At 43.8% G+C, this 288358-nt stretch overlaps 3 protein-coding genes across 6 annotated transcripts; 1 reads left to right on the top strand and 2 right to left on the bottom strand.

Annotated features, from left to right (window-relative positions):
* Nucleotides 1–65256: 65256 nt before the first annotated feature.
* LEF1 (lymphoid enhancer binding factor 1) lies at nucleotides 65257–181478 on the top strand. Of its 4 annotated transcripts, XM_081088830.1 has the most exons (12): nucleotides 65257–65670; nucleotides 68147–68213; nucleotides 69703–69836; nucleotides 147307–147439; nucleotides 154294–154384; nucleotides 156016–156099; nucleotides 158131–158253; nucleotides 159183–159345; nucleotides 164229–164336; nucleotides 166641–166689; nucleotides 167329–167369; nucleotides 180353–181478. In XM_081088830.1, the coding sequence occupies exons 1-11, from the start codon at nucleotides 65464–65466 to the stop codon at nucleotides 167361–167363; spliced, it is 1194 nt and encodes a 397-aa protein (XP_080944956.1). In that variant the 5' UTR covers nucleotides 65257–65463; the 3' UTR covers nucleotides 167364–167369; nucleotides 180353–181478. The 4 variants fall into 4 exon arrangements, with proteins under 4 accessions (XP_080944956.1, XP_080944957.1, XP_080944958.1 ...); XM_081088831.1 differs by lacking the exon at nucleotides 156016–156099; XM_081088832.1 differs by lacking the exon at nucleotides 167329–167369 and having other exon boundaries at nucleotides 180353–180564.
* Nucleotides 181479–189834: 8356 nt separating this feature from the next.
* On the bottom strand, nucleotides 189835–242891 carry HADH (hydroxyacyl-CoA dehydrogenase). The gene is made up of 8 exons (XM_081088819.1): nucleotides 242652–242891; nucleotides 218437–218565; nucleotides 215259–215416; nucleotides 211331–211457; nucleotides 208261–208350; nucleotides 196581–196653; nucleotides 191100–191216; nucleotides 189835–190156 (listed from the first exon to the last, which is right to left on the bottom strand). Exons 1-8 carry the CDS (start codon nucleotides 242781–242783, stop codon nucleotides 190038–190040), a joined length of 945 nt encoding a protein of 314 aa, XP_080944945.1. The 5' UTR covers nucleotides 242784–242891; the 3' UTR covers nucleotides 189835–190037.
* A 7329-nt stretch (nucleotides 242892–250220) lies between these two features.
* Nucleotides 250221–285025, bottom strand: CYP2U1 (cytochrome P450 family 2 subfamily U member 1). Its single transcript, XM_081088797.1, has 5 exons — nucleotides 283313–285025; nucleotides 264414–265049; nucleotides 262352–262513; nucleotides 259555–259722; nucleotides 250221–258839 (listed from the first exon to the last, which is right to left on the bottom strand). Exons 1-5 carry the CDS (start codon nucleotides 283797–283799, stop codon nucleotides 258661–258663), a joined length of 1632 nt encoding a protein of 543 aa, XP_080944923.1. The 5' UTR covers nucleotides 283800–285025; the 3' UTR covers nucleotides 250221–258660.
* Between the last annotated feature and the right edge of the window lie 3333 nt (nucleotides 285026–288358).

The following is a 288358-nucleotide window of genomic DNA, read 5'->3' as shown; positions in this document are numbered from 1 at the left end:
AAATTTGGATTCATTTTGTTTTCCATGCCTGGCTGAACTCAAGGCCATCTACCTTTCCTTGACCTTTGGTGTAAACTTTCTAGGCTCCTGTCTGCCTGTCCACCTGGCCATTGCTTGGCCCAATGCCCAGTATGTGTTAAAAGCAAAAAGCAGGATATAGGAATCTGCTTGTTTCCTCTGAACTACGGAAAGGCAGCCAGCGGTCAAGAGAGATGAATACGGTACGCATTTATAAGGTTAACTGAACCAAGGATGTGCCTATGATATTAATACAATTCAACAAAACATATCTTAAGCCAGGCACTGTGCAAACATCTGGAATACAATCTGAAAAATACATTGGTCCTGATGATGGGGGCTCACCTTCCAGTTTGGGAGATTGCAATACAGCCTATGAAAGAACCACAGCTTCTCCTTGCCTGTCTAGTTTCAAACTCTCTCCATATACTTATTAGTATATGTATGTTCAGACAACACACTATACATATTACTACTAAATGACTGACAACATGTCCAGACTGATTTCCAAAAACAGTTTATATGCGACCAGGCCAGCAGGGGAGGACATTTGGGGGCAACAGGGCCTGCAGGGGAAGGAGGGCAGTTGGGGGTGACCAGGCCTGCAGGGGAGGGCAGTTAGGGGCAACTAGGCTGGTAGAGGAAGGCAGTTGGGGGCGACTGGGCCAGCAGGGAGGGTAGTTGGGGGCAACCAGGCTGGCAGGGGAGGGGAGTTGGGGGTGATCAGGCCAGCAGGGGAGGGCAGTTGGGGGCAATTGGGCTGGCTGGGGAGCAGTTAGGCATCAATCAGGTTGGCAGGGGAGTGGTTAGGGGCAATCAGGCAGTCAGGCAGGCGAGCCATTGGGAGCCAGAAGTCCTGGATTGTGAGAGGGATGTCCGACTGAAAGTTTAGGCCTGAACACAGAGGGTCCCAGATTGGAGAGGGTGCAGGCTGGGCTGAGGGACACCCTCCCCCCGCCCATCCGCCAGTGTATGAATTTTGTGCACTGGGCCTCTAGTATAATAATAAATTAATTATACAAGCAATATGTAATAAACTAAAGCATACCTTCTGATTAGTAGTAACCATTCTAATTAAGAAAATAGAGAGGTTCCAATTCACAATGGGAAGTTAATCAGTTAACTAAATGGTTCAAAGATTAATATAAGTGTATTATAGTTGTTCATTGTCCGTTCACCTTACCCCAAGCGATATCTTGAACATACGTGTGTCGTAAGGTTATATCCCCATATAAGCCACAATGGCACTGTCAGCACCAAGCATTTGGGTGATTGACAAGATGGCAGCTAGAACTCATACTTTCAAACAAGAAAAGAAATCTAGATCCTGCCATTGTTATCCTTTTTTATTATCTTTTAGCCACTACTTCATCTGCCATACTTCCACTCCATATAAAGTTACTTAGAAGAAAGAAGATAACTCCAGGTATTTAGTGCCTAGGAAGAGGGAGGTAGTAAGGATTTCGCTATAGCAGCCAAGGAGGGGCAAGAAGTGGGGATGGGGCCCCATTGACTCTATTGGTTAGGAATCTTTTAAGTGGCAAAAAGCCAAACTCAAACTGCTTAACAATAAATATATAATAAAGGAAACATGTTTATGCTTCAGGTACAGCTAGGTTCAGGGTTCACACCACATCACCATAACCCACATCTCCATCCCACAGTCTGCTCTCTGTGTCAGCCTCATTCTCAGCCTTCATTCCACTCACTGAACAATTCTGCTTTTGATGGAAGCTGACTGCAGTGACATATTTTCTAGAAACTTAACATTGTACTTGATCATGAATAAAGGATGAACGAAACTGTTTAACCACTCTCTGCTTTGATACATTGCAATGTCAAGCTCACTGACAAAAGTACTGAAATATGATCTAACCAGGAGAGGGGTAGCACCTTCCATTTTGGCAGTTCCTAACCTCGCAGGTATCTTCAGTCCCACACACACACTGTGTTTCACAAAATGAAAGATACACACTTCTGTGGGTCTGTTGAAAGAAACGAAACTTAATAAGCAGTACGTATTCAGTTTATCTCTCAAAGACCATGATGTGATTTATAATCCAGTTTTTAATTGCCTTTTATGTTCTCAGTTACCCATTGTCGTGGTAAAATAATACCATTTTGCTCTAGCCTTTGTCTCTGCATTGGACTGATTTAGCACATATAATTTTGCAAAAGCAGATTGTATTTTATTCAAGTATTTATCCCCAGCAGAATACTTGGTCCAAGGTAGGTATGTAACAAGTATATTCTAAATGAATTGCCTCCATCTTCAACAGTCTGTCTTGTGTTTTGCTGACTCTGTCAGCACCTGTGTGCCGCTTGTTAACTCATCCAACTAGTGCACACCTGTAGCAATCATATGCCGTGTGTGTGTGTGTGTGTGTGTGTGTACTAACACACATATAGTACAATGCGGTGATCTCAAGTGCTCAAGTACACAACTTGATGCATTTCCACCAAATGAACAGACGTGTGAGGCCATCAACCAGCTCAATAAAGAAAGCATTTCTGGAAGGCTCCATATGCCCCTTCCAGTCAGTACCCATCAAAGGTAACTACTATTCTGATCCCCATCTCTATAGATTAGCCTTTTTTTAACTTCATATAAATAAAATCATACACTATATCAGTTACATTCACTATAACATTCTTTTTTTAACATTTTTATTGATTTCAGAGAGAAAGGGAGAGAGATAGAAACATCAGTGATGAGAGAGAATCATTGATTGGCTGCCTCCTGCATGACCCCTGCTGGGGATCGAGCTCACAACCCCAGCATGTGCCCTTGACTGGAATCAAGGTGGAGGTGGAAGAGGGCAAAGAGGGGATAAATGGTGATGGGAAAAAATAATAATAAAATTTAAATAAATAAATAAAAATAAATCAACAACCATTTTATTTGCTCATAATTTGGCCCAAGCTCAGTTCTTCCGTTTGTCTCACCTTGGGTCACACATGCAGCTTCAGTCATCTGGCAACTTGATTTAGTGCTTCATGATCTAAAACTGTCCAAATACTAGTAAATCTCCGGTGGTTTTCGCCATTGGGCTATATTTGTCCAGCAGGGGGTCCGGACTTTATCACATAAAATTTATGTTCCAAGAGAGTGAGAGCTACCAGCCTCTGAGGCTCAGGCTAAGAAGTCACACTATATTTCATCCACATTCTATTGGTCAAAGCAAGTCATCACAGCATCTGATATTCACAGGAGTAATACATAGACTGTCTTGTATCAGGAGTAATTGCAAAAACTGTGTGGCCCTTATTAATTCACCACACACAACAGGTACCATTTTATGTCTGACTTCTTTCACTCATAAGATTCGTGCATGATGTTCCAATAAACAGTTTTCCAAGTAGTAATTGCAAAGCATTGTGATCTAGAAGTTTCACGGTGGCTTGGAAGACTATTTCAACACCACTATCCATGTGTCTTCTTGGGTTCTCAAATAAAACTTTGGATTTTTTTTCTCTGTCATGTACTCTAGTTATTCCTTTAATGATAAAAAAAAATATTTACATGGCCATTTTTGAATTAATTTGGTCTAAAAATATTAATCAAAATTCCAATCAAAATATCAATACTTTTTTCTGATTGGTCTAGAGATATATGGCAAACCAAGCATGTCTAATGAAGGGTATGCCACAGCTGAGTCAAACAAACATGATCAGAATCAAACCCACACCAAGGCGGAAGAGAAGGGAAAGGGGAAGGTATGTAATGTTTATTGGACGCCTACTGTGTGAAAAGCACTGTGCTATGCACTCTGTCTATGGAACCTCAGTGAATCTTCACAATATTGTGAAGTAGGCTTGATTATTCCCATTTTACAGATGAGTGTGTGAGACTCATCTACCTACCCAAGTCATTTGCCTGCTAAGTGGCAGAGTCTAGATATAGGTTTCCTTGTGTGCTACCTAGCATTGTATCAAATAATTGTGAAATAAATATCTTCAAGGTGAGCAAGATTCACAAATTACAGCAGAGCAGATGGAAACTAATTTCTTGGTTGGCACTTGCGTATATTGAGGCTCAGAGAAAGCCACGATGACAGGTGTTGCAAACTTCTCAGCATGTCCGCTAAACACAAACTAAAATGTCTCAGAGTTTTTTATGAATCATTTTTCAAATCAGATCCCCAACCTGCTTCAAGTACCCGAGGGTAAAACAGCACTCTCCCCATGCCCAGGAATGACGGAAGCCCTCTGAGTGGCTGAAATAAGCCAGGTGTAAGAAAAGCATTCCCCAAGCCCACGTTCATGTATTTCTCTTTCTGATAGTATTCTCCTGTTCTAAATCCCTCTGTGCCCCTAGCTAACAGCCTTCCAAGCTCCCTGATAACGTGCTCAGTGCCCTACTGGGGTCTTTGTTCCCTGTGCTCACCTCCCTGTGCACCTCTGACTCACTCTGCCCGGATGACACTGGCCAAATCTACAGTAGGTCTTGTGCACACCAGATACCAACCCCATAGGCCCTTCTGTCTTTGCTCAACCCTCTCACCGGGCACAGAACAATCCATTCAAACCTGGGGCATGATTTACAATTTAACAGAGCAGTGGTCCCTCGGTATCCATGGGGCACTGGTTCCAGGACACTTCTTGGATACAAAATCCACAGATGCTAAAGTAACTTAGTTGGCCCTCCATACCCACAAGGTCTGCAGCCATGGATACAGAGGGCTGACGGTCATAGTCCGTGCTTCCTACAGTTTTGTTTCAGAGGAAAACACTTGGTTCTATATCTCATGCTATCAAAACAACGTACCTCCACACAACTGTTAATTCTCCCATTCTTCAACACACGTGTGCGCATACACACAAGTGCACACACACCCCATAACACAAGCTCTTCATGGAGGTTACTCAATGCCCTTGTTTGTTTTAGTCTGTTACTAAACAAGACATTTTTCTCTTCTATCAAAGCTAAATATTTTCCATAATTATCTAGGCCTTTTTAAGAAGTAAAATAAAATGCAATCAATAATCTATACAGGCTGCAATTGTCAGCCTTTGAGGTGTTTTCCAGAGCTGGGATTCACTGGAGTTTTTAAGATCGCCCACCTGAGGCTAAACAGAATGAATGCCATGCTTCTGATTACAGCATGAACGAACACAGGAACACAGGCCTAAACTCTCCTGCGTTCTCAGAACTTCACCCCAGGTGACACATGGGACATGGCTGTGAAAAAGCAACACTAGTTGTTGGCATGGCTGGGGGTGGGCGGGGGGTGTCTATTTTGGAGGCTGGGTGTGTAATGATTTAGTGAACAGGTTCTGGAGGTAAGTCCCAGGCCTGCTCCTGGTCCACAGTGTGGCTCCTGGCCCACAGTGTGGCCCTAGGGAGATTACTTCACCATCTGAGAATAGAAATGGTATTATCTGTCTCATATTACTGCTGTGGGACTCAGTGACATAACTTATGGAAAGTGCTTAATACCGGACCGAGCACATAATAAGGCCTCGGTGAATTTAGCGATTATTATTGCATCAAACTGTCAGTATCACCATTGCATCTACAGCCTGACTCCCAATCTCCTTCCTCCTTCCTGTTACTGGAACATTTCCCTAGAGGGAAACACCCCCTCACCCCCCTACCCCCCCACCCACCCCACTTCCCCCACCCCCCCCCATCCCCGCCTTCTATCATCACTTGCCACACTCCCATTCCTATCTGACTCAACCCCATCCCTCCCCAACCCCAGGCTCTTCCACACCCCCTGGAGTACCTCTGTCTTAATGTAAACACACACCCTATTTGTCCTTCTCCTCAATGCTATCTTGTCCCTAAAGATGCCAGTGTCCGTATAACCCTTTCTAAGGTGGCCTGCAACCCATCACCTCTGAGATAAGCATACTCCAAGCACAAACTTAGGTCTTCCGTCCTCTCCCAACATCTGCTTCCCCTGCAATCAAAGCCACCATATAGATACACCTTTCTCCCTTTTTGTTGCTGCCATATTTCTTCTGTTGTTGCTTTTTCATAAATTGTACTTGGCTTTGGTTGTTTGGACTCATGTATTTAACAATTATAGTGCACTAATAGATGCCTGAAGCCCTGTATCAAGCACTGGAAATAAAAAGGTAAAAATAAACTGACAAACAAAATAGGTCCAGAGACATGGATTCATGGAACAGACTGACAGATCTCAGAGGGAAGCGGGGTAGGAGGTGAGGGGATCAAGAAGAGATTAATTAAAGAACTTATATGCATGTATGCATAGCCCATGGACACAGGTAATAGTGCAGGGAAGGCCTGGGTTGGGGCAGGAACTGGGTGAAGGGGTGCGAAAGGGGGAAGGGAGGAACATCTGTATTACTGACAACAATAAAAAATAAATTAAAAAACACTTAAATTTCTATGAATTAGCAGTCTGCTGGAAAATCAGACATATACTAACAAGAAAATGGAGCAATGAGTACTACCAAGGAGGTAAGGACCGGTGCAGTGGAAGCTCAAACCCAGTAGCACCTCCACATCCATTATGTCAACCCTTCTAAGTCCTGTCTCCTTCAGGGCCTGATTACCTCCACTTTTCTACTTGTCCTGCCCGGAAACAGGCCCCCACTTTAGATTCAGTTACCCATAATTCAGAATTGTTCACCTCCTGGTTATCCATATATCAGAATTGCTCACCTCCAAGATCTTAATTTCCTTCCAATTCCTACTAAACTTGCTCTCTGCTTCATTTTCCTTCAGTTCTTAAAACTTCCTATCCTCACCTCTCATTGCTCCCTTTTAGACTTCTTTTACAATCTCCATCTAATCCCATTAATTCTATCAGCCCATTTTGCCAGTCTTACCTTACTTTACGAATCCCTAACCTGGGTTATCAAACCATCCACATCACATTTTCTCCTCCCAAGATACTAACTATTCCTGGAAGCATTAAAAATAAAAATAATTTAAAACTGTTGTTCTTTCATTCAGTGAAACCCAATCACATTCCCTACAAAGCCAATTCCACATCATTTCCGTTTTCAAATCCTCCTACCATGTTGCCTCAGCTGAGGCCATGGGCCCATTGGTCCTCAAAATATCTTTACATTTTTGTGCAGTTTTTCATCGTTCCTTTCCAGCAAAGAGCAAAATGTCCTGCTCTCCAAGGCTAACCACTGTACCTGTGACCTTGATCTTACCCATGTCACCCTCCTTGAGCAGCCATATCAATTGGTAATTCCTTTGATTCTCCTCTTTTTCCTTCTCCACTGGTCCTTCCTACTCAGTCCATCAGCAAGCTAAAATCTCTCTTCTGATCCTAAAAGAACATTCCCTTGATATACTACCCCATAGACTCTCATCCATTCTCTTCCCCTTAAGCCAACCTCTTGAAAGAAACCTATACTCACTGATTTCCACTCCCTACCACTCACTCAATCTTATGCCTGTGAAATCTGGCGCCCAACCATTCAGCTCTTTAATAATATTGCTTTAGCACAGATCACCAAGGAAAATGCAGGATACTACAGAAATCACTTGCAACCAAGGTTAAAATAGAACAGAGTTTGGGTTTTTTCAAAAAAAACCTGAAATTCTCACAAGAATTCAACACCACCCAATTCTCACGGTTGTATGTTGTTGATTTAAAAGGAAAAAAACATGTTCCTAATTGTTTTTCTGAAAGAGGAAGAAACTTCAGGATGTAAATTACAAATCATGTGAGCTCTTTTTCCTCTTTCCTAAAATACTCTAATTTTCAGAGCATAATGACAATATATGGTGTTTCAGATAACCATCTTGATTTATAATGTATAACTTGTCCATTTTTGCACTAAATGAATTCTATCAGGTATTGTGGTTTATACAGTACTCTTTATTTATAAAAGTAGTTCCTGGGAATTAAAAATGAACCAATTTAACTAAATCTTCCATTATTCTGAAGACAGGAAAGAAAAGGAATAAAAGTATGAGGAAGCCATATATAGAATGAATATATAATATGTCTATAATCTCTTGTCCATGCAATCAAAGACCATAATACACACACTTCTAAATATGGGAAAATAAAATTCAATATTAACATATTTTCATGAGTTTCAGGAGGTTTCTTCATGTTGCCAGTTCTGTCCACGCCTTTACTGGGACTCGCGCCCACTGGGATTCTGCTGACACTCTGTTCTGATGCATCATTGCCTCGCAAAGTGTATCATTACTTCTGCCTTGAAATATCTGTATTAGCGCCATCACTGAACCCCATGCTTGCCAGTCTCACAATATAAATCCTTCACAGTTAGTATAATAACATTCGATCATACTATAAGAATCAACTGAGCCTTCAGCTCACTGAGGGTGTGGCTTCTCTAACTGGGCTCCCCTGGTTCCAGACCACTAAGGATGCTTCTATTCTGCCCTTGGCTTTGCATCTCATGCTATGGCAGGTGATTTTTGAGGTTATCTACAGTGTAAAGTCATTTTATTGTTTTAATCAAATAAAAAACTGTTGTTGGGGTTTAATACTTTTAGAAGAAAAGTGGGAGGAAGGTGTGATTTGGAGAGTGTTAAACTTGTTGGCTTCTAGATCTTATTTCTTAGTGTGCTCCTTAACGGGTGTATTCTTAAGTAGAAGGGCCTCTCTACAATGACTATTCACCATCACAGAGCTAAGCAGGAAAGAGCTGAATGCTATTTGCAAGTAACTAGAAAATGCCAGAAACAGGTATCAAGTTGCATGGAGGTTATCCTCTCTACTGCAAAATCGCAAAAGCTAGCCAAGGACGGATGGCCAGGGTTGTCTTTCAGTTTTAATGATCTAAAAATACAGAGCTGAGAAATTGCCTTTCACTTACATTTCACCAAGAGTATATTCAGTTAAGAACCTTAACTCGGTTAACTGTAAAACAATCACGCGCCTTCCCGTAACAATTCCCTGACAAGTGAAGTAAGAAGCCTAGAGTAAAACTCCTCTATACCATAACTAAGGCTGGAATACATCTTGTCCTTTGTCCAACACGGCTTACTTATCCAGCATTATTCACACACCAAAGGGAATTCTAGTTACCAGGAAAACAAGCCACAGGGACACTATAGACATTTCCCACAATTATTTGTTCCAAAGCAAATACGTTTCCTTTGATTTTGACAAAACCATAAAACACAGAAGTGTATTGTGAGGCTCTGTTTAGCTGTGTGTTTACCAATACCCTGGAGGCTTCACTCTTTGAAACGCAAGATTACATCATCTGTTTCATCTGTCATTGCCTGGCATGCCTGTATGTTGTACCTCGCAATCAGACGTCAGCAGGGAAAAACAATGCACTAATTCATGAATCAGGATTGAGTTTTATATTCCATTTGTGAAGGATTATCGTGACTTAGCTTAACTAAGACTCTATGCCTGGATTACTAGCTTCAAAGCATGAAAGGCTGACTGAGCCTAGGCCCTGATATAACACATAAAACACAAAGTATTCATACTATCTTTGTGTTAATTCATGTGCCGTATAGGAAAAACAACAGAGTATGCAGAAGATTGTCATTTCTCAGTCTGATTGCTGTTCTTCTCCAGCATAATAATGACTGTTTTCATTGAACTTTCTTCTTGCTCCAATCAAAAAGGCCTTCAAATGTTTGTGCCTCCACAACTCTACTCTGCAAAGATCAGATCGTCATTTCAAGGGGGCACTTTGTTTTCATTTCAGATGGGACACTTCTCTTGCTCTCTTTATTTCATTAACTTATGGGTAAAGCAGAATTGCAAAAGAGTGATAAATGCTCACAAGCCACACAAGTAAAGAAGTCCCATTACTTTATAGCTTCTCTTTGTGGCTATCCTTTCATTCATCCATTAATTCAAGAAATATTGAGCATCTAAAATATACTAGGCATTCACTTTCCAAGAAACACTGCAGACGGTCTTACAGCTCTGTAACCTCCTTCATTCGGGTATGTTCACATCCATTCCCATCGCCACATCTTAGCTTTATCACCACCTGGAATTGGGTCACTCTGGATCATAAACATAAACCACATCTTCCTATCTATTCCCTTCTCCAGCTTTTGTACTCTTTTAAAAATTATTATTTGATATTACTGATACCTTTAGTTTCTCTTCACATGGAGGTCTCCAAACATACCTGAATTCATATATTCGCTTACCTAGAGCCCACAGTTAGTCATTCTAATAACACTCTAGCCAGAACCCTTCCTTCTATCCTCCTTTATACTCCCACTGCCTTCACCATGACCACCTCCAGCTCAGTTCAATCCAACTAAACCACAGAAAGCAATGGCCCCAGACAAAGCCCTGGCCTTTGGAGCCAGTCTGCGGTTTCCATATGCTTCTGCCTATCGCCAGCTTAGCTTTCATAAACCTCAGTGTCTCCATCTGTATGTTGGAAATAATGACACCTACACCATAGGCTTTGTTATGAGGAATAGAGAGTGGGCACCCTAACCACACAGCATTGATCCTGGCACATAGTAGGTATATGAATAAATAACAACTAGCATTATTTTGTCTGTTTTTAGTGCATGTCTGCTAAGCCCTTCTGGGGAGAATTGCATATTCATGTTGTTGGGCTCTATTATAAATTTATGAGCTCCAACCTCATTGAGGGCCTCAAGGATGTCTCATCTGCTCTCCCGAACAGCTGTTCTGAACCTTACCACTTTCCTCAAGGGTCCTACCAGCTCCCTGCCTCCATTGCTCTAAGCAGGTGGCCAAACCTCCTCCCTCACTGAGAAAACAGGGGCCTGTAAGCAAATACAACTTCCGCTTCTGTCCTGACCTCCAGTCAGCTTTCCATCACGCCTCCTCTTCCTCTTCACTGCTATCTCAGGGAAAGAGGAATCCTTGCTCATGTGATCATTACCTCAATGACTCAGGAAGTACTTATTGAATGCCGACCCACTGTGTGTCGGCCCTGTTCTGGCTGTCAACTTGCCCTCATACAGTTCTAGTTTCATGGAGGAGGCAGACCTATTACCGGTTACTAATGCAGATTTTTTTCAATAGATGGAGTTACACATATGTTGGTATATATGTGATTTGATATGTATGCTATTTTGTTGTATTGTCAACAAGCTTCAAAACTTCATATGTCAAATATCTAACATCATAGATATTTTTAAGCTTAAAAATGTCAAATTTCAAGCTAAAAAAAAGAGCATTTGCAGGAAGTTTTAATTCATTACTTCATTTTGAAGAAAAGTGCTGCTGAATACTTCGGGAAGCTTATGGTGAACATGCTCCATGTCATGATACTTGTGAGCGCTGGTTTAAACGCTTTAAAAGGGATGATTTCGATGTGAAAGACAAAGAACGTCCAGGCCAACCGAAAAGTTTGAAGGCCAACAATTACAAGCATTACTGGATGGAGATGCGTGTCAAACTCAAAAACAACTTGCAGAAAGATTAAACGTTGCTCAGCAAACAATTTCCGATCATTTACAAGCAATGGGAAAGATTTTAAAGGAAGGAAAATGGGTGCCACATCAACTGAATGAAAGACAAATGGAAAACCGAAAAGTCATCAGTAAAATGTTGCTTCAATGGCACGAAAGAAAGTCTTTTTTGCATCGAATTGTGACTGGCAATGAAAAGTGGATTTATTTTGAGAATCCCAAATGCACAAAATCATCAGTTGATCCAGGTCAACCATCAGCATCCACTGCAAGGCCAAATCACTTCGGAAAGAAGACAATGCTCTGCATTTGGTGGGATCAGGAAGGTGTGGTGTATTCTGAGCTTCTAAAACCAGGTGAAACCATTAATACTGATCACTACTGACAACAAATTATCAATTTGAACCACGCTTTGATCGTAAAAAGACCAGAATGTGCCAGAAGACACGGCAAAGTAATTTTGTTTCATGATAACACACCATCACACACTTCAAAACCAGTTAAAGACACGTGAAAAGATCTTGCCTGGAAAGTATTAACCCACCCGCATATTCACCAGACCTTGCTCCTTCAGATTACCACTTGTTCTGATCAATGGCACACGCACGTTCTGAGCAGCACTTCAAAATGTACAAAGAAGTGGAAAATTGGGTCTCTGAATGGTTTGCCTCAAAACAAGAAAAGTTCCTTTGGGACGGTATCCCCAAATTACCTGAAAGATGAGGGAATGTGTAGCTAGCGATGGACATTACTTTGAATAAAGCACTTTGATTTTTCTCTTTTAATTATCGTGATTCTTTGGATTACAAAATCCACATTATTAACTGGTACACCTACAAACAAGACCCAAACAATGTGATTTGTGCTACGACAGATGCAAAGACAGGTATTGGCCAACACTTGCAAGCAGCTAGAACAGCTTTCCATCCGAGGTTGCATCTGAGCTGAAAATTGAAGAAGAAATTGAAATAGCCACTTTGGGGGCAGGGAAGAGGGCTTTCAGGCAAAGAAAGCAGGATGTGCAAATCATGGCAAATGGAAGAGCCAGGTGCTGGGCCTAGATTTCATTACAGATGTAAAAAGCCAGGAGCAGCACAGTTGTTGGATCCAGCAGCTGGCCTAGAGACTCGGTTTGTGGCACTAAGTGGGTAGGAATGGAGAGGCCAGGCAGACCTTCCTGCCTTGCTCATGTCGCAGTATCCTGTGTTATAGAGAATGATCAGGAAAACTACAAACTGGGGGGGGTGACACTGTTGGAATGGCTTTCCCTACATATGTCTCAGGTGAGATTGAAAGGCTATGACCACAGTCCTTAAGAAAGATGGACTTGTATGCTGCATATAAGCATAACTAATGGACACAGACAGTAGGGAGGTGAGAACCTGTGCTGGGAGGGGGGAATGGGAGTGGCAAGGAGACGTCAGTGGGGGGAAAAGGAGACATATATAGTACTTTCAACAATTAAAAAAAAAAAAGGTGGACTAAAGTTACTGCTCCATTTTCTGTGTGCAGGGCATTGTAGTTAGAACTGTATTTGTTTACAAACCCTGTTTGCTTCCTTTTTTATTTTTTTCTATATGTACCTTCATAAACAGGTTAGAGAGAAACGTGGCCTTTTGTATTCCCAATAAGGGAAAAGGACGTTTTAGATACCTCTCACAATGTGGGCCCCAGTTTCTTCTCTGGCAAGCATAGTAAAGATTGGAGACCTTCGCAGCTTACTAGAAAGATACCTGGGCAACCTTCAGTGACCTTGCCAGGGCCAGGCCACCCTCTGCCATCCCCCTACGCTCAGGTCTGAGACCTCGCAGATCGCTGCAAATTCTCATCTTCAGGCAGGGGGCTCAAGCCCTCATGGGTCATATCCTAGTGTTGTTTAGATATTACTTTGGAAAGGACATGAAATTATTTGACTGGTTCCCATCCTTGATGCATGAAATTTTGTCTCTGTGCTTAAAAGGAGTGAAGTCACTCATTCCCATGGTGGTTATCTCATGGCTTTAATAGTAACTATATTCCAATAGCTCATATGATACTGTGATTTATAATAAGAAATATGTATTACAGTAGTTTGTAGTTATGGAGCTCCTAAAACGCTTGGAATTTTTTAAGTGATGAGAGAGATAAAGGAATCTTTATTGATGTCTTTCTAATTAACTTGTAAGGATTTTGTAAGTTTTGTTCTGCCATATAGGCTGCAAAGACTTCAATTCAAGGAAGCATTTTTCAGTGCCTAAAGGATATATGTTCTTGATGGATTTTATCTTTTATTAATATCACAATAGACCCCTCTTTTTTTATAAGTACTCTTGTTTTATATATATATATATATATATATATATATATATATATATATATTTGTTTTTTTTTTACAGAGAGGAAGGGAGAGTGATAGAAACATCAATGAGAAAGAAACATCAATCAGCTGCCTCCTGCATGCCCCTTACTGGGTATGTGCCCACAACCAAGGTACATGCTCTTGACCAGAATCAAACCTGGGACTCCTGAGTCCATAGGCCGACACTCTGTCCACTGAGCCAAACCGGTTAGGGCTAGATCCCTCTCTTGTGTCCAATGTATTTTATCTTAAATTCTTCTTTTCGCTTATAAATATTTCTCTTCCTAATTTTTTTTCATTTGCATTTACCTTATGTGTCTTTTTATGTCTCTTTTAAAAAAACAATTCTTTGTCACTTACTTTTAAGTATGTCTCTTATGAATAAAACATAAGCGGTCTTGCTTTTTCACCCAATTGGAAAGCTTTTGCTTGTTGTTGAGTGGTGTACGGAAGAGAACTAACCCATTCACAGCTCTTCTAACCACAGATATATTGCTACTGATTTAGTCTTATTCCTGCCATCTTAATTTGTATTTTGATTTGTTATGCTTGGAATTTGCTCTTTGCTTCCTTTCTTCTTTATTATATTTAGCCCATTTTACTCTAACAAATATAACTGAACTTATATGTCACCATAAAGTCAAGAATGATTTAGAATCTATAATCTATCTTCACACAACCCTCAAGATCAGATCAGCAGAATTTTAATTCCTCTCCCCATTCTTAGGTTTCATTGAAGTAAGCTGAAATTTTTAGCTACAGATTGTTTTGTTATAGTTTATTTATCTTTTTCTGATATAAAAATCCTTAAAACTTGCATTAAAGCTTGCCACTACATCATTGGTTAGTTACTATAAAGTTTGTATTCACCATTGCATCTTGTCTACCTCAGCTTCTCTTCCTGACTTTTTTATTCTGATTTATTTTTTCATTTGGCTGGAGTACTTCCCTGAGTAATTATTTTTATAAAAGGGATAGGTAGCATAGTTTCTGTGTTTTCTCACATCTTCATTATTGAATGATAGCTGAGCTGTGTGTGGAATTCTGAGGCCATGATCTTTCTTTTGTAGAATCCATCCTCTGTTAGCCTATAGTGTTTGCCTATGAAAGTCAGCGTCCTATCTGAGTATCTTTCTTGTGTTTTTCCTCCCCTGTTTTTTTTTTTCTGCCTAGAAGCATAAGATTAAGAAGTTTCAAAGAATATGAAGTAAAAAGTTACTCAAAAAGAAAACATTAATGTCTGTCCCGAAGATTTAATGATTTCATAAAAGTAATTTAGAAATAATTTATATTCTACTAGAAGAATAATGACTAATTTTTACCAAAGGCATAATAATTAGTTTTTAAATGAGTAGCAAAAGAGCAAGTGTGATTTATCTCTCCGAATAAAAAGAAACAGGTTATGCAGAATGAATTATTTTTGGAAAGGTTTATAAAGTTAAGTATAGCAAAATTCCCTCTGGGAGGAAATTCCGGGTTCAATCACATAGCAGTTAGCAATGGGAGAGGATGTGTCAGGCACTTAACCTACACTATTCTCAGAACTAGTTCTCAAAGGACTTAAATACGGACTCAAACCCCCGACACTAGTAAATAAATGGCAGAACTAGAATTTGAACCCAGGATTCTATGCCTTCTCTGACATCCTCTTGGGAGTGCACCACGTTTTCTGGAGTGCCCCTGCGCTCAGGGAAACAGGCTAGGTGCTGTGAGTCAGTGCAAAAGTGAATGCCAAGCCCCCCACCTTCAAGTTGTTACCTGAGTAGACCCTATTCAGTGTACATAGCATTTTTCTTCTTGTTATTAAAAATTAGGCCATGGATCTGTGATTCAGAAGAAAAATGTCCTTCTCCAGGTGCATTTTTATACATTAGCATTTAGGGCAAATTGCCCAGAACTCCAATACTGATTTACCTCCAGGATCTCAGCCCACAGTTACTGTTGGAATTTTTGGCAAGTAGATTTCCCTGAGGGTAATAGTCAAATTAAGAAATCTTCTTAAAGAAAAGGTGTTAGTCTTAGGCAATAATTCAAAGCCTGGAGTTCAGAGGTGGGAGGCACTCGGTGCCCTGGTGGTAAGGGAGGTGAGAGCTTGCCTGTTTCCCTCCGCTAAGCCCTGCTTCCCGGCTCCGTGGTCGAGTTTGATGTGCAGCGGCGACAACCTTTACTTTGCACTCAGAATTACAGTGGATCGTATTTTACCTTCTAACTCAAAGTTACCATAGCCGCTTTGGGAGGTGGCCATTTCCGGGACCACACTTGCACTCTCCGCAGGTGTGAAAAGGCAGTGTGAGTTTGGCGGTCCTGATAGGTCCTTCCCACGCCTCTGCCACTCTCTTACAGCAGAACCCACATTGATGGGTTTGTCCCCATTGAACTGAGAGTTCCATTAGATCAACCAGGACAGTCATAACCACAACAACAGCAGCTAACTTTGCTGACCATTTGCTACGTGATATGTACTACTCTAAGGGCTTCACCATTCATTCAGTCCGCACAACACCTCTGTAAACTGGCCTGCCTGGCCTATTAATGAGAAAACTGGGGCCCAGTGAGATGAAGCGATTTGCTACAGATTATGAAACTAGTAAAGGGCAGATTCAGGTCTTGAACCCACACAGACTGGCCCCTGAGCACACATAACTAACCACTGACATTTTCAAGGTTTTGTGTGGTCACCTCTGACCTTTAGAGAAAATTTTTTTTTATCGCTTAGACCAACCTGGCTAGGGCTGAGTGAAAGTTTGATTGAGAAAATTGATTTGCTATAGGAATAACTCCTACAAAATTAAGCAATACCCTTTGCAGACTCCAAAGGGATCTAGAAGAAAGAATGTCAAAGAAATGTAAACATCAAGATGGGATGGGTGGAAACCAGTGGTAATACAATCTTAGGGGGAAGTTATAACTGAATGGGCAGGTCAGTATTCATCCCCAAACACAGTCTGTGGCAACAAGATTAAGTCACGTCCTACTACCTGGTAAGCCAAAGGTACTGAACCTGCTCACTGTCCTGATCAGAAGTGATTTAAGAATTGGGTGTGATTTATCTGAAGAAATCCAAAATGCTAATTCAAAAAGATATATGCATCCCTATGTTCATTGCAGCATTATTTATAATAGCCAAAATATGGAAGCAACCTAAATGTCCATCAACAGGCGATTGGATAAAGAAGATGTGGTGCATATATACAATGAAATATTACTTAGCCATAAAAAAAGAATGAAATCTTACCATTTATCACAACACGGCTAGACCTAGAAGATATTATGCTAAGTGAAATAAGTCAGACAGAGAAAGACAAACACCATAGAATTTCACTGATATGTGGAATCTAAAGAACAAAAATAAATGAAACAGAAACAGACTCATAGATACAGAGAACAAACTGATTGTTGCCAGATGGAAAGGGGATTAGGGGCTGAATGGGAAAGGTGAAGGAATTAAGAAGTACAAATTGACCCAGCTGGCATGGCTCAGTGGTTGAGCATGACCCTATGAGGCGGTCGTGGTTTGATGCCCAGTTGGGGCACATGCCCAGTTGCAGGCTCTATCCTCAGTGTGGGGTGTATAGCCGATTAATGATTCTCTCTCAACACTGACATTTCCATTTCCCTCCTCCCTTCCTCTCTGATATCAATAAAAATACATATTTTTAAAAAGAAGTAAAAATTGGTAGTTACAAAATAGTCATGGGGTATAAAGCACAGCATAGGACATACAGTCAATAATATTGTAATAACTATGTGTGGTGCCAGGTGGGTACTAGACTTATTGGAGGGATCACTTGGTAGATTATATAAATGTCTAATCACTATGCTGAACACCTGAAACTAATATAAAATAATATTGAATGTAAACTGTAATTTTTTAAAAAAAATTTGGGTATGGCTGAGCCAAATGGAAGGCATTATTGGGGAGGGGCTGAGAAGGCAGAGGGTGGAAACTAGAATAGACGTAAAAGGGATAATTTTCAGGTCCATGTCCAATTCCAACTTGGGAAAACATTGATCTGTAATTTCCCAGGTTGAGTTACATTTATACTGTCTAATATATCTGACCTACCTTAATGTCCATTTTTCATATGCATTGCATAAAAGGAATGTTCAATACAAGTTTGTTGACTGATGTCAAGTGTGAGATAGAAGGAAGGGTTGCCCTTCACATTCTCCCTGTCTCCTCGTGATCCTCTTGGAGAATCACCTCCTCCATTTTGCTGGTATTCTTGAAAACCTGCAGCTGTACCACAGCTGGGAGCTGGCTAGTTAAGTCCCAGCTGGCCCAGATGACTTGACCCATAAGATAGTGGGTGTGGCAAACCAAGGAATCAACAGTCCTGCATAAGACAGCCCATAGAGCTTTTTTGAAAGACCCACAAAAGAGTGTCTCAAATTAACTAAAATTCCTTTTCAGTGAAGTAGGAGCCTAGAGATAAGAACCTTAGATGTGGGCTTTTCTGGCTGGCTTTTTAATTTCATATTGCTGTGAAAGACCTGAGTTTTTTAGTTACTTGCATCTTGTCACATTCAAGGTTTTCAGTCGCGGATGTCTCTGGCTATCAGGGGAAACTACGTATTGGCAGCTGGAAAGAGAGACTGGCTGCCCTAGCCGGTTTAGCTCAGTGGATAGAGCATCAGCCTGCGGACTGAAGGTTCCCAGGTTTGATTCTGGTCAAGGGCGTCTACCTTGGTTGCGGGCACATCCCCAGTAGGGGGTGTGCAGGAGGCAGCTGATCGATGCTTCTCTCTCATCGATGTTTCTAACTCTCTATCTCTCTCCCTTCCTCTCTGTAAAAAATCATTAAAATATATTTTAAAAGAGAGAGAGAGAGAGAGAGAGAGAGAGAGAGAGAGAGAGAAAGAGAGAGAGAGAGATAGAGATAGAGAGAGAGACTGTCTACCTTTTCTTTCCATCAACCTCAGAGGCGTTGCTTTTTGCCAACTGCCCACCCCATGTGAAAGGATTCTCTTCCTTCTGGTTTTGATCTCATTTTCTGGCAAGACCAATGTGCTTTTTCTTAGCACTTCCAGTCCTTTGGCCAAGGCACAGACTGTTAGTACACAAGGTCCCATGTCTATAGTTTTTTAACCTACAGGAAATGTGCACCAGGGTTGACAGTGGGTCTGTTGGTGCTCCATTCAGAATAGATAAGGAAGCAGGGGGTCCTTCCTCATGGGATACATGTCTAGGAAAAGTTATAAGTTCCATGAGAGGGGGGTCTGTGTCAATCTTATCCTGCCCATGTTCCCAACACTGACCATAAAGTCTGGCACATAATGGGCATTCATTCAATATGGTGGGAGTTCAATAACATCTTCTATGGGAATTGCTGAGTAAACTTGCTTTTGCACAGAATCCAGTGGTGCTAAATGGTAGTATATGGGATAATCTGGAATACATTTTAGTCCATCTGTATTCTGTGTGGCCAACACTATAGATTATAACATCCTTTTCCATGTGTTTCATGGGACTCTAGACACAAAAGGTGCTCAGCAAAAAATTGATTTTGTGATCAAGCTAGCCTCTTAGGGTCCCAATTCACATTCATCTACCAAAGAGACTTTTCGGTTTTTCGGCAAAGAAGCATGTTTAATTTTACCCCAGATTCTTTTTTTTAACTATGGAATCTTCACCTTGCACCCACTACTTGCTATCCCATGGAACTAGTGCTCCTTGGAACTCACCTTGAAATTATATTTGGAAGCACTGTTATATCACGATTAGCCCTCTGTTGTTCCCAATTACCTTTCAAATGGATATTCTAAACTTTTCTCTGAACTCATTTATTATGTGAGACTGACGAACTGTAATTTCCAAACCATCCTGTATGAAAATAGGAATAAAAGCTCCCGTTTTTCTCCCTCTGAAGAGAGGTTAACACTCTCCGAGTAGTTAGTTGGCTAAGGGCAGCTCTAAATCAGAAATCTTGTGCGTTGCCTGGTATGGCGCTGAGGGTGCTCAGGCACCTGGTTGTGACTGCCTGTGATGTGTCAGCTTGGCTAAGCTAACGCCCCTAAGTCCTAAGATTACACGCCAAGCTGGGTGCTGTTGTGAGGGTATTTTGAAGATGTGGCTCACAGCGACAGTCAGTTGACTTTGAGTAAAGGAGATGATCCTCAGGAGTCAGTGTGGGCCTTTTCCAATCAGTTGCAAGGTCTTCGAGAGACGAGCAGGTTTTTCTTGAGGAAGAAATCCCACCGGAGCGTCCCCAGTGTCCTGCTGGCTCTGGTTCTCAGGTAGAGCCCTGGTTTGTGCTAACACGCTTTTCAAGCAGCGGAAGGAAGGAGGAACATAGCGTCTTCCCCTCGGGCTGCATGAAGGGTCTGCCTCCAAGCCAGGGGGGAATATTAGAATCCCCTGACAAGAAGGCTGCAAAGAAGAGAAAAGGGGCCTTTGCCCTCCCCCTGGAGGTGCCTGTGCTCCCGCTCAGTGTGCGTCTCTCTCACAGTTGCTGCCCGGCAGTGGGGCCGGAGGAATTGCTCAACACATCTGTGTTTCCGTGCCTGGGCACAACCAGGTGCATTAATTAGTTCGAAAAAATGCCTGCCTTCAATTTAATTAATTTCGCACAGTTTAACAGTTTCTCAGGGCATTTGTTCTTCATCTTTAAGCATAGATTTGTATATATTATGGAAATAGACTTGTAGTTATCATTTTGATAAGGAATGTGAAAGCCCAGTCTATTCGCCAGCATTGACCTGAGGGAGAGATGGGACATGTCTGTGCGCTTACATGGATGTTCTTTTCACGGTGTATAAGGAGGACTTTAATTTTCATAATATATGCTTAAGACATTAACATGTGCATGCTCAGCGATTCCAGGCCTAAGAATTTATCCTGAGGATGTGTGTAAAGTTATAACATAAAATATTTCATCTCAATTATAAAAAGAATTAGGAGCCACTTAAATATCCAATATAAGAGGTTAGTAAACTATGGCATACCAATAAACAATGAAATAATGCCAAGCACTGCTCTATATGGATTTCATATGCATTAACTCAGTCCTCACAACAAAACTACAAGGCAGGTCCTACCATCTTGTTTTACAGATGAGCAAACTAAGGCACCAAGTGGGTGACAGGGTGAACTGCACACGGTCACACAGCTGGTGGAAGGAGCCAGGACCCAGCCTGAGCACCACACTCTGTGTCTATGCTGTGCCTCCCTCTCCAGAGGGCGGGTGTCATTTCAAGCATCCGTATGCCCACACGTGTGTATACAAAACACAGGAACCGCAAAAATGCAAAGTTCTACACTTGAAAATCAGTGAGCATCCTTTTTATTGCTCACCTGTATTTACTAAATATCCTACAATAAACATCTAATAGTTTATAGTTTAAAAATAAAAACAAAAAATTATGTTATTATTTCGGTTGGGAACCAAACTCCTAATTTTCCTGGTCAGAGAGCCAGCTGGATGCAGACTGATGCTCAGGGTAGCTACTCAAGCTAATAGGCTCCAGGAGAACACGGACCAGGCAGCACGGGGAGGGCCCCCTCGTCACACACACCGTGAATGAGCTCTGCGAGGAATGGAGCTAATCAAAGAGCATCTCCTGGGCCTTCCTTTAGCTGGTTCCCAAACCTCAGTCTTCTCAACCCAGACAAGTGCTACGGTTACCAATAGTGACCATGAGTTTCAAGTCCATGATCTTTTGAAAAGTCGGGAAATAAAAGAAGCAATGCATTGATGAGTTGGGCTTCACAGAACCCCACGGGTGTGCTCTGATCTCCCGCAGACTGTATACACGTTGAGTGATATGAGAAAGAATCTGAAATGTAAAGTTTAGCACCAGATGGACTCTTAGAGATATAACCCAAGTATCTTCATTTGACAAAGATCCCACAGCTCCGAAGAAATAACTTGTGCTGTTACCTGGATGCCAGAGGCCAAACCAGAATTAAAAACCAAGTTTTTAGTATCTCATCTAATAATCTTTCATTTGGCCATGCTGAGTCAGGTGAAAGGAGGGAAGGAAATATTGGTATGAAAACAATAAATATTTTATGAAAACCATTTTCTATTCACTCTTATTACATTAGCAATGTATATAAAAGAGAAGGGCATAGAGTGAATCATGGTCCCCCTCCACACACCACAGTTCCCTGCAAGTTCATTACCACCGTCAATAATTTGGGGTGTGGCCTTCCAAATCCCTTTCCACAATGTCATACATGCGTACACCAGGGTGCTGATACAGCTCATTCTGGTTCTTGAGAGCCAACTTAAATTTTCAGGAGAATGTGAGCTGCTTGTTAAACACAGTCATTATTCAAGGTTTTAATAAGTACCCCAAACTCATCGCTTCCTTTTTTACTACATTTTTCTATTGTCTACAATGTAGACTCTACATTCTTGGGGTTATTTACATTTATTGTATCTGTGTGGTGGAAAGACAAGTGGTGTTTTATTGTGCATCTCTTCCCGACTTCACATTCAGTGACATCACATTGGTAGAATCTGCCCTAATGGGAGTATTGACACCAAGGAAATTGACAAACACTACAAATCAGGGCCTCCCCTACCTTCTCCTCCCCCAGGCAGCCAATTTTTAAGCATGTGCTAGCATACCATAAGAGACATTTTTTCAAGTATTTTTTTTTCTTTATATAAAGGAAGCGACTGTTGAAAACTTTTAGAAGTCTGTCAAATGAATTTCTTTTTCTTAGTGGAAACAGAGAAGAAACACTCACTGAAACATGTAAAATATCTTTACCATCAAGCTAACTTTTAAACTATTATTCATCTTTTCTTCCTCAATAAACTGCTCCCTTTATAATCTAACCTTTTATTTTAACTAAATCCCAGTTCCTTTTAACTTCCCTCTTCAAATTTAACTGCCTCCCCCCCACCCCCATCGATTCACCCCCACACCTTGCAAGCCTTCTGAACGAGAGAAGAAGCATTTTTAATGGTAAAGGTGAACTTTTTCAAAGGTAATTACTTAATAAGCAACCAAACAAGACTGGCTGGGTTTGCTTTGCCTGGTGAGCACTAGATCCTGTCAGCTGCTGCTTGGACACTCCGAGGTGGGAAAGCAATATCCTAAATCCCTTTTGTTTACACACCAAAAGATTAGGTTTCCTTAAATTCCGAAGGAATTTCAGAAGATTAACTTTCAGATAGGAAACTTCATAGGCTGAGCAGGCTGAGAAAAGAAAAAAGAAAAAAAATCATGTCACCCTCAAGCAGTTCCATCAAGGGATGAAATTTTAAATCACATCATGTCTCACACCCATTTCTCAGTGCAAAATAAATCACTCGAACAGAGTGCAAGCCAATTTTTACTTTAAAAATGTTGTGTCCTAAGGCTGTCTTCTTGAACTTCAAAAGCACACTTTGTAATTACTCTACCTATCAAAGGAAACTCAACATTTCACCCCCAATCTTCTTTAGCTTGTGTTATCACTTTTAATTGTTAATAAACCACATTCATTTTAAACTGATTATTCTGTTTGGAAATTCTACACTGAATTACATATAAAATGAATTTATTTATGTACAAGGTGAAGTTAAGTGGGTGTTTTTCTCTGCCATTCATGGTTTTGTTTGTAGCAATTTCTGCCATTCTGGAGACACAGCAATTCACGTCTTTCGTTTTGTAAAAGAATAGGGTTGTGGGAATGACAGGATAAAAAGAAGTCTGGGCTTTCATCAGGGTTTGTGCCTAGCATTGACATCATTTGGTGTGGGTTGTGAGCTTGATTACAACTTGTTTAGTTTGTTTGGTTGGTTGGTTGTTTGGTTGGTTGTTTGTTTTAAGGAAAGTGAAGGGCTACAGAATAATTTGCTAAACTCAAATCACACTATTAACCTGTATAAATCGTGCAGATTTGTTTAAACCCTTCATTCTCTTAACAATCTGGAATTAACTAGCCAAGTGCTTCTTATTATCAAACCTCCTTGCCACTGCAGGCACTGAGCATGTCTACTTGAGGAAAGCCTTTGTTCACAAACCAGCCTGGCCAATTTGCTCTCATGAGCACAAACGACATGTGCTTGCAATGGCAATATGCCATATTTGTTTCCACTTTGACACCACGCTCAGGTGTCAGGAGTGAGGAGCAGGTCCTGCCTGAGGAAAAAGCCCTCAGGACTTCCTTCTCCGCACCCTAGCTGTGCCCAGAGAGCTGACCCTCCACCTGGAGGGAGCGCCCTCACCTCTGCCAAGCAAGACCAAGTCTGCAGCGCCCTCCCCAACCTCCTGGGTGAGACACTGGCAGGCCTTTCTCTTGCTCCCACCAGGGAGCACCTAGTACCACCCCACCCCCACCCCCACCAACATCCTCCTCCTCCTCCAACAAGGGTTTTCTGTGGTGCCAATCACTGATCTACATGTTTTACATGTGTTACTTACGCAATCCTCACCGCTACCCTATTGTAAGTGCCGTTATTGTTTCCACTTTATACATACGGACACTGAGGCACTGAGAGGTTGGTGCCTGAAGCCACTCAGCTGGTAGATGACAGGGCAGGACAGCTCCAGGGACTGCTCACTCAGCACTCTACCGTACCTCCCTACTGCATCTAGCTAGTTACTGGCACAGTTGTTTCTCCCTTGGCCCACACAGTCTCAGAGGCCAGGGGCCATCTCTTATCCATTCCTATATCACCCAGAGTGCCTGCTAGAGTGCTTGGTGGGTGGTAGGGGCTCTTTAACTGTTAATGGGATAAATTAATGCATTTTTCCTACTGTTTCCAGGTATGTGAATTGGGGGATATCTCCACAAAAAGCTGGCCTGTGGTGGCACCAAGCTGGTGGCTCTGGACTTACATGGCCTAAAGCCCAAATCTGCCCACTGCTGGCCTCTATAAAGTTAGCAACATAACTGACTTTGCCAATCAGGTAAACACTAAAAAGTTATGGCAGGTACTACACATCGTACTTGACATGGTGTAAGTCAATGATTGAGGTTGGTATAGCAGCAGGGCTGGTCCTGGGTTGATGGTAAAATGTCATTAGCATATTTTTCTGATTCTTTTAGCACCCCACTAGCAAAATTATAATTTAAATTTATTCAATTATTATTTTACTAGAGGCCTGGTGCACGAATTCATGCACAGGTGGGATCCCTTGGGGTGGCCTGCGGGAATCAGGCCCCAGCTTGTGCCCTTAGCCTCGCAGCCCTGCTTGGCACCCGCCTTGGCCTGGCACCGCCCGCTCACCTGCTCCACCATCCTGAGTGGTCCCGCTCTCATCGGGGCCCATTGGGACCGGCAGTACCTCCACTGCTTCCCACTGCCAGCACCCCATTGCCGACATCCACCATGTTCTGCACCGCCCCCTTGTGCTCAGCACATGTCATAGCGAGCGGTTGAACTCCCAGTCGAACTCCCGGTTGAACAGTTTGCATATTGGGCTTTTATTATACAGGATTTTTTAAAATCTTCACCCGAGGATATGTTTTTCTTGATTTTAGACAGAGAGAAAGGGATAGGTTAAGAGAGAGAAACATCGAATCAGTTGCCTCCCATATGCACCCTGACAGGGATCAAACCCATAACCTGGATATGTGCTCTGAGTCGGAATCAAATCTGAGACCTTTCAGTGTATGGGACGACGCTCCAACCAACTGAGCCACACTGGCCAGGGCAAATTTATTCAGTTATTTATACATATCTTATCTTTCCCTCCAAATGGTTTATATATTCAGAAGATTTATAAATTGGAAGTGGAAAGAAATAAGAAAACAAAAACAGGGACAATAAATGGAACTTAGGGACAATAAATGGAATAAGGCTAATAGAAAAATATGATATGATGGAGTTTTTAAATAATTGTATGGCTGGGCAAAAGATTGAAATGTATACAGTATTTTATACTATACATTCACAAAGATTTGCATATTGGGTCTTCAATGCAGCTATTCCCTATAGCTAATGCTATCATATTTAGGTTACGGATGAGGAACTTGAGGCTCAAAGAAATCAAGAAACTTGACCAAGTTCACAGAGATAATAAGTGTAACCAAGGGTGAAACAAACTCTTTGGGGTAAAAAACTATAGTTGACCTTTGAACAACGTGAGTCCGAATTGCGAGGATCTGAACTACACACTGATATTTTTTTTCAATAAATAGTGTAAATGTATTTTCTCTTCCTTATGATTTTCTTAATAGTATTTTATTTTCTCTAGCTTTATTTTGGGAACACAGTATATAATACATATAACATGCAAAACATGTGTTAATCCATTGTTTATGTTCTCAGAAGGCTTCTGGTCAATGATAGGGTATTCATGGTTAAAATTTGGGGGAGTCAAAGTCAGACTGGATTTTCGACTATGCCAGGGGTAAGTGCTCCTAACCCCCATGTTGTTCTGGGGGAGCTACTTCCAAGGAAGGAACCATGTCTTACTGGCCTCGGTGGACTCTCCTCCCTCCTCCTTCTCTGCCACTTCACCCCCTCCCCCACCTCTACCTGCCTTAGGACAGTTCCCCTCCGCCCCCTGTTCCCCGCGCAACCCTAAGGAAGGTGCTTCAGACACTGCGTTCCCAGAAATGTGTTTCTGAGCCTCTGCTGCTGCCATTTACAGAAGGCCCCACTGCAGGGTGCACCCATCAACACAGTGAAGAAACATCATTCTACGCGCTTAGACGTGGGATTAGTGGCAGCCAGGCACACTGAGGAACAAGCATTCCGTAGCCTCCTGCTGACTTGCAGTGTGAGGGACAGGTCCAGCGGGTGTGCTAGCAATCTTCCCCAAACAATAAGACAACCGAACCTCTTCTGTTCGGAGATCCAATCACCACTAATGGGGTCTTACCGGTGACACAAACCCCCTGCTGCCCCACCTTTCCTGACTTTTCAAACATGGCCCCTGTCTGGCTGTGATAATGTACCAGCATGCATACATGTAGATACTTCTCTTCAGAAAACGAATCACAGCTCAGGGTAGGGGGAGCCCAAGGTCATCTTGAGACTGCCTGGACTGCCGTGACTTTGTTTAGCGATAAAGCCATCTGTCACCAACACACTGGATTTAAAAAAAAAAAAAAAAAAAGGCTTGTGGGGGAACATGAAATAAAATCCAAAGATGCCTCAAAAAAAGAAAAGAGATTTTAGGAAGTAGTTTAATCACCTTTCTAGTTAAAATACTCTGACAAGACCAGCACGAAGGAGCGGCGGACTCATTTACTGGAACAGACTTTGAAGCTAATGCAGCACACCTTCACTTTACAGATGGGGAAACTGAGGCGTAAAGAAGTTAAATGCAGCCCCCAAGGTCATAGTGCCTGTTAGTGGTGAGACAGGAAACTAAATGAACAAGATGAGCAACAGGAGAAGTAAAGCAGTAAAAGAAAGCATCTGTGAGCATCTGAGACTGCTGGGATGATGAAGGCTCCTTTACGAATTAGAGGCACACACAGCCTGCTGTCTCCTGCTGGTCTCAGTGGGAATCAAGATTCCTTCCCCATTGCCATTCCCACTGCTCACACCCCTCCACCCACCCTGGAGTGGCTGCCATTTCATGTTTACATCTGAGGACCATGTCACAGACTATAAGACACTGCGTAGATGACAGAGGTCAATTGAGCCCCTACCTACACTCAGTGGGTCCACTTTTCACCGCAGGCTTGGGCAAGGGAGGAGAATAGTCCAGGAGCAGCAGCAGTAGCTTTATTTATCACTATTTTTTTAAATATATTTTATTGATTTTTTACAGAGAGGAAGGGAAAGGGATAGAGAGTTAGAAACATTGATGAGAGAGAGAAACATCGATCAGCTGTCTCCTGCACACCCCCCACTGGGGATGTGCCCGCAACCAAGGTACATGCCCTTGACTGGAATCAAACCTGGGACCTTTCAGTCCGCAGGCCGACACTCTATCCACAGAGCCAAACCCGCTATGGCTATTTATCACTATTTATATGTGACCCCCACCCCAAACAACTTGTTGCAAAAATATTTTCAGATGAATTTTTTTAAAGGCCTAAGCATCAGAAGCGTAGGACCTTTAGTGTTTTTACAAATGCCACAATGAAAGCTGAGTTCAGAATGCCATCATCCTATTGCAAGTGGATAGCTGAAACATCCTCTTCAACTTGGTTACAAAAATAAGTTAAAGAGAAACTGGAAAGTAGACTCCAGAAAATGTTACTGAACTTTAGGGCTTTAAAAAAATCAATGTTATCACTTAAGAACTAGCTGCTCTCCTGCCCCCTCCCCGCCCCCCCTCCCGCCCCCCCCCCCCCCCCCCCGCCACCACCCGCCCACAGTCTAGTGCTGCAGCTTAAAGTACCATTTGGCCCTTGGTGACTGTACTCTATGGAAGCCACGTCCTCTTGAGGCTCAGGACCGAGGCTGGAGGCCTCAGGGGAGTCCTGAAAACTGGATTCTCATTTATTCACTGTTGACTTATTTACACAATGTTCTTTCTAAACTCCTCCTTCGTGATGTTTAATAATACATAAAGTTAAGGTTTACCATGTCAATAAAAACGATCACCACTGGCAGCTGTGGTGGAGATAACTGCTCAGCTGTAGATCTGCAAAGAGGGGGAGTGTCCAGAGCCTGGATAGGCAAACCAGCATCTAACACTGCATGTAACTGAACACATCTGGGAAAAGAAACCCACCGCCGCTTAAAATACCTACTCTATTCTCCAGCACATCTGTGATGCCATTAAAGAACCCGGTGCACAATTAAAATTCAGGTCAGCACACAGCAACAATGGGGCTCTTTGATGTGAGGTCAGCTTTGGTCATTCACACAGACTCATTAAACAGGTTAATCAACTTAGTGCAGGATAGAGGACAGGAGTAACCCAAAATCTAATTACCATTACTCTGAGAGCATCGGCAGAAAGATCTGTTTTATTTGGGTGACATAGCAACTGCTGCTTTGTTGTCAGTGCGTGCTGGAGCCAAAGGCGTCATTTCTGGGACTGTGCGCTTCCTCCCAGCTTATGATATGTAGATATTATGCAAATATTTTTGTATTTGTTACTAATTAATATATTACAAAAAATAGATGGTCTGGTGTGTGCCTTCCTTTTTTCCCTGCACATTTCTTTTTCCTGTGTAAAGTAACAAACCATGGGTCAGATTGGTGGCATCTTTCTCATGCTCTTTACATGTGTTTGTCTTCCCTTGAGTCAAGAAAGTGTGAACGTAACACATTCGGTTCAGGTGAGCAAACCTGGTTCGAATTCTCGTAACGTGCTTTACACAGTGCCCACAGGGAAGAGCAGTTAATACGGGCAAGTCATGCCCATTACCAATGCTTTAGTACAGTGGTTCTCAACCTTGGCTGCACATTAGAATCACCTGAGAATTTTTTTTAAATCCTGATTTCTGGGCCTCACCCTCCAGAAATTCTGTTTCTTTCTTACTAATGTTGTGGCCCCACCCCATAACAAAGAAACAGAATTTCTGGAGGATGAGGCCCAGAAATCAGGATTTATTTTTTTTTAAATATATTTTATTGATTTTTCACAGAGAGGAAGGGAGAGAGACAGAGAGTTAGAAACATCGATGAGAGAGAAACATCGATCAGCTGCCTCCTGCACATCTCCCACTGGGGATGTGCCCGCAACCCAGGCACACGCCCCCGACCAGAATCAAACCGGGGACCCTTCAGTCCGCAGGCCGACGCTCTATCCACTGAGCCAAACCGGCCTCAGCCAGAAATCAGGATTTTAAAAAGATTCCCAGGTGATTCTAATGTGCTGCCAAGGTTAAGAACCACTGCTTTAGTAGAAAGACCTGGACTTAGGTCAAATAGACAGATTTGAATCCAGCTCCCAGATCTGCAGATGCTCATTTGTGAATTGAAAATAATAACCTACTTTGCGGGGTTGTTGTAAGGGTACAATAAAATAAAGTATATAAAGTACTTAGTGTAGTCCTTGGCACATAACCTTGTTTTCTGTGATAGAACATAATGGTGACTATTTTTATCAGTAAGAAAATGCTTTCCTAAGTCAGTGAAGAACTAATAACATCATTAATCAGGGTACAATTTTCTTTTCCTCCCTTAAAGACGGTATTCAGTGCTTCTTAAGACAAACCACTGTTGTGTTTTTTAAGGATGAAACAACATTCAATATAAGGCTAAAGTAAATAATGAAAATCATTCACTAGACTTTTAAATAACAGTGCTAAGTGACCTCAGAATGAAGGCATTTTGAGTGGGTGTCACAGGCATCCAAAAGCTTCCTGTGCCCAAATAAGATTCAGGGAGTCTCATTTATGGGGAGCAGGAGGTGACATGAGACTATTCAAGGTTAAAACTCACAAGTAGCCCCGATAGCCCTGGAATATCCCTTTAGAAAGAACACTTAACTTGGTTCTCATTATTCATGGTAGTTAATGTTCTATAAAGTCACTACAAACACGGAATACTGAACCATTGTTCCTAGGGGAAATAGAGGATTAGGTTCCTGTGAGCCTCTAGTCACAACATTTATGTCAACTGATTGGCACATAACCTTGTTTTCCATTTATTCCTGTTCAAAAACACTGTATTTAAAATACATTGTTGATTCATTAACATTGAACTCGTGGCCAACAGCACTTCAACTCAGGCCTGAGGGAAGCTTATCTAACACATATCTTCTCCAAAAGGCATGTCACAGCCCTCTTGCACACAGAAACACCAGATCACACTGTGCTTGGGGCCATTTTAAACAGTAAAATCACTAATAAAAGGCACAATAATATAAAAACGAAACAAACATGCACTAAATTGACCACACAAAGGACACCTGCTTACAGTATGAGAGCAGAGCAAGAACACAAGGTGCTTCATAGTTTGACTTCAGCTGGGAAACTAGTGCATTAGGCAACTCAGAGTTCTCACCATTCTGTGCATGTCTGTGAATGAGTGTGAAAGCACCAATATTAATTTTGGAGGAACATATAAATGTTAACCGGTAGGAGAATTCACAGATGCAGAATCCATGAATAATGAGGATCAATGAGGTCAACATGAAAAATGACATACCACCTCTCATTAAGTCCAACATAGCAAGTTTTTTTCTGCAGTGTTTGAAGGAAAGCTAGTTCTGTGGGTAAGCACCAGATGAAGTTGTTGACTTGCATGTAGGGATCACATGGCATGAAAAGCACTAGGACAACATTTTAAATGTTACAACAAACTCTAGAGTCTCAGAGTGAGGAGATTCTAACTCATGAGAAACAAGAATAAATTGAGACCAAATAAAGGATCAGTAAATTCGGGTCTCCCATCACCCACTTATTATGGATTAGTAAATAAAAGAATAACAACAACAACAAAACGATAGCTAATAATTATGCAGTGTTTATTATGTACCAGGCACGGGTCTAAGTTTAATGTGTCAGTTAAATATATAACACAAAGTAATTTGTAAATACTTTTACTGTTATTATTTAAGGTTGCTGTTTTCCTCTTTTCTTCTTTAAAAATGTTGGTTTGGGTGCCCTGGGAAGGAAGCCCCTGGTGATTGAAAGCAGCAAGGTATACTGGTAAGAAGACTAGAAGCCATGGCTTTCTAGACATGTTCCCTTGCCCTTACCCCTTACGTAAGAGCATCTATTGATTTGTGCAGAAAGCAACCAGAACTAGTTTCAACAAGCCAGCCAAATGGGATCTTCTTCAGAGAGCTAGATCATTCTTAGGGTGATAAAATGTTAGGCCTGGATGAGAGCCTTACAGTCACCTAATTGAACCCCTTCTTTTTCAGAGGAGAAAAATGAAGCTTGCAGTTGATAAGTGACTGCTAATTAATAATACAGATATAACTTGATGAGTTAGAAAAACTATATGATCATAACAATAGCTGTTGACAGTAAATTGATGAAATCCACAACTTAATTTAAGAGAAATGAAAATAAATAAGTAAATAAATAATTATGAGATAGGTGCTTGCCCTGTTGCCATTAAAATATGTTATAAAAGCACATCATTTAAAAATATGTGGCACTAAAGAAGAATTAAGCAGACCAGAGTATATGTCATGGAATATATACACCACAAACAAATCATAGTGTGTTAATATGGATGTAAAGGTAGAGCATCACTTGGAATTATTCACCAAAATAAGATATAGGTAGATTAAAGAGCTAAATATTTTTATGAACTAGAAAATACAGATAAAATATAGGTTGATATTTATCAGATCTCCATTTAAGAAGGGCATTTTAATTTTACAATAGTGGAAGAAATTACCAAAAAAAACACAAAAAAAAAACCCCACTACTATTTAAACGTGTTAATCTTCCATTTAAGAAAAACAACCGAATGTTACAGTAAACAACATGACAAATATATTTTAGCAGACTGATGGCTGTCTACCCAATATCCATTCTCTCCTTTTTACTTACTAACAGAGCTCCAACTTTGTCATAGTACCGATGTATCCAATTTAAAATCCTGTGTTAGACATCTTTGCAGGGAGGGGTGGCTACGTGATACGTTTAGATGGAAGGAACACATTGGAGCTTGCTGAACGAGGACCCAGAGAAGCCCCATAACAGAGACAAACTGCAGCAAACACGGGGTGCTCCGTCCAGACCCCCTCAGAGACCCTGTATCTGCTCTGTGCGACCTTATTTCTGTGGGTCTGATCCTCAGGGCTGACCTGTTACTTCTTTAGACAGCTTACCATGCCTGTTAGAGCCTCCCCGCCTGCTGTCAGAGGTCTGGGTGCTCACACTCCCATCCCTCCTCCACTGACGGGGCAGGTCTCTGAACATGGAGCTACTTTGAGTCAAAACGACACAGACCTGTGTGAGTTTCCCTTGAGACGACGGTGAAGCATTTCCTTGCTTGGCTTCCTCTTTCCCTCTATGCTGCTTCCTTCTCTCCATTTACTAATAGAAACGCTTCCCTAGTAAATCAGTAACACATGAGCAGGGACTGCTCCTGGGGAATCGGACCTAAGACATATTCTTAGCCGGCCTGCCCTTCCGTCTTTTGCTCCTTTGCCCTTTGCCCTGTTTCTCCCAACTTAACTCGGGTCAGAATTCAAGTCTCATAAACACATCTGATTGGTAGACCCTCGTTCACGTCCACGGTTCTCGATGTAAGGGCATCTATAAGCAATAGGCACCACACTATAGGGCAGTGGTTCTCAACCTTCTGGCCCTTTAAATACAGTTCCTCATGTTGTGACCCAACCATAAAATTATTTTCGTTGCTACTTCATCACTGTAATGTTGCTACTGTTATAAATCGTAATGTAAATATCTGATATGCAGGATGGTCTTAGGCGACCCCTGTGAAAGGGTCATTCGACCGCCAAAGGGGTCGCGACCCACAGGTTGAGAACCGCTGTTCTAATTCATGGGACCACATCCTCCTGCCTCAGTGTGTCTTTCCTGACTGCCTTGCACAGTCCTGGCCTGTACCTGCCATTACCCAGGCTCTGCCGCTCTATTCTCTGGCTCGCAGGGTCCTGGCCCGTATCCCACCTTCCCCCTGGGCCCTTCCCTGGCCCATGTAGGTCTCTGCACAGTTCCTTTTAGCAATCTCCTCCCAAACTCCACAGCTGGCGTTAGATAAAAGGGAATCTCCAGTCTCTCTCACTATGCACCTGCCCCCCTTCCTGCCCACTGCACTCTGGTCTTTATTCAGCTGCCCATCCTATCTTCCCCTTGTCCTGGAAGCTGACCACTTAGCATCATCTTTTTGGCTGACTTGGAATCCCTAAGATCCTTCGTTCAGATCAAAACAATGCCGTCCTCTTCTGATTTTTTTCCCACTATGTCACTTATTTGGAAATAGGACTGGCTTATCCATTGGGCACAACATAATACCCAGGGACCCACAAAAAATGCTTTCATGTTAATTTCTCTTCAAATAAAAATAAAACAATAATAATGAAGCGAGTCTGGGTTATATTCATCTTTGTATCCTCATCACCTCACACAGTACCTGGCTCATACGAGCTCTCAACACCTATTTGTTGGCTGAGAGAATGAATTAGTAAGTTAAAGAATAAGGTCCTCGGCTCCAAACCAAAAATAAATCCCAATGCTGAGAGTGCATCCACTGAAACAACACAGGGTCGGTGCCAGAGAATAAGAGTGGCACACGGGTAACCACTCTGCGCCTCAGTTTCCTCATCTGTAAATTGGAGGTACTTGGAAGCCTGTCTTACAGGGCGGCTGTGCGGTTTGAGCTAATAGAAATATAACACTTAGAACAGATGTGACACATGCTGGTACTGTATGTGATTATTTACAGACAGTGTCTTGTATTCACATGGGTCATTGTTCCTGGGTAGTGCACCTTTTTCCACACAGTGAGCACTGGGCAATTTACGGGGGCAAGCATGTGCAGGAAGAGATGTTTAGGGACCGGCCATGTCCGGTGCCCATCCTAGAGGGACAGAGGGCAGAAATGGCCGAGGCTGCTACTCCTTGGAGAATCCTGTTATCTACAACACGGTACAGATTAGAAAGTGATGAGCCTGCTCTGTGGAAATACACACAACCCGCTGCTGCATTTTCAGCCGATCTGGAGAGCTGGGCCCAATGAGTATTCTATCTTTATCCTCCCAGTCCCCGAGAATAACACATCAAAGAGCATTTTTGCATCCCTACAACAGATAACAGCACTGCCATAAGCTTCAGGGTCCGCACATGCTACAGATAGAATAAATTAATAATTTCACATATTTATAAAATATAAATTAACCCGACAAATATATCACTTCAAGTGAAATCCCTGCTTTTTAAAACTGAGCGGAGAAAGACACTTTGATAAATGGACGGCTGGTCAATTTTTATTATATGACATCACCAAACTGGCATTTATCACATCGAATAAATCAGTCCCCTCGGATACATAGATGCTGCCACAACAGAAGCATCAGGCTATTTGGGTGCCGGGAGAGGAGGTGGGATCCAGACAACTGACTTTTTAAAATTACATTTGATTATTGGGATTTTTTTTAACGATAGAAAAGCAAGTAATATGATCAGTATGAATTTTAGAGGCTCTAGTGCATTTATATAAGCACAGCAAATTACTCGTAAAAACCATGAAGCATTTACCTCTGCCTTTGTGTATAATGTACCATGTCTGTGTGGAACCCAGTTCGCTTTGATGGTAAACAGCTATTCTTCCTGAAATCCTGTCTTCTCTTACTCTGCTCTGTGTTGAGAGGTCACCTTAATAGCTGCACAGGTTTTCCTGGAAGAAGAAAAAGAAAGCAGTGTGAGTAATGTCTCAGACTTTTTTCTTCTCTATCACACTGTAGAGCTAATTTACATCCATATGCAAAGATGTAAAGATCCATATTCCAGCTTTGTTGAGAAGCAGTAAAAATGTAAAGCAGTATCCTGTACGAAATATACCCAGGCAGAGAGAAAAATGTGTCAGTCTATTCGGCAAGGACATAATATACTGAAAATCAACCTTTCCTCTTCTCACATCTCTGACCCCAAAACAGAACAGAATGTGTATGTGCAAGAATGCTATAGGCATGTAGATTATTTATCACTGCGTTTGGGGATTATTTTGTTGCTAAATAGGCTTGAGGGAGGCTATGTATTATTGTCTATGAGATATTTCCAAACATTATTAAGGCCACATCATTAGAAAAGAGAGCAACTTTATAACTTAAAGTTCTATTTTCCTAGTAAAGAAATTTTCCACTCAGAACCTGAATATATGTATATGTGTGTGTGTGTGTGTGTGTGTGTGTGTGTGTGTGTGTGTGTCAGGATTTTATAACCATGATAGAAAAAAAATAAGATTTAAAAAAGAAGATGAAATCATTAGCATCACCTCCAGGTAAAGAAAGTTGTGAGCTGTAATGGAGGCCTTTATATGTAAAGCCAAGAATACTTATTTCCATATTGCAAAATGTGTCAGGTTTTGCAGAGGTAATAGCATTGACTGAAAAATGTTAATTACAGTAAATATCCCAGAAAGACCCTGGGCTAGAATCTCTCCCTGTGGCTCAGGATGTTCTGCAGAGCAGACCAAGGAGCTTGCCCCTGCCCTCCTCCTGTTCTCTGGCCTTTTCTGAATGCCTCAGTGAACAAGAACATTTCTCTTTGGCAGCAGAGCCTGGAAGTGGCATCCAGAGGACCCAAAGTGACCCTTAGCGGAAGCACTCGAAGGGGCCCCAGAGCCACAGCCAGCCCGAGATTCACCCAGCATCAGGCCTGGGAACTCCACCCAGCCTAGGCCACCCGGCTTCTTGGCAATGCCCATCTGGGCAGACACTTCAGCGCTGCAGCCACACACACAGAGCCACCTGAGAGGAGGAAAGAGATTCTCCCTGCTCCACACTCCTCCATGTGTATCTGAGCCACTTCCCTCCTTCCCACCAGCAACCCACGCTGAGCACAGGATAAAGAGCAATGCATAGAAAGAGGAGAGACTGGAATCTGTACTTGGCATCACCCTTAGTACTGAACCTACTTCCCACACATGCTCCCTCAGAGCATAACAATGATGTTGCTAAATTCCAAGCTGCGGTCCCGAGGGATGTGTTGGATATAAAGTTTATTTGAGAACAGGGAAGGTGGGAGATGGCCAGTGTATGAAAACTACCTTTTATTAGAAATTTGTATTGTACTCAGGTCTCTGCATGCATTGTCTCTAGGGGTTCCTATGATCAGATGACTCCATTTTACAGAAGATGAAACCGAAGCTCAGAGACATGAAGTACCCTACCCAAGAAGACACACAGTGTCTTGAGTAAGTGTCTGAGGTTTGAACCAGATGTGTAAGAGCCCATGCTTTTAACCACTGGGCCAAACCATACTGCTTATCTTTGTAGATTAGGCAGATGTGGACAATATGAAAAAGAACCATTTATTGATTTTACTAGCAATGGTTTCATCAAAATATGTATATCAACCTTATCAGTCGCATTTGAAAAACCGACATTGCAGAGGCATACAGAAATGTTGATTTGTCTTTATATGACACATAGGCACGCACACACACATTTAGGTTAAGTTAATGGAATGCTGCCAATACAGAAAGGAACATGTAGGGTAGGAAGGCTGCATCACGCAATTGAATGATCAGATTCTGTGGTCATGAGTGTTTCCCTCCAGCCATAGGACAGGAGTCCATGTGGTTAACCCCAGAAGCCGGGAAGAGCAAGGCTGCTGCCTCCTCTGCGGGTTAATCAAAGAGCAATATTACCAAGTGCCAGGTGGTTTCCTGACTGGATCCTGGAACAGAAAAATGACATGAATGGAAAAACTAATGAGACCTGAATAAAGTCTGGAGTTTACTTAAAAGTAATGTACCAATGTTAATTTCTCGGTTTTGACAAATGCCCTACAGTTATTTAAAATATTAACATTAGGGCAAATGGGGTGAAGGGAGAATAGAAACATTTTCTGCAAATCTAAATGTTTGGAAACTTTCTGTAAATGTAAAATTATTCCAAAAATAAAACATTTGGTTTAAAAAGTTAAGTAAAATTTAAATATAAAAATGAGAGAGAGAGAGAGAGAGAGAGAAAGACCATGATGCTACAGGCCAAAAAGTCATCTTGCTGGACTCTATCATATCCAAAGGGATAAATCATGCAGAATAATTTTGCAAATGTTATTTATATGTTACTAATATGGTCACACAGATGCAAAACCATCAACTGTGTATCTATACTAATAATAAAGGAATATGCAAATTGTCTGGGATGCCATCACAGTAATAGTAATGACCCAACAGCAGGCTGAGTGGGGTGACCAGGCTGTCAGGGGGGGCAGTTGGGGGCAACCAGGTCAGTGCGGGGGGGACAGTTGGGGGCGACCAGGCTGGTGGGGTGGCAGTTAGGAGTGATCAGGAAGACAGGAAGGTAAGCAGTTAGGAGCCAGCAGTCCCAGATTGTGAGAGGGATGTCCGACTGCCGGTTTAGGCCCGATCCTGGCAGTCGGACATCCCCCAAGGGGTCCCGGATTGGAGAGGGTGCAGGCTGGGCTGAGGGGACCCCCCTCCCATGCACAAATTTCATGCACCGGGCCTCTAGTGTTTAAATAAAGAGAAAGGTGATTCTCAAAGATTAGAATCTACATCCGTTAAGCCAGAGTCTTGCTTTGTCTGGCTAGCTCTTGGGGGAGCTTATCGTCCTGCCAGCACCTCATTAGAGGGACTCTCCTTCGTGGGGTGAGCATTAAAAGAATCTGCTGCCAGGCATGAATGCAGACTTGAAAAGAATAGCAAAAAAAAAAAAAAAAAAAAAAAAGGAAAAACACCACGCTCTTGGATAAAGACTTAACATCTTAAAATTCAATTTTTCTTATATCATTCTATCAACTTCCCATGTCTCCAACAAAAAGGCTATTTCTGTGGGGATACTGCACAAGCTGACTTCAATGCTCATAAGCAAGCAAGAATAGCCATGAGAACTTGGTGGGGAGAGTAATAGGAGGGAACAAGTGCTTCCAGATTTCATAATGCAGAAATAAAACTAGTTTTAAAAACAGCATGGTGTTGGTGCATGACTTGACAAACTGGTGTGTGGCATGAAATAATGTCCAGAAATAGACCTAAATTCATGAGATAATTTAATATATAGTAGTAATTTTTCAAAACGTTAATGAAAAGATGTGTTATTCAACAAAAATGGTGTTGAGCCTAACTGATTTGGCTCACTGGATAGAGCATTGGCCCGTGGACAAAAGGGTCATGGGTTTGATTCCCATCAAGGGCACATATCTTGGTTGCAGCCTCATTTTCCAGCCCTGGTGGGAGCACCTGTGGGAGGCAACCAATTGATGTGTCTCTCTGTCTCTCCCACTCCCTTCCACTCTCTCTAAAAATCAATGGAAAAAAATTCTTGGATGAGGATTAACAAACATAAAGAAAATAAAGAATGAAAATGGTGTTGAGGCAAGCAGATGGCAATTTGGAAAATACCAGTAAGCCTAGTTTTTTACCTTATACCTTCCACCAAGATAAATTCCAGATATATCAAATATAAATTCATAAGCAAATAGATAAAAACATGGAAGGATTTAAAAAATACCTATTTGGGGAAGAGCCTCTTTAAGTTTAATACAGAACCCTCAAGTCAGAAAAGATAAAGATCTGGATATTTGATTACATAAAAATATTCTGCATGGTGGTGGAGGGTGACTAAATAAAAAAAAAAAACACAAAGAGCAAACTGGTAAATATATTTGTGATTCAGATTTCAGGAAAAAAGACTAGCATCATTATTAGTATGTAAAGATTTATAACAAATCAATAAGAAAAAATAACAATAGAAAAATGGGCAAAGGATATAAACATACAGTTCACAGAATAAGAAATACAAAGAGTTCACCCTAACTGGTTTGGCTCAGTGGATAGAGCGTCGGCCTGTGGACTGAAAGGTCCCAGGTTCGATTCAGGTCAAGGGCGTGTACCTTGGTTGCGGGCACATCCCCAGTAGGAGGTGTGCAGGAGGCAGCTGATCGATGTTCTCTCCCATCAATGTTTCTAACTCTCTATCCCTCTCCCTTAATCTGTGTAAAAAAAAAAAAAAAAATCAATAAAATATATATATATATATTTTTTTTAAAGAAATACAAAGAGTTCTTTCAAGTTAGGCAAAGATGTTTATCCTTACTTATAAGAGAAGTACACATTTTTAAACTACTAGAGGCCCAGTGCACGAATTCATGCACCAGTGGGGTCCCTCGGCCTGGCAGGATCGAGCCGAAACCAGCTCTCCGACATCCCCCGAGGGGTCCCAGATTGCGAGAGGGCACAGGCCAGGCCAAGGGACCCCACAGGTGCACAATTGGGTCCAGGGAGGGATGCGGGAGGTTGGCCAGCTGAGGAGGGACCACAGGAGGGCTCCAAGGCATGTCCGGCCCATCTCCCTCAAGTCCCAATTGGCTGGACCCCATCAGCAATCTAACCTTTGTTGGAGCATCTGCCCCCTGGTGGTCAGTGCATGTCATAGCGAGCAGTTGAGCGGCCTTAGCATATCATTAGCATATTACGCTTCGATTGGTTGAACGGATGACCAGACACTTAGCATATTAGGCTTTTATTATATAGGATACTGAGGCACTATTTTCACCTTCCAGACGGTCAAGATCCAGAAGTCTGCTGTCACACTGTGTTATCAAGGATATGAGGAAACCGGCACACGCTCATAGGGCTGGTGGGGGAATGAATTGGTATACTCTTTATGGAAAGCAAGGCAATACAGTTTCCATGAAAACCACCAATGCTCATACCTCCCAACCCAGCAATTCCAATTCTAAGTTATTTATCCTCCAGGCACACTCTCACAGTTGCAAAACCCCACACCTACAGGTATATAGTATGGTATGATTGCCACATTGTTGGTAATAGAAAGAGATTAGAAACTACCTAAATATCTATCAACAGAGGACATGTTAAATATACTAGGAAACGTCAATATAATGAAATATTATGCTACAGATAAAAAGAATGAAACCGCTCTGTAGGGACTGAGAGTGAAAGGCCTCCAGAATGTACTAAGTAGAAAACAAACAAACGATGAAGCAATTGTACAACATGCTGTTGTTTGAGGTGTGGAGTTTATGAATGGACGTAAAAATCTGTGTAGGGGCGTAGTTGGCTGGGGGGACAAATTGGGAAGAGACTTGGTGACAGAACTTGGTAGGTTTTCTCTTTTGCCTCTCTAATTATTTCATAATGAACATTAATTCCATTTTAAGGTAGGAAAATCAACAGATACTTTTACAAGAAACTCAATCAAATGGTCTGTAACTACTCCACCGCATTTTTTAGAAGAAAGTGAAATCAAACAAAGCCACCTGGTTCTGCAGGCCCCTCTGGATCCTCAGCGGCCCCCACCTCTCCCTAGGAAAACAATGTCCTGTTAAGCCCTCAAAGCCTCCCAGCTCAGTTGTTAAGGTAATGGTGTTTACTCGCTTCCAAACAAAGTAATTTGAATCAGAAAAGTAAATGTGCCCAGTCTTCAGGTTCTTTGATGTCATCTCCCTCCTTGCCCTGCAGCTTGAGATGCGCCCAGGGCGCTGCTGCCCAGAGCCTGACACACGGATTCTGCAAGCATCGCCATAGCTACAGCATTCTGCTTGTGATCATGACTGTAAAACAAATAAGAAAAATTGAATCTGAAATAAAACAAGAGGTGAAAAAAACAAGCAGCGGTATGCTTTAGGTTTTGTTTTTTTCTGCCTTTTGGACACTTGTGGAAGATTATGACACTTAGGAGTATTTTAAAATTTGGGAACGATTTTTGGTGTGGCAAAGTCCCAGAGACAAGACTCTTTTCTTTCCTGAAAATAACAAGTGATCAAGGCAAATGGCATGTTTGAAAGAGTACTGGTAAGAGCCAGCCTCTGTACCTCCAGAGCCTATCAGACGCTTTCCCTCTACATGACCCTTGTTAAACAGCCCAGCAGCTCTAAATGTGATTTTAGGGTCTCGGCTTCCTAAGACTCCGGAGCTGGTGGCCGTTTAGTCGTGCAAACTGGATCTCCGCGGGCTTTCCTTCTGTGAAATCAAGATACTCTGCTTTGCAGGCTGTTTACTGAAGGAGAATGGGGCATCCAGCCCGGGTTGAGGTTCAGTAATGACGGGTCTTGTGTGGCTGTGTTGGAGGGCTTGCTGAGAGGCACAGGCCATGCTGTCAAGAGACGTGTGGTCACAGGAGGACGGAGCCGTCTGTGCTGTGCGGCGTTAGAGGCACCACGCGGATCACGCCAGTAAGAGCCTCTAACACCTACCATTCCCCCTGCTCTAAACCACCCGCGGGCCCGTGAGTCCTTCCTCCTCACTTTGTGGGTCCTGGGTCTACTTGCACAAAGCCTAGGCTCTTTTGGCTGTTTCCCTTCTCTGACAATTTCCCTCTTTCCTGTGTAACAACAAATTTGAAGTTGGAAGGTTTTTAAGAAGAAAAAAAATAGAAAAAGATTTTTAAAATATGCTAGAATTTCCTTTGCTCTTTTAACACCCTAGGGTTAAGCGTCTTTAATGGCATTGAAATCTTTGGGTTGTTTTTATTTTTTCCATTACTTTATGTATTGCGATAAAAACATTCCTTTAGACTCTAGAAATTCTAAATAAAACAAGAACAAAAGAGTGTCCCTTTTTTTCAACTTTCCACCCAAATGTCACCATTGTAAATCAAGGTAAGAAAGTAAATTAGCTACTGGCATTTAAATGTTTGCTGTCCCAAATATTTATTCCTTCCCTCTCCCCCAAATTTGTTTTATACAAAACAATGCTCATAAAAACAATAAATATTCATTTGTTATCTACTAAAAAGTTTAGATCAAAGTGCTGTGTGGCCCAAATGCTGAACAACACAAAGTGACGCTGTCTGGTCAGCCAGAAGCCCTCCGCCTCCCGGCAGCAACCTGACCACACTTGGTTTCCATTGTCTCCGAGTGCTGGCCGTGCGCCCGTATAGACAAGAATAGAATGATGGCTCCACGTTCGCATACTGCACTTTGCAAATCATTTCACTTACCCCTTCAGCCCAGGGTGTGCCGGAGTAGAGCACATTCTGGCCACCAACCCGGTTTGAATCCAGGTGCTGTCACTTACCTGGCAGCACGCGCCAGCAGCTGGGGTCTGTTTGTGTGGATGAGACCAGGGGATGTGTCCACTTCGCTGGATGCTGTGATTACTGAATGAGGTAGCTGTCCACCACTGCCGGCCCCAGCAGGCCTGCCCATATTGTGCACACCACGTTTGGTGTTTGTCTGTGTTGCATGTTTGCCTCCCGCTACTAAAATATGAACTCCTCTAAGGAGGAATTAGGACTCCTCTACCTTTGAAACTGACTTAAGCATACAATATTGCGTTTTATTTTATTCTTTCCTTGGGCTCACCAAACTGCTATTGTTTCCCCCACCTATACCCCCAACAAGAGGAAGCTAGAGGCTCTATTTTCCCTGCCATGTTCCTACTTCTCCTCCAGCCCGATTCAGGCTGAACGTTTGCAGGAGCAGTGAGAGCCCCCCGAGAAGAGGTTCTGCCACACACCCAGGTTAAGTGGACACCCCATCCTTGCCAGTCTGACTTGCTCAGAGCTTCATGGCCTTCCATCAGCTGTGTGTCACCTTGTGCCCATACCCAGGCATACATGTGCGCACACACAGAGGCACGTGTGCACATGCACACAACTCGCAGGCTCAGCGTGCTGGGCAGCCCATGGCTTCCATCCAGAGCTGTGGGACTGCCAGGGCATTCAAACCTTTCTGTGGGTCTCCTTCCTTCAGCCCAGCAGGAGGGACAGCTCTGTGTTTCCCTGAGGTGGAGTCCCCACCCCCAGAGCCTTTGTCCATGTGTGTGCATTGTCCGGTGACAAAGTTGTTATAATGAATTTAAACAACTTTAAAATGACTACCAATCCTCCACTCCAGGGCAGATTCCCCAAGGGCTGATCCTCACTGCCTGCCCCCTGCAAACTGCTTTGGGCACCTCTTTTAGAGTGTACATGGAGAAAGGATGAGGCTAATTCATAAGCCTGGTAAATACTGTTTGGTGAGATGGACTACTATCCTCCTAAATTATTCAGTGACATTTATTTATTTATTTATTTATTTATTTATTTTAATATATGTTTATTGATTTCAGAGAGGAGGGGAGAGGAGAGAGATAGAAGCATCAATGATGAGAGAGAATCATTGATCGGCTGCCTCCTGCACACCCCTTACTGGGGATTGAGCCCGCAACCCGGGCATGTGCCCTTGACTGGAATCAAACCCAAGACCCTTCGGTCCTCAGGTCGATGCTCTATCCACTGAGCCAAACCAGCTAGGGCAGTGACACATATTTATTGATGGACTATTGAGCCATCGTTGTGCCCATTGTTGTGAGTGAGATACTACAAGTTATGGTCCCTACACTAAGTGCCCTCCAGTAGAGGTGGCTCTGCCATCAATCTTCCGGGTGACCCTTAGCCTGGCTCCGAGCCTTGCTGGGGTCCAACCCCAGCAGGTCCAGGGGTCCCCAAAAGTGTGGACGGAGTCGGCGAAGAAGGAATGACACGGAGACAGCGTTCAGTTGATCAGCAGCCGAGCCAGGATCTCTAGCCAGGATCTCCAGCCAAGTTCTGGTCTGGATCTCCAGCGAAGTTCTGGTGTTTATTGTCTTGTTACATCCGTATTTATACCAGTTGATTTCAATCCTGTCAATTTCTATTGCAAAGGTTAGGGCGTTTCTTATCTCCATTCCAGGGAGTAAAGATTATGTAGCTTAAGCGTGATTGTTTGTAGTTAAAGTGATTAACTACCCACCTGGCACTTAGTTAAGGAGTTTTATCCCCTCCCTGACTCCAGGGAAAAATCCCTACCTGGGGAAACAACCTTTCTCGGAGAGGTGACCTTGGTTAAAACACACAGCACTAAGGGGAGCAAACATATTAAGAACAGTATGCTATATACACCAGGTCCCTTGAAACATATGCTGTGCAGATGTTTCTTTCCTGCAGCGACTGTGTCAAGCAGCAAGGATGGACCGGCTTCCGGCAGAGCCTCAGCTTTCCTTCTGTGAAATCAAGATACTCTGCTTTGCAGACTGTTTACTGAAGGAGACTGCGGCATACAGCCCGGGCTAGAGGTTCAGTAATGACAGGTCTTATTTGATTGCTTTGGAGGGCTTGCTGAGAGGCACAGGCCACGCTGTTAAGAGACGTATGGTTACAGGAGGAGAGGCAAGTATTGTAAGCAAACCCCCTGGGCACCGGAGTGGACTTCTCCATAGGTTCCAGGGTAGTGAACAAAGGATGTGTGACCATCCTGGGGTGGGGAAGTCCTTCATAGAAGAGGTGACGTGACGTATGCCATGGAGAAAGTTTAAGTACAGGCCAAGTGGTGAAGATTGGAATGGCATCGTTGGTGGAGGGAACAGCATGAGCAAAGGCCTGAAAAACTGCACACCGTTCAGAATTCCTGGAGCCTGGACCGCGTGGCATACCACTGTAGTGGAGAAGGAAGCCTGAGGGAGAATCAGCGGTAGAATACAAAAAATTTTTAGCCTCCTGCTTGGAGACACAGGGGGTGTTCATTGAATGTATTTCCTCTTGAAAACCTTTATCTCTATTCATTTTAATTGGAAAATTAATTTATGCTCTTTGTTTTAAAAAAAAGTAATAGAAAAGTGTATAGCATAAAAAGCAAATGGGTATGCCCCATTCCCTAGAGGAAATATTTTAGTGCTTATCCTTCTGGACTTTGAAGAGTGTTTGAAGCAAGAAAGTGTCATGAACAGATTTTGTATTTAAAAAAAAAAACACTTTGGGCATAAGGTTGGGGGGTGGAGGGGAGAGACTGAAGGCAGGTGATGGGCGCAGTTCATTCAGAAAAGTCAAAAGCCTTGATGGAGGCAATACAGGTGGAGGGGCAGTGTATTGGGGGCAGCGGGGTGGGAAGACAGTGCAGTGGAAGGCAGTGCAGTGGGGGGCAGTACAGTGGGAGGCAGTGCAGTGGTGGGGGGCAGGAGAGTAACAGAGAGTATGAATCAAGACTGACTCCTTGATTTTGGCTAAAATTAGTAAGATTGGAATACAGAAGAAACACAGGTTTGTGGGAAAATATTGTCAGTATAATTTTGGACATGATGAATTTGATGTGGCCACGACACATGCAGGAAATGTTCTAGGTCTGGGGCTGAAGAGTGAAATCCAGCTTAAAGAAGTAGACGTGGCCCTGATTGTGGCTCAGTTGGTTGGAGCGTCATCCTGTACATCAAAAGGTTGTGGGTTTGATTCCCAGTCAGGGCACATACCTAGGTTACAGGGTCAATTCCCAGTTTGGGCACAACTCACCTCTCTCTCTCTCTCTCTCTCTCTCTCTCTCTCTCTCTCTCTCATTAAAAACATATCCTCAGGTAAGGATATTTTTAAATGTACACATGGAGTAGATTTCATGTCATGGTGAGATCACTCAGGGAGAACCAGAGGAAGGCCTAGACTTAAGAAAGGAGCAGAGACAGGAGATCTTTATAAGGAGATGGCGAAGGAGCAGGCCCAGGAGGGAGAGTCAAGTGTGGCAACCAGTAGGCAGGACTGAACTTCAAGAAGGATCAGCAGCATTGAATACTGGAGGGAACAAGTAAGTTGACGCAAGTGAAAATGAGCATTGCTCATCAAGGAACTTTACTGGAGTGGGTTTGGCACATCATTTATGTAGATCATTAGAAAAAATAGGAAGGAAGTATAACATAATGTCAACAGTAATTATTTCTGTTGAGATTATGGGTGATTACTATTGCCTTGTCTTCTGAGAAAAGAGATGAGGGGTAATGGAGGAAGAAGACGGTATAATATTCCAAAAGGAAACATTTAAAAATTATACAGATGAAGCAAATTTATTCAACAAACTCAAGCATTTACATTCATAAGGGAAGATACCAACTTTATGGGGAACATGGCATAAAATAATATTGCTGTTACATCTCACTTGCTGTTTTGTAAAGTTGCCACACCGAGCATGGTGGGAAACTCTTTGGTTCCCCCAGAGACCTGGACAAGCCAGCTCAGGAACCATAGCTGGGTATTCCCCAAACTTCAGGCATTTAAGTCCATGATTTTTGTCAAAACCCTTTACCATCAATCCTATCCTATATATTCTATATAATAAAAGGCTAATATGCAAATTGTCCCCACGGATGGGAGTTCAACCAACTGGGAGTTAGACGTGCGCTGACCACTAGGGGGTAGCACAGAACATGGGGAGCCTCGGCAATGCAGCGCTGGCAGAAGGCGGCAGTGGAGGTACTGCCAGCCCCCATGGGCCCCAATGAGAGATGAGAGCGGGACCGTGGCAGGGGGTGGGGCTGGTGAGTGGGTAGTGCCAGGCCAAGGCGAGTGCAAGCAGGGACCCCGATTGCCCCACTGGTCACCCCAGAGATTGGCCCTGATCGCCAACCAGGCCTAGGGACCCTACCCATGCATGAATTTCGTGCACCGGGCCTCTAATTATTTAATAAACATTGTATTTACACCAACTCACTTTTAAGGATAAATGGATCCGTTTATATCACAATAGTAAATAGAAAATCATTATCACAATAAATAGAAGGTCACTGAAAAATAAGTATAATAGAAACAAAACTACTTAGTAAATCCCGCCAGAAGCTCTTAACAACCCAAGGTTTCCAACCTGAGTCCTGAGCGCTCCAGTGAGACAGATGCTCAGCCAGCACTACAAGCGGTAAAAAGCCTTCCTGGTGCTGCTTTAGCTTGATTTCTTCAGAAGCAAACCCTTTGACAAGAATTCAGTTGCAAGTACTTTACGTGAAAGGTGAAGGAAATGTGAAACACAAATAAGGGAGTTGGGACGTGAGACAGAAAAGGGAAGGAAGTCAAGAAATGATGTTATCAGGCCATCTTAGTCCCCCTGGGGAAACCGTGGGAGCCAGTGCAGAACACACCTTGGAATCCGCTCCCACCCAGGGTGAGAGAGCTGGGTATTTACACTCCAACTGTGGTCAGTCCGATGCTGATTCATTCGGGGACATTAATTGCCCAGCATTCTTGGGCTGCCTCGTGGGCAACAAAGCAGGCCCCAGAGGCAAGAGAAGACCTCGGGCAAAAAGGTCTGCAGTTGGAAGTCTGGCCAAGTCCACTGACTTGATAAAGGTGAGATATGGACTGGGGCCAGCAGAGGCTGCCAGATACTAAACTGAGATTGAAAGATAATAAAAAAGGAAATAGCTTTCCCATTCTTTACGTCAAAGGAACTTATGCTGGACCCATTACTCACTCAGAATCCTCTCTCATCCCAACAGGCTGCGGCTTCCCCACGCTGGTAAGGCCTGAGGCAGCGCTGGAGGGACTACGCCCAGCCCAGCCACTGTCCTGAAGGGCCTGGCCGAATCCTATCCAGGCCGGGCCACTGAGAAACGGACCCTTTACAATACCGTTAAATCTCAATTTACTGTCCCCCCCCTCCGCTCCCCCCCCCCCCCCCCCGCCGGTCAATTAGAAACAGCCTCATCAGAGCTACCTGCCCGACAGAGTTGTCAAAGAGATTCTTCTTGATGAAAGCAACTCATTAGAATGAAAATCTATATTGACAACATAGACAAATGAGAATGAGTGATCATTTTTAAAAGGAATTTTATCCTTATAAAAAGACCATAACATTCCTTCAAGTAATAACACTCCTGATCCATTTAGAATGATTCATTTACCAATATCAAGCTCACATCTATAACAAGGGATAAAGCATACAGGCACCAAGCACTACCAAACAGTGCGCATGTGTCTTTTTAATATATTATTTCATTTAGCAAACATTTGTTGAACTCTTTCTACATACCAACAACTGTTCTAGGTGCCTGGAGACATAGCAATGAAGGAAACACAAAAATCTCTTCCCTCCAATGAACTACATCCTAGTGGGGAAGATGGTGAATGAAGAAATAAATCATATATCCAGGATGGCAGCTGCCAACAAGTGCTACAAATAAGGCAGGAAAAGAGGATGGGGAGTCCCAGTGGCTGGGGAGGGGTTATAACTTTAACTCGGGTGATCAGAGAAGATTTTACTTACAAGGTATATTTGGAAAGACGCAAAGGAGCGAGGGAGAACACTAGGTGAGGATTACTACAAAGATCCTGGGGCGAGGACATGCCTGTGATTTGAGGAACGGCAAGAATCCTGGTGAGGCTGGTGCAGAGTAAACAAGGGCAAGGAAAAGCGTTAGGAGACGAGACCAGTTGGAGAAAAGTCAGAGAGAGAGTAGATAACAGAGGGTCTTGTAAACCACTGACATGGTAAACATCTGGATAGGCCTCAGCAGAGGAAAGACCTGGACTGATTTAGGTGGAGGAGGATCGCTCTGGTGGCCGTGCCGACAACAGGCAGGTGTGGCGAGGGCAGAAACAGATCCGTTAGGAGGCTGCTGTCGAAATCCAGGTGAAAGATGAGAGCAGATTGATCCAGGGCTGTGAGGTGTCATTGGGTCTGGTTACATTTTGCAGGGAAAAGACTTGTAGCCAGATCAGCTATGGGGAGTAAGAGAAAGAGAAGAGTAATGGCTCCAAGGCGTTTGCCTGAGCTGCAGAACAGGCCTGTCACTTCCTGAGAAAGAGAAGACGGTGGAAGAGCAGATCTGGGGAAAGATCGGTTAGATTTTGAACATGTCAAACTTCAGATACCTACTAGACATCCAAATGGAGAGGTCTGCAGGCAGTTGGACATGGAATTCTGTAAGTCAGAGGCTGGGTCTAGGCCAGCCGTGGGCAAACTACGGCCCGCGGGCCGGATCCGGTCCCTTTGAAATGAATAAAACTATTGAAAAAAAAGACCGTACCCTTTTATGTAATGATGTTTACTTTGAATTTATATTAGTTCACACAAACACTCCATCCATGCTTTTGTTCCGGCCTTCCTGTCCAGTTTAAGAACCCATTGTGGCCCTCCAGTCAAAAAGTTTGCCCACCCCTGGTCTAGGCCAAAGATGTAACTCTGAGAGTTGCTAGCATCTACATTGCATCTAAAAGCATGAGACTGGATGAGGTCTTCGAGGGGATGAATAGGTAGAAGACTGGCTTAGAAGCTGGGCCACAGGAGCACTCTGCCAGCTACAGGTGAAGGAGAAGGTAGATAACAAGCCAAGGAGACTGAGGGTGGCCCAAGAGACCAGGAAAGAACCAGAAGCTGATGGCATCCTGGAAGCTAGTGAGAAAGTGAAGAATGATCAAGTGTGGTTTAAGCCGGCATGGCTCCGTGGTTGACCGTTGACCTATGTGAACCAGGAGGTCACAGTTCGATTCCTGGTCAGAGCACATAACTGGGTTGCGGGCTCGATTCCCAGTGTGGGGCTTGCAGGAGGCAATCAATTAATGATTCTCTATCATCACTGATGTTTCCATCTCTCTCTCCCTCTCCATTCCTCTCTGAAATCATAAAAATATATTTAAGAAAAAAAAGTGATCAATTGTGTCAAATGCTGATGATGAGGCAAAGAATCGACCATCAGGTTTAGCAGTGGAGAGCTGGGGCCAAAAGCATGTCTGGAGTATGTTCAAGAGAGAATGGGTGAAGAGGCGTGTACTTACACCTGCTGCCCTCTTTGTGCCAGTGGTTTTAACACTCTTTGGAACTTTTTTTAAAAAGTCCAATTTTTTTCCCCTGACAAAATAAAGTAGAATTGAACATTAGATTAAGTAGATTAATTCAGTTTAACAAAACAGCCTTTTCTTCAACAGTAGGGTGTTTTGTCTAAAATAATTGGTTTCATTTTCAGATTTACTTTTTTCATGTACAAAAATATTGGCTACAGACTATAATGCCTGTAGCATATATGATGGATATTCTGCATATGTAGTCACTGTAGTAAGTGACTTGTAGTATCTAAGTCAGTAATCAAGTTTCTCTCCTTCTCTCCTTCTTCCTTCTGGTGAAGCACCAGTGATCTGGAGGATGAGAAAAAGGAGCCAGCAATACTTCTAAATGATCTCCACCCCGAGGATGGAGTTGGGTCCATTTATCCAGTAGCAACACAATGGGTGAACGCAAAGTCACCATCATCAGTGATCACAGTGAGGCTGCTAGCATATGCACAGTGGGAATTGGGGTTCCAAAATAAAGAGAAAAACTGCCCCCGCTTTCCTTTCAAATGAAATCTTGTGTCACGCTGATCCGAATACGATCCTGAGTTTTTAACTGTATAAATTAGTTGCAATGTCTGCAGTCTCATCTTTATTTGAGTGTAAATTCCTCTTTCATCTTCCACAAGAAGAAAGTAGGAGGAAATAGGATATCACTCACCCACTGATTAACAAGAAGTGAGGGCGGTTTCATTCAAAGGATCATAGTCTTAGGCTAGAAATATAATTATTATTTTATTTATTTTTCTTTTTCGTCTCCTTCTTGTTTTTTTCTTTCAACAACAAAGGAGCAGAAAGAGACAGTGCAGCTGAAATAGAGTTACTTCCATGAAATGTTTCTTCCAGGGTGCTGGGAACCCTGAGATAACAGTGCTGTATTCAAACGTGAGAAGCAGAAAATGTAATTTACTTGAAGCATTACATGAAACAGAATAGGTTTCACACACACAAAAAAAAAAATCAACCACAGTAAAATGAAATACTCACAGTAACTAATGGACAATGTCCATTTGATTTTCAATCTTTTTTCACTTTTAGGAATAAAAAAAAAAAGAGATAATGATGATTGTCACTTGCAGATCAGTTTTGCTGTTGTTATTGCTGCTCTAGTGACTATAATTAATCATAGAGCAGTAACTCTTGCATGGGAAGCAAGCAAACAAATAAATACCCATCTTGGGTTACAAGCCAACGAGACAAAAGAAAATATTTAGCTATTACATAAACTCCCTCCCTTGTTTCCTTTTCAGTTGTAACTTAACTTTTATTACTGCTCTTTGTTTAACTGTCTTTCTCACAGAAATGGATCTTTGTTATTATCCTAATTTTCAGCTCGCTTATCATTTCTTACCTATGTAGCTACTGCACAAAGGTGTTCCTTACGTAGGTGATTCTTCCTGGAGACCAATTCACCACCTTGCACACCAAGTCATCCTTCCTATCGGTTCTTAATTCTCTTCATTTTCAGGGGTCAAACTATGAAATTCTCATAACTCACCAGTGGGAACAGGGTATCAGGTGATTTCACACCCCGAATGCTGCAGGGCCCATGAAGAAAGGAGACAGATGAAAGGCTTTGAGGAGCAAGACCAGCTCTGGAGCGTGCTGCAGTCCGTCCTTGGAGTAAATCCTGAATGTTGTTTGCACATTACTGTTTTTATTTCCCTCACAGCATGCAGTGTCTTTTTGGACTACCAGGATGGTCGTCCAAGAGGTTCTGACACTTGGCTAAGAAATCATCTGACCTGAACCACACTGCAATCCATTCCACAGGCAGTTGGACGATTCTGACTGTTTACTGGTCAGATTGTTCTGGTGTGGGCATTTGAACCCACAGTTAAGTTGATTAAATTTTCCCCTTCCTGGAAGCCCAGGTTTATTTTCATGTAGGAGAAGAAAGAGAGAGAGAGAGAGAGAGAGAGAGAGAGAGAGAGAGAGAGAGAGAGAGAGACTGAATGACACTGAGAGAGAGAGAAGACAAGAATGTCAACTATTTCACAATAAGGGGGAAAAGCATCAGACTACATCCTGTCTGTATTTTTTACCACTTCCCATAAGAGAAATCCAGGAAATACACTCCTCCTTTTTTTATTTACAATGAGTACAATTTCGTGCCACAGCCCAGAGACCCTCCTGTGAGCTGTGCTCACCTGCATGTACACAGTGGACTGGGTCAGACAGAGGCCAGAGGAGCACTAAGCCAGGGGGCCTGTGCTGGGGACTTGCACAAACCCTCTGTGCTGCTCTCCTGTGTGGCTACGCCCACCAAAGATCCCCGCACTCCCAGGTCTCTGGGATGCAGCTGCCTCTGGAAATCACCCCATCACTTCCTTCTCAACGGACCTGCCCAGTCTTCTCCCCCAAGCATCCATGTCGGGAGCACCCAAGACCTCCTTTGACTGTTGTATCTGTTGGGACCACAGACATCATTTCATCGATTACACTGAAAAACAATTTGTAATACAACCATTCCACTGAATTTACTTGGTGGGTGTTTCACTTCAGCATTTCAACAGTCAACCCTATACCATGAGTTCCAGTTCTGCCTTTCCTATATAAAATACATTGTTAGTACATTTTCTGGAAAGGCCTATTTTCATCTGACAAGTTTTTAGATGGAGACAATACATCACAGAGAGTGTAAGGGATAGTTCCAAAGCAGTGAGCAAGAAAAAGGCAATCCAACATGACAGCTCACCAAAAACGTTGCTTTAAAACAGCGGTTATCAACCTGTGGGTCGCGACCACCTTGGGGGTCAAACGACCCTTTCACAGGGGTCGCCTAAGACCATCGGAAAACACATATATAATTACATATTGTTTTTGTGATTAATCACTATGCTTTAATTATGTTCAATTTGTAACAATGAAAGTACATCCTGCATATCAGATATTTACATTATGATTCATAACAGTAGCAAAATTACAGTTATGAAGTAGCAATGAAAATAATTTTATGGTTGGGGTCACCACAACATGAGGAACTGTATTAAAGGGTCAAGGCATTAGGAAGGTTGAGAACCACTGCTTTAAAAAGTTGCTTCAAGGTAAGTTCATCCCATGCGGGAGTCTCTGGGTGATTGAAATGTTCTGTGTCTTGATTTAAGGGGTGGTTTCACGGGTGTATATATTTATGAAAACTCACTGACTTGTACACTTAAAACCTGTACATTTCACTGTGTTTACAGTTTATTCCTTGCCACAAACGGTTAGAACCTTTGCGTTAACTTCTACACGCCCCTGAGCTGGCCCTGAAACTGTGTCTGCTACACACAGTGGCCCCAACACTGCCAGTGCTGCCTGGTCCTCTTCTTGTCTTTGGCGACTTAATCATTTCTTTCCCTTTTTTCGTTATTGTTGTCAAAATAACCTAGGATTGGCTCTTTTATTTTTTAAAGCCTTTTTTATCATATTACATTTTAACATTTTAAAATCTTCTTTAATAATGTTGGTTCCTTGCATATACATGTTTTTGAAAGAACAAAGAAGAGAAAAGGACCCACTGTTCAGAGAAAATGACCATCAGTATTTTAGTCGCTCCTCCTAGAAACACTCAGTGGATGCTGACTGAGTGTCCACGCTGTGGCAGGAACTGTTCTAGGCACCAGATACACTGTGACCCACAGGCACTGCCCTTGCTATTGCAGAGCTTACATGCTAAAAATTAACATGTAGAAAGGGATTTTTGGTACTTGTTCCTTTACAATCTTTTAGCACTTGACAATATATCACTATCTTTTCAAGTGAATAAAAATAATGGCATGACATCATTTTCATAGCTGTGTAATGCTTTTAATAAATCCCCTAGTTCAAACAACTAAACCTTTCAAAGCTATAAACTATACTTCCATAAATATCTCGTTGAGAGTCTTTTGCATATATATTTAGTGATCTTTTTGCTGGCAAAATAATTTCAGGAATTATTGTTAACATACTTACATGTTTTCTTTCAAACACCCTTCACTTCAGTGGTTGCATAAACTTACTCCTTAACTCTCTGTACTTTTGATGAAAGGATCTATAGGTCATGTTCAAAGTCATGATAAGCAATGACATGTACATGCACTTCTGTCCACCTAATGTCAACATCAAGGCCTTGAAGGTAGACCCTCAGCAGGAGACTCTTTACCCATTTCTTCCAGAGAATTACCTGGCTTTTGATTGCATCAGGGTTTAAATCTCTGAAATGGGCAGAATGATTTTTGCAACTATATAGCATTTGCCTACATCTAAGGCTAATACTTTATTAAGATACCTTGTTTGAAAACTCCAGGCACAGCACAGAGATTTACTATCTGGCCTATGTATGGCCCAGGGGCAGTTGAGGGAGGATAGCTGAGAATGAATCTGGTGGGAGTGGGAGCGCTCCATGCCACATATTTCTTGAGAAACCTTTGATCCTAGATGAGTTGTAGAGAACTTAGCGATTTTGCAGGGGTTTTGCAGGGGAGGAGCAAGTCATTTTAGAAAATAGGATACAGGAAATCTTCACGTTACATATTTCCTCAAGTTCAATGGTAAATCTATTATTCAAAGAAACAATTCAACAGCATACTCGAACCACAACTATTCAGTGAGCCCCTTGAATGTGCAAAGCACTATCATAATGTATGTAAGATGATTACTGTAACCTCAAGTTAGTACACAAACTTATTTCACCCTGCAATGAAGTTGAAAGTAAATTTATCTTTGCTATGAAAGATAGTATATGACAACAGATTATAGTACTCTTTGACATGTTTTTGATCAGCTACTGTTTTAAGGGCATTGTTCAAAGCACTATTGTCACAAGGGGCCTGCAAAGATGCATCAGACAAAAACTTGTCATCGAAGAGTGGACCCACTACAGCTGTACTGTCAATACAGTAGCCTCCAGCCATATGTGCTGCTGAGGGGTAGAAATTCGGCTAGTATGAACTGAGAGTGCTATCAGTAACAATACAACAAATTCAAAAACTTAGTATGAAAAAAAGAACGTAAAATCTTTCATTAATAAGTTTTTATAATGATTATGTGTTGAAATGGTAATATTTTGGATATCAGGGGTAATAGAATTATATTATTAAAATTAATTTAACCTGTTTCTTTATAGCTTTTTAATTTAAAAGTACATGTGTGACTTATGTCCTATTTCTATTGGCAATGTTATCTACACTATTATAGTTCCTACCTATATCCGGTGTTTATACTACGTGCCAGGTAATTTTATATCAGATATATGTAATCTTCCACAAGGGAGGTATTGCAGATGAGGAAACTGAGGGAACAAAGGCTATATTAATTAATTATTCAACACATATCTCATATATTTTCTGTGCACCAAGGGCTGTTGTAGGCAGTAGAGAGTTCCCTACTCTTGTAGAACTTACGTTCTAGTGGGAGAGAAAAGTAATAAAATCAATAAATAAGTATAAAAAATATGTCAGGCTCAGCCAGTGTGGCTCAGTGGTTGAGCATCGACCTATTAACCAGGAGGTCATGAATTGATTCCTGGTCAGGGCACATGCCCAGGTTGTGGGCTCAAGCCCCAGTGTGCGGCATGCAGGAGGCAGCTGATCAATGATTCTCTCGCATCACTGATATTTTCTTCTCTGAAATCAATAAAAAATATATCAGGCAGTGACAATGAAGAAAGATGAAGCCTATAAATGAATGCAGAGTGCCCAGAATTGGGCAGAGATGGGGGTAGGCTATCTTTTAGATAACAAGGTCTGAGAAGGAACTGTCATCTGAGTAAAAAACATGAAGGAGTGAGTCCTGTGACTATCTCCCTGGCTGGGAACTTCTGGGCAGAGGCAACAACAAGTAAAGGACTAAGGAGTGTGTGTGTGTGTGTGTGTGTGTGTGTGTGTGTGTGTGCTTTACACACTGGAGGAACAGCAAGAGAACCAGTGGTACTGAAGAGCACTGAACAGGAGTAGAAGGAGAGGAAGCCAGAAGCATATTCCCACAGCAACTTGGAAGCCACCCCGACTAGGAAATGTTCAAGGATGACTTTGGCTGCTCTGTGACGCATGGACTGTTGTGGGCATGCATGGAACTCAGTAAGAGCGGAAGCTGGAGACCAGGCAGGAGGCTGTGCAGAAACGCAAGAGAGATTTTACAAGGTCTGTCTGACTCAGCCGCTGGAGATTTGCTGTTCCTGCAATACAAAGGAAAATAATCTAAAAGTTATCCAGGGAATTGGAACAGCAAAGGTCAAATAACTGGATAATTGAAGCTTCAAAATATATTTGGGAGTCTATAAAGTTATTCAAACTGGCAGTTAAAAAAAATCACTGTCTAACTTCATAAGACAGTAATTTGTCTCTGTCCCTTGCTTTCTGCCAATTTAACCTAAGGGGGGTGGACTTGAGATCTGTAATTGGCAGAGCAGAATTTCAGGACCTTTAAGTCAAATTCAGATCAGGCAAATTAGCTTTATTTTTGCCAAAGAAAATTATTTAGTTGAAACAGATAACAATTCCGTAGCCTAAACTATTTGCATTGGTTGTCCACCTTCTGAATTGCTCCCATAACTGCTAGTTCTGAGATTGAGCTTAATTGTACATGCAAGATAGTTAAAGAAAGAACTAGAATCTGTGTCTTGGATAAATGTATAGATTAGTCGATAACTCGACTAATGGACAGAAGTACTTTCAAAAAGAAAGCATCCTCAAGGTCAAATGTTATGTGGGCCAAGTCCCTCCTCCAAGAGATAAATTAAGGTTTAGAGTAGGTACCTGGTTTCAAATGGAAACCAATACAAAGTAATCACAAGGACCCCTAAAAGTCTTGTCATGATAAAAAAAATAAATAAAAATTAAAAAAAAAGGAGGCTCAATCTCCACCCTCCAGGTGGTTTATTTACTTTGATGGAATTCACTGGAATATTGTTCAACTCTATGTCTCACTGTGCCTGGGCATTGGATGTAGTTCCTATCATTCAGGCAGCTTCTCCCAGGGCTAAAATGTACAGATTGCACACATCAAAAGCCTGCTGTAACCATTGCAGCTGAAATTTGCACAAATCTGTGCTGTGAGTAACTGGATAAACAATGAGACTAATGACCTTGTTCTGCATTAATCTCCATATGGCCCTGTTGGTATACCGCTCTGGCCTGCAGGCAAGAAGGTTGTCACTTAGGCTTCTAGCCTCAAACCAGGGATTAGGGGATGGCCCATCGCTCACAGAGCTGAGGGCTCTGCTCTTACAGCCCAGGCAGCCTGGGAGGACTACAGAGGATGCCCATCTCAGGAGGTGTATTTGCCGCCATTCAAGAAACACCTCCATGATCATAGCCGCGGAGGAAACAGACTTATAAAAAGTAAGAAAACCCTTGCTTGGCCAGTGTGGCTCGGTGGTTGAGCATCCACCCATGTACCAAGAGGTCACTGGTTTGACCTTTCCACTCTCTCTCTGAAATCAATAAAAACATATTTTAAAAATTAAGAAAACCCTTTAGCCATGCCTCCCCCTTCTGAGAACTTCTTTTCTTTTCTTTTTTTAAATATATTTTATTGATTTTTTACAGAGAGGAAGGGAGAGGGATAGAGAGTTAGAAACATCGATCAGCTGCCTCCTGCACACCTCCTACTGGGGATGTGCCCGCAACCCAGGTACATGCCCTTGACTGGAATCGAACCTGGGACCTTTCAGTCCGCAGGCCGACGCTCTATCCACTGAGCCAAACCGGTTTCGGCCTGAGAACTTATTTTCTGTAAGAGAGGGCCCAGGCTTTCCTTGAGTATTTTCAGGGCTTCCACACAGTTGCCCTGCCCCACCGCCCCTCCTCAAAAAAAAAAGAACCCTCAGTGCCTTGGTCCACCAAGAATAAATTTCAAAATGGCTGCATCTGTAAAGAAGGAAGAGGAGGACTGAAGTGGACCAGTGCACTTGACTGGCATTCACGTCTCATCTGGGATATTTGGGGAAAGATGTGTTTAAAAAGAGGATGTCACCCTGACCGGTTTGGCTCAGTGGATAGAGCGCCAGCCTGCAGACTGAAGGGTCCCAGGTTCGATTCCAGTCAAGGGCATGTACCTGGGTTGCGGGCACATCCCCAGTTGGGGGTGTGCAGGAGGCAGCTGATCGATGTTTCTCTCTCATCGATGTTTCTAACTCTCTATCCCTCTCCCTTCCTCTCTGTAAAAATATCAATAAAATATATTTAAAAACAATAAAATAAATAAAAAGAGGATGTCTCTTAGGTGTCCTCCCCCCTAATTGCTACAGAGTCCCTTCAACACTAATTGAAAAGTCTGAGTGTTGCTGCCAAAAGAGATGGGGCACCTCTGATGCTTCTGTACTGGAGCCGCCTTGGCCTTGGTAGGAGGAGAACAGAACGCTGGGAACCAGCCCCTATTCCAGCTTCATCATCGGTACGCAGGTCACACAGCCAAGTTTATCCTGGGAGGTGGAGCCAAGGCAATGGCTGTCAGTGGGGTGACCTTAGGTCGGAAAGGATCACACACCAAACACACTGAGCTAAATGCCCTAAGTGCTGCACATGTGATACCCCGGCCACTTCACATCCAGCCCTAGCCATAATCTTTACTGCCTTGTAAACCTGAGTTGCCTCAGTCTGAGATACGGAATCACATTCTATTCTGAAACCTAAGTTCTGGTGGGATTTATAGTCCCAAGAAACACCTCGTATACGCCTTTCTGCTCACTCCCCTCTCCCCACCCTCTCCGGCCCCTGCATCTGTATGGCCTTTGTTGTTTCAAATACTTGATCCATGTAGACAGACATTACCCCTCTCATTGGCCATCACACCACTAAGGCTGCTCTCAGTTATTATGAGCTGGGTCAGATGCCTCACAAAAAATGTATTCTGTGTTCAGTGTCATTTTTCTTCATCCATTGGTCAGTTCATTAAAAGCCCATCATAACATGAGGCAGAGGCAGGCACAGTCCCCCTCTTCCTGGAATAGTCTTTCTCTCATCACTCTCACTCTGGGTAACAAACGCGAGGTGACTTCGGTGCCTTTGTAACATGATTGTCGCAGATGGCCACAGCAGCCGATGTGTGAGCTTGACACCATCCCCACTTGCTCCTGAGGTAAAGGTTCCTAGTGTTTTAGAAGTTTTCTGTTTTACAACTCACAGGTCTCCTCAATAATCATCTTTGCTTCACAGGCTCATAACATCTTACATGTGTACCTACTTTCACAGGCATTATCTCTCTGAATCCTTAAAACAATCTGATCACGTAAAGGCCATTATTATACCCATTCTGCAGAAAGGAAACTGAGTCCAGGAGAAGGTAAAAAGCCTTGCCTAAGGTCACCACAGCATGAGAGGGAGTGGCAGAGCCCATCTCTCCAAACCAGAATTTCTGAGTCTTTTCATTACATTAGTTGGAAGCTGTCCCTTTGTATAGGTTACTTCTAAAACAAGAGCATGCTGCTCAAGAAGCACTTCAAGAGGGGCCTGACAGTTTAACCACCTAACTTTCTGTTTAATCACTTTCCGACTGTAGGAAAAGACTTCTGAAATCTACCAATACAAGGATTTCAAATCAGAGACCATTAAGATAGTCAGAGGGTCGGTAAAAATGATATTAACCTTGGTTCTCCAGAATCTAACTGGGGTGGAAGAAAACTATGCGGTGCAGTGTACTCTGTGTCGAAAAGGCAGCATTATGCACAATGAATACGTGCACCCCGGGTGTGTCAACATTCTCTTCCCAAATGTGGCTGCAGAGGAGAGTGTGAAGCATACCAAAATGAGACAATATTTATGGCTGGAGAAATTCGGCTTCCCATAACGGTAATTATGAACAAGATATTTTCCTTCATAAAATTACTGCAAAACAAAATCTGGAGGAACTAAGTGTTTCCCTATGTCCTCCCTATTTTATTCCATGTGCTCAAGAATGATTGCGGGGAAAGAAAGGGAGAGAGAGTTCAGCGAGCAGAGGGAGAAGGAGAGGCATAGCCAGACGGCCTCTGCTGAGGGTTGGTTTTGCTTTAGAAACTGGAATGTGTCCAGGCTTGATTTTTATTTTCAATTCACATTTCAGATCCAGCTCCCCAAACTCTTTGATCTTTCTCCCTGTCTCCTTACCCGGAAGAGAACCCTTGGCCTTCTCAGCTGGGAGCTGGGAGCACACGTGGAAAGACTGGCTCGGATCCATATTCCTGCCAAATTTAGTCACACAAAGGGGCCTGCAAGGGGGAAAAAAAAAGGATGAAAGCGGCAGCCGCCAGGACTTCAAAGGCCGCGCCGCCGCGCCGGGCCCTGCGCAGGCGCCGCCCTCCGCAGATATAAGGCGCAACTGGCGCGCGGCCGCCCGCGCGCGTCCCCGGCCGGAGGGTGGGTGGAGGGGTCCCGCGGCGCATGGGGGTGGGGGTGGGGGGTGATGCCGCGCTCGCGCCACCCGCCGCCTGCCCGAAGCCGGTCCTCCGCCGAGGGAAGGCGCCTGAGAAAAGTTTTCGGAAAGGAGGAGAAAGAATGTCAAGTCCAGCGCACTGGGCGAGTTGCGCTGCGACCGGCCAATGTATTCCAGCTCCCCAACACCCCCTTTGGGGGATCCCCCTCCCAGACAAAACGCCCGCTCCTCCGTGCGGGAGCGCGGGCCCTGCGGGGGCTTCCCGTCGCGGAGCCGAGCAGGGCGGGCGCGTGGCGGGACTCTCACTGGCCCCCGACCGCTCCCTCGAGCCCGGGCCGCACCCCCTCCTCCTGGTCGGCGACCTCCCAGCTTGACTTCTCTCCCGCGGCCGCCTCGGGACTGGGGCCCTTGCCCCCGGGTTGGCAGAAGGTCTGCTGGCCGAGCCCACACATGGTGGAGGGGGACGTGGCCCTCGGTCACGGCCGTGGGAGGGCCCGGGCCCTGGACTGGCGGTCCTGGGGCCCCACCCCAGCGGGACGCCGACGCCCAGCTCGGCCCGCGCCCGCACCCGCGCGGGGGTAGAAGCCCCCAGGGGGCTGGAGCGGCGGGCGGCGGACGTGGGCTCCGTGGGCGGACCCGCCAGGCAGCGCTGGCCCCGAGGAAGCCGGGTGTCCGCAGGCGGCCGGATTTGGGAAGGACGTTTTTACGGTCCCACGAGTTCTCTGTTACCCCGCGGGGAGCGGGGCGCGGGGGCGGGAGGGGGGGGCGCTGAGTTTGTTTATCTCAGGAGGAGCCGAGGGGAGGCGGAAGAACCCCTGGGACACAAACTGCCATTTCCCTCGCCCTCCCTCCTGCCTCTCCCCTTGGTCCGTTAAACTGCAGATGCACGCTTTCAGCCTCTGGTGAGGCTGCAGTGGGAACTCGGAGGTGCCGGAGTTCCGTCTGTCATCACATGCTTCGTCTTTTCGGTCCTTCACGCTCGCTCCTCTCTTTTCGAGCATCCTCTTCCGTAGGTCCCCGCCACCCCCTTCCTTTTGGGATCCCACCAAAGTCGTAGCTGGGAGCGGGTCCAGGCCACACAAAGGGGAAGACCCGGAGCTTGGAAGGGGGGGTAGGACAGAGGGGGCGGAGAGGGCTCTGAAGGGCACCGCGCTTTTCCTCTCCCCCCTGTAATTAAGGACTGCTCGAGTGTCTGTAGCTGACTCCTCCTGGCAGCAAAATCGCCGTGGCGGGGGGGGGGGGAGGGCAGGGGGGGGAGGTAAGGGGTCATTTTCCCAATCCTTCTGCAGGCACCCAGCGGGGTCCGTGCCCGGTTTGCCCCGTAGGCTCCGGGGCACATCTCCAGTCCCCACTCCTCTGTTCGCGCGCGGGGTGGGCGCCTCGCCCCCCACGTGCAGCCCGGCCGGCGGCGCCCGGCGCAGAGAGAAGTGTTGATATAAAACAAGTCACTGTTCGCTCCCAAACTAAACCCCAACCAACCAAAGCCACCAAGAGGGGGAAAAACCAACAGCAATCCAGCCAGCCCCTAGCAATTGTTTCACGGTCGGAATTCAATCACATCAAAACGCCCCCTGAAACCCACATCCTGAAGGAGTGAACCTGCAGCAGCCAACCTCCAGTCCTTCGCTCGAGTTCACACGAACAACCCGCCTCTACATCCGAGCGAAGGGGGCGGCGGGCGGCGGAGTTTCTCCCGCGTCGCACCCACCACATCCCGGACCGTGCACCCCAGGAGGCGGCTGCATATGTTAATAGCAGCCCCCACACGAATTAGAGACCTCCGGGCGATAGAAATGCCTTTGCCCGGATCCTCACCGAACCTGTAGGGGGGAAGGATGCTCTTCCCAGAGTGACTTCCCGGAGTAATTCCGCCCCTCTTGTGTCGCCCCTTTATCCGGAGAGACGGACTTCACGTGGAAATGTCAACCTCCTTCCCAGACAAAGCGTTAAGAAACCTAGGTGAATGTTTTCTTGTAAAGCTTCTTTAAAGAATATTTGCAACAATGATAAGGACAATTGGCCAACACCCCCGCACGCCACGGGGAGGGAAAACAGTCACGCAAACAGAGCCTGACGTTGGGTGGTTTTCTTGGAAACAATGTTTCCAAAGGAGAGGGGTACGGCCAAGTACTAAAGGCAGACACCTACCCTTGGCCCTTCTAGTAAACATTCCCACTAGTTATTGTTCCCCAAACTCCCATCTTCTGGAGCGCCTAATCTCTAGGACACCTGGAGTTGAGCTCCAAATGACTCAGGGAGTCCAGATAATTAACATGAAGGAAAACATGGAAGCCGACTGAGTTGCCACACTTAAATGGGGATGTAGGAGTCCTCATGTAATCCTTCTTTGGCTTCCAGAAACTACCTTCCGGCCATGCTGTGTGGCCCCCCACCCCCACCCCCTCCTAGAGTTTGATGAAAGGAGCTTCTACTCTGGCTGCTTTGGTGAAACTGCATTTTCCAGTTCTTTTCCTGTCGCAAATTGGCGCATTTGTGGGAGGGCTTTTGACTTTGTTTCCCCGTATTTCTTTTTAGAACAGAGGCTATAAATGTCTGACATAGCTACACGTTCACATTACTAGGACACTCCACTCCACTGGTGTGTAACTTCAAGAGAAGTTGCATATGGCCACCAACCAAAAAAAAATTGTTTTCTTTCCAACCTTTTCAGTATTGCTGTATAGACACATTGCAGAAGAATAGTCTTTTTATTTTTCTTCTCTAAGGCATAGCATCATTAGGTATGTAAAGTGGATTTAATGTTTTACGCTTCCTGGCTCCCTTCACCAGCCCCAGATAGAATTTACCTGCGACTACTGGCCATGCTCTGTGACTTACTGAGCCCTTTAAATGATAGTTTTTACAATTGCTTCCTAGAAAATCCTCACCTCTGGGAAGTAGTTATCGGTAGGCAGGGTTTTAGGTGCTCATTTAGATCATTGTTAAGGTCTTTACTTATCAGAGTCCGGCAGCATGCAGTTCCTCCTGGGGAAAAGAAGCCTCGTTGCCTCACTGTTGCTGTACCATGGAGCTAAAGTCTGATTCTGTAGTGCTTTCCTTATTTTCAATTTAAGGGTGATGGAGACACATTTCTTCCTGCTCCTTGTTTACTGCTCTGAGGTTTTACAGATGGCTACTGTATTGGGGATAGTAATTTTGCCTGGATTTTTAACTGAGGGGGTTTGAGAGCCAAGGAACAACATGTAATGTGTTTTTAAACTTGAGCTTAGCTTATACTGTAAGGTTCACAAAATGTCTCCTTAAGTCCTGTCGTTGTATAAAATGCATCAAAGAGCCGGTGGAGGCTGGGGAATTTTTGAGGTTGGATTCAGATTTGCGTCTTCCAGGGTCCCTTGGAGCCAGCGGTCCGAGGTGCCAGATCCTCTCTCCCTCTACTGGCCTCGCTCTTTGGGTCCCTTTGCCTTCTCTTCCTCCTCCTGGGCTGTTTCTGCGCCCTCCTCATGAGGTTCCCACACATTGTGGCGTGTATCTCCGAAAATCCATGAAAGATCTGGCGTAACTCTCTAGTGCATCGCATGGTGAGGCTGTAATGGAAGAGATCTTATTTAAAAAGCGATAATGCAGATCCTCTTCGTTTTTTTTTATTTTCTCCCTTGTCCTATTATTCTCGGTATGTGCTTCCTAGTCCCTTCGACATTATATGTAGGAAAGCCACAACTCTCTTCCTTGTCCTTCTTGTTTCCATTTTCTCTTATTAGTTGAGCAATGTCTGTTATATTTTCCTTCTCTGTCCCCGATTCCCGCCTCATCCGCTCGGTCAGAGCATCTATCAATGTGGTGTCGATCACAGCTGCGGCGGCTTCTCTTTCATCTTCCTCCCCTTGCAGGGCGGGGGGGAGGGGGGGAGCGGGTAGGCGGAAAGGAGGTGGGGGTGAGACTGGCAGAGGAAGGGGGGGTAGACAAGAGAAGAGATACTTAGATGATGAAGTTAAACCATTCGGGCAGTTTCTTGTCAATTTCACGCCGGCAAAGCGTGCCTCTCAGTGGGTTATAAGAAGCGCCGGGTCGCTCCTTCCTTCGCCAAATTGCCTGATCCTTCCCTCCAGGAGCGCGCGCGCACACACACACACACACGCACACGCACACACACACACCCCAAAACTAGGACTGGTCCTACAGGCTCTGGGAAAAGAAAAAAAAAGTCCTCAATCACCACCTCCAACTCGCGGTCCCCCTCCTCCCGCCCAGCGGGCAGCCAAGGAGAGCTGGAGGCGGGGGAAGAGGGGGAGGAGAAGCGACGCAAATGGGTAGCTTTTCAGCGCCGGCGAGGCGCGGGAGGAGGAGAAGCGGTGGGGAGGCGCAGCCGCTCACCTGCGGGGCAGGGCGCGGAGGAGGAACCCAGGCTGCGCGCACTCGGGGCGGAGAGCCGGGACGCGCAGAAGCCCCGCACGCGGTCAAGCTCGGGGCCCCCCCTCCCCTTGGCCGGGAGAACCCGAGGGGTGCAGCGCCTGGCTTTGACGGAGCGGCCCGGAGGAGGCGTGGAGAGCGGCGAGCGAGACAGCCAGCAAGCCAGGCTGAGAAATTCGAGCCGGGAACAAAGAGGGGTCGGGCTCTGCGGGTGTGTGTCGGCTCCAGCTTCGGGCAGAAGCATTTGGGTTCGAGGACCCTGCTGTGACTTTCCGAGGCCCCGCCGTGCCCTCCACTGCCGACTCCCAGCACTCGCACAAACTTTATTCTTGGCAAACTTCTTTCTCTTCCTCTTATCCTCCCCCTCCACCTCCTTCTCCTCCTCCCCCCTCCTCCTCCTCTTCCTCCTCCTCCTGCAGATTAAACGCGCCAGGAGAAGGAAAATCCAAGCGAAAGAGAAGGAAATAAGCAGCTCTAAAGCGGACACTTCCAACCCGGGTGGCTCTTTATTTTTTTGACCCTCCAGGAAGTGGACATTTCGTTATCTTCTGATTCTCCTGGCACCTTCTCCGCTGGGGCACACGGAGCCTTTTTGCCCAGCTCTCCTCTTTTCTCGGACAACCAACTCCCCATTCGGCATCCGAGGGAGCTAGAGGGCAGAGGTTTGCGTGGAGACGCGCCCGACGGACCCTGCTCGGCACTTTGGAGAGTCGTGCCTCCTCCAGAACCGGCGTCCTCAGCGCGCGTCAGCTGGGGGCGTGGGGTGGCCGCCGGGGCAGCCGAGCCGAGAGCGCGCCGCCGCCCCCAGAGGCGCCAGCGGCGGCGGCCCTCGCTGCCCGGTGCTCGTCGGCTTCCGGCGGGCACCGACGTCGGCCTCGGCGCAGCGGGAAGGCGCGGGCGGCCGCGGGACCCGGGCGCCGCCGCAGCTGCTCCGGCTGCGGGCCTCGGGCCCGGCGTTTGCTGGCCCCGCTTCCGCCCACTCTCTTACCTCGCTCATCCTTCCAGTTCCCCCCTCCCCCCTCTCGTTGACCCCCCTCTCTTCCTGCTGTCGCCTCGGGTGCTCCCCCGGCAGAGCGGAGATTACAGAGTGGTCGGGATGCCCCAACTTTCCGGGGCCGGCGGCGGGGGGGACCCGGAACTCTGCGCCACGGACGAGATGATCCCCTTTAAGGACGAGGGCGATCCCCAGAAGGAGAAGATCTTCGCCGAGATCAGTCACCCCGAGGAGGAAGGCGACTTAGCCGACATCAAGTCCTCCTTGGTCAATGAGTCCGAAATCATCCCGGCCAGCAATGGACACGAGGTCAGTGGGCCGCCGCCTGAGCGCCGCGAGTGTGGCGGGCCCCGGGGTAGAGTGGAGAGCGAGGGAGGCAGGGCAGGCGCCGGGCAGCCCCGGAGACGGTCCCTCGTTGGTCCCTCGTGTTTGCCAGAGGCTGGGCGAGCCCCCGGGCAGCCCTCCTCCTTTGTGTGTGTGTGTGTATGTGTGTGTGTGTATGTGTGTGTGTGTGTGCGTGTGCGCGCGCGCGTGTCAGGTGGGAGGTGGGGGTCTGTGCCGGGAAACTTATTCCAGGTGGATCCTTTTGGGGTTCGGTGGCTAAACCGCTGGTTTGCGGGAGGAGAAGTTGGCCTTGAGCACGTTCGCGTGGCCCCCGGACTTTTCATTGGCACCGAGCGGGTGCGATGCTGTAGAGCGAGGACGTCTGCGCTCGGAATTCTTCCGTAGGACGGAAAACAAAGTGCGCCCGCTATCTCGGTAGCTATCTCTGCACGAGTGCGTTAACCCACTGAAGGCTGAGGTGGAGACGAGCAGAGCCGCAGGCGGAGAGGAAGGGGAGGCGGGCGTGGGCCGGGGCCGGGGCCGGGGGGTGCGGGGGGGGGGCGGCCCAACCGCCGCTGAGCTGGGCTCGCGCGGAGCCCCCGGGCGGGTGGCGGGGGCGGTGCGGGGCTGGGTCCCTGCGGCCGCGGGCGCCCAGCGCAGGCCTGCTGCCCCAGCCCTCGGCGCGCTGAACCGAGCCATCCCTTGCAGTACCTCCCGCAACTCCGGTTTTCTCCAGCTCCCATCACGTAAAAAAACAAAACCCCAAGACGCTTATATTTGGGGTTAGTTTGGGCCCGGATCAGGCCTTCAATCTACACAGAAGACAGGCGAGTCAGAGTGGAGATGCGGCGGAAGCCGGGCACCCACTCGGGATGGAGGAAAGCGCTTTATCAGATCCCCGGGCCAGTGGCGGGCGATAGCGCCGGTAACTCGAGTAGAGTAAATAGAGCCACGTGGGTGCCTGCGGGAGAAAGCCCGGAGCAGGGACCCCGCGGAAGGGCTATTTCAGGCCGCGCGAACGCTTCAGCAGGGGGGTGGGGTGGGCGGATGGACCCTGACACCCGACACTCCACTGGCCACCCTCGTTCAACAGCTGGGAAACGCTTTGGAGGAAATCCGGTAGAAAAGTTCTGACACTCCGATGATTTCATCAACGATTTTTCCCTCCAAAGAAACTTGGAGGTTATACCCACTTTCCTTAAATGGCATCCTTCTGCCCCCAAAAAGAAAGCGTGTGGTTTTGGGGGCGGGGGCATTTCGGGTTTTAAACACGCGTTTAAGAACACCTCAGAGGTACCTTCTTTATCCCAATGGCAGGGGTGAGTACTCATTCTGAAGGCTGGGGGCCTGAGTTCTAAGGAGAATTTATAAGGGTGGTCTTTATCCTCTGAATCTTTCACCCCGTTATGCCAATGTGAAGGGGATGTCGTGGTGGAGGAAGGGAGTTGGGGTGCACCCAACCCCATTTGAATGGTTTGTGACCATGTGTATATTGAGGGGAAGAAGTCATTGGTGGGGGATACATGTCCAAAGAACCAAATAACCCCTAAAACACTCGGGCTAAACTCTCATATTTGTAGAAGCGCCTCTGTTTCTTCCTACCCATTTTGTTGTCCTTGCTTCTTCCATAAATAAACTTGCCACCATTTCACATTTTCTGCGTGTTTCTGCTGCATTTGAAGCCCAGAATCCAGGTTTTCGGGCTCTGTCAGTGTTTGTCGGGTGGTAAATGGGCATGGGGCAGTCCCAAGGAAGATGGTGAAGGGGGTAATACCACTGATTTGCACGTGGTTGAGCCTGGGTGGATGGTGGTTACCAGAACTGATATTAGCTGGGCTACCTTTTAGATGTCTATAACCCGACTCTCAAATCTTCCTTTCTTTAACCACAGAGTAGTTCACTTTTCTCTGGTTAGCTTGCACTCGGCCGGCTATAGTAGGTTATATGGAGTGGAGCTCCTGCTGGCGCTGGCTTGGGACAATGGCCTTAAGCCCCGCCTGTGAGAGGTTGACTTGTTTTTATTTAAAATGTCATTTTCAGTTGTAAAGTGACATTTCAGCAAGCTTTTAATCAGCTCTGATTGAAGTGAACAGTGATTGAAGAAGCTATCAAAACCATCAACCCCATTAACTCACTCTTATCATATTAAGCATCCAAGCAGCCTTGATGCATTTTAGCAAACAGCAGTCAGAACAGTATGTGGATCTTTCCCAAACTTACTATGTTGATATTGTTTTTCCTCTTATTACTTGTGCTCTTTGTAGTCCTCGGTAGATAATAATGATTCAGAAATACATGTTGGAAAGAAAAAGATTTCCCAATACTCAACCCTAGCCTCCACCTCTTAGATGAATAAAACAGGTGATTGAGTTGCACCAGTGGACACACACTTATATCAGTATTGTCACAAACTCTAAGGTGATTTTTTTTTTCTTTTGGGGATGGGGATTCATGCTGTTAGGTGGCCAGACAAGCACAAACCTCGCAGGAATCCTACCATGACAAGGCCAGAGAACACCCTGATGATGGTAAGACTTAAATCTACTTCTTCCAACTTTATCATTTAACAAGTGCAGTTTGTGAATGTAGGTACGTTTTGCTATTTTGAATTAAAAACAACAACAACAAAAAAACAAACAGGATCAGATGTGATGATACTATGCCCACTATTTCAACAAAATGGGGAAGAAAACCCAGGAAACAATGCTTATGTCTAATGTATACTTACGGAATTTTAAAATTATCTTTGAATGAGTTAGGGCACTTTGGATTTCATTTGGCTTCCAAATTCTTTGTGGAAGAGGAAATAATGAGTTTGCCTCTTTTCTTCATTTTACCTAAAGTTTTAATTGGCTTAGACCTATAGCATTCCGCCCCCCGCGCCCCCCCCCCCCCCCCCCGCATTGTTATGGTGACAGTCTAAACCAATTTATTTACCAACATGAATAGTTTCGAATGGATTTTCATTTGTTAAATTGCTGTTTCTATTTACAGTGCGAAGGCAGGCAGAGAATGCATGGACTAAATACGGCTCAGTGAAGCAGAATCTAACTTGTAAAAATATAAAACTTTATTTGTAAAATTAGGGACTATGCATATGAAACATGACAGTCAGGCTTCCTCCCCATTTCTGATTCTTGCTCAAAGCTTAAAAATTGTATATATTTTTTAGATTTAAGGAGAACTCCATGTGACTTTAAAAGAATCAAGGCATCTGTAAGGTTTCCTTGTTGGACAGTCGGCTTGTCTGTTCTCCTTTAATTATTTACAATTGGCCTGACCAGAACGAAGTGTTTGTATGTATAATATGTCAACCCAGAGAAGGAGGGAAGAGAACTATAATACCAGGCTTCTTTCTGAGCTCCAAAGTAGTTACACAGATTAAAGAGAAGAAATGTATATACTGAACACATGCAGATTACTTTGGCAAAATGATGTAAGTGTAGCACACAAAATTAAGTCTCCTGGAGTTAATCCTTCATAAATTTGGGTTGTTGCCCATATATCAGTTACAACTCTCTCCTTCTGTAAAAAACTAGAAATTTTCTAGAAATCTTGAAGCACAGGTAGGATTTACAAGTTTGCCTATAAGGTGGAGCATAACTTTAAGTGTATAAATGTATATGCGTGTCAATGGCTAAGTGGCCTAATATGTTTATATTGTAGCTTTAGGTTTGTGTGTGTTCTTTCATGTGTTTCTGTTTCTTAGTCCAGTTTGTTAGTATTAGAACAAATTAAGTTAGATGGATAACACTTATTTTTGTAAAAACACCAGTCAGTAGTGGAAGTAAATTGAACCACATGTTTTTTAAAACATCTGGTTCACTGCTAATTTCATTTAAGAGAATAAATACTGTCAATCTAAAATAGAGCATAATAATTCAGTTACAATATTTTGTAAACAACTCTTGTGTAAGGTCCCATTTGTCATAGAACTAGTTGATTTTTCAGATAAAAAACAATGATATATAAAAAAGGAAGCCAGTGCATCATCAATTGTTCTTTGGATTCTCTCAGGAAAGCATCCAGACGGAGGCCTCTACAACAAGGGACCCTCCTACTCGAGTTACTCCGGGTACATAATGATGCCAAATATGAATAATGACCCATACATGTCAAATGGATCTCTCTCTCCACCCATTCCGAGAACAGTGAGTAACATGCCGATGTTACAGATTATTTTCAGAAGAGCACATTAATTTGTATTTTGGAAAAAAATGGTTTTTTGTGGTGTTTTTTTTTTAAGCACATTGGAGATGCTTTCACTATATATGACCAGTCAGTGCTAAATAAGACCTGTTATGAGGAATGGCTGCTTTAAAAGAGTGCTAACTTTGATGTCTTGTATTTGGAATTTTAGCTTTTTATTGGTTAAGATTAATAAATAACAGATCACCAATTGTCATGAAATCAAGTGAAGTTAAGTCAACCAACTTATAATTTTATGAGTATTGTGTTTTCTGTGCTGATGAGAAGAAAAATTGATTTACTCTTTCAGTTAGCTACATGCTGTTTCTACATTGCCCTTAAGCTATGCAGAATCAGAACAACTTTGGCTCATTTGAAGCTGAACATTCGAAATATTTCTTTAGCTTCTAAAACAGAGTCCTCCTTTTATTGTATTAGCTGATGTTTCTTTTAAAATCATTTGGGACAAGCTATTTTTACTCTACTGTCCATTGTTGCAAATGTGAGTTGCAAATGTATAGCACCACGAAGAAGTCCAGATCTGTTACTTGACCGTGTTTCTCTGTGGCCGAGAACGGGAAACCTCCCCCGTCTCTGCATTCAGAAGGGTAACTTGTGTCGTGCGTGAACCTGAGATGTCCTGGCGGTTGTGCTCCCTGGGAACCGGCCCTGCAGCGTGGGGATTGTTGTTTAGTGCTCCATCAATATGTTTACCTTAAGTCCATCTCCCTCTCCTATCCCACCTAAAAGTGCATGAAAAGCATGTATGCCTGGGCCTTGGGGATTAGGGTTTCAGTCTACCTGTCCCTTCCCGGAGTCAGATCCTGGTCATAAAAAGGCACCTATGATTTTTGCCTTATTAGCCCAGTTCTTCCACTAAGTGAAAAAAATCAGTCACAGGCATTTGGGGAAAGTACTGTCATTAATCCCTCCGTGAACAGAATCTGGGGTCGAGAAGATACACCAAAATTGCAGAGAGGAATGACTCATAGTCTAAAGTATGAGTGTTTATTTTGATTATCCACGATACTCAATTGTTGACATGATAGGTTTGTGAAACAGAACTATTTTATGTGGGCACTGTGATTTACAAGTCATTGTCATTATTTTTCCACAGATTTCAAAAACATGCTTGATTTTCAAGTAGGGATTAAGATTTTTATAATTTTTATATCACAGCCAAAAATTGTGACCTTGGAGATCTTGTGATGGTTGAAATAGCAATTTCACATTTTATTTTAAAAGGCTTTTTAAATATTTAATGATAGAGATTCCTGTGTGGTAAATAATGAATCTCCTACCTAAAAAGTGAATGAGCACGTAAAAACAAATACAGTTTAATATTTAGAGACCACTGCCAAATAAATGCTTCTCTAAGTTTTAAAATTTGTAGGAGACTATATTTGTTGAACTGAACATACAGACATATCAGATCTTTCTTTTACAGGGGGGATATTTGATTTGGTTTGGTTTTTATGAAGGGGGTGGAGAATATGATTTAGATAAGGAATAATTGAAGATTTCTGTTGAAAGACTTTTTAGAACAGCAAATAATCTTTCTCACAAATCTAGATTACAGTCTCCGACTTGTTAAACAATAGGAAATAGCCACCAAAACAGTCTTATACTTTTCAGCCATGCACAGTTAACGCTTCATAAGTACTTGTAGCATTTGTTCCATAGTTTAGCTACTTCTCTTTTCAAAATAATTTTTAAAGTCAATATAAGAAAAAAAGTCTATTGGTATTTATAGATGATCCCTACTAATACTGAAAAGTAAGCTTCTCTTCCTCTTCCAATCAGCATTTGCTGCCTTCAGCATTTCTCTCCAGCTTTTGCTCGCGCCCCCCCCCCCCGCCCCATATTAATCATTTTGAAATTTTGATAGAAAATGGACGGTATTTATTGTTAGTGTATGTATTCAAATTTTGAGGTCAGTAAATTGAACAGCCATTCATTGTTTAGGAAAGATTTGTGGCCGGAATAAATGTTGGTTGGTGTGGCATGGAAGAGAGGGGTGTGGTCAGGAAGTAGTTACTCTGCCCTGTTATCTGCTGCTTTGCTTTATTCTGTTACATTTTAGGACATTTTATTTTAGGCACATTTTCTTGCAGATATTCTGCAGTTTTGCACAGTCCCAGAAGCTTTTCAGTTTTAACCACAAGGCTATGTCCAATTTTTTGTTTGTTTGTTTGTTTAAGGTTCAACCGAAGTGAGTTGCAATCTTGGGTTTTTAATACCTAACAGCTGTTTTTAACGCGTCTGAGACCCAAAACACTAACCGGAAGGCAGCCTCTCTCCTTCACCCTTAACCACGCTTCTGCCTTCTTGCTAACTCGGTCCTTCGCAGAGCTAGCTAGCCAGCGTCTGTGTAACTGACATCCACCGTGATAGGTTTTTATCTGGGGTGTCCGGGAGCAGGGTGACCATTTGTGTTTGGGCTTAAGGTGGGAGCAGCCCAGGGACATCCCAGTTACTTGAATTTGCATTATAAACAACTGCTTGTTTACAGCACTTTAGGCCTGCAGGTGTTAGGGCTAGAAAAACATCTGGGGGTGGGGGAAGGCCTAGACTGCCCCCTTCCCCACACAGAATCTTCCCTTTGTAGTAACTGCAGGTAATCTGCAGAATAGCAGTTTAGGGCCACTGGCACACACAGAGATGTTTCAGCTCGTAGCTCATTCTAACAATTCTGTATGCTTTTCCCCTTCTTTTCGACAAACGCTGACATGCGTACGATCGAAGAGCTTTTACTGATGACCTGAGTGTAGTATTATCTACTCAGGAGAACCGCCTTCTCAAATCCAGCTTTTTTTTTCTCCTTCAGAAGGAAAATTTGAATGGGCTAATTATATTCTTCCAAAACTGGAATTCTTCGAGGTGTGTCTATACCACAAAACTTACAAATGGGCGTCTCACAAAATTTTAAATAAGAATTGTTACTTCAGACAAAATGGACCTAATGAAAATGTACCTGCACCGATAACGCATTTGGTGTCAGTGTGAGTTCTGGAAGCACAGTAAACCTTGGCTGCCTTCGTAGAGAGCGCGAGGATGCAGAAGCCTGTTAAATATGTCTGAGCAAAGAGCCTGGCGAGTGTATTAAAAGCATCCCCCCCCCCCCCCAAGCCATTCTTTCTCTGAGTCTTACTTATGAAAATCCCTGTCGGCAAATGGTAAAGGTTAACATGAAAAGAAAAAAACAATAGTTTGCTACCTCCTCTGTGGGGTGGGTCCCCGCGCTCTTGGCTCCTGTGCCTGAATACCGTGTGAGCAGCGAGCCTGGCTGGCTTTCACACAGTGAAAGGGCCCACTGGCCTAGAGCGCTGTGGTTATTCATCTTAGGTGTCAGGCTTCCATTTGTCCCTCACACAGCCCAAATGTTTAACACCTTTGAAGAGAAACATCTCATTTCTCTCAGCTGCTCAGGGGAGGGAAAAGCAGCGGGCTTAGTGCAGGAAACGACAAATGTTGCAGCTGGGTTCTACCAACCACAGTGCACCTGGTCAGCCTGGCTGCTGGCTGCATGTGTGTTTCTTTGTGATCTTCCCTAGGATCGACTTTAGGGTGGGAAAGGAGGATGTTTGTTTGCATTTCATCTTTCCTATTTCTATTATTGGACATTGCTATTCAAATGTTTCGGGTTCCTTTTTTCCTTATCTCAAACAGCTCATTAGGCTTTGAGTTCTAGTGTGTGGTTTTTACTTTCAGGGAATCAACATTTGGATTTCTGATGGACAGAATTATACCTATTATACCTTTGCTGTAACCTCCTCCCATGTTTGTATTTGCTTACAAACAGCTACAATTTGATTCTTCTCATCATTGCTGACATCTGAAATTAAGGATCTAAGGCGGATATGTCTGATCAGTAAGCTTACACTTAAATCACTGTACATCACATTCCTGTGTAGCTTTGAAAACAATCACAGAAATAATAATTAATTCAAGGGTAGAGGAGACTATGGCTTATATTTTGAGCAAGATTTTTAAGGCAGTGTGTCTTTTCACTTTAGTGCGAGGAACTACTTAGTGTGATTTACTGACAAGTTACTTTAAATTTTCTAATCTAAGTTGCATACTTTTTGAAGCTAAGGGTAAAAATTTTTCCTCTTTACCTTAAGCACAAGAGAAGTCAACTTTTAGAAAGCACGTTCTAGCTCAGATCTGCATGTGGGTGTGGGAAAGTTCCGTAGAGCCCCCAGACTCTTCTGTTGGATTCTTTCTTAATTGTACTGCTACAAAGTTGGGAAAGGATCACAATAAGAATAAGTGGGCGCCGTTGCCATCCCCCCTTCAGATATCTTAGGTCTCTTATGACTAACAGCTTACTTATTCTAGTGGCCCAGGGAGCCATACCGCATGGCCCTTTAGGAGCTGTTGTTCTTGCATGACTGATACCACAAGTGTATGGCCCTTATGCAGATATGTTTTTTTGAAATGATCCCAGAAATTTCATGTTCATAAAAACATGAGAACAACCCAGTTTCAGTAAGACAAGGCCACTGAGCCAACCTACAGAAAATCTTGCTCTTTGAAGTAACCCTCTCCCATCCCCCATGCTGGCCCTGGACTTGCTCTCATCAACCCCATTATTTTCATCCAGTCTCTCTTGTGGACAAAGACGCCTGTGTGATTTAATAGGACAGAGATAGGGCCTCCCAAATGGGTCTGTCTGGACTTGAACTTGTAGCCTCATAAGAATTCTTCCATAATATCAACTGAGAAAAATTTGCAGCTTTTGAGTCTCTCTCTCTCTCTCTCTCTCTCTCTCTCTCTCTCTCTCTCTCTCTCCAACTAATGCTTAGTTCTTTAGACAGAAATATTTTTGGTTTATGTGACTGGCATTTTTAAAAGCAATTGAATCATTCCGTTCTTCTCTGACTCCTTTATTTCTCACGTGTATATTATAGATACATGACTAAAACTTTATAAAACTGGTTTCCCTTTGATTTTGAGGTAAACTTGGAATTTAAGGGCATAATATGCCAGCAGTGTCTGTGGGCCAGCAGTAAAGCACATCTGTTTTATTTCTGGGCAGAGTAGAGCTCAGCGTTACATAGGTGCTGCTGTCATGGGAATGAGGTTTAGAAAAAAGAGGATATTCATGTAACACTTGCATCTTTAAAGCCATTACCTAAGTGGTTAGGCCAAACTGAGCCAGCCTGTGGAAAGCTAATACTGTGGCATCGAAAGGCTTAGTACTGCTTTGTACTGTTCCGACAGGTCCTTACTCATTTGGAAAAGGCAGCCATTGCATCTTATTTAAATAATTAAAAAAATATGTTTTAGCTTCATGATCAGTTTTTTTTAATATTAATTGTGACTTTATGAAGTCACAGTCTAGGAACTGTAGGCTCTGCTATAAGCTCTTAAGTCATTTTAGGCAAATAAATGATTCAGTCTCTAGGATTTAGAGGCATAAAGTCAGGAAATGGCCTAAAGACCAACAACAGAGACTGGGGGGTACGGTTTGAAATGCACCAAGGGGGGAGATTGGGAGTTGAACACTAACAGTGAACAGGGATTGCTCACTTCAGAGATTTTGATAACGTAGCTAATCTAGCCCGGGCTATTTATAGACTAATATCAGGCTGTTCAGAGGATTATAGTCTCTGTGAAGGAGTATATTTGCACACAATACCCATCCTATCTAAACTTAGAGACCTGCTGACGTTATCTACTTGCTATACTAGTATGTAGACTACTTTCGAAGCTCACTGAGGAATGGTACTCACCTGCCTCCCCTGTGTAGTGGGAAATTTGCAAGGGTATTACAGAGCCAGCAAGAGTTTTGGTTGCCTGTCTCCTGTCTTCCATCTGACTGAGCAATATAACTGGCAGAGATGCAGCATTACAGAAGGTCTAGAAATGTATCTTATTTCTGCAGCTAATGAGGACAAATCAACTCTGAAAAACATTTGATTATTTACCGTTGTTTCTAGCCATACCCACAAGAACTGTATTGTTAATGTTATGTTCACTTTAAAAAAGGGGCCTATTGCTGCTTTACTCAACATAGAGAAAGGTTGAATGAGGGCTGGGTGGAGGGAAGGCTCTAGAACAGCCGTGGGCAAACTACGCCCGTGGGCCAGATCCTGCCCGTTTGAAATGAATAAAACTAAAAAAAAAAAAAAGACCGTACCCTTTTATGTAATGATGTTTACTTTGAATTTATATTAGTTCACACACAAACACTCCATCCATGCTTTTGTTTCGGCCCTCCGGTCCAGTTTAAGAACCCATTGTGGCCCTCCAGTCAAAAAGTTTGCCCACCCCTGCTCTAGAATGTAAAAAGAGGAGTGGCTCTCGTGTAGCTTTAATGTTCTTTAACTATTGTCAGCTTCTCAGTGAGACAATTACCAAAACAAAAAATTTACAGCTGACATACTAAAATATTTTTGCAAGTCCTTATACTTATATTTTGCAATGAAACTATCAACTGTTGATGATAGTGGATTATCTAATCAGTTGATCTGAGACTACTGATGAATTATGAGATAGTTATATTCAGCCTCGTACAGAATAGGCACTTCATTAGATTTGCTGAATAGAGAAATTTTCATGTAGGGTTTTGGGAATATTTCCAAAAGATTTCTCTGTATCGAACCAAATGCTATGTGAAAAGTAAAATCTAAACGTGTCTGCTACATACTCCTCAGCATTGTATTATTTTCCTTTCTCTCTGATTTTGTTGCATCAATGAAAAGAGCATTAAATCCGTGTCTTTCAGCTCCTTACAGAATGTTAAGTTTCCAGGTAAGAGTGGGAAGCTGCCATCCTCTGAGCTTGCTGCTCCTGTAAGAAGAATGGGAGTGGGCCCTCCTATGAGAACTGATCATAAGAAGTGCTCAGCTCTTATTTAGGTCCAGAAACCTCATTGAAGAAGAGGAGGTGATAGAAATGCTTTTTTTTCAGAAGGGTGCTTGAGATGGAAATAGAATAAAGAGAAAACCATCTTCAATTATATTTTAGTATCATATGGTTAATGCTTTTCACTTCATCTTTATTCTTCCCCAGATAGAAAGGACTTGTTTCTTCAGTAACACTTGAGATGTTCTCTGATGTTAAAAATTCTTTGTGCCCCACCGGTCTGGCTCAGGGGTTGAGCGTCGACCTATGAACCAGAAGGTCACGGTTTGATTCCCCCTCAGGGTACATGCCCAGGTTGCAGGCTTGATCCCCAGTAGGGGGTGTGCAGGAGGCAGCCAGTCAGTGATTCTCTCTCATCACTGATGTTTTTCTCTCTTCCTGTTTGAAATCAATAAAATATATATGTAACATTATTTGTGTTCTTTCTAAATGCATGTGGCAGCATCCGTGCTGACTTTCCTAGGCCAGTGTGTGCTGTAAATTGATTATATCCGTCTGCAACAGGGACGCAAAAATTTTGAGTCTTTATTAGGTGAAAGCTGAGCCTGGTCCCAAGTCTATTACTCTTCCCCAAGAACCTGGAGAAGTTATTTAACCTCTGTCAGTATTTGTTTCCTTATTCACAAAATGGCATATTACTCTCTGGCTTGTCCAGCTTGTATGGTTGATGTGAAATTCATACAAAGCCTGCAAAAGCTCTCAGTTTTCCAGGTGAGGGAGCAAAGCTGGAGTCTCAGGTGGTATTACCCAGTGCCCTGGTGCCTGCCTGCTGGGAATTCTGCAGGCAGGAGAGGTCTTGGCTGTACCCAAGAAGCAACTGAGAAAGGGAGGAAACTTTTGGTTCTTACTATGCCATCTTGCTGACCTGGAATTTGAATACTGAGTGAAGGCCCTACATTAACCTTTAAAAAGTATTTGCATAAATAAGTTTTGGGACTTGTCATCATGTCCCTTACTAAGGTGGCTTTCCTCTCTTGGGTTCTTTTCCCCCCTCCTGATTGTTAGGAGAGCACCTGATTTTTCTTTTCAGCATCATAGTCTTCTATTCTACTAAGGGAATGAAGAACATAAGGGATCAGATTCCTAAATTATATATTTGTTAATAATCTCATATCCTTCTAATATTTGAAAATTGCCAGATAACTCCTAACTCCTTGGATGGGAGTAAGAATATATTTTTGTTTAGGTTTTCTTCTCCCCACTGCAAAAATTAGAGAGAGAGGAGCTCTCTATAATTGTGAATGTAGTGGACAACAAGCAAGTTACTTTTTTTCCCTCTGAATTTTCTTTCAACTGGAATCTTTCTAGCTTTCCTGGCACCTAGAAGGGTCAAGTCCAAGGGGATATGTTGACCAGGCAGCAAAGAGAAATCAATGCTCTTCTAGCCTCATGGAAAATTCCAGCTTCCTTTCCTTTCAAAACTTCTTTTTCTCTCAATGAAACCTAACTAATGTTAAATATATTTAAACATGGAGTCAGCTTTCTTGGTACAGAATTCTTTTATCTTAAGCACTATATATTATCTCTCTCTATAAAACCCTAATATGCAAGTAGACCAAACAGCAGAACAACTGAACAACCAGTCACTATGATGTATGCTGACCACCAGGGGGCGTGCGTGGAACATGGTGGGCATTGGCCTCAGCGGGATGGTGGAGCTGGCGAGTGGGGGCGCCAGACCAAGGTGGGGCGCTGGTTGCTGTCATTAGGGCGAGCCTCTGGTGCTTACTGAAAATTCCTTGCTCTCGCGTGCACCACAGTCCCACCCTGCGCTTGCACCTGCTGCTGGTGCTGGCCCCGCTCACATCTGCTGCCGACACTGGGAGCCACTGCTCGCACCCGCTGCTGGCGCCCAGTGCTGGCCCTAATCACTCAGCGCCATCGGGGTGTGAGGAGCAGCTTCCGGCCCTGATTGCCCCTCAGGGCGTCTTCACCTCCCCCTGTTCCTGAGGGGCGCTTGGGGCCAGCGGCTGCCTCTTGCACCTGCTGTCGGTGACCGCCCTGCTTGCACCCGCTGCCAGCGCCAAAGCCACCACTCACACATGCTGCTGGCACTGGCCCCAGTGGCTCTGCGCCTCAGCGGGTGCAAGCAGGGCGGGCGCCGTCAGCACATGGGAGGGGTGGCGGGAGCAGGGCTGCCGACAGACGGGGGACCCGTGAGCCGTGGCAGAAGGGGCTGGGCGGGGGCGCAGAGGATGGGCTGGAATCCGCCCCTGTGCCCACTGCAGCCTTGCAGCCCACAGTTCCTTTCCAGGTGCATGAATTCATGCACTGGGACCCTAGTACCTTATAATAATGGTGATCACACATGTCCTCTTGGTGACTAGTTAAGATGACTTGGGTAAAGAGAAAAGGGACTGTAACCTTATCTCAGGTGTGTTAGACTTTGTCTTGACTCCTAACACATACTTTTTTTAAAGTCAGAAACAAACCCAAAAAGGACTGAAGTAAAAATATGTTTACTGCCCTAACCGGTTTGGCTCAGTGGATAGAGCCTGCAGACTGAAGGGTCCCAGGTTCGATTCCGGTCAAGGGCATGTACCTTGGTTGCGGGCACATCCCCAGTGGGGGGCGTGCAGGAGGCAGCTGGTCAGTTTCTAGCTCTCTGTCCCTCTCCCTTCCTCTCTGTAAAAAATCAGTAAAATATATTTAAAAAAAAATATGTTTACTACAGTTGGGTTAACCAGTTAGCTAGCTAGCAAGGTTAAGGGAAAGAATTAAGTCTCCCAAACGTTGCTTGAATTGTTGTTTTTTTGTTTTGTTCATTTTTTATGTGCACATTAAAATCTTAAATCAAAACTGAAGTTTGTTTTTGAGAGGAAAAACAATTACCTTTTTAATTTTTTTAAACTACTACCGTGTGCCAGATTCTGTGCTAGGCAGTTTACATGGTTATTTTGTGTCATTTCATCTTAGCTGAAAACTGTGGGTGGATATTATCATCATTAAGATAAGACCCGTCTCCAGAGAGAGCAGGAACCTGCCTCAATTTAGTAAGTTGTAGAGTTCATGCCTTTCCTTAAGGTCTAAAAACTTATTTATTTTCATTAAAAATGACCATAGTTGCCTTTCAGAACATAAAACACTTATTAAGGAATCATAATTAAAATGTAAAACAGGAAAGCTATTATTATGTTGATGATTTTGTTGGAAATTTCTTTTCAATAATGCTTAACTATTTTTAATGAAAATAAAAAATAATTCATTAAAAATTGATATATGTTCACTAGAAAAAATAGAAAACTCAGTGAGCAACAGGAATAACAAATATTAAGTTCCCAGGATCCCACTATCAGAGATGAACACTTAAAATGTGCTTGTGGCCTTTAGAGTTATTCCTATGCATATGTAGAATTATACCGAAACATACACAATACATGCTAGACACTCATGCAATGAGAGCATAAAATGCCATTTTGTACTGAAGTGTATTATTGTACTTCAGATGGAGAGCAGAATGTCAGCTTACTTAGCAAAAGGCTGAATTGGAGTCTGTGGCTTGAACCATGGCATGCATTTGGATTTCCATGAATTTGACTTCCCTAAATTGAACACACAGCACACCCCCTTCAGCAGAAGCAGCAGTTTACCTGCCAGAGAATTGGAAATGAGAACAAACCTGTGCTTGGGCAAGCTAGCCCCAAAAGAGAAAACCAGGCGTCAGTCTGTCCTTGCCCAGTTTCTTCTCTCAGTCACCACAGGTGAGCATGGTAGGTCTCCCTTGTGAGAAGTGAATGAGGGAGTGGGAGAGAAGAAAGCGTCCGCCACTGCCCAGAGCGCAGAAATTCCTACCTTATTGGCCAGGCTATGGAGGAAGGCAGAAGGAGCGGGTGGTTAGCTCCTTCGTCCTAATCATTGATCAGATGGATCAGACTGGGCCAAGGGCAGGGGTGGTAACACACCTCCTCACACGTGATGGGATTTGCAGCAAGCGCTGCAGTTGGAGTCCGATCTAGATCCCAGTGCTCAGCTGCTGACCAGCCTTGTGTTCTTCAGCAGGGACTTCCTTTCTCCGAACCTTGGTTTCTTCACCTGTGACATAGATCGCCGCCTTTCCTACTTGTAAAAGTACACGGTACTCTTACTCTGTCAGTAGTAGGGTTTCTGGGGGGGGGGGGGGACCAACTGCAACAAAATCACTCGTGTTCTCCCTTAAAAGGCAGAAACGGGTCCCTGTGCAAATGTCCTGAACCAGACACTACAGGCAGGTCATGTGTACACACTTTCGACAAGTTACTTTATTGATTGTTACCTGAAGTAACGTTGAAGAAACACTGGCCCAGAAGATGGTCAAATGTCACGGAGGTTCAGAAAACCTAAGTGACTCGCACAAGGTCTCACACCAAGGAAGCAGTGGAACTTGAACCCAGAGTCTGGCGCTTTGGCCTCACTTTCTCTCCACCCAGCTCTGTCCAGCCCCGTCCTTCATCGAGACTTCTGTTCCTCTGTTCACTTCTAGTCAGACCTCAGGAGGTTTCCTCCCCAAGGGCTCTCCTCCATGGACCACAGAATAAAACCCACCTTCTTTAGCATCCTTTTCAAAGCTTTCCACAGTCTGGACCATATACCTTTCAAGACCTGCCTCCTCACTGCCCTACCCTGCAGCTTATGATTCAGCTACATTTCCAGATCTGCACCCTGAACCCTTTCCCAAACCCCTGGCTCCCTGAGATGCCTCGCCAGCACCGCACAATAGCACTCATCCTTAAAGGCCCAGGCTAAATGGTACATCCTCCGGAAGCTGCTCCTGATTGCACCACCAGTCCTGTGGGTTCCCATAGGACCTTCCTCATGACTCTGTTCCCATGTCTTAGATAATGGGTGGTTGTCTCCGTGGCTGTATTTCTCACTAGCTGTCAGTTCCTTTAGGATAGGGAGCATGTCTTACTCATCTCTATGGCCCAGAACCCATTATATTACCCTGCATAGAGCAGGTTACTCCCTAGGTGATTGGGGAATAAATATAGAAATGTTAAAACTTTACTAATGCAGGGCAATAACACCAGATATCAGTCCATATAATATACAAGTCTTAAAAATATATCAACTCATGCAAAATCCCAAAGCTGACATTGAGCTGAGAAATTACCTGAGCATTAAATACAGAGTTCATGGACTAGATATTAGCTATTAGTTTTGAGTATTTAGTCCATGCCAGGATCTGTTCTGAGCCCTTTATATGTATTAGCTCTTTTAATCCTCACAGTAACCTGACGATATCCCTATTTTACAGATGAGGAGACGGAGGCATAAAGCAGGTTGAGAAACTGAGCCATAGGGGGTATAGAAAGGGCACAGACCATGTAATGGAAGGTCACATGAAGTAGGCCATTTGCTCAGGTCACACCCCTGGTAAGTAGTGGTACCGTAATGGGGGCCCCGACCTTGGCTCCTACTGCAGGTGCCTTCTGCAACCATGGTTTGTCTTGCCATCACTGCTGCTGGCACACAGAAGGTGCTAAACGATTGTTGAATCAAGGACTTTCTCATCAGTGAGAATTGATTGTTCACTTACAGGGCTTTGTGAGTATAAAATGTGGTTTTATATGAAGTTATACATTTCTTTAATGTCATTTTTGGTAGTCATATCTGTTGTGCTGGTGGAGAACATGGAGTCAACAGCACCCAGTGAGATGTGGCGGGGGGGGGGGGGCAGGTGGGGGATGTATAGAAGATGGTTAAGGTTCCAGCCTGATTATGAGGGGGCAGTATTAATGGAAGTAATCTAGAAAGAGAGGCAAGTTTTAGGACAGCCATTTGTGAGTTTGGCTTAAGGATTATCCGAAGTTTTCTCTTTCATGGTAAGAAAACAAAAAATTAACCAATACCTGGAACCAACATTTTACATAATAGACATCATTTTGGTCCCTGATTCATTTAAGTGCCTCAGAAAATCACCTAACTTTCCTGAGCAACAGCCTCTGTACGATTTTGGGAAGTAGAACTGGGCATTGCCCAGAGGCAAGGAGAGTAGTAGTATTAACAATATAGTAGAATATATCTAATGAATGGACTTTAATGTATTTTTTCTTATTAAATACTCACTATAGCACTGTGAAGTGAATACTGCTTGTCTTTTCATATTTCCAGTAAAGAAACTGAGGCACAGAGAGGCCATTTGATTGCTATAGTCCAGGAGTTCAGTAAGTGGTAGAATTTGGATTCAAAGCCCGATATCCCTGATCCAGGAGCTAGGGTCCAATTCATGAACTAGTTTCTCCTCGACGGGGTTGAGAAGAATCCTTTAGTCAATGTTGATAAACTACTTACATGATTATAGGTAGCAGGGGTGGTAACACACCCCTGTATCATCCCAAAGTATCTGTATGTTTCTGTTTTACTCAATGATATGGATGGTTTAGCTTTATGGTGGCTTAATAACAGGTTCTAAGAATACTTAAAATTTGTCTTTTGGTTCACTCAGCACACAGCCATGTGATTGCACAATGTGTTCGTGAAAATTCCCCAGAAATATTTGATCCTTGGGTGTATCAGACACATGTTGATAGATGTCTGATTTTTATGGGAATTCTATTGTCTACTTCTGCAGTCCAGTGTCCCCAAGTCTAACCAAATAGAGGATAACCAAGTAGCTGTGTGGTCAAAGGTTTTGTGATTCTTGAATTCTCTTTGGTAAATGATGTTGCCTCCTTATTCCATGACTAGAGGCCCGGTGCACGAAATTCATGCACGGGTGCAGTCCCTCGGGGTGGCCTGCAGAGATTGGGTTCAAGCTTGTGCCCCCAGCCTCACAGCCCCAGCTTGCATCCCCAGCCTCACAACCCTGCAACCCCGCCTGGCAACCCCGCCTGCTTGCCGGCCCCACCTCCCCCGCTGCTGCCAGTTGCTGCCTATCGGGCGATCGATCAGGGCAATTGCCCCACCTCTCCCTGCTCACACCTGCCTTGGCCTGGTGCTGCCCACTCATCTATTCCATGGTCCTGCTCTTGTCAGGGCCCATCGAGGCCAGCAGTGCCTCCACTGCCGCCCGCTGCCACCACTGCATTGGCAACGCTAGCCGTGTTCCATGCCGCCCCTCTCCCAGTTGGTCTAACTCCTGCCTGAGGAAACAGTTTGCATATTAGGCTTTTATTATATAGAACTAGATTCCCAGTGCATGAATTCATGTACCTTGAAAGGAACTGTGGGCCAGGAGACTGTGGTAGGCACAGAGGCAGGTTTTGGATCATCCTCCAGGCCCCCTCCCACCACAGTCCCCTGTCTACCAGTGGCCCCGCTCCCACAGCCACCACTCCCACACGCTGACGACACTGGCCCCGCTTGTACCCGTTGACGGTGCTGGCTCTGCTTGCACCCACTGATGGCGCAGAGTGATTGGGGCCGGTGCCAGCAGTGGGTGCGAGTGGCAGCTGCTGCCTCAGTTGCCCCTCAGGAGCAGGCTGTGAGCAAGGCCATCACCAGCAGCGGGTGCAAGAGATGGCTGCTGGCCCCGATCACCCCTCAGGAGCAGGGGAGTTGGAGAAGCCCTGAGAGGCAATGGGGCTGGCAGCCGCCTCTCACACCCGCTGACGACACTGAGCAAATGGGACTGGCACCGGGCACCAGCAGTGGGTGCAAGTGCCGGGCGGGACTGTGGCGCATGGGAGCAAAGAATTTTCAGTAACCACCAGAGTGTCGCCCCGATGACAGTGACTGGCACCCTGCCTTGCCTGGCGCCCCCACTCACCTGCTGCACCATCCTGCTGTGGCTGATGCCCGCCATGTTCCACGCGCACCCCCTGGTGGTCAGTGCAAGTCATAGCGACTGGTTGTTCAGTTGTTCCACCGTTCGGTCTATTTGCATATTAGGGTTTTATATCTATAGATAACTGAGCATTGACAGGCATAAATCTGCTGCAGAGGGTGTCCTTTACACAATAAGCAACTACAATGTGGTATGTGCTTCGTTTTTTAGAGCTATTAGTGGTGATGTTTTGTATCATGATGTTATGTAAGAGAAATTAGTTTAGAATTATCTGGAATTGTGATCATTCCTGAGAAGTTAAAACAGTAAGTTTCCTTCAAAAAGTGAAAAAAAAACTTCTTGTTAAGCAGATCTTATTAGGAATAATCTTTTTTTTCTTTCTCTAAAGGAAATGTCTTTTTTTTGTGGGGGGGTGGGGGTGGGGGGGGTGGGGGGAGAAGGGTTTGGTTCGTTTTTAAAAATTAGTAAGTTTTTTTTTAAAAGCCAGGGGAAAACTCATTAAAGAACAGGAAAAAAGTACCTGTAGGTATTTCTATTATTTAGATATAAATGTTTCATTTATATATACACACACACTTTCAGATGTTCTTTCTGCATCTGTACTTACAATACAAGCATTTTTATAAATGGGTTTATTAGGTTAGTGGTTTATTGTAATTTTTTAACTTTAAACTATATGTGTGTTCATATATTTATTCACATGAAATATATATATATTATGTGAATAAATATAGGTCTATATCATGTAATGGCAGGCTACTATCCAGTCATAAGAATATTTCAATTTATTGATTTTTATCCTCAATTATGGATGTTAAAGTTTTTGTTGCTTGTTTTAAGCAATGCTAAAATGAAACCCTGTTAAAATACATATTTTTCTGTAGTCTTTTTTTATAGGCTATATAGATTTTTATAGAAGTCTTCTAATTTTTAATAGAAATTGATTTAAATAGGTTATAGATATGTATGTTTACATTTTTGTGTTTGTTTTACATATTTATGTTTACCTGAATTGCTTGATATATTTTTTGATTTATGAGAACTCTTTATAAAGCATATTAACCATTTTGATCAACTACTCTTGAAATAATAATGGTTCAAAACTATTCTACACCTATATTGTGATTATTTTTCTCTGTTTCTTTATGACACAGTTGAGATCTGCTGGTTATTGTGTAAACAACGATCTTCTTGTTACAAGAAAATGCTTTTCAGCATTAGCTTTGCTCATTCCTCATCTTTTATTTCAGGAGAGAAGATGCTAGTATAGCTTTTTGGGCCCTTGTTGGATGGTACAGGAACCAGAAAGGACATTTTATTCCATCTCACTAATCAGAAGAAGTTTTCTTTTGAATCCATCTCTGAGCTAACCCTAAAGTTTAAGGGTAAACAGCTTTCCTGGTAGAATGAAGACTAACACCAGAGAATGTTTATTTCAGGAATGATTTAATAATTCGTCCCATAAGTATTTGAAGGTTCTTATTTTCAAAGTCATTGTGCTGAGCCCCATTGTGGATGTAGGTCAATGAAGATAGAGTCAGCACTCTGGGAGCTCAGAGCTCAGTAAGGGAGAGGCACTGCTCAGCACAGAGTGAGCAGGAGCCCCCTCACCAGAACCGACCCGGGTCCAGTGGGCAGCGACCAGCCAGGTCTTCCTGGAGCCGGGCAGCCGTTACCGCAGTCCGCGGGGCTGTCTTTGTTTAATAATGTGACGTTCTTCCTGTACCTGCTTTCAGTTCAGTGTGGCCCACTGGAAGTATGGTCGAGAGTATTAGGCTTACTTACTTAGAAATGGTTGTGTAGATAGCTCTGTTTGGTTGAGCTTAATAAACACTTTTTAAATTAAAAGGTCACGCATGTTAAGCAACCTAAGACTATTGAAGAAAAGAACTCAACTATTTATAGAGCATTTTATTTATTTTAAAAATAGAGTTAGTTAATACATTCATCGTAAGACATTTTTCTGGTTAGTTTTCTTTTTTAAAAAAACCTTTATTGTTGAAAGTATTACATATGTCCCCTTTTTTCTCCCATTGACCCCTTATAGCTCGCCCCTGCCCCCTGCCCCAGGCCTCGACCACCAACCCCACTCTCTGAGTTCGCGAGTTATGCATATATGCATACAAGTTCTTTAGTTGATCTCTCCCCTTCCCAACCCCCCGCTGCCCTCTGAGATTCGACAGTGTGCTCCATGCTTCTGCATCATAAGACATTTCAGATGAACAAATTTATAAACATGGGTGCCAAGTGAACTGGTGGTTGGTAAGAATGAAGACTAGGAGTTACTCTCCCGTGTTTTATGTTGTTGGTGCTGTGTCATTATTTCATGAACACAACCACCAGAAACCCTGACTTGTAATAGACGTTTGCTCTGTGCACCCTGTGACCACGTTCCAAAGAGCTGTCAGACTTGACTTCCATTAGAATTGGGCAAACGGGACCTCATGCAGGTAGGTCGTTTCCACTTACGCGGTGCGGTGGCTGAGAACACTCGCGCTGGATCTTCACTGCCGCAGCCCGGATCCAGGGCCGGCCACCTGCTAGGTGTCTCGTGGAAAAAGCGCTGTTACCTTTCTGTTCCTGTTTCTTTACTCACCAACAGTTTGAACATTTTCGTGACAGTTGGAAACACGGCAGGTAATGACTGCGTTGAAAATCACGTGGCTTAGTCACCATCTCCAGGAAATACTCGGTCATGTCTGTGGCAGGGGATCCCTGCCTGCCAGGAATACGGTCGCCGGGGTAGATCTGTGAGTTGCAGGCCCGAGGATCTCTGCTTTCCTGTCTTACATACCATTTAGCAAAGAGTTCTAAGCTAAAAGCTAAGTTAAACAAAGCAGGATCATATTAACTAGATTTTATGAGGGTTTCTTATATAGCTAATTGGGGACACTGGTCAGAGATGAAATTTTTCAAAAAGAAATGCTTCCTCCCAAGATGGCTGGTTATCAGGAAAGAACAGAAATCTCTGTAGTTGCAAGAGAAACGTGACTTTTAACTTGCTAATGAGAAAAGAGTTCATCATTCAGGGACATCTCAGGTGTCTATTTTTCATTCTGTTAATTTTGTGTGAATTCTGTAATGTGCGTACGCAATGTGAAGTTTGAAGAGACTGGACCACCTTGAAGAAAAACATTTTATGTTTTAAGTTCTTCTGTTGCTAATTTAATGGGCATGGAGTTCGGCAAGTCTTTCATTAGCCCCGTGTCTTTGAACAAGTGCCTGGCTTCTGCAGCCTCCGTTTTCTAACCTAGAACCTGGTAAGGACAGACGGTTGTTTCGTGACCTGCGAGGGGCACTGGCATGGCAGTGTGCTTGTCCGAAGGCCCTGGGCGTCTTGGCGCCCGCCCTCAGAGCTGGGTCAGAGGGGGACACGGCCCCACCTCTCCCCGTGCTGCGAGCATTAGAATTGACCTCAGGGCCCTGGCAAAGGAGGTTTTTCTGCCCTACGAGCAAACAAGGTAGAAAAGTGACACAGCACTGCTCTTGCCTGTTCTGAGAGGGCATCTTGTGCATTAGTAACTTTCTGGGGGCACCGGAAGCGCAGCCTTGCATCAGGGAAGGTCTGGCCATCTGACTGTGGCTTCCCTTACCATAAAAGCCTGCCTTCAGAGGACCGGCCCATCCCTGGCCTCTATTCTCTACTCACACCCCAGTCTGGTCCTAGCATTCCTTGTCCACGATTCTCATCCAGGTGCTGCGCTGACATGAGTAAACATCCTGTTGTTTGAAAGTTATGAGGTAGCTCCCTGGACAAGGAGTAAGCCACACAGTAGGTGTACTCAGGGAAATCACATCCAGGAGGGTCCCCTCTGGCTTTTTCTATTAATTGGGTGGGAGGAGGAATTTATTCACATACTTACTCAGCATTTATTCATTAGTTGCTTATTTCTTAAATAACTTGAGATATAATTCACATACCATACAGTTCACCCATTTAAAGTATACAGATTAATGGGTTTTTGTATTTTCACAGATGTGTGCGACCACCATCACAGTCCATTGTAGGACATTTTCATCACCTCAGAGAGTAACCCCATACCCTTTAGCAGTCACCCTTTGCCTCCCGATACCCTCATCTCCCACCCAAGAAACCACTAATCTATTTGTGCCTCATATAGTTCTCTGTTTGAGACATTTTATAAGAATGGAATTATGATATGTGGTCAATTGTGACTGCTGCAGTTACCTAGCATGATATTTTCAAGTTTGATTCATTTTGTAGCATGTATTAGTACTTCATTCCTTTTTCCCTCTGACTTCATAGCTGTTTCTTATCTCCTAAGCTTATATTATGTTCCTGACACAGATATGAGCATTAATACAGTGAGAAAAGGAGTTGCTTTAGTCTATTTTGGGAGGAAGTAAAATAAAAATCAGTTGATCTCTTCAGATACATAAATGTGTGGTGAGAAATTTTTTGATTTCAGGTTCCTATCAGTTAGAAATTTTGACCATTGTATAATTATTTATGAATTATATGCCTGAATTACACAATTATCTAATAACACAGATCACAGTATACACTTAGGGCGATGTTTACAGTTATGGATGGAAGCCACAAATTCTTATTTCAAATGAAATTGATAATTTCTCATTATTTTGTCAGATTTCATTATAGATTTTAGCTCTAGTGCAAGCTCTTCAAGAGTTGCTATTAGAAGTAGGATAACTATGAGCTTTGTCATTTTCCTGATGTTTGCTTGTGATTGCATTATTAGCATTTTATTTGATCCACTTGACATTCTTGCCCATCTGACATCCAGAGCAAGTGGGGGCCCCGATGAGAATGTATATTAAATATTCTTATAAAGCTTAAAATTCTTAATATAAAGCCAAACCGGTTTGGCTCAGTGGATAGAGCGTCGACCTGTGGACTGAGAGGTCCCGGGTTCGATTCCGGTCAAGGGCATGTACCTTGGTTGCGGGCACATCCCCAGTGGGAGTGTGCAGGAGGCAGCTGATCGATGTTTCTCTCTCATCGATGTTTCTAGCTCTCTATCCCTCTCCCTTCCTCTCTGTAAAAAATCAATAAAATATATTTTTAAAAAAAATCCTATATAATAAAAGCCTAATATGCAAATCAACCAAACGGCAGAACGACTGGTGGAACGACCAGTTGCTATGACACACACTGACCACCAGGAGGCAGATGCTCGATGCAGGAGCTGCCCCAGCCCATGGGCTCCAGGCCAACCAAGGCACATTCCAGTGCCCCCCCATCCCCTGATCGCCCCACCAGTCACCCCGCAGAGGGTGGTGATAGGCGGCGGTGGTGGGGGCAGGGCTGGCAAGCAGGCAGCGCCAGGTTGGCCAAGGCGGGTGCCAGTGGGCCCCCCCATCATCCCTCCAGTAGCCCCACAGATCGGCCCTGATCACCAGCCAGGCATAGGGACCCTACCTATGCATGAATTTCATGCATCAGGCCTATAGTTCTTAATATAAAGATGCATGTTGACACTGTAGAGTTTTCTTGCTGCACCCCAGAGGGTGATGCTGGATACTTTCTGCTTAGTGCATTATAATCCACTACTATGGATTGATGTGGAAAGTAGAGGGGAGCTATATTCCTCTCTGTTCCAGTGACATACTTCTGACAGTCTGGCTGCTGCGTGTTTCATGCGAAGGGTTTTTAGGAGACCAGGTTGTGCGGCACTCCTGGGAATACTTCTCTTTGGGGCTGGTTGTGCCGGCTCTGCTATATAGGTTACCTGCAGATTGCTCAGAATCACCTGGGTTTGCTGACGGCGTATGTGACCGTGGAGTGGCTCCCCTGAATTACATCATGTGAGGCTGTGCTTCGCGCTGACCTTGAGGTCTCTCCTGACCACCCTCCTGTGGCCCTGCCCTCCGCAGCTGTGTGGGAATCCTGCTGCCTCCCTCCCTGGATTAGAATGTCTGTGCCAGGGTGTCGGCTATTTTAAACCAAAAAGGTCGTACTGCGTGTGCAAGTGATGAAATCGCTTGACAAGAAAGCCCTGTGCTGTCTGAGACGGTTCTCGGTCCTTGCTGAGCATGTTGGAAATTGGGCACTGTCCAAATCTTGGCGTAGTCTGTGGCTCCTGATGGGGGAACTCTTCGCTGGTCTTCAGTGGGACCTGCCTGATAGAAGCCGCCATTCGATTTGGAGGCTAGTTTGAAATCATCTCTAAGGATAAGGCTTTCTTTCATGCCGGTTTGTGACCAGCTTTGTTCTTCACTGAACACAAATCCCACGGAAATGGGTTTAAATTGTTGAAAAAATTTAGGTTGGAAGAATTACTTCCAAGGGATGGGTTAGTAAACACGGGAGTGGTTTATCAGAGGAAAGCATGGAACCAGGTTACTTACAGGCTTTGAGAATGAACGTTTATTTGTGTGAAGCGATCTAAATGCCTCACCTGGAGGGACTCCCGACCGTGGGCGGCACAGGGTCGCGAGCCCTGTTCCCCACCCAGCCTGCCTCTCTCACTCTTCACTCTGAGCCAGTTTGATTTCCTTTTCAATAAACAGCATAAAACCCTCCAGGTCCTCCAAGAGATTATATTCCATCCTGAAGGGGAAAATGAATAGGCCAGCATACAGATTATGCTGCAGAACGAGTCTCCCGTGTATTCTCCCAGTGTTGTCACCTCAGTGCTCAATGATGGCAGCTTTTGCTGAGGGGCAGTCTTCGGAGTGTGTGGAGCCCAAGGCAGCGGAAGCTGCTGAGGCTCCCTGAGTATGTCTCTCCGGGTTGGTGGCTGAGCACACCGTATGTGCTATTCAGGTGACTAAAATTCTCAACGCCAGTTTCTCTGAGGAGAGCCTTCAAGGGCGTTGGATGCATGGGAAAGAGTCTAGGAAGGGTCTGTCCACTTTTTTTCATGTGTGAATGAGAAGCTGCGATGTTCCTAGTAGCTATTTTGCTTGTTACTTTAATGGAGAAGGCCAGTGATAGAATCATAAAATAAATGTATTTTTGCCTGATAATATGAATAAATTGGGGCCTTGGGATGTAGAAAATGGCACCTAGAGAAAATAAGTTGATTACTGGAACTTATTTCTGGCATTTTCTGAAAATGGTAAAATTAAGGAAAGAACATTTTTATTACACAAACACACACACACACACACACACACTAGAGGCCTGGTGCACGAAATTCGTGCATGGGGGCGTCCCCTCAGCCCAGCCTGCACCCTCTCCAATCCGGGACCCTTTGGGGCATGTCTGACTGCCAGTTTAGGTCCTCTCACAATCTGGGACCGCTGGCTCCTAACTGCTCACCTGCCTGCCTGCCTGATCACCCCTAACTGCCCCCCCCCACCAGCCTGATCGCCCTTAACTGCCCCTCCTGCCGGCCTGGTTGCCCCCAACTGCCCTCTGACCCCCACTGGCCTGGTTATCCCTAACTGCTGCCCCCGCTCTCCTGATTGCCCCTTATTGCCCCCCCTCTGTCAGCTTGGTAGCCCCTCACTGCCCCCCCTGCCAGCCTGGTTGCCCCCAACTGCCCCCCTGCTGGCCTGATCACCCCCAACTGCCACCCCCTGCCGGCCTGATAGTCCCACGCAGCCTGCTGTTCAGTCATTTGGTCATCCCTCACTAACCCCACTGCTGGCCTGGTTGCCCCATGCAGTCTGTTCAGTGGTTACTGTGATGGCATCCTGGAAAATTTGCATATACTGCTATTATTAGTATAGATATATATTTATTGATTACAGAGAGGAAGGGAGAGGGAGAGAGAAATAGAAACATCAATGATGAGAGAGAATCATTGATTGGTTGCCTCCTGCGTGTTCCCTACTGGGGATCGAGTCCACAACCCAGGCATGCGCTCTGACTGGGAATCGAACCGTGACCTCCTGTTTCATAGGTTGATGCTCAACCAGTGAGCTGTACTGGCTGGGCAGGAACAAGCATTTTGCAAGAGAAAAAGATCTAGACTTTGACATGTTACAATTCATATTTTCCTACAGAAATTTGCTATTGCAATTCTGAATTCATGTAGTTTGCACACCTTCCTCCAGAACAAAGTAAAAACCAAATTCCGAATAACACAAACATCAAAACTGAAAACCAGTAAACTGAGATAGACACACTGCTAAAAGAAAGGGTTTTCCAGATCAGCACCTTTTCAGACAAACTTTTCCAAGAAAATTTATAGTTGGGGCCTTACAACCAGGCCTGTTGATTCAAAATCCTATCAAACAGACAAAGGGAGCTTTTGTTCACCAGTCATTTGGAGTTTCAGAACTGAGAGATTTTGTACAGAATGAAAAGAGGCAAGTTATTTTATAGTCATTTCTTCTATGTCAATAAGTTTCAGAACCTCATAGACTTGGAAAAGTAAGAGGATAGTTCATTGACTAATATCTGCATAAACAATATTAAATCTTTGCCAAGAAAGCGCTTTAATAAACAAGATGCATTCAATTTTGTAAATTCTTTAAAATTCTTCTGCTTTCCCACTCTCTCTTAAATCCTTGTCATTTATTACATTTGGAATTTCTGTATAAAGCTGCATAATAATTGGGGCAGACATTTTCAAAAATAGCAACTTAAGTATTAGAATTGGAATATCAGAGGGTTTTGTGATAGCGAGGGAGTGGAGATTACTGGACACACATAGTACCATGTGTAACCCTAAATATGTAGCAGAATGATTTATGGTTGCCCTGCTTGCTTTCTATGTTGATTTTAAATGCAATAATGGATTATTTGCACAATGTGCTTTTAATAACAGTGACTAAGATGTCTTAATTTTTTCAAAAATCAGAAATACCTTCGCTCTTATTAGCTATTTTAAGAAAGAGTAGAATGTCAGTGTTGATTTGATTATTGTATCCATAAGAATTTTTCTGCCTTGTTCAATGGCTTCAGGTTTTGAGTCAGGTGTTGAGGTGTAACCATAGCACACAGACTTGTGCCTATATATCTGGAGCCAGGATCAAAAAACCTCCTCTGACTTTTCTGTTCTTTTTTCTCCTGTTAATACGGAATTGTGCATTTACAGTTTCCTAAATAACCTGTGATTTATTACAAATGCAAATTTCACCTTCATTTAATTGATTGGAAATGGAGCAGGTGAGGGGGTGGGGCTGTTTGTGAGCAGCTGTGCTGGTTCACCTTGCATCAGGTGTCGGCAGAGCCCTCAGAGCGGATGAAGGCATGTTAGAGTCCCTTTCCCAATTGGAATCACTTACCCCATCGTTTTCATTTTACCCTCTAGGCTTCAAAAAGTGTGTATTTAGCCATCAGTTCATTTTGTGTGGTCTGAGTTATAAAAATGCCCCTGCCGGTTTTTCCATAAGAAAAACATGTTTTTCATTTGTGGAAACTTATATAATTTTTTTTGTTGTCGCTGCCTTTCTTTTGTGCTGCTTTAAATTAAAAGCAAATGTACTCCCCTCCCCTTCATTCTTGCTTTCCCACCCCCATCTTTGCATGTTCCAATTACAGAGTTGTGAAAATAAGTCATCTTTCGGCTTTTGTTACTTTAAAACAGCATCGGTGATGTCAGAGTCAATACTAAAAGCATTAAGAATGCTGGCAGAATGTAATGCAGCTGCAATCCAACATGATGCTGGAAATGGGGTTGAGAGCATAAAGGCTTTCCATATTCCCAGGGCGCACAACTGCTTGCGGCCTTGGCTTTGATCTCTTCAAAGGCTGCTGCCTCCTCCTAGATGGAGAGACTTGGCTGCCACTCGCTTGCATTGAAAAAAGGCAGAGGTCTCTATTCAGGCAGAAATCAATCACTGTGCAGAAACAATTATGTGTAATTCAACCATCATGAAAACAGGACAAGATTACGGGTTTGTTACCTGAGTGACTGTGTGGAGACGGGGAGCAGAGAACACGGGAGTCCTGCTGACATGCCACATCTCGGTGACAATTATAGACATATGAATGATGTGGCGGGCGGGGGAGTCACGATGACAAATGCTGGTCATGCTGTCCAGCAGAGCAGAAAATGAGGTTACAATGGGGAGATAATGTTTGCGTATGTAACCATATTTCAGCAAGCTGAGCAACTTCAGGGAACAGACCCTCAAAACCTCTTGTGGGTACTTGGGTGTATGTACACTAGCATGTGATTGTGATATGAGCTGAATTAAGGCACAAGTAGTCCTAATAATTTGATAATTACCCTGGAAGGAAGACGGTGAAGTTCTGGGTATCACACTTGCTTATTTGGAATGTATACTCCTGACATCAAATTCTGAAAACACGACCAAGTTTCTAACCTATATAAGTGTGTCTGTCTTGGGACAGCTTCTGGTTCAAGAGTAACATTTATTTTTGTTTTGAATTTGTTAGACAGCCTTTAAAAAGCATCATGTTTTTTCATCTTTATGTAAGCCCTTTGGGGAAATGGTTTTGTCAGTCGTACTATCTTCCCTTGTTTTCAAATGTTGTTTTTCTAAAGCAACCTCCTGAAATGTGTTGAAGTTTCCTTTCATTGTGGCTAAAAGCAGGGCCTTTTTCTAGGTAGGAAATAACTTTCTGCTCTAAGTAGAAGTCTATTTAATCTCAGAGCCCTGGCACGCAAAGCTGTCGAGGCATTTATTTTTACTTTAACTTGCTCTTGTCACCTAACAAAGGCGTAGGAGTAACCTCACACTCTGCCAGCTAGCCCTGGTGAGGGCTGGGGGTGGGGGTGGGGGGAGGCAAAATAAGATGAAAACCTAGATGGCTGATTATAAAATGGTATGGCTGCCGCTCAGCTTGCTACCCAGGCCCGGGCTTACCTTTTATGCTGCTCCAGCTTAGACTTCAGAGGCGTGAGAGCTGCTTTGAGTTACAGATCTTCAAACAATAAGTCAAAACAAAAAATCAATCCCCTCCGGTCCCTGGGTGCAGTTATCGAAAGATAAAAGAGAAAAATAAAGTTATGCTAAAGCAGATAGAGGAAGGGAGCCGATATGCCAAGGAAACTCGGAGGACAAGTGCAGAGTCGAAGTGGGCCTCGTGTGAGCCAACATCAATGGATTTTTATCTTATCAAAAAGTTTTAGGGTTGCCAGTTCCTTTCAAACTGGATCCAGTCTGCTCCAGGGCTGCCTGGAGCATTGGCTTAATAAAGTTGTGCCCCCCTCCGCCCCCAATCCCCTAAACATAACCACATAGGAATTAGATCGCATTTCACTCAAGGTATAAAACTTGCCACAGACTTCAACACAAATTAGGGGTTTCAATAATCCCTTGATATTTTGAATATAAATTGAGGGGAGGCTTTTTTTTTTAATGTTTATCGAAAGCTGTAGGTTTACATGAAAAGCAAGGCAAAGCTCTATAGTGTGTGTGCTTTCTTCAAGCCAAATTTCTAAGGAGAGCTGGAAAGCCCCATGGATTCTTTTTGAGGTAAGAAATCTGTGTTTTTCCTCTGTTGCATGTGGGTAATGTCAGATATTTTTGGAGATTAACTCTAAGTATCTATCTGAAGCATTTTGGCCAACATTTTGATATATGAGCCAGTATGTATTTTTGTGAATCCCAAGTTACAGTAAAAAAAAAAAAGGCTTATATTTTTAGATAGTCTTACAGAATAGTGAACCTGTTGCTCACTAATTTTATAGTTGTAAACATTTCTGAGATTATCCAATATAGAGTTCCTTCCCTAGCTTTCCTGATGGTCTCCCATCAGATGGCAGCACACATTTCACTCCCCACCCGCCTTGGTCTCCCTTCAGTTTCCGCACCTGGTAGAGGGGAGTACCTGAGCCTGTACCTGGGGCCCGCTCCGCATCTTGCCCCAGCCCCTGGGAGCTCTGGCTGCCCCTTGCCGGGTCATCAGTTTCCAGATTTTAAGGGAAAAGAGGATATTTGGCTTAGCTAATTTAGAGAACTGGATGCTCTTCTATTTAAAGAAACACGTTCTATATATAAACTATAGTTAGTCATTTGAGTAAAACCATCATAGCTTTCATTTGCATAGTTCAGATGACTCACTGTTTTGAAAATTAAATAAACTCAAATGGAAAACAACCACACACTTTGGGTTGCAGCTTTTATTTCCTAGTCTAGAGTTAATGAGCAGAAAAATGTCTGAGCCCTTTCCAAACACCGAAGGCGTAAATGTTTTTTCTGAGCCATTAATGAATGCACTCTATTATAAACAGTGAAGCTTAGCGTATGTGCTGTGGGCCCTGAGAGGAGAAGTCGAGTTCGGATTCTTCCTCGTTTCTTATCATTAAGCAATGGTGGGGAATCGCAGTCTGTGTTTTCAGGCCTTTGTCCTCTGACTCTCCTTCAGGCTGGGTTCAGCTAACATTCTCACTCCAGTCTCTCTCTACCATTTCCTATCCTTAATCCCATCTTGTCGTCCTTCCAGGCTACTTAGAGGATGTTGTTACAAGTGACTTCAAGTTCACATGCAAGGAAGGAAAGAAGGCAGAGGAGGAAAATGGGGCAGGGTGGTGTATGCCACCCCTGGGTCCCGTGCCCCAGCACGCTCCCTTCTGGCCCAGGTGGAAGACCTGTGAATTCCTGACATCCCAGCCCTAAATTCTGAACTCTTACTCTCATGCAGGCAACGTTGGCCCCAGGCGGTTGGTTGTGAAGGGGTGGGGTGGCGGGGTGCTAGCCTCCATAATCTCTGGCAATATCCTCACCCCCAAATAAACTTCTGTGCTAAGTGAAAACATACCTCAAGGTAGAATCTCTAATCCCTTCTTCCAACCACATTGCTGTTCCCAAGCGCCTGTTATATAGAAATGTCAATGCTAGGTTAACTGTCAGCATAGTCACCTGTGTGTGTGTGTGTGTGTGTGTGTGTGTGTGTCTACACGTGTATGTACATGTAATACAGTGTTTAAAGCTCATGAATCAGATTGCCTGTGCGTGAATCCGAGCTCCACCACTTGGCTGTGTGGGACCTTAAGCAAGTTACTTAAGTATTTAATCCTTATTTCCGTATCTGTATAAAGGGAATAATAGTAGTAGCCACGCAATGCTTTGTGTAAAGGCAGTGCAAATGCGAAGCATACTTGACATTTAGGTGCTAATAAATATTAGCTGTTATTATTGTTGTAAGGAAAGAGCACCTTTTCTGCCTTCAGTTAAAACATGATTTGCATTTTGTTATTTTCTGAGACGTACTATCTTCTCTGCTTACGCATTGTTGATATTTGAGTTTCTTCATGACCTGTTCCCAGAGTAGAGCACAGGCTATGGAGGGAAGTGGAGAGTCCAGCCTGTCTTAGCTAAGCCTGAATTTCGATCGAAGGTGCAAAATCAGGAGGTTTTGTTGTTGTGGTCCTAAAGATGGTATAATCATGGGGAAAAATATATGGTTAGAAATTCCTCAAACTCTTAGGTTGCAGTAATTTGGAATTTAGGGAAAAACCATAGTTCATATTTTTCCTAGCCTTTTTAATATTCTACAGGAAATAGCTTATCTTTTTCACAGGAAAAATAAACTTTAATTACATGAATGTTATATTTAGGCATTTTATATGTAGTTGGATGTATTCCAGAGGACAATCTTAAGTGCTTATTACAGAGTACATACATGTGTAATTCACTAATATTCGGAATGGTAAAAAAGAAAACTGTATTTCAAATGTTTTTAGTCAAATAAAATACGGGTTATAGATCTAAACTTTATATTCAGGGCTATGGTGGATGAGACCAGCAAGGTTTGGGTTACAGGATGATTATGGTCCTTCAGCGTCAAGGCAGGCCCTGGGCAGCACAGTCTCTGGCATCTGTCCTTTCTGCGCTCAGACCGATCCCCTGGCCTGCAGCATGCACGGCCTCTGACCCTTCCCTCCTCCCTCCTCGGTCCCTGAGGGCAGCGTTTGTTCTCTCACACAAACTCCAAATGGAAATCTAAGTTGCAGTGTGAAGGCAACTTTATGATATTCAAAATATTACTTGAACCTTCTGTTTTAAAAGTAAATCACCAACTTTGATGATTCTGTTATTGTAAAAAAATTTTGAAAGTAACTTATTTAACAGTTTTGCTCCCTTTAGCTTCAAAATTCTGTAATTTGAAGGATATTTCTTTGGGGAGGGGCTCTAAAATGTATTTTAATTAGTGTTAATTAACATCAATTTTAAAGTATTTAAAATAAAAACACTGACTTTATAACAAGCCAAAAGAAATTTATCCTGAGTTAAATAGCTTTATCCTTAGCAGAAATGACCAGAGAACCTCTTAAATTCTCCCTTCCCCAGCTTTATTGAGGTATAATTAACAAATAAAAATTGTATATACTTAAGGTGTACAATGTGATGTTTTGGTCAACCTCAGAATTGTAAAGGAACACTCAGAGTTCTAATTTATAGCTGTAATTTTCAGTGTCTACATACCTATATAATAGCTTCATAAAAAATTTTGGACAATATCTCCCATTCTACTCTTGGCTATTTGAAGTTAGAACATTACTTCAAAATATAACAAGTATAGCTGGGTAAATAATCACAAACATTTATGCTTTTGAAAGAAAATACAAATCTTATCGGAGGGCACATGACCCTTAATTTGACCCTTCAGGTACTTTAAGATACTGTCACGCTGTATGAGACATGTAAATCGTAACTAGTTCTGTAAGAATCCTAACTGGCAACTTTTGGGCATTTGATCCTAAGTATTGCTGAGCTTTCCAGATTTGAATGGGATATCCAAACCTAGAATGTTAGTATGTGGCATAACTATCTAAAGTTTTTTTTTTTTTAAAGGAAATTTAAGGAGTTGTGCATTATTTTATTAGAAGTATTTGAACTGGTAATTTAACACACACGTGCTTCTATAAATATTAACCCTTTGCTTTTAGAATATTTGGTTGAATAGCCAGTGTAACTAAAGTATTGAGGGTGTGGGAGAATTTTTATAGTAGAAGGACAAAGCAGAAATGGTAGAGATGTATAATTTATAAAGTGCTAAACCCAACAGCACATGGAAATTTGGAAGGTAAGAGTTCTTTGTAGAACTTGTAGTGTGCTTGTGCATCTTGGAAAAAATGAGCTCGTGTTTTATAATTTTCAAGTCTTAAATATGATAATCTTCTGGAAATCATTTTGCATTTAAGTTCAGAGGGTTTTTTTTTTCCCTTCTCTTGTCTACCATGTTGTTGTTGTTTTTCTACCTGAATTGTAACTCCACATCATCATCTTCCTATAAGAAGTTACACTGCTTCCAGGTAAAATGAGATCAGTTTTTGTTCAGTTGGCCTGTTTGTCCAATAATTTTGTGACTTTTTCTTTATGGATGGCTAAGAAAGAAGTCAGACTACGGAATTTTAAAGGGATGTATTTAATCACACAAACTCTTTGATGTTCATTTGGGCAGGGTGGGGAAGAAGGATATATGTATGATGAAGCCAAAAAGAAGAGATTCCTCCGTCCATGTGTATTTGAGCCTCGGCCAATGGGATGCGTGGGAGGAGGGCAGAAGGAATTGCAGGCTCCAGCGGGTTAGCCTCTGGAGGATTCAGAGTGGATAATTACCTACCCTGTAGGGCTTGAGGAGAGCTACAAGTCTCTGCTTGCCTGAAAATCTCTCCCCTGCTGGCAGTCTATTGACATGTCACTCAGCTGGCCTACTTGCTCCCAATTCCCACTGTTAGAGGTCCTCAAGGGACAAAGCCATTGTTGCCTGCAGGCTGTTCAGTGCCCCAGAACCGAACCTAAAGAAAGGGAGGGGCTTTAAACGTGGCCTGGCTGGACATCCCATCCGGCTGATGGACACAGCGCTACTTCTCCCCCGGTGAGGCCAGACTCTTCAGGAGTAACTCCCTCACCTCTCAGACTTCCCCACCTCCCACCCCCACCCCCGGAGGGACCCTGCATTTCAGGGCCATCACTGGAAAGATATAGAAGCACTGGTCCGTATGTATTTGAGACTGCTGCCATTTGCTTTCCCCCCACCCTTTTTTACTCCTCCAGATGAAACAGACATTCTTAGTTCTTCCAGTCCTCTGGTTTTGGAACTTTTGCTGTTCTGTACACCTCCCTCCTCATATGTGCTTGGTTCAATAAAAGCTTGAAGTTTGTACTTCAGATTGGGTCTGACTACTACAGCATAGGACCGATCTGAGGCCTCCCTCCTTCTGAGCATCAGAGGTCTGTTCATGTAGCCCGAGGATTTAGTTTTAATCACCTCTTGATACCTAGGCTCCTAATTTCATGCAACTAAAATTTCTGTCTTCCTTCAATATGTTGGTGTATGGAACCATAACTTGTAAAGTTTTACATTCATCCATATTAAATTGCCCCTTCTCAATGTCACTTGGTCATTTTTAGCCATTTTGGTTTATTTGAATACATTGATACAGTATTTTTTATTCTTCCCATTTTCTTGTCCTCTTGGATGTTGAAAGGCAGGCATCTCTTTAAATGCATTGATTAAAATGTGTGTAGAGGCTGGCCAAGAACGAATTCCCGGAGCCATTCATCGGTGCCCTTTGAGGATATGGGAAGGGTCTCTCATAGCCTTTGGAATACGATAAGGACCCTGGTTTTGCCTTTGGCTTGCTGTGTGACTTTAAGCAGTTAACGTCTCAAGGTGTTACTTTTCTCCTGTAAGAAATGATGACACCTCCTGCTTCACAGGGCAGTTGTAAGTATTGGAGATCATGTATGTAAATCATCAAACACAGTACCTGGCACATAGTAGTGGTCAACAAGGATTAGTTCTCCTCTTTTTACTCTGTTTTGGTGTCACAGAAAGCTTCATTCTTCACCCATGCCTTGGATTAATTAAACCACTGTCTCGCCCATCAGCTTCACAGGTCTCTTTTCTAAGATTGAGTGCTACTTCCTTTGACGGCCCCTCCTCCCGTGCTCTTAACATTACTGCACATTTGAGCTTTAAATAATGAAATAAGGTTGCTTTGGGTGAGTAGTTGACCTTTTTCCTCGTCCTCTTTCATTACACTGGATTACTTTATCAGTTGGTAAGTTAGAGGAATGGTGACCTGTAGGAAGAGGCAGAGTGGTGAGAGAGAGAGTGGTGAGTGTCTTCAAATAGTTGAAGGACTGCTTAGTGTGGAATCACAGAGGACAAAATCATACAGGTCCACAATCCCTTACTCATAAATTTGGAATTGAAAAATATCTGAAAATTGAGGGGTTTTTGTAAATTTGGTGGCAGAATCTGACCCTAATTAATGTGAAGTTGTTTATGGTCTTTATTTCACTAAGCATGAATATTTATATGCCTCATTGCAAAAGTAAAAATGTGTTTGATTATAGACTTCTTCCTTTGGACCCAACTGAGGGCAATGCATAATATACAGTATGTGTGCCAAAATATTACTTTCCTTTTCCCCCCCAAATATTACTTTTCTAAAATCAGAAAAATTAATTTATAAAACATAGAGTCCCAAAGGTTTCAGTCAAGGGGTTATGGGGCCTATATCAGTGGGTAAGCAGAAGTCTTGGAAAGAAAAATACCAGCCTAGTTAAAGGAAGACTTTCACATACTTCACAGTAAATGGGATTATTGAGATTATTTTCCAACACAATGACATCTCAAACACTGAAATCACTCTTGGAGGGGGTGGGGAGGTGCTCTGAACCACCTCGTAAGGATATTGTCAAAAGAGTTTATTGAGTAGGAAACTGGACCTCTAGAGTCTTCCCACCCCGAATTTATTGACATCAAAGACAGTTGTTCAGCCTTAGATGGATGAGCTCCAGCAGAGGTTTCTCTGAGAGAATGGGCCCCAGCCCATTCCGAGAATTAGGACATAAACTAAACAGGAGATGCCATGCCAGCCAGTGCAGGACCCACTGATAGAGGAGTCTGTCATTGCTTTACATGGATTACTTATGTCTCATGATTACATAGAATGCTAGCATCTATAAAGTTTAAATTGTAGATAAAGGTTGTATGATAATCTTCTGTTCCATGAGGTTGATCTAACCTCCGGTTCTCAGAGTGTGGTCTCTGGATCAGTAACATCAGCATCACCTGGGAACTTCTTAGAAATTCTCATTTCTAGTCCCATCCCAAGTCTACTGAGAACTCTGTGGGTGAGGTCCAGAAACCTGTTTTTTATTAAGCCCTCCAGGTGAATCTGATGCATGCTGATTCATTAACCATTACTGAGTACTTTTCATAAAAAGAAAACACACATAAAAAAACACCCGGCACGGCCCATGATGCCTGCCCCCTAGGCCTCAAAGCAGAGCGGGAGATAGGCCCTGTTTGCTCTGTGCCAAGGTGCTGTTTTGAAAAGGCTGTAAATGAAACTCAAAATGCAGGAGATTTGGGAGGAGTAAGAGGATTCTAACTGGGACCGTGAGAAAGGTTCATGGGGAAGTGTGTGCTTTAAGACACCAGTAAGACTTTGGGGTACAGGATGGGGTAGCATTCCGGGCTGAGGGGAGGACAGTTAACCTCTCCACTGGGGACTCAGTTGTCTCTAGAATAGCGCTAATAACGGAGAACTAAGACAGTACTATTAGCGAGACCACTGCAGTACATATTTCACATACTTTGGATATGAAATCAATTTTTTGGGGCCCCATTGTCTTACCTTATTTCATCTTGCTTGAGTAGCACATCAGTCTAAACCTGTAATGTTTTGGATTCCTGAATCTCTTACCCCATTGCCTAATTAGATCCTCATTCAAGTCATCAAAAATACTCTGAACTTGCATTTGAAATTTCCCTCCTGTTTGACCTAAATCCAAACCTCAGTTTGGTGTACTCGCTGAACGAGAAAGAAATAATCCTGAATATTTTGTGTGTGGTTTGTAAAAACAATCTCATTGTTCTGTCATTATACCCTGTATTACATACCCCTCACTTCTTTTACTGGGAATGTTTTACATTTTAAGCTTTTTATTCAAGATACTGTTTATACTACATGGCAAGCTGCACAAGAGCAGGGTTTTGCCTGATTTTCAGAAGTCTGCCAGAAATTTTAAAAAATGTATTTATGTTCCCAAAGGGGCTTTGCCTCACAGAAGCATAACTGTCACTAGTCGCATATAGTGGCTTGTGCAAGGTCACCACCCAAAACAAAGGCTTATGGGTTGATCCCTGTGACCTCTTTAGACGACTTAGGTAATTTATGGAGATTAACTTGGATGCTGTTGATGGAGAGTTCAGTGTTTCCAAATGTCTTTCTTTGGACTAAAATTGTGTCTAATGATACATGGAAGTGTGTGTTTTTGTTTGTTGGTTGTTAATCCTTACCTGAGGATATATTTTCCATTGATTTTTAGAGAGAGTGGAAGTGGAACAGAGGAAGCAGAGGAAGGGAGGGGGAGGGGGAGGGGGGAGAGAGAGAGAGAGAGAGAGAGAGAGAGAGAGAGAGAGAGAGACATTGATTTGAGAGAGACACATCCATTGGTTGCTTCCTGTACGTGCTCTGACCAAGGCTGGGGATTGAACCTGCAACCAAGGTATGTGCCCTTGACTGTGAGTTGAACCCAGGACCGTTTGGTGGGATGACTGATGCTCTAAGCACTGGACACACATGCCAGGGCGGAAGTGTGTTTTTGTAATGGCTTCTTGCATAATTGTGTTGGCATTGCTTTAAGTACTTTTCAGTGGTTTAAATTAGAGAAAACTAATTTTATGTGGTACCACCATTACCATGTCATAATTTAATATTGTTTAAGACAAAAAAGAAAAGAAAAGAAAAGAAAAGAGTATACCTTATCAATCTTCCTTTGTGGTTAGGGACAAGCCTAAATTCCAGGAGGCAATTTGGGGAGGGTGAGAAAGGAAACATGTTATTTTTGCTTTATAGCAAATTAACTGGAGAGCCTTTTGATAAACTGTAAACAGTTAATAATCATAGACTGATAACACAGCATCGTAGGACTATGTATTCTGGTGCCTTTAAGGATCCCATCTGCCAAGCTCTTAATCACTTCATTTAAAGAGAATCATGTAAGCAGTCTTAGTAATTGGTTCAGGTTACCTGTGTGACAGGCTATTCTTCTTCTTTTTTTTAACCTAAATTCCAGCTGCTGTTCTGAAATCTTTGTATAAAGGGAGAAATTTGAAAGACTATTTTAACTCATCCTTAAACTCAAAGGGAAGTGTATGAAATACCATTTTTCTGTAAGTGATCATTGGGGCTGATGATATTAATGGAAGAAAATAAATGAAAAATGGATCACTACTGAATACCTTGGTGACTATTCACTCTGTAAATAGCATTGCTGCCCATAAGAGGACCATGTTTCTTTCCTAAATAGATGCTGTTTATTATTGGTACTTCAGACAGGCTAAGAAAATTGTTCAGAGAATGAATACACGTGTGATTCTTAGGCATATACCCTATATAAGTACCCTCCCAATATTGATACCACATTTTTGTGCCTACACTTTGTGCCTAACATAAGATAAACTCAGAATATTGCTAACTTTATTAAACAGTTAGAATGCTGAGATGTGACCTGAATTAATTGGGAATACTTTGTTGTTGGATAGACTTATGGAGAATGAAGAGAACAACTGCCAACAGTTTTTTTTTGTTTGTTTGTTTTGTTTTTTTCTTTGTTTTATTTTTTAAGTAGGATGCCCAGAGAAGGCTTTTTGTCCTGTATCTGGAATTTTCTCAGAATCCAGAAAAATGTTCTATTACTTTGTTCTCTTTCCTTCTGCTTCTCCCATTAGTCATGAAGAGCCATGTTTTTTGACAGCAAAGCATTCAAAATTCATGCAATCCATACATGGGTTTGAGTTTCTAACTACCCCTTACAAAAAAAAATTATGACTGAGGCTTTGAGAAACTATGATTCAGAGATATTTTTTTTCTCCTATAATTTTCGTTGGAATTCAAATGCTCTTAGAATGTTAGAGACAAAGAGAGTATTCAAATTGACCATTGGTCTTGGGGGAAAGTTTTGTATTTTTCTAGCTCTTTCTAGTGCAGCGGTTCTCAACCTGTGGGTCGCGACCCCTTGGGTCGAACGACCCTTTCACAGGGGTCACCTAAGACCATCCTGCATGTCAGATATTTACATTACGATTCATAACAGTAGCAACATTACAGTTATGAAGTAGCAATGAAAATAATTTTATGGTTGGGTCACAACATGAGGAACTGTATTTAAAGGGCCAGAAGGTTGAGAACCACTGTTCTAGTGAGTTGGTTGACCAGCGGTCGCCAACCTTTTGGACCTCATGGACCACCGGTTGGCGCCCGCTGGACTAAACAATTTAGAACTGAGAAGATTTCTGTATAATCAAGAAAGATGTTGAAATGAATGGCTAGACTTCTGCAAAGGTGTTTAAGAAAACTTGATTTTCTGAATTCCTTTCTTCTTCCCTTGGGAGCAGCGGGTCTGATAACGTCAGGAATTAGAGAAAGAATGGAAGCCAAAGAAATGCATTGATTTAGCCTAGAGGCGGGTGGAAAGAGGTTTCACCTGGCTTTATTTTTCCAAAGTGAGAGTGTTGCCTATGATTTAATAGTTTGGGAAGTGCTTATTGATTTTATCTGTGATAGTATTTATTTGATTACTACAAATAACCATTTCTGATAGACATTTTTATGGGTTATTTTCCTCTTTTTTATTTGAATATGTATTAAAGCCAACAACAAAGGAAATGAGCTAATTCATACATAGCTTTAGCACACTCATAACTCTTTTCATTATTCATGACCTTTCCTAGTCCTTGACCATGTACATGTATGTTTTATATTTTTATAATCCTATCTGTGTGTGTATGTGTGTGTGTGTGTGTATATATATATATATGTATATATATATCCTTTCAATAAATATGGGTGCTGTATCTTAAGTATATATTTATTTTCTATTAAAATGAACATATTTCACAATTTAGAATAGGAGTCCTTTAGAGCAGGAGTGAGGAATGTCTGGCTGGCGGGCCGTATAAGGCCCGTGATATCATTTGGTCTGACCCTGCCAAGGCCATTGGGGTGAGTTAATTAAATGTTTGACCAAATATAGCAGGCTACTTTTATTTTTTAATCCTCACCCAAGGATATATTTTCCATTGATTTTTAGATAGAATGGAAGGGAGGGAGGAAGGGGAGAAAGGGAGAAACATTGACATGAGAGAAACACATTGATTGGTTGCCTCCTGCATGCGTCCCTACTGGAGCTGGGGAACCTGCGACTGAGGTACGTGCCCTTGACCTGGAATCAAATCCACAACCCTCTGGTCTGAGGGTCGACGCTCTAATGACTGAGGCAAACCGGTCAGGGCTAGCAGGCTAATTTTTAAGAATGATGTTATAAATGGCCCTTGGCAGAAAAAAGGTTCCCCACCCCTGCTTTAGAGTCAGGATGGAGAGCTCCAGAAAAAGGGACACGAGGACAGACACCCAGTCCTGGACCTAGTTCTCTTTGCCTGGCCCCACACACCTGAAACCTTAAATTCCTATTTCCCACAGTCCAGCCTTTACTATTACACAGGTTACACTCTCTACATCCATAAGTTCTCTGTGACTTCCATGTTCCACTGTTAATATTCCTAAAATCTCTGGCTCCTTGCAGTGGCACGAGGGCTACAGCACATTCTCTGCTTCACTAGGTGAGAAGCGGCCATAGGACATACTCGGCCCAAGGAAGCGAGACATGCTGTCAAACCAGAGAGGACCTGTAACTCATCATGGTAGTTTGATAGGTGGTTTTCAAAGACACGGAGAGAAGGAGAAAGAATGTAAAATTTATGACCACATGATAGTAATTTTAATCACCTTTTATCATCACTGAACCCCAGGGCTTGCTTCTGTCTAGCCACCACACTCTCCAGCTCTCCCCACCTCTCTTTGGAGGTCCACGTGAGAGTCAGCCTCATTTATATAGCAGTCTTCAAGCTCAGCACCCCCTCAGGTTCACAACTTTATAAATGAAATCGGTCATTTTCAGATTTCTTTCATTTCTTTAATAGTTCCCCCAACCTAGAGAGCTTTAAAGTAACATCAGGAGCCCTCCTGAAGGATAGCCCAAGAATTTACTAGTCAGACAAGAAGTGCCCAGTGCAGTCTCCAGCCACCCCCTGGTGTCAGGGCGCTGTCCCAGCCTGTGGGCCTTTGCCTCTGCTGGTCTTCCTGCCAAAATACTCCCTCCCCCCTCACCACCCCCCCACCACAGGCAAACTGTACTCAGCCACTGACGCAGCTCACAGGCCCTCTCCCGGAAGCTCTCCTCAGGTCCTGCGTGGCCTTAATTACTCCTGCAGTATGTGATTTATGCCTCACTTGGAGCGTTTTTCACATTGTATTGAAAGTGATTAATTCACATCTTATCCGCCCCCCCCCCCCCATTAGATAGTGTACAGATTCTTCAGGACAGGGACTTCCTTTATATGATTAGCCCCTAAAATAGAGCCACATATATACATTCACAAATAATGAAGTAAATGAGCAGCACTTTCACCTCATTTTTTTAAAAGAATAAACAACCAGGAGGTGAGAATGTTGAGAAACTATTAAATTACAGTCCTGATTAATTATTCCAATTGTGACTTATCCTAACTCTGATCCTTTTACCCACTTTTCCTTTGTCCCCTCATACCTCTGTGTATATACCAAAGACACAGGAAGATCAAAGTCAAACTAATCCGTTTAAGTCCTGGTAAGGGACTTAGATGAAAAATTTTGATTGGGGAAATTGACATAATTGACTAAAATAACTTCTGAACACTTACTAAAAATATCCATGATATCTTTTTCATTACTGTAAAAAATCTAGAATTGGCTTTGTATATGCATGTATATATAAACTTTATTTCTAAATTAAAGAAACTTATAATGGGAGCAGTAAGTCCTCAGTGGAAAATGAGAGTTTCAAAACATAATTAAAACTACTGGGCCCAGCCAGGTGGCTTAGTGGTTGAGTGTCAGCCTAGGAACCAAGAGGTCACAGTTCGATTCCCGGTCAGGGCACATACAGGATTGTAGGCCCTATCCCTAGTAGGGACTATACAGGCAGCCAATCAGTGATATTTCTCTTCTTGTTGATGTTTCTAGCCATCTCTCTCCCTTACCCTCTCTCTAAAAATCAATAAACATATTTAAATCAACAACAACAATCACTAAACTGTAACAGGACTATTTCCTGAAACAAACAAAAAGCTACCCCAATCCAGTAAAAGTGGTCTCATGTCCATCTAAGTACTTAAACATTTAAAACTGGCAGATTTTTGGGAAGTTTTTGTAGTAAATATGATTAGTGTTCACACTGTTACGGCTAGTAACTTTTTAAATGTAGAACTATAAATAATACAACACAATACATTTGGGATTGCCTCATAGGTAAATCATAATGGCTTTAATCACCTTTGGGGATTACATGAAATTGAAGTCCCAGGCGAGCCCTGGCTTCTCTTCTCTGATGGTAGGACTGTACACCCAGACTGCTGCATTAAACCATCTGTTGCGGGCTAGTTGTTTCCAGTGTTGGACTATTAAACTATTTTGCAAACTCATGTGCTTAAAAAAAAAATTCTAAGGTGGTGTGGTAGTACGCAGCAAACAAATGATTTTTCTGGAAGGCCCAGAAGCTGCAAAATTCTGAGCTATCACTAATACGTACATACCTGCTGAACTTCCATAAATTTTCACTAGTTTATCAAATAAATTATAAAACACTAAACATTTCACCTGTAACAGTGGAAAATTTAAAAATGATAATGTGTGACCCTGGCCGGGTGGCTCAGTTGGTTGGAGTATTGTCCTGTACACCAAAAGGTTGCAGGTTGGATTCCTGGAGAGGGCACATACAATGCACACTAGTAAGCTCAGTGCATTAGTCCAGAGAAAAACAACTGCTAGTTTATGATGGGAAAACACATCGGTGTATGAGAATCCTAAATTGAGAAGTGCTACATTCTACATGATTAGAGAATTCATTTCAGATTCAACAAGTCAAAAATAAAGTTTCCCATAGGTTGGTACCATTGGGACTACATTAAAGTATATAGGACAGATCTGGTGATGCCTAGAAAGGAGTGTTGTCGAAAACCAGAGCTTTAGTCCTAGGTCCAAGTTGGACTCTGGACAGATTGCTTGTGGATAAAAGAATGTGGAAATCCAAAAAAAGCTCTGAAATCTGAAACTGTTTTCAGAGCTTATTTGGTGGCCAGTGATTGATGTGAGACTTTAAATCATAGCCTTTATTCACTGTACTGATGTGCCTGCTATTGAGTTTTGCCGAAATAATGCTCATGTACCTGATTAAGGGGTGCTGCCCTAGACTCTGGGGCGGGGGGGGGGGAGTTACATATTACATACTATATATCCTATTTTACTGTCCATACACGAGGAAAGTTCTGTAAACTGGGAGACATTTGGCCCTGCGGGTTTCATTCATATAACGTGTACGTTGTGGACTAGAACCTCAGTTACTTCATGTAAATTAGAGTAATGATACTGTACTATTTTACTAAGAGAAAAAAAAAATTTTTAAACATTTTTTTAAATATATTTTATTGATTTTTTACAGAGAGGAAGGGAGAGGAACAGAGAGTTAGAAACATCGATGAGAGAGAAACATTGATCAGCTGCCTCCTGCACACACCCTACTGGGGATGTGCCCACAACCCAGGTACATGCCCTTGACTGGAATCTAACCTGGGACCTTTCAGTCCGCAGGCCGATGCTCTATCCACTGAGCCAAACCGGTTAGGGCAAGAAAATTTTTTTATGTCAGGCAAATCTGTGTTTGAATCTTCCTTTGCCTGTTACTCTGAAAGGACAAATCTTAGTGTGTAGGGTTCTTTGTTTTCAGAGTTTCTAAAATACAGTGTTTGATGAGTGTTAAGTTAATATACTGCCTAAATTGTAGCTTTGATTATTAATTTTAGATTTAAAACTGATAGTAGGCACCTGACAGTTGATGTGGTCTTCTAATTCTGGCATCATGCTTGATGAAATACTCTAACCAGCCCTTCTGCTGAAATAAGCTAAAATTACAGATATACACTTTATTTACACAAACACTCACATATACTCAAATATGTACATATTCATAAAACAGGGTGGGCCAAAAGTAGGTTTACAGTTGTTTGTATGGAAAATAATACAAAATTAAGAAATAATAATACAAGAATGAACTCTTATTTCATGTACTAAAAACTGTACACCTACTTTTGAACCACCCTATATAGATACATAAACATGCACATACCTATCCAACCTGTAAAAAAAAAATTTTTTTTCCAAGTAAGTATTTTGAATGCATTCATGAGCTGACTAGAAAGTATGGGATAGTCAGAGCCAGTCAGCAACTAAACGTGGGAACTCGGTGATGAAAATAGCCCACGGACGCTGGCTTTTGTTGAATGCAGTGAATCAAGCTTCAGTTTACATCTTGCAGGGTGCACGGGGCAAAGAGTAGAGTCTAACAGGAGAAACACCCCAACCCCAGCTAGAAGCTGGGTCGCCAAGGCTGAAGAATCTTCAGTGTAAAGGTGAGCTAGAAATAAACTCGCTTTCCCAGGGAAATTGGCAGAAGAGGAAAGCACTCTCCTGAGAACTGAAAGGGCAGCTTGCTTTCCCTCAGGTTTGCACCCGCTTCCCCACCATCCAGCGGGCTCAGACTCAGACCGAGGGTTTTCTGGATGAGAGTCCTACGTTGGCAGTGCTTCTCAGCATATGGCGGAGGCGAAGCAGATCCCCTCTGGAAGCACTTACTTTCAATATAGACCTCAAAGAATTTCCATTTATAAGCTTACAAGAGATGAGCAGTCATCATAAAGCAAAAAAGAAAGAAAGAAAGTCACACACACACAGGAAACATGATCCCATGAGCCACTGTCAGCAGAGGCAGTAGAGTCAGACACCAGAGCCTTTACATCACTGTTGCCATTTGTATTATCCAATGTACTACCTGCGTGTGGCTCTTGAGCACTTCCCTGGTGCAAGCGAGAAACTGAATTTTTAATTTTATTTAAGTTTAAGTACCATGTAGCTAGTGACTACTGTATTAGACTGTGCAGTTTTAGAAAATAGAATTATTACACACTTAATTTAATGTCTAAGAAATAGAAAAGGGAATTGAAAAATATGAGTAAACATAAAGAGTCTATTAGAAAATGATGACACATATCAAGGAATTCTGTAGTATTGAATGTTGTGTGGCATTTAAATAAGTGGGTCCTCTGCTGAGATGCAGAAATCTCATTAAAGCTTTTCTCTGGAATAGTAAAAACAAATGACACAGTTTTGAAAAAGAAACAGATTTTCTAGAAAGAATAAAAATGAAGTGAAAAACTAAGATGGGTTTAACAGCAGATTGGAGTTAGCTGAAGGAGGCATTAATGAAAGGGAGGAAAGATCTGAAGAAACTTTCCTGAAAACATATGGAGAGACCAAAATAAAGGAAAATCATGAAAGTTAAAGTATGAAAGAGATACTATATGCAAAGATCAACTCAGAATAAGCTGATGGAACTATGATAATATCAGACAAAGGAAAATACCATTCTAAACTGTTATCGTTATAATAATATAGCTTCAAAGTCTATAAGGGAAAAATTGACAGAACCACAGCAAATATAGACAAATCTCCCCTCTATCTAGTAAGAGAGTTCAACATGTCTTACTAATTGATAAATCACTAGATACTCCCCCTCTCACCCTAAAATAACTATGCTATAGACTATCTGAACAACACAAATGAACAAGGTTGATCAAATGAATTATGTGGGTTGCTGTTTCCAACAACTCTAAGATGGAAAATATTGGGCCAGAAGTCAAGCATTATAAACTTCAGTGCATTTAGTTATTATATGACTACTAGAGGCCTGGTGTACAAAATTCCTGTACTGGTGTGTGTGTGGGGGGGGGGGGGGAGGGATCTCTCAGCCCAGCCTGTGCCCTCTCACAGTCTGGGACCCCTCAAGGGATGTCTGCCTGCTGGCTTAGGCCTGATCCCCAGGACATCCCTCTCGCAGTCGGGACCCCTCGCTCCTTACCGCCCGCCTGCTTGCTGCTCCTGACTGCTGGGCTCACTGCTCTTTAGTGCTGCTGCAGCGGCGTGAGAGGCTCCCGCTGAGCTCGCCAGCTGTGAGCCTGGCTTCTGGCTGAGTGGCGCTCCCCCTATGGGAGCACACTGACCACGAGGGGGCAGCTCCTGCATTGAGCAGCTGTTCCCCAGTGGTCAGTACGCATCATAGCAACCAGTTGTTCTGGTCGTTCTGTGATAATGGTCGCTTAGGCTTTTATTATATAGATTCTGTGATCACAAAGCCATTGATTTAGAAGAAGACAGCTATATCTTATCAAGAAAGAAAACTCTTCTAAATGTCTCAAAGGTCAAAGAAAATACTTGGGACTAAATGGTAATAAAACGTTTACATGTCAAAACCAGTCATTTGAAGCCAAAAGGTTACTTCGAGAGAAATTTATAGCCTTAAATGCTAATAATAGCAAACAAGATTAAAGGTGCAATAAACATGTGGTGGATCAAGGAAAATGAGGGAGGCATGAGAAATGATTATAGCACAGCGCAGGCAAGGGGCTATCCTCCTTTGTCTAACAGTCGTCAGCTCCTATATTTTGGAGGAGCATTTGTAACTATTAGAAGTCAGTCTTTCAGGATGTTGGCCAGAAAATGTTATCAAGGTTATTTGGAACAGCTGGTTCAGAAGGTGAGCAAAGGGCAGTGGTTACCTTGTAATGCCCAAACTACTAGGGCACGCTTGTATTGTGCTTTCATACCTCTGTTCTGCACCCAGAGCAGAGTGGGTTAGTATCAGCAGGATTGGTTTAGTAACTAGGTTCTCAAAGTATACTTTTGGAACCCCTGGATCCTGAGACACTTTAGGGAGGGTCCATGAGATCAAAACTGTCTTCATGATAATATTAAGTATTTTTTTTTTTTTTTGCCATTTTCATTGTGTTGACATTTGTGTTGGTGGCATGAAAGCAATGGTGAATAACAGCACAAAACAAGGTAGTGTCACCAACTGTACTAGTAGTCATTTTTTACTACCTCGTGCTGGGTTGAAAAATGCTAGTTACTTGAAAGAGGTGTTTATAACTTGGTAAAATTATTAATTTTGTTAAAAGTAGGCTTTTGAGTCCACGTGTCTTTTTTCTGGTGGTGAAATGAGAAGTGCTTTGCTGTGTAGTGAATTGCTATGGCTGTCTCAAGGAGAACACTTGTATGATTGAGTTTTTACTTTACAGAATGGGCGATGGGTCAAACGTGGCTATTCAGAGTTGGTTATTTGGTAGACTTTTTATCAAAACTACAAAGTGCCTGTCACTTTCAGGAAAACAATTATATTTGTTACCAATGATAAAATTCAGACTTGCAAGTAAAAATTAGATTTTAGGAAATCTTATATCCTTCACCGTAAGCTTGAGCTTGAATCCTTAAAGACTCTTCTGATGAGAGCTTTGGTGGTACTGACAAATGTGACTTTGATTTTGTATAATGAAATGTGTCAATATCTGGGAGATCTGCATCACTCAGTAAATCAGGGGTCCTCAAACTATGGCCCGTGGGCCACATGCGGCCCTCCGAAAACATCTATCCGGCCCGCCGGGTGTTTTTGCCGCCGCTGCCTGTCCTGCTTAGCAGCCGACTCATCCCGGGCCCGCAGTGCGCATGTGCGGAATGTCTAAGGGACAGTGAACTGGTCCCCTGCTTAAAAAGTTTGAGGACCTCTGCTAAACCAACATTCTCCCAATGATCAGTTACAAAATCATACATAGGTGAAAGGATTATTCAGGATGCAAGGCAGACTAATGGATTTTAATGTAACAGAATAGGAAAAGTTCACTGGTATGATTTCAAATTCCATTTTCAGCTAACCTTTAAGAAACCATCATTTGTCCAGTGTCGCATTAAAGGAGAATATTCACAATGATCTATAAAGGCTACTAAAATAATTCTTTTTCAACTACATATCTGTGTGAGGCTAGATTCTCTACATATACTTGAACCAAGACAACATATCACCACAGATTTTATACAGAAGCAGATACAAGAATGAAGCTGTTTTCTATTAAGCCAGATGTTAAAGGGTTTTTCAAAAATGTAAAACAGTGCCACTTATTTTCCACAAAAATGTGTTATTTATGTTCACATGTAATGTATTTACTATTGTTTTTATAGACAAATTAATATTTTTAAATGTTCTCAGTTTTAATTTCTAATACAGTAAATATCGATATGCAAAATCCACATAAATAAAAGCTCTTTGGGGTCCTCAGTAATTTTTAAGAGTAAAGTATCTTGAAACCAAAAGTCTGAGAACTACTTAGTAAGTCAAACTTTTAGGCTCTTTTATAGGCAAGATTTGAGGCTGCCAAGAGCACAAATACATGCATGGTTTTTTATTTGTAATGAAGGCTACTGTCAAATGAACCAACACCATTCAACATAATCCCAAAAAGGCCATGTTGGAAGGACTTTAAGACCTTTTATTGAGCATTTGAATTTTTATTAATTTTTTTTGCATCACAGGGGGATTTTTTTTCTTGTATGGTTATTTCTCACTGTCATTTTGAACATGACTGTAATATTCTAATATGACATGTAGAGCACTATAAATCTGAGCCCTATCATATATTTAAAGGAGACCCAAATTTCCTGAGTGAAAATAGATAAGAATCAGTCATGTCCTCAGCTCTTAATTAAAACAAAACTTTAGTATATGCATTCAAAGGAGATCAAGAATAGAAATAAAATCTATTCTAAATGAAAGGAAAGAAAAGTTCCCCGAAGGAAACAAAGACAAATGATTTAGAAACCCAGAGTCTTGCTTTTCTCCGCAGTGTGTGATTTTCGGTAACCTGGCGTTTGGGCTTTCATCTGAATGTGGGAGTTTGCCTTCACCTCCACACACAGGGTTGTGATCACAGCATTTCCCCTTGGCCTTTAGACCTCAAAATTCCACAGGCACACTTAGGAGAGAGGGGAGCAGGAAAGAGAAGAATCATCTTACCATGTATCCATACAGTATTCCAGAAGGTGAAAGCAATAAACCAGCAAGACTGGGGAGCCCACCTTTCTGCATCGTTTGCATCTATAATCTACATAGTTGACCAATGAGAAGGCAGAGAAATTGAGTAATGAAATCCTCTTTCTTCAATTTTATTTTTGTTTCCTTTGGTTACTTGAATGCATTTGATTCAAACCACATGACATCAAGTGTGGCTTTTCTCACGTGTTTGAAAAACAACAGTTTTTGCTTCAGTCAAAAAGAAGCTCAAGAACAGATTAGACTGAGACAGCAAGTGTATGTAAAAAAAAAAAAAAAAACCAAACCCAGAAAACAGGTTGGTGGATGTTGTTTTACTGTCTCATTAAAGAAAATGAGTCGAGATTGATCTAATTAACTCACACGATTCAGCACATTTACCCACTAAACCAGGCAGCAGTGGCCATCTCCTGCCACAGCTGTTTAAATTGCTCACATGAGTCATTCTGAGAAGAGACTCTGCCTTGAAGAAAATAAGTAAACAATTTGAAAAAATTGTCTTCCACCTGATAATCATCTAAGAGAAGCACTGTAATTACGTACTTGGGAGAGTCCTTGGCCTGCGGCCTCTCCAAACCTGAAGTGGCCTCCCAGAGAAATTTAGAAGAAATGTCATTTGTCATTCATTGGAGGCACAGTGTCTTATCAAGCTTCACCTTCCTGCAAGTTCAGCTACAGTATAGCATTGTGGGTAACAGTTGCACGTTAAGCCTGAACTTTACACTCAGGCCGGATCAAAACCATTCTCATATAAAATATGTGGAGTTTGACTACCAGTAAATTGATCTGTTGAGTATTTTTATGTCATTGTTTAACAAATGCAGAAACGTAGCTTTGTAAAAATGGGACTGGAGAGATGAAAGTATGAATTCTTTGCCACCTTCTAAATTAGCAGTGAGTGCCCATAAGCTCATCTTTGAAAAATCAATGCAATAAAAATCATCAGTCACTCTTATAATATGCTTTTTCTGGGTCAGACAGATCTGGATTTGATTCCTGCCCCTATCTTTCGAGCTGTGGAATCTTGGGCAGCTCATTTAGTCTTTCTCAGCCACATCTTAAAATGGGGATAATTAAAGCAATCTCTTAAGGTTGTTGCTGGGACCAAACATTTGTTTAGCATGGTACTTGGTGCATAGTCAATGTTCCAACTGGTAGTGATGGTAATTGTGGCTGTTATCATTGCTAATATTAAGTTGTGTTTCACAAGTACTAATTAAGTCCTGTTATCTTCCTGAATCTTAACTCTCCTCTAAAATGGGGAGTTGGTAGGTGAGTCTAAGACTCTCTCAGCTGGGCATTCGGAGTGGTGCAGGCACTTGGCGCACTGCCCAGTTGTGGGTCCTTCACGCTGGCTCCGCTCCCCCTCCCCCTCCTTCCCCCGCAGCCCAGTTAGCGCCAGGCAGGAGGAGGCTGCCAGATCAAAGCCCTAAGGAAGGTCAGGCATTCCTGGAGCTGGGAAGCTCTGCTGGCTTGGCCGCAGTAGCTGCCTTTCCCTAATCTCCTACCCAGCCCCTCCATGGAGAGGCTGTTCTAGAAGCCCCTTTCTGAGCACTGGGCTCAGCTGAACTGGGGAGCAATTTAAGGGAGAAAACCTGTTTGTGTATGTGTGTGTGTGGGGGGGGGCGGGTCGTCATCAAAAGCTTTTAATTGTAATGCTTTTGTTTTGGGGGGATATGCAAAAGGTGAGAATAGGAAGGCAGAGCTCAAGTCTTGTCAATATATGCTAACAAGTGGTACATGAAATATAGCATGACCAAACAGTGCAACCATTAAAAATGGTGTCATGAGGCATAATCAATAAGAGAAAATATTCACAGTATAATGAGTGAAAACTAGGAGATGAAATGTCACAGGTTTGTGAGTTTCTTTAAAAAATAAATGTATATAGTATGTGTATACATTTTCAAAAAAAATGGGAAGAAAATGATCTTTGTTAAAGTTTTCTGGGTGGCAATATCAGGTAATTTTTATGTAAGTTTTATTTTTATATTTATTATTATGTTTTAATATTTTATATTAAGTTAACTTATATTTTCTAAATGTTTGATATGAGTTAAGATTTCTAATAAGGAAAAACAAAGCTTTTTTTTAATTTTTTTAAAGAAAAAACCGAATTGTTTTTCAGATGGAAAGCTTAACCTTTTCAGAGAAAAGAGGATGTGTGAGTGTGAGTTGTGTGCAGTGGTGCCTCCCAGTGATTATACCGGGTGCTCATGTGTAGCCACCTCCCGGCCTGTGGACTTGAAGCTGTGGAGGTAACCAGTGCCTTCGTTTGTGAAACACAGTGTTTACCTCACGCCCAGCTCCACTTTTAGCACTCTAGATGCACTCACTTTGTGAAGAAGACCCTGTTACCCCTCCTTTATGGGAAACTGAGGCACAGGGGAGGTTAGCACAGACCGTGAGAAGGCAAGCTAAGACTCAGACCCAGAGCCCCTACGCCAAACACACACTGTCCTGGGCTGCCCTGAGCGCCAGCCGTTCCCAGGATGGAGTCTATATACCTGCTTCACGGCGAGGTGAATGGGGTGCTGTGGGCACACTCAGTTGTGAGTGGATGCAAAGGGCTCTTTGGACCCTTCTCTCTCCCTTCTTGATTCTCTGCCCTGTCAGCGAAGTCCAGCCCATGTACCCTGCCCTCCTCACTGGGTCTCAGTCCTATTCCCTCAACAACCTTGGTTACTTCTTTGACCTGAGAGTACAGATCTAACCTAGGTGTGAGTGTAGCAGTGAGGCTGTAGTGTCCCCGGAAATGAAACCACCATTTCTCTTCCTTCTGTCAGTCCGTGGCTCCACTTCTCCCCACAAAATCAGCTTTTCCACAGCTGCTTCTCAAAGGAGGGAGAGGAGAAAGGGAAAGAGGCCGGATGCTCCAACTGGAGGTGAACCGATGCCGTGTGTGGGGCGGGGAGACCTCTTCACCCCCCTGGGCCTCAGGTCCCTCACTGGAGCAAAGCAAGGACAGAATTGAATGAATGTCAGGGTCTCTCACTGCTCTGACTCTTTGAAAAGCTTCGTGCCGTCTTTCAACATCTTCTGTCACAGGTTGGTTTTTCTATACATTTCTGTATGTTTCAGAGGCAGAGAGAAGTTGGAGTATTACCATATATTTGTACACCAGCCACTAAACTCGTTTCAAGTTAAGCTTGTCCAGTCCCTCAGCTGTGCCCTGTTGTTTTGATAGCAGTTATCTGCGCTGTGGCATCAGTTACTAGTTCACTTTTGGTAGAGAATTCAGAGTTACCAGTCCTTGGATCAGCAGAATAATGGGTTTCTAGAAAGACCCATTATCTCTTCAAAGCAAATCACCTTAAAGTAACTTTTAAATAGACATCTTCTCAGTGTTATAGAGCAGAGGAATGGTAAGGGCTCGCCATGGCCACTGAGAGAGGAGGCGACTTCCCACTATTAAACCACATGATGGCTGACCTGATCCATCAGGTCTCCGGACTGTTTCCACGACTCCTGTTCTCGCCCTCAGGTGGGCATGCACGTTTCGTGGTGCCTGTTGGTCTGATGGATCAGGGCAGATCATTTTTAGTGGATAAAGTCAGGCGTTCGCATGGCCAGTAGAGACTTTCTGTCTCCAGCAGAGGAGCATACCAGTTACACCACTGTGTGCGTATGTGTCTAAATGTGTCTGTATAAAGGGGACCTTTAGTTGATGCTTGTAATCTAAAAAGGATAACAAAAGAAGTGCTTTAAATTTAGCCTCATGGACTTAGGTTGTCAACCACAAGCCAGTGGAACACAGTTCAAGTGCCATTCTCTCCTCCCCTTTCTTCCAGGCAGGCAGCGCCCACCCTCACCAACCAGGACTGCTGCCTGGGGTGATGCTGTTGTGGGCACCCCAGGGGCAGGGGGCTCCCAAGGTTCTGTTCACAGGGAGGGTGACAGTTCTTCTGTTCAGACTGTAGACAGCGGTTCTCTGTGACATTGCAGATCTGCTTCAACCTGTTGCACCTTGATAGTGACAAGCTGTGGTCACACGTGGACATGTTCCTCGGAGGGTGGTCCTCACTGCCCAGCGTGGAAGCTGTCGTCCTTGTCCTGGGGTCATTGCTCCTTCATAGTCAGTGTTCTTTCCCTAACCATTAAATCCGTTTCTTCAGCTCATGGAGCTTGTCTGCTTATAGGCACCAACATTATCTCTACATTTCCCGGAGAACACTTGTTTTCATGTCACTTTTGGCTGTTTGCCCCACTGCATAACTTTTCAATTTTGTGCCTTTGCTGTCATCTTCAGCTTGCCCTTTTCTCTTAATCACAAAGCCCGTAGGGTGGTGGTGGTGATGAAGGCCTTCTTTCTGCCATGACCACTTTCTGGAAGGGCCCCCTTGGAATGTCTTATTGATTAACAACCATATTGATTGACAGCAGTGGTGTGATGCTGCTGCTGATGATGATAATGATGGTGGTACCACCTGTATGGCTCTTTGCATACAAAATGCTTTTTTTTCTCATTTAGGCAGCTTGGTAGTTCTCCCTGGCTTGTTCTTACCCGTTCCTTTATGTGACTCTGACAATACCAAGTAGGTTAACTATAAAGGAGAGAGAAAAATCTCTGAAGGACAATTTTCTGTTTGTTTCTTGTTTTGCTTCCATGCTAAATACTCTGGACTACACAGAGGCACAAAGTTTTAAATGCTTGCAGCTCCTGAGCTGACTAGGCCTCCAATGGGAAAATGGATTTTTAGTAACTTACTAAAACAAGTAAAAATTATTTGAGTAATTTTCAACTTCCTGAAGTTTCCCTAACATTCTTGCCTTTTAAAACAACAACAAAAAAGAGATTCAGATTGCTTTAAACTTATTTGTTGCTTTTCTTTTTGTTCTTTGTGTTCACTTAGTGGTCTTCAATAACTTTAGTGTCCAGAGCTGACCCTTCTGTAGCTGAAAGCAGAACAAACCAACGTTTACCTTGAATCTGTCTTGTCTTTTATTCAGAGTGCTTATTGTAAGCAGTGGTGACGGTGGGCAGCCACGCGGTAGAATTAGCCACATACTGCTTCGTCCTGCCTGACCTCACCTCTTCTCCCTCAACATAGACTCCTGCTACTTGCTCGTGGCCCGACCTCCTGACACGGCTATTGCTGTTTTGCCGTTGTCCTCCCTGCCGTTCTAAGAGCCAGGGAAATCCTGTTGAATTCTTTGAAGAGCAGATGTATAGGTGTCTATGTTTTGATATTTTGATAGCACTAGGTGCAGACTTGGGTTCAAGGTGCTTGTGATCTTTGGCAAAAACAGGATGTTTTAGGTGAGCCTGACTGTATAGGTGGTAGGCTTGTGGCCGGGTGGGTACTCCCTGCTCCGGTCCCTATTTCCCCTCCACACCCACAACAATTCGATGCCTTTGTGTGCAGGCTAGCGTCAGGACTTATCGAGGGACAGCCAGTGTTCAGTAGGTGCGCCCTTCCCCCTTTCACACAGCTCCCCGATCTCCCACCCAAGCCCAGCAGCTCCCTGTACCCCCCCCCCCTCGCCCCTGCACGCCGTCTCAGCGGCACCCAGCCCTGTGACTGGACTCCACCTGTCTCCTCTCTGCCTTCACCTAAATGTCTTCTGGCCCACGTGCTTTCGCTCTGATTTCCAAATGGAAAAGTCTGGCTTGTGCATTTGCTGGCTGTGTAGTTCTTCTTTTCTGGCGACATCACCTGAAGAGGATGGTTTTCATCGGTATCAGTCCTTCAAGGCATGGTGTGTTTTTCACATGAGTAACAGCTCACCTTTGGAGACGCGTGGCAACCCCAGGCTCTCATTCCGGCTCCTGCCTCTCCTAGTGTTCCCATTCCAGATGGGCGATTTTTGACTTGGCCCAACAGTGTATTTTATGGGTCTCTGTGTGTCTTAAGGGCAGAACATTTTATTTTGTGGCGTTAGACCCTGGCTTGCTCCTGCCTTTTCTGAGAGGGCTGCTTCTATCAAAGGGTTTAGGTTTAGAATGAGGAGCACAAACACACTGTGCTCGTGCTAAGCCACTGGTACTGGGTACAAAGGACATTCGGTCACTCTGCAGCAGATGCTGATTTGTTTTCATATTTTATCTGTTTAACAAACATGATTATGAGCCAGGAGCTGATTCGGACACTTAGTAACAGCAGTAGCTCACTTAATCCTTAACAGCCTTATGGACGCGGTATTGTTATTGTGACCCTTGTTTTCCGGGAGGCACAGAAGGAACAAGTAAGTTGCCCAAGACCATACAGTGAGCGGCAGGCAGTCGGGGTCCAGACGCCATCTGCTTTACCACCGCCCCGTGGCTGTGTGCCTACGTGAGGTGGGGCAGCCAGACACAGTCCTCAGGACCATGTCAAGAGACCATTCCCTTTGCCTGTGAGAAAGCAGCATGAGAATTCTCTGATCAGGGGATTGAGGCACACAGTGAAAACCGGAGCCTCTGGCCTAAGAACTGTGTGTCCTGGCGGTTTATCTTGGCCTCTTCTAATGGAGGCAGCTGCCTCAGGTTCTCCTCTGACCACACCGAAACCATCCTAGGCTCACAGAACGGGTTCCAGCTGCCGCCATACGACATGCACCAGTTCCTGACATGTCAGTGTGGTCTGGGTTGGCTGGCGCAGCCTGTCCAACCTTCCAGCACCATTGAACCCCTAGTAGGTTATTCATGTATCACTGTTTCTTGTTGTCTCCCAACAACCCAGCTCTTTGCCTACTCTGACCACTAGCGGCTGACCCGAGGGAGGGGGCAGGTGGGGCAGGGCGTGATCTCATGGGAGGCGTTAGGCTAGGAGTCCACCTGAATCCGTCTGCCACTGCTTTGTACTCCAACCTCATCTTGTCTTCCTCTACCTCATCCTTGGAGGTGATAGGGATAAATGACAGTCAGGGCTGGGAATGGCCCTGGTGGCTGCAGAAGGGAAAGCATCTCTTCTTGGAGCCGTCCTTCTTCTCTTCTCTCTTCCCCTCCGGCAGGAGTGTGGGCTCTGCAGCATGGCCTGGTCGCTGAAGGGTGACTTGGCTGATAGTGCCGACCACTGGCTGGGTCCCCGAGGGACACGGAGCAGACAGTGCTTTCAAAATAGCTGTAGGCCAATGTGCTGGGAATCAAGATAAAAACACAGCTTCTGTGAAGCCATCAAAGCTTTCGCTATTGTTAGAGAAAAAGGGAATGGAAGGAACGTAGTTAGAGAGTCAGGTCTGCATGGTTGCACCTCAGTAGGTGGGTGTTCTTCATTGACCGTCACAGGGTTCTGTACAAATCGTCGTCATGAGTCATCTCTTCTTGCTTTTCTGTCACATGTGTTCTTTGGTGTGTTTTATGGAAATATCGGGGTAGGGGAGGCAAGGTGTCCATTAGCCCTATATCCTGCTTAGGAAGAAATTAGAGGAAATAATTTTTCCAATTTCTAGGAACTTCAGCATATAGAAATATGACGCGTCTCTCTCCCAATTTTAGTAGATGCTCAGTCTGGACAGATTTCAGAGACCTTAAGTTGTAGGACCATCCAGGGTTTGAAATGATATGAATTGTTACCATGTACTTTTTGAGCAGCTACTACCGCTATGTATTTTTTCTTATTCCTTATCAGAGCATTGTATGGTGGCTGTGAACATTTCCATTTCACAGTGGAAGAAACAGAGAGGCTAAGTAACTAGACAAGGGTTATGGAGGGTGGCAAGTCCAGATTTGAACCCAGATCTGTGGGTCTTGCACCACACCAGAAGGCCGGCATAGAGTGACGGTGGGGCAGAGGCATAGATGAGCTGGCCGGTTTCCTCAGAGAAGTGGAGAGAGGAGCCTTCTTAGAAGGGTGAAGAAATAAAGAACTTTAATATGTCTGTCTCTTTGGTGTAAAATAACCTCCTTTGTGTGTTTTTTTATTATTATTAAGTGTCAGTAGCAGAAGTTCAGTCTCAAAGACAATTATATTCATCCTATTAGCAACCTCCTAGGCAACAGACAAACGGTTGTATCACCAGGGACAGCTTGAGGCTATTAAGTTGTAGAGGTCGGAAATGTCCATACTGTATGATGCGCGTGAGAAATTCTGACTTCAGAGAAATGAGAGTAAAATAATGAAAAGTGTTAATTTTAGAAAGTGAAAACATGCCCCATAAGGAAAGGATGATAATTCTTAGTGACCCCTGTTGCTGTACTCAAAACAGCAGACAGAAAAATGTGACAATTAAGCGTTGTTTGGAGGATGTTAATTTTCTGCCTGGAAACCTATTTAGCCAACATTGCCACCTGCCTTCCCCCCACCTGCCCTCCCCACTGGAGGTGCCTCACCTTGGCTGCACATACAGTGGGAAGGAAAGGCATTTCTAATACAAACCCTCATTACTTCCCTTTCACACCCCTCCCCCAGCAGACTTTAAAAGTGATAATTGCCTGAAATACTGGGAGAAAGTAATTTGTATTGGTAGAGCTCTGATGAACTTCAAACAGATCCTCCTCGTGCGGTAAGGGTGACTTCTTTTAATCGAGGGGCTGAGCAGATGGGTGTTTCTGTGGACCTGCTGCGGCTGACCGCCCCCCAACCCCGACCTCCACTCCAGAGCTTGGGACTTGCTGATGGAAAATCACTTGTCTGAATTTTTTAAAATTTGTGTACAGCAGGAGGTCATTATTTAGAACCTCAGGGAATGCCTTAGTATTCAGGAACCTGAAGGTTTTGGCCTCTATTTTCTAGATTAAACTTTACATTAGACCGTAGTCATATCTAATGGCCACAGGTCCAAGCACTGCGCATCCATTTATTTTTGTTTCACACGTACACAGCACTTACCATAGGCCAGGCAGTTCTGAGTGGGTTACAAATATGAATACACGTACTCCTTGTATCGTGATCTGTGCTGGTCCCCATTTTCCTAACGAGGGGCTCATGGAGATGGAGTGACTCGCCAGAGTCACGCAGCTGGTAAGTGGCAGAAGTGACATTCAAACCCAGGAAACCCTGGCAGTCTGGCTCCGGAGTTAATGCCTAATCGCCTTCCTGCCCTCGAAGACACTGTCTCCTCTTGGTTTTCAGGGGCGGTTCGCAGCCCTCAGCAAGCGAACAGCATTTAGCTTCGTCTGTTAATCATTGCAACAAACCGAGCATGGAGGAAGCGCTCAGGCAGGCGCTCAGGCTAACACGCTCAGGAGGAATCGTTGGTTGACGATCTTACAAAGGAGCAGGGATCTCTCCTTTCCTCCGATTTAATTAGTTCTTCCATGCAGGTGCTAACTCAACTCGGCCTAAAGATTGCATGCCTCCAGCAGATAAGCAGCTTCTAGCAGATTCAACACATGATCCTTTGTCTGCCCAGCCCTTTTGTTATCAGAACGACATCCCTGGGTAGAATGTAAGTTCTTACACATCAGAGTTTGCGGGCTAAGCTGGGGCTCCCACAGGAGGGACCTATTGAATTTGATACTTGGTCTGGGTCCAATCCTGTATTTCTGGTTGTAGATAGAAAACGAAAAACACACATCAGTCAACTCTAATTATTAGTAAGATCTTCACTTCAGATCCTTTTAATGTAATTAGGAGGGTTAATAGGGGCAGGAGTGGGAGGGAGGAGAGCAACTTGCAGCTCAACCTGAAGGGCTTGTTTGCTTGTTTTCTGTTTGTTTGTAAAGCTAATATTTGACTGTTAACCCTCACCCCTTGTTGAATGCACCTTATAAATAAGGAAACTGAGGAGGTTGATTTGTGGTGGTTTCCTGGGTGATCTGTCTGCCTCTGGGGGAAGAGACCGGTCAGATGAAGTGGGACACGCAGGTTCCTCCTGGCCACGTGGCTGTTCTCATGCCGATGGAAGTGTCTTCAGTTTGAAGACCATGAGGCCTCCCCCATGTTTTAACATGATTTAGTACACGCATTGAGAAGGACGAGTCCAATGCTCATGGGCGCCACTGCTTTAATTTGGATGGGAAAAACCGAGCCAGCAAAGCATCAGCGCTGCACCTCTGAGCCAGGGCAGGCTGCAAGGAGAAAGGGTGAGTGAGTCAAACCCAGAGAAGCCGAAAGTAAGAAAGGTGCTGTGACAAACTGATCGCAGATAAGATGACGATAAACTGAGACCTTTTCATTACCAGCACAGCGCGCGGCTGGTTACAAAACTGTCATCTCTTGCACAGCACCTGAAGGTTGATGTGGAAAATCTGAGCCACTTGGAGAGGAAACCTCAAGGCGTGAAACACTCTGTGATGGAGCCACATGTCGGGGCCGCGGTCCCTTGCAGCGACACGCTTGCCAGAAAGAGTGAATCCAGATGGTTGGGTCTTGTTGATGCTCCATCTCTCTCTTGAATTCATGGTTTTCTTGGTCTTATGGGTCCCTGTGCAGGCGACCTGTCCCTTTGCAGCCAGCTCAGCGCGGTGGGTATCTGGCTCTGAATCGTCAGAGTTGTGCTTTCTGAGGGTATCCCGGCTCCCACTGAAGGCCTTCATGTGGTAACTGCCCCACGAGTTGTGTGTCTTAATCACAGGGGGCGTGGCAGTGAGAGGCAGGGGAGTGGGAGAGGGGGAGGAGAGAAAGTGGACTCTTGGGCTCCATGATAGTCAGAGGACATAATAGCACCCAGTTTGTTTGCCTTTGATGGACCTAAAGTGTGTGTGCGTGCATGAGAGAGAGAGAGAGAGAAAGAGAGAGAGAGAGAGAGCGCGGGAGGTAATCAGTTACTTGACTGAAACATAGGGGGACGTTTTGGGAGAAACCAAAATACTTACATGTGAGGCTGACTTCAGTGGCTACCCAAAATAAAATTCATAGTATATGATTTCTTTTACGCAAGAAAGCTCAAGTAGCACAAAAATGTCCTTTTTAGGTAAAATAAAACTGTTTTCTTTTATTATAATGCAAATGCATAATATTCTTGGTAACACAGACAAAAAAAGCACAATAGACAAAAATCACCTCTAGTCTCACAAGTTAACATTGTGATTACTGTTTCATTGCATATATTTCTAGCCTTTTTGCTGTTTGTATATGTTATACAAAATTTCATTTTTCCTAGAACTAAGGCTGCTAAGTCTGTGTGCTCTATCTTTTAAAGAAAAAACTCTTTTCCTCTCTCTGCCCATGAATTTCATCATGTTTGCCCACAGAGGCCACTGACCTTGGCCCTTTTTCCTGGAGTCAGTCTGTATGTTTGTGCAGAATAAAAATGAGGGGGGACAAGAGAGTAAACTCCTTAAAAGCCCAGTCCGCCTTTCCACAATGACCATGTGGGGTGTGGGGTTGGGTTTTTTTGTTTTGTTTTTAATATATTTTTATTTCAGAGAGGAAGGGAGGGGGAGAGATAGAAACATCAACGATGAGAGAGAATCATTGATAAGCTGCCTCCTGTACACCCCCTACTGGGGATGAGCCAGCAACCTGGGCATGTGCCCTTGACTGGAATCAAACTTGGGACCCTTCAGTCTGTAGGCCGACACTCTGTCCACTGAGCCAAACCGGCTAGGGCTGAGGTTGTTTTTTTTTAAAATGTTTTCTAGTCAGGCTGAAGTTACCAGGCCTCTGTTGGACTCCGGCCTAGTATTGCCTTGGACGCTCCATGGTATAGCTCCTTGCATACATGTCACACCTCCTTGAGCAGATACTAAGTTTCTGGTGAGATGGGATGTTTTTTAACTGTCCCCGTGGTCTTGCTTCCTTGTCTGGCCCTGCTCCTTAACGTGGTAGACGCTCAATTTAAAATCGATGGGATCATTTGCTCTCTCTGAGCCAGGTCTGGGCTGACCTCTGAGCATCTGGGCTGACCTGGCAGAGGTGTGGTGTCCCAGGGGGAGTGCTGGACTTGAGGTGGGAGGTCTGGAGCCTGCCCGCAGACAACCCGCCCCTGGCTTCCCTGGATGGCACTCTGCTCATGGCCCACTGAGGGTAGTCATGCTCCTGAGCCCGCAGGCCCCTTTCAGCTCTCGAATTTCATTTTAATAAACTGCTTTGCGCTTGATCACTTTGAAGTGGCGGTTTTCCTCCTCTCAGATAAGACAAAATGAGTATTTCGTGTCAGGCCCAGGAGCCATTTGCACATACCTCTGAGAGGAGGCTAATGACAGCCCTGACACAGACTTGACATTTTTATAGGGGCTGGATGGTTCTATCACTCTGTCCTAAGATTTGACCAGATCCTCTATAGAGAAATGCCATAGAAGCCTTACAAAGTTCATTCGTAACAGTGAAAATCATGACTTGGAACATTATGGAAGTTAATTTTAAAACCATTTAGGAAAATGGAGACACTTGATGTGAAAACAATTTTTTTTAAGTTCTAAGAGAGTGGCCGTTAAGGTTTTTGGGGTGGATATTACATTGAAGTGAATTCTTCACACACTTCTAAGTAAAAAAACATTTGCTGCATTTTTAAATATAGGAAAAATAAAACCCATAGTACTTAGCGCCCAGGATAAAATGTTTAGTTTGTGGGTTATTGACGTCTGTAAGCCTGGCTTGGCGGCTGGGCCCCCGGAGCCCTTCAGCGCCTGCCTGGTTCAGAGCCTGCATGGCGTGCTCCCTCAGCTCCCACCGGGCAGCTGAGAGCAGGCTGAGGAGGCAGTGCCAGTTCCCAGGAGGTCTGCACACACCCTACTCATCCTCCGGCGGGTTGGAGAATACCTGCAAGGGCACACCTCCTGTTCCCAACTGTCAGTTCCTTGGAAGTGCCCCCAGTGAGTCAGGCTGATGCCTTCTATAGATCCGCTCCAGAGAGAGGCCCTGGAAGGGGAGGGGCTAAGGGCTCATGGCTACTTCCCAGACATGTCCTTCATATGATCATGTGGTGTCATCTGTGTCCCTAATCATGTACAGTTCGTCATACCTTTGCTGGCGCTTTGATTATATGTAATTCCAAGGTTAGCCTTCTGAGATTCCCCTGTCATCACTGATGTAAAATTACATGGTTCAGAGATACCATAGACACAGTAAAATTTTACTTCAATTTGCCTCACATATAAAGTAAAATTAGCCTTCATTCAGTCCAAATCCATTTTGTGCCCTTTATTTTTTTTTTAAATTGAGATATAATTTACATAACAAGAAATTCACCATTTAAACTGTATACCTCAGTGATTGTTAGTATTCACTAAGTTGTGGGACTGTCAGCGCTAATTCCAGTTATTGTTCCAAAAAGAAACCATTTACCTATTAACAGTCTGTCCCAATTTTCCCCTCCCCTCAACTCCTGCCAACCACTCATCTACTTTGTCTCTAGAATTTGCCTATTCTGGACGTAGCATGTAAATGGAATCATATAATATGTGATCTTTTGTTTATTTCCAGTTTATTTTGCTTAGCATAGTTTTAAAGCTTCATCCATGTTCTAGCATATATCAGAACTTTATTTTGCTTATGGTTGAATATTATTTCATTGTATGGATGGATATAAAGGATTACCTCAGAGATATTATGGTTTGGTAACTGCATGGCAATAAAGCGAGTGTGGCAATAAAGTGAGTCAATCTTTTTGCTGACGGAGGGTCTTGCCTTCAATTTGTAAAAAAAAAAAAAAAAAAAAAAAATGTAACATCTGTGAAGTGCAATAAAGCTAAGTGCAATAAAACAACCTATGCCTTACCACAACTTATTCATTCATCAGTTGATAGACGTTAATTTGAGTTGTTTCCACTTTTTGGCTGTTATGAACAAACTAGAGGCCCAATGCACAAAATTTGTGCAAGAGGAGGCGTTCCTTCCCTCGGCTGCCCGCACTGGCTTCCCTCTGGCACCCAGGACCTGGGCTTCCCTCACAGCCCTGGCTTTGTCCAGAAGGACCTCTGGGCTAATTAGCATATTATGCTTTTATTATTATAGATGCTGCCATGAACATTTGTGTATAAGTGTTTATGCGAACATATGCTTTCGGTTCTCTTGGGTATACACCTAAAAGTGGAATTTCTAGATCATATGATAATTCTATGTTTAACTTTTTGAGGAACTGAAAAGTTATTTTCCTATTTCTTTTAAATATTTTTAAATCCCTAAATATCACCTAATTTTAAAACTTTTAAAGGGAGGTAGGGGTTCAAACAAGACGACATACTTGGTTAGAGAAAACACAACTAAATTAATAAGTTGAGGAGGGAAATTTCAGGTTATGCTAAACAAAAGAAAATGTGGTATAATGATTTATGTTATCTCCACATTTACACATTAAAACGGGCTTAAGTAGAGTTGGTGAAGAAGATGAATTCCTGCAGGTTTTTTTAATAGACAATTAAACCCTGGTAAAGTAAAGTTTATTTTCAAGAATTATCAGCAACAGCCAAGGTTGAGAAGATATCCAGAGCATTGCTGATTAGCTGGAGGAGCGGAGAGCCTGAAGAAATGACCATTATTCATGAAAACTGGGAAATTAAAGGAAAAGTGAAAAACAGAAAATTATTCTTTGTTCTGTGGACAGTAGTTTTCTAAATAGAATGTAGCTAATGTTCCTTCTAGACCTTGAATTCTTCAGCTTAGCTTGGGAATCACAGACTTGTGAATAATTTATTGGGTGATTATACTGTCCTCTAGCATGTTATTAAGATGATATTTCCTAACCATGTCTAAAACATAAACAAAGGTGATGATAGCAGCGATCCGTGCTAAGAGGAAGGGAAGGTTCTGTGATGGTTTCTTGTTTGGTTACACATTTACAGCTTGACATTACTCACGCCTGCCTCCGAGAGAGGCCTCTGTGGCCGTCCCAGGTCCGTTTTTGAGACCACCCTACAGACAGGAGGGGCTGCTGGCCGCTGGGCAAGCAGAAAATGGGCAACATCATGGTTTGGTGAAAGAAAACAGGATTGAGTCCAGCTTCTTTTACTTACTGTGTGATGTTGGATTTTTCTGAGCATTTTTCCCCCTTATTTCATATGTGGGGATATTAATAATCCGTTCCTTACAGGGTGAGGGTGAGATCCAAATGACGTAAGGAGCATGAAAACACTTTGTAAATGAATGTCAACCTGGTTGTTTTTGTTATAGTTCAATCTGGCTCTTCCCCCCCCCCCCGCCCCCCTCCAAGACTTCAGCCTTTCCTTGGAGTGTCTTATTCATAGCTAGACACTAAGTTGTTCTTTGGAGAGAATTTATGTTGTGTTTCTTGACTGAATGCGCTGCAAAAACAATAGCCTCTCATCTCCTTCTTTTTAATCTCCAGCCCAACGCCAGGTCCTGTGCAGTTGGCTGGGATAATTGCACTCTGATACACTGTCCTCCTATTGGAAGCCACATTCTTTAATGTGCAGATGGCAGTTACTTGCTTTTTTGTGCAAAACTCATTTTCACTCAAGGATAATTTTCAAAAATAATTACATTATTTTATACATTTTTAATCCTCACCCAAGGAAATTTTCTTCCATTGACTTTTAGAGGGAGGGAGAGAAGGGAGGAGGGAGGGAGAGAGAGAACATTGATGTGAGAGAGACACACTGTTTGGTTGCACACGAACCCCCATTGGTGGTAGGGATCAAACCTGCAACCCAGGTACGTGCCCTTGACCGGGAATTGAACCAACCCTTTGGTCTGCAGGCTGATGCTCTAACCATTTAGCAACACTAGCCAGATCAAGCATTTTACACTTTTTTGTTGTTGTTGTTTAAAAAAACTACATTCGCCCTAGCTGGTTTGGTTCAGCGGATAGAGCATTGGCCTGTGGACTGAAGGGTCCCGGGTTTGATTCCAGTCAAGGGCACATGCCGAGGTTGCTGGCTCATCCCCAGTAGGGGGTGTGCAGGAGGCAGCCAATCAATGATTTTCTCTCATCATTGATGTTTCTATCTCTCTCTCCCTCTCCCTTCCTCTCTGGAATCAAATATATATATCTCTCTCTGTGTGTGTGTGTGTGTGTGTGTGTGTGTGTGTGTAAAACAAAACAAAACCCTACATTAACTATTACTTTGAAATGAGGGAAGAATTTGCTCATGGACCCTCTACACATCTCTTCTCATTGCTGTGCAGTGGAACTCCTCCTATCCAGTGACTCAACCCAGGGTGTTCAGGCCTAGAGACAAGGAACCAGGCAGAGGAATTAATGACTGATGGCTACACATTCCTCCAGTGTTAGCAGGACCTGGGGCATAGAGCGGGTCATCCTAGCTCATGTGAAATAATGATCTTTGAAATTTCGTATTCTGGAATGGTTTCAGACAAAGTTCAAGATTATGTTCCTGACGCTTGTCAAAGAGAAGTAAGGAAGGAAAAGTTTGTTTCTTCTAACGATTTAGGAAGGGATTCAGTGTTTACCAGTGGTGTGCTGGTGTGTGTTCAATATCCAGCTTGGGGGAAAGTAGCACTGACTTTTCACATTTGCCCATTTCCATGGTGCAAATTATCCCACCATGGCCAATTTCGAACTACCAACATAATATTAACAAGCTCTCAACATTCCTGGACAGTTTGTAATCAGCTTTGGAGAGCCGGTACAAGCCGGCTCCAGCTCACTTCTGGAAATTAAGGGCAACCTAAGTTGTTTTGGTAAAAGACTTATAGATCAGGAATTCAGTATCTACTTTGATTTCATGGGCGTGTTCGCACCAAAAAGATGCAAAATGAAATTTAGGAAAATAATTTTCTATTCACTGCAAATGGTACAAAATGGAATTTATCGTTGATTTTTGGCTCACTGAAGTATCCTTTTTCACTGTTAAAGAATAGCTATTGTCATCTGTGGTATTATAATCTTTATAACTGGCTATATAACTTTTTTATATTAAGAGTCTTTTAAAAGATCTTTACATTTTGCCTCCTCTTTTTAAAAAAAAATATATTTTATTGATTTTTTACAGAGAGTAAGGGAGAGAAATAGAGAGTTAGAAACATCGATGAGAGAGAAACATCGATGAGAGAGAAACATCGATCAGCTGCCTCCTGCACACCTCCTACTGGGGATGTGCCCGCAACCAAGGTACATGCCCTTGACTGGAATAGAACCTGGGACCTTTCAGTCCGCAGGCCGACACTCAATCCACTGAGCCAAACCGGTTAGGGCTGCCTCCTCTTTTTATACCATTGAAACAAATGTTTTTAAGGAAAGGTTTCTATTTTAGTTTGACTTTTTGGGGGGCTTTAAAAAGGTGAATCAAAATGTGCAAAATTACGTCCTTGCCAGTGTTTCTAGCATCGGCCTACGAACAAAGGGTTGAGGGTTTGATTCCCGGTCAAAGGCACGTACCTGGGTTGCAGGTTTGATCCCCATCCCGGTCCAGGCATGTGTGAGAGGCAACCAACCAATCAGTGTGTCTCTCTCACATGGATGTTTGTCTCTCTCTCTCTTCTCTTTCCCCTTAGTCCCTCCCTTCTACTCTCTCTAAAAATCAATGGAGAAAATATCCTCACTTTTTGGGAGAGGATTGAAAAAATAAAAAGTGCAAAATTACATAAAACAATTTTTTGTAATCTTTTTTGTTTGTCATTTAAGTTTTCTGCTTTAATTTTCAACTCATTTCAGGATTTTGCTTTTAAATCTAAAACAAAAGGTTCTTTTTCCTTGACTCATCTAAGTATATCCTATGAATAGTGATGAGTGTAAGCTCTGGTTATTTTTCAGGTAATAAGCTCTGATGTGAAATGGAAACGATGGTAACCCATCAAAGAATGAGTTAATCATTAGTTCTTTGGGGGCGGGGGGGGTGTTGTGTTTTTTTATTTTAAGAGTTCATTCTTATTTTTTTAAAATATACTTTTGTTGATTTCAGAGAGGAAGGGAGAGGGAGAGGGAGAGAAAGATAGAAACATCAGTGATGAGAGAGAATCACTGATCGGCTGCCTCCTCCACAACCACACCCCTTACTGGGGATTGAGCCTGCAACCTGGCATGTGCCCTGACCAGGAATTGAACCAGTGACCTCTTGATTCCTGGGTCGACACTCAACCGCTGAGCCACACAGTCCGGGCAACAGGAGCAATCTTACCTACAGATTTTACATTGTAAAGTCAAGCTACGTGACAGAAATGTAATACAAGTCACCAATGCAAGTTATATGTTCATTTTAAATTTTTTAGTAGCCACATCAAAAAAATAAAGAAAAACAGGTAAAATTTACTTTAATAATAACCCCATTTAATGCAGTTTAGCCAAGATGTTATTTCTTTTTTTAAAATATGTTTTTATTGATTTTTACAGAGGAAGGAAGGAAGAGGGAAGGAGGAGAGAGAAAGAGAAACATCAATGAGAGTGAAACATTGATCGGGCTGCCTCCTGCATGTCCCTCACTGGGGCATATGCCCTTATCAAGAATCAAACTGGTGACCTTTTGGTGCATGGTTCGACTCTCAAACACACCTGCCAGGGTGCCAAGATGTTATTTCAACATGTAATCAATGTTAAATATCATTGAAGTGTCTTGTGTTCCCTTTCTTACATTAAGTGTTTGAAATTAGTATATATTTTACACTCAAAGCATGTCTCTATTTGGATGAGCCACATTTCAAACCTGAAAGTGAGTGACTACCATATTGATCAGTGCAGCTCTATAGAAGAGGTTTAATGCTTATCTTACATGTAAATATCATATTTATCATAGACATTATTTGAATTCCCTAATAAACTTTAGCTCTCAACTAAAGTTTTAGTCTTAGTAGTTGAATCCAAAATAATTTGTTGCTTCTTTTCTTTTGACTTCTGACTCTTCAGCAAATTTTATAGAAAAATAAGGATCCCCACAGACTTAAATGTTGCTCTTTTCATTTTTTAAAAACAGAGTCTTAAGCAAATAATATTTTACACATATGGCACTTATTAAAATCTTAGATGTCTTGGTGGGACAAAATTGGTACATAATCCTTCTTATTTAACTGTTTTGTAAATGTTTCACACCTGATCTTAAAAATTAATTTTATTTAAAATGAGGCAGATGCACTTCATAGTTTAGTTTCAGTAGGAAATTGTTAGGTTTGAGTCTCTTGTCTTTCTCCCTATGGAATTTTGCCCCATAAATTTACAGTTTGAACATATAAATGACTCCTCCACACTTGCCATCTGGGTAGCTGTTGTATTTCCCTGGCCTTGACTCCCATGAAGGCTCTAGCCACCCCCCTGAAGAGCTAGAGTCATCTCGCTTCTTGGAGCCCCAAACAGTCTTCCTTTCCCACTGAATATTCTGAGTGCCATGGGGAGAAGATCTTCCCACTCTCTGAAACTAACTGGGTAGCAGAGGGGTGCTGCTGTGGTAGAAGACTTCCCTTTCCTTCAAAATTGCATCCCTGGGCAGTGGTAGAGAGAGCCTTTTTAACCAACGTGTGCCCAGATCACCGGTCTGCTCAGGCCTGATGGCTGACGAGGTTCAGGGAGAACTGAAATTTGCTCACCCCACAGCAGCACCCTCTCTCAGAGATCAAGGAGTTGCCTCCTCCTGTCCATCCTATTGCGGGTTGGCATTCTACAGCCTGGCCCCTGGGCCTGCTGTCTCTGCGCTGAGCTCCCTGGCCCCTGGTGTGTCACTCACCTTCACTGCATTGTTTACTTTCTTTTCCAGGGACCTACACAAGTAGTACTTTCAAGAAGCTGACTAAACTCCCGGGCATCCTATATAATAAAGAGCTAAAATGCAAATGGTCGTTGCACCCTCACGCTGGGGCCGGGAACCTGAGGCTGTGCCCCCAGCCCCGGCACCAGGACCGGGGGACCTGAGACCGTGCCCCCCTGGTCTTTTACTAATTTTCTCTCATCTCTGACACATCTATTATAGAGAAAGGGCAAATAGCAATATTAAAATATTTCCTCTAATTAAATCCCTTTTAATGTGCATGAATTTTTTGCACCGGGCCACTAGTTAATAATAATGAAAGATTATGCAGTGATGGCCAAGTATTTCTCTCTTGGAACACAGGGCAGCAATTTTTAATCTAACGTCCCTCTTCTCTCCTGTGAACACACAACCTCCACCCCTATCCACCAATGTGTGGTTGTATTTGTGTATAGAAACATTTGTACACAACTACAGGAAAAGTTGAGGGACTACTGGAATCTTGTTCTACCTCATGTTCTTCCCACTACAATTTTACCAACACATGCACCCCGTGGAACCCCGTGCTTCTGCAGCCAGGAGTCCAGCAGGCTCCTGGTCCTTCCTGCCTCCTCAGAGTCTGGCCGCCCGGCTTTCACCTGTGGCCCATCCCTTCACTGGACTTTCTGTACTTGTAATATTTTCCCACTAGCACTTGTTTGGGGCTTTGGTTTGTTTATCTTGAGTGACTCCAGTTCTTTCTTTTAATTTTCAGAGAATAGTCTTAACACAGACAAAAGAATCTTTAACATGAAAAGAAAATGCAGCACCCAGAGGATTAGAGGTGGTCTGTAAAAGTGTTGTGAGATCAATGAGATAATAGGATTGAGTATTGTTACGTAATTAGAAGTCATTCTCCCTTTTACTCTGATCTTCTCTCAACTTCAACCTTAACCCCAGTTCCTCTATTTATAGACTCCAGTTACTGGAAAGTGAGGGGTTTCTTTTGGCTCCCAGATTGAGTTATTCCCCTTTGTAGCCATTCTTTTCAGCAGTTCACAGTGAAAAGTTCATCTCTTTGAGATAAAACAGATCTGTATTTAACCCAAGTTCAACCATTTATAGGCTAGCTTGTATGACCTGGGACAATGCTTAACCTTTCTAAGTTTCAGTTTGTTTCCTTATTTGAAAATGGGGGAATACATTTGATCGCAAATATGAAAGCATCGTTCGTTCTTAGAATATAGTAAGTACTCAAGGAATTGCCTCTTCTCTTGTCTTTCTCACTCAAGTATCCAGGTTCCAGGTTTTTGTTTCTGAATATATTTTTATTGATTTTTTTTTTTTTTTGGAAAGAAAGGGAGAGGGTGAGAGAGATAGAAACATCAGTGATGACAGAGAATCATTGATTGGCTGCCTCCTGCACACCCCCACTAGGGATCAAGCCCACAAGCCAGGCATGTGCCCTGACCGGGAATCAAACCATGACTTCCTGGTTTACAGGTCAACACTCAACCACTGAGCCGCACTGGCCAGGCCAGGTTCCAGATTTTAACTATTGTGACCTGTACTTCCTCTCTTTTCAATTAATTGCCTTTCTTTTATTTATTTCCCTTCTACCATATTTACTTCCTACAGCATTTAGTGCATTATTAATGATGAATGAATATTAAGACAATTATATTATTCTTTAGTTACTTCAAGGATCAGATAATTAAGTTAAAACTTAAGGTTAGGCATAACCTTGAAATAGATGAGTTACACTTAAATATAAAATAATGATTTTTCTAAAATTTTCTTAAAAGGCAAATGATTGGCCGAAACCGGTTTGGCTCAGCGGATAGAGCGTCGGCCTGCGGACTGAAGGGTCCCAGGTTCGATTCCCGTCAAGGGCATGTACCTGGGTTGTGGGCACATCCCCAGTGGGAGATGTGCAGGAGGCAGCTGATCGATGTTTCTCTCTCATCGATGTTTCTAACTCTCTATCTCTCTCTCTTCCTCTCTGTTAAAAATCAATAAAATATATATATATATTTTAAAAAAGGCAAATGATTGGCCATAATTTAACATGTTGGTTGTTAATGTTGGAAAGAAAGCCAAAGCTTTTTAAAAATGTTCCTCAAAATAAATTGATCTGGACCCTTTAACTCTTTTTAGAGATTGCCCTTTCCATTTCTTTAGCCATGACCTGCAGTTAACTTGGAACGTTCCCTGTGAGCCTGCATACTTAATAGCTCTCCCCGAAGTCCTTGAAGGGGGGGTGGGTGGGGGAAGTAGGGAGATGTGCTAATCCTGACTCTTCCCTTCCCCTCTAAACTGCAAGTAACTCCTGTCAACTCTGATATGTGAGGACACACTCTTGACTTTGTAGCCCCGGGATAAAAGGAAGAAAAAAGCCACAAAACTTAACCCACAGAACTTTATAGTATAATCAGAATAACTATAACACCAAATACTAATGTCCGCAGTGGCACTTCATTTTTATCTGCTAAAGATAAGTTGGTTTATCTTTTGTACGGGAGAGGAAAATAATACGAGAAAGGTAAGTGGGTTATCTTTGTCCTAACGGACGGTGGCAGGCCTTGCAGCGACCCAAGCTTATCGTGGCTGCCCTCTCCCCCCTCACTGTTGACTTTTGCAAAGGGAGATTAGGGGGCAGGCCTGACGCAGTCACATGAGCCCTTAAAAAGCAGAGAGGTTTCTCCACTGGTCATAGAAGAGGAAGTCGGAGATTGAGAACAGGAAGCATTCCAAAACCAACACCATTGCTGCTGTGAGATGGAGGCGGCTACATGTCAGGGAATAGGAGTGGCCCCACCTCATACCCAGCAAGGAAATGGGGACCAATCAACAGGGGCTACGAGATCAGGAGTGTGTTCCGCACACATGCTACTAACAGCCAGAGTGAGCCTGCAGAGCCTCCAGGCAGGAGCCAGGGACCTTGCGATAGGTACCCTGGGCAGAGGACCCGTCACACCACAGGGTGCTGGAAGCCTGCTGGCGGGATCTGTGAGATAGGAAACTCTGATGTATTAAGCTGACAATAAGTGTGTGGTCATTTTTATGCAGCAACAGAAAATACAAGAACCAACGCCTGTTTTCCTGATAAGGGTATGAATTCTTTCTTGAAAGGAATTGACTTCTTGGTGTTGAAAGCCTCATTTGGGCAATTAGTCCTAAGCAGGAGATATTAGATATCGCATGTTGCCCAGACCTGCCCTAGATGCTTGGGGATAGTTACCGAGGCATGGCCTCTATCTGCTGGGAGAAAACAGGGACACAAGCAGATAGCAACGGTGCAGTGTGGTCAGTGCATAGAGTTGTGTCCAAGGGCTGTGGGTACAGGGCAGATGTGAGTGGACAGGAGGAGTGGGCACTGAAGGGTGCAGATCCATATTCCTGGCGATTGTATGCAAGAATCCTTTGGAAGAAAATAATTCAAACTCTAATAAAAGAACCCAAGTCCGGCGTTCACACTGACTTAAAGGAGTTTCAAAAATTTTAAATATCATTTAAAAGTATGTGGTATGTATTTTTCTTTGATTTCCAGATTTCTCTTGATTTGTACATTTAGAATACTACGAAATAAGGTGTGTGTGGGGGGAGATAATAGCTTAGTACATCACAAAAACATTTCATTTTTGTAACCCATAAATCAGTTTCTCTCTAAATTCAACATAACTGAAATATTACTTTTCACTTTATTAGCTTGGATCATCTGCAATCAACAACTATTTATGTTCTATTACTTTATTATGGGCATCAGTTCTTAAGAGTATGGTCTGTGGGCCCCTGGAGCTCCCTGAGGTAGGGGGTCCACAAGGTCAGAACCATTCTCATGGTAACACGAACAGTTACTTGCTTTTTCACTGTATTGACATTAGCAGTGATGGTGCAAAGCAGTGATGGGTAAAAGAGCTGCTGCCTTGGCCCCAAATGGTACTAGTAGTCACTGAATTCTGTACCACAACACCCTCCCAGGAAAAAGAATATGCCAGTGTCACTTCAGAATATCCTTGATGAAGCAGTAAAAATTATTGGTATTATTGAACCTTCACCTTTGAATGCATAACTGACAAACTATGGTTTCATAGTTTGTTACTTGGCAGATATTGTCTCACAAATGAGCAGAGGTTCTCTTATCAATGAAAACAACAATTGGAAGCATTTGTTGCTAGTGATAAAATTTGAGCTTTCAAGGAAAAATCAGAATTTTAGAAATTTGTGTCCACTGCTTGATAGCGTCTTAAATTCTTAAATCTTTTCTGATTAGATCAGCGATGAATAAATATAAATGCAATTTTTATAATGTATAATGAAATATGTCAACTCATTGAGCCAATATTTCCAGATAACTAATGCATAATGTTACAGATGATACATGGGTAAATTCATAGGGCAAGACAGATCAATGGATGTTAATGTAAGAGTAGGAAAAAGATATTGAGACGGTTTTTGATTCAACATGGCACTGAAAAAACTATTAAAATAATTCTTTCCTTTCCAACAACATATCTGTGTGAGGTCAGACTTTTTTTTCATATACTTCAACCAAAATAACATCAAAGCAGAGACTTGAATTCACATGAAAGCAGATACAAGAACCCTGTTGTCTTCATTAAACCAGATGCTAAAAAGATTTGTGAAAACTGTAAAACTAAATGCCACTCTTCTTATGTAATGCTTTTGCTTCAAAACGGTCATTTTTCATAAAATATTTTTATGTTAACATGTAAATGGGCTTGTACTTTTTAAATAATTTAATAAATACTTTTATATTTATTTTAATTTTGAATATGATAAGTATTTATAAATAAACCAACACAAACAGAAGCTCATTGGGATCCTCAAAGATTTTTAAGAGTATTTTAAGGTATGCTGAGAACAAAAACATTTGAGAATTGCTGCTGTAAGAGATATTTTTTAAATGACTAAACATAGATTGTATTATCTATTAAATTATAATCTAACAGAAGAAGTTAAGCAAGCACATAGAAAACCTATGTACATATGAATACATAGCAAATTCTAAACCAGAAAGTTACGTGTTGTTTAACCCTTAGAGTGCTGGGGAGCGCGATCGGGCTCTTCCTGTCTTTCGCCAAAAGTGCCGGGAGGCTATCAAAGCTTCGAAATGGCGTCCAGTTCTAAGTCTGCTTTTATTAGTGATGATGATATTGCTAAATATGTCAATGTAGTAAAGGTTTCCTTAAGTTTTTGAATATGTAACTTCATTTACTTGCGATTCATAATTTTTTTCCTAAACTGCTGTAAAATCAGCAAAAATGCCTTGGCAATTTTAGCATAGTTCCTAGGATATTGGTTGGCACTCAAAGGGTTAAGATTTCAAGTGTGCCACTTACAATGAATCTTGAAGGGTGGGAGGGATTTCTACAAGCAGTGATGAGGAAAATATTGAGATCACAGACACTTTAGACTAAAAGTACGTTGGCAGAATAAGGAAGGGAGAGTTTGGTGGGGAATTCACCTGAAAGAAAGCATATTTCTAATTCTAAAACTTACTTTGTCTTAGAGACAAATTATTTGAATTTTGGGGAACAAAGTAATTTATTTGGCTCTATTTTTCTTTTCTCTTTCCTTTATTCATTCCGCAAGTACTATTGAACATATATTATGTGCTAGGACCTAAATAAGAGGCTTTATTTGCATTGCTCATTAATCTTCAGTTTAATCCTGTGAAGTATTATGTCACCCATTTTATGTATGAGGAAACTGAATTCTGAAAATTCAGTGAATTACCTAGAAACTAGGCATTTAAATGTTTGGGATTTGAACTGTACCTCCAGGGTCCATGTATTTAAATATTAAGTGATTTTATTACTCTCTCTCCCACTTGGATGCCAGGAATAGCTGTTTTTAATTCTGTAGGGGTACAAGCTATAGATTTCGGAGTCAAATCCTGTTTGTGCTACTTAACATCCTGTGTGGTCTTATATAAATTATTTATGTCTCAGAACCTTGGTTTTCTTCTCTATAAAACAGAAATCTTAACACCTAGCTTATGGATGATTTCAGGATTAAATGAGGTACTGTATGGAGATCGTCACTTTATAGAGAACTGGGAAAATTGTGGGTGGGCCACTGCAGACAGATGCCACTAGCAGTCTGTCTGTAGTCCTGCTAGTGGCATTGGTCTTCCCCAAGTGGTCAGTTGTTCTGTCCAGGCACTTTCTGGCAGCAGAGCCCAGGGCAGGCCACACTCGCTGGCAGGGTGGTTTGGAACAGAGGCGGAGAGAGGAGCTGTGTAGGGAGCAGTGTGGGGCAGGACAAGCAGGGACTTGGTACCAAACCATGCCAGCACACGTCGTCTGTCAACTAGTTATTACTGAGCTGTGTGTCCAAAAGGACTCAGCCTTCTCACCTATAAATACAAGGGCACTGCCCACTTATGTGGACGAGTGCCAGAGGATACAAAGACACGGCCATTAGGACGGGCACTTACTGTGTATCCGTCCATATTCCTCCCTTTCCCTGTGACATGTTCCTCTCCTTTTAGGAGAGCATCCCAGGTGTCCGATGATGGGACACCTTTGCCTCCAGAGTTGGACTCATGGAATATTTGTCCCTTGTGAACCTTGTGACTTTACCAGTTTCTGCTCAGGAAGTCTTCCGAGCCCAGTGCCCCATCATTATCTGAAAAGAGCTACTGCATCTCAAGCAGCAGTGATCTTCGATTCGAAAGCCACGTCAGATCTGAATCGGGTGTTGAACTTTGGTAGGTCTTAGGAAAGGCTTCCAGCGCCAAATGTTACTTTTGAGGTCTAGTTGGTGCAAGGATTGTTGCATCCTTTCGGAGTAAATCAGATCTGCTCCTCTTTGTGGGAAGGCTTAGGAAGCCCAGATTCTCATAGGAGGAGGGAAGGCACGGTGTGAAATTCCAGCTTCTGTACCAGCACCAGACTTTCTAAGAGTGTAATAAAACGTTGAATTTCACCATAACGACTGAGGCCAGATGAACTCCCTCATTCCAACAGGTTGGTGGAGTGTTAATATGCCCCTGGATTCAGTGATGGCCAGGAGGACTATGGGTGAAATGCACAGCCTGTTGAAATGGTACTCAGGGCCTTAGGCACAGTTGGGTCCTGTGCTGCGGGTTTAGTTGGAACCCAGAGATGTGCAAAATTGGGACTAGCCACCAGGCCCGCAGGTTTCTCCCCAATTATCCCACTTACCAGCAGGCCCACGCCTTTGCCAGGAGGGAGCTGAACCACTTTTTCGTCCTTTCCAGAAAGAACCACATCCTCAGAGGCCGAGAGCTTCCATGCCCGTCGGGGAGTGGTCACTTCTGGGAATGCTGCTGAGGGCAACTCTCAGGATCCCCAGTGGCACCCACTTTGTGTGGGTATTTTGGCTGTGATGCCCAAGAGGCCGATACATGCAGGGAGCAGCCTGGGTGGCAACCACACAGCTGCCGGGAATGCTTTCCAGCTGTGGAGAGAGGGTGGCAGTGGCTTTTCTGCAGGCCTGACCGCTTCTGCTGAGGTGCCTCTTGGTCCGAGGTGATTCCTGTGCCTGGAACAGAGACCACCCAGTCCTTTCATGGGTGCGTATCCTGTTGGGTATGGCCCCGATGGTCAGTGCAGTGCCGAGGTTTTATGAACTTGGCGCTCCCGGGAGGCCGCGTGCTGTTTTGGTAGTGAATGTGGCCCTTGGGAAAGTTGCTCACCTTCTATGCCTCAGCTTACCTGTCTCCAAGGTGTGGTGTTAGTTGCTATAATAATGATGTGCTTTGTGGGTAGGATGGCCTGATGGTGGTATCTTGAGTTCGAGAAGGGATTGTGGGCTTCCTGCTGAATGTGTGGGGCAGAGTAGGTGGGAGAGCTACCTTCTGGAGTCCGCCTTTGGTGTTCTGCGCCCCTTTCCTCCCGGTACCCACTCTCTCCATCTTTTTTTGTTTTTCTTTACACACCCAACCCATCACCTGCTTGAGATAAAAGAATGTGTAGTCTAGTTGGAATCAAAAGATCAGGGTGTGTGGCCTGACTGCGCTGCTTACTGCCATGTGGGCTTAGACCTGAGTGCTTCCACCTCTGAGCGGCCGCATCTCATAAAGGTGGGGTAATTGTGCCTGCTGTCACCTGGGCAATGAAACAGGACAAGCGCTGGGAGCTCCTGGTGCTTCTGCACTGGAAGCTAAAACTCACCTGACTGTACCTGTGAGTGAAAAAGAAAGCCGTTGGTCCTGTCTCCCTTCCTCGCAGGGACATGTGTGGGAGTCAGGGGCCAGGGTGTCTATCGAGTGAGATCCTAGGTGTGCAGAGTAGGAGCTAACAGGGGGGCCCCCACTGTCTTGAGTGACCAGGCTTTCCACTCGCGTGGTATCCCCCGTGACCCTGCGTTACTGGAGTTGTGTAGTGAGCAGCCCCTCGTTGTTGTAAGTGCTGAAAGCAGGCATGGCTTGCTCACTCATTCCCTGGTGACCTCCGTTTCCTGTTTTAGGAAATAGAATCTTAGACTATTTAGTTTTAAACTGCTGGTTTCTTACAGTGTTAGCATAATACAAAGGCATATACCAGTAACTACTATACTCTCTTATCACCATGTTTCTTTTAATCATAGTGTTCGATGTCATCCTCTGAGATTTTACTCGTCTTGTTTACATATTTGTCCATTATCTCCAGTCCCCATGCTCCCCCCTCCGCCCTCCCCCCCGCAGGCCCCTAGAAAGGAGGCTGCACAAGAACAGCAGCCTCATCTGTGTTGGCCATCAGTGCTCACATCACGTTGGCACCTTTCAGGTGCTTAAATACACGCATGGGCCCACATACCCCTGGGCAACTGCACGTTATAATGTAGTTACATCAAGTTGCCTGTACAGACTCGGTAGTCACTTGGTTATTCCTCCTCCTTTCCCTTTGCCCCGCCCAAGATGCACCACATTGTTATTTGGAGGTCTGAGGCTAGAATTAAGAATGGCTATATTGTCTGTAAAACTTACTCAGAGTGGCTGTACCTGGGCTCTTGCCTTGTGCGTGCAAATAGTGTCAAAGGACAGTCCCTCGTGCTCTCAGGGGAAGCCCACTGTTTAGGGCCGAGGACACTTACTTGACCAGGATGTGTAGTGTAGTTTGGTCCTGTTTCTGTGCCCAGTGGAGGTGGTCAGCAGAAGCCATGTATAAAACTTAGCATTGTGCTCACACCTATTACTGAGATTTCGTATTGCTTTCATTATTTGGCCACAAAAATGGACGTAATCTTTGTTGGCTGTAACACACTACTAGTACGCTAGCCATCTTGCAAAATATAAGACAAGGCCAGAGCTTAAATTAAAATCCCTGGCTTCTTATCTCTTTCCCACAGGAAAGCAAATCTGTGTTGAAAACCGTAAAATTAAGAGGAGAGCAAGGATAGCATAATTTAGTAAAAATTCATGGCACCGAATTCTGAGCTATATGACTGGAGGGATAGGTCAGACGTTAAGGAGATGCTGCCTGCTAATGCAAGTTCCTTAAGATGATGCTATGGAAATCAGAAAGGCATGCAAAAGACATATGTGTTTTCAGAAGATTTCTGCAATGCTTATTCTTTTTAACTACCTTAAGAAAGTGTCTTTGTAGATTGTTTGGCAACTATACTTATGAGACTTTTGAAATGAAAATCAAAGCTCTTATTCTAAAGTATAGTTGACCTATATTCGTTTTACCATTTGGGTGTTGAGATTTTTGTCTCCATTTGAAAAAGGGTTTATAACAATATCCTCCTATCTCCGCATCCACCCTCCCATCACCCCCTACCTCCTCTTAACTCTAAATTCCTTGTATTTAAGAAGCTCATCGTTGTGTTTGGCAGACTGCATCATTAACACTTGAAAAGCATTGGAACATTTTTTTAACCTTTTACACATTTATATGCATAGATGTCTGTGCTGAGGTGTGCAGAGAAAAGGCATGCGGCTTTGATAATGGTGCTCTATTTAATAAATGCCAAGGGCTATACGAGCAATGCAAGTTCTGCCATTAGAGAGGAGCTGATAATTATAAAACAGGGAAAATCATATCATTGTCTGAAAAAGGGTGATTTTTCCCCCCTTGCGTTTTTTCCTTCATAAGTTTCTTTTGGGTGGAGGTTATAATGATAGGGTATAGAGAATGACTATTACTGGCTGTAAAGAGAATTTAGTGTTACTAGGATAATTGCTCCTAATTTTCCTGAGGGTAGACCTTTTCGCTGGAGCCACTTACTTTTTATACCTAATTTGTAAAAAACATCAAGCACAAAATTATGCATATCATAGTGCCGCCACCATACACAGGTGTGTTAACAGGGCCCGAAACCAGTCGGATATAGATCTACATTATAGGCAGTTTATACTGTGCAGGGCAGTTTTCAGGCACTTTCCCAGATTTTTAAATACAGATATTTGCTTTTGGAGAAATGGATTTCAGATGCGTTTTAATCTATAGTACAGTAAAAATCCCATGAATTCAAACTATTGATGGTGAAGGCATGTCTGAAGTAGTGAATTAGTTAATAGTCAAGATTCATTATATCTTATTCCTCTTAAATTCACAAGTTACTCATTACTATAATGTATGCAGTTACAGATCTTTGTGATACTGGTTTAATTAGTCTATGTGTTTAAAATCAGGAACATTTTGTATGTATGTAATTGTGTCAAGTTTACTGTCTTTTGAGGGGAGGAGATGTAAAGTTTCTGAAAAATCTATCTCCTTAATCAGGTTAAACTGCCCCATTCTTGTTTATATTACTGATTTCCTTAGTGCACTTTCTTGAGGGGGCAAGGAGTTTATCCAACTACTAGAGGCCCAGCGCATGAATTCGTGCGCAGGTACAGTCCCTAGCCTGGCCTGCAACCAGGGTCATCTTCCCCAGCTGCCTGCAGCCAGCCCCACCCCCATTGGGGTTTGCCTTCTGTGTGTGGGGCAACCAGCGGGGTCAGGGCCTTGGCCTGGTGCCGCCCACGTCCCCCACCACCCACCCCCAGCTCCCCATTCACCATCAGGCGATCGGAGCCTGCCGGCCAGGGAAAGGGACTGAGAGGTGGTCAGTGCACCTCACAGTGTCTGGTCCAGGGTTCACTCTGGTCATTCCACTGTTAGGGTCAATTTACATATTACCCTTTTATTATATAAGATAACCAAACAAAAGGATCTCAGATTTCAAATTGATGAAGTCCAAATAAATAACCCGTACCTTTAAAAAAATGTTATGTAGCTTTGGGCTTCCAATTTAAATAAATTTATTTTTAAACAGATACAAGACAAAATACATAAGATGTTAACAATTTAAAGTGGTTTTTACAAGCTATATTTCACATTATGCATTTAAACTCAAGATTGGAAATTCCTTTTATTAATTAAGACTTCTAGAAACTAGAGAATATGAAGATGAACTGAGTAGGCCTAAAGCATAATGGATAGTCAGGTTTGATTGACAAAGCTATAACACATTAAAATGGTATAACATGATTCTTAGAGATGTACAATTATAGAATCATAAATTCTATAAACCAATGGAATATCAGTACAGCAAATTTATATTTATTGGGTTGTTTGAAATTTTGCCCTTCAAATTGGCAGTATTTATTCATTTACTTGTTCATTGAACAATTTTTTACTGAGTGCCTTTTTAAAAAAATATACTTTTTATTGATTTTTTACAGAGAGGAAGGGGGAGAGATACAGAGTTAGAAACATCAATGAGAGAGAAACATCGATTCAGCTGCCTCCTGCACACCCCCTACTGGGATGTGCCTGCAACCCAGGTACATGCCCTTGACCGGAATCAAACCTGGAACCCTTCAGTCCCCAGGCTGATGCTCTATCCACTGAGCCAAACCAGTCAGGGCCTGAGTGCCTTTTTATTGGCAGACATATGTAATGAATAAAGAGCTTATAAAGCATTCATAACTTTTGCTCCATAACTCATTGTTGAAATCAACCTGAAGAGATCATTTAGAAGGGAATGTAAATGGGTATGTACAGGATTCATGTCATCTGTACTAATAATAGAGGAATATGCAAATTGTCCGGGATGCTATCACAGTAACAGAAACAACTAGCAGGCTGCGTGGGGTGACCAGGCCGGCAGGAGGGTTAGTGAGGGATGACCAAAAGACTGAACAGCAGGCTTTGTGGGGCGACCAAGCCGGCAGGAGGGGCAGTTGGGGTTGACCAGGCCAGCAGGGGGAGCAGTTAGGGGCAATCAGGCTGGCAGGCAGAGGCAGTTAGGGGTGATGAGGCTTGGGGGGGGGGCAGTTAGGGGCAATCAGGCAAGCAGGAAGGTGAGCAGTTAGGAGCCAGTCATCTCAGATTGTGAGAGGGTGCAGGCTGGGCTGAGGGAACTCCCCTGCCCCACACGAATTTCATGCACCAGGCCTCTAGTATGGAATAATAGCAATCAATCTAAATCTCCATAGGAGAGCTGGTTAAATAACTGATAGTTTCCTAATGGGCTAGTCAGACACAAGGCGTATTTAACACGGACAGATGCTGAAGGTCTAAGTGGGTACGGCAGATGATCTCAGCTGTCCAGGTCCAGAGAGGAGTCTTAGGTTATGCTGATGCTCAGTTACTGCTACTGTGCGGCTTTTTCGCTGGGAGAGGAGGCAGGAGCTGGGCATCCGTTGTTAACTGTTGACCTTGTGGTTACTTTGCAGTCGAATAAAGTGCCCGTGGTGCAGCCATCCCATGCGGTTCATCCTCTCACCCCCCTCATCACTTACAGCGACGAGCACTTTTCTCCAGGAACACACCCGTCACACATCCCATCAGATGTCAACTCCAAACAAGGTGAGAGCCCTGCCCTCTCAGGTCTTTTTCAGTTACGGAGGAGCCGTGTCACATCAGCCTGCGGGACCTTGCAGGGGCCTTTGCTCCCTGTCACTGGGCGGATCAAAATGGATTTTTAGGAGACAAGAATAATTTTTTTGATAGCCATTTTTAAAAACCCAAAAGAATTTGTTGTTGCTTCTTTTATTTTTCAGGACAAAAAAAAAAATGAAGAAGAACCTAGAAGGGTTATTTTCAAAGTGACAGCTCTGAATCTAGGCTTCACAGTATAGACCAATACGATATACAAATATACTAAGCATCCAGTCCTCGGTGCCTCCTGCAGTTGCTCACTATTTCAGCATGTACTAGGAGTGATGGTAGTGTTAAAAGTTAGAGCCCTAGCCAGCTTGGGTCAGGGGATAGAGCGTCAGCCTGCGGACGAAGGGTCCCGGGTTTGGTTCTGGTCAAGGGCATGCCCAGGTTGTGGGCTCAATCCCAAGTAGAGGGTGTGCAGGAGGCAGCCAATCAATGATTCTCTCTCATCACTGATGTCTGTCTCTCTCTCTCTCTCTCTCTCTCTCTCTCTCTCTCTCTCTCTCTCCTCCCCCCTCCCTTTGTTCCTGTCTGGAATCAATGAAATATATTTGTTTAAAAAAGAAAAGTTAGAAAAGGGACAAAGTAGGAGATTTTTACTTTCAAATATTATCTTTTTGAGCCTTTAGTGATTTCTTTTAGTTTCAGCTATATACCTGTTAGACTTTATCCTCTTTTTATTATTTACCAGCACCAACTTAGGATAAATAATAAAGTACAAAACCATAACATGAATCTTACTTGCTTCCCTACATTATTGCCAAGTCCCACTCCGTACCACGTACAGAAGAGCACGCAGGACAGAGGTCTGGAAATGGAAACGCCGGCGCGGGCGGGGTGCGTGGCCGTGGGCACGGAGCTCAGGGCCTGGTCTCCCAGCCTGCGGGTCTCATGGTTGAGAGCCCACTTTGAGGTTGAATTTGTTCCTGGGTGGCCTGTGCGCTTTCCATGTACGCCCACACTTGGCCCTCAACAGAATCTTTAGGGTTCGAAATAAAAGGTCCCACATACCTGGAAGGAATATAATGTTGACCGTCAACTATCATTGAAAAGTGAGAGAGAGAGAAATAAATATCCTGTAAAACCAAGTGAAGGCAGAGAATAGACAGGTGAAAACTTTGCCATCTTCAGGACCTCACCCTTTTGCCCAGCCCTCTCTTTGATCTGTAGTGGAAACAACATTAAGTTTGTAAAAAAGAGTGCAGTTCAGGGGCCAGGAGTTTTGTTGTTGTTTTTCACCACTGTGAGTACTTCTAGGTTAAGTACGTAATGCTTTCATTTCCTTCCCTGGTTAAAATAGGCAACTTATTTGAGGACTTAGTTACTATTGGACTTTGGCTTGAGTGGAGCCCGTACCTTTACTTAAAGGAAGTAAGAATCACCCATGCAGAGGTGTCCCAGTTTGCCTCTGTTTAGTCATTTCCAGTCCTTTCTCTACTTCCTGTTTTCAGGGACCTCCAAAGAACAAGAAGCAGCAAGGACAGGTCTATGGATTTACGGTGAGAACGGCAACGAAGGCATTTTAGGAAGAAGGCCAAGTTTCAGAGGGAAGATCATGAATATGACCTAGGTTGTGGAGAGTTTGAGATAATCTGAAGGGAGGCACGAGATAGGCAGTTTAAACATCCCAGTCCCAGGGCAGGGCCTGAGCCAGAGACACACACCTGGGAGCCACAGAGATGTAGGTGACAGTGAAAGGCAATTGTAAAAACTCAAACAAGCCATAAACAGAAAGAAGCCAGCAGTGCGTTTTACTAAGTTTTTAACTGTTTATGTAACTAACAGTTACATGGTGCTTCCTCGGCCCAGCCCCTGTTCAAAATGAGCACGTCAAAATGAACGTGTTTAAAAGAATAACATATATCCGTTTAGTAGCTTTTCTCTTTAAGGATTCTAGGACAGTTCAGTTTTTAAAAAGACAAGTTTATGACCAGCTATCAATTACATTTCTATTTTATCTTCTGTTCCCATCACTTACTGCTTTGTTTTGTCTTACTAATTGTAATTATAGCTTTGCTTCTCAAACTTTTCTCTTTTTAACAAACTCCAGAACTAGAGAAGGCCCAGTGGGCATGACCTAAAGTTGTCTGCTTGTAGTTTCTTTGAAAAGTTGTGTTATTTTCTCATTCTACTCCATACACTGTTTGTGTTGCTTTTAATGTAAAGATCCTCTTTCTGATTATTCTTTGTCCTGGACTTCATGTATCTCCTGGGATATGTAAACTTTGGTTTGAAAAGGATGAATTTACATGATTTTGAATTATATTATTCATTTGAGAGTATATTCTCACCAAAATATAAGTTAAAAACCTCAGTAGGTTTTTTGCTTTTCCTTCTTTTCTCTTCTTCTGTCTGCCTTTTGTCTTTATTATGTAACTCAACTAGTTAGAACATGGTGCTGAGACCAGAATCACTAATTTCAAAGTCCCCAGGAAGCTGGTTAGCTTTATTTTTTAAAAAAACAAAACTGAAAACCAAAAGAAGTGTCATGTGCATATTCTAATGCTAGATATAACCATCCAATAAATTAACCTGTTCGTCAGCAGAACCCATTCTCATTCATAAGAAAATAACTTAGGTTGATTTTCCACTCGGAAGTGTTACAGCATTTACCAGGCGACTGAAAAATACACAGGGGTACTTTGGATAAACCCATTTATTTTCAGATGTTTCACAGGTACTAGTTCAGTGACTCGGGGGGCAGTTCTCCAAATCCTGAGTAAGCTAATATAGAGGAAGCTTTCTCTTTATACCCTTCGGTTTCTTTGTTTTCTATCTGTTTCCTAACTACAGGCTTTCGTGGTGGGCTTGCACAGCCCCTCCTGAGTCAGTTAGAATGGGGAAGTTAGGTTGTATCTAAATGCCTGGTCTGGGTGGTGCCGGTGACCTCCCCTGTAGCTAAGCTGCTGCATTCTTTGTTTATGACGCCTTTATAAACTGGGAGTAATTAGGAAAACAGGTCCCGCTAGACCAGATTGTGGAGAAAGGGGCAGTGACTTAATTATAGGCTATCAAAAATGTGCATTAGGTTACTGGCACAGATTCAGATGGCTAGCCCCCCAAAAATGTCTTATTTTCCCCATCAGAAGCACATTAGTTTGTACCTTTCTGTCAGTATGTTGGTGTGTGGAGTTGTGTGCAGGTGTAGAAACAGGAAAGGAAGATAACAACAATCATTTTGTTCTACTCATTATTTCTGGTAAAAATATTGAAAGAGCTTTTAGGAAATGCTAGGTTTATTTGTATCTACTTATAAATACCTTTCTATTCATTGTATCCTATTAAATAACAACAAAAACATATCACTTAACACTGTGTGCCAGGCACTTTTCTGTATTGCATATATTAATGCATTTATTCTTCACACAACCCAATATTCTATTTTTATTCTGATTTTACAGAATAATGAATCACTTTCTCAAAGATATGTAGTTGAGTGGCAAAGTTAATAAATCCATATAGTCTGACTCCAAAATAATTTTATCCATATTTATTAAAGTTACTTGTAAAAGCTTAAAAATGTTTAAGGTCATGCCATGTATAGCCTGCAGCACACAGTAAGTGTTCAGTGAATACCAGTTAAATGAATGATATGAAGTCAGCAGTTGGTAGAGGGTCACGCACTTCAAGGAATCTTTGGAAGCAGGATCTTAAAACAACAATAACCTATTTAGAAAACACAGATCCATTTTCTGCTCATGTAGTGACCTAAGTCCCATCATGTACTTAGGTACCTGCAAAATGGTTGATAAGGCTGACCCAGCATGGGGAATGGGTCTGTTTAAATCAGCGGTTCTCAACCTGTGGGTCGCGACCCCTTTGGGGGTCGAGCGACCCTTTCACAGGGGTCACCTAAGACCAGCAGAAAACACATATATAATTACATATTGTTTTTGTGATTAATCACTATGCTTTAATTATGTTCAATTTGTAACAGTGAAAATACATCCTGCATATCAGATATTTACATTACGATTCATAACAGTAGCAAAATTACAGTTATGAAGTAGCAACGAAAATAATTTTATGGTTGGGGGTCACCACAACATGAGGAACTGTATTAAAGGGTCGCGGCATGAGGAAGGTTGAGAACCACTGGTTTAAACACTTTTTTTTTTCACTTGTTCATTTGTTCAGTCACTCAAAAGTATTTATTGAGAACCTCCTGTGGAGACAACCCTGGTTTGATACATTGATTGGTTGGCAAAACATGGTTTCTTTTTTCCCAAGCTCTATTTAAACTCATGCAGGAAATCATTTGCACAAACTAACTATAAAACAAAATGAAGAACATCTTTAGTACCACGTTAAAAGTACAAATAAAATCTTGTAGATTCAAAGAAGAAAGAGATTTTTCAGAGCTGTAAAAGTTACAGAATATTCCATGGGAGAGGTGTATTTGAAATATGAGTAGAATTTTAATAGAAAGTCAAAAGACTAGCATGGGAAGTGGCACATAGCAGGTACTAAGTAAATGTTAGTTTTCTCCTTTCTCCTTCAGAGCAGTAAAATGAAGTCCAACTAGTTTGTAGATTGTTCTGCTGCACTGCACCTACGCAGCATCACTGACGTGTTCTCCGCACACTCAGAACATGGACCGGTGTGGCAGCAGAGTTTTAACTTGTCTGCTGAGAGGCATGTGATTGCAAGCAGGTTACTTCTCTGTGTCCCAGTCAGAAGAGCCCAGGACAAACCGTTACTTTGTGTGTGCCCAAACAGTCACTTCCACTCTCTAACCAAAGGGATTAAAGTAGATAATTCGGTATTCTCTCACCTCTAACCCTGAATTTCAAGTTCATATTTTCACAAATTCCTTCTTGATTGGCCTGGTTTTTCTTTTCAAAACTGAGCAATCCCCCTGCAGACCCTGAGGATTGGAGAGGTATTGAATCTCAGGTGAGGGTGGAGGCCAGTGGAGAAACTCCCATGATTCTGATATGCCTTAGGGTCACCCCTGCTGCTCATACCTCCCCTGACCCAAGAAGACAATCCAGAGTATGAAATGGGAGGTGGGGGGGTCTGCTGTGACCAAAAGAAGCAGTACCTGTACACACAATAAAAGGAGATTTGAAAAACATTTTTTCAAAAACAGCAAAACACATGATCATGTAAAAGCATGTAAACTCTCTATTGAAGGAGAAATTAAAGACCTTTCTCCATCCCACCTACTTTCTGTAAGAATTGAGAAATAGTTTGTCCTAACTTCAAAGTCAAATTAATATCAACTGCGAAGGCAACACTTCTTAAGTTAATCCCATATGTTGAAGGCCTTCAGGATCTTTTAAAATTCAAATGAAACTCATAATCAATTTAAACAGTAAAAAAGCAGAATACGTAAAGAGCATCTCCATGTGCTCACCCAGTTCCACATTCTGGCCAATCAATATATTTACAACCACTGAGTGCATCCTCTAAGTCAACCTGGGAGCGTGGGTTTCTATACAGAAATGACATAAAGTCAGACTAGCTGTATAAGAAAACAGTTGTGGCCCTTTTCTATTCAGAATCACTCATTTTCCCCCCAAATACATTGAATCTAAGTTTAAAATATTTTGCATTTTTATAAATGTATCTTAACCCTTCTTTTCTGCACCCAAGGTAAGATATAAACAAAGAGATGCCATTTGGGACTAGGATTAGGTATAATCTGTAGGCGGTTTTTACAGTTATAGGCCAGTAGGAGCTCCAGGGAGTCCGAGCTCAAGAAACAATTTGGTGGCACTCTCATTTTCTACGGGACACAACTAATCCCGAGCAGCTTGACCTTGGAGCCCAGAGGACTCAGCTTGATGAAGAGCTTAGTTGGAGCTGAAGTGGCAGAGACCAGATGAATCATATCCAGTGTGACCATTATGGGACTGCAGATGATTCCTAATTAATCTTTGATTCTCTGAGGTATCACATTTCCCAAGTCTGTGTGTCCATAAGGGAGCCAATAAAAATATGAAAGTGGCAATTTACCTAATCCTTGAGCACCAGGCAGGCCGTCTACTTATGAAGGCCTGTCATTTTCTATTCTACACAAAAAAATAATTGTCTACCATTTTCTTAACCAAAGAGAAATAATGTGGGCAAACTAAATAATTTAAAAGTCTTATTTTGATGGCTTCTATTAGCAGTATATTTACTATTTCAAGAATCCCTCAAGATGAACAATTTTATTATTTTTTTAAATATATTTTTTAAATATATTTTTATTGATTTCAGAGAGGAAAGGAGAGGGATAGAAAGATGGAAACATCTATATATATAAAAGGCTACTATGCAAAGTGTCCCCTCGGGAGTTCGACCAGGAGACTGGGAGTTCAGTTGCTCGCTATGATGTGCGCTGACCACCAGTGGGTGGTGCAGAATGAAGGAAGGCCCCAGCCGGCAGCCGCAAGGCCCCAATCGGCCCTGATCACCGGCCAGGCCTCGGGACCCTACCTGTGCACAAATTTCATGCTCCAGGCCTCTAGTCAATGATGAGAGAGAATCACCACAAGCTGCCTCCTGTATGCCCCCCACTGGGGATAGAGCCCACAGCCTGGGCTTGTGCCCCTGACCAGGAATCTGTGACCTGTTTCATAGGTTGACATTCAACCACTGAGCTAAGCAGGCCGGACAAGATGTACTCTTTTAAAACCTGTTTTCTCACATGTTGAAATCTTGAGAAGAGATACCAAACTGACTTCTGTTAAGAAGCGATGGCATAAAGCATTTTATTGCCTTTCTATTGCCGTAAGAGTCAAATGTCCTGCAAATCTGAACACTCTGTACCTCTCCATTCTTTTTCATAGGCATGTCCAGGCATCCTCCTGCTCCTGAGATCCCTACCTTTTACCCGCTGTCTCCGGGTGGAGTTGGGCAGATTACCCCGCCGCTTGGCTGGTAAGACCCCCCCTGCGAACTTCAGCCAGGCATTGGAACATGTTCTCCTTCCCATTCATGGCAGTCAGCTTGATGAATGATAACACTTGTGGAGTTGAGGAAATTTTAAAACAGCAAGCAAGGTGCTAGCTTTATTTCATTTCAGTTTAAAAGATTGAAAAAACATACAGACATTGAAATCAATTGAACCCGTTTTCTTATATGTATAGAAAATGACTGTAGCATTTGCTTTGAAGCCTATAGTTTTATGGATTCAGTTTGTGGTTTGGGGCATGTCCTATGCCTGTACAAAGTGCTCAGTGTGGTTTTCTTTTCTGTTTTTCTTTTTATGAAAACATATATTTGAAGAAAACAGACACATTGAATATCTATATACTATCTTTGCTTATAAATGGCAAGTGAGGTAAATGACAAACAGGGAGAAATTTAAAAATACAAAAACATCTTTTGAATTTTAATGTAAGTTCCAGCTTGAGTTCAGAAAAGCAAAAAAAACCCCTAATGTTTAGGCTTTTTATTTTCCAGAATTCAATTGCTCTTTGTTATTTATAAAAAAAATCCTTAACTGCTGCTTTGAAAGTTTTCTAAATTGTAAAGGTAAAGGAAAGAAAATATATCTTAGGAAGAAGGATTTTTTTTTTCTATAGTGTAGCTTATGTTTATCATTTCATTGTGAGCACACAACTTTCCCCGCTCCCACTCCATCCCTTCTCCATTCCTGCCCTCCCCACAGCACTCCATGCAAACAGTGCTCCAACTTTGGCAAAAGCTTTCTCTCCTTTCTTCAGCGGGTTCTCTGTCCCTCGAGCCCCTCTGTCATTGCCCTGTCTCCCTACCTTGACATCCTTACATTATCTCTTCTTCAGCAAGAAGGGGTTATCCTGCCATGGAAATTCCCACTTACTCTGTAGTACTAGCCCTCTCATCAATAACTGTTTGCATTTAATTGATGATGTGTACATGTTCAGTCCTACACAGTCATTCTGTCAGAATGTAGCTACTTAGGGGCAATGATCCTGTGCTGCCTTGTGTCAGTGGCAGCTGGAAATACAGACTGTGTAAGTGGACAGTGTGAGATGTGGGAAAACTGGGAGAGATGGACTTGTCAGAGTGCGGGAAGATAATTCCAGTGAATTGCTCTCCAGCGGGAGGCGGGGGTAGGGGGGAGTGCAGTGACTTTAAAATACTTATTCATTTTTATATAAATATGAACTTGTATTTCTTTCTTCTTTTTCCTAAAATTGTCAAAGATTCTGATAGAGAATCCACTAACATTCTCTGAAAGGATTATTTCACCATCCCCAGGTTTCTGTTATAGTTAATAAGCATTTGTCACATGCCCACTTTGTTCAAAGCCTGAATGGGGTTGGAAGAGGGGAAGGGATAAAAGACAGGTAATTCATGGACTAGTTTGTTTTTCACGTTGAAGGTGGGAGCTTTTCTTCAAGGCAAAAGATACTTTATTTGGGTGGAGGGTACAGAAGGGAAGCAGTTGGATAACTGAAGAAATGCCATGGTCTGTAATAAAATTCCTGTATGAATGCCTCCCTCTTCTCTCCTCATCAAACTCTGACTGCTGGTTGGTTACTCATGTTTTGTCATTGATGGGCTCCTTTCTTCTGTGACCTCAGGCAAGGTCAGCCTGTATATCCCATCACGGGAGGATTCAGGCAACCCTACCCATCCTCACTGTCAGTCGACACTTCCATGTCCAGGTAGGTAGAGGTGGAAACGGGGCACCCAGGACGAGCTGCTCTTCTGCGCTTGCATCTTGTGCGCCTCTGCTTGCCTCTGGTCGGTTGGCTAGGAGGGTGTGCGTAGCTCAGCCCCGCGTCTGTCTGCGCAGTGTGCCTGGCTCCCACACTAGGTGTCCCAGAGATTCCTGGGTAGGAGCCTTACTCTGCGCCCCAACAGCCAGCACCAGCCACACCCGCCAGGGGGAGGCACTCGGCCACGCGGGAGACTGTGCCTCCAGAAGACCCCGATGCCACCCAGCAGCCGGATGTGAAATGTCCCGAAAGTGGACAACCTACGCTTGTTTTATTCACAATACGCTGGGGGTGTGGTAAGGGGGGGAGATAAAGACTGGTTTGGTTGGAGTTCCATCCTTGACTTTCTCTGAGGAAAGTTGTATCCGTTTAATGTGACAGTGCTTGAAAATGCCCGGCTGGTCCAGAGCCTCCTGGACCACGGCTGTCAGAAGAGCCCTCGCTCAGCCTGGCGGCGGGCGGGCCCTAGTGTGTGAATCAGGCCCTGTGGGGACGCAGTGCCAGCGCAGCTCCGGGCGTCCGCGCCCCCTGCTCTGTGGGACGCTTGCTTCTGGACAGGATGGCTTCTGTGCCTGTGCTTGATGCACACACCGTGTGGTGTGGCATCTGTGTTCCGTGTGGCTTTCCCCAGGGAGCGTTGTCGTGCCAGAAGTCAAGCTTTTGGGCTCGTCACTGGTCATGAATCTTTACTTTTTACGTAGGTATGAATGAAATTCGCAGTTTGTGTGGTGAATTTCAGCTTTTTGAAAAAACATTATTTTTACAAATTGTAAATCCAGCTCGTTGGAAGGGGATGAAATTAATATCCTTCCCCCCCACACACACCCCCAAATATATTTTTACACTTCTTAACACTGTAAGAACTATCTGATGACAGGAGTTTCTCCCAGGCAGCATGTATTTTTGCAAATGGTGCATTTAGCAAAGCCTTATTATTTGATCAACTATTTGTGTTTTTACCATGCCGCCTTAATTTTTTTTTAAAAAAAATTGTTTCTGAAATATTACATATCCAAGCAGAGTTCCTTCTTTCCTTCCCAGATGAAGGAGTCCATTGTACCGGCTGTGATGAAAGACCTGGAATGTTGTTCTTGCTGAATTGTTTACTTTAAAACAGTTTAAAAAGCAAAGATTTCTAAAGCAGACGCAACTTTATCCAACGTGCTTGTTGAAAGTAGCCTTTATTTATTTTATTTGTCTTGCATGGCAGTTTCCCTCCTTTGTGTTGGATGGTGGTGGATATTTTAAGATGTTTTTACACTCTGCAAGCATACTCGGGGAAAAGCCTTTGTTTAGCGTGTGTAGTTTTTGCCTTGATGTCGAACTGTATGTGTTCTTCCCTTTGATTAAACCCTTCCCTCCATTATGTTGCCAGTTTTCCAAAGGTGAGATCTCTTAAACATTCTTTCTGTGTAGAAAATTACTCTGGATGACAAGGGCAACCTTATTAAATTGGGGACTGAAAAATATCTCCCTGTCCCTGATTTTCTCAGTTGTTCTCTCCTAGAATTAGTAAAGAAGCCAACAGTGTGAGGAGACTTGTATTGTGATGGTTTGGTTGGGAACATCGGCAGTTTTTTTTAAATGTGATTTCTCTAGCTTTCATTTAAAAACCTTTGAAAAGCTAAATCTTACTTGTTATATTTGCAGTAAAATTGTTCTTAATAAAATTATTTGAAAACTGCTTTGCAAGTAAAATGACTCAATTTCTTTTTAATCCTATGGCCTAGAGCTGTCCCAGGAAAAATGCCAGATTCTACTCTTAGTTTGGGGGGAGAAAGTTGTTACACAGGGAATACTTAATAAATATTTTCCACCTGAACACAGAAAGGAAAGAAATTGTCAGCCTGTTGCCATTTCTAGGTAGTACTCCTGTGTGCAACTGCCAATAGCAGTTGGTGGGTTGTTGCAAAACGCCATCTCGCTTTTGCTGCCGTGGCCTCTAGTGCGGATTGTTTCTTCTCTTTCCTCCTCTAGGTTTTCCCATCACATGATTCCTGGCCCTCCGGGTCCCCACACAACTGGCATCCCTCATCCAGCTATTGTGACGCCTCAGGTCAAGCAGGAGCACCCCCACACTGACGGGGACCTGATGCACGTGTAAGTGTGCGTGGGCTCCGCTGGGAGTGCCTGACGATGCTGCCCTGTGAACAGTTTCTTCCTCCCAGTTGCACCTTCCCCTCTCTTTATTATGGAAATCAGTTAGCTCAGCTTCCTGTGGATTTTAGTGGGCTTGATTCTCACTGCCAACTAACTTTGATTTTGGCATTGGAAAGGAGCACAGATCTCAGTAGATGAAGGGAACCTCACCGAGATGGAGTAATCTTCAGAGCACGGGCACTGGGTAATCTTGAGCTGTGCAGCCACTTACTGCCCGATTTCAACTGGTTCTGATTGTTGGGGAGCCAGCCCCCGATGATACCTGAAAAGGACTGGGGAGTCCAGTGCCCGCCCAGGATGCAGTTTTCCCGTTTTGAGGCTTTAAAAGCATAGACGTCCAGGCAAAGGGGCGACCCACACTCAGGATTGTATCAGGCTGTTACAGCAAATTCCTTGAAGAGGAATTGGCAGACTGGGAGGATGGGGTGGCAGGAAGCACGAGATAGTCCATAAATGCCCTCCAGTGTGGGCAAAGCCAACAAGCATTTGTTTGGGGGCTAGAGGCTGAAGTTTCATTAGCGTCTCAAAGTGGCCCTTGGCCCTCCTCCCAGAAGTTAAGAGCCTGACTTCTGAAAGAGGAATGACCACTTACACTGCAGGTTCCGCTTTTCCTGAGGTGACCAAGGAGCGGGTCTCAGGGCGCTAACTGGGGCAGCGGTATACACCCATTTCCATTTGGTGTTCACACTTCCGTTGCTCCAGGGGAACTTTCTCCAACCTAAGGGCACTCCCTCACAAAGAGTTGCTCTTCTCAGTTGATGGTGTTCCAGGTTTATAGAGTTTGCTGTGTACCCAGATGCTCTGCTACTGTCCACCCATCTCTTCCTTCTTCTGCCCACCCCTCCCCCAACACCTCGTCCCCCTCTCAGGAAGCCTCAGCACGAACAGAGAAAGGAACAGGAGCCCAAAAGACCTCACATTAAGAAGCCTCTGAACGCTTTTATGTTATACATGAAAGAAATGAGAGCAAATGTGGTGGCCGAGTGTACTCTGAAAGAAAGTGCAGCTATCAACCAGATCCTAGGCAGGAGGGTAAGTAGTGAGATGGCAACTCCATGTTGTGGTATGCGGGGGCTGCTTCCTTAGAACCTGCCCAAATGCACTTGCACGTGAGGTGGTCATCGGGTGCACAGGGGCCATCACTAGCCACTCTGGGAAGTAATCAGGAGAACCAGCTGTGGTGATAACTTTTCCGAGGATTAAATGCTATAATGCATTATCAACCACCTAGGCTGTTTTTCCTGTTATCACTCTTAAAACAAGAACTTGTTGTCTTGTGTGTGCCAGGCAATGAGACAATAATTGCTGAATAAAATAGATATGGTTCTTGTCTTCATGGAGTTCAAAGTTTTGTGACAGGATACAGATATTAGGCAGCTAATTACCTGATACATGTATAATTAAAATTGTGACAAATACTGTGACTATAAAGAATAAGATTCTATGAGAAAGAATAATGGGGCTAGGAGAAGGGCCCCTCTGAGAAAATAGTGTTTAAGCTGAGACCTGAGGGATGCGTAGGGGTTAACCACGTGTGTGAAGTCCGTTCTGAAACAGGAAAGCATTGATCCCACATAGGGAGCGACGGAAAAGCCTGGGACAACCTGCATGAATCTGGAAGATGCTGGCCACTTTTTCCAAGGTAGAAGCAGATCTGTGCTACTCAGAAGCTTTGAGTGGAAGAATTTATATGGGCCAGAGAAATCTTTATTCTAGAAAAATCACTGTCTGATTCTCAAAGTGTACATGAGCCAGGTTTCTGGATTGCCCCCCTTTTTCATCATTCTGTCACCTATGCTAAGATAATTTTCTGAGAACATAGTATGTACCAGGCACTAGTCTGAGATTAGGACAGATATTGAGATTTTTATATCCAACCACCAGGCAAAAGGCTAGTCAGTTTTTCCGGGGGTTTTTCTCTGGATTGAAATGCTTTTAGTTAGGTATCTGAAGAGTGGTGGGAAAAAAATTGAATATTTAAATTCAAGTCACATTTTCTCTGTAATTGCATTATACTTTTAGAAAATGCTTCATCATAGTTGTTGATGCTCTTCATAGATGTGTGGTGGCTTCTAACTATGCAGGTGTATCTTTGTTTTTGAACCCTCTCAAGAAATTCGTGATTTGTAAATGAACATTCGATGATGGGGGTCTAGCAACCTTTGTGAAACCTGGAGGACCACGTTTTATCTGCTATTATCATTTTCACCATATTTGCTACAAACCTAATTCATTTTAGCATTCATAAGAGAAAGCATTCAGGAGATTTTAGGCAGAGAGGAGCAGGCTTTCTTGCATTGATTCCTGTTGGATGGCAAAAAAAAAAAAAAAAAAAAATGCAGCTATTTCCAACCTGCAAGACACCAGGGTTTCAGGGTCAGGGTGCAGTGACAGATTATAGCTTTTTGGTGCCCTGTGTACAATACTCTATATGTCCTGTGGATCCTTAAACACTTAATAACAGCAATTACAATGATTTCCCAAGCCGATGAGTGATTTCCATCATCTTTGAAGAATTTCACCTTAAAAGCTTAAAGACTGATGACCATTTCCCCTGACCCTTCAAAAGAAGAAATCAGAGGAAAAGAGGAGTTGTTCTTCTTTCATCTTCTGTAAAACTCTTTGTTTGGTTGTGTACTTTTTTGTGTAGTTTTGTTTTCCTTTTTTGAGTTAAAGGTCCCCTGTCCCTCCAGCAGGGACTCTTTTCCTGCTCCGGAGACTGGGGAGGGCTGTGCTATGGCGGCGTGCTTCCTATTTTTCATGCACGTTTCCCACAATTGCTACTTTCTCAGCTCCCTTAACCATCCCCAGGTCAGAGCATGTGTCCTAAGGGATGGTTCTCATTTGGGGTCTCTCTCTGTGTTTGATTTGCACACCTGTTTCTATTTATAGTTTCTGAGATCTCTGATTAAGATCAGGTTTTCTCCCCTTTCATGGCTCCTCTCTGCCAGAGCAGCCCCTGATCCTGCCTAGAGTCCCCGGCTTTACCATCGTGACGTTTTACACTGGGATGATTATCATTCTTAAAAGGGAGCTTAAGTTCATCCCTGAGCATTTTATCTTTGGGTTTTTATACACTTTATTGTCTCTCTAAAGTAGAAATGTTCATGCGCAGGAATTAATCAGTTTTCTTATTATTATAAATAATAACACAAATCTAACTTTAAGATACACTTTTTTTTAGACCTTCCTGTCTATTAAAGGAAATTCCATTTATTACAAATGTATTGTCAGGATTTTACAATCTTGGAACTGTATAAATTTCTTTAAGTGGGTATTTTCTCAACAACTTGGTGAAATCTTGACAATGAAATTTAATTTTTTAAAAAATTAATGCAGTTTTTCAGTAAGCAAAAGCAATAGAAAAGCATTTTTCATCGTGTGTGTTTCAGAAGTTCCAGTAAAGAAAGATCATCTTTCTAGTTTGTATTAGACTTTATTTTGTTTCAGTGCAAAACTTTAATACCATTATTTGACCTCCCGCTTTTCTCTGGTGAGTGATCTTTCATTGTGAGTAGACTCTGAGCATTAGAAATATCAGGAAACTAAAAGGAACTAAAAAACACAAATAAATGGTTTAATTTGTGACCTGCTTTTTCTCCTTGCAGTTTGCTCAGTTTTGTTAGCTTGGGTTTTTTGTCAACCCTGTTTTCAGCTTGAACTGAAAAATACCTGGTTGCTTGAGTAAAAGACCCAACTTCCCAAACTTGGGGAAATTGTTTTATAAAACTTAATTCAGGCTTTTTCAGCAAGTTATAAAGCTGCCATAAGTTCTATAAAATTATATTGATATGTTATGGTAGCATTAGAGAGAGATTATTTGGCAAATGAATAAACAAATTTACAAGGTAAGACTTCTTTGGCAACTTTGTCCCTTTTTGCCTCCTTTTGTGTTCTTCTGTGGTAACACTTTGCCTCCTGCCAGTCACAGTTACTTAATACCAGAAGTGTGTAAATATTAATGATTAGTCTTTTCTCAAAAAACAAACAACAGCACAGAAGAAAACAATCAAGGCTGCCCTCCTTCCTTGTGCTCAGTTTGTTTGCCTCCCCCTGTGGCGGGCTCTCACCAGGACAGCGTAGTGTCTCAGGTTTGGGAACACTGCCCCTTGGCAGGTGACACGTGACTTTTCTTGCCTGGTCTAAGCTGCCAGGGCTGACCCAGGCCTCTTCCTAGGCGCCTCTTGACTCAGCGTGTTTACTCTGCTAGTACAGTGCACTGGGTCTCAGGTAACTTCCAGGTGTTTGTTTGTTTGTTTGTTTGTTTGTTTCCTTGTGTCCCCTCCCCCAGTTATTTTTAAGAAAAGCATATTACCTGCTTTAGGTTCAGGCCAAGTCCTGCTGTGTGTCCTGCTTCTTAACTTTACACTCTACACTCTACAGCAATTAAAAAATAAATCATCTACCCTATCCAACACAGCGGCCCTGCTTTTAAGGGGATTTCAAAGGGCATGGGCTTAGTTGACCTGCTGGAGGCTGGAGTGGTGGGTGGGATGTGGTAGGAGGGGCGTCAGTGCTCCTCCTGAGATGGGCTTCTCTTGACAGACAAGAGCAGCGGCTGTTTCTGTTTTCCCCAGGAAAGCTTCCTAGCCTGCCTTCAGGGGCCATCCCGAGCTGAGGACTGAGACATCACTTCCTCCTGAGGACTTTCTCATCAGCCTCTCTCACTCCTTCCTCTCCCCAATCCTGTATTTTCTTTTCCCAAGAACAGGGGAATTAAAGTCAATATTCAGGGTGGACATGAATGAGAAAGACTGGCCTAGCCTTGCATGGAAGGAGTGAACTAGGAAGCTGCCTACCCCCGGGAGCTGGGAGAGCAGGCGTGGAGGCTGGGTTGATCCAGAGTGGGCGTATGCGGGTGTGCCCGTGGACTTAGGTCTGCTCCTGCAGCTGCCGCCTCCGTGCCATCACCTCAGGACAGTGGGGGTCCCCCAAAGCTCAGCCAGTCTCCTGGAAGGTTCTGCTGACAGATCCGGACACTGAGGAAGTAGGGAAAATATTTGCAACCGCCTACTGGGGGCCTAGGGCAAGTTATGGGCAAATATATGCAGAGCAGTGTGCAAATATAAGCTACTTAAAATCCCAAAAGGGATGCCTTGCCCTACATAAGCTATTTTGCCATGTACGTATATATCCGTGATGTGAAAGGGAAATGGGAAGTTTGCAGGGTTTCAGCTACTGTATTCTCCAAAGTAGGTACTGTTGCCTCAAATCTAGACGGCAAAGTAAACTTGGATAATGCTCCTTCTTTCCATCAGAAGGAAGCGAAAACCCAGCACCATGAGGTGTGCGTGTGTGATTGATTGTACAATGTTATCAGTGTTCTCCCTGGAGACAATCAGCGTTTATGTACGTGTGAGGAGAGGGTGAAGGGGTGGGCCAGACTGACTTTTGACGTCTTGCTCTACGGACAGGATCATATGATGAAGGTTTCAGGCTCTTCATATGACAGTGGGAGAGTGCCCGTGCGAAGTGAGGATGTGTCTGTGGGAAAGACATCTGGAAGTTATCACGTTTTGCATAAATAAGTGGTACTTAGGCTCAGATATCAGAATATGCTACAAACTCTGTAAAGGGCTAAATTGGGCGTTGAGGTTCAGCAGTGAAAGTTCTTTTTAATTTGTATTGGAAAAGAGGAAGGGGGGGTGACAGATCCTGTTACTCTGGGTACTTGGGTTGACTTTGATGTGTTTCCTGTGATATCAGAGAACAGAACAGAGAGACCAAGGTTTGAGTTTGTCTCCAGCCGCCAGGCTCCAGCGGGATGTCTGCAGCGCTGGGTCTTCTGCCATTTACAGATAAATCGATGTTTAAGGGCTTAATGTTTTCGTTCCTCGGTGTTGAAAACATGAACTCTATACTGTGTCTATTTTGCTCACTTCAGTTTGTCTCCCCCTTCCCCCCCTTTGTTTCAGTGGCACGCCCTCTCCCGCGAAGAGCAGGCGAAGTATTATGAACTAGCGCGGAAGGAGAGGCAGCTTCATATGCAGCTGTATCCCGGCTGGTCGGCGAGAGACAATTATGTAAGGCCCGCCGCGTGCCCAGGCCCTCTGCTGTCACTCATCCTCTCTTCCCAGGGCTTTCGTGGAGGAAGTGTTTCACAGTGTGGCTAATGCTGGTGCTCTGTCCTATTTTTGGAAGTTAATGGACTTCATAATGTATCATCACATTTTGAAAGCTTTGAGCTGTCACAATGTCTTTTGGCTATAAGTGCTAATCAATTTTTTAAATGAAACTTTTTAAATAAATAAAAAAACACCTTATGTTTTCTTCCATACAAAAAAACAAAAAAAAGGACCTTATTTATCATTGAAATGATGGCAAAAAAGATTTTTTTAAGCCCATACACTCATCAGGCTCAGTCTCCCAGCGCCTCCTTAAGAAAGAAGACTGCTTGAGTTGAAGAGTTTTCTCCCCTGCACTGGGCTTCTGTTCCCGGCTGGTAATTATAATTAGCATCTTCTGGGCAGAGCCTTTGCCATGCCCTTTATGTGGGAATCAGCTTCCTGCCCAAAGGGATTCAGAAGTGTCCTCTTCTCACCCTGCCCTGCATCTCCTGGATGCAGTTTGCCTGAGGGGGCAGCTGGCCTTCCCTCTCTGGCCCAGGGGAGGGCTGTGCTGTGCTATGAATCTGTATAGATTGAATGAGCATTGCATCTTGAATGTCTTTGAAGTTTCTGGCTCTGACCCTTAAGTAGAGAAGTGACTTTTTACTTGTTAGAAGAGATAAAGGAAACGTTCTCTCCCTCTTGCTCTCTCTTCTTCTGTCCATATGGAGAGATGGGAAGAATGTTTTAAAGGCAGCCAGTGTCATGTGAATTTACCGTGAAAGATTTTCCTCTGCACAGTTTCTAAAGGAAATTGTTTTTGCAAAACTTGATTTTAGGATTGTCCTGGATAAGGGGAAAGCCAGCTTTGTTACATACAATTTTTATCATAAATCAAAATAAGTCTATTAATTGCTAAGGCAAACAGAAGTCAATCAAGTGATAGCACTTTAGCTAAAGGTATTCTTAAAATAACAGTATGAGAATAGTCTAAACAAGACTATCTTTATTGTAGCTTAGCTTTAATGTCAGAATGCTATTCTGATCCTCACTGAGATCATATTGAATATAGTTCAATGATTTACTATTAAAATGCCCTATTATTCTATGGCATCACAGATTTCATAACTTCAATGTGTTTTTATAGCTTTTATAACTGAGGTTTTCATAAATCAACAACAGTGCACGTATTTTCTTAGGTGAGATCAGCTAAATATTTATTAGAGCTTTTAAATTTAGTGCTTAATAGCCTCAGCATTAGATATAATTTTATGAAAAATATTTTTATGCTTACCACCCATGAATTTTGTTTTTTTGTATAGGTTGACATTAAGCCATCCAAACTATGTAGCTCTTTTTATTTACTGTAACTGTAGGTTCTCTTGAAACACCCGCTTGTCCTTGAAATGTAGGCTAGGTCAGTGGTCGCCAACCGGTGGTCCGCGTTGGCCCGTGAGGTCCGAAAGGTTGGCGACCGCGGCCTAGGCTGTTTCACAGAGGCTGCAGTCACCTGTTCTAGAGAGGCGCTGGCTCGGGCGGTGCGCTGGGAGACGAGCTGTGCGGGAGGGACGGGGACACAGCCCAGCACAGCCCCTGTGGTGAGTTAGGTATGGCTGTGGCGGTGAGCTCCGGCTGAGGGAGGGGTCGGGTGGGTGAGAGGCAGTTCCTGGAAGAGATGACACTTGAGATGAGTGTTAAAGGACAGATGGGAGGGAGAGGCGAAAGTGAGGAAGTCCGTTCCAGACATGAAACAGCCTCGCAGCATCTTGTGAAAACCATCTGAAAGGGCGACGGGGGTGCCTGTGAGAAGCATGCTCTCCGGAGACTCTGTCGCTCCCCTCCCGGCGCACTCAGTAACCTTAGAGACCGAGTTATTCGGTGATCACTCACACCGGTCCCGGTTCCGCCCGTTGCCTTAGTGTTTGTGAGGAGAGTTTCAGTCAGCTTTCCAAAGTCTTACGGCTTCAACAGTCAGGCCCTGTGGCATGAAGAAAAGCTATCTTGATGTGTATAAACACATGGTTTCATGTCTTCACACAGTATATTCAAGATGATCTTATAGTTTTGTTTTTTATTGTTAATGTGATTTTCTACATATTTTCTCTTCAGCCAAGGATATGTTTATTGATTTGAGGGGGGATGGGGAGAAAGAGAATGAGAATGAATGAATATGAGGCATCTGTATCTCTTCGTTGACTGCCCATCTGTATTTTTGTGTCCCATTCACCCGTGTGTTCTCAGATCAGTTTATCACATGACACTGTGTCCGTCTTCTTCCAGGGTAAGAAAAAGAAGAGGAAGAGAGAGAAACTACAGGAATCCACATCAGGTAGGCACCCCGTGACTTTTCAGTCAATCCTCACGCTTCTGACAAACACCTTTAAAGTAGTTTGCATCTGTATCTTGTAATACTTCCACTTTGCTTTTCCTCCTGAAATTCTTTAAAAATGTTTTAAGGGACCTTTCTTTTCAATGTGACTTCGTGTTTAGGTACATCTAAAAACTCCTTTCCCCAACCCTGTCCCCTGGAATCCTGGTTAACTGTGGTTGTTTGTTTTGCTTTGTTTTTGCTTCTGTTGTCTATGTCCTCTTTGCTTTATTAATACTTCTGTTCTTCTATTTGCAGAACTCTTTACAGTAAAAATTTTTATGATGATTCTATAATATGCTACCTTATATCCCCTTGAGAATCTTTTTTGTGGTTTAGGTTATTTAAAAAGATGAAACATGGTGCTAGGGTTTATCTTTCCTACACATTAATTCAAGGCATCTATCAGTGAGGTCCTATTTATTTCCCCTTTTTCTTTCATTAAAAGTAAGGTCACCTGTACTGCACAAATAAAAATGGCTGGTATAAGAACCATAAAGAGTAAAGCAAACAGGTCCACTTGATGTTGTAGCTACTACGTATTTGGAATGTTCAAAAACCTCGTCAATAAAAATTTGTTAAAGACACAATTTTCTGCAGGTACAGGTCCAAGAATGACAGCTGCCTACATCTGAAACATGGTAAGAACGACTCTCTGGTCCTACTGCTGACATTCGTTATAAACAGAGGCACTTGCTTGCGAATCTCCTTGCTCACTCAGCATTGCTCCTTTAAAGAGGAAACTCCACCAAAATCAAATTGTGCTTTAAAAAGAATCTGATGGTTTTTATACCGGCTATGTATTTGCAATATAGTATGCGTTCATCTCTCCCCTTCTTCCTGCTTTGCCCCTTTAATCTTCCTCCATCCCCTTTTCCCTGACTCTCTTCTCAGCCATTCCTTACTCGGAGTGGCAGATCTGCCTCCTTAAAAAACAAACAAACAGCAACACAAACCAGCAAGCAAAATGCGGTCTTTCTCTGCACCCGGGGCTGGGTGAGGAGCCCAGGCCGTTCTGTCTCAGCTCGGCTCCTTCTGCTCTCTAGGGCTTCCTGTCAATTGAGATGACACACAGATACTTAAAAGTTACTCATTTGTTTCTCGTGAGAAAGATGTGCTCTATTTATTTATTTATTTATTTACTTAATTATTTATTTATTTATTTACTTACTTACTTATTAAACCTGTCATGGGGACCACGTACTTGATTAATTGTATTCTGCTACCAAGAGTTTTCTTTATTGGTAACCATTGCTAGATCTCCCCCTACTATTTGCAAGTAATACTCATTTCATTTCTTTTTGACCACATAACCACCAGCCCAGGGAACCTGCCTTGTACACTGACTTGGTCTTTGCTGAGTTTTTCAGAACGTAGTGTGTCCGCATTTTCTCCCAGGGCCAGTTCTTCTCGAAGGAGCCACCTTGGGTTCTGCTGACTCTCCAGCAGCCACATCCAGGTGCTGTCCGTTCTGTCTCTCGGGTCTGTCTGGCTTTCCTCTCTCACTCGCCACTGCCACAGAACAGCTCGGGGCACAGACTTTCCATCGGATTATTGCAGTAGCCTTTGGGCCATTTTCCTGCCAGTTTCCAGAGGAATTTGCTCAAACACAGACTGATTATGTCACTTCCGGACGAAAACAGTCGGTGCTTTTCACCGCCCGGAGGATCAAGAGCAAACCACTTAGTGCCGCCCCACCTCTCCCCTCTCCCCTCTCCTCAGAGTGCACCTTCAGCCGCTCGCTCCCCGCCCCTCCTGCCCTCCCGCCTGTCTTCTGAGCCCTGTGCTCGGGCCAGGCAGAATTACTAGCGGTTCCCAGGTGGGTGCCGGCTGCTGCACGCACTGCCTTGTGCTTGGAGGGCCGGGTGCCTGTGTGGAGCGCTGGCCTGTAGACCACTTGGCTCTTGACTAGAACCAGGTGACTCCTACTTAGTCTTTAGAACTACATTTTGGTGCTGAGATGTCAATGGAGTTTCCCAAAGGAGCCAGCAGAGGTTTGGGAACCAAGTAGATCTGAATTTTAAATCCACCTTTTGCCTGGGCAATCTATTTCAGCTTTTTTTTTTTTTAATCCTCACCAAACGATATGTTTTTTATTGATTTTAGAGAGAGAGGAAGGGAGGGAGAGACACACACATCAATGTGAGAGAGAAATATTGGTTAGCTGCCTCCTGAACGTGCCCTGACTGGGGATTGAACCTGAAACCTATGCATGTGCCCTGACCAGGAATTGAACCTGCAATCTTTTGGTGCATGGGATGATGCTCCAACCAGCTGGGCCACCCGGCCAGGGCTCTACTTCAGCTTTTTCATCTTCGTTCTCCTCATCTATGAAATGGGGGTGGTAACACCTGCCACCTGCAGTTGTTTCTGTGCCACAGGTGCCTGCCTTCCTCCTCCACCCTCACTGAGACCCGACTCAGGTGCTCTCTCCTCTGTGCAACTCCCTGATCTTACTCAGATTCCCAGGTTCTTCAGAATCCCATCACCGTAGTTCTGTGATATCAAAAGTCTTCTAACCCTGGCCAGGTAGCTCAGTTGGTTAGAGCATTGTCCCCACCTAGGAAGGTTGTAGGTTCAATCCCCAGTCAGGGCACATATAAGAATCAACCAATGAATGCATACATGAATAGAACAACAAATCTCTCTCAAAATCATTTAAAACACAACTCTTCTAAACTAATGCAGAGAGGCAGGCTTTTCTCTGAAAAGAGGGCCATTTCTTCATCTAGGTGTCCAAACAAAGAATCCAAAAAATGTCACAGATGCTCATCTTTAATTCAGCCTGACAGCTATGATCCTAGGACCTATTCTGAGGCCTCCCCACTTGGTGATGAGGAGCAAGGAGCAGAAAGATGACTTAATCACCAGCCCTGCCTCCAGAAGCTCATGGCATCATAATAGAAGTAATTCTAGTAACCATCACACACAGGAGCTTGTGTGGGATTTTTTGCACTCTTTTTAAGTACTGACGCAGGTCTGGACAGCAGTCTTTCCTTCTGTGCTCTTCCCCCAAAGGGGAGATCCTCCACAGTGCGGTGTGCTGAGGACTGACCTTCACAGACTTGCTCCACCTTCTATTTGCATCAAAATCTCTAATGCTGTTTCTGTTAAAAACCATGGAAAATGTATTACTATATTTCAGAGTTTGTATTTGGTTTTGTGTCCTTATTGATTAACATTACCTAGTATTTTCCATTAGAAGATTAAGCAGAGTTTGTGTCCTAGAGTGAGTGTATCCCAAACAACTTTTTAAAAAAAATAAGTCATAACTATCATTGTGCTTTCTTGTCACTTTTTTCTAAAGTTAAGGTGTCCTCTCTAACCTGTCCCAGAAGAAAACAAAATAAAGTGGCCCCCACCCTCTTCCAGTCAAAATTCCCACCAGCTGCTTGTGGGGCTCCAGACGGTGGGGCTCCCCTGGCGGCTGGGCCGTCCTTCAGCCTTTGAAGTCACTGTCCCCTCACTGTCCTGCTTCGGAGAGCTGCACTGGTGGTCCCTTGATAAGAATTACTGAGCAGCCCTAGCTGGTTTGGCTCGGTGGATAGAGCATCAGCCAGTGGACTGAAGGGTCCCGGGTTCGATTCCAGTGAAGGGCACATGCCTGGGTTGTGGCCTCGATCCCCAGTAGGGGGAGTGCAGGAGGCAGCTTATCAATGATTCTCTCTCATCATTGATGTTTCTATCTCTGTCTTCTCCCTTCCTCTCTGAAATCAATAAAAAAAATACATATATAAATATAAATAAATATATAGAGAGCAGAAAGGAGCTAAGACTTGCATTCATAAAGATTTCAGTAAATTACGAATAGTATCTCTGCTCTTCCCCCACCTTCTCTTTGTGTTAGGAACTCAGGAACTGTGATAGGTGTAGTAGTTGACGTGTTTCGTCATCATTCAGCAGGCACTGAGCACCCAGCGGAAGCCAGGCTGCGCGAGGCCTGGCAGTAGAGTGCTGGAGGAGGCGCGGGAGCCCCCTGCTCTCACGGTGCTCGTACTGCTGCGTTGTCGGGTGGTTGATGAAGAGTGACTGGGGAAGTATATGCGCTGTAATCAAAATGAAGCGGGGATTGGGCTTGGTGTCTGCTTCAGGCTGGCTGCTCAGAAAGGGTCTTTCTGAGGGTGTAACACTTGGGGACACCCACTTGTTACCCCTGAGAAATGGAGGGTGTTGTGTGTATGGTTTGAAATAGAGCAGTGGCAAAGCAAGGAAAGGCAGGGAAAGAGAGCCTTGTGTCGCAGGAGGAGCTTGGACTAGGAGTGAGGCCCCGGCCCCTCACGTCACCCCTGGGTAAGCTGTGGGGCCTGGGGCGGGTCATTTCCAGTCAGTGTGCCCCTGGCTCCTCGCGTGGCAGGACTGAGAGGGGTCCGGCCAGCTTCCTCGTCTGCTTTGCTCCCCGTGGTCTGCACTGCCTCCCAGTGTTGTCAGAGAGACTCGGGTCTCTTTTATATTCACTAGCCTGCAGTCTGCATTCTGTGCCTGGGTGGTTTGTAACCATTACACACCTGTGTGATCTCGGATGACTTGTACCCACGGTGGCCGTCTGTTCCTGCATAGGTCGCCCTGCCTACCCCCTTCTCCCCAGGCCAGGGCCTGGATGCTCTGCTTCTATGGGTTTGATTCTCCGCTGACATGATCAAGTGGCTCCATTTGACAGTCTTGAGTCATGCTAGTGCTGGCTTCACCTTAGATACAAACTGAAGACAGATAAAACACGTGATTAGAATCAATCATTTCACATCAATCATGATGTGAAAGCTCCCACGGCTGGTCTTCAGTTCTGAAGGGAAGTAACGGAGTATTAGCTAAGTCCTGCTGCTCCTCTCTGTAGTCAGGTAAAGCTGATGGAGCACAGAGCCCAGGCAGGGGAGATGTCCTGACTCCAACAGGAAGAGTTTTGTGTGTGTGTGTGTGTGTGTGTGTGTTTTATTTTTAATTGATTTCAAAGAGGAAAGGAGAAGAAGAGAAAGATAAAAACATCAATAAGAGAGGATCATTGATCGGCTGCCTCCGACATACCCCCTACTGGGGATTGATCTTGCAACCCCAGCATGCGCCCAACCTGGAATCAACCAGGTCAGTGCTCAACCACTGAGCCATACCGGCTGGGCCGGAAGGTATTTTTTTGAGATGGTTTACTTCTCTTATGTACTCAGTGAAACGTCACACTGTTTGCTGTCCTTAAAGAAAATCTTTCATCCATGTCTGTTGCTCAAACGCTAGAGACGCTCATGACTAGTATGGAACCATCAACTCAAAGGAAAATGCCCTGCTAATAAGGAAGAGGCTCTCTTCAGCGAACCAAAAAGCCCTCTGGAAGCTTGTGTTTCTACTCTTCAAAAGATAGGTTTCATTTAAAGCTTCCTCTTTTTCTGATGGGAAATGCCACTGCAGTCGCCTCATGCAGACCGAGATAAAACCTGGCGATTAAGCAGTTCCTGTGCCCCCAGCTGTGTCCCCGTTTCCCCTGTGCTTCCACTTCGGGTCTTAGGAGCAGAGTGTGTGCTCTGGTGAAATCGTGCTGAAACAGAACTGGCGTTCACCCGTCGCTATACCTTGCCACCGCTTCCAGGACAATTAGCAGTGGGATCTGTAAGAGCCATTCTTCTAGGTTGGAGTGATTCCCAAGCTGTGGGTCTTTCATGAAAGCCCAGTTCATCCTTAGCTTTTGGGCTGTGGGATGCTGGGAGCGCAGGGCCACAGGGGATGAGACTGCACACGTTCTCCTCAGGCCCAACTGGAAGGCAAGTATCATGAATGCCAATCATTTGTGTGTTTTTTGTTGTTTCCTTTTTAAAATATATTTTTATTGATTTCAGAGAGGAAGGGGAGAGGGAGAGAGAAACATCGACAATGAGAGAGAATTGTTGATCGGCTGCCTCCTGCACACCCCACACTGAGGATCTAGCCTGCAACCCGGGCATGTGCCCTGACGGGGAATTAAACCGGGACCTCCTGGTTCATAGGTCAACACTCAACCATTGAGCTACACCAGCTGGGCTAATCGTTTGTTTATTCTCTGCAAATATACAGTGAGGAGGACTCCTGCAAGAACTGCATTAGGCAGTGGGGCGGGGAGGGGGGGGCGTTGCTTGCTAACTGGGCCCTGTCCCTTCCTGGCATGCTCCCAGTTTAAGAAGATGCAGATGTACAAATGGGTAATTAGAAAATAATATGCTTTGTGCTAGGAAGGAGGCGCATGCAGTGCATTATGTAAGCATAAAGAGAACAGGAAGTAAGTAAATCAGAGTGAAATCAGGGAAGGCTTCCTTGAAGAGGCAGCACTTGAGCTGCTCTGTCACGAGGGAATTCTTGGGTTTGCTAGAACAGGGATCAAGTTGCTGTGAGCTTCCAGTGTTTTGGTTCATGTTTGATTTGGAACACGTAACATCTCAAGAGTTTGTCAGAAGTCAGAGATTATCCTCAAAGACTGAATTTCCTTTCCTGAGCTAATCAAGATTCATGCGGAATTAAAGAAGCCAAGAATTAGAATTTTTTTTAGAGAGGATTATCATTCTGAGTTTACTAATTTAAAAATGTAACTTCACAACTTGGTTAGTAACTTTAGCAGAACAAATACCAAAAAAAAAAAGCCCACCATCTTAAATTATATAGACTGAGAAGATATTCTAGTGATATTTTGATGTATTTTCTTTGATTATATAACCTCAAAGAACTAGTTTAAAAGTAGAAACATACTATCTCTAAAACAAAAACCCTCCGGTTCAATGCAGACACAGATGCACACAGGCGCTCGGTACGGACACACCTGCTTTCGGCTTTATCGTGTATACTCGCTAACCTGAAAAATTCAAGTGTTTCTACTTTAACCTTTATTTTTCTGGAGCCAAGAGGTATGTAGGGGAGGTAGTTTCTAGTACAGTATAGAATGCAATAGCTGTTTGTGCAGTGCTTGGATTTATATGTTTAAGAAAATTGTTCTAGCTTTCTGTTTGATGGTGGTATTTGCGAGCCTGGCGAGGTGGTTAGGGACGGGGAATCTGGGGTCCCTGGGTCCTGTGAGGCCTCCCTACAGAGCAGCCTGACTACAGAGTGGAACAGAGACATCCTCAGGGCGGGTGATAGGACTGGAGCCTGGGTCTCTCAGGACCCTGGCCTGAAGCCGGGAGTACCCTGCCCTGGAGTCAGGGAGTGGACTAGATATTTTCAGTGGTCTTGTTGAGAAAAACGTTTATTTCAGACTAGTGCACATGGAAAGAAAATTAATTAGAGGGAATATTTTAATATACACTTAGGCACTGAGTGTGTCAGGCACTGAGCAGGGGACACGGGCGTTGAGGGCTTTTGGAAAGGGAAGCTCAACCACTGAGCTACACCAGCTGGGCTGATTGTTCATGAAATTGAATAAAGGTCAGTGGTGCTGCGTGGCTCCCGTGGGCCTGAGTCAGCGTGTCCTGGGAAAACATGTGCACCTTTTCCACCTGCCTGGTTCTTCAAATGGAGGCCTTGCCCAGGGGCACCTCTGCCATTTCCTCAGCGCTCGGATCCTGGTAGCGTGTCCTTTGCCTTGTCAGGACCGACGGTTTACTCTGAGCAGGAAGTGGAGGTCTCGGTGGCCTGGAGAGGCTCACGCTCAGCCCCTGCCCTGGGCATGCTCCTGTCTGAGATGGTGGCCTGCCTGTGCCTTCCCTCCTCTTGTTTGCCCACAATCCCTGCTAAACTTGTCCCAGCTGACACTTGACTACAATGTTCCTTATTAGGGACTCCGTGGTGAGAACATTCAATAAGGAAAGTGACATCTGCAAGTAAGGGCAGGCCTGGTCACACCGTCTTAAATAGAGACGGCTGCCTGGGGCACTGGCTGGGCCACACCGTATGTGGACTGCGGGTGTTCAGATCCTGCCCCTTCTGCAGGATGCCTTCTGCGCGCTGCTGCGGGCTCCTCGAGATCACAAGGCGCACAAGAACCCATGCTAGCGTGAGCAGGGCAGGAAATCTATTTTAAGGATACAGGAGCATCTCGTGGAAGCCAGACAGTTGGGCTGAGGAGAGGACTAGAGGGTGGGTGGCCTGGGAAAGCTGTCCAAAGGTTCTTCCTGCCTCTTACGTCCGTCCCTCCCTGACAATTGCTCCATTCTCCCTCCTGCAGACTGACTTCCTGAGTTCTTTGATCCTCAGGCCAGAACTCCCAAGCTTAGGTGTTGTTACAATCTCAGTCTCCCAAAGGGATGGTGATTCTTTCCAACCCCAGGGAAGGGGCTCTGGTTGGCCCGGCGCGCTCAGACAGACTTCTGCCCGACCCGTCATCAGCTGTGGCCAGAGGAGGAGGGCATGCTGTACAGGTGCTGTCAGGCTCACTGCTCTAGCCTGGGGGTGAGGAGTGGGCATGAGAGGAGCGCGCGGCAGCAGCCCACAGGTGTGCACTGCAGCTCTGTAGTCACTGCGGCCTGGCCTGTTAGCTCAGCAGACAGGGCGGTTTTATCTGGACAGCCATGCGTTAGGGAAGACATTGGGCCGGGGGGGGGGGGGGGGGTGGCGGGGGGGGGGCACTGTCGCCCACCTGGTGAAAGCCTTTGAAAACTTGGCTGTACTGCGGTGTCCTTGCCATCAATCCCTCTTCCTCCTTTCCCAGCCGAAAGAGCTGGCATTGTGTGCGAGGTGCCGTGGGCAACAGGAATGGGGAACCAGACCCTTGGCTCTCAGTGTTGATCACGTGCCATTAAAGTATCGGAGGGAGAGAAGTGTGAGGCTCGCTCAACCCTCGTAGGACACGTAATACTTGGTATTGTTCATGCAATTGAATAAACATCAATGCACAGAATAGTTGATAGAAAAAAAGTATTTTGGACACATTTCTTTTTAATCAGAATGCTTTTCTCACTGAGCCATCTGGATTTATAAAGGAAATCAGCCCTTCTGAATAAGGGGGTTTCCCAGCGAACTCTAGGTTTGCCTTTTATTTAAGTTAACAAAGCATGTAATGGTTAACTCTTTTGGGTGTAACTTTGCCTTCTTCAACAGAATACGTGGAAATTAAATATTTCTTAATACCTCCTATCATTATTCCACAGCGCACAGATGTGACATATATAGTACATGCTAATGAAGAATTGGTGCTGTTGGCCAATATTCTTAAATGACCCGTCATGTTGGATTTTTAAAACTCTGCTCTTGCCCTGGCCGGTGGCTCAGTTGGCTGGAGTGCCTTCTGGTACACCAAACGGTCGTGGGCTTGATTCTCTGTCAGGGCACATACCTACGTTGCAGGTTCGATCCCCAGTCAGGTTGCACGGAGGAAGCAACCGATCCAAGTTCTCTCTCACATCCATGTCTCTCTCTCACCCTCTTCCTCTCTCTCTAACAATCAATTTAAAAATAAACAGATCCTTGGGCGAGGATTAAAAATAATTGTTTTAAAATCTGATCTTTACAATATTTTGTGCCCTCCTTTTCTGCCTGAGACTCTACCCCTCTTGGACAGTAATATGCGCCTTCTGACATTATGTGGATCTGGAATGAGAAGACGAAGCTTATTTAAATAATATATAAATGAAAAGTACATGGGGCCCAGTTGGCGCGTGGCAGTTGCTCTGATGAGGAAGGGCGGTATGTGCTGTTTGTGGGGGTGAACTTGCCAGCACGGGACAGCTTGAGGCCCTGCCACGCTCTCGCCTTCAGCTGTGTTCTTTGGAACTGAAGCTGCCAGGTTCACGGGCAGCCAGGTGAGGGGGGCGGTTCTGCCAAAGCTGTCCGTGCGCTGCAGGAAGCTGCTTTGTTCTTTTTGACAGACTGAGGAGAAAGGTGTGGTGGAGAGAACATATGCTCAGGGCTCAAAAGCTAATCCTGCCACCTGTTGGGGGTGACCTCAGGCATGTTGCTTAACCTCACTCAGCCCCCATTTCCGTATCTGTAAGTGATGATTACATGACACTGTACATGTCAAGTACTTGCCAGGGCCTGGCACACCCGTGCTTGGCGGACATTGCTTTTCCTTCCCCCTCACCAGCTTCTTGCAGACAAGGCCTCCTGGGAATCAGCAAGGCTGTGACCCACAGGGAGCCAGGAGGCCTGGGTTCTCTCGGGCGTCACCTGGGATCTGCCCCTTGATGACCGTATGCCTCAGCCTCCTCTGAAACCACGGCCGGACTAGCTCCGTCATGCTTGCTTCCTGCTCTGGAAGGAGGCACGTCTCGCCTGACATACATGACATTGCGCAAGGCGGGAGTTCACGCCCTGAAATCACAGGCTTTTGTCAGTTTGCCCTGCGGCTGGGCTGAAACTTCGACAGTTGGCATGAGGTGTGCAGTGTGCTGCTGTAAGGCAAACTTCGCAATTAAAACCTGCCTCTGTTCACCTCACAGGCACCTCTCCTCGGATTTCATGCCATAACTTTAGAATATTTGCAGTTCCTGTTCCTTGCGAGTCACATTTGGGTGGAGGAGGAAGGAAGGGTTTTTTAATTCCAATCTTTGAACCTTCACCATTTCTGAGCAAGGACGTGATACTGCATGACACCCAGGGGCTGGGGGAGGTCTCCTCATATTCCTACAGCCCCGCTCCGCTGCCCCACGGAGCGCGTCCCTCTCACATGCGTCCTCCCTGGGGAAGGGGGCCGGGCCGCGGAGCCCGCAGGTGTGGGCTGGCAAAGCATCAGCTTCGTAGACTCTCCTGTCAGAGCTGATGGAGCAGGAATGACGCCCTCTCTCTTCACTTCTGAGTCAAACCGAGAAAGCTCTAACGCCTCAGAGTCAGGGCTGGTTCTCCCTCCATCTTAAAACCTTTGGGCTTCTGGTTCCATCTGGTTAGTGGGATATTTTGTCAAGACGGGTGTTTGGTCCAGGAGCGAGAACATGGGTTTCAGCTGGGGGCGGCGGTCGCCTTGTGCCTGCTGGGAACCCACTGTCCAGAGGGCCACCCTCGGGAGTGACTCCCGCTGGAGGAGCCTGAGCTCTGACACACACAGGGCTCCTGGCTCCCTTTGAAGCGGGCGTCTAATTGCGGCTTTGATTGCACAGATTTCACTGGTGGGTTGGGCTGCGCCGGGCTCGCCTGGCCTGGCCCAGCCCCCAGTGGAGCCTTAGATGTGGGAAGTCTCTAGTCTCCCGGCGCCATGCCTGTGGTTTCTTGAAAAGACTCTTGATTTGACCAGTGTTATATCAGTGAAGCAACCCTGCCAGCCCCCACTGGCCCCACTTGGAGGTAAGACTTGGTCTGCCCTGACAACCCTGTGTTTACAGGAGCAACCAGGTTCGGACCGCCATACCTGAGAGCTGAGGCAGTTTCTCTGCCCATGTATTTAATGTTCGTGCCACCGTTAGGAAAGTGTCCCGGTGGGGGCGAGCTGCGTTTTGTCCGTTGTACAGAGGACTCTGAAGCCAGCTTTCCCAGAGGAATTGAGGGAGGACACAGAATGAATCAGCGGCGGGGAAGCGTGTGGCTACCTGGGGAAGAAACGGCTTCGTCAGATGCTGACGTTCCTTCGGGAAGTGCATGTGACCTCTGTGGTGGACGGCCCCCCGGGCGGCCAAGCTTGTCCTGACACTTGTGTTCGTGCTGTGCTCAGCTCAGGAGGAGAGGAGGCGGCCCACTGGGGTGAGGTCAGAGGGGAAAGGGCGCCTCAGAGAGCCGAAGTGGGGGTGCTACAGACTGGCAGGTGTCCAGCCCTGCTCAAGGAGTAGGGCCACCGCAGGGCCGTGGAGGTCTTGACCTCATGACCTCATAGTCAGACTGTGGCTGGGATGACGGACAGATCCCAACAGAGGGACAGTGTGTCTCCTTCAGCCTGTAGATGATCTGAGGCCGGCTCATCTGCCGCTGCACGAGCCTGGCCCAGTGCCGGGGTTCTTATTGCAGCATCAAGAAGGGTTCAGCAATCTGGAGAAGGCTGTGCGTAGATTAAGTAGGAGTCTGGAGGCGAAACATAATTTTGAAAGGCATTTGGGGGTCAGAGGAGCTTAGCTAAAGGAGCTAAGTTCTAAGATCTCAGGTCTTAGGTCTCCTCGTCCCAGGACCCCATGCTTTTTATTAACACAATTTGTCCTGAGGCGAAGCAGAGATATACACTTCAAAGGGTCAGGGTTTAGTACAGAGTCCATTGTCAGAAATGGAAGAATTAGCCTACGGCTGTTCAGGTGTTTGGCCAGTAGGAGGCAATAACATATAGATTAAGATGCCCTTTAGCTGTCTGGCAGCCACAATCAATTTAATGTATCCTATTCAGGTTTGGGGAAATGCCTTCAGCCATTCCCGATGCAGCCCTGCTGTCATGCTGGAACTGGTCTCGGCCGCCCGGGGCTGCAGGCCTCAGCACACATTAGAAAACCACAAGGCGGCAGTGTTGTCCTGTCACACGGGAAAGGGGCGTTTGGCAGGCGGCCAGGCATTGGCATTGTCCTCGGTGGACAGCACTCTGTGGCTAACTGCCCTCTGGTTGGTCGCTGCTTTCTATTTTCAGTAACTACCTAGACACACAGAGAGTTCCTGCGCCATTTCGATGAGTCCTTTTGAGGCCGCCATCCCAGGAGCAGCTAGTGTTCCCCAGGCGCACGGCGCACCAGGCTCACAGGCCTGCACCTCAGGCGCTCCCTCGCCTGCCCTCCCAGTCCCCGCTCCACGGAGCACCCTCCTTCCCTGAACAGCAGTTGACCGACTGCAACCTCCCACGCCAAGTTCAGGTTTCATTATGAAACTATTTCAAAGCTTCCTTCTATTTCTCCTCTAAGTCTCTCTCCACTCAGAAAGCATCAAGAAATTCACTCTTAGAATTAATTTTTTGAAGAAAACTTCTTCTGGTAAGAAGGACAGCACAAACACGAATATGGGGATTCATCTGCGATGGCCAGGGACCCAGGTCGTCTGACCGGGGTGGCCCCCCCAGGTTCCTTCCCGGGTGAAGGAACCAAACTTCGGCATGCTTTCACTTTCCCTGCATCTTTGTCTCATCCTGGTACAGCGTTTATATTTTATTTTTAGTTGCTTTAAAAAATCGTATTTTAGGATTTGGGGATCCTTTGTGAAAGTCATTATCATCAGCAATATCAAACAACAGTTACTCAAACACTTGTCAAGTGTACAAACCAAGGCTAACATTAGCGCTCTTAGTTATCGGGAAGGAAAAAACGAGAGGACCGTAAGTCTGCAGTGAGACCGGAGAGGCCGATGCACAATGGACTGAGTGGTGGACGGAGCACATGCCAGTCGCAGGGGCTGGCGGTGGGCGTGTGCCTGCAAGGGCTGATGGGAGCAGGGGTGAGTCCTGTGTAGGACAATCACACAGCCGATCCCCACAGTGCACAGAATACCCAAACACTTTAGAGAACAACTCTTCCCCTTATATGGCCATTGCCCGCCACAGTTCATGTTTGTCCGTGATCCAATGTAGTAAATGGATTTTTTTTAAAAGTGTATTTCACATTATAACCTATACATGTATATACGTACGTGGAACTAAAATAAATATTTCAGTAAAATACACTTATCTCTCACGTAGTCTGGGGCTACGGGGCTACCATGGGGCAGTTTGTGTAGCCATCGCCAAGTCAGCAGAGTGGATTCATTCCACGCAGAGACCCTAAGTCATGCACTGCATTCAGTAGAGGTGAGAGTCTTGTCCAGGCCTTAGAACAGAGTCTCATTAACAGCATCTCCTGTGTTCCTTCCTGAGGTGGAAAACGAAGCTCATTCCCAACGTGCAAAGCCAAGGCGGCGGCCCCGGGACCCCTCCTGGAGATGGAAGCTTGTTGAAACCCAGACTGTCTCCATGGCCTGCCCAGCCGACCCCAGAGGAGAACGGGCACCACCTTCACCCTGAGGTCACCGCTAGAGACACTGATCCACAGAGACAATCACTGCCGAACCCCTTTCATCTACTGCAAGAGCCACGGTCCAAAATAAAGTGTAAAAAGTTTTTTAAAAGAAAATTCAGCAGCACATGAGAATGCCAGCAGGCCCTGGGTCAGCTGAGCCACTCTCCTCCCCGCGTGTCCGCCGTGCACTTCCCAGAGCCTCTTGCGTCCATGCCGGTCACCTCGTGGCGAGGATGGTGGCCTGGCTGCCCCCGCGGGCCGCGAGCACCTGGAGCCGCAGCAGCGCGGCCGGCCGTCAGCGTCCCCGCGGGACCGGGTGGCCGAGTTCCCTCTGTGTCTCCGTCTTCACTTTCCCTTCTCTGCCTTTCTCCTGAAGCTTTTATTTAACAGCGCAAAAGGATCAAGTTTGCTTCCTTTTTTTTTTAAACTTGAATATTTTTTTTACACTTTTTAGCTTTAATTTTCTTGTATATTTTGCTAGCTATGAGCTTTTAAGTAAAATTCAAAGATCTGAAAAAGTTGGAAATAAAAAGGGACTGAAAAGAAGCCACTGTTTTTTGGGCAACATCTTGTCCAGTAAGTGGCCACGTCCACTCTGCTGGTCGCAGTCGGCAGTGCTATTCCATTTTATTGTTCTTCGGATCTCGTTTTTTTTTTTTTTTTAATGGTAAACCTTAACAGATACTTTCGGTAGTCCAGTTTGCAGTGAATTTTCATTTCTTTCCTTCTCACCCCTTCTTGTAAAAAGCCCAGCACTTGAATTGTTATTACTTTAAATGTTCTGTATTTGTATCTGTTTTTATTAGCCAATTAGTGGGATTTTATGCCAGTTGTTAAAATGATCATTGATGTACCCTTTTTTTTTTTTAAATAGCAAGGCACAGCCTTTGCCCCAAACTGTCCCCTAACGTTTGTCATTCCAGTTTGCGTTAACGTGCTGAGCATTTTTTAAAAGAAGCTTTGTAATAAAATTTTTTAAAGTGTAATTTTTTTTTTAAAAGCGTGAAGTTCCTGATCATCTGGAGTTGGTGATGGTGAACTAACTCCACGGGCCAGGTCACAGCTGCTCTGACCCCGACTGAGGGGCACTGCTGATGCAGTTTTAAAGGTACACCTCCAAGGAACTTGTACGGAGTGGGCCCCTCCACCTCCTTCCCAGGTGTAGACGAAGTCAGGGCCAATGGGAAGAAGAGGGTCCCCAGGATTCGGATGGGACCTATTCCCTTCTCGAGCCCCTCAGACATGGCTGTGGGCTCCACCCTCAGCTTGCTGCCATGTCTGTGGGTCGCCAGGTCAAGGTGTCCCTGTGCCGAAGGAAGGTGTTAACTCCTTCTAGTCTCCCCAAAGTCAACATTTCCCCAGTATTGAGTCTGTATTCTAGAATTCTCCCTTTTGTTACACTACTAGCATATAGGTTGGTATCTGACTTAGCCAAAAATACACATTTTGCATTTCAAACGTCAGTATTTCATGATTTTCCATGGTGGTTTCCCATCCATTGAGATAGCATGAGGACCATTCATACCATTGGTCTAACTTAAGTCTCTAGTTGAAATCCTATCTCTTTTTTTCAACCTTCGATACAGCTGGGGAACAGCTGGCTACCATACTTGTAATAACCCTCCACATACTGTACTTGAAGATTGCCATTAAATCACCCCTCAAATTTCTCTTCTCCAGGCTAAGTAATCCCAACTCCTTGAACCTTTCATCATCAGTCCTTTAATCATTTTTATTACTATCCTCTGGAATCTCGCCAATTCCTCTTCATTTAGTCCTAACTTGAACCAGGGAAAAATGTCTATTTTATGTTCAGGGGACCTACTTTTTATAAAGGTTTCATATTCATTTGAAAATTATCTGAGCTTTTTTAATATACATCAACCAAGTAGTTATACCTGAAGCCCCACCATGCTTTTTTCAGGAGTTGACTAGAAAATCCAACAAAATAATGTAAGAGGTGACATTGTTGCTTTTATTGCAGGGAGGGGTTGTAGCAACATATTAATCGGCTTTTCTGGATCTTAGAAATAAAACCATGAATAAAAAAAGCCTGTCCATTAAGTAGACAGCAAGGATACAGAGCTGAGGATCGAGCCTTGCGCAAGCCTCTCCATGGGTTCCCCCTCCACAATTTTCACACACAAAGAATGAGTAACAATGTTGAAATGGGTTTGCATCCTCTCTGAGCCAGTGGCTCCTTCCCCAGACCCAGTCCCCTCTTCTTGTTTTTTCATTGAGGATATTTTTCCATTGACTTTTTAGAGAGCGTGGAAGGGAGAGGGAGAGACAGAAACATCGATATGAGGCAGACACATTGACTGTTACCTCCCCCACATCCCCTGAGTCCACAACCGAGGCACATGCCCTTGACTGGAATAGAACCTGCGACCCTTCAGTCTGCAGGCCAACCTTCTAGCCACTGAGCCAAGCTGGCTAGGGCCCCTCTTCATTTTTTATTTTGCTTTCAGGATAACTTTTCCCAGAGAACTTTGATGTCAATGCAGTGCTGAAGCCTGGCCCATTCAGCCCAAATCCTGCTTTCTGCTGCCGCGGGTTCTGGGGAAGGAGAGTCAAGAGCCCCTGGAGGTACAGGCCAAGGGAAGCTCTCCTGGACAGCTGGGCAAAGGGGCTCCTCCAGCCACTGCTCCTGCTGGTCGTGGTGACTTGGCTTCTTCCTTGCAGCAGGCTCAGAGCCGATGGCGTGCCTCGAGGAGGACGATGGCCCACCTTTTTTTCTGGGAACCAGCCTTTCTGTGAGGCCACAGTTGGCACATCGGCCCTTAGGAGGGGTGTTTTCTCCTGGTTTAGTTTGTTTGGTTGCTAGGGTTGCTGGCAAGGACCCATTTAGCTGGAAGGAGCCTTTGAACAGGTTCTTGACTACAGATGTCCCAAGCACAATATTTTTTTCCCTCTATAGTTTGGTCTAAGGCTGCAACAATATGAAAACCTCTACTCAGGGCCCAGGAGCAATAATGAGATGTCTCTGTGTCTTTCCCTTTAAAGGAGAAAAATCACGAGGAAGCAACGCATGTTCTGGCAGAAAAGGGAAGCAAATGCCACATGACAGTAGTTGTACAAACTGCATTTACCCTATTTCCCATGGAATGTTCTCTCATGCTGAGAACTTCAGGAGCTGCCGTAACTTCCAGGGAGACAGACATACACACAAACTTTGAACTGCTTTGTAATAGGGTAGTTTGCAATTAAGCATTTTCATAGGAATAGAAGGATGTGATTCTAAATGCTTACATAAGTGTATTAGGGGGAAAATAAGATCATTGATTTTGTTGGCTCTCACTTAGTGGGCACCATTTTGGAAGTTGCTAAACTTCCGCGCCTCTTTAACGGGAAAACCCATATTCTCCTCCTCTGCTGCCAGGAGTGGTGGTGAGGGAGGTTAGGGGAAGGGCATATAAGAGCAGCTACTGAAAATAAACATTACTCACATGAGACAACCCAAGTTAGAACTTTATACATATCAGGTAATATAGAATTAACTTAAGGTAAAACTTGAAGAACTCAAGGAAACACTGGCTATTCACTTATTGCCCTGTTTGAGAAACAATGCTAATGTTGTTTATCATAGGCAGCATTGGGGGGGGGGGGGGCACGGCAACTGGTATAAGAGAAATGCCCAGCACCCTCATTCAGTACATATCACTGAACACCTGCCACTGGGCTATGCTGAATGGTGCACCAGCAAAGTGTTTGCACTGTTTGCAAGCTTCCTCGCCACCTCACGTGTTAGAATGTACAGGCATTCTGTTGCTAGATAGTAAGTTGGACTTTAAAAACCAGCTCTATGTTAGGAAGGGGGTGGTGCAGCAGGAAAGGCCTGGTTTGGAGTCACAGAGCCGGACAACACCCACTCCCACCACTGCCGGGTGCCAGGCACCCACCTCTCTGGGCATGCCTCCCTGTGGGCTAAATGAGGAGACCACTGACCTCTACAAAGGAGATGCCTGCCAGATAGGAAATAACTAATAAATGAATTTCCCCTTGAACTGCTTTTTAATTTGTTATTAAACATACTTTCTTTGCTCAGTGTAAAAAAAATTGTTTTTGTACTGCCTATAGCCGTAGAACATGTGAACATATTTCTTCTGTCCATGGAAGCAATTGGTAACCAAGCCTAACCAATCCGTCTGGACCCAAAATCAAGGAAATACTTACGGAAAATGATTAGGGTTTGGACTGCACTGGGTCATCTACACCAATGTGTTTACTAAGTATTTTTCTTAATCTGTAATAGCTTAAGATGTTACCAGCTAAATTCATTAAAATTTTTACTTCCCTTAAATAAATGGGAGAAATTGGTAGGAAATGTGTGATTTGCCAGATTGAATAACACTGCTTAACTGTTTCACTTTGCAGTCCAGTGGAATTAGTCATTTCCTCTTTTCCATCTCTAACTTGAATCTCTCAATTGAACCATATTTTCTCCCAAAGGAAGAAGGTAGAGGCCGCCAAAGTAGAATGGAGCCCCACCAGTCGGCCTGTTTGTTGTTATAGATTCTACCAAAGTTAGGTCAGACACCTGCTGTTCAATTGCAGAAAGGCAACCCACAGTTTTAAAGCCCAGCTTGCCCTCCACACCAGCTCGCATGCCCCTGAGCATTCACAGAGCAAGGCCTGCACAGCGCTCCTGGGGCTGCCTGCGGCAGTTTCATCCGTCACAGGCTGTGCCTACCCTGGTTCTAAGGTTCCAGTCAGCTGGGCTGATCTTTCCTGGGTGTCTAGTCCCAGAGAACTGGAACCCATCCATCAGCCCTCACAAAAACTGGCCCGTTTTCATGAGTTTTCTTTTTTCCTTTAAAAAACTATTTTAAAAAATATTTTTATTGATTTCAGAGAGAAAGGGAGAAATAGAAACATCAATGATAAGAGAGAATCATGGATCAGCTACTTCCTGCACACCCCACACTGGGGATGGAGCCTGCAACCCAGACATATGCCCTGACCGGGAATCAAACTGTGACCTCCTGGTTCATAGGTGGACACTCAACCACTGAGCCACACACTGGCTGGGCTCATGAGCTTTCAATGCCAATGCAACCCTCTTCATATGTGGCCACTCCAACTTTTACTGAAGCTTTTGGATGCCTGTCTCTATTCTACTCTTCAGTCTTTGCCCCCTTGTACTTTACGGAAGGGGAATTTCAAGTGGTGATCAGAAACCCTGGAGTGCAGGGTCCCACCAAGGCTGTGGTCCCTGGGGAGGGATGGGCTGCAAACCGCAGGTCGGGGAGTGAGATGTGCTGTCCCTCCCTGACCGCCCACCATTAGACAGAGCTGTAATTTTAGTAAAAGGATGCTATCAACTAGTTCTCTCCTAGCAAGAGAACCCCGACACACAGGAGACTGAACAGGAAAGGCAGGACAGCAGAGAAAAATCAAAACATAAGCGTTAATAACTACTATAGGCCTAGGACTGAAGGCCGTCATGCCAGCCATTGGCAGAGCCCACAAGAGAGGGGAGTGCTGAAGGGGCAGTTGGTCTTAGGCCAGGAGGCGCTTGGGTAACTTAGCTCCTGACCACTTCCCTCCCTCGTGCACCACCCTCCACCTGACACCAGTCAACAAGAGCTGCTCACCTGGGAGCAGTCTGAGGGCCGCTGTCTCTTCCCCGGGGCTCGAACCGGATTGCAGACGCAGCAGAGCAAGACAGCGGTGGTCCCGCCACAAATCCACGTGATGGTTCCATCCCCCTTCCTAAACTGGAGCATTGAGGCTCAAAAGCTCTAGGAACCTACCTTCCCAGATGTGCCTCCAAACCTCCACACGGCCCCAGAAAGAGGCATTTAGGGGTCAGTCCTTCAAACCACCCCAAACGGAAACCTTAGTCCAAGCATGTCTTCCTCCCCATGCTGGTTCTGGCTCCTCAGTTCCCGCCTTCTGGGCCCTGTCGCCGGAACACTGACTGCATTTCCCTGGTGGGGTATCCCCAGGTAGGAGGCTGAGGCATCTTGCTGAGGCATGGAGACCCCCATTCAGACACCCACCGGCTCCAGCAAGGCCTGCATCATCCCACCACCATGCAGAAGGCTTTGCCTTGACCAACTACATTATGACCGGATGAAAGCCCAACTTTTCTTCTGTTCATATTCCAGCATCACTTCCCCAGCTACCACGTTGGGAAAATCTTGGGAACTTCTCTCCTCCACACTTGTTCTTCCGGGGTCTTACATCATCCAGTCTACCACCCACTCACAAAATGTAACTTGCCCAAGTGACAGCCACGCCTGCAGCTCCCTGGGAGCTTTCCTGCCACGCTTCCCTCCCGAGTAGCCAACCAGCCTGACCAGCTTCCCAGGGAGCTCGGGGGAAGACCTTGCGGAGGGGCTGTGGGGGGTGACGCTCCACCACTTACCTTCTTACCAGGCGGCCCTGCACTTCACTTCTAAGACTCTCCTTTATAAGACTCGTGGGCCCTTCCCAATAGTCAGCACCCCCACCCCCCTCAACATGTGAAATACCCAGGCCTCGGTAAGCCTGCGGGCGGTGAAGAACTCTGGCTTCCTTCCAAATTGGGCAGAGGAGCGGGGTGGTCACAATTAGCCTACTACACAGCACCACCCTCAGCCTGGGACAGCCATCATCTTGTTTCATCAACAGCCCTGTGGACGAGGGGCCATGGTTTTGCCCATGTGCCAGGTGCACCCAGAAGTCAATCCTTGAGGGTGCACAGGCAGAGCGGGCTGAGCACTAGATCCCAAGTCTGTTTCATTCCAAAAATCATGTATTCCGGTTACTTCTGCAGCAGCTGCAGATGGTGATTTTAGATAAAACATTGAATTCATGCCAAGGACAGGATTTTTCTGTCTTTCAGGAGTTAACATTTCTGCTGTAGAAATAAAAACTGTGATTACAAAATATTAAGACTGATTTTAAAAATATAATTTACACAAACAAATGGGTTGAGAACAGCAATGCTCCCATTGCTCAAAGCACATTGTAGGTTACTATTTATGTATCACCAGTGCCTGTTTACAAGAAAATTGGTCCCACAAAATTAGCCACACTTGACTTTTGGTAGACTTAATTGGTTAGTTACTTAAGTTGAAATGTTAAAGGGATTAAATCAAGGTGGGACAAGAAAAAAACTTGTTTCAATGTGTGAAAAGTGTAACGTGAAAACCACGAGAGAAAGCAGAGTGTATTGTGTAAGCTGTGACTAACAGATGAGTTCTATCCTCTCCACCAATTAGTGGTTGAGTCTGAAATGAGCTTCTCAAAGTTGACATGTTGACGAGTCAGAAAACTTCCTCTACAACACCCAGTGGGGAATCCGTTATACCCCCAACTGTATACGTTTGCAGATCCAGGATCTGGCCACACCATGCCCCAATGCTGCACCACGTAACAGGCCCCGAACTGGAAACATACCTTACCACTGATGTCCAAAGCTAGCCAACCATTTCCCCCGAGAAACTGTTACTAACAGTGAATCTTATGAACATTAAAGGGCCACAGTTTTTATTTTACAAAGACATGTTCATAAGAAAATGTTCAACATTCCTTCCTGGTCCCAAACATGATGCATGGAAAATTTTTTGAAAATGATAAAAATGTTGAGAGGCCACCCTTTTTGACTTGCTAAAAGTGCATATAAAAATCTCAGCCAGAAAAGGATCGCTGTGGCCCTACCCTCACATCCTGGCAGGCTGATGGTCCCATTGCCGTCCTCTCTCTTCCCTGAATTGAGGGGTCAAGAAAGAGCCCTGCCATTTTCAGGACAAAGGCCCACATCCTGTAGGCACTTGGGTCAGTGAGAAGGAAATGAAGCCCTCCGAAGGCCAGACGCAGGCCAAAGGCCAAGAGCCAGCCTGAGAGCACAGGGCTCAGGCACGAGGGTGACCCTTAGTGATGGAAACGTGGTGGCACCACAGGTGCTTCCTTTTTCTCGTTAGGAAATGTTTTATAAGAATAACCTAAAAGTTTCCTAAACCAGGGTCTCTGCGTGGTAGAAATGCATGTACATATTTATGTTCCTATGATGCTATAGTTAGAGTCAAGAAAAAAAAATTACTAAGACCCCTTTATCATGAAGTCAGGGTGGCAATCTCTCAACCATTAGACTTATGCCCCAGGACACCAAACAAGGGTGCCCATTTTGGGGACAGTCCAGTTTGAAAGTCTGGATTTGAAATTCCCAAATGTGCTAGTTTGTATTTATTTTATCATCAAAACTAGTTCTAATCCTGGCTCTGCTACAAAACTTCTGGTGACCTTGGGCGCATAACTCAGGGTCTTTGTTAATGAGGTCACTGGACCTCAGGGTTTCTGATGTCCTTCCAGCTTCAAAATTCTATCTTGGAAGACACTTTCTCAAGCCAATGATTAAAGAAGCTTATGTCACATTATTTCCCTTTGTTGGCAAAGAAGCAGATGTTCCTTCAAAATTGTTTTCTGTGCCCTTAGTATGATTTTTTTTAAATATATTTTATTGATTTTTTACAGAGAGGAAGGGAGAGGGATAGAGAGTTAGAAACATCGATGAGAGAGAAACATCGATCAGCTGCCTCTTGCACATCTCCCACTGGGGATGTGCCCGCAACCCAGGTACATGCCCTTGACCGGAATCAAACCCGGGACCCTTGAGTCCACAGGCCGATGCTCTATCCACTGAGCCAAACCGGTTTCGGCCCTTAGTATGATTTTATTGGCAAGAAACCTGGAGTGACGGCTACAGTCAGGTCCCCACAAACACCTCCACATGAACACCTCCTCCTCGCCACTGCCGCTTTAAACAGCAATAGACCGAAGGCGGTGGGGCACGGCTCTCAGCTAAATCACCAACCTTTACTTTTGTAATCACTTAAGCATGTTACCATTTAAAATTATACATGTTTATTTCAATTCAAATTTTTACAGATTAAAAGATTGTATTTTAGTAGAGTCAATTTGTAGGCAGTTTGCAGTAATGATTTCTCATAAAAAAAAAAAGAGAGAGAGAGAGAGAGAGAGACCAAACTCATCCAGATTTCAGATGTGAATGAAACCTCTTCCTGCAAACCAAGCGCATGGCGATGTTCCTGCCAGTCCAGCAGATGATGAGTGGGATAGAGACAGGACACTAGTTGTGCCCAGGATGTGCGGAGAGGCTCAAAGCTGCAGGTAGCAGACCTCACAAAGGTGAGATGCAATGCTGCTCCCTACAGCGCGCCACAGACACATCGCGGTCTCGCCAACGCCTCCAAGTGGCAGCGATGACCCCTAAACGCTCTCAGAGGAAGTGTGTGAATTCAGGCAATGCTTTTTCAAAGTGACGAGGTTTAAAAGAAATGTTTGCTCCAAGGCACCAAGGGTGTAAAGCTTTTTAGAAAATACACAGAAATGAACAGACTAAAAAAAGGAATTCATTCTCAATAGAGAACCCTGCTACGTGTAAATAATTACTTCAGACAGATTACAATCAAATTGCACATCTCAGACTGTGCTGCGTGGGAGCAGGTCCAACCCCAGGGCATTCCCGCGGGCGCTTGGGGCGGCTGCTGGTGGAACTTACAGGGCTCGTCCCGGAGCTGGAGCACCTGTGCATCATTTGTACTTATAAAACCCTTCTCCCGTCTTCTTGCCAAGCTTTTTCTCTGCTACCATCTTGTTCACGGACGGGCTGGGCTGAAACAGGGGGTTCTGTGTATCCATCTCATGCCACCCTATTGAGAGGAGGGAAGAGGGACTCAGATGAAGTGCTAGGCTTATTTTCACATCTCAGCATTCCCAGGGCAAGACTAAAGGTCCCACTTTGATGTGGGAGAGTCCGTTGGGTGTGGTGCCCCTCAGGCCAACATGGCAGAGAGAGGCTGAGCTGGTGCAGCCCCAGGGCCCCAAAGGAGGTGAGCTGCCTGCCTTCCCCCCACCCCACGCTGCTTGAGGCCTGGCTCCTGTTTATCCAGCCCTTCCTGAAACCACTGGTTTAACTGCGGTTGAACCCTTCACAGTCAAACAACTTTCAGAACATGTGAAAAATCTGAATTTGCTGCTGCTGGGATTTTACATCCTCTTAAAATTCCAAAGTGCATGCTTCAAGTAGAACCTTCCTCACTCCTCCCGAACACGTAAGTGTTCTTTGTGAAACCTGGTAGTATGAGCTACCTGCAACCTCAGCAGTCCCACTGTAATAATTATTTTTCCTGTTTCAGAGCCTTCACAGTAAAGTGGACACATTAAAGAAAATGGCTGGGTATCCTGACTGCAGCGCGGTCACACAAATCAGACTGTGCGAGAAGGACACAGTGCGTCAGTGCCGCTTCATGGTTTCACACGGTGCTGTGGTTTTGTGGTGGAACTGCGGGGTGATACTGGGAAAGGGTAAACAGGACTGTCTGTTTTATATGTGAAACTTCCTGTGAATCTATAATTATTTCAAAGTGCAAAGTTAAAAATAAAAAAGGTACCCGGTGAAGAGATGCTAGGGAGCCAGCACATTTTTCCTTCCTCTACCACCTAGTAACTTGAGTTGGTAAGCCATGTGGGCAGGACTTCGGGAAGTCTCCTAAGACCCCTTAGAATTTCTGTTTTAAACAGGCCTGTAAGTCACAATTGAGAGAAACTACCTCAACTCAATGAAGAAAGACAACAGAGAATCCCAAGTCGTACCGTCCATGATGAACTTCGTTGTGTCCAGCCCAACGTAATCAAGAAGCTCAAACGGGCCCATGGGGTACCCAGCTCCTAGCTTCATGGCGATGTCGATGTCTTCCTTGGACGCGTCACCTAGGGAGAAGGGGAGCCTGTTACTGTCTTCCCACAGTTCTCCTTGCCAGGTCGCTAGTTCCAGAACTACTAGAGTTCTGCATATCTGCACATTCAAAAAATATCGGGAGTCGGGATTTCTGGCTTAAGTCAGAGACACATGCTAAACAGGTCACAAGACTTTCAAAGCTGTTTTGTAGGTGAGTTCTGCCCATGGACAGAGAAAGCCCCCGTGACCCTGATTCTAACATTAGTTACTTTCTAACGGGTTGGAAATTTCCAAGTCTGGAATAATTTACTAAAATATCATTTAGAGATTTTAGAATCTAAAGCAGATTTCTGATTGATAAATGGACTTTTCTTTATAAAAAGAACTAAGTTTTATACTTTTGTACTTATTGTATATATATTTTTCTTTTCCAGCTTTCTTGGTTTTGCAAGTAATGAGTATCACAGTCACATAAACACTTCAGTCAAAATAACGTTTGAAGAAAAGCCCAGACCTGCTTTAGAACTGCTATGAAAGCTGGAACATGTGCTGAGAAGACTGAGACAAGGGCCAATATGCTTCTTCCTAGGAGTTTCATCCTCAGCATCCCGTCCTTGGGCCACAGGAGGCCTTGACAGAGAACAGCCTGTCCCTTTCTCCGAAATCGGGAGCGGGAAGAGTCTATAGTAGGTGGCTATCTAGAATTTTGTTCCAAAGCATAAAGAAAGGGACAATTATACCAAAATGTTAAAAACGCTCAGAGTATATTTCATACCTAAGTATTTTGGATTTTGGGGCATGAGAAACAGGAACTATTTAAAGATCTATAAAGACGATTTTTTAAAGCAAATTAAGTACTGAAGTAATGCCAAAGGATTTCAAGGCAGTCCAAGGCGATTAAAATACCAGGCAATTATTTCATAAGGGTGACATTATTAGTACTCCCCTAATAAGTTAACCAGTGGGGCCTGAGGATCATGATTTAAATTCAGGTCATAAGAAAGCAAACAGAGCAAAATGAGCATACACACTAGCCTCATCAGGTATCCTCATTCATTCATTCATTCATTCATTCAACTTGCATTCATATCTGTCATGTACCAGGCACCCAGACTTAGAATGAGACAAAGAAAATCAAGAAGAGCACTTGAGTATGAGTACTCAAGATATAATGGGAGAAGTCAGATGTGTAAACCAAAAATTTCACCATGAACAAGAGCTCAAGACTCACGCAGCTGTGTGGGCAAAGATGGGGAGGTTTACTCACACTACCATGACTTCACCAAAACTACCACCAGGCCCAGGTCCTAAATGTCCCAAAGAGACACCCCAAGGGAAGAGCAGGTAGCGGAGGCGATCTCAGGCAGCAGGAACAGCATGTGCAAAGCCAGGGATGAGAAAGAACATGGCAGCTGAAAGGCGGAGTCTGCTCAAAGAATGTCATTAAACCCCACGGCTTCTATGCTGTCAGAGCCGGAATGCTGGAATGACAGCCTCGCACATTCCTCCGGCTCAGCACCTGCCGTTCCCTGTGCTGGGTGCCCAATGTCCTCGGACTTCTGACATCTGTAGGCCTCTGCTCACTACCCTCCCTCTCCGTGCATGTGAACTAAGCACGCGGGGCTGGGACTCCTGCCATCCTCTTACTTTATCTTTCTCAGAGGTTACTGGTCTCAACCTAACGTGCTGGTTATTAACTAGCACTAGGGGCTCTCTCATCTCATAAGAATATAGGCTACCTAGGGACAGAAATCTCCTGGCATAATGGTTCTAACTCACCTAATGCCATTTAATCAAATCTACATTCAAGGACAGGCAATGAACCCTAGAGGAAAGACTGTAATTCCAGACTCAGAGACTCACATACTTCAAAAAATAATATGAAGACAGCATATCACTAAACAAAACAAAACCTAAACAGTTTTACAGCACAACTCTTAGAAATTCTATTTGGAGTTAAAACAGAGCCAAAGACGCAAAAAAGAGAGAACTAAATAAAACACACACGTATAGATTGGTGTGCTCTGTGGGAGTTAAATGTGGTGGGGTGTTTTAGACCAATAATTCCTAACTTACTTTATGGTGAAGCACTTCACTGAGAAGCTGATGCCCTCTACAAAGAAAACGTTACATACATGCAAAATTTTGCATGAACCTTAGGGGGTTCTTGGAACCCTCCTCCCCAGATAAGAGCCCTTAACTCTAGACAACAGGAAAAGCCTCCTCAGTGAACTCCCAGATCTCCTGCAGCCTGCGAACCTGGGAGCGCCCCAACAGGGCTCTTTTGCTGGCTCATCAGCACCACCTACCAGCCACGGTTGGCATTACCACCACCCAGGGTCACAGCCACAAGGAGCAGAACCTCTGCAAGCCACCATTCCTTTATTCAGCAATAGTGACCTCAATGCCTGTCCTGTACCGGCACAGTAAGGATATGAAGATAAGACCTGGACACCGCCACAGGAAAGGAAAGGGAAGGGAAGGAGAAAGACACCTGCCCTGCCGCAGGAACTGAGTGGCAGCCAGACAACGAAGAACCAGAGCATAAAGACACTGGCAACCGATCAGGTCCGGCCTGCAGCCCTGAGGACACACGGTGGAGTTGTGAGAAAGGTCGGGTGAGGGAAAAGGCCCTCTGGCAAGGACACGGTCCTTGATGACAACAGAACCTCTGAATATAAAGAGTGACAGTGTGAGCAGGACATCACCGTGACTGGAGGCCAGTGACTGTGGCCCCATCACCCTGCCAGAGCCTACCGTGGCCTGTCAGAGTGGCACCTGATGGGGGCAGCTGTCTGCTACTGGGCACCAGCCTGCTCAAAGGTGTGGAGAGTGAGCTCTGACCCGCAGGGATGAGGGTGACTGGCTCCACCAATCAGGCCTTAACGACAGTGGGGATGAATGAGAGTGACAGAAAGAGGACAGAAGCTGAAGGACGCAGGGACGCTCGAAGCTCAGAGGCAGAGGGGAGAGAGGTGGAGTGCCTGGATACCATGGGGAGTTGGTGCAGCCTGTGGCTTTCTGCAAGCTGTTCAGCTGCCAGGAGGCCTGAGTGGATGATGACTGGGATGAGCCCCTGCTGTAATGCCCCAGCCCCTTCTGCTGAGCCTGCACCTCAAAGCAGCAGTGTGCCAGCCGTGTGTGGAACACTCACCCCACAGGTGTATCAGCAGTGTGTGTATGGACTGAACGTTTGCATCCCCCAATTCCTATGTTGAAACCGCCCCCCCCCCCCCCCCCGCAATGAAATGGTATAAAAAGGCGGGGCCTTTGGGAAGTGATCAGGATCAGATGAGGTCATGAGGGTGGAGCCCCCATGAGTGGGATGAGAGCCCCTCAAAGAGCCAGTTTCCTCTCTGCAATCTCCACGTGAGGACAGTGTGAGGACACAGCGAGAAGTCAGCAGCCCGCAGCAGGCCCTCACCAGAACCCAACCTTGCCGTCACCTTGACCCTGGACTTCCAGCCTCCAGATTGGTGAGATATAAACTTGTTAGTTACAGGCTACCCAGTCTGTGGTATTCTTGTGACAGCAGCTCGAGCTGCCCAAGGCAGTGTTGTACAGAGCTTTCCTCAAGAGTTCAGAAAAGGCTGGGAGAAAGCGTCAGTGTACGCCTTCGCTGTATGACTCTGCTGCTGGGCCCTGGGCGCCCCCGCCATGGGGCAGACACAGCATGCACTGTGTTCTCACCCCCCAGGACAGCACGAGACTGTCTGCAAACACGGCAGAGACAGTTACAGTTAGGGAGAGGTGTGAGGTGGCGTGAACACCTTTGCTGCTTCAAGGAGCCCCGCTGAGGCAGGGCTAGCACAGGGGAGCTGGGATGACAGGGAGGAATCAACAGTGACAAATGAACAGATGTGACAGGCAACAGAGGATCCAGAATGGGTTCAGGTTTCAAGGTAGAAGAGATGCTGGCAGGTCAGCACAGACAATGGAAATGGGTGGCGGGTGTGCACCTCACACCTCTGTGTGGGCTGAAGGAGGGCAGAACCTTGAGGGCAGCAGCAGGGAGATGGTAAGGAGCCTGAGGTTGACATGAGGAGTCCAGACCACAGTGGGCCTGCTGGTAGAAAGCCCCGCCCCCGACATGACCCCCAGCTGTTCTAGAAGAACAGGCGCTGGCTCCCAGGCCCTGAGAGCAGTCAGCGGGGAGGCAAAGGGACAGAATGACAGGTGCTGAGGGCAACGTCAAAGGCAAACTAAGGGTCAGATTCCCCTTCCAGCTTCACCTCACCAGCCACTGGTGACGATGAGGCGCAAAGGGAACGCGTCTGTTCAGAAAGAGAACACTGCTGGGGACTCGGGACAGAGACAAGAAAACGACTTTGAACTTACACTCTGATGCATGGTCCATCTGCAAATACGCCAAAGTGACAGTGTGTCGCAGGGAGAAAAACACCATCGGGAGGGGAAGCACCCACACGCTCTATTCTAACACATCACACTACAAAAACCAACCCTGCCTGCAAGGTTGGGCAAGACATTTCCCGCTTCCTCTGAGCTGTAATTAGGCGTATTTGTTGATAGATAAACACAGAAGTGTTGGTTTGATCTTGGAGCAAAAGTGAGGCAAATGCTCTCCTGAAACACAGAGAAAAGTTTTAATATTTAAAGCAGATTTTGAGGAAGCAAATGTGCTTTCATCTCTCTGGAAGAGCTGGTAGAAACGTTTTGTTTCGAAATGACATGCTCAGGAGCAAGCATTTGTGAAGTAATTGAAAACAATTACACTTGCTTTTTATCCATCCTATTAAGGCTCTTTGCCTTTGAAGCTGACATGATAGTTACCTTTCCAGAAATGTGGTGGGGAAGGCAGGCAGGAGGCTACATGACATTTTATAATCTGGACCGGGTCCCAGGTCTTATACGTCTATCAACAAGTACTGAGGAGACATTTTAGACTATTCTTAAGGTTAAAAACCCAATCTGCACCGTGGCATCATCAGCAAGGCCGGACGGGGCTGTCAGAAGTGGTCCTTAGCGCATGCCAGCCTTGTTACTTACTTCCTATCGCAGTCACAGTTTAGAGCTTTAAGGAAAACTGAAGGTTACCTAGCCCAGTCATTTTCACATTACTACTATTATTTTAAGCAATAAACCCTTTAACCAAAAGCAGAGATCCAGGATATAAAGCCGTGCTGGCCGTGCAATTGCTCTGGCCAGGACTACAGTGGAGGGTCCCAGAGCCACACCTCAGAGGCCTCCCAGGGAACCCAGGGGGCCCTGGCAACACACTGACAGAGGTACCAGGGCCCAGGGTGAGGCCAACTCACCCGGCTAGAAAATGGATGCTCCTTCCCTGCTCTGTAAGGCCCGCCCTTCCTGCAGCCCCTGCCTGAGGACATCCAGGCCTGCGGCTCCCGCCTGGCCCAGGACAGCCACCTCATTCGTACCTCGTTCGTACAGCCGGACTGCTTCCATGAGGTAGGGCACCAGCAGGCGGTTCACAATAAACCCGGGCGTGTCCTGTTTTAGGAGACAGAGAAAGAAAAGACACGTGAGTTTTCATTGAACTCTATCTTTTGTGAAGTTACCAGGCTGCCCCTATGTTACCCATATTCATGAAGCTATACATTTTCAAAACTTGTATTATAGTAGCAGCACAGCCTTATTTCCACTTTACATGACAATTTATCCAACAACTATAGTACTTAACAAAACGGCAGATGCCCCCACTGCCTGATCCTGAAATAAAGGCAGGTTAAGGAAGGGGGTTGTCAGAAGAGCATGGCTTTGGGGGCAGGCAGATCTAGGCTCAAATTCTAACACTCTGACCTTGCATCATCCTGAAGTCCAATTTTATGATTTGTGAAATGGAGTCATCATTTCTATGTGATGTGCAGACACATCAGAAAACAGTTTTGCTGTGCACATTGCCCGGCACTCAATGGCAGCCCCTCTGCTCCTCTCCTTTCCTCTCCTCTCCTACACCCCTGTCAGGGATCTAGAAAAAGCAACACTCCATCTCAAACCCCCACAGCAGCACTTCTTCTGGGCTCCTCAGAGCCATTCCTGGGCCCCTCAGGATTTTCTCCTGCTTCAGTGCACAGTGGAGGCGGTCGAGCTGGGAACAGGTTTCGGGACAATCGACGTGAGGCCAATCACTGGCCTTTCACACACGCTACTTAGGACCCACCACTCTGGACAACTCCTTCCACTCTTTCCCTCGCATCGAAACCTTCCCCATCTCCCCTGGAGACCTAGTGTGGGATGTGGGTTCACCTACTGATCTCTTTTGGGGGCTAATAGGGCGGTAATTTTTGGTGTATTTATGTGAAGCTGATTCCGTTACGTAAATGGCCCCTCTCTTTGAAAAAAAAAAAAAAAAAGGCTGTGATCTCCCTGCAGGCAGAATTCTCACCCTGGCCTTGGGTTCCATTTCTAGCACACTAGGCAATCCGTACACACTGAATTAAAGATGACCCACCCTGCACTACTCTTACAGCTAGCCTGACTGCACAGGACACACTGGGCAGCCAAGCCACAGGGCTTATACCTCCTTTCAAACATCCTACCCCTAGCTACCAGGAATACAGACATGCATACAAGAGCTGTATCCGTTTCACCAAGGTTGTATTAATGAAATGATGACGACTTTATAACCAGGGGGAAAATGCTTTTCAAATTTAAAAGGTTTATTAGAGAAACTCAAATGAGGCACACCATATACAAGGTTAGAAGTCAGAAAGCAGCCTGGGAAAAATATCTGCTCTACTTACAATATACAGTGTTTTAAAATAGAGTTTATATTGTCTACATAAAGAGCCTGAAAAGAGTGCTAAAACTCACAAAGTATTTAAACACGCTACAAAAAATTTTCATTGGAGATGAGGAAGAAGATGGCGGCGATATAGGCAGACTCCTCCCAGGCCGTGTCCTGGAGCAAATGGAGTGAGCAGCTGAAACTAATAACACCCACCCCGAATTGGCGAAATTGCTCAGCTGGTGAGACGGTTTGCAGCCGGGAAGAGCAGAACTCCCCGGGAAAGGTAAAAAAAAACAGGGATTTGGGCAGCAAAGTTTGCCAGACCTCTGAGCCCAGAGGGTCAGAGGGAGACCACGTGGCAGACAGCCGTGTCCCTTGGGACAGGCACAGCCCCTGACTGGGGAAAGGAGATCCACGGGATTCCTGGCGCCGCCGGGGGATTTGAGAGCTGGGTTCTGTGATCGCAGAGGACTGAGCCTAAAGGGGGCAGCCTGAAAAGCTGACCAGACTGCCGGTAAGAGAAGAGATTACAAGGACTCAGCCTTCCCCGTTTCCGCGGCCGGCGTTTGTTTGTTTTCACTGAATCCTGTTCATAAGACATTTCGGATACAGACACTCACCTGTGCTGAAGAGAGGGAGAGGGTGCGGAGGAGTGGAATCTGGGGAGAGACTGAGGAGAGAGGGGGGCCGGGAGAGGTGGCAGTGAGTTGAGTGCTGAGACACCCCGGAGCCCAGGACTGGGGCAGCCATTCTCTCAGGAGGGTGGGACTCCTCCACCTAGCCCCCAGGCAAGGAGCACAGCCACACCCAGATTCCACCCTGAACGAGATCAAGGATTAAAATAATCTGATCAATCCCTGGAAGTTAACAGGGTCTGGCCTATAGAGGGATTTTCAATCCCAGCAACAACACAGAGCCGGTAACTATGAAGGAACCAGCTCTGGGCAGTGGACTTCCCCAAACCAGTTTTAAGTGCAATAGAGACAATAAACCCAAGCTACTGGACAGAGAGGCCCTATAGCCTCAGAGGCAAACCCAAAAACACTGCCACCCAGAGGCTGAGCCACAAACTGACTCTTAGCTAAATACAAATTAAGGCAGTCTGGGACACAAATACGGCCTGCTTTAAAATCAGGACTGTGGTTTACAACACAGAGGAACAGTGTATCGCAGGGAAATTCAACACTCTCCTGAATACCTGGCAGGACTAAGGCGAGCCAGACTGACGAGTAGAAGAACCGAAGGACCTTCACTACTGCAAATATTTTTTTTCTTTTTTTCACCTTTTAACTAAGAAACCAATTTTTTTTCTTCTTTTTCCATCACCTGATTTTACCCTTTTAATTACTACATTTTTATTTTTAACCAGTATTATTACTGCTGCCATTTTACCATTTTTTTAAGTGCCATTTTATTTTCTCTTTATTTTATTTTGGGATTAGTGTTCTCCATTCTATTTTCATTGTTCCTTTAGCATCAATTTTCCCTACCTCAACTTTACCTCTATGCTAAAACCCTCTCCCTCACTTTTCCCCTTTTGTTGTCCTGTTTCTCTTACCCTATTCCTGCTTTAGATTTTCCCTATTCCTTCAGTTTACCTCCTGTCAAAATTTCACCCTACTTATATATCCTATTTCCAATCCACTGCTCTAAATCCTTATACACATATCCCTTATCTTTCTTCACTATCCAAAATTTTTTTTCTTCTTTTATCTTTCTATTGTTTTGTTGCTGTTTGCTTGGTTGTTGAGTATATTGGTTTTTTTGTTGTTGTTGTTTGTTTTTTTGTGTGTCTGTGTGTGTGTGTGTGTGTGTGCGTGTGTGTGTTTTAGGACTGGTTGTGAAGCTGTTTTTCTTTTTCTTTTTCTTTTTTTCTGCTGGTTTTTCCCCTTCCTCCACACCCCCCCTCCTCCCCGGTTATTTTTGTGCTTCTGTTTTCCCTTGCCTCTCTTGATATTATTGGTTGTTTCTAGTTTGCATTCATCTCCAGGGAGCTGTTGCTGGAATTTGTTGGGATTAGTGGCGGTTCTATAAGAGTTTTCTCCTCATATACACAGTCTCTTCCCCTCTTCTACTTCATTCTCTCTTTTTGCTTTTTCTTTTCTCTTTTCTTTCCCCCTCCTTTTTCCCAATTTCATTTTTGCACTCCTTTTTTTTTCTTCCCTACTTTTCTTTTCTTTTCTTTTTTCTCTTTTATCTTTTTCTCTTCTTTCTTCCTTATCCCCTAATTCTCTTAATTCAGGTGGTCACCTTTATTTGGGGTTATTAATATCACGAATATATTTGTGTTTAGTGCCTGGTACGTGGTGCCTTGTTGTGTTGTATTTTGTGCCTTTAAATCAACGCAGCAGATCCAAGCAACAGCAACCTCCTGAGCAACACACCCTCTGTCTGAGGAACAGCAGCTGTACGTGAAGCCTCCCCCCACCAGCCAGAAAAGCCACCACAGCTGTGAACAGCACCCACCAGAGGAGCTGCCACCTGAAGAGCAGCTGCTACCGCAACTGCCCGAGGAGCAACCACAGCCCAAGGAGCCACTGCCGCCCAGGGAGCAGCCACTGAACAACTCAACATCTAGATATGTCAGTGAGATCAAACATGGGTAGACAAAGAAACCCCCAAAGGAAAGAGAGGGAGGACTCTCCAGAAAAGCAGCTAAGTAATACAGAGGCATGCAACATGACAGAAAAAGAATTCAGAATAAGGGTCCGAGAGTGCATAAACCGGATGGAGGAAAAAATCAACAACTTCTGCAAGAAGCAAGAAGAAACAGATGAGAAAGTCAACTACCTATGCAAGAAGCAAGAAAAAACAGATGAAAAAATCAATAACATATGGAAGAAGCTAGAAGAAACAGATGAAAAAATCAATAACTTAAGTAAGACCCAAGAAGAAATGAAGAGTGATATAGCTGCAATAAAAACACCATTGAAAGTATCAACAGTAGACTAGGAGAAGCGGAGGACCGAATTAGTGAATTAGAAGACAAGGAAGCAAAACACACCCAAAATGTACTGCAATTGGAGAAAAAAATTAAAAGACAGGAGGAGAGCCTAAGGGAGCTTTGGGACAACATGAAACAAAGCAACATATGAATAATAGGGGTGCCAGAACAACAGAAAGAGGAACAAGGATTAGAAAACCTATTTGAAGAAATAATATCAGAAAACTTCCCTGAGGTGGGGAAGAAAAAAGTCACACAAGCCCAGAGAGTCCCAAACAAGGTGAACCCGAAAAGACCCACACCAAGACACATCATAATTACCATGGCAAATGTTTAGGACAAAGAGAGAATCTTACAGGCTGCAAGAGAGAGATGGAAAGTTACATACAATGGATCTCCCATTAGACTGTCAAATGATTTCTCAACAGAAACACATCAGGCCAGAAAAGAATAGACGGAAATTTACAAAGTGATGCAAAGCAAAGGACTGAATCCAAGAATACTCTATCCAGCAAGGCTATCATTCAAACTTGAAGGGGAAATAAGAAGCTTCACAGACAAAAAAAGGCTAAGGGAGTTTATCACCACCAAGCCAGCAATGCAAGGAATGCTAAAGGGACTGGTATAAAAAGAAGAAATAAAAAGCTCAGAAAGAAAACAGCCACACACACACAAAAAAAATGGCTACAAACAAGTGCCTTTCAATAATAACTTTAAACATAAACGGACTAAATGCTCCAACCAAAAGACATCGAGTGGCTGAATGGATAAAAAAAACATGACCCATACATCTGCTGTCTATAAGAGACCCACCTCATTAGAAGGGACTCACACAGACTGAAAGTGAAAGGATGGAAAAATATCTTTCAGGCAAATGGAAAGGAAAAGAAAGCTGGGGTAGCAATACTTATATCGGACAAAATAGACCTCAAAGTGAAGGCCTTAACAAGAGATAAGGAAGGCCACTTCATAATACTAAAGGGATCAATACAACAAGAAGATATAACCCTGGTAAACATATATGCACCCAATGCAGGAGCACCCAAATTCATAAAAAAACTCCTGGAAGATATCAAAGGAGAGATCGACAACAATACAATCATAGTAGGGGACTTTAATACACCACTGACAGCACTGGATAAGTCCTCTAGACAAGCAATCAGCAAAGAAACAGCAATCCTAAATGACTCACTAGAACAGGTGGACTTAATAGACATCTTCAGAACACTTCACCCCAAAGCCGCGGAATATACATTCTACTCAAGTGCTCATAAGACATATTCAAAAATAGACCACATATTGGGTCACAAGCAAAGTATCCCTAAATTCAAGAAGATTGAAATCATAAAAAGCATCTTCTCAGACCACGATGGCATAATATTAGAAATAAACTACAATAAAAACAACCCAAAATACTCAAACACCTGGAAGCTGAATAGCATGTTATTAAATATTGATTGGGTTACCAATGAGATCAAAGAAGAAATTAAAAACATCCTGGAAACTAATGACAATGAAAACACAACAATCCAAAACCTATGGGACACAATGAAAGCAGTCCTGAGAGGGAAGTTTATAGCTCTACAGGCCTATCTCAAAAAACAAGAAAAAATGGTAGTAAATCATCTAACTCTACAACTCAAAGAATTAGAAAGACAGCAACAAGAAAACCCCAGAGTGAGCAGAAGGAAGGAGATAATAAAGATTAGAGCAGAAATAAATGACACAGAGACCAAAAAAACAATACAGAAAATCAATGAAACCAAGAGCTGGCTCTTTGAAAGGATAAACAAGATTGACAAACCTCTAGCCAGACTCACCAAGAAGCAAAGAGAGAGGACCCAAATAAACAAAATCAGAAACGATAGAGGCGAAATAACAACAGACCCCACAGAAATACAAATGATTGTTAAAAAATACTATGGACAGCTCTACTCCAACAAACTAGACAACCTGGAGGAAATGGACAAATTCCTAGAAAAATACAACATTCCAAAACTCAATCAGGAAGAATATAAAAATCTCAATAGGACAATAACTATGGAAGAAATTGAAGCAGTCATTAAAAAGCTTCCATCAAACAAAAGCCCAGGACCAGACGGCTTCACAGGGGAGTTTTACCAAACATTCAAGGAAGAACTAAAACCTATCCTCCTCAGACTACTACAAAAAATTCAAGAGGAAGGAACACTTCCAAGCTCATTCTATGAAGCCAGCATCACCCTAATACCAAAACCAGGTAAAGACAACACAATGAAAGAGAATTACAGGCCAATATCCCTCATGAACATAGATGCCAAAATCCTCAACAAAATCTTAGCAAATCGGATCCAGCAGTACATCAGAAAGATCATACACCATGACCAAGTAGGATTTATCCCAGGGATGCAAGGATGGTACAATATCCGCAAATCAATAAACGTGATACATCACATAAACAAATTGAAAGAAAAAAACCACACGGTCATATCAATTGATGCAGAAAAAGCATTTGACAAAATTCAACACCCATTTTTGATAAAAACTCTCAGTAAGGCGGGAGTAGAAGGCTCATACCTCAACATAATAAAAGCCATATATGACAGGACCACAGCCAACATCATACTCAATGGACAAAAACTAACACCATTTCCCCTAAGAACAGGAACAAGACAGGGATGCCCACTCTCACCACTCCTGTTCAACATAGTACTGGAAGTGTTAGCCATTGCAATTAGGCAAGAATAAGAAATAAAAGGGATCCAAATTGGAAAAGAGGAAGTAAAACTGTCCTTATTTGCAGACGAAATGATATTATACATACAAAACCCTAGAGACTCCATCAAAAAACTACTAAATACATGAATTTGGCAATGTAGCAGGATACAAAATTAACCCCAAGAAATCTGAGGCATTTCTATACACCAATAGTGAACTTTCAGAAAGAGAGATTATAAAAACAATCCCATTTACCATCGCACCAAAAAAATTAAGCTACCTAGGAATAAACTTAACTAAAGAGGTAAAAGACCTCTACTCAGAAAAGTATAGGACGTTGAAAAAAGATATAGAGGAAGACATAAACAGATGGAAGAACATACCGTGTTCATGGATTGGTAGAATCAACATCATTAAAATGTCCATACTACCCAAAGCAATCTATAAATTCAATGCACTTCCCATTAAAATACCAACGGCATACTTCACAGATCTAGAACGAACTCTCCAAAAATTCATCTGGAATAAAAAAAGACCCCGAATAGCTGCAGCGATCCTGAGAAAGAAGAACAAAGTAGGTGGGATCTCAATACCAGATATCAAGCTGTATTACAAAGCCACTGTTCTCAAAACTGCCTGGTACTGGCACAAGAACAGACATACAGATCAATGGAATAAAACAGAGAGCCCAGAAATCGGCCCGAACCAATATGCTCAATTAATATTTGACAAAGGAGGCAAGAACATACAATGGAGCCAAGATAGCCTCTTCAATAAATGGTGTTGGGAAAATTGGACAGATATATGCAAGTAAATGAAACTAGACCAACAACTTACACCATACACAAAAATTAACTCAAAATGGATAAAGGACTTAAATGTATGACAGGAAACCATAAAAATTCTAGAAGAAGCCAAAGGCAACAAAATCTCAGACATATGCCGAAGCAATTTCTTCACTGATACAGCTCCTAGGGCACTTGAAACTAAAGAGAAAATGAACAAATGGGACTACATCAAAATAAAAAGCTTCTGCACAGCAAAAGAAACCATCAACAAAACAACGAAAAAACCCACTGTGTGGAAAAACATATTTGCCAATGTCATATCTGATAAGGGCCTAATCTCCAAAATTTATAGGGAACTCATACAACTCAACAAAAGGAAGATAAACAATCCAATCAATAAATGGGCAAAGGACCTAAATAGACACCTTTCAAAAGAGGACATTCAGAAAGCCAAGAGACATATGAAAACATGCTCAAAGTCACTTATCATCCAAGAGATGCAAATCAAAACAACAATGAGGTACCATCTCAAACCTGTCAGACTGGCTATCATCAACACATCAACAAACGACAAGTGCTGGAGAGGATGTGGAGAAAAAGGAACACTCGTGCAGTACTGGTGGGAATGCAGACTGGTGCAGCCACTATGGAAGACAGTATGGAGTTTCCTTAAAAAACTGAAAATGGAACTCCCATTTGACCCTGTGATCCCACTTCTAAGGAATATATCCCAAGAAACCAGAAACACCAATCAGAAAGGATATATGCACCCCTATGTTCATAGCAGCACAATTCACCATAGCTAAGATCTGGAAACAGCCTAAGTGCCCATCAGTAGATGAATGGATTAGAAAACTGTGGTACATCTACACGATGGAATACTATGCTGCTGTAAAAAGGAAGGGACTCTTACCATTTGCAACGTCATGGATGGACCTGGAGAGCATTATGCTAAGTGAAATAAGCCAGTCAATGAAGGAAAAATACCACATGATCTCACTCATTCATGGATAATAGAGACCATTATAAACTTTTGAACAATAATACATACAGAGGCAGAGCTGCCTCAAACAGATTGTCAAACTGCAGCGGAAAGGCCAGGGAGGGTTGGGGGGCAGGAGGGAGGGGGTAAGAGATCAACCGAAGGACTTGTATGCATGCATATAAGCATAACCAATGGACATAAGACACTGGGGGATAGGGGAGGCTATGGGACTGTCAAGGGCGGGGGGAAAAAAAGGGCACATATGTAATACCCTTTGTAATACTTTAAGCAATAAAAAATTAAAAAAAAATTTTCATTGGAACAAAACTGGCATTTGCCAGTAAGATTACTGGGAACAGGTTTTTCCCCATTAAAATACTCAGTGTTTTTGAGGATGTTGAGACAGATACTCTCATAATGTTAGTGGCATGTAAAGCGACATCATCCTTGAATACAGCAATTTAATTTTATGAAATTGTACAGCTTACATTGTTCATGCATTTTTATCAATTTATTAAATATACTTTATTGCACTTACTATGTGCCTGGTATTGTTCTAAGTACTTTACAAATATTAATTCAGGCCCTGGCCGGGTGGCTCAGTTAGTTGAAGCACTGTCCCGTACACCAAAAAAGGTTGCGGGTTCCATTCCTGGTCAGGGCACATACCTAGATTATGGGTTTGATCGGGGCGTGTACAGGAGGCAGCCAATTGATGTTTGTCTCACACATCAATGTTTCTCTCTTTCTCTCTTTCCCTCCCTCACCGCCCCCCCCCCCTAAAAATCAATAAAAACATATCCTCAGTTGAGGATTACAAATATAGATATATATATATAAAATTTATTCCTCATACTAACCCTGTGAGGTAAGTACTGTTATTACCTATCTGTACCTAAAGGACACTGAGCCACAGAAAGGTTAAGTAACTTGTCCAAAGTTACACAGCTAGTAAGTGCCAGAGCCAAGAGGTGAACCCAGTCTGGCTGGCTCCAGAGTTCACGGCCTTAACCTTTTTACCTCACACTCTCCTTCCCTGTGAATTCTCACTATGAAAAGACACACTGCAGGTACATGAATGCCACTCTTCTATGTCAGGTGTTGGCAATTACCAATGCCATCCTATAGTCCAAATCCAGCCCCCCCCCCTCCCAGCCCGTTTTTAAATAAAGTTTATTGGCACACGGCCACATTCATCTCAGCATGTGCTGTCTCTGCTGCCTTCCCGCTACAACAGCAGGATTGAGAGGCTGCAGCAGAAACCACGTGCCCTAAAATATTCACTCTGTCCCTATCCATGAGAGCGTGCAGACCCCTGTCCTATGTGGGTGCCGTATATCGTCAGGATGCCTCTCCAAGAGCCTGAATAACTGACCCAGAAAGCCTCCCAGGAAGCACTACGGTCTAGTCTGGAGAAAGTGTTCTGGATGATACAACAGGTACTTTTGTGAGACCAAGAGTTCCCACCCCTGCGCCTGGCGTGGCTCCCCTGTGGAGGAACAGCCCTTGCTCTCAGGAAGTATTGATTGTGCTGCTGAGCTTGACCACTGGGTCGGCCCTGCACCCCCACTTTTACAGCCAGCCTCTGATTTGCTACACATTGTTCTTTCTAGCATATTACTACTACCTGCCACTCACACAGCATAAACTGGTAAGAAAGTCCAATCATAACATCTGCTTAGTAACATGATTTTTAAAAAATCCAGACAATTTAAAACCACAAAACTAAACAAATAAAAAACCAGTGTTAGGAAAGTGAGACTCCCTAAGAGCCTACACTCCTGGGCTGGGGACTAGCATGTGCTGTTCTGCTCTTTCTGGTGCCCGGGGTTCACATCCACAGGCGAATGACTCGGCTGATTCGTGAACAACCCGAGTCTTCATGGGCTAATACAATACTGTGAGTTCAAACTCAAGAATCTTTTAGAGCCCTGACTGGTTTGGCTCAGTGGATAGAGCATTGGCCTGTGGCCTGGGCGGGGGGGGAGGGGGGTCCCAGGTTTGATTCCAGTCGGGGGCAGGTGCCTTGGTTGCGGGCATGTCCCCAGTCGGGGGTGTGCAGGAGGCAGCTGATCGATGTTTCTCTCTTATCGATGTTTCTGGCTCTCTATTCCTCGCCCTTCCTCTCTGTAAAAAATCAATAAAATATATATATTTTTAAAAAGCAATCTTTTAGAAAGCAAAAGTAGGCTATGAAAAGAACAACAATGATACAGAAAATTATGGTAAAAAAAAAGGTGAGATAGTTATAAAAATTTTTAATGGCATTTTGTGACACAACTGCCCCTTTAGAAAAGCTGCCAAGTCATGCAGAAGTGTGGCCCTTACATTTCGGGAGAACCAGTGAGTAACTAAACAAATGTAGAGACTGAGGTAACCAACGCGAAGCAGTGGAGGGCCAGGGGTGACTTTGCAGCTCATAACTGGGGACCCTAAGGGGAAAGGTCGAGGCATGCTTTCCATTTGACCGCACTTCTCACTGAAAACAAAACACACAAACGACAACACAGCATTCCACTGAGAAGCAGCTTTCCTAGCATGACCTGGGGCAGGGCGGGCTGCTCTTCTCTCATCACCTCCCGACTATGCGTGCTGCTCCTGCCAATAGCGAAGGCCCAGTGTTCTGTTTGGGATGCACGGGTCCGTCAGGCTGTGCCGGACACACAGGGTGGTTCTGGCTCCTGAGGCCCAGAAGCTAAAGCTGATGGAGTAACAAAATCCATCTGTGGGAACACAGCCACTCTTCAACAGTCTGCTGCGCCCCTTTGGATCTCAGACTCCCCATGATGGCCCTGGAGAGCTAGAAAGGAGGCGCAGCTCACTCTTCCCAACCCATGGACAAGCCTGCAGTACAAGTGCCCCATCTCCCGCATCGTTCTCCTGCACAAGAATTCCACCGGGAGCAAGTCAGGTCCCGGGAAAATCAGCCCTTCCCATGCTACTCAGACTCCACCTTGCAGGTAACAGGATGCTTTCCCAGGGCTTTGCTGAAGTCTAGCAGAGATTCAAACGTCTTCTGGCTGGTCATCGGCGTTTTAATGACCTGGAAATGCAAAGTGAAGAATTATGACCCAGATCAGCACACAATTTTAACAGAACAGTTCAAGAAACATTGACCAAAAGCACCCACACGGGCAGCAAAAATAGCTTTCGTTTCAGAATAGAAGGATCTCAGCCAGAAACAAAATGTTTAACAAAACGCCCACTTTAAAACACTGAAGTACTGCAGAATACACAAAATCAAGGCCTAAAATACAAGGGTGAGGGTTCGTGTAGGAGAGTTTTACAGGCTTTGTTGTGAGACAGACCTGGGCTCAAATCCCAACTGCACCACCTCCTGGCCCACAACTCGGCATGTTTTGTGAGACTAAAACGACACTGAAATCACTCTACCTGTCTCAAGGAACTGAGGCGAGACTGTGCGGCAGGGCAGGATTGCAGCCCTAGCAGGCACGAACTGCTCCCTAGGTGCCAGCTTTTGCTGGTGTTTTACCTGCTCCTGTTTACCACTTCAGGGAGGTAACTGGGGGAGCCTAAAGGCTCTCTTTGCTTCTGAACAGGCCAACCACAGAGGAAGGCTTTCACTTCCTGCAAACAGGGGCCCAGGGCTGGGGCTGGCCTGCCAGGCACCTTGGGAAGGTGCCCCAGTCCTCGTACTTCCTACGAGGTGCAGTGCAAGGGTCTAGTGGGCCACTGGGATCCACAGGCGACGGCACAAGCACCATGCCTCGCAGCCAGCCCTCAGGAAACATTGACTTTACATGTCAAGAGTTAGATTCTGGCAAAAGGACTGAGAGCCAGGTGAATTCATACTTTAAAAAAACCAAAGGAGATTATATATATATATATATATATATATATATATATATATATATATATACACATACACACACACACACACACACACACACAATGTAAATGCCACTTAAGGACTTCACCGAAAGTCAAAGCAAACAGGCGGGGCTTCTCCGTCAGACGCTGTCTATGAGCTTAGGCAGGCCAGACCAACCCTGCGTGCCTCTCTCCTGTGACATGGGATGAGGACACCCGATACGTCCGCCCTACTTGAGGGTGCCGTGTGCCTTAATGAGCCAGTACCTGTGCAAGATGAAAGGTGCAGCTAAGTGAAGAGATTCTCACTGTGTTTTAATGTGAGCACAGCCTGGGGTGTGGTGAAGTGCCAGGACACTAAGGGAAGTCAGTAAGTGGAAGCAGAAAGAAGCGCCAGGAAGATGGGGACGAGGCTGGGAAGAACCAGGCCAGACACTGCTCTGTGGCATCACCCATCGGAGAGCAACCCGAGAGCTGATCTAAGGAGGCGCCGCACATCCCATCAGAGCTACAAAGATGGAGTAGGGCACAGGCCGTGCAGTACGGAGTTTTAAAAATAATGTGTTAAAGAAGTCAATGGTAAAGGCTTTTAACGGGAGGGCTGCATATTCATTCACTTAACCAAGAGCAACATGCTACACATAATCTGCTTATAGCTCCAGCAGGGTCTGAAGAGAAGATATATATATATATATATATATATATATATATCCAGTTCCAAGTAAAAGGCAAGAGCCACTCAGCCACATGTGAAAGCTAAAGAATAAACACTGAATAGAGAAGAGCTCTTTTTTAGAAAATATTTTCTAGAGAATGCTAACATTTGCTAATAAGTATTAGCTGTTAACAACCAATGTGTAACATTTTCAAAGACACAGATGGACCCAATCCAATAAATGCAGTTGAAAACAACATTATTAGAGTTTGAAGTAAATCTATAAAATGTGTCTTTATCTCCAAAACACATATGCACATGATATGTGGTTTACACAAGAAAGTAATTAGTTGCTAAGTACAGAAATGTTAAAAATCCCATTCCACTTCTTTTGCTCTTTTCTGCATAAAAGAGGATAAATGTGGTTTTCTCTATCCCCTCTTCATTCTTCAACTTCTTCAAAAACCGCCATAGGGAATGGGGTAAATTGGAAGAAGCTGAGGAGCAATGTTAGTAGAACAGACAGATTCCTATCGCAAGCTGGTCAGAGCTGTCACTCGACAGAAAACTATAGGAAAACAGTCCTCGTTAACCTCACGCTCACGCTGCTGCGGGATGGGGTGGGGTGGGGAGGGCAGGGATAAAGGAAGGAGCAAGGCCTGGAGAAGGCAGCAGTGGGGAAAACAAGTCCCGAAACACTCGGGCTCCACATCCCCCACACTTCGCACGGCAATAAATCTCCAACCTCACAACAAATGCTACTTTAATAGCAGCTGCTCCTCACACCCCGTCATTAGTCCACTGTAAAAGGCAAGTTGCCACATTTCAGGTACCAATTGTCTACTGTGACTCCATCTTCCTCATCCCCAAGTCTCCAAGCAAACAGAAGCAGCAACCAGGAAGGCTGGGGCAGCTCTCCCAGGCCACTCCCTTCCACCTGCGGGTTTGTGGTCAGGAAGTTCAAGGTTATCAGGAGCTCTTTAAATAGCTCTGATCACAACACCCAAAAGATGTGCCTCACCCTTGCACAATACTGAGGCCCTAGTAAATGGGGCCAAATTCATCCCAGGAGCAGTGGACGAGGAGGTGATAGTGGCTCTTGTAAAACCAGGCTGTCTAATAAGAATTCCATCTACAGCCTGGAGCAAACTGGCCTCACCGAGACCAAACACGTGTGGCTCTCCCCTGGTCGCATCAAGTCAGTGATCTTTAGTGCTGCCTCCCAGTCAGATGCCTCCCTCTGCACTGCCCGCCAGCTTTGGAACAAACAAGTAACTAACATTCCACAAAGTTAACTGCCCTCCTGGACATCACGGGTCAGAACACAGGGCTGTGGAGAAACGAAGCACAGGGGCCTTCCTTTGGCTCTGAAAGGATAGGCTATCCCCAGAAAAACACAGCACAAGGACAACCTACCCCCCCCCCCGCCCCACTTAGAATCCTTCCGGTGCAATGCCCCATGGCAGGGCGGGTGCGAATCAGAGGAGCAGGACAGAGTTGCACAGCAAGCAGACACGCACAGCAGGGGCCCACTGACCTCCACGAGCTTCATCATGGGCACCGGGTTGAAGAAGTGCAGCCCGGCGAAGCGGTCCTGTCTGGTGGTGGCATTGGCTATGTTCGTGATCTGCAGAGAGGAAGTGTTGCTGGCAAAGATTGTGTGTCTGTGGAGAGAAAGATGGTAGGTTATCGGAATGAATCCCATCTTTGGGAACAGTCAGGACTATTCTCAGATGCAATGCATGAGGCAACACTTCCTGCCCAGATCTGCTGTCCTGACCCCCGGAGGAAGCCAGAGAAAAGACTTCTTCATATAAGAAACTGAAGTCAAGTGACCTGGTTCACTTAATTTTAAAATTTTATATTAAGCAATTTAAAAGTTATTTGTTCCAAAGGCGTACTTATTAATCTTTGCCAATCATTACTTAATTTTAGGGAGCAAAATTTCTCCTCTCCACTTGTATTAATTTTCATGGTATGAGGGAAAAAAGGAGGCAGCTACTTAACCAACCTCAGCCACAAAATAAAACTCTAAGTGATCAAAGACCAATGAAAGAAAGGATGCATCCAGACACTCAAACAAAAATTGTAAAGAAACACCTGGATTCTCAACTAGAACCATCAGATAAGAAACATGAATCAAGATCTTTTCCCCAGTGAAAAGCTTTACTTCTCCACTGAATGGGAATTCAAATGAAAAGAGAAGAAAGCCACCTGGTCCAAAAGCAGTTTTAAGGTTCCACAAGTAGAACTGGGAAAGAAAACATACATGTTTATACATGATAAATGTAGTTCAAGGTATTGTGCTCCTAAAAAGACAGTGCCGTCTTCTTTTGTGCATATAAAATATTGTGAAATTTAAAAAAAAAATACTGACTTAAACCAAATTTAATTTTTAAGACCACAATAAAGTGGGGTGCCAAATGAACAACAGGCAAATCTTTTTTTTTTTTTTTTTTTAAACAGGCAAATCTTTAAATAGGCAAGACTTACAAGCTTTCCTATGGCACCACCTTGTGGATGAGTAGATACAAAACACCCTAATGCTAATTAGAACCACAAAGGCCAGGTCACAATACAGCAGGAAGGAGAGCAGTCCTTTACTGAGGATTTGTGGTTCCTGCTTCCCAAAACATCAGGGGCAAGTGGGAGGAGGGGCAGAAGGCTGAGAGGGGAAACACGTGGATTTGGAAAGAGGGGAGAAGACTGAGGTGAAAGGAGAAGCCAGTGTGGCTGGGTGGCTGGTCAAGCCCCCAGGAAAGATCCTCCGGATCTTATACTCAGGAGAGCGCTCACTTTTAAGGCACCACAGCACCCAGCTTTCTCAACAACTTCCAAGTTAGCCAATTTAAAAGCCAGGTAGAGGGGCTTTTTCTTTTTTTAAATTTTAAAGTTTTAAAATTCTAGTTTTCAAAGCTGCTTGCTTTTTGGTCAATGGAGGAAATAAACTACCTCCCCATACAGAAGGCAATGAGAAAAGATCCTCTGCAATAACAACGAGTGTGGTTGCCACAAACCACACACCCTGAGCCATAGCAGCAGGGGCAGTTGAAGGGCACTTACCGGACATCTGAAGGGCAACCCACTTGCAAAAAGGGGAAATGAAGCACTGATTGCAGAGCATGTTTTGTGAAAGGATGAAGTCACAACAGAGCCCAGTCCCAAGTGTCCCCAACCTAGCACACTCCCAGCACATGTTTTACCAGAAGGGGAAATGTCTCCTCCCACTGCTCCTACCAGCATCTCATGTCTTCTTCCAACACAAACACAATGTGCTGCATAATGAGTATGCAGGGTTGTCTTATCTTCCACAAAAGTATGCCCTCACATTTTCCCTTTCTTGGACCATCTTTTGTTTTTCCCTTTCTGACAGTCAGTTACAAAAAAAGCTATTTTTCTCTTAAATGTACTAAGAAAAAATCGACAGTGCTAGCCTAATGATCACTGGCAATGCCTGCAGGCCTGAGTGTGGAGAAGGCAAGAAGGGGTGGTGGGGACTGCGGTGGGTCAGAGTCCAAGAGTGTCGGCAGGGGAGAGCCAGGACTCAGCTGACTAGGGGCCTTAGCCAAGCTTTCATCTGCAGTTCCTACACGAGAGAAGTCATGTCCTCCTCCATCTGGAATGCTATCACTGAAACATATTTTCATCTCCTGTTACAGGACCTAACTGTAAAGCACTGCAGTAAAGTATATCTTACTCAAGCTACTTAAAATGAAAACAAGTGTGTAGAGAAGGACAACTGATGGCCAGAAGCACAGTCACATCTGTGGTGGGCACCACTCCCCCTATTTTACAGATTGCTAGGGAAGTTAGTCTTAGAGTTAGAACTGGGATGGTCTTTGAAATTATTTACCCCTAACCCAACTCAAATTACAGATGATACAACTGAGAGCCAGAAAGGTTTGCTGGCAGTCCACAACCAGAGGGAAGTGGTGGGGGTGGCCCCAGAACCCTCACTTTCCCTACAGTCCTCCCATTACTGGACGCTGACATAGAGGGCAGTCACACCTGTCACTGTCACCAGGGAATGACCAACATTGCAATACTAGAAGCCTGGTGCACAAGATTCGTTCACTTGGCAGTGGGGGGAGGGGGGGGTCCCTCAGCCCAGCCTGTGCCCTCTCGCAGTCCGAGAGCCCTCGGGGGCATGTCCAACTGACGGCGTAAGAGCAGGCCTAAGTGGCAGTCGACACCCTTAGTGCTGCCACAGAAGCGGGAGAGGCTCCTGCCACCGCCGCCGCACTCGCCAGCCATGAGCCCGGCTTCTGGCTGAGCAGTGCTCCCTCTGTGGGAGCGCACTGACCACCAGGGGCAGCTCCTAAGTTGAGCTTCTGCCCCCTGGTGGTCAGTGTGCGTCATAGCAACTGGTCATTCTGCCATTCGGTCAATTTGTATATTAGCCTTTTATTATATAGGACAGGCCAAACTACTCGGTTATACTCCCTTTCCCGGGGCAAGTGTCTGCTTATCTTAGAGGGCTTCCTGCCGACTTTGGAGCCAACCAAGAAAACCCTCGGTTTCTGTTAGGTGTTTCTGCAGCCCCTACATGCCAGTGTACAGAGCATGAGCATGCAGACTGGCAGTGATAGACAGGTGACAGAAAGATAAGTCTCTTCTCTTTCCTGGGCAGGGCCTCTCCTGAACCCAGGCCATAGAGCTCTGAGGGTTGACATTCTAGCAGGCTGGTATGCAAGGGTCTCTCTGTAGCCACTGCTCACTAGTGGCTGCCTAAGAATTACTTGTGTCATATAATCTTATTCTGACCAAGAAGGGTGAGTGCAGTCAAATGAAACAGAAGGGGAGCATGAATGAGTCAGTCAGGTGTCACCGTCACCAAAAGCCAGAGTCAAGCACAACAGAAGGCTCCAGACTCTGAGAACATGAGCTGCACGTGCACAAGCGTGCTGACCGTGCACAGTCCTGAGTCCCAGGCACCTGCATGCCTAACCTTCATGGGGCTGGCTATCCTCCCCACCCTTCACCAGAGCCTGGTCAGCACTTAATGCTCCTTTAATGCTCACAAGACCGTTACGATTTAATACAGATAAAGCTTAGAACAGGAGAGCCCTGGGAAAACATTGTGCAGACAGAGGCACCCCTTCTCTTACACCATTCTGTTAGTTCCACCCAAATAAGGGGACATGGGAAACTGCTCTGAGGGTCCTCAGCAGGCACTGAAGGACATGCCCTCCTCCACCCTCTGGCCTGCGAGGGCCCGTGACCCAGATGCTGCGAGAGGCAAAGGCCTGGCCCGGATGGGCCCTCCATTTACCATGGGAAATTCCACCTTTGTTTGGGGACCAGAATCAGATCAGGGCAGCCGGATCCTCAGGAAGCAAACTGGGAATGGGGAACGGAGACCAAGGGAACTAGCTGTGGGCGACACGGGGAGTGGGCTTACGGCCCGAAGCCACGTTCCGGGGAGGAAGCCCTCAGACCCAACAAGGACGTCAGGGTCCACGTACTCGGAGGCAAACTTGTCCAGCCTCTTGAAGAGCTCGTTCTTCACCTTCAGGTTCTCCACGATGGCCTCCACCACCAGGTCCATGCTGTGGACGACAGACGCCGCGTCTGTGTTGGTCGATACGTTGCTCAGGGTCTTCTCCACAAACTCACTGCCTGCCTGTTGCCGGGAAAGGAAGGAGACATTCACTGAGCTCACTGGAAAATGGAGTGTGACTGACTGCTAAGGGGAAGGAAAGAGGAGGGTGAGACTAGGCCCACACACCTGACACAACCTGAATGCACCTCGAGATTCTGAGAAATAAAACTCCCTATGTTCCTGCTTAGGGACAGCGGCATCTCCATGTATGTTAGATACCGAGGCAAGAATTCGGCCTGTGGACAAGCCCAGCTGCTGGCCAACTATCACTGTCAGCTATAGGTTGTAATCTTCCAGGCTTCTGGCCAGCTCTGCTCTGGTTACTAAACCGTCTGTTAACAGCGCCTGTACTGACCTGCTGACATCTGTCCCCAGAGTGACAGGCTGCCAGGTTCTGGTCCAGGAAGCCTATAATTTGTCCTTCCGGGGAAGGGTGAAAGCTTAGCTCAGGACCATCCGTCAGTCTGGGAGGTGGTGCTGACTATTGCCCTCTCACAGGAGGTAGGGAAGAGCTGAGTAGGAGCAACAGAGAGGGTAAGAAAGCCAAACTCAGCATTCCCCAGACAATACTCTCCCATCACAGGCCAGCAACTGGTGTTTCAAAAACATGCCAGGCACAGCCTCTGCTCTCACGAGCTTCAAGTCCCATCTTTCCTCATCGTGACTCCAGGTCTCCACAAACAGACCTCAGGGCAGGAACAGACAGTTCTGCCACTTGATTTCAAAATGTAATTTGCCCACGGACATCGAAATGGTCATAATCAGCCAAAGCTCCCAAATCATCACTGAACAGCCAACTCTCAGAGCTGTTCAAAAGAAACATGAAGTGAGAGGACAGGTCACTTTTAAATTTCCATTGGCTGCATTTTATAAAGTGAAAACAGGTAAAAGTTTTATTGAACCCAATATATCGAAGATATCATTTCAAAATTAATCAATATTATAAAATTTTAGATGCTTGATATTAGGTTAATACAGTACGTCAACCAGACAGGCTGAAGATGACACATCCCTCTCAGAGGATGTTTCTGGCAGAGATGAGAAATGTCAGGAGACTGGATTCCTATGGAGTGACTCTTTGGAGCTCAGTGACCTGGGCACAGGGGCATTTATTTACACGCGGGACGGGGCTAGTCTCTGCCCACTGAGAACAGTCTGCAGAGTAAACAAGGAAAATATGCAGGTGATCGATCTGGGTTCAAACTCACTCTGAAAACTAGATCCACCCTGTCCCTCTGATTTTTAAAAGGTGATTAAATATTAAGAAAATGCAAACCCAAAAGACGAGATACCACTTTCACACCTCCTATGATGGCTTTTATGAAAAAAAGGAAGGAAGGAAGGAAGGAAGGAAGGAAGGAAGGAAGGAAGGAAGGAAAGAAGGAAGGAAGGAAGGAAGGAAGGAAGGAAGGAAGGAAGGAAGGAAGGAAATAACAAGTGTTGGCCAGGATGTAGAGTATCTGAAACTTCCGTACACTGTTGGTGGGAATGTAAAACAGTGCAGCCATTATGGAAACCGGATTGGTGATTCCTCAGAAAAACAACAGGATTGCCATATAACCCAGCAATTCCATTTCTAGGTACATAACTGAAAGAACTGAAAGAGGGACTTGAACAGATAGTATACTGATGTTTAGTGTAGCGTTATTCATAATAGCCAAAAGGTAAAAAACAAACAAACAATCAAGTATCCACTCACAACTGAATGGATAAACAAAATGTGGTATACACATAAAATGGAATATTAATCAGTCATAAAAAGGAATGAAGTTCATAGATGGGCCTTGAAGAATTATACCAAATGAAAGACAAAGATGGTATGATTTCACTTACTGAGTTTTCTATCATAGGTAAATTCAGACAGACAGAAAGACTGGAGGTTAAGAGAGACTGGGGAAGAAGGGAATGGGGAATTATTGTTTAATGGGTACAGTCTTTGGAGAGATGAAAAAGTTTTACAAACAGTGGTAATGGTTGTATAACAGTGTGAATTAATTAAAGTCACTGAGTTAAAATGGCAAATTTTTTCTTATATGGATTTATCACAATAAAATTATTTTTCCTTTAATCCTCACCCAAGGATTTTTTTTTATTATTATTGATTTGAGACAGAGAAAGAGAGAGAGAAACATGGACGTGAAACATAAACGTTTATTAGTTGCCTCCCAACCAAGGATCGAGCCTGCAGCCTAGGTATGTGTCCTGACTAGAAATCGAACTCACCACCTTTTTTGGTGTATGGGATGACGCTCCAACCAACTGACCCACCTGGCCAGGGCAATAAATAGATTTTTAAAGGGACCTAGACACATCCTTGTGGATACCTCAGATAAAAAAGAACAAAATCCCCACCAGCACTCTTCTCTGCCTGTATATGGAGAATTTCCATTCAAGCCCCAAGGAAACCAACCCTATGCAATTTTAACAAGGTGACAAAGGTAAGCAAAGACTCACTGGGGTGACTTTTGCAGTATTTCTAATTACTTGTGAAGGTCCATTGAAAAGGAGTCAGTGAACCAGAGTCCTGGCCTTCCAGGCCTTCCTCAAGTTCTCGTACCTCTGCTGCTGCTGGAAGTGACAATGACTCTGTATTTTCCTCTCTCACAAATACATCAATAACAGGCATTACATGTTACCTAAGCAACCGAAAGTTTCTATCGAAACATAGTATTTATGGTCTCACTCTCTTTTTAACTTACAAGTATGAGAATTATCTTTCTGTTTTTCTCTCGTGCATCCTTATAACAAAATAGGTGTCATTCAATCCTAAACTCTGTGGACAGAATGAGCTCACTACCTGCAGAACTTTCTCCTCAACCTCAAATCCCACCCAACAATGTGGTTATTTAATTCTCCTGTTTTTTAACCAGTCTCCTCTGTATGTTTAGTGACTATGTTATTATATTGGTCTAAAGTTTTGGAGAAATGTGTTTTACATAAACAAACTGAAAAAGTAAGCAAAGGCCAGCACCTCACCCTTCCTCCAAGAATGTGAAGTGGTCAGAGGACTGGTCTTGAGGATGCTGAGAATAAGAAATTACCTGGGGGTTTTCTGCAAACTTCTTCTTGGCTATTTTCTTAAGGCTTTCCTCAATTCCCTTTTTGGATTTTGCCAGGATGTCCTCTGCCTGGTCCACCAACACTACTGTGTGGCCAGTTGCTGCAGCAACCTAAAGCAAAAAAATAATAATAATAATAATAATAATAATAATAATAATTTTGTTTAGAAAAGAAAATATAAAAGCTAAATATAGAGTTTCATATTCCACATTCTAGTCAAAATACTAAGTCAGCATAAGAAGGCCAACACTATCTAGACACAGTTTTTGCTAAAAACACAGCTCTCGCCAGGCGCTGTTCTAAACCCTTTATGTGAATGACAAATGCTCAAAGCCTGCCGTCTAAATCAGAGTTCCAAAGGTCACACTACAATTGCCTCCTGCACCGCCCTGTACAACACCAAAGCCATGAGCGACATGTAGCTACTGAAATTAATTGAAATTAAGTAAAATTAAAGGTCTAATTCTTCTGTAAAGTATATGATTGTCTAACTACTATGTTATACATCTGAAACTAATACAAAATAATGAATGTAAACTGTAATTGAAAAAAATGTATTTTAATTTCAGTTCCTCAGCTGCATTAGCCATATCTAGCCATATTCTAATGCTTAATGGTCCCCCACATCCGTCCTCAGAGCCAGCATGTTCTGCACAGCTCTACGCCTGGGCTCTGCTCTTCTGCAGTCCTTGCATCACCAAGAGGTAAGACTTAAACTCTAGTAATGGTGCAAAAAGACTCTTGTCCCCAAGGGTTGTTTAGTGACAAGACTCCCATTTAGGAGGGCAATTCCCCTCCCTTCCCCATGCCCACTGTAGCTGAATCCTGAGGGGACTTTAGTGAAACTGCCACAAGTTTGAAAGCAACCAGCTTAGTTCAGTCACAGTCCCTATGTCATCACAGTTTGCCCATAGCTTTGGCCAAGACTGTGGAATGGTTGGTGTGGCTAAAAATAGATCTGGTCACATCAGAGGCAGGTGTTGTAAGTGAATGAGTTCAAGCCATAAGTAACAGGGCACATGTGACCTGATGCAAACATAAGAGGCCACACACTGAGATGCCTTCTCTGGGTGTGAGAAGCCTTGCAGAGCCATTGCTTGGGAGCTTCTGAGGCATCAAGGCTGCGTAGGAGAGAGGCAGATCAGCAAGAATGAACCTGCCCCGAGATGACAGAAAATAGAACAGCTGACCCTTGAACAACATGGGTTTAAACTTCACTGGTCCACTTACGCGTGGATTTTTTCCCCATAAATACAGCAAATGTATTTTCTCTTCCTTATGATTTTCCTAATAACATTTTCTTTTCTCTATTTATTGCAAGGCCACAGTATATAACACACATAACATACAAAATATATGTTAATCAACTGTTTATGTTATTGGTAAGGCTGCCAGTGGGCTATTAAGATTAGTTAAGATTTGGGGAGTCAAAAGTTATACATGAATCTTTGACTGCACTTCTAATCACCACATTGTACAAGGGTCAACTGTATGTAATTCTAAACCCCCGTCAGATGTGAGATTTGTGAAACCAGGCAGCTAAAACTCAAAGGAAAAAAGCAAAAAGGAAAAAAAGAAGAAACAGAAGAACAAAACTCAAAGGCACAGAGGTGCAAATCCCAAAGACAGATTTCCAAAGAATACTTTTAAAAATGGCAAGACAGGTTTTAAATGGGCGTTAATTACAATTCTCCCCGACCCCGCTTCTCCCCAGAAAGCTGCAAGTCCGTGCCTGTGGAGCTGGGAGACAGTATCCAAGCCCACCTAGGAACCAAGAGAAGGAAGTCTACCAGGACTAGACAGTCTGATAAGCGCAGCAGGGCAAAGGGGTGAAGGGGGCATGAGTCATCTTGATAACTTGCTCTCTGAGCAGAAGCCCAGGCTGCAAGCAGGCAGGCAGCACCGTCAAAGTAAAACCAGGTCCAGAAAGCAAAACACCCACTGGCCCAGACAATAGTTCCCCCTAAGCAATGACAGAATAAGGCCCATCTAGCCAACATCTCAATCACTGGACACAAATGTGAAAGTCCAATTCAATAAATTCAAAGTAAAAAGTGAGAGCAACTTTAGAAACTGTATAAAGACCATGTAGCAGGCCTGAGACTGTTTACGCCCTTGGCTGCATCAGGAAACTCAGACTCAGGGAGGGTTCCCACCATTCCCTGATAAGAAAGGCTTGCTGCACCTAGTTTATGCTGAACACCTGCTTTCCTTCTGAGCTAGGAATTCTAGTACTTGCTAGGTAGAGGATGCCTATGTGACCAGCCCTAATAAAAACCCAGGGCTCTGAGTCTCTAATGCAGCGGTTCTCAACTTGTGGGTCGCGACCCCTTTGGCGGTCAAATGACCCTTTCACAGGGGTCGCCTAAGACCATCCTGCATATCAGATATTTACATTACGATTCATAACAGTAGCAACATTACAGTTATGAAGTAGCAACGAAAATACTTTTGTGGTTGGGTCACAACATGAGGAACTGTATTTAAAGGGCCAGAAGGTTGAGAACCACTGTAATGAGTGTGCCTGGTAGACAGCACTTCATACGTGCTGTCACAACTTGGTGCTGGAGGAATTAAGTGTGTCCTATTGACTCCACTGGAAGAGGACTCTGGAGGCTGGGGAATGGTCACTCCAGACTTTACCCAGTAGCCTTTCCCCTTGCTGATTTATGGCTATAACAGATTACAGCCATAAGAGACTCTAGTCATCCCTGGGTCTCCAATATCCATGAGAAGATTCATTCCAGGACCCGCTGTGGCTACCAAAATCCACAGATGCTCAAGTCCCTTATTAAAATGATATAGCATTTGCATAGAACCTATGCACACCATTCAGTGTACTTTAAATCAGCGGTCACCAACCTTTCAGACCTCACAGACCACCAGCGGTCCACGGACCACGGGTTGGCAACCGCTGCTTAAATGATCTCTGGATTACTTATAATGCTGAATGCAATGTAAATGCTATGCAAATAGTTGTTATACTGTATTGTTTAGGGATCAACTTTCTGGAATTCTTTTCTCTGAATATTTTTTATCTGAGGCTGGTTAAATCGGAGGATGCATAACCAGCAGATATGGAGAGCGAGCTTGTAGTAAATAACCAAATCTGGGGGGGCGGTGGGGAGGGGGAGCAAAGGGATGTTGGTGGTGAACCCTGACACAGAAACTAAGAAAATAAATCTCAAATTCCAGATGGAGCTGGTGATGAAATCAACCTGCTTTGAGACAGGCACCCCTGGGGAGCAGCTGAAGGGAGGCGGGGTGACTGCAGAATGTACATCCTCTGCAAGGCTGCGGGCGGCAAGCAGGGTGCTGGCTGGCAAACCTCCTACTTTTGTTTTGGCTCCTGTGTTCTGACAGTCCCTCTGGAATGACAGAAGTGACTTTCACTTTGTTCCTTTTAACCTCGAACCTAGATCATCCTAGCAAGGCCAGACATTAGTTCTCCACTTCCCAGCTGCCTGGTCCCAGCCCATGTCCCTCACTTCCCCTGCAGCATGCATCACTCAGGCGTTTTTGCTCCTCAAGGTGTTGGGGAATAGGGGGAATTCAAGCACATCTGGCACAAGATGAAGCCAACACTGAAGGAAACAGAGGGGGGGAAATGAGGGCAGAGTCCTGTTACTTAGAGACATTGTGATTTCACTTAGAAAATATAAAAATCAAACTATATGGTTCCAAATATGGATTGTCAAATTTAAAGAGGGGGGGCGGAACAAGAAAGAGAGGTGACATCACACCGTTTTTCTAGAAAGACACTTTCAAAGTTATCATCATCCTGTTTGATTGTGATAGTGACAGACATTTTGTTGTTGTTGTTATTGTTGAGGAGCCATAATACTGGCCTTATGATTACTGGTTTTAAAGGTGTAAGCAGAACCAAACCTGGAGAGGAAGCACCCTCAAATATTCAAGTAAACCAAGAGACGTTATAGAACAATAAAATTCAACCAGGAAAAATCATGGTCAGCCTAAATGCTGACTTTCCACTCGTACCCAAAGTCTCTCTGATAAACTGCCCCCACCTCCCCACGAGAAGACTGGGCCGTTCAGTCACTACCTGGCTTCACACGGGGTCTGAATGAGCACACTCCAGACAACACACATAGGTAGACACTGGCCAAAAAAACAACTATTAATTCAAGGTGACCTTCAAGAGAGCCAAGTGCAAATGTCAGATGACCATGTGAAAGTGACAGAGTATGTGAAACATTTGCTAATTTTCCCCTCTCACCCAGAAGAGGTGAAAGCAGGGGCCAAACCTAACAGAGAGGAGGCAGCAGCTTTTCTTTCCCCGTTTCTGCAAAACTTCCTGGAGCCGCACGCACGGTGGAAGGAGCTGCTCTCGTGGAACTCAGCTCAATGTTTCTCCCTACCTCAAGTCACCGGAGCACTTTCTACAATTCTGGACTCTCCAAAATGTCTAAACTGGTATTTCTGGTCTAGTGAGAAAGCAACACTTGTATGCTCTAAATAGTTATCCCTGGCAGGTTTTTAAATTTTTTGTAAACCTTTTCTACTTTAGCTTTTCTTTCCTTGGTTTAGGAAAATACAAAGGAAATCTTATGGTGTAGTTATTCCAAGACATAGGGAAAAAGGACATTCCAGTTTCAACTCAAAGTGGATATGGTTGGTCTGAATGATGAAAAGATAGGAGAAAAAGAGATATTGGGTGGGGCGGGGTGGGAGGGGGGTGCATGAAGGGAGGTAGAAGAAGGTATTGGGGGATAAATGGTGATGATGTAAGAAGATTTGAATTGGGGTGATGATCACACAATACAATATGCAGATGTTGTATTATAGAATTGTATACCTGAAACCTATATGATTTTACTAACCAATGTCACTCCAATAAATTCAATAAAATTTTTAAAAAAGAGAAAATTTAACTCTCCATCATTTTACAGTGAAGCGCTGTTGTGCCGGCCACAATTTATTACATAGCAATCAACTACCATAATAGCATAACTCAAAGTGATTTCAAGTTAGAGCAGCATTTTCATCCCACCCACCTGCAGAGAGGAACCCAAGCTAATGCTCAAGTTCCTTGCAATCATTTCTTGCAGTCATATCCTGGGGACACAAGGTTGGCAATACCCTGAGGGCAACTTCAGCCTTGTAAACCCCAGTGCCAGCCCACAGTGAACACTCAATGCACAGTTGCTGAATGAATCAGTGATGAATGAAGCATATCTAGCTCACTGCCTGGTACACATTAGATACTTAATAAAATATCCATAGGATTATGGGGGCCCATGTTGGTGTTGGTATTCCTCTCCTACTGTGTCTAAATGGCCTATCACAGGATGTACTCAGGATGCAAGCAATCTGTCCCTTCCCCCCACATAATCCATGTCAGCCCTGACAGCTGTGTGACTCTTATCTCAGACTGGCTCAAACAACTGAGGCAGCCTTAAGCATGGCTAGGCAGCCACAGGCCACTTAGAGGCCATCTCATTTCTGAAATTTTAATACAGTTTTATTTCTCCCCAAGAGCTGGGAGGGCTTATACTAGTAGAGGCAACAGTCCCTACCTACCCTCCTCTAACAGAAAGAACATAGGCCTTTAAAAAGAAAAAAAGCCAGCCCTGGCCGGCATTGCTCAGTGGTTAGACCATCGGCCCGTGCACTGAAGGGTCACAGGTTCAAAATTCCAAGTCAAAGGCACTACCTGGATTGCAGGTTCAATCCCCAGCCTGCTGAGGCAACCAAAAGATGTCTCTCTCTCACATAGATATTTCTCTCTTTCTCTCTCTCTCTCTTCACCCACCCCTTCTACTCTCTGAAAATCAACGGAAAAAATATCCTCAGGTGAAGACTAACAAAACAAGAACAAGAAAAAAAGCTAAATGAAACAAAAAGAAAGTGTCCTGTACTGAGAACCTACTGTGGGCTGGGCACATAGTTGTATGTTCCAAGACTATTTCTGATCAATCCAACAACCCTGTTGAAGAAGCATCATCCTCATTTTGCAAATGAAGAAAGAGAACTGGAGAGGTGGGATCACTCACCCAAGGTCACTCAGCTGTGAGGCTGAGCAGCCAGGTTCCAAGAACCTGGCTCCAGAACTTGTCTTCTTGTAACCTAGTTAGAGGAGTACAAGGAATGCTACCTGATTTGTCAAGACAACCAGATTTCAATAGACAATAATAATAAAATGCTACCTTATAGAAATGTCATGGAAATGATTTTTTGGTGTTCTTTTTCCCCGCCTTACTTAGTAACTATGATAGACTCGGTGATAATAACAATAAAAATTCCTCCTAAATAACCGCATGTCAGTTCCTCCCCAAACTAAAGTCCTACTAATACACCTTTGCAGTCCTTATGAAACTGGCATCATGTTCCATTTTATAGATGAGGAAACTGGGCTTTGAAGAGGTTAAATAACATTTCCAAAGTCCCACGTCTGGTAACACATAAACAGCCTTCGGTTCAATCAAATCACAGTCCTATCCACAGCAAAAATGACCTGACAAATAAGAACACCTATACAGACAAATGACAGTTTCCATGTGAGCATTAAAGACTCAAAAGAGCCCCTAAACACCCATGGCTCTAGGATAGGGGTTCCCAGTGTGGGTCCTGGACCAGCAGCATCACCACCACCTGGGAACTTGTTAGACATGCACATTCTTGTCCTGCAGACGTGGCTCAGTGGTTGAACGTCCATATAGCCTTTGGGGGAGGCACTGTCACAGCAAACTGAGAGTCTGGACCTGAAGCTCGGGCTGCCTGCTTCCAGAGCCCTCCCATGCTGGCTGTTCCTGGCCCCAAAAAGCACGGCTGGGTCTAAGGGAACAGTCTGAGGCACTTCAGCTGGTTATTTTTATTCTAGGAAGTCCCCTTCCTCCTTCGAGAGCCTGAGGCCTAACACTGGATCCAGGTACAGCCTCCTAAAATAATTATTTTATTTTGTTTTTGAGCTTACACCTTTCTGATCCCAAGACTTGTTCTCTTTCTGGTTTCCACTTTCAGGTTTTCCCTCCTATGACATTCCACTTTCACAAACAGGCTTGGATCTCTCTTCATTTAAAAGAGAAAGTGAGAAAAAAGGAGCAGGCGGGGGTGAGGGGTGGGGTGAGCACAAACATCCTTAGCCACCTGAAGCTGGCCTTGCTTTCTGACCAAAGTCCTTCAGTTCCAGAGTGGCACAGGGTGTGGAGCACAAGTTCCAGAACCAGACTTCCTAGGCTTAACCCAGGGCTTAGCCACTTACTTCGTGACCTTGAGCAAATGATGCAGCCTCTCTCTATAGTTTCCTGATCCCATCTCACAGGTTTGTTGTGAGGATTGAAGTGCTCAGACCAGTCTGGGCACATGGAAGGTGCACAATGCTTGCCACCTGATGCGCTTCTCACTACATCAGGTGCTCCACTCTCTCCTGAGCCATGCAATTCACAAACTCTAGCAACATGGTTCCTCCACCACCACCGTTGGATGAGATCACAGGTACTTATCAATGATCTTCTGATTGCTAAAGCCAATGCCTGTTTTTGGCTCCACCTTGTGCAGCCTGCACACTGCCAACTAGGACCTCTTTTCTGAAAAGCTCTTCCATTTCTTATCTCTATTTCTTATCTCTGTCTATTCATTTGAGATATACTAAGTGACTTTTCTTAATCCTCTCAGCCTCTAAACAGAGGTATCTTTTAAGTTTCTTCTTTCAATATTCTTTTCATCTGTCTCTATATCTTTTCCTTCTGGAATCATCCTCATAATTCCAACTATACTGAAACCAGCATCTTCTGTCCTAAGCTACAGTCATCATCTCGATCCTGAAACCAGTTCTTCTTGACCTTCATTGATGGGTACCACTTTTCTGAGGGGCATAATCTGACTGAAAAAAACGTTTCCTTTAACTTCACCCTTACTGTCCAAAGAAACTCTATTCATTATTCAAGGCCCATTTCAAACGCTACACGCTCCAATGAAGCTTCCCCCCCCCCCCCCCCGATGAATGTACTCTTTCCTCTTTTTGAAACTTCAGAGCTAGATTTTTATTGCTCTTATTATGCTACTTTATACCAAAGTAAACTGGGTCATTTGGATCTTTGTGTAACAATATCTGCTCTTAGATTTAAAATCCTGCAATGGCAGGAATTGATGTGGTCTTTATAGCCCCTAATATGTATCACATGCCTTGCACATGATGGTTGTCTAATAAATAACTGCTAACTACCTAACGCTGCAGAGTAGTAACCTGAGCCTGTACTCTTCTCCAGCCACACCAGGCTCCCCCTTCCCTGCTAGTTCATGGCTCCGGGCCTCTGCCTAAGCGACTCCCACCACCAGGAGCTGCCTGGGGACTCCAGCTCATCCTTCATAGGCCAACGCAGGCTATCTCTGCCTCAGTGAAACCTCTCTTAACCTCTGGGAGAGGATGTCACTTCCTCTTGTGCTTCCACTGATTTACAGATATAGCAGATCTTTCATACAGGCCTTCAAATACTAAAAGAAAATAAATAACAGGGTGTGAAGCTGGTGTGAGCCACCAAAGGCCACTCAATTGTGTAATAATGGTGGCCCAACCCCTAGGATGGTAACACAAAAGCTATTTTATGAAAACTCCCACAAATCTGCCCTGGCCGGTTTTCTCAGTGGTTAGAGCGTTGGCCCACGGACCCAAGGCACATGGGTTCGATTCCTGGCCAAGGGCAAGTGCCTCGGTTGCAGGTTCAATCACTGGCCCAGTCGGTGGGAGTAGGAGGCAACCAATCGATGTGTCTCTTTCACGTCAATGTTTCTCTCTCCCCCACCTCCCTCCCTTCACTTTCTCTAGAAAATCAGTGGAAAAAAATCCTCCCATGAGGATTTAAAAAAAAATCACAGCAAAGAGGTCATTAACCAACCAGTATGTAGGAGAAATTCCAGGCATTAAGGAGGAAAGATGGAAAAGTTTAGCAACATCAACTTTTGATGATGAACTCAAGATAATACCTGGAGACCTTTCTAAAACAGCTGTTGCATCTTCCACTTCAGAGTCTGAAGTTGCTGTTGCCACAAACACCAATGTAGTGTGGTTCTGGCACGCCACTACCTGCAGCCCACCAGAATTTCCAGTAAATATGAACATCATATACACATATATAGTACAATATATACATATGTCTTTTTTTACATATACTTTTTAAAATATATATTTTTATTCATTTCAGAGAGGAAGGGAGAGGGAGAGAGATAGAAACATCAATGATGAGAGAGAATCATTGGCTGGCTGTCTTCTGCATGCCCTCTACTGGGGACTGAGCCCACACCCCAGGCATGTGCCCTGACCAGGAATCAACCCATGACTGCCTGGTTCATAGGTTGATGCTCAAACTCTGAGCCACGCCGGCCAGGTTACATATACTTTTTAATCTCCCCTTTTCATTACTATATGTCATAAGTGTTTAAAAGCCTTACCTAAAGTTTTAAACCACCAAAACTTTCATCTGTACCATGTAACATCCCAGATATGACAGGTAGGCAACCTGTGCCTTTATTACAGTCGGTTGTTCATATTTATATTTCTTTCTCTGAACAGTGAGCTCCTCAGGAGCAGCAATCACATTTTACCTGTCACCCAGCCCAGTGTCTAGCACATGGGAGACACTTAATATTCATGAAAAGAATACATGAATAATAGACCTATTTTTTAAAAACAATGTGTAAATTATTTTAGGAGTAAGTTCTTAAGGAATCATGACTGGTTTTATTGCTCGAAACTATAACAAATTTTACATACCTTTCAAGTTATTTTAGATTTATGAAAAACCATATTATTAGTTTGAAAGGAAAGAAAAAAAGTTAATAACCGAAGTCTTTAGACAATTATGAAGTGGGGGGGGGGGGGGGAAGGTACAAAAGTCTCTGTTATTTTGGTGAGCAGATTAACCAATTTTGGGCCCAGCTGGTTGAGATGCCAGGCAAAGAGGAAACTGGAGCCAACTACTGAGCAGTATGACCACCCCTGTGCCTTCAAAACCGGACTAATGCTTAGTTCCCCCCAGCATGAGAATATGTCCCAAACCTTTCATCAAAGGGGCTGTGGACAAGGCCAGAGGCATGCTGACCCTGTGTTTGTGTCCCTCTCTGAGGGCACATGTGTGAACCAGGTCATGGAGTAGCCACGGTCACTTAAGTTCACTCCCTCCAACACAGGTTTCTTCTCTCTCACACTGAGGACACTGAGGCACCTTTGATTCTCACCTACTGCAATGTCAGAGATGGGCAACAGCATTTATTGTTCATGTTTATTAGCTATAAATTATCAAAACCATCAACTTTTCCAGCAGGAAGATACCCTAGAGATCATTCAGTGTGGTGGTTTTCCAAACCTTTTTAGCCAGAAAATCCTCTTCATAGGAATGCAAACAGAAAACAACATGTAAAACAGAGATCAGGGAAGGAGAGTTTGGAAACCACCAAGAAAATACATGGAATCCTTAAAGTCCATTAGAGCATAGTATAAAAACCTCTGATCTATTCACACCCACTAGGATGGCTATTACAAAAAAATAGGAAATAAGTGTTGGCAAGGATGTGGAAAAATTGAAACCCTTGTGCACTGCTGATAGAAATGTAAAATGGTGCAGCCACGATGGGATACAGTATAGCAATTCCTCAAAAAATTTAAAAAATTACCATAGGATTCATAAATCCCACTTCTGGGTATATACCGAAAAGTAAGGCCTCTCTGATAGGTATTTGTACACCCATGTTCATAGCAGCATTATTCACAACACCAAAGGTAGAAGCTACCCAAGTATCCATCAGTAATGAATAGCTAAATAAAATGTGGTGTATACATGCAATGAAATATCATTGCATTAAAAACATTCCAATGGAATATTATACCCTAAAAAAGGAAGAAAGAGTCCAGTCAGCACGGCTCACTGACCCATGCACCAAGAGGTTCGATTCCCGGTCCGGGCACATACTCAGGTTGGGGGCTCAGTTCTCATTGGGGGTGTGCAGGAGGCATCTGATCAATGATTCTCTTTCATCATTGATGTTTCTCTCTCTTCCTCTCCCTTCCTTTCTCTCTAAAATCAATATAAAAATTTTTTTTAATAAAAGGAAGAAAAAATATAAAATTTCAGGATACAAATCAATATACAAAAATTTCTAATCTATACTATTAAAAGGGTAGTATGCTAATTAGACCGGATGTCTTCTGAACGATCTTCTGGACGTCCTTCCTGACAAAGCCAGGCCCGGGCAAAGCCGCCTGCCCTGCGGTCATAGGCACCAGCGCCTGTGGCCTGGGAGACGGAGAAAAGCCTGCTGTCCGGGAGGTGGAGAAAAGCTGCCCACCCCGCGGTCCTGGGCACCAGCGCCTTCGGCCCAGAGACAGAGAAAAGCTGCCTGCCCCATGGTCCCGGGCATCTACAGCTGGCCTGGGCGAAGCCGGCCTGGATCCTGGGTGCCTGTGGCCGGCCAGAGGGAGGGAAGCCCGGGTCCTGGGTGCCTGCAGCTGACCGGAGGAGGGAATCCTGGGTCCCGGGTGGGGGTCTGAGGCAGAGGTGGTTAGGGGCAATCAGGCAGGCAGAGGTGGTTAGGGGCGATCAGGCAGGCAGGCGAGCAGTTAGGAGCCAGTAGTCCCAGATTGCTATAGGAATGTCCGACTGCTGGTTTAGGCCTGATCCCTGTGGACATCCCCCGAGGGGTCCCAGAATGGAGAGGGTGCAGGCCATGCTGAGGGACTGCTCCCCTCACCCCCACCCCTGGCACAAATTTCATGCACCAGAAATTAGTATTAGTATACTAATAACAAACTAGCGGGAAGAGAAACTATGAAAACAATTCTACTTATAATTACATCAAAAAGAATAAAATGCCTAGGAATAAACTTAACCAAGGAGGTAAAATTATAACTACATATGGTGACAGATATTAACTAGACTTACACTATAAAACATCTTATATGAAAACTCTAAGACATTGGTGAGAGAAACTGAAGACGACACAAATAAGTGGAAAGATATTCTCATGGACTGAAAAAATTAATACTGTTAAAATATCCATACTACCCAAAGTAATCTACAGGTTCAAGCAATCCCTATAAAAATTCCAATGGAATTTTTTACAGAAATAGAACAAACAATCCAAAAATTTGGATGGAACCATGAAAGACCTCAAAGAGCCAAATCAATCTTGAGAAAGAACAAAGCTGGAGACATTATGTGCCCTGATTTCAAACTATATTACAAAACTATAGTAATCAAAACAGTATGCTACTGGCAGAAAAACAGAGGCAAAGCTCAATGGAACAGATATAGAGCCCAAAAGTAAACCCACACATATATGGTCAAGTAATTTATGATTAAGCAGCCAAGAATATACAATGGGGAAAGAACAGTCTCTTCAACAAATGGTGTCCAGGAAGCTAGACAGTCACATACAATAGAATGCAACTGGACCACTATATCACACCGTGCACAAAAGTTAACTCAAATTGGATCAAAAATTTGAACATAAGACCTGAAGTCACTAAACTCCTAGAAATAAACATAGGAGACAAGCTCCTGGACATAGGTCTTAGTGATGATTTTTTTGGATTTGTCACCAAAAGCAAAGGCAACAAAAACTAAAATAAACAAGTGGGATTGTATCAAACTAAAACACTTCTGCACAGCCAAGGAAACCATCAACAAAATGAAAAGGTAACATACTGAATATTTGCAAATCATATATCTGATAAGAGGTTAATATCCAAGACATAAAAAGCACTCATACAACTCAACAGCAAGAATAAGTAAATAAATAAATCTAATTTAAAAATGGGCAGAGGAACTAAATAGTTATTTTTCCAAGTAAGACATACAGGTGGCCAAGAGGTACAAGAAAAGGTCCTCTATATCACTAATCCTTGGGGAAATGCAAATCTAAACAACAAGACAACACCTTAAAAAAAAGAGAGAGAGAACCCTTATGCACTGGTGAAAGGAATGCAGATTGGTGCAGCTACCATGAAAAACAGTATGACAGTTTCTCAAAAAATTAAAAATAGAACTACTACATGATCCAGGATTCTACTTTAAAAAAAAAAATGAGAGCACTAACTCACAAAGATACATGTATCTCTCTGTTCATTGCAGCACCATTTACAATACCCAAGATATGGAAGCTATGGAAGCAACCTCAGTGTCCATTGATGGATGAATGGATAAATGAAATGTGGTGTATATGTGTATGTGTACACACACACACACGCACACACACACACACACACACAGAGAGAGAGAGAGAGAGAAAGAGAGAGAGAGAGAGAGAAATATTTTCAGACATAAAAGAGGAGTAAATCTTGCCATTGTAACACTGATGGACCTTGACAGCTTCATTTATACTAAATGAAATAAGTCAGATAAAGAAAGACAAATACCATAAGATCTCACTTATATGTGGAATCTAAAAACAAACAAACTGAGCTCATGGATACAGAGAACAGATTTGTGGATGCCAGAGACAACGGAGTGGGCAACGAAGAGGGTTAAAAAGTACAAACTCCCAGCTATATAGTTAATAATACTATATTGTATATTTGAAAGTTGCTAAGAAAGTAGATTTTAAAAGATTTCATCATAAGAAAAAAATTATAAGTACATATGGTGACAGATATTAACTAGACTTATTATGATGATCACTTCTCAATTTATACAAATATGGAATCACTAGAGGCCCAGTGCACAAAAACTTGTGCACTTGGGGGGGGAGAGGGGGTCCCTCAGCCCAGCCTGTGCCCTCTCGCAGTCTGGGACCCCTCGGGAGATAACGACCTGCTGGCTTAGGCCTGCTCCCTGGTAGCAGAGGGCAGGCCCAATCCCTAGGTGCAGCCCTGGTCGGGCTCAGAGCAGGGCCGATTGGGGAGTTGGGGCGCTGCCCCATCATACACAGAGCAGGGCGGATCTGGAGGTTGCGATGCCACCCCTAGTCACGCTCAGGGTACGGCTGATTGGGGGGTTGGGGCACCGCCCCCTGTCACACTCAAGGCAGGGTCGATGGGGAGGTTGCGGTGCCACCCCGTTACGCACAGAGCAGGGCGGATCAGGGGGTTGGGGCGCTGCCCCCTGTCACGCACAGAGCAGGGCCCATCAGGGGGGTTGGGGCTCTGTACCCTGTCACACACAGAGCAGGGTTAATCAGGGGGTTGGGGAGCTCCCCCTGTCACGCACAGAGCAGGGCCGATCAGGGGGTTGAGGAGCTCCCCCCTGTCACGCACAGAGTAGGGCCAATAGGGGAGTTGGGGCACCGCCCCCTGTCACACACAGAGCATGGCTGATCAGGGGGTTGAGGAGCTCCCCACTGTCACTCACAGAGCAGGGCCCATCACGGGGGTTGGGGCACCGCCCCCCATCACACACAGAGCAGTGCGGGTCAGGGGGTTGGGGCACCGCCCTCTATCACCCACAGAGCAGGGCTGATCAGGGGGTTGGGGTGCCGCCACTGTCACACTCAGGGCAGGGCCGATGGGGAGGTTATGGCTCTACACCGTCACACACAGAGCAGGGCCCATGGAGGGGGGTGGGGGGGGAGTTGGGGCGCCGCCCTCTATCACCCACAGAGCAGGGCCGATCAGGGGGTTGGGGCGCTGCACCCTGTCACACCCAGAGCAGGGCCGATCAGGGGGTTAGGGCGCTGCCCCCTGTCACGCTGATCCCGGTGCCGGGAGGCCTCGCGGCTCCGCTGATCCCGGTGCTGGGAGGCATATTACCCTTTGACTATATAGGATAGAGGCCTGGTGCATGGGTGGGGCTGGCTGGTTTGCCCTGAAGGGTGTCCTGGATCAGGGTGGGCACCCACTGGGGTGCCTGGCCAGTCTGGGTGAGGGGATGATGGCTGTTTGCAGCTGGTCACATACCCTTCAGGGTGGGGGTCCCCACTGGGGTGCCTGGCCAGTCTGGGTGAGGAGCTGAGGGCTGTTTTCAGGCTGACGGGTGACTGAAGCTCCCAACTGCTCCTTTTTTTCTTTTTTCTTTTTTATTCTGGGCCAGCTTTAGCTCTGAGGCCTCGGCTGCTGAAAACAGGTTTCTGGCCTTTGTTTACCATCTGTATTTGATACAATGTTTGGTCCAGCTGGCTGAAGCCCGGCTGAGTAAAGCAGGTTTCTGGGGTTTTTTTAGCTTCTATATTTGCAACATAGTTGCTTAGAGTTGCAGCTGAGAGGCTGGCAAGTCAGGCGGGGAACGTTGGAGTCCTCTGTCACTGAAGCAAGCAAGCCTCCCTGATCGCATCAGCTGCCTGGCTGCCGGCCGCCATCTTGGCTGTCAGTTAATTTGCATATCTCCCTGATTAGCCAATGGGAAGGGTAGTGGTCGTACGCCAATTACCATCTTTCTCTTTCATTAGATAGGAGGATTATGTTGAACACCTGTAACTAATATGTTATATTGACAATTATATCTAAATTTTTAAAAAGGAAGGAAATTATTGCTGCATGCTACAACACAGATAAACCGTTAGGGTATTAAATTAGGTGAAACAGGTCAGTCAGAAAATACTGTATGATTCCACTTACGTGAAGTACTCAGAAGAGACAAATTCATAGAGACAGAAGGTGAAGCAGTGTTTGCCAGGGACTAGGAGAGGAGAGATAGGGAGTTGTTTAATGGGTAAGGAGTTTTGGTTTTGTGAAATGAAGAGCGTTCTGGAGATGGATGATCATGATGGCTTTCCAAGAACGTGCATGTACTTAAATGCCACTGAACTGTATATTTTTAAATGGTTACAATGATAAATTTTATATTATGTATGTATTTTACCACAATCAAAAAACAAAGACCACTGATCTGATTTAACACAATACCTTCATTTTACTAAGGAAAAAAAAAAACATAAACTAAGGCAGAAAATTATTAACCTAAGATCACATGCAGACACTAGTGTGCCACCTAAATGTAATTCTGTAAAAGGTAGTTCTGTCTAGATTGCTTACTCCATCAAACTCTTCATAGGCTCCCTGTGACCACAGAATAAAACTTAAGTTCCTACACCTGACATGCAAGGCCCTCCAGGATGGGGATCCTCCTCCTTTCCAGATACAGTATTCACTGTTGCCTGGCACTCCACCACCACAAGGCCTGTGGCTCCCTGCATCTGCTACGCCTCTCACCTCCAGGCCTTTGCACTGTCCACACCTTCTCCCAAACATCACCTCATTAAATATGCCTGAGTATCACCCCTAGATACTAAGCTTCCTTACTCCAAGATCCTCTCAGCCCAGGCTCTGTGTGCCTCATGCTCCTATAATACCCCCACATAACCTTACCACTGCACCCATCATAATGTGTACGATCGCTTGCTTAAGTGCCATCTCCCCTACTCTTTTACTTCAGGCTCCTGACTAAATGTCATTCATCTTGGTCTGCTGAGTACCTAGACCACGCCTGGCAGTGATAGGCCCTCAGGAAATGGTGACAACAAATGTATCTGGTGGAAAAGCCAACGTGAGACTAGATCTTTTAATGATCCAGGGCTGTTTTCATCAGGGTAACTGAGGGCCTCCCCCCACAATGTGAACATAATTTTTTTCTTGAGGGTTCTTATTTAGGAATGAATTTCATGTGTCCTGGATGCAAGGATTCTGTACTCATTCCTGAATTACGCAACAGTACCACCTGATTTATTCCAACTTTCTGAGAATGAGTAGGCAGTGGAAGAGAGGACCACAAAAAGTTAACAGGATTCTTTTCCTGGTCCCATAAACATGTTATTTTTACAATAAGTAAGGAAGACTCTTGCTGGCACTTTGAGTGACCATGATTTAAATCAATCCATTGAGAACTCTTGTTCTCTATGATAGAGACCTACACACTGTAAGTCCTCGAGGACAAGCAATCCTGCAATGTAAACAATTTTATTTGAAGGTTATGTCCTCAGCTCCATGACTTCTCTAGCCTCAGTGGAAGACATGCTTAGCCAGAGAGAAATATTTTTAGACAAGGGTGCTTCAGAGCTGTAAAAATAGGCCCAGTGAATAGCACACTTGTCAAAGCCAGAGTACTCTAGCCACAGGGCCAAGTAAACATGCCCAGCAGAAGCAAACATATCACCAGATTGGAAGCAGCTTCTCTGAAGCATAGCCTGAATGGTGCATTTTTAAAAATATATATTTTTATTGATTTCAGAGAGTAAGGGAGAGGGTGATAAAGACAGAAACATCAATGATGTCAGAGAATCATTGATTGGCTGTCTCCTGCATGTCCCACATTGGGGATGAAGCCTGCAATCCAAGCATATACCCTGATTGGGAATCAAACCGTGACCTCCTGGGTCATAGGTCAACGCTGAACCACTGAGCCATGCGGGCCAGGCTGAATGGTGAATTTGTAAGAACAGTGGAGTTCCAACTGCCTCCTGATCCCCAGAATAAGTACATGTAATCAGTGCTGCCCACGCTGACTGTGCCCGAGGCTCCTGTGCATTGCCAACAAGGCCTGGCTTTGGGTTCTCATGATTTAATCTAGGGAGAGAAGCCATAAATCAGGTACATCTCTCAGAGCTGGCAATTCTGGGTTTATAATTATCCCTGTCTGTGTAATACCATGAACTCTGCCATCATCACGCGTTATCTTCACCAACTTGAACAATCAGAAAAAGGCATTCTGTTGAGGCTTTCAACCACCACTTACCACTAGAGCCAGCTAGCTTATTCTTAAAACTGTTGAATTCATTGGCTGGCCTATTTATAAAAACTTAGATTTTTATATTTCAAAAAGTATTTCTAAAAAGCCAAGATAATGTGCCTTGACTGACCGGGACTGGGAATCTGCAACTCAGGAACGTGTCCTTGACCAGGAATCGAACCTATGACCCTTCTTCAGTGCACGGGCTGATGCTCCAACCACTGAACCAAACCAGCCCAGGCTAAATACATACTTTTTCAAAAAATTCAATAAGCATCTGGGTTTGATAAAGTAGAGAAAATAACTTCTCTTCCAGGACTCTCCCACAAATTCTGGAAAAAAGGGATAATAGGACATGTTGATGGCATCAATCAAGTCTTAGTTATTTTTAAGAATATCTGAAAGATGCTGCCATGATGGAAACTTTCTGGGTAGAGAAGGGAGCTGTGAATACAAACTGCTCTCTAGGACGATTAATATGCAATGTTTGTTAGGATGCGGGGAGTTTTAGTGAAAGGACTAATTAAGAGGCTCCCACAAGAATCCAGGTAACCATGCCTGGTCCAGAAATCACAAAGGAGAGGCCAGGGGAGACCCTCCTCATGGAGGAGAGCCTCACAGTCTTTTGCAGTGTGGGTCATAGGTCAACGCTCAACCCTATCGGACCACGACCCTATCTTCAGAGTGCATGTGGCTGGAAGAACAGCAATGGTACTGATAAGAGGAGGACACTCTCTGGAGAAGTTAGAGGGAACATGATGAACTGAGTTTTGGTAACTGACTTGGAGTCTACTGGCAGAAAGATGGCAGCAGAGCATCCAAATGGAGATGACCTAACTTCGAGTCTAGCTGGTATCTGCTGATTCCAGATAGCCACGAAGGATCCCCTTGTCCGCAGAGGCCACATCTCCCCATAAGACAGCAGAGGCCAGAGGTGCAGGCACAGCTGTGGTTATCTCAGCCTCTGGGATCTCTAGCCTACAGAACAGGAGTTGAGAGACCAGAGTCCCAGCCCCAGCTCTGCCTCTGACCCTTGACCCCAATACCATCTCTGCAGGAGTGATTATTATAATGGTCACATTACTTTGAATGGAATAAAGTGTTACATTTGTAGAATTTTTAAAGTTCCAGGCTCTGTTGTAAATGTTTTTATGAAGTCACTGTAATACCCAAAAATGTCTATATGGAGCACTAAGATTTTTTCTCAACAATCCACATAGTCTTAAAAACCTTTAGAATTGTTGGATCTCCCCATATCTTCTTATCAAATACCTTCCAAGATAGTTAAAAGAATCTAAAATAAGAGAAGTCAACACCAGATTAGATCTGAGGGAGCTATATAAAAGCATTTATTGAACAATTACCATTGAACACACTAGTATGACTCTGAGCACTTAGCTCATTTAACTGTCATCACATTGTGAAAGCAAGTATATGAATTCCCAGGTGAGGGATAGAGGCAGAGAGGGGTGAAATGACTTGCCCAAGGTTCCCACAGCCAGAAGAGGAAGGGCTGGGATCCACACTCCAGCAGGCACCTCACAGCCTGCTCAGTTTCAAGCACTGGACCACCACTCACCAGCAACTATCCCACCGCATCATTAGCATAACCCAGGGGAGACACAGAACAGAGAGCAGCAGCATTATCTTCCAGGGGAGCTGAGCAGTGAGGGGTGTGCCTAAGGCAGATATGGGAGAGGAGAGAAGGGGAAGGAAAGGCCATTAGGAACTCAAGCAGAGGACAAGTAACAGTGAGGCTGGATCTAGCACATGGCAGAGAATACCCCAACCCTGACTGAGGTGTCATTTCTGCTCTACAATGTCCAAAGGTATTCCGCGGCATTCTTTTTATGCTGGTCAGCCCCTCCCCAAGTCCAAGAACTAAGACGCTGACAGGAGCTGGTTTACTGTCCCAGTATGTCACCAAGAGCAGAGAACAGCCCAATGAAGACGTGAGCAACAATACAGGAAGTGAGGGAAGAATGTCATGACAAACATATCCCATACCCTTGAGGAGAAGTTAACACCTGGGAATAAAAATATTCCCTCCATAAGAACATTCAAAAGAAGAGATTGTGTCCATCTCCTGTGATCCCAAAACCTCTTCCAGGCTACTGCACTGTTTTCAAGCAAATTTCAACAGAGATGAACTCACTGCAAAACAGACAAAATACAGAACAACTCTGATCCCTCTTCTATTTGGCATCAGAAAATTCAGAGCTGGGGCAGAGAAGAGAACGGTGAACAAATTCAGTGGCTGGGAGAAGCTTTTGGGTCCATCTGAGTCCTCATCAAGCATCACAAATGTCAGGAAAATGTTCCTCTGTAGCTGAGAATGTTCCCCTCTCCCTTCTTTTGTTTAACAGCCTAAGGAGCTCTCCGCAGAAGAAATGTGCACTTTTTGCTTTTTAAGAGGGACCAAAAAAAAAAAAAAGAAAGAAAGAAAGAAAAGTTTTGGGTGAGAAGAACCTAGATCCAACCCCCTTCAAGACTTTGCAAACTTTCTCACCTCCTCCAAGAAGTGTGAGCACTGAAAGGAAGTATGTACTGAGGCCTTGAGAAATCCAGCCTCAGAAATTCCATGCCCAGGGAACTCACCGACTCCTTACCAGTGACTTAATGAAAGCTACAAGCTCTCTGGGCTCCCTATATGAAAAAAGGCAATGTACAAGAAAACCTTATAAAGAACTCATTCTATAAACTGAAGGAAAGCACAACTAGTACCTTTCTTCCCTTTTTTTCCCCTCCTTTATAAAGCAAAAAACAACCTGATCCGCACGCAAGGGTCATTTGATGCTGTAAGCTTTGCCAGCCCCAATATCCAGCTGAAGACAAATTGGCAATCAGAACCAACTCAGAAGTGTATAATGGGCAAAAACAAGTTAGCCTGACTTAAATATTAACCTGCAGCCTAAGCAAATTTTAAAATTTAAAACAAACAAACCAAATGACAGGCAAAGTAGACACCCTTGGAGAATACATATGTACAAATGACCTGTGCACTGATCAATTGTAATTAAGCACAGACCTCACTTGTCTTAAATTGCTTAACTGTTCAAGAAATGTGTCAGGCTCCCACAAAATCTGTTTAATTTTTTTCCATGCTACTCAGCATAAACTGGAATATAGCAAAAATGATAAATAAAAAAATATTATGGACACAGACAACAGTGTGGTGATTGCTGGAGGGAAGGGTGATGGGGAGGTGGAGGAGGTTATAGAAGGGATAAATGGTGAGCGGAGACTTGACTTGGGGTGGTGAACGCACAATACATTGTATAGGTGATGTTATAGAATTGTGCACCTGAAACCTGTGTAATTTTGTTAACCAGTATCACCCCAATAAATTCAATAAAAAGGAAACAAAAAAGATTGTAAACAGAACTACACCTTGATTAAAATTAAAGCTACTTCAGAAAGAGTTCAGGAGAGTGAAGCGCAATGTGATTTAATAGCCTACCTTAAATGCTAGTTTGTGCTTGTATTTTTTTGTTTGTTTGTTTTTTATTGATTTTAGAGAGGAAAGGAGAGGGAGAGACAGAAACATCAATGATGAGAGAGAATCATTCAGCGTCATCCCCTCACACATTGGTCTCTCTCTCTCTCTCTCTCTCTCTCTCTCTCTCTCTCTCTCTCTCAGCATATCCTCAGGTGAGAATTAAAAAGAAAAAAAAAGCTGTATGAGGATTAACAATACAATAGGAGAGGACCAAAAGTGCCTTCCCTCTTTTCAGAGGTCCCTGGACAACTGGCATTTGCCATCAAGATTAAGTGAGATACAACAGATTCACAACCAATATTCTCCATCTAAACATTACAGGCCTATCTTAGCAGCAACGACCTGAGATGGTATGAAGTGAGAAGGACAAAAGGACAAGCAATGAAGATAATAATCATAAAGGCAGCTAAGCTTTTGTGAGCTCTTACTAGGTGCCAGGCACTGTGCTAAGAGCCCGACTTGTGCTAATTCATTCAATCCTCTAGATCCTCCTATGAGGCTAGTGCTAGTATTAGTCCTAGTTTAGAGATTAGTAAGCACAGAGGTTAAGGAACTTTCCCATGTTAAGACAGCCAACGTGAGGCAGAGCCAGCATATAGGCCATCCAATTTCCCATGCTGAACTGGAGCCAACCTCCAGTCAAACACATCAACTACTTTTCTGTGGCACTTAATAAGCAGAACAGATTCACCCTCTACTAAAAGCTGTAGGTCAAGGAGCATGAAGAATGAAGCAATACTGCTTAGAACTGCAAGCCTGAAGGTGGAGTGCAAAATGGATCAGTTAAACTGCTGAAACCAACCAACCTACTGGCTGAGAGTAGCACAGAGATTTCTGCAGGAAAGCGTGGTTCCCCTCCACAGGATTAGAGCCTTCATCTAAAGTGACTGAGGCTGTTGTAAACCTTGTTCTGTAAGAACAGAACTCCTTACCCTTAAGGCTGTCCACTATTTCAACTTTTGGCATGACAGTCCATTGTATTTCCAACCTGTGGAATAAACAGCTCTTCCCCCTACCCCCCTTAAATTTCAAAACGCACTCACTCCCCTGGTCCAACTATTCAAGTCTGTGTTCCCATCAATGTCAACCTCCACCCCGCTTTCTGAGATGGAAGCTCCAATACTATACCCATAATTTTAGGTGCTACCTCTGGGCATGACTGTGCAGCATAACACCCTTTTCTGGACATAATGGATACAGCATTCTAAGAGCTGAGCAACCTGAAACAATGCTTTCTACTTAGTTTCTAATTCTCTTCCACTGATGTCTTCAAATCACCATTAACAACAGTTTCTGGATGAGTTTCCTATATTGGTATTAGAGGCCCAGTGCACAAATTCGTGCATGGGTGGGGTTCCCTGGTCTGGCCGGCAATTGGGGCCAATCGGGGCCTTGTTGCCCAGTCCCCACTGGGGCCAATCGGGGCCAGCCAGCCAGGAGGGACCGAGGGAGGTTGGCGGGCTGCGGGAGGTTAGCTGTGGGGGCGCACTGGCCACCAGGGGGCAGCTCCTGTGTTGAGCGTCTGCCCTTGGTGGTCAGTGCATCCTCATAGTGACCAGTTGAGAGGTCAACTGGTCGTAATGGTCACTTAGGCTTTTATAAATATAGACAGATGGTAGGCTTAAGGCCCTAATATCTTGTTTTTAAACAAATACATTATTTTATATCTTCCCATTTTATATTTTCCCACAACAAATCTCACTCTCACAGCTGTGGGAGATTTTTGGTGTAGCAAGGGAATACAAGTGTGCTCAAGCTTGAATACCCTATAATATAGTATGATATCTGTAACATTTAGGTTAAAGGGACTTATTCCTCACATCTCATGTAGAACACAGATTAAGGGGACACCATAACCTAGCAGCCAAGGCATCCACACAGTAAAAAGGGAAATGTATGTCCAAACACATTATCTTGGAAGAGAGAAATGGAAAACTGTTAAGAAGTTAGAAGGATAAAATGCCAATGAAATACAGATTTTAGGAGACAATGCAATCAAATTAATATGTTGCAAAAACTCTGCAGGGGGAGGAAAATTGAGATACATAATAATAGTCAATGATTTTTAAAGAGCAAGCATGGAAATGTGGACTTGACTGGGAGGACAGTGAAAAACAAACTCTTTCATGACTGTAACCACTGCATTTGAGTATTCCACTAAGAAAAATTAGATAATGGTCTCTGCTTCAACAATATAAGGTGCAAAGGGCTGAAATGATAAGAATATATAATCAACTAAGACATGGGAATCAAGGTTCTCCAATATGAACAGGAATTTACGGGGGGGGGGGACGGGGGGGGGGGGGCAGCAGCAAATATCACAGTATCCAGGTAATCAATTGCACAACCGACCTTGAGCCACAGTTAGGCTGGAACATGGCAGTCTTGAAGATGGACATTGAGACTGGAGGCCCTCATCCCCTTTGTCTTCTCCTCCCACTTTCTCCAGGCCCCTAAAACTTGCAGTTCTCAGCACAGAGGGCACGAGGTCAAAGGTCAAAGTTGCCTTGCATGGCACTTGGTGGACTAACAGGGCCTCCCAAGCTCTTACTAGGTAACTTTACAAAGTGCTACAAAAGTGATGACTATTATTATTCTTTGTAACCCAGCAAGCAAAAGAAACACACGGGAGGTTGAAAGGAGACCCTTTAGGAGAGCAGAAAACTGCTCTTACAAAGACCATATCATTCTACAAAGTTGCAGGTCTCTGGAAGCAATTCGGGTGTAAGCCAAGCAGCAAGCAAGCAAGTTATGTCTCAACCTTGGGCACCCACAACACTATCTTCTCTCTGCAGGAGCCAGTTCCAAGTGCATTCGCGAGCAGGCTCCACCCAGCCCTCTTCGGGTGGAATTTAGAGACGAGGAAACCGAGGCTCGGCCCCAAGACACTGTATCTTTGGGGAATGACCACTCACAGGCCCAGAGGCAAGACGTTTCAACCACACCGGGGAGGAGCCTGGTGGCAATTCCCGGGTCTCCCGCGGACCCCGGCCTCTCCGCGGACCACCCCGCCGAGTCGCGGCCCGCCAGCGCTCTCAGCTCAGGTGGGCAGCAAAGGAGCGGGGTGCGCTGCCTGGGGGCGGCTCACCTGGGCGATGCCGGCGCCCATCAGCCCACCGCCGATGACCGCCACGTGCTTGATGACGATCTTCTTCGCCGTGGCTGAGGCCGTGGACGAAGAGGACACACTGCGCACAAACTGCCTGGTTACGAAAGCCATGGTGCTGCGGACAACACGGAGGCGGCCCCGGCGTCCAGACTCGGCGAAGGCGCGACTGCGACGCTCCGACAGCCACCGGACCTCTGGGGGCGGAAACCAGGCGGCCCCGCCTCCCGGCGCTCCCCCGGGGTTATAGTGACGTCACCGGAGGCGGGGCGGGGCCCCGCGGCCCGCTCAGCTCATTGGCGGAGGCCGTGGGGACGGCTTTCCAGCGCCGGAGCGCGGCGTCCACGTGGGCTGGCGCGGGCCACCGCCTTCCGCCGCGGAGCTGGGGGCTCTCAGCCTCGGAGACTGGGGTTGGACCCCCGGGTCGCAGCGGGGCAGGGCGGTTAGCGCGCAGGCCATTCCTCGGAAAGCCACGGACGCCTGGTAAGATGGAGGCGTAGTGTTGACTTCTTAAATCATCGCCTTGGATGCTCGTGCAAACCTTAGCGCTGAGTTTATACGGGATCTTTGGTGGTTGGTGATGAAGGGACCCAAAATGAGCAACCTTGATTCATGTCACCTAGTAACCAGCTCTAGGGATTATTTTATTGTGTTGTCTGCTAAAACGGAAAGAAACTAACTGTTCAACAATCAAAATAAATGTCTAAGGGACCATGAGTCCCAATGTAAAGATCACGCCCAAGGAGTTAGTTACCCATTTCAACGTTAGACATCTGACGGCTTAAGGTCAAAGGGCAACCTTTGGAGAGTCATTGATACCAGCTAGGCTAATGGCCCTCGTGTGAGTAATTTCGAGTTACTATAACTTAGTAATAGAGAACGTTATTCATTTAATTTTTTTTCTTTATTGATTAAGGTATTACATATGTGTCCTTTTCCCTCACAAACTCACCATCAAATCAAAAGTAGGCCTCCTCCTGTGGGACGTAGCTATCATAAGGAATTCCGTGTTCACCATTCCTTTGCTTTGATCTCGTCTAATCCTGTAAAATATGGGAGAAGCACTTTTGCTGAGGACTGTTGGGCTTGGGGGAGATAGGGTCACATCCAAATAGTGAAGTTCATTAAATGCTAGAATGTAGCAAATGCAAAACTCCATGGGATCAGAAATGGAAAAGGAAAATTACACAGAGAAGCCCGGTAATTTAAAGAATAAGGGTATTAGAAAAGAAAGGTTTCAAGCCAGAGGAAGCAGCACATGGCAAAGGTAGAAACAAGAAAATATTGCTTCAGGAGAAGGATGAGGAATTAGGTGTGATGAGAGCAAAGATGATAAATTAGGAGGATGCATGCATGATTCTTTAATGGATTTTAACCTTTCACTCTCAGTTACAAGTTGTGTCTAATGCAAGGCCAAACATGTTCTAATGACAGTGTTGTCACTATATTTTTTAATTTAATTTTTTGTTAAGCCTCACCCGAGGATATTTTTTCCATTGATTTTTAGAGAGAGTGAAGTGGGGGGGAGAGAGGAACATCAATGTGAGAGAGACACATTGATTGGTTGCCTCCCACATGCGCCCTGACCCAGGGGCCCTGGATCAAACCTGCAACCGAGGTACTCGCCCTTGACCCGGAATCAAACCTGAGACCCTTGGGTCCACGGCTGACGCTATAACCAGAGAGCCAAACCGGCCAGGGCAGTGGTCGGCAAACTGCGGCTCACGAGCCACATGCGGGTCTTTGGCCCCTCGAGTGTGGCTCTTCCACAAAATACCGACTTCTGCGCATGGGCCATGAAGTTTCAATTGCACTGTACATGTGCGCCCGCATATGGTATTTTGTGGAAGAGCCACACTCAAGGGGCCAAAGCCCAGCATGTGGCTCGCGAGCCGCAGTTTGCCAACCACTGGGCCAGGGCATCACAATATATATTCTTTAAATGTGTGTAATGTCAAACAATGCCAAGAATGATGCATTTGCAGATCCATGATTTGTTTTCCTCAGGAAAGAAAGAATAACCAGTGCTGTATTTTTTTAAAAATTGTTTTATTGTTTAAAGTATTACAAAGAGTATTATATGTCTCCTTTTTTTTTCCTCCCCTTGACCTTCCCCTAGCCTCCCATACCCCCCAGTGTCTTGAGTCCATTGGTTATGCTTATATGCATGCATACAAGTCCTTTGGTTGATCTCTGACCCACCCCCCTAACCCTCCCTGGCCTTCCTGCTGTAGTTTGACAGTCTGTTCGATGTTGCTCTGCCTCTGTATCTATTTTTGTTCATCAGTTTATAATGGTCTTAATTATCCATAAATGAGTGAGATCATGTGGTATTTTTCTGTCATTGACTGCTTATTTCACTTAGCATAATGCTCTCCAGTTCCATCCATGCTGTTGCAAATGGTAAGAATTCCTTCTTTTTTACAGCAGCATAGTATTCCATCGTGTAGATGTACCACAGTTTTCTAATCCATTCATCTGCTGATGGGCACTTAGGCAGTTTTCAGATCTTAGCTATGGTAAATTGTGCTGCTATGAACATAGGGGTGCATATATCCTTTCTGATTGGTATTTCTGTTTTCTTGGGATATATTCCTAGAAGTGGGATCACAGGGTCAAATGGGAGTTCCATTTTTAACTTTTTGAGGAAACTCCATACTGTCTTCCATAGTGGCTGCACCAGTCTGCATTCCCACCAGCAGTGCACGAGTGTTCCCTTTTCTCCGCATCCTCTCCAGCACTTGTCGTTTGTTGATTTGTTGATGATAGCCATTCTGACAAGTGTGAGATGATAACTCATTGTTGTTTTGATTCGCATTTCTTGGATGATTAGTGACTTTGAGCATGTTTTCATATGTCTCTTGGCTTTCTGAATGTCCTCTTTTGAAAAGTGTCTATTTAGGTCCTCTGCCCATTTTTTGATTGGATTGTTTATCTTCCTTTTGTTAAGTTGTATGAGTTCCCTATGAATGTTGGAGATTAAACCCTTATAGGTAATAACATTGGCAAATATGTTCTCCCATGCAGTGGGCTTTCTTGTTGTTTTGTTGATGGTTTCTTTTGCTGTGCAGAAGCTTTTTATTTTGATGTAGTCCCACTTTTTTATTTTCTCTTTAGTTTCCAATACCCTAGGAGCTGTATCAGTGAAGAAATTGCTTCGGCATATGTCTGATATTTTGTTGCCTTTGGATTCCTCTAGTATTTTTATGGTTTCCCGTCATACATTTAAGTCCTTTATCCATTTTGAGTTAATTTTTGTGTATGGTGTAAGTTGGTGGTCTAGTTTCATTTTCTTGCATGTATCTGTCCAATTTTCCCAACTCCATTTATTGAAGAGACTGTCTTGACTCCATTGTATGTTCTTGCCTCCTTTCTCAAGTATTAATTGAGCATATTGGTTCGGGCCGATTTCTGGGCTCTCTATTCTATTCCATTGATCTATATGTCTATTCTTGTGCCAGTACCAGGCAGTTTTGAGAACAGTGGCTTTGTAATACAGCTTGATATCTGGTATTGAGATCCCACCTACTTTGTTCTTCTTTCTCAGGATCGCTGCAGCTATTCGGGGTCTTTTTTTATTCCAGATGAATTTTTGGAGAGTTCGTTCTAGGTCTGAAATATGCCGTTGGTATTTTAATGGGAAGTGCGTTGAATTTATAGATTGCTTTGGGTAGTATGGACATTTTAATGATGCTGATTCTACCAATCCAGGAACACAGTGCTGTATTTTTGAGTGACTCAAGTCTGAGGCTATCTGTATTATGTAAACACGTGATGTTGAGAAAGGACCACTGAGTGAGAGGAGCCTGACTCAGTCCCTGGTGGGCAGTATGACCATCGTCAGACACCTCCTGGGCTCCAGTGTCTTTGTCTATCAGAAGAAACATTTGGACAGATAACTTTGCAGCTGTTTTATACTGAGAGTCTAACTCCCATTTGCAGTCTTCTGAAGCAAGGGCCACCCTGCCCTAACTCCTGCACAATCCTGATCAGATGACAGTTACAATAGAATCATTCTCCTTTTGCCAGGACTGCTAGTCTTTTCCCAAGCGTGGCCTTGGGCTTTCGGGTGCCCAGTAACGATTTCTGTGGTCCTTGCCTTGCACAGTCACCCTGTTCTTGGGGTCATGCTTCCTTTCTGCAGAATGGAGTGCTAGGAAGTGTGACCTTGGTCATTGAGCAAAGAAAAGGGCTGGCACAGAGAATGGAGTAAGTAATGACTACTTTGTTTTGTCCTATAAATGGACAATTGTAATATTTAAAATATTGATATCAAAGAAGCATTATTTTAAAATATACATGGTGGTGGGCTCTGGGAGTGGCAGAAGCAGGGAGTGCAATTGGCCCTTTCCCTTCAACAAATTGGCGGTAAACAAAAAGTGTCAAAGCCTTCCAGTCATCCTGCTTTGTGAGGTAGGCAGGCAGAGCAGAGCTGACACCGTCTTCACATTGTCATGTGATAGACACAAGGACAGCGGGTGTTAATCAGGAACACTAATGGGCAAGGATTCACCGAGTACATTGGAATTTTCCTTCTATTTGTGGGAAATTAATGATTTCTGGCTTATGGGGGAAAGTGTTTTGTTGAGTGCTTTTTAGATTTCATATGGCAGAAAACCAGATTTCATGTGGCTACTCAGGGTGGCCCAAGAGCAAAGCCCAGAAAGTTCAATCAAAAGCTAACCTACTGCAAAATTAGTGAAGGTTGACATTGCACACTTGTCAGCAGTGTTTTCAAGGAAATTAGTCATATGATATGCATAAAATATATGGTTAGCTTGAGAAGGGCAGTCATGTATTGCTGTGTCCCACTGAAAGATATTCTCTTATAAAACATATAAGGCAAAATCTCTAATAACACTGAACTATTTTACAAATAATTTTATCTTCTTTAGCTTTTAGAAAAAAATTTATCTTGGCAAACTTTAAGCTTTGATCATGTTAGCAGCTCTCTACTTTTACCTTTTCCTCTACTGAGAAAATTCATTAAATCCTCACAATTGCCCTATTTGATAGGTACTAAAGCTACCCCTCTTTTATAAGGAAACAGGTCCAGAGAGGTTCAGAAACTTGGTCAAGGTCACACAGGTAACCAATGGCACAGGCAGAATTCAAACCCAGAACAGTCTGTTTTCAGGGCTTGTGTTCTTAACCTTTATGCTGTTTTGCCTTTCTTCATAACAGCCCAAAGGCTCCCACTGCTATTCTCCTCTGAAAGTGAAGAAATCAAGGTTCCAAACAATTAAATCATTTATTAAATGCAACCTACCTAATAACTGGCCAGGTTCAGATTTGAACCGACTCTGACCTCAAGGCTACCACTCATTTCATACTTTTTGTACTCCTTAGAAAGTTCCCTTGCTGTTAGACGAAAAAAAAAGGGGGTGTGGGGTGGGGTGGGGTGTGGTTTCTCGTAAATGTTATATATGTCTGAATTTTAAACTTAACTGTTTTACTAATATTATAAAGGTTAAGCAGATTAATTTACTTAGACATTCTTACAAAGAAACCCCAGAATTGCAACTTTCACACAATGATTCCCAATGTTTACATCTGTAGACTCTACAAGAGCCATGGGTAGTTTTGTGGGGGTTTTTTAATTACAGTTGACATACAATATTAGTTTCAGGTGTACAATCCCATGATTATACATTTATATAACAAAGTAATCACGCCAATAAGTCTAGCACCATATATAGTTACTAGAGGCCCGGTGCACAAAAATTTGTGCACTGGTGGTGGTGGTGGGGGGGTTCCCTCAGCCCGGCCTGTGCCCTCTTGCAGTCTGGGACCTCTCGGGGGATGTCCACCTGCTGGCTTAGGCCTGCTCCCCAGGAGACTGGGCCTAAGCTGGCAATCAGACATCCCTCTGGCAGCCTGGGAGCTCTTGGGGGATGTCCACTTGCCAGCGTGGAGCAGGCCTAAGCTGCAGTCGGACATCCTTAGTGCTGCTGAGGAGGCGGGAGAGGCTCCCGCCACCACCGCTGTGCTGGTAGTGGTCAGCCTGGATTGTGGCTGAGCAGAGTTCCCCCTGTGAGAATGCACTGACCACCAGGGGGCAGCTCCTGCATTGAGCATCTGTGCCCTGGTGGTCAGTGTGTGTCATAGTGACCAGTCATTCCCAGTCATTCTGCTGTTAGGGTCAATTTGCATATTACCCTTTTATTATATAGGATTATTATATAGGATTACAATATTATTGACCATATTCCCTATGCAGTATTTTACATTCTTATGAATGTTCTGTAACTATTAATTTATATTTCAAAATGCCTTCATCTTTTTCACCCAACCTCCCAATCCCTCTCCCATCTAGCAACTATCAAAATGTTATCTGAGTCTGTTTCTGTTCTGCTTGTTTATTTTGTTTTTTAGATTCCACATATAGGTGAAATAATCATTGGCATTTGTCTTTCTCTAATTTATTTCACTTAGCATACTACCCTCTAGGTCCATCCATGTTGTTGCAGATTTCATTCTTTTTTGTGGTTGAGTGATATTCCATTGTATATGTGCACAACTTCTTTATCCATTCATTTCTTGTTGGACACTTAGATTGCTTCCATATCTTAGCCATCCTATATAATAAAAGGCTAATATGCAAATTGTCTCCATAGGCAGGTTCCACTGACCAGGAGTTAGATGTGTGCTGACCACCAGGAGGTGGTGCGGGACATGGTGGGTATCGGCGACGCAGTCCTGGCAGTGTGCGGCAGTGGAGGTGCTGCCGGCCCCTAATGGGCCCCTATGAGAGCGGGTGGAGCAGGTGAGCAAGGCGGGTGTGAGTGGGGGCCCCAGTTGCCCCACCGGTCACCCTACAGATCGGCCCTGATTGCTGACCAGGCCTAGGAACCCTACCTGTGCACGAATTACGTGCACTGGGTCTCTAGTTGTAAATAATGCTGCAATAAACATGTGGTTGTATATGTCTTTCCAATTTAATGTTCTGGGTTTCTTCAGATAAATACCCAAAAGTGGAGTTACTGGGTTCTTCTTTGTCTCTTACTGTAGCTTTTGTTTTAAAGTCTATTTTATCTGTTATAGGTATTGCTCCCTAGCTTTTTCACTTGTTTTAACCCATTTGCATTTAAAGTAATTGTTGATAGATGTGGATTTATTGCCAGTCTGTTTATTATTCATATTTTTTATCTTTTTAAAAAAATATATTTTATTGATTTCAGAAAGGAAGGGAGAGGGAGAAAGAGACTGAAACATCAATGATGAGAGAGAATCATTGATTGGCTGCCGCCTGCACACCCTTACTGGGGCTCAAGCCCACAACCCAGGCATGTGCTCTGACGTGAATTGAACCAAGACCTCCTGGTTCATAGGTTGATGCTCAACCACTGAGTCACACCAGTCAGGCTCTTCTTCTTCTTAAAGAAGTCCCTTTAACATTTCTTGTAATATGGTTTGGTGGTAATGAACTCCTTTAGCTTTTTCTTGTCTGGGAAGCTCTTTGTAAGTCTTTCAATTCTAAATGATGGCTTTGTTGGGTAGAGTAATCATGGTTTATGTCCTTGCATTTCATCACTTAGAATATTTCTTGCCAATCCCTTCTGACCTGCAAAGTTTCTGTTGAGAAATCAGCTAACAGTCTTATGGGAGCTCCCTTGTAGATGACTATCTGATTTTCTTTTGCTGTTTTTAAGATTCGTTGTCTTTAACCTTTGGCATTTTTATTATGATGTGTCTTGATGTGGGCCTTTTTGGGTTCATCTTGTTTGGGACTCTGCTTCCTGGACTTGTATGTCTATTTCCTTCACCAGGTTAGAATACTTTTCCATTGTTGTTTTTTCAAATAGGTTTTCAATTTCTTGCTCTCTCACTTCTCCTTCTAACACCCCCATGATAGACATGTTAGTATGCATGAAGTTGTCCCAGAGGCTCCTTAAAACTATCCTCATTGTTTTGGATGCTTTTTTTTTTTTTTTTTTTTTGCTGTTCTGATTGAATATTTTCTGCTTCCTTATATTTTGAATTGCTGATTTGATTCTCAACTTCATCTACTCGACTGTTGACTCCTATAATTTATTCTTCATTTCAGTTAGTGGATCCCTCATTTCTGTCTGGTTCTTTTTTGTGGTTTGTGTCTTTTATTTTTTTAATGCTGTTTAAGTTCTAAGTTTCTTGAGCATGTTAATAGCCATTGTTTTCAACTCTGTATCTGGTAATTTGCTCCATTTCATGTAGTTCTTTTTCTGGAGATTCATCTGGCTCTTTTATTTGAGACCTATTTCTTTGTCTCCTCATTTTGACTTCTTCCCTGTGCTTGTCTCTATGTATTAGGTAGAGCTGCCACATCTCCCAGACTTGATAGAGTGCCCTTGTATAGTAAGTGTCCTGTAGTGCCCAATAGCACAGCCTCCCTAATCACTGGAGCTGGGCACTCCACGTGTGCCTCTATGTGGGCTGCGTGCACTATCCTGTTGTATTTGAGCCTTGATTGCTATTGGTATCACCAGGAAGGATTGATCCCTAGGCTGATTGGTTCCAAAGACTAGCTGCAAGTAAAGTGGAGGAGCTGCTAGGGGCCCACCTGATGGAGTAGGACTTGTGTCAGCAGGGCATTGGCGTCCACCAAATCTTCCCCTGAAGTTGTTCATTGGTTGCACTGGCTTTGGGGCCTTCCAGAAGGTGTCAGCCACCACCTGTGCCTTGCCTAGGACCATCCAGCATGATGTACAGAGCAGTCTGTAGATGGCTGCTTCTGTGCTGGGCTTGGAGGTGCCAGGGAGAGGCCAAGCTGGTAACCAAGGCTGGCTGCCTCTACTGTTAGTTCTATGGCCACTTAGCAAGAGGTATGGGGTACATAGAGAGCAGATGGTGCTTGTTTGAGAGATTTTAGTAAAAGTCTGAAGCATGTGCCAAGATAGGCTATTCTTATGGAAAAGCCTCTAGAAACTCCATGTTTATCTATGACCTCAAATTTGGTGGGGTGGGGATCTCAGGGAATCACCAGGGCAGAGTAAACAGTGATAGATATGGCACCCTCCTGCCAGCTCTGTTGTAGGAGGGTTCATAAAAAAAAAAACAATGGCCTCTGCCAGCACTTTTGTTTGGGAGAAAGCTGCCGCCCCCCCCCCCCCCCCCCGCCCCCACTTTCTCCCTGATTCCAATGATTCCAAACAATTCAGTTCCTCCGCAAATGTCCCTGGTGCCTTTTCAGCTGCTACCCCAGTGCTGGAGCTCAGAGGGAGTGAATCAAAGTAAGTCTGTGTGCAGGCCCTTTAAGAATAATAGCCTGGTACTCCAGCAAACTCCATCTTTCTCAGCCTCAACCCCCACTGGTTTTTATAGCCAGAAATCATGAGAACTTCTCTTCCCAGTACTGGAACCCTAGGACTGGGGCCCTGCTGTTGGGCTGATACCCCTCACTCCTCAAAAGCCAAGTTATCCCTCCTAATTTTTATCTGTCACACGTGGTTGTTCTGCATCTCTGCCCCTCCTACCAGTATCGTTGTGGCTTCTTTAAATCCCTAGTTGTAGGACTTCCATTCAGCTAAATTTTAGGTAGTTCTGAATGATGGTTGTTCTGTAGTTTAGTTGTAATTTTGATATGGCTGTGGGAGGATGTGAGTACCATGTTTATCTATGCCACCATCTTGACTGGAAGTCTCAGCATTTCCTATAAGGCAGGTCTTGTGGTGGTAAATTCTCTCAGCTTCTGTATATCTGGAAAAGTCTTTATTTCTCCCTCATATCTAAAGCATTACTTTACTGGACATATTATTACTGGATGGTGATTTCTGTCTTTCAATAATTTGAATATTTGATCCACGGTCTCCTAGTTTGTAGGGTTTCTGCTGGAAAATTTGATGATGATCTAATGGGGTTTCCTTCATATGTTCTCATCTTCTATTCCCTGGCCTTGAGAATTCTTTCTTTGTCATTAATTTTGACAGGTTTAATATATTATGCCTTGGAGAAGGCCTTTATGGATTTAAATAATTAGGTGTTCTATTAGCTTTTTGGATTTGAGGATCCAGTTCTTTCCATAGATTTGTGAAGTTTTTGTTGATTATTTATTTGAATAGGCTCTTTTATTCTTAGCATTTTGTTGAATTTATTTTGGGATAAGATTGGTTGATAAAATTTAATAGGCTATTAGTTCCCTTCTCACACTCTTTTTCTTCTGGTATATCCATTATTCCTATATTGCTCTATCTAATGGAGTCAGATAGTTCTTATAGAGTTCTTTCTTTTTATTTATTTAACTTTTTACTCTCGATTCTCTTGTATTCCACCTGGGTCATTTCTAAATTTTTGTCTTCTATATCACTAATTCTTTCCTCCATCTGGTCTGCTCAATTTCATATGCTCGCTAGTTCACTCTTGATCTCATTTATTGAGTTCTTTAGCTCCAGAATTTCTGTTTATTTATTTTTTATAGTTTTAGTCTCTTTGGTAAATACTTTTTTGTCCATTGATTTTATTTTGGAGCTTGTTGAATTATTTTTCTGAGTTTTCTTGTACTCATTAAGGGTTTTTTTAAAACCTAAATCTTGAATTCTCTGTCACTTAAGTCACAGTATTCAATACCTTTGTTTTCTGGAGACTTTTTTAAAATTCCTTTGTTAACTTGGTTATTCATTGTTCTTTGTGGATTACTTCTCTGCCTGAGCATTTGTGGGAATGGAAACTTAGAAGAAAAAAATTACCACTTCAGTGTTTTGCAAGTTGATAAGTAGAGGTTTTTCTTTTGTTTTCCAGTAGGTGGTGCTAAAGCACAAATTTTTATTCTGGAATCTCTGTGGAGCAGTGTTACCTCAGCCATGAAAAATGCCCCATATTTCTTAAGGAGGTGGACATCCCCCTTACATTGGGTTGCCTCTGTCATTGTATCTGTCACTCCCATAGATTGGGAAATGGTGGGGTATGGGTCTTCTATATGTTCTTGATGCTGCCTTCCTGTAGCCAGAAGCCACCAGCCAGAGCTGCTCAGTCTGAGCGGACCCAGCTGCCTCTACCAGGCTATGCTGATGTGGGTGGGGAAAGGTGGGCAGGGGCATACTGGTTCACGTATCTGGGACTCTGTTTCTCTTCAGTGGATTTAGACACAAAAGGTACAGATCATCACATCACCATGCTGTTCACAGACCACATATTCAGCTCCTTTGTGATCTGCCAAGTAAGGGTTTTACGGCCAGATTAGGCCACAGGTGGGTGGGGTGGGCTGGTTCCCACTCTGCTAAATTCTCTGTCTGGTGCTGGTGGGATAAGGAATGCTGCAACCCGTTACACTGCTACTCTGCTCCTTGGCCCAGCCTCAATGTGTGCCAGCCACACAGACCCAATTACTGCCTCTGCTGTCTGCTGGGGCCAGAGTAGGCACCAGACTGCACACGGCTTCTGTCTCTATCTTCCCCTCACCCCCTGTCCTGTCTCTGCCATTTGCTCAGATATGCCCACATTCAGGTGTCTCAATGCCTGTTAGCAGGGAATCCTTTGTAGAATTAGAGTTGTCCAACTTGTAACTTCAAGAGGAGAGACTTGGAGGTCCTCTCACATCACCATGCTGTTCACTGTCCTGCAGTGATTTTTGATTTACGAAAATATGCAGAGATGGTGTAGAGAGTTCACATATTCCCCTCACCCAGCTTCCCTTGATTGTGACATCTTACATAACCATGGTACCTTTGCCAAAAAATAATAAGAAAGTAACATTGGTACAATACTATTCACTAAACTCCAGACTTTATTGTGATTCACTATTGTTGTGTTTCCCTTAATATCGTATTTTGTTCCAGGATCCAGTCTGGTATACCACTCATTTAGAAATAGATACTTTAAGAACCTTTGTGCTTATACTTGTGTTATCCAGAAATGTAGTTCCAGTCTATATTGCCACCAATCGTATATCAATTATTTTCCTCTGTAAAATTATCTTTAAATTCCAATGGGTAAAAAATAGTATCTTACTGTTTAGTTGGATTTTTTAAGAATTTAAATATTATTTCACACATTGGTCATTTGTATTTTCAATTTTTTGTATCTTGTGCCTATTTTTAAAAGTAGGATATTCTACTAATCAAATTATTCACACTTTGTACATTAAGGATATTAAAATTTTGCCAAAGATGATACAATAATTTTTTATGGTTTGCCAATTGTTTTTTGGCAATAGTTTTTAAATTTTATATCATTAAATCTGTTCTGCTTTATTTTTATGATTCAGTCCACTACTTTTTTATGCTCAGAAAAGTAGCTCCCCATTCTTATATCAAAAGTCTCATACATAGATATGTACAGATACATTATTATTACTTTTTAGACCTTTGGGGGTTAATTTTGATGTGTGAAAAGTGGGGGAAATGTTACTTTAACTTATAAATAATTAGCCAGTTACTCTAGCTCTGTTTTTTTAAATATTGTTTTCTGCTCCTTCATAGTGTAATGCCACTTTTATACACTAGAATACATAGGTCTGTGCTTTCTATTTTATTTCATTTGTTAATTCTGCTGTTAGTACAAAACAGTTTTATGATTCATTATTCTAAGAGATAGTATTTATCAAGTTGCATATATGGCAGATCATTTTCAACAAAGGTACTAAGACCATTCAAGGGAAAAAGACAATCTTTTCAACAAAGGGTGCTGGGAAAACTGTGTATCCACATGTAAAGGAATGAAGTTAGATCCTTACCTCATGCCATGTGCAAAAACGAACTCAAAATGGATTAAAAACTTTACATAAAAGATAAAACTATAAATCTCTTAGAAGAAAACAGATGGAAAGCTTCATGACATCACTAATCATCAAAGAAATGCAAATTAAAACTAAAATGAGGTGTCACCTTAGACCTGTCAGAATGGCTATCATCAATAAATCAACAAACAGTGTTGGCGAGGATGTGGAGGAAAGGGAACTTTCACGCATTGTTGGTGTTGTCATTGGTGCAGTCACTATGAAAAACAGTATTGAGGTTCCTCAAAAAATTAAAAATATAACCACCATGTGACCCAGCAATTCCACTTCCGGATATTTATCTGAAGAAATCCAAACCACGAATTCAAAAAGATACATACACTCCTATGTTTATTGCAGCGTTATTTACAGTGGCCAAGATCTGGAGGCAACTTAGGTGTCCATCAATAGATGAGTGGATAAAGAAAATGTAGAACATAAATAGAATGTAGTATCACTCAACTATAAAAAAGAATGAAATCTTGCCATTTGCAACTGCATGGATGGACCTAAAGGATATTATGCTGACTGAAATAGGTCAGACAAAGAAAGACTAATACCATACGATTTTACATATGAAATCTAAAAAGCAAAATAAAACAGAAACTAACTCATGGATAAAGATAAATTGATAGTCACCAGATGGGAGAGGGGTTGGGGCGATGAGTGAGAAAGGTAAAAGGGTTTAAGAAGTACAAATTGTCACTTATTAAAAACAGTCACAGGGATGTAAAGTACAGCTTAGGGCATAGAGTCAATACTGTAACTATATGTAGTGTCAGACGGGTACTCGATTTATCGGAGTGACCACATCATAAGGTATATAAATGACTAGGCACTATGTTGTATATCTGAAACTAGTATAATATTGTATATCAACTGTAATTGAAAAATTAATTTTAAAAAATAAATTTAAAATATACTTTGCCACAAGAGCTTGTTTAGGTTCATCCTTTCCTTAAATAATGCTGGACTTCAACTTGGCAAATAAGAAACTTGGGCTGTGATACAGTTGTGAGAGTAAGTGTATTACCCAACTGTCTAAATGCTTATATAATACTGTGTCTATCGCTTTCTTTTTGGAGGTTTACTCCCTCTCCATTTCCTAACTTGACATCTGGTAAAACAGAATTTGGTTTAGCAGTTAAAATAAAACAAGAAACAAACAAAAAAAAACACATGAGACTATCAAAGCGAAACTGAAATGTTTAATAAAAGCATAAAAATTATGCTAAAGATGAAGACTAAAAATTAGATATTAGGCAAATTTATAAAACAAAGTACCACAGTTTTTACATTTCAACATATCATAAAGTATAAAATCATAAAATGTCAACATGTGCAAGGAAAGCATTAATTGCCTTTTTGGTGACTAGCCATATAAAGCTGTTTTTAAAGTGCTACACTGTGAGATATTATATTTAAGAGTTTAATAAACATCTGATTTCAACATACTCACACATAAAACACTTTTTCCCCTCAAGTAAGCTATGAACTATTTTGTTAGGGAAGTTGAAATTAAGCATGTATAAAATTAAGGAGTAATAAACTTGTTAATCCCAAATTACTAGTGCAATTCAAAAGCCTAAAAAATTCCAGATCAGGATCAAACTGTCCTGCTCAAGGTGCACTTTAATCCACACATGTATCTTATCTAAAATCCATACCACAGCCTCTCCATCTACTTACAGTTTGTTCCTGGGCACTTCATTTATTAGTTGTGTTATCTTTTTTAATTAAGAAAAAATCCTCAAGGCACCTAAAGATTAGCCTGTGTTTCATTTGTCCGTATTGAAAATGCAGAGGGGTAAACTGCTAGGGATCAAGTGGTGGCAGTACAGAGAAGTGGTTTAGAGAGACTGGCGCAAAGACTGGTAAATTTGAAATGAACCTTTTCACTAGGTACCTAAACATCTACGCTTTGGCTTTATCGGCTACAAAATGGCATCCTCTTAATAATCTGTAAGGATTATGTATGCCTACAAGTAAAGCATTGAATATGGTACCAGCAGAAGGAAAAGCTAAAAAATAGAGTTGTTTATATTATTATCATGATTACTTCTATATAAGGAAGGAGTACTATGGATAAATAAAGGAAAAGGCTCGCCATTCTTTGGACTGTGTTCTTACTGGGAGCAATACTGGCATACTGGGCAGGACAGTTCTTGTACAGAATTGCTCAGACCTTTGGCATCCGGGCCTTAAGGCAGCAAAAGGCCAGTAGCACCCCCATCGTTGTGATAACCAAAAATACACCCATCATTTCCAAATACCCCCTGAAAGAGACCGTTACCTTTCTTGAGAACTGCTCTTCTTGAGGGGCTTTCTTTATTAAGAAACAATTTAGTTATTTTAATACGAATAAGAATTTCTTACTGTCTTTGATGGTATTTAAGGATAAGATACATTAGGCCTGGTGGCAGGGAGAATAGGAAAGAATTCACTACAACCGGAATCCTAGTATCAGAATTCCCAAGCTCACTATTTAGGACTCAAGTCAAAAGGTAGAGCTGTATCTTTGCAAGTAAACTCAGCAGGAAGGAATTCTGCCATGAAGCCACGTCTTCAGCTAGTCTGACTGTTATGTAGTTGAAATGGAAGGTAGACATATAAATTCAGACTATGACCTTTCCTTAGCATTACTGGACCAGGGTCCACTTCCTCCCATGTCTACAAAAAGTAAAAATTAAATCATAAAAAGATTAACAAGAACAACCCCCACCCCACCCCCCAACTGGCATAAGATCTGTGGCAAGAAAAGCTCAACTCAGCCTAAACTCACATCCTTTTCTGACAAAGTATTCAAGTCTGAGCTCCACTTTCATGTTGTCACAGGTCTGAAACATGAAACAAGTCTGTTTCAGACCTTCTATTCCTAAATTTGTTCTTCAGAACTTAACAGTGTTTTGGTGATGCTAGGAAAGATACAGGGCATTTGACCTTCGTTAGTGCTGAGAGAGAGAAGGCAAGTTTTGTTACCACATGAAATGACTAAGGCACTGAGATGAGAAGAAATGCTCACTGGTAGAAGCCACTGGGAATAAAATCCAAATCTGCTTCCCAATCCAGTCCTCTAGTCCCATTCCCTAAATCACAGACAAACGTTACTAAAAAGGCTGAAGTATCCTGCTGAGGAGCCCCGAGATGAAAGCTTCCATATGTTCTACCCTCTTTTTAGTCTCCAACCTGAGCCTACCCTGGATCCACTAAGTTGCTGGATCCGCTGTCAAGTGTAGAAAGAAGAATGTGTTTAGAAAGGCATGTATTTACATCCTGTTCACCATCTCCTTTCAGAGATGTTCTTTATCTCTTTGAAATGATTATATTAAATGGATGCGGGGCTAAAGTTAGACCGTATTTTCCCGTCAGAAGGGGCTTCTGAGAATCCTTAGGTAAAGCGAATGTGAAACTCTGCATCAGGCTCACAAACGTCAGGAATAGTTCCATCTTTGCCAGCTGCTCTCCCATACACACCCGCTTCCCTAAAATAAAAGCAGGAAAAAATTAAGCATTATAATACCACCCCTTTTTCTGTCTCTAAAAGGACACATTTATACGCAATATCTAAATTGTCTTAAATACAGATACAGAGTTTTAAAATAAAACTGCCACATATACCACATGACCTCCCACAGTAATGCTGATTAGAATTTTTATATGTGAAGCTCACATTTTAACCCCTACTCATAAAAATCTATCTTCATCCTAGACAGGAACTAGAGACAGATCTGACTCTGGTCTCCTCCTGCTTCTGTACCTACTTGTTTCTTTCCTGTGCTCTTACCTGGATGATTAGGGAGAAAATAAATCAGATTACGACTCTCCGGAGTATTCCTTCTCTAGGAACCTAAAGGGGCGGCTGCCAAGAATAGAGAAGCCCTCTCACCCACCAGCCATCGGTCAGTCAGTCAGAAGCTGCTCTGAACTCCAGCAGTTCCCTGGCACTCAAACCATCACCAGAGCAGTTCAGAGATGAAGATTCCTAGGCATATTTAAAGATTTAAAACCAAATTGCTTTCCTTTCGTTTTTAAAATCTGAAATGAACATAGTGGAGATGTATTATCTACATGATTTACCTTTTATATTAGCTTGCCCGGAAAGAAACATTTTTAAAACAGTACTATGAAATAATAAAATATTCTTTTGGTTCTACTTCATTTTTAATTATGCCATGAAGAAAATAAAGTTGAACTGACCTATCCCAAAAGGAATAAATGTTTCTCTTTTAATAAGTTGTCCTTGATCATCCAGAAATCGATTAGGGTTGAAATCATCAGGTTTCTCCCAAATGGCTGGATCTCTGTGCACTGCCCACAAGTTGGGTACTATCACTGTGCCTTTAGGAATAGTATACCCTTGGAGCACTAAAACAAACAAACAAAAACCAGTGTCATTCAGCATGCTTTTTACTAATAGTTCTGTAAACATCGCTATCTAAAAAATACCTAGTGACATATCGAGCTCTTAATTTGCTGAGAATAAACCTTGAAGTACTTGCAGGCAGGGGCAAGACCTTACCAATTGGCATCCCTTTCTCCATACCACCCCAGGATCCAGCTTAAGAGTTGTTTCAACGGATGTTGAATTAATGCATTAGATCAAACCATAACAACATTAAAATGAAAAGAAAACACATAGAAATCATAGGGCATACCAGGTAAACTTTCCCAAAGAATAGAAATTCCTAATACTTGTATAAAACCTTATATTTACAGTCTTTTATGTCCACACAATAATATGATGAGAAAGGTAACTAAGGTAAAGGGATGTACAGGGAAGTCAGCATTGCCTCTTAATTGGCAAAAAAAATCCATGTGCATTTTAAGGGATGCCCAAAAGATACTGCACACGCAGTGAATTTAATTTGTACCAAAGAAACTGTTAAATGATCTAATGCCGTTCATAAGTGATTGCCTCCTACAACAGTCTCATGACTAATTTAAGCCCGCTACATCATGAGCTGTCTCCCAGGAGGTGAATTCCTTGTTACGAGGGAATCTGAGTGCCTATACAGGGTGGGCAAAAGCCAGGTTTACAGTTGGAGTTCGTGAAACACAATTTATTCCTGTGTTATTGTTTATTAATTGTATTATTTTTCATACGAACAACTGTAAACCTACTTTTTCCCCACCCTGTATGTCAAGGGCATAATCAAAAGGACACATTTCACTGTGAGAGGTTGAAACAGGTATCCTTAGAATCAAAAGGGCTCTTCTAACTCTTTAATATTTATGCTTCACTTGCAGAATTGTAACAACTGAAGTAGGATAATTCCAAGTTAACACCTTGCTGGCCAGCTATTTAGAGCCAGAACTTGCTCGTGTGGCCAGCTACTTTTAGTAGTTTTGGCAACCCATGGCTCTCCCTCATTGTTCCACAAACCAGTGTTTTGTTCTTCAATAATAGTTCGGCTGTAGACATGCTATTTTAGTAATTATCTTGGTAAATTTGATGCCAAGAACCAAGAAAAGGCCATAAGACAGATAATATAATCTGTTGTATTTTTTGCCTTCACCCATATGTATCTTGAAGTTGCAAATATAGCCACTCTCACTTTCACAAAGCATCCTTACTAAAATTCCACATTTTATTATTTTTGCCGGATAATACGTCTTGAATCTGATGCATCCTCTCCATGGAATCATTGCTTCATTGAGTGATAACTGCTGTTTGGGTACATATAAAGATTTACATTTCGAGATAAAGTGATCCGTGAAGACGGTCTATGTTACATGTTGTTTGTGAATTATCATTCAGACGAAAGAATGTAAGTATTTACTCGAACCTCTTTCTATAAACATAGTTTTTGGAACTATGGGTGATTCAAGTAAAGGATCGGTTGAACAGTAATCTTTTCATTCTGGCTTCTTTGTTTGTCCCATCAATATAATTAAACCAAGAAACTTCTTTATATTCATATAAGGAACGTCCATCTATGGTGAAGTTTTAGCAGATATTTTTGTGGTATTTTTCCATGTGCTAATGTATAAATTGGTTTGAGAAGTAAAGAGATTGAAAAAATTCTTATCAAAAATAAATTGGTTACTTCACTTATACTTTATGGGTCTTCAGATTGAACAGTTATGCCTGAAATATTTGTATAATGCTCCAGGTGAAATGTCTTTTTCTGCCCATTCTTCTTCAGAATCTCTTTCACTGTTGGATACTATCACGTTTCTTTTGCCTTCAAGATGGTCTAATGTTAAACTCATTGCTATCTTCTGACAAGGTACTATCTTCCAGCTGACTACCAAAGTCACTCGGCCAATCAGACGCGGTGTCTGCACATCATCCACTCTAACATTCTTCTCTGCCATGACAAGTCTTTTTTAAACCTTTTGCCATAATAAAAGATGGATGGAAAGAGTTTGATGTATTTCTCATCATAACTGGTGAGTTGAGGAAAAGACACGCATAGCAAGGAGGAAAACTAGGCATGGCTGAAATAAGTGCCGAGCAGTGAATTGGCTTGTATCTCCCACCTCTTATAATCTGAGCCTAAACAAACATAACTAAGAAAACAGTCCAGAGTGCTCTTTTAAAATTCTACATTGCTTTCAGACCTTAAAATTACTTCATGTGAGTGGAAACACAAGTATACTCGTAACCGGTAAAAAAGGTGGTGTCAAAACCCTTAATTCCATATTTAGACTAGCTCTTCTGACCCCTAAGAAGAGGACGGAGAGGTGGGTGCCTTTGTCAATGCTAGAGTTTCTTCTGTCCAGGCAGCCACTGCATATGGCAGCTTAATTTGTTTGTGACCATTGTGGGCATCTGTGCTCTGAAGAGCAAGCCATTTACAAAACAAGCTGTGTAGAATGCCAGTACAACAAATACTGGACCACTGTCTGCTGAAGCATCCCCTGGACATTTGACTGTCCATAATACAGTGCTAAACCATTGGGAGGATCAAGGTAGGTGACAGTCACCATACCCTCACCTCAACTTCCCTGGGCTGGGCTTCCCATTCAAAGGTGGAAGTTCTAGACTTGCCTGTTTTCTCCGAGGTCATATGTGGAATGGAAAGCGGCACTACCATAGTCAGCCTCTGCACCTCCATGATGGTGGCTTCTGTGTAGGGCATCTGGGCCTTGTCAGTGAAGGAAGGGACTCGGTCAGCACCAATGACCCTTTCGATTTCCTCGTGGACCTTTTCTATACAAAAAAAGAATAAACCAGACCAGTCACTAGTAAGTTGAGACTTCCCTCCTACGCCACTTACCATCACCTTGTACACACAACCGGCAATGTGGCAGTACAGGCCTGACTCCGCCTGAGTGAAGTGAAGCACTGATCAGATATTCCAAGTGGAGCCAGCTAGCCCCTGTACGCTCTGTGACCCTGAAGGCTATCAGGACAGATAGAGGGCGAAGGAGCAAGCACTCGGTATTCAGGAGTACTCTGAATCATTCTCTCATGTGAACACTGGACTATCCAAGCTTTTACTGGTCTATGTGACAATATATGGTAGCCCATCAAAGCTCCTAGTGATCTCCGTGCCTCTTGGTTACACATTCACTTTTTAAAAACTGATTTTTAGAGAGAGAAACATAGATGTGAGAGCGAAACATCTATTGGCTGCCTCTGGCACATCCCCTACTGAGGATGGAGCCCGCAACCTGGGCTTGTACCCTGACCTGGAATCAAACCAGCAGCCTTTTGGTGCATGGGACAATGCCCAACTAACTGAGCCACACCGGCCAAAGCTTGATTTACACATTCTTACGCAGTCCCCTCCCACTTTGTACTAAGTTGGTCTAAGTGACCAACAGTAAAGGAGGGGTTGACATGTCAGTTCTGAACTTAGGTTATAAAAGACACTGTGGCTCCTGTCTTGGCCATTCACTCTCTCTAGGGTCAAGTCAAGCAGCCCTAGGGGAAGGTCCAAGTGGTAAGACCTGCAACCAATAATCAAGTGAATGAGCCATCTTGGAAGTGGGTCCTTCAGTCCCAGTCAAGTTTATAGATGACTGCAACCCCAGCCAGATTTGACTACATCATGAGAAATCTTAAGCCAGACCATCCAGGCTAAGCCACTCCTGGATTCCTCATCCTCAGAAACTTTGTGAGATATTATTTTAAGATGCTAAATTTTGGGATAATGTATTACTCAGCAATAGATTAACTAATACAGGTAGGCACAATCCTGTCTGTAGTAGGCAGAAAAAAAAACACAAAAAATCCTCAAAGATGTCCATAAGCTAATCCCCTGAAACCTGTGAACATTCTGCCTCGCCTGGCAAAAGAGACTGCAGATGTGATTAAACTAAGGATCCTGCAGTGGAGAGATTATCCTGGATTTTCTGGGAATGCCCAGTCTAATTACATGGGTTTTTTAATTAGAGAACTTTTCCCAGTTGAATTTGGAGTCAGAAGGAAATGGGACTACAGATGAGTGGTCAGAGAGATGCAATATTTCTGGCTTTGAAGATGGAGAAAGAGGGCCATGAGCCAAGGAACCTAGAAATGGATTCTCCACTAGAGTCTCCAAGAAGGAATGCAGCCCTGTCAGTCTCTTGATTTTAGCCCAGTGAGACATGTGTCAGACTTCTAATGTGCAGAACTAGAAGATAACAAACTCGTGTTGTTTTAAGTTGCTAAGTATATAGTTATTTGTTAAAGGAACAACAGAAAACTAATACACTCTCTTCCCCTGTGTTCTTCCACTATGAACTGCCCCTGGCATTCACTGCCTGTTGCTATTGATGTAGTGGAACTAGCTGTGTGAGCCTGTGAAAGTCACATAACTTCTCTGGGCCTCTGTTCTCCATTTTAAAAACAAGATGAATGGGTTTGGATGATCATTATGATTCCCATCAGCTCTAAATTGTTATTCCTCTCTGAAGTTCTATCTTCATCACAGTTTCCACACAGAATCAGACCTGTAGAGATTTAAAGAAGGGGCAAGCAAGCATGACATGGTCTAGAAACGTGGAGTTTCACCTCTAATACCTCTTCATTGCTTAGTGCTAGGAGCCACAGGATCACCAAAGTTGCTGATCCGAATTTACATAACCTAATTTTTCCATGAATAAAGGAAACACCTATTAATTACCTTGTATGTCAGGGTTCAGTGACATATACAGAAGGCACCAAAGCAAAGAGTTACTCGTGGTATCAGTCCCCGCAATGAAGAGATCACTGATGATATAAAGTAAGTAATCTTCATTAAAACTACTATTGCTATTATTTTTCTTCTCTTCATCCGCGTGGAGAAGGTACATGTCTATGTAGTCCCGAGGGTTCTCAACGTCCAGAGACTCTTGATGTTCTTTGATGATTCTTTTAAGGAAATTGAGAACATCATTTTCAATTACTCTGAATTCCTTAAATGGTCCAAAGGGAAGGTAATAAAGCCAGGAACATATGTTGACCAGTTGGAGCTGGCTGTTCAGACAGACTTCTAATCCTCGTGATATAAAATTAAGCATTTTCCTAAACTCACTATTGGTGTAATCAAAGCGCCGGCCAAAGCACATGAGGCAAATGATATTGGAGATGGCATTGTGGACAATGGGGAAAGGATCGAAGGGGTCTCCTCCATGTTTTTGCATTTCCTCCTTCACATATTTGAACTCCTCAATAATCTTGGGCTCCAAGCTAAGCTTTCCTAAGCCAAAATGACGAAGAGTTGAATGAGAGAACTTCCTCTGTTGTCTCCAGACTGGACCATAACGTGCAAATACAACCCCTGCAAAAGGACACACGAGAAAAGACATTGAGAGATAGCAATACTTGATAATACTCACCAGGACATGCCAGGAATGTATTCTGTATTTCTCAAGTCACTTGTGCAAAGTTCATATACATATAAAGATTACCAGCCAAGACAAAGGATTAGCAAAATGTAGTTATCAAGATAGTATATGTTTCTAATAACAAAAACCATATGCAATTTGATTAGGAAAAAAATTGCTATACAGCTTATCATTATAGATTCTAACTCAGCCGTGGGCAAACTACAGCCCGCGGGCCGGATCCGGCCCGTTTGAAATGAATAAAACTAAAAAAAAAAAAAGACCGTACCCTTTTATGTAATGATGTTTACTTTGAATTTATATTAGTTCACACAAACACTCCATCCATGCTTTTGTTCCGGCCCTCCGGTCCAGTTTAAGAACCCATTGTGGCCCTCGAGTCAAAAAGTTTGCCCACCCCTGTTCTAACTCCAGGTAAAGTGAAAAGCAGTGAATTTCAATTTCTAGAGTTAGTGTAAATTTTAAAATCTTATTTCCATAAGAGTGAATCCAGGCTTTGAAAATATTTTATGCTGGATACACCCTTTTCTAAACATTCTGAACAGAAGGATTAGCATGGTACTAGACTGCAGATGAGGGCAGGGAGGATATCTGATTGTGCTCACCATTAAAATCCCAGCTTTGGGTATAGTGCTGGGTATAAAGGAGGAGCTCATTAAATAGGAGCTGAATAAATCAATAGCACAACTGTATTAGAACACTGGCCATCATAGTTTGAAATCAAGTAACTGGCAGGTAATCTAAAATATCTGTTGTTGGCAACTGCCCTAATTTAAAAACATCTGAATTCAAGGTCATCCACAACTATATTTTACTTGACTTCCCTTATGTTACACATCTTCCACCACCAGAGCCAACAGAATTGCTCTCAGATATTCCTTGTTTCTTGTCATTTTTTTCATCCTCCTACCTTCCATGGTTTGTTTTGTTTCAGCCAGTTCTCTTACTTTCCCACTTTTTTTTTTAATTGAATCTTTATTGTTCAGATTATTACAGTTGTTCCTCTTCCCCCCTCCCCCCCATAGCTCCCCTGCACCCGGTTCCCCACCCACCTTCCGCCCTCACTCCCCCCAACACTGTCCTCATCCATAGGTGCACGATTTTTGTCCAGTCTCTTCCCGCATCCCCCACACCCCTTCCCCCCCCCCCAAGAATAGTCAGTCCACTCCCTTTCTATGCCCCTGATTCTATTATAATCACCAATTTATTCTGATCATCAGATTATTTATTCACTTGATTTTTAGATTCACTTGTTGATGGATGTGTATTTGTTGTTCATAATTTGTATCTTTACCTTTTTCTTCTTCTTCCTCTTCTTAAAAGATACCTTTCAGCATTTCATATAATCCTGGTTTAGTGGTGATGAACCCCTTTAGCTTTTCCTTATCTGTGAAGCTCTTTATCTGACCTTCAATTTTGAATGATAGCTTTGCTGGATAAAGTAGTCTTGGTTGTAGGTTCTTGGTATTCATCACTTTGAATATTTCCTGCCACTCCCTTCTGGCCTGCAAAGTTTCTGTTGAGAAATCAGCTGACAGTCGTATGGGTACTCCCTTGTAGGTAATTGACTGTCTTTCTCTTGCTGCTTTTAGGATTCTCTCTTTGTCTTTTGCTCTTGGCATTTTAATTATGATGTGTCTTGGTGTGGTCCTCTTTGGGTTACTTTTGTTTGGGGTTCTATGCGCTTCCAGGACTTGTAAGTCTATTTCTTTCACCAGGTAGGGGAAGTTTTCTGTCATTATTTCTTCAAATAGGTTTTCAGTATCTTGCTCTCTCTCTTCTTCTGGCACCCCTAAAATTCGGATGTTGGTACCCTTGAAGCTGTCCCAGAGGCTCCTTACACTATCTTCATATTTTTGGATTCTTTTTTCATTTTGCTTTTCTGGTTGGGTGTTTTTTGCTTCTTCATATTTCAAATCTTTGACTTGATTCTTGAAATCCCCTGGTCTGCTATTGGGAGTCTGTATAATATTCTTTATTTCAGTCAGTGTATGCTTAATTTCGAGTTGGTCCTTTATCACAACATCGAGGGTCTCACTAGATTTCTTGAGGGTCTCATTAAGTTTATTGGCGGTTTCTAGAAAATTCTTGAAAAACCTTAAAAGTGTGGTTTTGAACTCTATATCCAGTAGTTTGCTTTCCTCCATTTCTGTCATTTGTGTCCTGTTCCTTTGTCTCGGCATTTTTTATGCTTCCCTGTGTCGATAGAGTGGCTTTCTGTGCTAAGTGTCCTATAGGGCCCAGTGGCTCAGCCTCCCCAATTACCTGAGGTAGACACTCTTGGTGCACCCCCTTGTGGGCTTTGTGCACAGTCTAGTTGTAGTTAAGCCTTGATTGTTGTAGGTAACACTCGGAGGAATTGACCTCCAGGCCAACTGGCTGTGAGAATCAGCTGTGTCTACGGTGGGAGAACTGCTGTGCTGAAGACACCCTTATGGGGCAGGACCTGCTTCAGTGGGGCTTTGGTGCTCACTGAGTCTTCCCCCTGAGTGTCTCCCTTGTGGATCTGAGGAGTTGTAATTGGATGGTCCCACTCTGACCACTGGGTACACTGGCTCTTGGATCTAAGGAGGTGCTAATCTAGCCTCTGCCTGAGGCTACCCAGCAGAAGCCAACTGTAAAGCAATGCAAGTTGCTGTGGGGCCTTGGGCCAGCTGCAGTTTGTTAAGTAATTTTCAGATTACAAAGGGCCGGGCCTTTCATATGCAAAAGCATCCATGCACGGCTTGGGCAGGGCGGGGTCCCAGGGGATCAACAGGGTGGGTGGAGTGAGCAGTATGGCTGCTCTCAGTCCTGCCCTCAAAGGCCCCAGCAATCGCTGCGAGCGCCTCTGAGAGAAAGCTGCCCTCGAGTTCCGACCGATGCCAGACAGTCCCGCCTCTCCCACATGAGTCTGGGTCCCCAGAGACTTGCCCGGAACTGGAGCTCAGAGCCTGGGACTCCCTCCGGATTGAAAACGACAATCGTGTCCTCAGCCGCCAGCACTCTCCACATGTACCTCCCCACCTTTGTATTTTACTTCCACACCGCACCTCCTCTGAGTCTCGGTATGCTTTTCTCTTTCCTTCTAGTTGTAGAATTTCCACTCAGCCAGCCTTCCTGTGGTTCTGGATGATGTCTGTTCCGTCTTTTAGTTGTATTTTTGAAGTGGTTGTGCGAGGCAGCAATCTCCGGTATTTACCTATGCCGCCATCTTGGTTTCTCCGTTTCCCACTTTTAATCTACTTTATTTCTGCTACCTTCAAAGGCATGCTTCATTCACTTAACAGATATTTCTGAATGCCTACTATGTGCCAGGAACTGGGATGTAGCACAGTAAAAATAATGACTGTTATTTTGTAATAAGGTATATAGAAATTTTATAATTAATCTAATATCTAATGGGAAGAAGTTCCCCTCTCTCCTGCCACCACCTTGTTATTTTTGAAAATTGTTTTTCATTATCCTTGACTCTTTACTCTTTCATAAAACTTTAATCATCTGGTCAAGTTTTTTTTTTTTTTTTAAGTGCCTTTGGGACTTTGATTGGATTTAATTTATAGATTAATTTGAACATTGACTTTTTATTCTTTATTGATTAAGGTATTACATGTGTCCTTATCCCCCTATTGCCCCCACACACACTCCCCCCACTCATGCCCTCACGCCCCTGTTATCTGTGTCCATTGGTTAGGCTTGTATGCATGCATACAAGTCCTTTGGTGGATCTCTCCCCCTTCCCCTCACCCTCCCCTACCTTCCCTCTGAGGTTTGACTGTCTTTTTGATCATTGGACTTGCTTGCAGTCCAAGAATAAATCCAACTTCAGTTATGATGTTTTATGCTTTTTCAAAACATCGTTGGACTTGGTTTTCTTAATTTTTCTAAAAAATAATTCTTTATTGTTGAATTACATGTCCCTTTTTTCCATTGACCCCCTCCAGCCCCCCCCCCCCACACACACACACAGCCCAGCCTTCAGCACCCTATTGTCTGTGTCCATAGGTTATACATATATGTATACAAGTTGGACTTGGTTTTCTAATTTTTTTAATTCATCTTCATAAATGATTATACCTATAAATTTTATTTTTTATAATGTACTTGTATGGATATACTGGCCTCCTAAAATGACCCAGGGTGTGTTCTCACTCTTTGAAAGAATTTGTTTAAAATTTGACATGTTTCTCTTTTTTTCTTTGAGTTTATTCTTTTGTTCTTTTTTGGATGTAAAAAGTTGGTCTTCTAACTCATTACATTTCAGACCTTTATCCTAAAAAATGAGTTAAGGATCTGCAATTGGCCTCTGGGTACCACATTAGCTGTAATTCGTAAGAACTGTATGCATGGCATAAATTTCATTACAGTTTAAGTTTAAATTTTTTTCTATTATTCTCTTTTACCACCTAGCTCAGTTTGTCTCATACTGATTTTTGGCAATGATGAGCTTGCTTTTTAGCCTGGTATGTGATCAATTTTAATAAAACTTCCAGATAGTTAAGAGGAATTTGTGTTCAAGTTATTGTTGGGGATAGGGTTCTCTATATGGCCAAAAGAGAAGGCTTGATAACTGCTGAAATCAAATCTTCTGTATACTTACCAAATTTTTATCTACCTGATTTCTCAACTATTCAAATATGTATGTTAAGATATCCTGCTATAATGGTGTGTTTGTCAATTTCTTTTTGCTGTTCTATAATTTTTATTACATATATCATGTAGCTAGTAAATATTTATTTATATCTATAGCTCTGTGTATAAGTTATTAGGTATATATATATATACCTAATATATAAATAAATTATATATTTGAATGTTCCTAGAAATACGTTTCTAGGAACATTCAAATTTAGACAATATTTCTAGGAACATTCAAATTTAAAATTATTATATCTTGTTAAACCCAGCCAGCATGGCGTGCCCTGTCAACGTGGCAGGGCGGTTGTCCAGGGCACTGGTTCAGGCTCGCCAGGTCATGGCATCAGGCCCATGCTGGGGGTGTCCGGTCTCAGCACTGGGGCCCTGCATGCCTGACTGGCATCAGGTGCTGGGCCTCGGCTGTTCCCCACAGCCTCCTTCCATGGAGAACCCCGAGGATCCTCCAAAATGTCAAGCACTCCACTCTCAATGGGAGAAAAGCGCCCGACCAATCTGCATGAGGCCTAGCAGCTCCTCCACCAGGAGCGCCCGAACCGCCCGGAGGTCCTGCATTCACTGAAAGATGCCCTCCACACTCACACCCACACCATCTCTCCCTCCACACTCACACCCACACCATCTCTCCCTCCACACTCACACCCACACCATCTCTCCCTCCACACTCACACCCACACCATCTCTCCCTCCACACTCACACCCACACCATCTCTCCCTCCACACTCACACCCACACCATCTCTCCCTCCACACTCACACCCACACCATCTCTCCCTCCACACTCATACCCACACCATCTCTCACATGCTCTCACACACACTCTCACCCTCTCTCAGGTCCTACATGCCCCCATGTTGATCCTCTGCCTTCCTTATTCTTAATAATTAAGTCTGACAAGGTATATTTTTGTCAAAAATACATCAGCTTTCCTTTTTTCAGGCATTTTCTTACTATAATCTTTTATTTTACTTTGAATTTGTCAAGACCAAGAGGAATGGAAATGTTTCAATTATTCCCCAAAACAGAACTCTGCCTTTGTTTAGTAAAGTTCCATAAACTACTTCCTAGACAAACCCAGCTTAGTCACCCTTCCTGTCTTTAACCAGGGCCAAGTCTTTTGCTGCAGTCAGCATTTACTAAGTATTGTTGGGCCTCCTTTCCTTTTCTTGCAAAAATATGGTCTCACTCCACTTCAGGGTTTGATACTAATTCTAACTACCATCTCATCATTTAAGATATTACATATGAGATGTCTGCTTTGTTCTCTTACTCAAGGAATTTTATTCTTCCTTTGTTAGGTCCTCAGTCTGTACTCATCATCTTTTAAATTACACACCTGTATTTCAGAAATACTTTATCCAGCAAAATACCCCTTTTCTATCAGTTTTCCCAGTATTTATTTAGAATCTCCTGAATAAATGAGGCCCCGCATGCTTGCTACTAAGAGAACGAAGATTTAGAAGATACGGTCCCTGTTCTCAGGATGCTTACAGTCCTGTGAGGAACTGGGTAAACCCACAATCCTAATACACTGTTACATGTTGGGTTGTATTGAAGTTGCATCTTGTACTGAATGTTGTCTATTTTAGGTATATCGAGGTTGTAATGTAGACAGAGGATGGAACACCATATCAGCTAAGAGAAGTTAGTGCTTCTCAGAAGAAAGCTCATCTGAGCTGATATTTCATGTGTTAATAAGGATGTGCATGAAGGCACATCATAAAAAATAAATAACTTTAGCAGTGTCAAAGAAGTGTTTCAAGAAGAGTTTTTGATGGTGAGCTAACAGGAATGAGGTGCAAGACAGAAGTGACCAAAGTGACAGTGCCCAAAAATGCCAGAGATGAGAGACATTGACAGAATTAATGGCCTTGGGGTTCCAACTTTACAAAATACCCATGATGTGGAGCCAGAATAACTTAGGGTCTTAGAAGTATTTGGAAGAGATTCTGGCATATCCTATCATCTCCATTATTAGCCACGAAAAGCAATAGTGGTCATGAATCTATTGGTTGGGAATGACAAAAAAACATACCCTCAAGCTAGTTTGGCAAAAAGGTCAATTAGGATGTGGAACCAAAAAACAGGAAGGGCCGAGTGTCACCACCTCATGAAACACTAAATGTCACAGCACTTTTTCTTACTTTACCCAGTTTTCACTTCCTCCTGTCTGACTGACTTCTTTCTTACTGCAGACCAGCTTTTACAAGAATATTAGCTATCTTAAGATGTCTATTCTCCCATTTTTACCACCAGAGAGAAAAGCCCTCTATTCTCCAGCTCCAACCTCAAAAATGCTGGGAAAGGATTTAAATGCTTCAATCAAGTATGCCATAGTGATAAGCAATTTGGGACACCTTACGTTCATTTTGTGGCTTGAGGTTTCCAAACTATGCCACAAGTATAAATTCTTACCCCAAACCATGTGAGGATAGATCTCTAGTTATGAATTCTTGAGTTCTGTGCCCAGCTCACAAAGTAGCCAGTGTTACAAAGAAGTGAGATATTCTGATCAGTCCATCTTTGATCAGGGGTCTACCCCTCAACTAGTCATTGTGACCAGGGAAGAGAGTTCTTATAAAGATATGGCATCATTTGGCCCAGCCAAAGTTAATGTCTACAAAAGAATGGTAGGGAGAGAGTTCCTCAGACAAAGGGGGTGCTCTTGTCAAAGGAATAGATTCTATAGTTGAAACAAAAATCCACCTCAAACCAAATAAAGGTCAGGCTAAACTGACTATAAAACATCTTCACAAAGGAATACTGTACCACACTTAAGAACTTTGCAGGAGGACATATTTTTTAAATTTTTCCCCTTTTATTGAATCTATTGGGGTGACACTGACAAAATTATACAGACTTCAGGTGCACAATTCCACAACACATCATCTATTGTGTATTCACAACCCAAGTTAAGTTTCCGTCCATCATCATTTACTAGTATCCCCTCTAAACCTCCTCCACCTCCCTGCAGCAATCACCATACTAATTGTCCATGTCCATGAGTACTTTCTCCTTTTTTCTTTTTTGCTCAATCCCTCCACGACCTTCCTATCCAGCCCCGCTCCCAACAGGTGTCAGCCTGCTCTCTGTCTATGAGTCTGTCACTACTTTGCTTGTTAGTTCATTTTGTTCATTTGATTCCATATATGAGTGAAATCATATGGTACTTGTCCTTAACTGACTTATTTCACTTAACATAATGCTCTCCAGGTCCATCCATGTTGGCATAAGGATTAGATTTCCTTTTTTACAGCTGAGAAGTATTCCATTGTGTAAATGTCCCACAGCTTTTTTATCCACTTTTATTGTCCACTGATTATAGAAGTCCACAGGGTCATAGAAGTGTTCCTCTTAGTAGGAATTCATGCTCTCTTACATAACTATTATAATAACTATTCTACTGCATTTACGATAAGATTCAAGTTATCTTGTTTTTCTCACTCATTTTCAAATTCCCCAGATGAACTTTCATTTCTATCTTCAGTTCTTAACTTCATTTTGCATCTTCTTTCCCTTCATGATAGTTAATACTGACAATCTATCCTGTACTTTTAAACTTCTTCATAATTTTCTTCGCCTTCCATTTGTATGGCTTTGGCATTTGCGTAGACCCGTGGTCGGCAAACTGCGGCTCTCGAGCCACATGTGGCTCTTTGGCCCCTTGGGTGTGGCTCTTCCTAAGCCTTAGGAGTACCCTAATTAAGTTAATAACAATGTACCTACCTATATAGTTTAAGTTTAAAAAATTTGGCTCTCAAAAGAAATTTCAATCGTTGTACTGTTGATATTTGGCTCTGTTGACTAATGATTTTGCCAACGTTGGCAAACTCATTAGTCAACAGAGCCAAATATCAACAGTTCTTCTTCGAAATAGACTCGCCCAGGCCGAAAACCGACTTCTGCGCATGGGCCACGAAGTTTCAATCACACTGTACGTGCGCCCGCACGCGGTATTTTGTGGAAGAGCCACACTCAAGGGGCCAAAGAGCCGCAGTTTGCCGACCACAGGCCTAGATTCTTGCTCCAAGTCTCCAACAGTGTCTCAAAATTAGAAATGATCTAATTTCTATCAACAGGGAAATAAGTAAATAACAAAAGCTAGAAGTAAAATACTGTAAATATATGATACATAAGTTTTAAAAATACATACCAAATAAAGTTATGTACTGTTTATGAATCTGAAGCAAATCTGAGTGGTAGATAAATGAGTTTATATTGTTCTCTGAATCTTCCATTTGAAATAATTTATAATAAAAATAGAGTGCAAAAACCTTTTAGAAGAAATGGGCCACACTTAGAGTAATCACTTCTTTGGTAGCCTTGCTTCTGAGTTTGTAATTTTATTTTCTATTCCTGCTCAGGAAAAAAATCATATGAATTAATGAGTGTGATGGGTATAGCTGATGTGGTACATCTAATGGCCTGTCTAGCTTATGGGTTTAAAAAGAGCACCAATCTAAGTATGATATTTTGAAAAACTCAAATATAATAAGAAACCTTCCCACATTCTAGATTGTTTTGGCAATGTGTTAACTATTTCCAGCCTCTCTATGCATATCACAGTTTATGAAACATTCCCTGTCTGCTAGTCTTTAGCAGCAAAAGTATTTAATAATATCATTTCTCTCCCCTAAAAGTCTGCACATGTTGTATCTGAACAGTTTCACACATCACAGTTTTGCCATTGGAAACCTTTAGCCAAAGTTAGCGTGGCCGCTCCTCAAGCCTGCTCAGCTAAGCCACTCAGCCTTTTAGCTTCAGTGGCCTCGCTTTTTCATGTGGGTCATGCTGTCCATTTCCTGACCTGTGAGGTCTACTCAGAACTCATCTGCTCTTTCATTCTTTGATAAGCATCTTGAAATAAACTGACATTCTCTCCTTTCATTCTACACTCTTGAAAAAGTTCCAATAAAAAAAACCTCAACTGTCTAAATTTTCCTATCCAGATGATCTGTTCTCTATTCCAAGTTAAGTCCACAAGCATTTTCTTTACAACATATGGTTCTTCCTCTACTTTTTATAGTCACTCACCTTCACCAGCTACAGAAATTTTTCTCAATTCTTCCACATCCACCAGAATAAGAGCAGCATTGCCTAACACATCCTGTCTCTTAGCACAGGGGTGGGGAGGCTTTTTTCTGCCCAGGGCCATTTGGATATTTATAACATCATTCACAGGCCATATAAAATTATCAACTTAAAAGTTAGCCTGCTACTTTTGGTCAAACCTTTAACTAACTCACCCCTAATGCCTGGGCAGGGTCAGAACAAATGATTTCCAGGGCCTTGCACAGCCCTCTGGGTGGATGTTCCCCGCCCTGTCTTAGGGGAGTGGGTGCTTTAGTTGAGATGCTGAAGCACCACGTTTCCCGAGGCTCGCAGTGCTTCTTAAGTAAAGAGGGATCTCATAAAATCTGTGGTCTAGCTAATACTTAGAAACTGACCCATTATAAATTCTTGACCAAACTGTATAGCCACCAAAAAGGACCTCAAAGAAGAAAATCTAATTCCTACCTTTAAAAATCTAGAGGAAAAGACAGACATGCAACACATGTGGTAAGTGCACCAACAAATGCTTGTATGCATGCATTCATTTCTTGATTACTTCCTCTGTGCCATTAGTGGGGACACTGGTTATGAAGATGAACAAAATCTTTGCCCTCACAGAGCTCACATTCCAGTAGTAGATAGACTTGGTGATAGGCTAAATACTTTCCAGGTGTTTATCAAATGAAGTAAGCATGTGATAAAATAAGTTGTGGCACTGGATAGTGTCTAAAATAGGACTAAAAGGCAACATTTGGTCTGAGAGATGACAAGGAGTCAGTCAAGTGCAAAGTTATTCTGGGCCCAAGAGAAACCCAGTGGCCTGAGGCAGTCCCAACCTTGGCAGGAATCAGGTTGGTGTGCTTAGAGCAGGTTGAAATATACAAATAAAAGGAGAGTGGGAGGAGATAAATCAGAAAGGCAGGGAGGGGCCAGATTCTTCAGGGCACAGTGGGTCAAGTATGGAGCTGGAGGCAATTGGTTTCAGCTGGGAAGTGACATGGTTAAATACATGATTTTTAACAAGAAATCCCTTTGGCTGATATAGAGATAAAAGAGTGATGCAGAAGCAAGCAGGCTAGTTATGAGGCTTCTGAGTATCGGGGAAGAAATGATGGCAGTTGGGATGAGGATGCTAACAATGAAAATGGAAAGCAGTGGGTGGATGTAAAACACACATATGCAGTAGGAACTGACAAGAGGTCAAGTGACTGGTAGGGGGTGGGGTAGGGGTTAGAATGAAAGTGATACATACCATCATGGAGGAAAGAATAGAGCACCTCTACCTGGCAGTAGAGAAGTATCTCAGGGACCAGTTTCTCAAAGAGGTGACATTTCAGCAGGTATGGAAAAACAAAATAACAAGTGTTTTGAGGATGTGGAGAAATTGAACCTGTCATTGCTGATGGGAATATAAAATGGTGCAATCACTACGGAAAGCCATTATGGCACCTACTCAAAAAATTAAACAGATTTAAACTATGATCAGGCAATTCCACTTTTGGGTATATACCTAAAGAATTAAAAGCAGGGACGTGAACAAATATATATTTTTTCAACTGAGTAATTACTTATTGAGTGTCTGCTTAGTGGCTCATCAGCAAAAAGACACATGGGAAACACAATTTCAGTCATCAAATGCCCATTTCATGAAAGATACTGTACAAGGGTGGGGAAACAAAGACAGTTAAGAGAAATCACTAGGCGAGGATCCTGGTTTGATGAAGGAGACTGAACAAGGGGTTTGGCCGCACAGTGGGCCTGGCTGTGCGCACAGATGCACCAAGCACTCCATTCACATTTGGTTACTTGGGAGTGGGTGTGGTATGCTCCAGGGATGGTAAAGAATGAGGCTACGAAACAAGAATGTCTGCTGAGACTCTGGATGACCTGTGACCAGTTTGGTACAGCTATAAGACTAATCACCAAGATAGTCTGAATTTGAGCTGATAATAAAGACCTTCTGCAGTTTTGAGCAGAGGAGACATAATGATTGAGGGCATATATTTTGACACCACACAATCAGGAAGTGGCATTATAATTACAATTTTGAGGGTGAAATACCATTATTCCTGGTTTACATAAAAATTTAAGAAGCTTGCCTAAGTTCATGCAGCTAAAGAGTGACAAAGGCAGGATTTGAACCCACTTCTAAATCCAAACCCAGAGATTTTGAGCATTTTACTGCGGTCTCAGAATCTCTAGGCCATTGATGGCGAACCTATGACACGCATGTCAGAGGTGACACACGAACTCATTTTTTTGGTTGATTTTTCTTTTCTTTTTTCTTTTTTTTTATATTTTTTTTTATTGATTAAGATATTACATATGTGTACCCTCTACCCCCCCCCCCCCCGCTCATCCCCTCACCCCCCCGTTGTCCGTGTCCATTGGTTAGGCCTATATGCTTGCATACAAGTCCTTTGGTTGATCTTTCCCCCTTGCCCCCACCCTCCCCTACCTTCCCTCCAAGGCCCGACAGTCCAATCAAAGACTCTCCGTCTCTGGATCAGTCCTTGTTCTTCAGTTTATGTTGTTCATTATATTCCACAAATAAGTGAGATCTTGTGGTATTTATCCGCTCTCCAGTTCCATCGATGCTGTGCAAATGGTAAGAGTTCCTTTTTCTTCTTCCTCTTCTTAAAGAATACCTTTCAGCATTTCATATAATGCTGGTTTGGTGGTGATGAACTCCTTTAGCTTTTTCTTATCCGTGAAGCTCTTTATCTGACCTTCCATTCTGAATGATAGCTTTGCTGGATAAAGTAATCTTGGTTGCAGGTTCTTGCTATTCATCTCTTTGAATATTTCTTGCCACTCTCTCTGGCCTGCATGGTTTCTGTTGAGAAATCAGCTGACAGTCGGATGGGTACTCCCTTGTAGGTAACTGACTGTCTTTCTCTTGCTGTTTTTAAGATTCTCTCTTTATCTTTTGCTCTTGGCATTTTAATTATGATGTGTCTTGGTGTGGTCCTCTTTGGATTCCTTTTGTTTGGGGTTCTCTGCGCTTCCTGGACTTGTAAGTCCATTTCTTTCACCAGGTGGGGGAAGTTTTCTGTCATTATTTCTTCAAAAAGGTTTTCAATATCTTGCCCTCTCTCTCCTTCTGGTACCCCTATAATTCTGATGTTGGTACGCTTGAAGTTGTCCCAGAGGTTCCTTACACTATCTTCATATTTTTTGAATCTCTTTTCTTATTTCTTTTTTGGTTGGGTATTTTTTGTTTCTTTGTATTTCAAATCTTTGACTTGATTCTTGGGATCCTCTTGTCTGCTGTTGGATCTCTGTAAATTATTCTTTATTTCAGTCAGTGTATGCTTAATTTCTAGTTGGTCCTTTTTCATGTCCTCCATGGTCTCACTATACTCCTTGAGGGATTCATTAAATTTATCGGTGGTTTCCATAAAATTCTTGACAAACCTTATAAACGTGGCCTTGAACTCTATATCCAGTCGTCTGCCCTCCTCCGTTTCTGCCAATTGTGACCTGTTTCTTTGTCTCCGCATTTTGGCTGCTTCCCTGTGTTGATAGAGTGGCCCTGCGCGCCAGGTGTCCTGTAGGGCCCAGTGGCTCAGCCTCCCCAGTTACCTGGGGTGGACACTCTTGGTGCACTCTTGGTGCCTTGGTTGTTGTAGGATCACTGGGAGGAATTGACCTCCAGGCCAATTGGCTGTGGGAAGCAGCTGTGTCTGAAGTGGGAGAATGGTCCCCCTCTGACCACTGGGTACAGTGGCTCCTGGATCTAAGGAGGTGCTAATTCAGCCTCTGCCTGAGGCCACACAGCCAGAGCCACGGAGAGGCTCAGCTGTGAAGCAATGCAAGCCGCTGCGGGGCCTTGGGCCTTCTCTTGGAAGTTCCGGGTCTGCTTGGCTGGGCTCTAGTTAGGTACATTCACATGCAAAAGCCTCTGCTGCAGCCTGGGTGGGGCAGGGTCTCAGGGAGTCAAAAGGGCGGAGAAAGAAGCTATGGCTGATTCTCCGCGCCCGGAGTCGCGCGTCTCAGTGTCCCGGTAACGGCTGCAAGCACCTCTGAGGGAAATCCGCCCTCAAATTCGCCCGCTGCCGCCTGACAGAGCAGCCTCTCCCCGTATGAGTCCTGGGTCCCCAGAGACTTCCCGGAACCGGAGTTCAGAGCAGTCGGGAGCTTGTGATTCAAAAAGACAGCCGCATCCTCAGGTGCCACCACCTTTCCGCGCGCGTGAGCCGCCGCCGTACCTCTGCACTCAGCCTCCGCAGCTCCTCTGGCTCTCAGCGTGCTTTTCTTTTCTTCTAGTTGTAGAAATTACACTCAGCCAGCCTTCCTGTTGTTCTGGACGATGTTTGCTCCGTCCTTTGGGATATTTCTCAATTGTTGTGTGAGGCGACTATTTCCCGGTGTTTATCGATGCCGCCATCTTAGTTTCTAACTCTTTTTGGTTGATTTTTCTTTGTTAAATGGCATTTAAATATATAAAATAAATATCAAAAATATAAATCTTTGTTTTACTATGGTTGCAAATATCAAAAAATTGCTATATGTGACACGGCACCAGAGTTAAGTTAGGGTTTTTCAAAATGCTGACATGCCGAGCTCAAAAGGTTCACCATCACTGCTCTAGGCAGTCCACCATCTAGATTTGTGGTGTTTTTTGTTGTTGTTTTTTAGCAGATTTGACATCCTGCACCAGCTCATTTCTATACTTTAAGCTATTTAAAAATGAAAAACTGTTAAACAATGGTGGTTTTTGCAGTGCCACTGATGAAAGAAGGCTTAAAAGGGGAGTTTTTCAATAGGTAATACATTAGTAAAATTCAAAGAACACAAGCAAAGAGGCAAGTTCCCCCCAAACTCTATTCCCTTATATAAAGGCAAACACTATCAACCATTTCTTGTGTACAGTAAGGATTTTCTATCCTATCTAATAAAAGAGAAACATGGTAATTAGCCGTACGTCCGCTACCCTTCTCATTGGCTAATCAGGGCGATATGCAAATTAACCACCAGCCAAGATGGCGGGTAATTTGCATATGTAGCCGCAATGCTGGGAGGCGAAAGGGGAAGAACTGAAGAATGGTGATCGGCAACCCAGGCGGCAGGCAAGAGCTGGGGGGTGGGCAAAGGCTGCCTTCAGCCGGTGATCGCCATCGGAAAGCCTGTTGGGGTTACCGGGTGGCCTGCATGGAGCAACTGCCATGGCGATTGGAGGGCAGGAGGGCCTGCCCCTGCGATCGGAGGGCAGAGGGCCAGGCACAGGTCAGGCCGAAACCCCAGACCCCACGGGGGCCAGGGTTGCCAGCTGGCCTGCGCCCAGCGATCGCCATGGCGATCAGAGGAAGGCCAGGTCGCAGGCCAGGGGGCAACCCCAAACTCCCGGGGCTGGCGGCTGGCCTGCGGCCCGAGATCGCCATGGTGATCGGAGGGCGGGAAGGCCGGGGAGCTGGCCAGGCAGCAACCCCGGTCCCCCCCAGGGGCAGGGTTGCCTGCTGGCCTGCGCCAGAGATCGCCATGGCGATCAGAGGGCGGGAGGGCCGGGGCGCAGGCCAGGTGGCAACCCCGGACCCCCCAGAAGCCACCTGCCCGCGCCCATGTGCAGCCACAGAAACAGCCTGCCCGCACCCGTGTGCAGCCTCTGAAGCCGCCTGCCCACAGCATGTGCAGCCAGGTTTGGTTACTAAACAATAAAGAAAGCAACATTTCTTGCACACCGACTGTGTGGTCTGAGTTTGCTGCTGCCTATAAACTAAGAAAAAGTTGTAAAATGAAGTACTAATCTCTGGAGTTTAGGTCTCTCTAGGGTTTAGGTCAGACCGAGGAGTAGTGCCACTCAGCCAGAAGCTGGCTCATGGCTGGCCAGTGCAGTGATGGTGGCAGGAGCTTCTCCCACCTCCGTGGCAGCACTAAGAATGTCCAACTAACAGTTTAGGCCCGACCCTTGGGGGCCTAAGCCTTTAGTCGGACATCCCCCGAGGGCTCCCTGGCTGTCAGAAGGATGTCTGACTGCAAGCTTAAGCCTGATCCCCCAGGGAGTGGGCCTAAGTCAACAGGTGGATATCCCCAAGGGGTACTGGACTGTGAATGGGCACAGGCCAGTCTGAGGGACGCACCCCTCCCCCCCGGAGTGCACAAATTTTGTGCACCGGGCCTCTAGTAAATATATAATCAGCAATGACAGGTGCTTGTGAATTAAAGATGGCCACAAACTCTTATCTCCTGTCCACTCTTCTCATGGACAGTGGAATCTCTCTCCCCTCTACCTGCATCTGGAAGAGCTTTTAACCTATAGACTGCAGAAGTGACTTTTAATATCTGCTTTCATCCACTTGAAACCCAGCTGCGAGAATCCCAACCCATATGAAAAGGCCACATTAAAAGGACCAAGGTGCTTCACAACAGCCCCAGCTGAGCTCCCGGGTGACACCAGCGCCAACGGCCCCGCAGAGGAAAGCGCCAGATGGCTGTGGAACGAAAGCACAAGCTGAGCCCAGCCACCACAGCACTTAAGGACTTGTTTGAACTAAGTTTTAAGGCCGCTAGTTACACAGTGGCACGCTAAACAATGTGTTATTTAAAAAATAAAAAAATAAAATGATTATCCATTGTTCTTATTTTACTTACTTTCTTGGATATCTTCCAGTAAGGCCATTACATGGATGGTACAAAAATTCATTCAATGTTCTTTCAATGAAATTTTGGTATTTGCCTATTTTCTACTTGTCTAAGTTCATGCAGCTAAAGAGTGACAAAGGCAGGGTACAAAAAAATTCGTGGACGTATTGCAGCTAAAGAGTGACAAAGGCAGGGTACAAAAAATTCATGGACGTATTGCTCCATACATGTAAGAGTACAGTGGGCCTTGACTTACGAGTGTCCCGACTAACAAGTTTTTTTGAGATACAAGCCGTCTCTCAGCCGATTTTTTGCTTTGAGTTGCAAGCTCAAAAAAATTTGGGTTACGAGCCAGCTTCAGATACCTCACCGCTAGTTGGCGCAGCAAACTGTAAGATTTAAAATTACTGAGTTGGCAAATTTTATATAATGTGTATTTCATCACAATCTAAAAAAACTAAAAGCAGGCAGCTATGAGATTGGAAGAGAATTCCAGGTAGAAGCAGTAGCCTGTGTGAAGGCATGGAGAGGGTGAGGTAGGAACTGTGACCTCAGTTTTTCAATGAGACATTTAGAATATTATGATCACCACTAGAGGCCTGGTGCACGAAATTAATGTATGGGGGGGCGGGGGTGGCGGAGAAGAGGTCTCTCAGCCCAGCCTGCGCCCTCTTGCAGTCCAGGAGCCCTTGGGGGATGTCCGACTGATGGCTTAGGCCTGCTCCTGGACATCCTTAGCACTGCCATGGAGGCAGGAGAGGCTCCCACCCCGGCTGCTGTGCTCGCCAGCCGTGAGCCCAGCTCTGTGCTGAGCATCTGCCCCTGGTGGTCAGTGCACATCATACTGACCGGTTGTTCAGCTGTTTGGTCTATTTGCATATTAGCCTTTTATTAGATAGGATTACTACTATGCATTTAGAATCCTGATGCAAAAGTCTGGCTTCCTCAGATTCTAAAATACCTAGGTCTCCTTATGCCACATTCCAGAGACAGTAAGTAGCAGTTCACTTCCTTAATAAATACTTACTGAGCATTTACTGTGTGCCAGGCACATAGGACTTACCCTGTCCTCCTGGATGTCAGTCTAGTGGTGAGACCCACAGCCTGGCCCCAGGTCACAAAATTATGTAGCCTCAGTTTTGGTAAGTGCAGTAAAGGAAAAATACTTGTACAATGAAATTGTTCTAAAAAGGGAGCTTAATTTTTGAAGAAGCAGTGAGGAAAAAAAGCCTCCCTGAGGAAACATTTAATATCTATAAAGGAGTGACTCAGAAAAAAAAGTCTGGGACCTGTGTTAGCCAATAGGACAAAGGGAGGGGAAGACTGATGAAGGGCAATAAATAATCAGGGAAATAAATAAATGAATAGGTGGATGGGTGGAGTTAGAGGAAAAGTAAATGTGATATTTTATTGAAACAATGTGTTTCGTTTCCTACCCTGGAAAAATTGCCCAAGTTAGACTCCTGTAGGCAGGAATCACAGTGCCTACAAACTCAGTGTATTAAGTTTGCCAGTAGGCTCCTAAAGTGTTTTTCTGGACTTTCTATTCTTAAACTCTTGCACGCAAAACTCAGAAGGTGAAAAGGATCCAAGTTTTTCCCCAGGACAGGGCCTGAAGAGTGAGGCTTGGTTCTGGGAAGGAGAGAATTCCCCTGGAGAGATGCGGCCAGGCTTCACACTTCGTTGCCACCCCCGTCCCTCCCATTACCCTTCCTCCTGATCTTGAAATATGAACGAGTAATCCATCAGCTACAGTTGAGTGGCATCTTAAAGGCTACGGAAAAGGGAGGCACTGCCGCCCCCTACCCCGCCCGCGACTGGGATGCAGGAGTGGCGCGGCGGGGTGCGTGCGGCTGGCGGGGGCACAGGTCCGCGGCCTCCTGGCTTCACAAGTCCCCGGACACCTGAGGCTCCCGGGCCCAGCTCACCCTTCTCCTTGGTCACTCGGGAGACCAGCGGCATCCGTGGACGGTCGCTGAAGGCCTCGGCCTGCTGCACCAGCGCCTCGCGCACGCTGTGGAAGTCATTGAGGACGACCACCAGGTAGGGGCCCACGAAGAAGCTATAGATGTTGCCATAGACTCGGGCCAGATTGGTCAGCAGCACCTGCGCGGCCGGCGTGGAGGGGTCTAGGTCTGGGATACGTTTCCCGAAATTGACCCAGCTCCTCCCGCGGAGGAAGGGCGGCAGCAGCACGAAGCCGAAGTTGCCCACCACCGGCCAGGGCGTGGGCCCGGGAGGGATGCCCGGTGGCCGGCACCGCCTCACCCAGCTCCACCCGAGCAGCGCGGCCAGGCCGAGCAGCAACAGCGCGCCGCCGGTGGGGTCCAGCCTCAGCAGCCCCAGGGGCGCGGGCAGGAGACTCAGGGGCCAGGGCGAGCCCTCGGGGGGCGGTGGCGGCGCGGCGGCGGCCATGGCCAGTGCAGGGCGGCCTTGGCGTCCTCCCCGCAGCCCCAAGGAGAGCACGCTCCTCGCCGCCGCCCGCTGGGAGCCGCGGCCTTAACCAGAGCCGGGAGGGCGGAGCGGCGGAGGGCGCCGGGATTGGCCGGCCCCTGGCTCTCTCCCGCCTCCTAAAGGGGACGCCCCGCCCCCCTGCGGGAGACGTCTGCGGACGAGGGGGGGGCGCGCAGTCTGCAAGCGTGGTCTCTCCTGGCCGTAGCGCCCCTCCTTGGGCCCGGCTCGGCTGTGGCAGCTCCGGAAAACAGATGCTGGCTGCGCGTTCTTGCGCTCTGATTGGCTGCTGGGCCCCCTTAAGTCACTCGTTTGTATATGGAGTGTATACATCCTGCGGGGACCACAGGCCCCTGAGGTGACTCGGCCTCCGCCCGCAGCTCCGCCCTGAGCTGGGAGAGGGCGTTTCCGCCCCAGGCCTGGGAGCCAAAAGGCTGGGCTACTCTTTATCCAGATCGGGATTTGCAGTCCAAAAGGACCCTTTCCTCTTCCCAGAGCCCGGAGGATGACGATGACGCAAACGCAATGTGTTAAATTTGTAGGTGTAGGTGGCCAAGCTACGCGAAAGATAGGTGTGTGTGTGGGGGGGGGGGGGGGCGGTCATGGAGTCAAGCTCTTAGAACTTGCCAGGGTCGGGGCCGCCTCTTTTTGCGGAGAGTGAACGCTCAGAGTTCGTTTTAGCCCGTGGCCTGGGTAAAGCACACAACCTCTTTTAGGAACTTGCTTTAGAAGCTGCTGATATAAAGAGAAAACGACTAGGGTAAGGAAGGGTGGCGATATTATTATTGATGTGAGGTGAAGACACTATATGAGAATTGTATAATAATTTTAAGACAAAAGTCCATCTTCTAATCTTCATAATGGCTTCTAGGTACTTTTACCTCTTCTACAGGCTCCTCTGGTTTTATTTTATTTTATCTATTGAAAGGTCAGTTTCATATGAATCATCTTAACTGATCATCATGAACAAACCTGTTTCCTTTGGTCTGATTGTTGTGTATCCTGCACACTCTGAAAGGCTGAACACCATGCAGCACTTACAGAAGTGCGACCACAGCGAGTGAGCCTCCTCTATTTGCTCTGCGACCCTTTCTGTTTTCTATACACAAGTGATGCCAGGAAGCTATGCTAACTTTCGAGTCTACTCTCTTCTAACACTATTTTTGCCATGTTCTTCAGAAGTCATTTGAAGCTTAATAAAAAACAAAACAAAAAAAAAAAACACACCTCATATCTTCTGTAATTAACCATTAAGTTTAGATTAGTTTTCTCATTTTTTTGAATTTGGAAAATTTTTAACATTGAAACTATGGTACTTGTTTGCAGATAATAATTTCAACATGTCATCTGATTCTCTTCATGGCCTTGCTCTCTTAAATAGTAGCCAATAACATCTTTCCTTACAAGCAACTTACATTCACAAATGATTTTAAAATAGTTTAAGATGTGACTAATTTTCATCCCTAACAGACACCCTCGTTATAATTGCATTGATAGCATTTTCTTAAATAATCTCTTTTTTTTTTCGTTAGATCTGCCATGCAGTTAGGATGAATTATGTGCCCCCCAAAATTTATATGTGGAAGTCCTAAACCGCCAGTACCTGAGAATGTGACTGTGTTTGGAGACAGGGTCCTTAGAGAGCTAATTAAGGTAAAATGAGGTCGCATGAGTGGACCTTAATTCAATATAACTGTTGTTCTTATAGCGAGAGATTAGGGCACATGTTCACAAAAGGAAGGCCATCTGCCAGCCAAGAAGAGGCCTCAGAAGAGACCAATTCTGCGAGCACCTTGCTCTTAGACTTCCAGTCTCCAGACAGTGAAGACATTCATTTCTGTTGAAGCCACCACGTCTGTACTTTGTCACGGCGGCCCTAGCTAACTAATACCGAAAGCTACATTGTGCACAATGCTATTTTAAACGTGAAGCCACTGGCTCATACAGTGCTCCTTAAGGATGGATTTCTCCAAATTGTTTTCAGGGCTTTCTTATCAGAAAAAAAGAATACTTTCTTCTCCATTCTTCCTATTTATTTATTTATTGTTAATTCTCACACGATATTTTTTCCATTGATTTCTAGAGAGAGTGGAAGGGAGGGAGGAAAGGAGGAAGATTGGGAGCGGGGAGGAAGGTTGGGAGGGAGGGAGGAAGGGAGGGAGGGAGAAATATTGATGTGAGAGAGACACATCAATGGGTTAACCTCCCAAACGTGTTCCAACAGGCCAAAGATCGAAGCTGCAACACAGGTACCTGATCTTGACCAGGAATCGAACTCGAGACCCTTCAGTGTGCAGGCTGGCACTCTAACCACTGTGCAACACCAACAGGGCCATCATTTCTATTTTAAATAGGGCAATAATATAATAATCAGTAGCAGTAAAGGAAGATAATACTAAACAATCTTTGGGGTGGATAGAGAGGGGAAGGAAGAAAAAAAAATAATTTTTTATTGAATTCCCAAAGATGACTTTTAAACCACTCACTTTCCACTGAAATTCTTTCTTGCTGTAAATGGATTTTGGCCAGAATTGCTGGTAACAGTATATCCACAATATCAAAGTACTTATTATTTTGTCGTGAGGAGTGGTGTTAAATTACTCCATTTGTAAAACTACAATTGTCCAGCTGGTTTATAGTTCCCTGGGAGGTAAATGTCACACGCTATACCCAGTAAGCATGAACAGAGAGGGTTTATGGCTTAAGAAGAGTTTGCAAAATGCTAATGAAAAGAGAAAGTAAAAATGCTATTTATACTATTTAGTTGCACCACTCGCTATTTAAAAACTAACCTCTCCAATTCCTTTAAGTCCCTATGATTTATGCTCCTTTGAATGTCCTCTATATATAATGTTTCTGCACTTTTTTATGTACCCTCTGAATGTCCATATACTCTACCTCAAATTGGGATAATAAATGTATCACATCAAGCATAAGGATTAAATGAAATCATTAGCACAATGTCTAGCATTTGTTAAAGGTCAATAAGAAGAAGCTGTAATTATAATTATCATTGGGGCCCTGATAATGCCTTAAACTCTGTAGATTGACACTATTGCTGCTCTCCACCCACGCACACCACTTTTTTTTTTTTTTTTACCCCTTGCAGCTTTACCTGCCCTTTCCAAAATTAGATTGTGAGACTGGCCAAGATATTAACTTGTTTTCTATATTTAGCCTTTATGCTTGTGTGATGAATATGAATATATAAATGTGTCCATCTTCAATATTACCCACTTAATTCCTTTGCAGTTGTATGTATATACTATGATTTTCCTGGAGAAAAGAGCAAGGGAGAGAGGCCTCTGAAAAATATCTAAATATTAGTGGAAGGCAGACTGAAAAGTAACAAAATCCAAATCCCAAAACTTTTTTTTATTTGGACAAAATGGTGCCAGGATTGGAATCAACTTTTTGTTTAATGCCCAGACTGGAAACAGTCCAGGTTTCCTTCAACAAAAGGGGTTGGGGATGAAACTGCGGTGTATTTGTAAGATAGACTACTTACTGCTCAGCAATAAAAAAAAAAAAAAAAAAAAAAAAGGAGTATGTTGTACTACCCACCCCGCCCCACACACACAGCATTATCATTCTCAAAAAACATGCTGAGTGTGAAAGCCAGACACAAAAAATTATATACTGAATAACTGCAGTTATAAGTTCTTTTTTTTTCTTTTAATTAAATCTTTATTGTTCAGATTATTACATTTGTTCCTCTTTTTTTCCCCCCCATAACTCCCCTCCTCCCAGTTCCCGCCCCACCCTCCGCCCTCACTCCCCACCCACTGTCCTCATCCATAGGTGCACGATTTTTGTCCAGTCTCTTCCCGAATCTCCCACACCCCTTTCCCCCCCCAAGAATAGTCAGTCCATCTCCTTTCTATGTCCCTGATTCTATTATAATCAACAGTTCATTCTGTTCATCAGATTATTATTCACTTGATTCTTAGATTCACTTGTTGATGGATGTGTATTTGTTGTTCATAATTTGTATCTTTACCTTTTTCTTCCTCTTCCTCTTCTTAAAGGATACCTTTCAGCATTTCATATAATCCTGGTTTGGTGGTGATGAACTCCTTTAGCTTTTCCTTATCTGTGAAGCACTTTATCTGACCTTCAATTCTGAATGATAGCTTTGCTGGATAAAGTAGTCTTGGTTGTAGGTTCTTGGTATTCATCACTTTGAATATTTCTTGCCACTCCCTTCTGGCCTGCAAAGTTTCTGTTGAGAAATCAGCTGACAGTCGTATGGGTATTCCCTTGTAGGTAACTGAGTTTCTTTCTCTTGCTGTTTTTAAGATTCTCTCTTTATCTTTTGCTCTTGGCATTTTAATTATGATGTGTCTTGGTGTGGTCCTCTTTGGATTCCTTTTGTTTGGGGTTCTCCGCGCTTCTTGGACCTGTAAGTCCATTTCTTTCACCAGGTGGGGGAAGTTTTCTGTCATTATTTCTTCAAGTAGGTTTTCAATATCTTGCTCTCTCTCATCTTCTGGCACCTCTATAATTCTGATGTTGGTACGCTT

This window comes from Myotis nattereri, assembly GCF_964212035.1.
Source record: "Myotis nattereri genome assembly, chromosome: 1".
In the NCBI taxonomy this organism is placed as follows: Eukaryota; Metazoa; Chordata; class Mammalia; order Chiroptera; family Vespertilionidae; genus Myotis; species Myotis nattereri.
The sequence above is the reverse complement of the archived record's forward strand: the minus strand, read 5'-3'. Positions and strand labels throughout refer to the sequence as shown.

Coding starts and splice junctions, on each gene's coding strand:
- HADH (XM_081088819.1), bottom strand. CDS start 242,783: ATGGCTTTCGTAACCAGGCAGTTTGTGCGCAGTGTGTCCTCTTCGTCC. Junction 218,566..242,651: donor TGGGCGCCGGCATCGCCCAG/GTGAGCCGCCCC, acceptor TTTTTGCTTTAG/GTTGCTGCAGCAACTGGCCA. Junction 211,458..215,258: donor CTGGACAAGTTTGCCTCCGA/GTACGTGGACCC, acceptor TTCTCTCCACAG/ACACACAATCTTTGCCAGCA.
- LEF1 (XM_081088832.1), top strand. CDS start 65,464: ATGCCCCAACTTTCCGGGGCCGGCGGCGGGGGGGACCCGGAACTCTGC. Junction 65,671..68,146: donor CGGCCAGCAATGGACACGAG/GTCAGTGGGCCG, acceptor TCATGCTGTTAG/GTGGCCAGACAAGCACAAAC. Junction 166,690..180,352: donor ACTACAGGAATCCACATCAG/GTAGGCACCCCG, acceptor TTCCTTCCTGAG/GTGGAAAACGAAGCTCATTC.
- CYP2U1 (XM_081088797.1), bottom strand. CDS start 283,799: ATGGCCGCCGCCGCGCCGCCACCGCCCCCCGAGGGCTCGCCCTGGCCC. Junction 265,050..283,312: donor CCGAGTGACCAAGGAGAAGG/GTGAGCTGGGCC, acceptor GTCCTTTTGCAG/GGGTTGTATTTGCACGTTAT. Junction 259,723..262,351: donor TATGACCTCGGAGAAAACAG/GCAAGTCTAGAA, acceptor TGTTTGTTTTAG/TGCTCCAAGGGTATACTATT.